General features: G+C 45.4%; 1 protein-coding gene across 3 annotated transcripts; it reads left to right on the top strand.

The window, feature by feature from the left end:
• Window positions 1-92078: 92078 nt before the first annotated feature.
• NTN4 (netrin 4) lies at window positions 92079-217921 on the top strand. Of its 3 annotated transcripts, XM_054028397.1 has the most exons (12): window positions 92079-92701; window positions 97897-98426; window positions 142029-142307; window positions 156738-156923; window positions 168709-168835; window positions 177039-177227; window positions 187690-187903; window positions 190545-190657; window positions 193453-193521; window positions 196320-196490; window positions 202990-203140; window positions 217594-217921. In XM_054028397.1, exons 1-11 carry the CDS (start codon window positions 92578-92580, stop codon window positions 203124-203126), a joined length of 2139 nt encoding a protein of 712 aa, XP_053884372.1. In that variant the 5' UTR covers window positions 92079-92577; the 3' UTR covers window positions 203127-203140; window positions 217594-217921. The 3 variants fall into 3 exon arrangements, with proteins under 3 accessions (XP_053884372.1, XP_053884362.1, XP_053884380.1); XM_054028387.1 differs by lacking the exon at window positions 217594-217921 and having other exon boundaries at window positions 92080-92701; window positions 202990-205069; XM_054028405.1 differs by lacking the exons at window positions 156738-156923; window positions 217594-217921 and having other exon boundaries at window positions 92082-92701; window positions 202990-205069.
• The last annotated feature ends 436 nt before the right edge of the window (window positions 217922-218357 follow it).

Below are 218357 nucleotides of genomic sequence, written 5' to 3'. Positions count from 1 at the left end.
TGTATAGGGTAGGATATTTTAATTAATATGGACATGGAATTATCAAAACTAAAACTGGAAAAAACCACTTAGCTCATCTAGTCTATGTCCCTGCCAGTGCATGATTGGAAGCTGCAGTATAGTTTTAAACCTCAAGCAATAGAACTACTACTACTTCTCTTGGCAATAGAATGCCCAGAATGCCCTTCCTGACTTGCTTACACTTAATGAACTTTAGCTGGGTTGCTGTAGTTATAACTCCTAACTCCCTTAAGCCCTAATAAATATTGTCTTTCTAACATTTAGTAATCCATGTGTTAGCATTGCAGTCTCATAGCAGGAGTTGACCAGACAAGAATTTCCGGTCCTTTTGAAACTGAGGCTACTGTACACAGTATGTATGATTTTTTTCCCTGCTTAATGCTCAATATATTCAACTCTGTGTGTAAAATGTGTATATTCAGTAAACAACTATACTTCCAAGCAGTGTCCACTCCTATGTATTTATATCCCCCCAAATAATTGGCAAATTCCTTCTGTCTCCATACTGTTCAAAGAAATAGTACTTCCCCTGATTAAATTATTAATGGGCCAAATCATGTGCCCTTCTCTGAGGCCACAGCAATAAGAACGACCAAATTGGGTCAGACCAAAGGTCCATCAAACCCAGCATTCTGTCCTGCGACAGTGGTCAATGCCAGGTGCCCCCAAGGGAACAAACAGAACAGGCAATCATCAAGTGATTTATCCCCTGTCACCCACTCCCAGCTAACAGAGGCTAGGGACACCATCCCTGCACATCCAGGCTAATAGCCATTGATGGACCTATCCTTCATGAATTTATCTAGTTCTTTTTTGAACCCTGTTATAGTCTTGGCCTTCACAACATCCTGTGGCAGGGAGTTCCACAGGTTGACTGTGCATAATGTGAAAAAATACTTCCTTTTGTTTGTTTTCAACCTGCTGCCTATTAATTTCATTTGGTAACCCCTAGTTCTGGTGTTACGGGAAGGAGTAAATAACACTTCATTATTTACTTTCTTCATACCAGTCATGATTTTATAGACCTCTATCATATCCCGCCTTAGTCATCTCTTTTCCAAGCTAAGAAGTCCCAGTCTTACTAATCTCTCCTCATACAGCAGCTATTCCATACCCCTAATCATTTTTGTTGTCCTTTTCTGAACCTTTTCCAAGTCCAATATATCTTTTTTGAGATGGGGCGACCACATCTACACACAGTATTCAAGATGTGGGCATATCATGGATTTATATAGAGGCAATATGATATTTTTTGTCTTATTATATATCCCTTTTTTAATAATTCCCAATGTTCTGTTCGCTTTTTTGACTGCCGCTGCACATTGAGTGGATGTTTTCAGAGCACTAGCCACAATGACTCCAAGATCTCTTTCTTGAGTGGTAAGAGTTAATTTAGACCTCATCATTTTATATGTATAGTTGGGATTATGTTTTCCAATGTGCATTACTTTGCATTTATCAACATTGAATTTCATCTGCCATTTTGTTGCACAGTCATCCAGTTTTGTGAGATCCCTTTGTAGCTCTTCGCAGTCTGCCTGGGACTTAACTATCATAAGTAGTTTTGTATCATCTGCAAATTTTGCCACCTCACTGTTTACCCCATTTTCTATATCATTATGAATACGTTGAATAGGACTGGTCCCCGTACAGACCCCTGGGGGACACCACTATTATACTTCTCTCTATTCTGAAAACTGACCATTTATTCCTACCCTTCATTTCCTATCTCTTAACCAGTTACCAATCCACAAGAGAACCTTCCCTCCTATCTCATGACTGCTTAAGAGCCTTTGGTGAGGGACCTTGTCAAAGGCTTTCTGAAAATCTAAGTACACTATATCCACTGGATCCCCCTTGTCCACATGCTTGTTGACCCCCTCAAAGAATTCTATTAGATTGGTGAGGCATGATTTCCCTTTACAAAAATCATGTTGACTATTCCCCAACAAATTATGTTCATCTATGTGTCTGAAACTATAGTAAAGAATAAAATTATCAACCAGTTTGCCCTGTACTGAAATCAGGCTTGCCTGTAATTGCCAGGGTCACCTCTGGAGCCCTTTTTAATTATTGGCGTCACATTAGCTATCCTCCAGTCATTTGGTACAGAAGCTGATTTAAATGATAGGTTACAGATGACAGTTAGTAGTCATGCAATTTCACATCTGAGTTCCTTCAGAATTCTTGAGTGAATACTATCTGGTCCTGGTGACTTATTACTGTTTAGTTTATCAATTTGTTCCAAAACCACCTCTAATGACACCTCACTCTGGGACAGTTCCTCAGATTTGTCACCTAAAAAGAATGGCTCAGATTTGGGAATCTCCCTCACATCCTCAACCGTGAAGACCGATGCAAAGAATTTATTTAGTTTCTCCACAATGGCCTTATCATCCTTGAGTGCTCCGTTAGCTTCTCGATTGTCCTGTGGCCCCACTGGTTGTTTAGCAGGCTTCCTGCTTCTGATGTACTTAAAACATTTTTTCTGCTATTCCTTTGAGTCTTTGGCTAGTGTTTTTCAAAACTTTTTTGGCCTTCCTATTTATATGTTTACTCTTCATTTGCCAGTGTTTATGCTCCTTTCTATTTTCCTCCTTAGGATTTAACTTCTACTTTTTAAAGGAGGCCTTTTTGCCTCTCACTGCTTCTTTTACGTTGTTGTTTAGCCATGGTGGTTAAACAACATGGTTAGTTCTCTTACTGTGTTTTTTAATTTGGGGTATACATTTAAGTTGAGCTTCTATTATGGTGTCTTTAAAAAGTTTCCATGGGGCTTGCAGGGATTTTACTTTTGATGCTGTACCTTTTAATTTCTCTTTAACTAACCTCCTCATTTTTGTGTAGTTCCCCTTTCTGAAATTAAATGCTACAGTGTTGGGCTCCTGTGGTGTTTTCCCGACCACAGGGATGTTAAATTTAATTATATTATGGTCACTATTACCAAGCGGTCCAGCCATATTCACCTCTTGGACCTGATCCTGTGCTCCACGTAGGACTAAATCAATAATTGCCTCTTCTCTTGTGGGTTCCAGGACTAGCTGATCCAAGAAACAGTCATTTAAGGTGTCAAGAAACTTTATCTCTGTATCCCGTCCTGAGGTGATATGTACCCAGTCAATATGGGGATAGTTGAAATCCCCATTACTATTGAGTTTTTTTATTTTAATAGCTTCTCTAATCTCCCTGAGTATTTCAGTCACTATCACCATCCTGGTCAGGTGGTTGGTAATATATCCGTACTGCTATATTCTTATTATTCAAGCATGGACTTACTATCGATAGAGATTCTATGGGGTACAGTTTGGTTCATTTAAGATTTTTACTTCATTTGATTCTACACTTTTTCACATATTCTGTAGTGTCATTCCCCCACCAGCACGACCTGTACTGTCCTTCCAATATATTTTGTACCCTGGTATTACTGTGTCCCATTGATTACCCCATTCCACCAAGTTTCTGTGATGCCTATTATATCAATATAATATATAATCAATTAGCTGTCTGCCATTACATGATTTAATTGAATGGGACTTTTTTTCACTTTTGATTGTTTCTCATCAGATCTTACCTGTATTTTATCATCCCCCATCCTCTTTTCCTTATTAGGACAGAGGGAATCTCCATTTATAGATCCTCCCCTAAGGGATATCTCTGTCCAAACCACGTGCGCCTTAGCACCTGTTGGCTTTCCCCCAGCCCTTAGTTTAAAAACTGCTCTAGGACCTTTTTAATTTTAGTGCCAGCAGTCTGGTTCCATTGTGGCTTATGGCCTGGATCCAGCAATCACTCACACCCCCGTAGTTACAGACCTTTGTTCCAGTTTCTTTCAGGCATCTCTTTTCGGTGGAAAGGCCATCTCTTGAGCCAGCTGAAGACAAAATGGAGGGGCTTCCAGGGCCTTTTATATTCTCTCTTGTGGGCAGAAACCCCTTTGTTCTTCTGTGCAAAATCACAGCAACAAGATGGGGTTTGTGGCCACCTGGGCAAGTCACATGTCCATGAATGATTCAGCTTTTTTGTAGGTCGATGCCATTGTTTACATGTTAGTTTGAATGTTCCCAGGAAAGCTCAGATGTGGATTGGCATCTCCCAAAGTCCATTGTCAGTTAAGTGTTTCTTGATTGGGTACTTACTCAGAATAGACCTTTCTCAAGAAGCTGACCAAATGCTTCATTGATGCTACTAAGGATCAAACACATTGAGATACAAGTACATAGCCAATATTCATAACTTCAAATACAAAAATGATACACACATGCAGACAGCATAATCATAACCAGCAAATTATAACCTTTCCATAGACACCTTTCTTGACCTCCTTTGTACAAGATTTGATGCAACTATAGGACCTTGGTTGCAACAATGATCTATACGGTCACAGTTCATGTCAAAAACGTCGAGAGGGTCCCAACTATGGAATCATTTCCTTCTGCTCCAGTTGGATGTTCTCCTTCCCCGAGGCTTTCATCCTCCTCAACAGCACAGAGGCTGTCAGACCGGGAGTGGGACTGTTCTACTGTGTCGGGGAAAGTCTCATCTTTGTACTTCTCTGTCTCCCTTAGCTACTCCAGCTCAGCCATCCTGGTCTCCAAAGCCCATACACAGTCTCTGAGGGCCAGGAGCTCCTTGCACCAAATGCACACATACTCCACCTGCCCATTGGGCAGATAATCATACATGCTGTATTGGGTGCAATAAACTGGGTAGCCCCCACTCTGTTGCTGGACTTCTGTCTGCATTCTCTATTTACTCCTGAAACTTTTTCCTTTGTTATTTTTGTTGTTTTTATCAGGGGGTGTTTTTGGCTTTAAGTTTAAAGAAGTTTAAGGAATGTTAAGTTTATGTAGCCTCCCTACACACACACTCTAGAAACGTCCCTCGCAAAACTCCTGTTAGCCACTCCTGTTCACTAGCTCCTCAGGTCTCTTAGGAGCGGGCTTTTTAAAGCCCTGGTCTTCCTGAGTAGCCCCACCCCTGGTTGAGGGCTGATGGGTGCTAAAGGGCTTAGGGATCAAAGCTTCGTTCTCTACATACAGTGGGACAGATCCTTTTCCACTGCAAAGTTGGGTGGGTGGGATTGGGTGTGTGAGTACTTGAGTTCTACTCCCTCAGGCAGCTACGCTCAGGGCTTGTCTACACCACGCAGCTTTTAGTGACAAGGCTGTGTTGACACAGCCTTGTCACTAAAAGCCAGCGTGTGTAAACACTCTTTGTCGGCACTTTTGCCAACAAAATACTTCCAGCCCCACAAGCGGCGTTAGCTTTGTTGGCAGGAGAGCGCTCGTAACTCTGAGCACTCATGTCTCCCATTGACTTTGTTAAAAGAGTTTTGGGAGTTAGGTGCAGGATTAGGTACATTCCCATTTAATCCTCACAACACCTCTGAGAGGTAGGTAATTATTATTAGTTCCATTTTACCGAGGATGAAGCCAAACCAGAAAAAAATTAGGTGAGTTGTCCATGGTCATAGAAGAAGTGTCGGTAGGCTCCCAGTCTCATCATCAGAGCACTAAACCACACTTCAGTAGTCTCACTAACTGTACTTTTGAGTCTATTGCCATTTTGTGTGGTGCTGTTGATGGAAACACTGATGGAAAGAGATGTTTGTCCGAAAGTATAGAATGCATCATTGTATATGATGTCCTACGTTGTACTGTTCTGAGTACTCCATAGCTTGGTTGAGCTGGAAATGGACTCATTTTTCTCAGTGAGCAATTTGCTGTTTACTGTGTGGATAAAATCATTCTGAGTTGGAGAGTTTTCTTACTTGGGCCTTGCTCTGTCCTGCACGGGGTGAATTTCACCCTTTGTCCTCTGTATTTTCCCTGGTTTGGTAACAACTTGCATTTTTCTCTGACGTTAGGCCAGGATATTTAGACCAATACTCAACAGGAAATGATCAGGAAAGAGCTTTTGTTTTAGATTAATACAACCCTTGAACCTTGTGTATGGATGATATTTTATTTCTATGCACAGGAATGGGAAACTAACCCAACTGCCTACATTTTGTTCCTAAGGAAACACATTAAGCAGCAGGACATCCGATGGCCGTGACACTTCAATGCAGAAATACGTTATACTGTGTTATCTATGCAAGTGCAAACCCTTACTGACATCACTCACACACCATCAACCTGTAATATCAGCCAGAGAGGGCTGGTTCCTGTTCAGCTCTCACTGCTGTGAGAAAGTTGAGCTGTCCAGTATTATTTCCTGGTTGAAGCTGAATTTGCTGAGAAAGAACTTCCAGCAGTAATCCCATTCTGCCAACCCTAGACTCACTTCAGAGCCACCCAAGTTCCTTTTTCAACTCTTGATCTGAAACTTTATTGTTCAAATCACCCTCCACCTTCCCCAAATGGGGCATTGGTGTAAATAGTAATTTTGACTGCTGCACCTTACTCTCATTTCAAGCAAGTCACTTTTTACACCTGTACAATGCATCTACCCTAGGAGGTTGCACCAGTGGTGCAACTACTTTGGTTTAGCTACACTGGTACAGAAAACCCACAGTAGATAAGCGCCTGTGGCAATCAAAGAAAAGTAACAGCCTGTCACAAATGCAGGCTATGAACTGTGTAAGTTTAGTTAGCTGATCTCATTCTAGGAAGGAGCATTAATTCCATTTAGTGTTTCAGCTTCATCTGAACATTTCCCCTTCAGAGAATAAGACCAAAGTTATTACGGGATTTGTTGCCCAGCTAACAGACAGTGCTACAAACAGCCAGAGAGAGCGACATGGAGGAGAAGGAAGAAAAATGCTGCAAAGACCAATGGAAAATATGAAGACAAAGGAGAATATTGAGTGGCTGGGCAAAAATAAGAGACTGAAGGGTGAAGTGGAGGAGCATTAGTTTGCAAAGGATCATGGAAAAAGGTTAGAGGCGTATCAGAGACTAAGGAAGATAGAAACAACCAACCACCTCTCTGAATTTGTGTGAGGGAGGGACAGCAAAGGCATTCTTGTGTGGATGGGGGAGAATTGTGGGAAAGAATTTTCCTCTTCCATCAGCCTCTCAGTGCACACCAAGTGGAGCGCCTATCAATATGATCAGAGAGTGGTAGGCTCTCTAGTCTCCCATCAAATTTAGAAATGGGCCACAAATTGGGAATACTGCCCCTGCCAGGTCTCAACACCTGGGTCTTGAAAATCCTGGGCAAGGGGCATTCTCTGAAGGAACCCAAGCAGTGTTGGTTAGGAGTGCTATTTTTTTTGCAACGTTTCTATACCAGCAAAAGCTGTGGTGTAGGTGAAGTTATACCCCCATATAAGTGTTTTTTGCCATTATAAGCTAAACTGGCAAAACCACCGTTTTGTTGCTATAAGCTGTGTCTCCACTAGGCGAGTTTTGTGGGTATCGCTATATCAGCAAATTTTAGGCCTAGGTTAGGTCTTCAGTTATGTATGCATACCTGTGTGAGCTTTAATCTACCTGGCCTGGCTAAAGGTACAGTGAAGACATGGTGGCATGGACCCTATCATGGGCTAGCAACATGAGTACATACCCAGGGTTCCAGGCAGGCTTGTACACGCCATGCAGGGTCCGTGCTGCTATGGCTTCACTGCTATTTTCAGCTCTGGAGGTGTGACTAAGTGTATAAACCCCGCACTGGTGACAAAGGGGTTAAAGAACTGCCATGGACAAGGCTGACCCTGCCCTCTGAGCCTGTCAATCATGTCAAGGGTGGACTAAGGGTTTAAAAGGAAGTTCCAGACAGTTGCTGGGCAGCTCTGGGGGAGAGCACAGTAGCTCTACAGCTTCCAAGAGGGACTCTGGAAAGCTTCAGGGTAACTGTCCTCAAGAAGGTCACCCACTGATCTCCCCCATGCCTACAAGGAGACACTAGACTCTGGTATACCAGCCAGGCAGGGTAGGTTCGGCAAGCCCCAAGGTGAGACATTAGGCAGTCGGGACTGTTATCTTCTGCCTCTTGTGGGGTTAGGGAACCTGGGACTGAAAGGACTTGAGGAGTGGGAGCTAGGAGCCCCCATGCCTTTCAAATGCAGTCAGACCATTTGGCTCAATTTTGTATCGCAGAGACTCCTGTTGGTGAGAGAGACAAGTTGTTGAGCTTACACAGAGCTCTTCTTCAGGCCTAGGAAAGGAACTCCCAGCATCACAGCAAAATGCCAGGCTGAACAGATTGTTTAGCATAAGTAGTTAGCACACCCTACCTTGAATGGTCCCTTACAATATGTGCTAACAGTGTGGCTCAAAACTTCTCTTACTCACCAACAGAAGTTGGTCCAATAAAAGATAGTACCTCACCCACCTTGTCTCTCTAATATCCTGGGACCAACAGGCTACAACAATACTCAAAACAGAGTAGGCAAGTTGAACCTCAGAAGCCTTCACTGGCATGTTTCTACACAAGCCCATGTGAGTGTAAGTGTGTGTATAGTGGTAGGAAAGGAAGAAAACTCTTACAACTGGTGAGTATTATACACCATATATGCATAAATATTGATTTCATATTTAAAACCTTCATTTGCATATGCAAATGGTGTGCACACAAATTATGTAGCTGCATTAAAGGAAGGCCCTTTAAAAAGTCTCTGAAAACACTGGATACTGTGCCAAGTAATAATAGGATTTCCTTAATTATCAGCTGTTGTCTTTTGCCTCTGGAAAAGTTTTGTTGTATTACGTGCTGCTGTTTCTTTTAAGTTTTGACGTTAAAGATTTGGAACTGATATTATGTAGTGGGGAAAACAAAATCATCGGTATGAAAAGTAAAATGGAATTCTTGTGCCGGTCAAAGAAGAGGGAGAAATCAAGCATTGTACAGAAGGAATTTGGAAGTTGCACTTTCACACAAATGTTTTCTCAACAGAAACTCATAGCTGGCTTTGTGCCAAGAGAGCACCAAACAGGATTTTATTAGCATAGGTAATCTAGGCTAGGATAATTCCAAATCTTACAGGCATTGCTTGGGATATGTTGGATTATAATTATCTTTTTCTAAAAGGCAGAGTAAATAGTTTTAAAAGTCACTGCTCTTTCAGAACTACTGAAAATGAGGTTGGCAAAGTATCCATTAAAAGTATCCGAGACAAATGTCAGTCAGACTGACAATCACTGTAACATACAAGTGGGTTTTACATACTGTTGTTGGTTACTCATTTCTAGCTGAAGTAATATTAAAAAAAAATAATCAAGAACAATTTAAACTTCCATTGATATTTTTAACCTATATGGTAGGTAACTTTTTATTTCAGTTTCAAAGGGCAATCTCCAATGTTAAACAATTGATAAAGCAAACATTTTTTCTTGCTAAAATCACTAAGAATAGGATCTGGCTGCTTCTCCTTAACAAGGGATTCTTTTGGAGGTGGAATTGATGTATTGCCCCTTGAGCAGTCTGAATATGGGTCATTTCAAGCATCACATCAGTCCAGAAGTGCCATTCTTCAAGAGAGCTGGATTTGCTGGTAGACTTTCCTCACAAAGCCTGAGGCCTCCCTGTTGTAAATGAGCTGCACTAGAAATTCAGAACGGGGCTGTATATAAGTATTTTGACTTGCAGTACAGCCAGGATTACATTTGGGTCACATCTTATAATATATTTAAATGTTAACTATATTTATTACAAATCTGTCATTTCATCAGTCACTTTCAGGGCTCCATCTATATAAGACTTTTTTTTTAAGTTTACACTTTCTTTTAACAGTGCTGCTGAACGGATTTTTAAAACTATAAGGAGTGGGGTGGCAGTATGTCACAAACATTAGTGTAGCTGAACAAAATTGCAGAACTTTTAAAAATATAAGCACACTTTGAATTGAGGATTTTTGTTAATTTGGATGAAAAAAATTAAGAATTGGAGGGTCTGATAGTAATTAAAGGGCCAGGTCCTCTGCTGCTGTAAATCAGTGTAGCTCTATTGGAGCCAATGGAGTTATGCCCATTTACATTAGCTGAGGATCTTGCACAATACACACACACACACACACACACACACACAATATGTTAAAAAGAACTTTGATATTACAAAGTCAAGCACTCAACATTTAGGAAATGCCAGAATTAAAGTTGCCTGGGCCTCCAGTTCCCTTGTTCCACTGCCTCCCCATGTTCCCCATCCCCACAGGCTCCTACTCCCAATCTGCTTTCAAAGGCTTCTTGACCAATTTCACCCCTGGCTCCCAGTCCCAGTTTCCCTCTCCCCTGTGACCAGCCCCTAGTCACAGTCTCCTGACATACCAGGCTCCTTGTCTCAATCTACTCCACCTGCCCTGTCTGCCCTGCAGGTGCAGCTCTTGTCCCCTCTCCATTTGAATCAGACAGCTTCCTCCTCCATGCTGCCTTGCCCCAGCCAGGGGGGCATTGAAAACAAAGGAGACAGGCTCCCTGCTCTCAGTTCAGGTGCCTGGATCCAGACCCAGCCCATCAGTTGCAAGAAAGGACCTTGCATACCGAGCCATACTTCCACGAATTTAACTAAAATCTGAGAGTATCCACTGAGCACGTGCAAACTACGGTTTTTCAGAGGCTTATAGTTTGGCCAAATTTGGGTGGATTTTCCCAGTGATGGTAAAAGTCATGTCTTCGCCACATCTCAATCCCTGCTCCAAATAATTGGGGCTTTAGCGATTTTAAAAGAAAAGGCCACCTGAATTGTTTCACATGGGCAAAACAATGCATTTTTCTCTAGCCTTGTTCTCGGAAATGACTAAGGTTTTTTTCCTTGAAATTTTGCAAAAGACGTCAGCCTGACACTGACACCTGCTATGGAAAATTTCAGCCCAAACTTAGTTTGGCAAAAGTTATAAGCAACTGAAAACAGGTTTTAGATTGGTGTGATGATTTGGGGAATCTGACTATGTGCAATCAATGAATTCTGTGTGAGAACTCTCTGTATAGATTTTTAACAAACTATAAACTCCATTTTGACTGTAAGGTTAGTCTGCCTTCTCTGCAACCTGTTTTATCTCCATCTTGCAAGGAAATTCCAAAGGGTGGTGACACAGCGCTAACAATAGAGGGATGTTAAACCTTGATCGTTTTCTATTCAAATTCACCTTTGGACAAATACGGTGGACACACCAAGACAGCTGGTTCTCCCAGGTGGGCTAGTAACTAGGCAATGGATCATCTAGTCATGTAGTTTGAACATCTGAAGGGGTCACATAACAGAGTAGACTGCAACCATATAAAATAAGGACTCTTTCACCAACGAGTTCAGAGAGAAGAGACCAGAAGCAGAAAGCAAGGCTGTGAATGGCATGTGGACTGCTGGCTGGGGGAGGCTAGCCCCCAACCCCACTCCTTTTGCCCAAGGCCCTGCCCTTTCTGCGCCTGACCCCAGACCCCACTTCCTCCCTACTGCAGGTGCTGGCCCCCGCCCCAAGCTAGCTCTCTCGAGCCCCAGAGCACAGGAAGAGCAGGTGGTGCAGCCTGAGCTGGGGCCACCCCACAGGGAGACTGGACTCCAGGCATGCGGAGTGAGACGCAGGAAGGGGGAGTCTAGGGTGGAGAATGGGTGGGGCCACGTCTAGCTGTTTGGGGAGGCACAGCCTCTCCCCAGCCTATGACACCCGCCACCTATGTGTGCAGCAGGAAGGTGCTGGACCTCCCAGAGGACTCTGACCTAAGCGAAAGAACTCTCCAGCATGGTGAGAAAACTGAAATAAGGAAAGGTGGGCAGGTGTTTTATGGTTTTGCATGGATCTGCACGTCTCTTGTGCTGTCAAAAGTAAAGAGCAATTGTGTTAGCACGCAGACTTTGCAAGAGGAATTCTGTGCCCTTCCACTACCACGTGGAGAGATCAACTATAATCCCTAGTGCCCACAAGGTCGGAGCTCTGGGAATGGGCGTGCTTATGCAACTTGGAAGTCTGGGCAATTAGCACTAATCCCGGGAGGTCTAAGGCAGATGGCCTGGGAGATCCCACTTCCATGAAGGGATGACAGACAGAGCATCTGCACCCGGGAAGTGTGCCAGTGGGAGCAAGGACAGAGACCGTGCTGCAGCCTACCCAGATGCGGGGAATCTTAGAAATACAGGGGCCCAACATGTTGGGACCCAAACATAGCAGCCAGGTGAGTGTTTAGCAGAGAGAGCTCAACTAAGGCTGTGACATATGGGAAGTGTCAGGAAACCTTAATAACAGGTAATCCTGCCAGCCCAACTTGTATCTTTATCTCTCTGTCTATATCTCAGCTTGGATCTGAAGCTGTTGTATTGCATTTGCTAAATGACCAATAGCCACCTAGAATATCTGTACACAATTCTGAGCACTACTAGGCAAAGATTTTACATTTTAGGAATCAGCATTTCTGTTGTTTTTGATCAACGTGGATTGCAATGAAAATAAAAATAACTAAATGATGCGATATTACTTTGATATCACTTTGCAGAAGGCAAGTGACTACTTGCTTTGACAGAATGCTTCAGGTGCGTAATTAGGAGGGGGGAAAGCTAGTTCATACCTGTGACGCTGTATGGGTTTACATGCATAGGTGGATGGGGTTTAAAACACCTCAGCTCATATTGTGGTTTTGTGGGGAAAGGATTCTTGCTGTAAATGTACAAAGAAGAGCTCCTATTCAGTCTTTCTTCTGGGGAAGGAGATTTAGAGGGTTAAATGACACAATTAAAGATGGAGGTAATAGCAGATGTCAAATCCAAGGATAAACAATCCTGTTTTAATCAACTGTATTATTGTGTGGAGACCCAAAGAATTTTAATGGCTGAATAATTTCACTTTAAGTAACCTGTCAGACAATTCATTATAAAGTCAGCAGCAAGGTAGTTAACATTGGGGGGGAAATGATGTGTCAAAGGAATAATACTGCACTTTATCTGTACATGACACTGAAATGTTAACTAGCTAACATGCATTTAAAAAGCAGAGCTCTTCTCTTATCCATCAATACTGAGTAATCCTCATCCTCCTCTGTCAAGTTACTCCTGCTCCAGAAATACTCACGAGTCATTGCTAATTTATAGAGGTCTGCCATGTTTTACTGTATGTCACTTATCTAGCCACTGAAGGTCTGAGTCTGCACCCTTTACTTCAGCTGAATAGCAGTGACCCATGCAAATAATGTCACTGAGTCATTGGCTCTGTCTTCCCTGAACTGGCCCACAGAGCTAGTCTGAAATGCTTAAAGAAGCAGGGTGCACTAGCCCAAAGGACAGTGCAGGGTGCTTCCTCACCTGCACCCCAGGAAAGTGGGGAAGAGATTGTGCCTCTCAAAGTAACATCTAAGGTGATGTGGCTTTGTATCCGCCTGTGCACCCCCATATGGGGTGGTTGTGTCTTTTTCTATTTGCACAACATATGAGGACGGAGAGTAGGAATGGATGAACATAAGGAACCCCTGATTGGGTGGAGGGGAGGACATGGGGGTAATAGGTGGGCATGAAGGGCACACAGACCCTCTGGCAGGGGGGAGGGGAGAATAGAGGACATGCCAGGATCTCTGTGTTCCCCCATGCCCCCCTATTCTGCATACCAGGGTCCAATATTCCCCCATATGTGGGGAGGAAGTCATGGGACACACAGAGACCCTGGCATGTAGCAGAGAGGAGAATGGGGGTACACACAGCCTCTGGCATAGTGGAGGTGAGGATGAGGGACCCCAGTATGGGGAGAAGGGACAATGCGGGGCACACAGAACGTCTGGCAGTGGAGAAGAATGGGACCCTGGTAGGGGGAGAATAGGAGACATGGGGGCATACGGTGCCCCTCATGTTGGGGGAGAATGGGGGGCAATTGTATAGAGGGAAGAAGATATGGGGGCATGCAGAGCCTCTGGCATGAGAGAAGGGGTGAGGAGATGCAGGGAATCCCTTAAATAGAGGGAGAGGGGAGGTGTAGAGATATGTTGATAGAAGATTATAATTTAGAGATACTCAATCATAAGGGACAGTATTGTGAACATAGGAATTTAGAGCTGTGCCCTGGCAGGGGTGGGGAACACTGTGTGGCTGTGTGCAGCAGTTCACCACAGAAACTCTCCAGTTTGTTTTATTAAAAGTTTTTATTCCTTTCTCATTCATTTGGTTTGTTGTTTAATGAACCCCAAGATCATTACAGGAGGGTGGCACAGAGGGAGCTTGTGGGGGGGGGGGAGTGGAGCGATATAAGGAGTCCCTGGTGGATACAAGGAAGCAACAAAGTGTGTGACCCTCTAGTCTTTAAGGCCCTCAGTCAGTTGACTTCAGTTACACTGGTGCTGTCCTCCATTCATGACCCTCAGAAACAAATAGGTTGCCAACTGTCTAATTCCACAAACCCAAACACCCTTGCCCTGCCCCTTCCCGCCGAGACCATGCCCCTGCCCTGCCCTCTCCCCATGCCCCCGGCCCCCCTCATTACATCCCCCTTCCCTCTGTTGCTCGCTATTCCCCACCCTCACTCACTTTCATCAGGCTGGGACAGGAGGTTGGGGTGTAGGAGGGGGTGAGGAGTGTGGGCTCTGGGCTGGGGCAGGGGTGTGGGAGGGGTGCGGGCTCTGGCCGGGCAGCGCTTACCTCGGATGGCTCCCGGAAGCGACCGGCACATCCCTCTGTCAGGGGCTCCTAGGCGGGAGGGGGACCAGCAGGTCTCTGCGCGCTGCCCCTGCCTGCAGGCACCGCCCCCTCAGCTCCCATTGGCTGCAATACCCGGCCAATGGGAGCCGTGGAGTCAGCACTCAGGGCACGGGCAGCGCACAGAGACCCCCTGCACTCCCCCAGGAGCTTCAGGGATGTGCTGGTCGCTTCCAGGAGTGGTGCGTAGCTGGGGCAGGCAGGGAGTCTGCCTTAGCACTGCTGCGCTGCCAGACTTTTAGCACCTAAAGTCACTTAGTTTGGTTTCAGTAGCCTCCGGGAGAGAGAGCCTGATTCCGGGAAGCTCCCAGCAGAACCGGGAGGGTTGGCAACTCTAGAAACAAAGTAGGTGACAGTGCCCAAAGGGGAATTTTAGAAAGCTGGAGAGGGACAGAGGAGAATGAATCCCAGCCTACCCATTGTCAGGGAATGCTTATCTCTTTGCAAATAGCCAATGAGAGAAGATTATAATTACTACAACTGCAGCTACCAAAACAACCTAGAGCACCTCTCTCAGGTTTGGAAGCCTTTTGTGAAAGAACAGCGTTACTATAATGATGGGCCCTACAGATATACCTAAGACAAATATTGCTTTTATCAGCTCACATTGGGAACATCAACAGTTTCTGTTATATTTCAGCCACCCTAATCTTTCATTACACCTGATGCAAAAATGAAGAGGGAAAGGTAAGCCCTATTTACAAGGAACAGCAGTGACTTGGGGTGCTTCCCACCAGGACAAGGTGATAACCCAAGATATGGAAAGTGTCTTTCCCCTTTTATAAAATCAACTTTAGACACCCTAAAGGGGCTGATGTTTAATTAAGCCCTATTAAAGGTCTATCAAGTTTCTCAAGTAGCTTCCCAAAAATCACTATTCAAACGTAGGGCCTACTCTCTAAATCAAAGGTAACCTCTTTATGCCTTTAATATTCCTATATGTTTGCTTTTAGTATTGCTCCCTCTAGTGACTGTTTAAGCTATTTCATCTTTTGAGTACCAGGCATCCTGGGGAAATATGGTACCAAGGGAAATAAAAGGAGGAAGCCAGGATGTAGGAGCAGCTAGAGATTAAGCTGAGGCAGAATGTGTTTGGGTTTTAGCAGACGTAGAGGGTTTTTTCCTAGTTGAAAAAAATACCCTAGTGTTTTTACAGTCTATCAATGTTCACTGTGCATTTGTTCTGAGAGACCATATTTCTGGAGCATGAACCCACATATGTAGGTCCTTTAGCCCAAGACTCTCTGCAGCAAGCTGGCTGTAGCTCCTGGGGCAAGGTCCCCAGAGTCTGTGCCTATCTGGCACTGCAGACTGGGAATTCTGTGACAGCCTCATGTAATGAATTAAATATGAAAGTAATACTACTGGTCCTTTAGCCCCTGTGTTGTTTATTTTGCTATATGCTGGTCTCACAGTGCCACGGTTTTTATAGGTCACTGATATTTTTGCAGCACCAACTGGACAGGTACGGGAAGTAGGCTGAGAGGTAAACTAACGGAGGTTCAGCCTGGGGAAAAGGGAAAGTTGGCTTTAAGCCACATTGGCAACCTCCAGATTTTAGTCTGCGCTGAGGCCAGAATAGCCTCCTATATAAATTACAATAAATCCAGGAGTTTCTTTCAGTTACAGCAGACTCCCCAATACTGTCTAAGGCTGCATCTTCTTTAATTTACCTTTCAGGAGGCACAGCTCAGAATCTAGCTCTGTTTTTTTTTTTCTCTCACTGCTTTTTTTGGGAGCTGTGAGTAAGAATCATTCATCAGGCTCACATAGCTTTATCCCACATGGTAAGTCTCCATGGTAGATCTTGATGGACCTCAGTGTCACAGTATCAGGGTAACTGCTCCTGTATTCCCCCTTCCGTGGTCCACTCCAAGAGTGCCCAGTCAAGTCTCTGGTGTCCCAGTCAAGACCAGCCATCACCTGTCTCTGGGGAGGAACCCTTGTCCCACTCCCTTCTGACCAAGGGTTTTAAAGCTGCACAACTCCCTGTCTTACACTGTGATATCCTCAGCAAACCAGTCTGCCTAAAGGCCAGTGCCTGCACTTTGCATTCTTTCCAGGCACTGTGACACAGCTCTTTCTAAGCAAGGACCTTTATGCTTAGTGTAAAAGAATTATAGAAAAAACATACAAAAATAAAAGTTCTTATGCACATACTAAAAGCTTACCAGGAGTCGCCCATCAGGCTTGGGGGTCCCTAATAGGCCAAAGTTTTTTCAATCCTTCCACAATGGTTGGGGCACTCTTGGACAGAAGGTACTGTCCATTTGCTGGATCAGAAAGAAGGTCTTGAGGTGAGCTGGGAGGGAGTGGTTCCTCTACCCCCCCTTTCCCCAGGGTTACTTCCTACGGCCCCCACTCACCTCCGCTCAGGGCCGGCTCCCGGCTTTTTGCGCCCCAAGCGAAAAAAAAAAAAAAAAAAAGGAGCCGAGTGCCGCCCCTTGGAAAGTTGGAAAGTGCCACCCCAAGCACATGCTTGGAGCGTTGGTGCTTCGAGCCAGACCTGGTCTTTACTGCACAGGATGTGAGGGAGATTTCCACACCTGAGTCATTCCTTTCAGGTCACCAATCTGAGAAACTGTCCCAGACTGAGGTGTTAATAGAGGAGGTTTTGGAACAAATTGAGAAATTAAACAGTAATAAGTCACCACTGCCAGATGTATTTACCTAAGAGTTTGGTCTGTGCCTTTCATAATTTTATTTCCCTCTTATGTTTACATTTAATTCTTTGATTCGTGAGTTCTAAAATGCCTAACCTGTCTTGGCTGGCGTAATTATCATTATTACTTTTACTACCATATTGTGCTTTGTCATTCATTATTTAAAATGGAACAATCAAATACTAGTATCCTTCTAGAATGTAAATTTAGATTGTTCTCACCTTAGCAGTGCCAATTTAAAAAAAATTAACTAAACACATAACTTTAGACACTGTGCAGATGAAGGTCGCTTATTTTCAAATAGTATTTTTAGTTATAGCTGTAAAGTAACTTAAAATTTGTATGGAAATAAGTGCAGTTGCAAGTATGATACTAATAGCAATGATGGAATCAAATGTTAGTGAGTCATGTACATGACTGATCAGTAAACATAAATGCCAAAATAATTAAAAATTAATTCCCTATCTTAATGAAAGAGAAAAAACCCTCAATCACATATGTTAAAATTAAATAAACATGTTTTTAGTGGCGTGAAAGACAATTGATTAAAATAAAGTAGATAATGGCAGTAGCATAGCATTTATCTGTTAGACAAAGTACGCAGATTTTAAACAGATTTTATTTATTTGTATTTATCTCTACTAAAGATAGTGTACAAAGTATCAAACGCATGTTTCTGATATCTGTGTTAAAGCTCCAGACCTGATACCTCAAGCTTTGGAATTGGGAATATTTTGCTGTATTGTCTCCTGATTGTTCTAAATTTACATATAAACTTAAAATGTGGCTTTAGATGGAATTTGTATATATTTTTTTTCTCTCATTATATAGGAATTAGATACAGTGCTCCTGTCAGCTAATTCCTAAATTAATATCTGTCACACTCAGTTCTTCCAATCTGCTACTTATACAGTATGTTTGGGATTATTTGGGATTGCCTAAATTGCCCCTGGAATCACAGTTAAAGTTGCCCCCCATCCCTCAAAAATCTGAAATGGCACCCCTGTTGAGCCAGGAGTGGCCAGAGGGCTGTGGGCTCTGGTAAGATGCAGCACCAGGCACCACAAGCCACAGCAGTAGTGCAGAAGTAAGGGTGGCAAAACACCATATACCATGCTACCCTTACTTCCTCGCTGCTGCTGGCAGTGGCATTGCCTTCAAAGCTGGGTACCCAGCCAGCAGCCACTGCTATTAGGCTGCCCTTCCAGTACTTAATTTGTACTGGGTCTGAGCTCTGGCACCTCTTTCAATACAAATTAAACCCTGGAGAGGAGGCAGTGAGGCCTGGAGGTGATGGGGGGGTGAGGAGCCCAGGAAGCCCGTGGGGCCCACGGGTGATGGGGGGCACCAAAACACAAGTTTGCCTAGGGTGCCATTTTCCCTAAGGCCAGCTCTGGGACTAGACTTTCAGAAAGCCTTTCACAAGGTCCAACACCAAAGGCTCTTAAGCAAAGTAAGTAATCATGGGATAAGAGGGAAGGTCCTTGCACAGATCAGTAATGCGTTAAAAGATAGGAAACAAAGTGTAGGAATAAATTGTCAGTTTTCACAATGGAGAGAGGTAAATAGTGGGGTCTTCCAAGGATCAGTACTGGGACCTCTGCTGTTCAACCTATCCATAAACGATCTGGAAAAGGGGGTGAATAGTGAGGTGGCAAAATTTGCAGATGATACAAAATTACTCAAGGTAAATTGCCCAAAACTGACTGCAAAGAGTTGCAAAGGGATCTCACAAAACTGGATGACTGGGCAACAAAATGGCAGATGAAATTGAATGATGACAAGTGCAGTAATGCACATTCAAAAACATAATCCCAGCAATACCTATGAAATGATGGGGTCTAAATTAGCTGTTACCACTCAAGAACGAGATTTTGGAGTCATTGTGGATAGTTCTCTGAAAACATCAGCTCAATGTGTAGTGGCAGTCAAAAAGGCTTTCCTATAACAGAAGAACCAGAGGTCGCCCAATGAAATCAATATGCAGCAAGTTTAAAATGAACATAAGGAAGTACTTTTTTCATACAACGCACAGTCAACCTGTGGAACTTGTTGCCCATGGATGTTGTAAAGGCCAAAAGTATAACCGGGCTGAAAAAAAGAATGAGGTAAGTTAATGGAGGATAGGTTCATCAACGGCTATTAGCTACGATGGTCAAGGACACAACCCCATGCTCTGGGTGTCCCTAAACCTCTGACTGCCAGAAGCTGGGACTGGATGACAGGGGATGGATCGCTTGATAAATTGCCCTGTTCTGTTCATTCACTCTGAAGCATCTGGCACCAGCAACTGTCAGAAGACAGGATATTGGGCTAGGTGGACCACTAGTCTGACCCAGTATTGCCATTCTTATGTTCTTATGGCCATGAAATACAGTCAGAAAAATGGAAAGTTCAGTTATTGAGTGAGATGGGGGGGGGGGTGTCTTGCAATGGTCAAAATTAGTATGTTTGACAGGTTGAGTGGAAAATAGTGAAGACCTGAATGTCTGATGTGGAAGAAAAATGTACTGGTATAAAATAGCTCATCCAAGTGAAAAATGTAACCTTTGTAATGGGACAAGTTGAATAAGACCTCAGGTAATGTGCTTCAGAGCTGCCAGCTCAGCAAATTACAGCTGCCTGAGCAGAGCTGTCATATATGCACCAAATGTAGAGAGGAAAAACTAACTACATACTCTCTACTGTTGCTGTTTTTTCTTCTCTCACTTTTGGAACTGCGCACCGTCTTGGTACAGTTGGTAAGATTCCTGTAATGGTCACAGCATTTTTCAAGGCAAGAATACAACTAAATTCATGCATGGAGATTGGAATAAGGGAACTGCAATGTGACATTCAATTATACTAAAAAATCCATAATGGATCAGTGACATCAAACCAAGGCCTTAAATCTTACATGTAATATATCATTTTGGCAAAAAAAAAATCAATTTTTTGGTCATCTTTAAAATATATTTTCTCTTTCTCTGTTATAATATACATATATAATGTATGCATGTTACTAAACCATTTTATTTCAGACACCAAAAAAATCTGGAATTCTATTGTCTCAGACCACTGATTACATTCACAATAGTGAACAGATTAACCATTTAGTTACAGGTATCAGGGTTGTCACTCAAACTGGCAGCACCTCAGAATAACTAAAGCTATTAAAAAATTGTCTGGATTGGAAATGACAGCTATCCATGCATGAATGCATTTTTACGGCTGGAAGATTGTTGAAGTGTGAAGCGAAGAATTTTACTTGAGTTTATTTTTTTACCATAATCACTGTATATTTCATGAGGGAACATTGACCTGCTACATGATAAATACAAGGGGAAACAGAAATGTCATTCTTATCTTTGTCTTCTAAAGGTCAACACGTATGAACAAAGCCTATTTACTTAATTCCTCATGCATTTTATACAGCTGTTTACTGTACTCCGTATAAGTGAAGCAGAATAATTTTTCGAGGGACTAATTAAAAATTGTATGGTAGCAAAAGCTTCTGTGATCACACCACCATAACAAAATTGAGCTCTCTTTACCAGTGTGTGTTGCATTTACTTGGTTTTTAAAAACGTATTTCCCACATTACCAGTGTTTGTTTGGTTTTTTTAAAAGAATAATTCTGATATATTTTTGTATTCCAAATGATCCTTACGTGAAAATATTTTGGGCAAATCATAGATCATTTCCCTGGCCCCTGTTTTATCCATGTTAGGCTTTTATACTGCTGCCCATCACTGTAATATCTGAGTGCAATAAAAATCACAGATTGTAAAATCAATAGCAATTAAAACTTTGTGGATAAGGAAAGGACATGTTACTGGTTTGTTGTGTGAATGCAAGCAGCATTATATTCCATACAGTCTCCTTTGGTCCCAGAACAAAGTGCTAACCAATTTGGCATACTCTACATTTCTTATCTGGTGTGGAATGAACTATTAATGAGTGATGAAGAAGGCTTTGAAGAAACATAAAATGTAGCTAAATGATTTTATAATATCAGTTGTTTGAGATGAGCGATTTATTGAGAGAGCTTCAAGGGCAGCAGCATAAAAAGTAGATCTCAGTAAACACAAAGTGAAAATTCCCCAAGCTAGCACAAACCACTCCTGGAGGCAGGGCCGGCTCCAGGCAGCAGCTTAACAAGCAGGTGCTTGGGGCGGCCAAGGGAGAGGGGCGGCACCTGCGGCAATTCGGGGGCGGCAGGTCCCTCACTCCCTCTAGGAGCAAAGGACCTGCCGCTGAACTGCCGCCGCCGATCGCGGCTTCTTTTTTTTTTTTTTTTTTTTTCCCAATTGCCACCAATCGCGATCGCAGCTTTTTTTTTGGTTGTTTGTTTTTTTGTTTGCTTGGGGCGGCAGAAATGCTGGAGGCGGCCCTGCCTGGAGGGAAGATTGCTTCTTTCCACATGTAAAGTGACTGCTTGATTTTGTTGTTGACATTCTTGATGTTGTTATATTGACAAGGAAGACTGACAGCTCGGTGTGTAATTAGAAGTGTGTTCCGAAGTAGTTACAAGGTTCTTCACTGAGGAATTCAATGAAGTGGATGTTAACTATTTTATCTGGGTGATACATGCTCGCTTTCTAATGGAAGAGTCAGCAGTACTGACTTTATGCATGCTCCAGTAGCAATACCTGTGTGTGAACTAGCAAGTGGACATGCTGTTTTATGATAAAGGATGACTGAACTGTCCCCCAACATAAAATCAACCAATGCAGAATAAAAAGCCATAACTGTTTACACTACAACTTAGCATGTTAAGCATGGGATTGGGAGTTGAGCGACCTGGTTTCTAGTCCCAGGCTTGGCAGATTGCTTCGAACAAGTCTGGTAATCTCTGGTTTTAGCATCTCTATCTGTAAAGCAGCATTGTTGTTGTTATTTTACTGGCATTATGGTAGTGTCTAGAGGCCCCCAAACCAGTTCAGGGCTCCACTGTGCTAGGCCCTGGACAAATACATTGCAAGAGACAGTGTCTGCCCTGAGGAGATTATAAAATAAAAGGAGGGAGAAAGGGAGCATTATTATCCCCATTTTACAGATGGGGATTGGTGGCACAGAGGGATAACACTAACTGATCTACCTGCTGCACGGGAGCGTGGTGAGGATTAATTTGCTTATGTCTGTAAAACTCTTTGAACATGTGAAGCACCATGGTCCAGATCTTCAAAGGAATTTAGGCACCCAACTCCCAGTGATCCTTTGAGGATCTAGGCTCATGTGAATACAAAATCTTCTTCTTCCGTAAGTGGCTGAGTGTCAATGGAATACAGCACCCCCGTGATTCAAAACGTGTCAGTACGTCTGAGAGATAGATAGATATGCAACTGTCAACTCCAATTAGTTATTGAAATGACCTACTGTACTTCTGTTCTATAGGTATTAGAAAAGCTGTTCCACCCATGAATTAGGCCTTGGTGAGAAGCTGAATTTAAGCCTACTATTGTATGAGAATGTCCACTCTGCTTTACCACACTAAAGGCATACAGGCAGGCAGAACACCCTCCTAAGGCTCATTAGGGCATACATTAGAGGAAACCTCACTGAGTTTTCCATGAACACATAGAGCTCTCTTAAATGGTAGTCCTGGTGGATGCTTGCATGGTAGGCATGTTCCCACAGCTCCCTGCTGATCCCATGTGAACAGAGTCTCAGCTCCCCGCTGACTGGAGAATGTACTGCTTACCCCATCCTCACCCGCCTCTGACAGCCTTCATAATAATAACCTGCCTGGAAGACAAGTGACATTGCAGAAATTCTGACAACTCATTAGACTGGGATATAGTCAATTCCTGCCAAATGTCGCCATTGTGATTTTAATGTGACTTAAAATAATATAGGACAACAGGGTTTGATGCCGCGGAGGGATAAATGGCAGAACAGAACAGAGAAACAGTGCTGCTTGATAAAACTATCCTTTTCCCTTAGAGAAGAGATATTGAACACAGTGACTCAGTGAAGAATATTGAGATTATATATAATCTCATACAACCCCCTACTGACCTCAACATACATAGAGATAGAGAGAGAGACATTCTCAGAAATGCACAGGAAAAAAAAATGAGGCCAGTAGGGGGTTGTATGAGATTATTATAAAAACATAACCATAGTTATTCAATAGGCTGTAAGGACAGTGTGTGCTTTTACTTACACACACACACACTTTTTAAGGTTCTGGGTCTACTTTTATTGTGTATTTTCTCTCTCTCTTGATCTCTCCTTTCCTTCTTTTTGTTGTTTGATCAAGAAAACAAGGTCAGAATGTTAGTTTACAAAAGAAATAAAAACAGCTGATATCCCAGGGAGGAGATGGCATTAGCCTACTCTTAGAGGCCGTGTTTTGTCTTTTAAAATAAAATTTGTTTTGGGGTAGATTGTGATTTTAGGCCAGCCCAGAGCAATAGGCGAAGTGGCTTTTAAGTCACACCCCCTCAGGAGTGGTGCTGGGAGAAAGAGGAGGTGAGTCCGAGTCCCAATTCCCCCCTGCTTCCCTCCTTGCTCCGGGGCTTGGGGTAGACGTTTTCACCTGGTCTATAGCAGTGGAAAATTATGGCACTATTAGGCTGGTTCAGCTGCACTAGCAAGCAAATAGAGAAGATGGCGTCAAGGCTTCAGTCATTTGCCCTCCTCATGCACTCTCCACCCACCTGCTCTGTGTGATTAACAAAGAACACAGCGTGTGCTCACTCTATGCACGCAGACAGAAGGTTCAGGCAGCTCACACAAATGTATACAGGCATAAGCTTGACTTCTATATGTGGGGAGGGAGAGCAAGGGGCTTAATACTATTAATAATAGGTCTAACTTCTGGTTTTACCAGTTATTAGTGGTACTTCAATTACAGTGCACTTGAAATCACAAATACAATTTACGTTCATTTAATCACCCTTAATTTTTGTTTTAACTTAATTATTTGCCATGTTTACCGGCTACCACTTAAAAATCAACATGAGCATAAAAACAAGTTCTTGTATAACCAGAACTGAGCACTTTCATGTAGCTCTGAATCATGTCTCCCTAGTTTTAAACATGCAATGCACATATCAAACAAAGCCATCACTGAAGCCTGCCCCTTTGCCCATCTGCCTAAGCACATTCCACTCACATTTAACCTTCCCTGGTCACTGTCGCTCACTGGGCTTGACACAGTCAATGCTGTAACTACACAGGCGCGTGGGAAGCAGCTCAGAGCTTATGTTCACTTGCTACAATGTTACCCGTGCTGATTAGAATGTGGCCCGTGTCTCGATGTCTGTGTTTCTGGGGCAAGTCTCTTATTTTATAGGCTAGTAAAACTGAAACGGCCCCAAGCTAGAGCCCTGCTGTCCTGCCCTCCCCTTACGCAGCCCACTTGGGGAAACTGACTTGGATGCACAGAACTCCCAGCATCACCACTTGCTCCCCCAGACGTTTCTCCACGGGGAGGAAGCAGGGCCAAATAAAGGGAGAAACCTGGGTGCACCTCCCCCATGTCACCTGTGTGACGTATCCAGTTTGGGAGGCAACCTCCCCCACCCCCATGTTCCTTCTAACCTCCGCCCATGGGTAAGGAGTGTTCTTACTCCCATGTGCAGGCATGTAGTCCAAGTCACGGGCCTGGTCTACACTTAACATTTAAGTCAACATAGCTGCGTCAGTCAGTGGTGTGAAAAATTTTGCCAATGACTACAGCCCCTGAAATTCTTTGTATTGTTTATAGGGGGTTTTTTTGTGGTGGTGGTGGGGATTTCTTGGCATTTCATTGTCTCAACTCTCCTCCCTCCCAGGGGTCAGGTCCTTTGCCCAACAGGTGCGGGAGGCCTGGGGGGTGGGAAGGTCCTGGGAGAATGCAGTGCAAGTCTGTCTTTGCACTTCACCCCATAGCAGCAGCTCCAGTCTAATTTAAAGATTCAGTCTAATTTTGAACTGTGAGTGTGACAATGTGGATGGATAATTCACTTGAAGTCAGACGTGTGAGGTCAGAAGGCCCTGTGGTAAACAGTGGATCATTGCTAGAGCCCTGTCTTTTCTGCTAATGTGAAATAACATTAACATGCAATAAAATGAAAAACAAAATAAAACAAAAACCTCATCCCACAGTGGCAGCTGCTGTAGCTCCTGTCCCGCAGGGCTGGGCCCAGCTCTGGGCATGGCACATAGGGTCGTAACACTGCTCAGATTTGACCCAGCTGAGGCTCCATCATGATAACAGTGGGGGTGGCTTGCGGCGCTGCAATCCCATCGACCAGGTCACAGGAGCACTCACTCAAATTTGGCCTGTCCACTCTCTGCATCATCAGGAGCTACAGAAGTTGTGGGACAAAGTTTTAGTTTTATTTTGTTTTTCATTTTATTGCATGTTAATGTTATTTCACATTAGCAAAAAACACGGGGCTCTAGCAATGATCCACTGTTTACCGGAGGCCCTTCTGACCTCACACATCTGATGGCATGTGACCTTGTCCATCCACATTAGCACACCCAAAGTTCAAAATTAAAGGTTGTCTAAAGTGTGAAAAAAAAATTTGCCACGTGGAGCTCCATACTTATTACCTCTGTAACATCCATAATAAGCGTGCTTGATTCACAAGTCAAAAGATGATTTACCTAAGTGATAGCACTTCACTGCTATCTGTGATGGCAGTCTGAAAGTTAGGTTGTGCCCTGTCGGTTACATAATCACCAGGAATTCTGATTCTGCAATCAGAGCTTAGCTGACGATTTTGCTGATGAAGCACGAGGCAGAATAGAATCCCAAACTTGCTCTTCCCCAGCTGTGCTGTTTGTAATGTGAATGAGTAAAACCTTGTTTTTGGCAGTAACCCTAACCCAAAAGCATACACCAGGAGCAGGTAAGCCAGAAGTGGTCATTTTGGCCTATAACTGCACTTTAACTTTAAGCTAGTACTTCACAAACCTTTAAAGCAGGGGAGAGCAAGGAATTTGCACAGGAGTGAATTTCACCTAAGAACCCAACAAGGATACTGCAAAGTAAAATATTCATTATATTTGAGAAAGATGTTTTTGCTTCTAATCCGCCGTGAGTGGTTACCTGAGACATCAGTAAGGATCACATGCTGCCTTTGTCACATACTGGACTCTCTTGATGTCAATACAAGTTTGGTGCACAGACTGAGGGCCTGAAATATGGTACCGGTCATCAACTTAGAAGCTGGTAACAGAGAAGATGGATATTTAATCTGAATTTCCAGAGTGCAGACTCTGTGGTTATTGAGTACTCCCCCTGACTCCCTATTGACTCATCACTGGTGAATAATTAAGGTCTGATGAACTACATCTTGTTTCCTACCAATTCTAACACACACACACACACACACACAGTGAAATGGCTTCACTTTTAAGAAAAGCCTTTTTCTTCCTTATACTGCGAACATTCATAATATAGTGTACATATATCAGTAAAAGTCACTAGCCCTTTTCAGCAGTGCAACCATGTTGAAATTAGCAGCAGCAGGAACATCTGCTGCTGTTCCACTCATCAGAAATGTAGGCTACTTTTCATATAGGTGCATAAAAATGGATTTAAGTGCTTAACTTTAGGCTCCCAAATTTGAAAACGTTGGCCTATACTTGTAGAGAAATGTCAAACCATTCTCGGAAGTATCTTCATTCATTTCCATATCTTCATTACATTACATGCTGTATTGCAAAATGGACAACCCATTAAGAAAACCAGCTTTTTATGCATATCAAAGAGAATTGGACTCTCCTTTGTAACTAAAGAAATCCTTTGGGTTTTGGATACAATAGCCTTCCTCAGGTTGATTTTCAGTAGTGTTACTGCAAACCTAGATCACAGGAAAATGATCAAAGTTTGCTGTAACTCTGTTAAAAACATCTTCAAAAGTGGCCAGTGGCTGTAATTGAGAATCTGTCATTTCAAAGTAAAATAACCCATTTCTATATATGATTTAAATTAATAGCCTCGGATCAAACCAGGCTTGTTAGGCTGGCTTTAAAGACAATAGGAAGGGTAAGAGAGGCAGCTTTGCTTACTGTAACTCCACCTGTACAGTATAAACTTACAACCACTAAAATAATACAGCAGATAGAGGTGTTCTGCAACAGAAAATGTATTAACGTTAATATTTTTGTGATGAAGTATCTATATACGAAAGGAATGGGGTAGTAAGAACAAGAAGAATTATTGTTAGTAGTAATTATGGCTTACAATAATTCTGAAAAGTTTTGCAGTGTCTCTTGATGGGTACGATCTATAAAGGACAGATAGAAAGGAAAGAAGAGAGTGAGGGATGGCAGTATAGTAGAACCTCAGAGTTATGGACACCTTGGAAATGGAGGTTGTCTGTAACTCTGAAATGGTGCCTAACTCTGAACGTGATGTTACGGACTTCAGCCACGAGGGAGTTGGGGCCGCAGTCACCTGGGAGGTGGAGGGGTCAGGATTCCAGGTAGAATTGCCAATTTTGGTTGGATGTATTCCTGGAGGTTTCAGCAAATTACATAATCTTTAATTAAAGATTAATCTTTAATTCTTGGAGACTCCAGAACAATCCTTGAGGGGTGACAACCCTGACTCCGGGCATGGGGGGAGGAGGGGCTTCTGACCCTAGGGGCTGCAAGGACTCCCAGCAGAGGGCTCAGGGCTTTAGACCTGGGGGGGGGGGCCTCTTGGGGCTTCAGTCCCATGGCTCCACTCCCAGTTTCAGCCTCGCAGGGGGTGCTGGGGCTTGGGGCTTCAGCCCCCCGGATCCGTCGCCGGCTTCAGCCCTTCGGGGCCGGGGATCCCCAGGGCTCGGATCTTTGGCTATGGGGGGGAGCACTGGGGCTAAAACTGGCGCTCCCCTTGTAGTTAAATCCCCAAAACCCAGTGACCCCTGCAGGGCTGAAGCCAGGAACGGAGCCACGGGGCTGAAGCCCTAAGCCCAGGCACCCCCCGCGGGGCTGAAGCCGTGAACAGAGCTGTGGGACTGAAGTCCCGAGCCCCAGTGCTTCCCTCTGGTCTAAAGCCCTGAGCCCCGATGCTCCTGAGGGTCAGAAACCCCCAGACCCTGCCTGGACCCCAGACCCTCCCCCGCCCCCTTTCGGCTGCAGCCCCAACCTCCCGTGGCTGAAGCCGCGAGCCCCAGAGCTAAAGCCCCGAGGCAGTACAGTATTCGCTGGTTTGCTTAGTTCTTTTTTTTTTTGTCTCCACTGCTAGCTGATTGAGGACTTCCAGTTTCACAGGATGTCCAGTTGACAGGTAAGTCCATAACTCGGTGTTTGTATCTTTGAGGTTCTGTTGTACATGACAAATGTCATAAATGCCAGTGAGATACAACTTGACAGTGATGATGCTAAAGGAGAAATACTTTAGGCTAATAATGCAGGGAGGGAGAGGGGAAGGTGAACTAAAGTGGGCCATTGTTACAGATCAGTTGTATTGGAGGTAATAATGAAACGTTCCTGAATCACACTTCCTGAAGTAATCTAAACCACAAAACCCTGCACTCATGAGGAACTCATGTTGCTTGAGATGTGCAAGCACAGAGGAAGAATAGCCTCACTCTCTAGGTATTTACAGTCGGAGCACAGTTGTTCAAAATCACAGTGTATAGTTCATATCTCATAGGCAGGATTTGAACTATGGAGATGCACAGATATTCCAGCCACAATGGAGCCATTCCTTGCACACCAGTAATCTGCCATAGACACTGGAGCAACAACCCGGAGTATATGATACTGAAAGCTTCTGAGAGGTTGTAACATCTTCATTAATGAGCTGGAAATGGAGACCTGTAAGCAGCATGGCAATTAAATTAACCAATGATGCTTAATTTGAAGGTGTTGCAAACACCTGTGCTGATAGCCAACTTTATACCAAGATAAGTGCAGAGATTATCAACATGGACAGGAACTAATGGAATGAAATTCACCTAGAGAAAAGTAAGCAAAACGTATTGGCCAAGGTTCTTGGGTGTAGTGGAGCTGCTTTGGTCCATACCACTGGTGGGCCATACAGCTGGTGGAATTAGCCACAAAAGGATCACCCCATGTAGGGGAATCCATCTGTAGCATAGAGATCACAGAAGCTCTTCAACCACCTATCCCCTGTTACCAGCATAGAGGGCATGGCTGGCGGAAAGGAGGCATGGCTGGGCTCTCCCTGTTTCAGCCTCTTGGGGCTAGTGGAGCCAGGAAATGCAATGGTAAGTTTTACTTCACCTTTACATCCCTTCATCCCCTAGCGGGCACTATGTGCTCTTCAGCCATGGCAGAGGATCTGGCCATTCAGTTTGAAGGCAGAACCTGGAAAGCAGTAATGCGAAAAGCGACCTGGGGTGAGAGTAGATAGCAAAATGGATACGTTTGGATTGTGATAGGGCAGCAAAAGCAATCGATATCTTTTGAGCTCCAATCTGTTCTAGGACTTGAAATGAGATTGTGTCTCTCTAATCACACTTACAACGTCATTAAAAAAAGCACAACCTTATGTCCCAGAGTTAAAACACCATGGCATTCACCCTTGTGCAAAGTGCCAGCCAGTGCAACACTTATGACCCCCTTTTGTTCTGGCTGTCTGCATGGTGGTGAATTTCACTCCCAGTGAGAACAGATGGCTCATTCTCTCCAAAGATGCTCCTCAACTCCAGAGCAGAAGCCATTTGATAAAAAGAGCTTGAAATAAACACAAGTGGACATGATCGCGTACACTCATGGGAAAACGTACACATGTGACTGCAGCAAGATATAATTATGTTTGCATGGAGGTGGTCCTGCCTGAGCAAACTCAAAACAGTCTTAAAACTCATGTGCTCAGAATCCAAATCCTTAGCTTATGAGTGTACAAACAATGAAGCTTTTCTGAGTAGTGAAAACCAAGTCTAGGCACGTGACAGAGCAGTCCAGCTCTTTAAGAAGAGCGTGAGGTCTACCTTCCCATGGCATATATAGCAAAGCTTAGATAAACTTCTGATTGCTGCAGTTCCTAATACCAGTGTGTGACAGGGTGTATCAAGCCTTCATAGCCACCTGCCAGAGGCCCTGCCGTCCTACAACACACCACCCCAGGAAAGGAGCAACAAAATGGGTCCTCCAGGCCTGCCTAGACTGCACGGAAGTAGCCAAACAGAGCCCATCAGGCTCAGATAAAAGGAGCTACAGGGACTTAGCAGGAGGTCAGTGCCTGGCTGGGAGCAGATGGCCAAGGGCACTTGAGGGATAGCCAGAGTTTGGTCCTGCATTTGCTTAAGTTGGGAGAGCGAGGACCTGAGAACTTTAACCCTGAGCTAAGGGGAAAGATAAAGGGGCCAGTGGGAAGAGGCCCAGGGCAGTAGCAGCAACAAATCGACTTGAGCAATATGTGGCTGCTGTTTATAGGGTCCCTGGGTCGATACCCAGAGTAGTGGGCAGGCCCAGGTTCCCCTGCCAGCGAAATGGTATAAATCCTAAGACAGGAACAAGGGTTGCTGGGAAGGAAATTAAAGGACCCAGAGCTGGGGCTGAAGACCCTAGTGAGGGCAGATAGACTGTATTTGTTGGACTCTTTGCTACCCACATTTTGACTGACGCACAACCAGGGGGCTACGCCACTGAAGACCCACCAAGCGAGGTCGATAACCTACAGGGGTGCCAGGAGAAGGAAAAGGATTGCAGTACCACACACAGCCGCAGGAGGCACTCAAGAGGTGAGTGCCCCGTTATACACTAGCACATGAAAACTGAAACAGAAGCTAATATTCAGAGGTTTCTGTGCAATAGACCCCACCATCCTTGGTGCCTTTAGGAGCTTATTTTGTTTAGATAAGGAAATATAAAGCAGCAGTATTAGTCTCTTGCATAAATAGCTTTGCAGAAAGAATTGATATAAATTGTGAATTCAGTGAGAAGTTCTGGCTCTCCTGGTCTCAAGCAGCCAATCTGTATTGAAATGTTCCAGATTCATTTCATAGTCCATAAGGTTTGCAAATTTCTAGGCTGGATTATAATTATAATTTTTTGTTCTCAGCTCTTTTCAGGTGCTTCCCAGTAGAACTTCTTGTTTTGTTCTTCTGACATCAGTGTCCCTCTTGTGACACTAGTATTATCCCTCTGCCAAGTGGTAGCAGAATTCTAGGTCCTTGCAGATAGACTTCCCCATGAAAGAAATCAATGATATGGAGTCTGGGTGTACTCTTAAGTACAATTTACTTTATTTACACAAACACGCCAGTCCCAGAACTGAGACTCTCACAAACAGCATGCAGACAATCCCCTCTTTTCCAGAAATCTCAGCCCAGGCACCAATATCCAGTTCCCAAGGAGCTAGTCTGTTCCAGGAATGAGAAACCAGTTTGGATATAATCATCTCCTGACCTTTTGAGGCTTCCTCTGAGAAGGAAATCATTCATTTTCCTAAAGTTATTCATATTGCTATCAGTCAGGTTTTGAAGGCCATCAGCCTCTGGTTTCGAAGGCATTGGATTGTTGATACAAACTATCATTTGAAATTGATTTCTGCACTCTCAGATAGACAGGCTTTACTTGGTGGTGCAGCATCTTACAGCACTACAGCCCTAACTAGAAAACAAACTTCATTTCAAAGTGTCTTGTTCACGTTGTAACATAAAAGCTGAAGTGGAGTCAAAGAGACTGAAAGAGGGAAAATGCAAAACTCAACCAGGCCAAAAATAACCCAAAGAAAAAGATCCAAAGAACAAAGATTGTAGAGTTGCATGTCTGAGCAACTGTTAGTGTCTTAGGTGCAAGCACCAGGGACACTATTTTATAATTTCAAAACAAATGATCTGCACCAATAGCCACCTCATTGTGCTTCAGACAAAGGATTTGCAAGTGAGATGGAAATAAGATCAGAAGCCTAAAGTCTGTGGTCAGCACAAAACCACAAGACAAATGTGACCAATAGTGAATTGCCTGATGAGCCTTGGGAAACTATTCATAGTGAGAAGCAGATGTTATGTCTATTGGTATATGCACAAGTTACAGTTACTGCGTGTACATGTGCTTTAGCATAGAAAGACCAATTTCTGGGGGAAGGGCTTCTCCCCACCACCACCACCACCACATGATATGGTGGCTCTACAGAAAAACTTCTAATTACTTATGAAAAGCCTCTACAGACCACCACTTGAATGTGCTCCTCTGAAAGTATTTTTCAATAGGGAAAAAAAATCTTTAAAGGAGGGTGGGTTTTAAACTCTCCAGGAGATGTTTTTAGCTTTTGTGCACTTTCTTCCAAGACCATTAAACACTCCTTACAGAAGTTAAAGCATTTCTTTCATTGTAACTGTCTGAATGAGTTTCAAAAAAAATGGGACAGCCCTAAGTTCTCATTGTCATTTCTAACCCCTTTTATAACATTTTAGATACCTTTCAGGATTAAGATATTTCTCTCTTAATCTGTCTGAGGCAAGAACTGCAAAAATCACATCTGTAGTCTGTAGAGTCTTTACACACACAAAAATCCCTGCTCATTATATATAGGGGGAAAATACTTTTCAGACCGCTCTTTGTAAGTACATAGCAAATAATTCTCACTAGAATAATGAAAACAGTTTGTGAGTATTTTAGCCTTAATGATATGATTTAGCAACAAAAGTCTGGATAGTTTTGGATAATCAAATCTTGTCTCTTGTTCGTCAATTGGAAGGTTCATTCCTCACCCCATCCCCCAAACATCTTCAGATAAGTTAGCAAAGGAAAGGAGGATAAAATTAGAAAGAGGTGAATGTCTGCTCTCTCTTAAGAGGAAATACAGATGAGGGAATTCTAGTTAGCTCAGAGTTCTCACTAAGGGTGATAATTGCTGGAACTGATGGTCATTGGAAAGGGGGCCCTACTGGTATACATTTCAAGCAATGTGTTTGTTGCACAGAGTTGCAGAATCCTGGTTTTTAGGACATCCATGGCTTTCTCATGCAGCTATGACTAAAGACACTGCAACCTCTGGAACTTAATACCCATGTCAGTGTATAGTTTGTGTTTGATCAGGAGCTGATGTCTAAGCTTGTAGTCTGACCTATTTTACGGAAAGTAATTAAACATTTGTTTTTAAAGTTTCTTTAACTTACAAATCTTTCGCATCTACTGTATGTTCCCCCATCCCTTTCTCTAACCTTATCATAAAGAAAAGATCAAGTTTTTGCAAGCAAAGTCTAAGTCAGTTTACATACTGCTTTTAAATGCTGGGCTATGCATGTATCATTGTTTCCAAATTTGGACTCACTATGCAATAGTGATAATTCAACCTCAGGCTTTTTGCTCCTCGGATCTCACAAGTAAAGCATGTTCAGGCCTGGTCACTGCTTGGGTGGGAAGTACTGGAAAACACCATGGTGCTCTGGGAAATTCAATAGGTGATTCTTTCCCTCTAAATCAATATTGAACCAATGCCCCAGTCTAATTTGACAGCTCTAAAGGGCAGGAACAGCACCTCTTTTATTTGTCTGTGTGGCACCTAGCACACTTCTAGGTGCTGAGGGTGAAATCCATCCCTATGGAGAGGGCCAGTACAAGGCCTGGTCACCATTGAAGTACCACGTAAGTCCTCAAGGTAGGATTTAGGAGGAATTTAAGTGATGCATGGGCCTGTGCTTCCTCTCTGCACGGGGTGGATTTCAGTATCCCCCCCCTCTATGAATAAATAATAAAAATGGTGTGAGCAAATGCTGTGCTGCTGGAGATCCTCTCTTGAATGAGATAGAAAAATAAGATCCAGCTCACTTATGGTCAGTAATAGCCCTTTTTGCTAGAGAAGGGATGCTAACCACAGTGCCCTGGTTAAATTCCAGCATGGAGACATTCTGCCTACCTAAATTCCCCTTGCACTCCTGCTCAGATATGAAATCCTTAGATTCACTTAATTGTGCTACCATTATCCACTTTCTGTGGTGTGAATGACTCACCTTTCTGTAGAAGGCCAGCCTGAGACCTTTCCACCACTTAAATATGGCTTCAGCGGAACTGATGGAATTACGCTGGATTTACAGCAGTGTAACAGAGAACAGAATTTGGCCTTCTGTGGGTTTTGGAAACAGCTTAGGGCTGTAAAGAAACACCAACCCCAAGAGGCACTCATTGAAGACTAATGCTCTGTAACTAGAGGAGAGGTTAGAACATGTTTATTTAAAAGCTATGCAGCAAAACATTTGTTACAAAGCCCCAAAGCATATGAAACTCACCTGGTTTTGTTACAAATATGAAACTCAGCTCAGATGTGGCCAAACATTTACTAGGGTTCATGAACCTTTTCAGAAAATCTGAGTCCAGTTTCCAGCAAACTTGGGCCATTTGGTGGTTTTGTGTTAAAACCTCGACTATCTCATCGTTTCAACTAGGTTCCATTTTGGGTTCACTGAAACTCAAAGCAAAGGTGAGGGGGTCAAACTGACAGATATAAACCAAAGAAAAGTGTTCATGCAAACTCCAGCACACCAAAATGAGCACAATTCTGTCTTTTAACTCTTTGCAAAGAGAAGTAATCATCAGGCATTTTTACTGTGTCAACTTTTTGGCCCTTCACCAGCTGGGAATCAGCAAAAGCCATTAGTGTTATTTGCTAAAGACCACAAAATAAAAATCAAGATTTTGCAAGCAAAGTCTAATTCTGTTTACATAATGCTAGGAATATCAGCATGCAACTTACAGCCAAGTCCTGATACTAGATAGTTTCTGCCTATCATGTTTCCATTTTAACATTAAAAGAAGCTAGCTCTTCTTTGTGAGCAATGTATATAATTACCAGAGCTTAGCTTATGTTTTCCCTTGTTTACTATAATATCTAGCATATTTGAACATGGCAGTGGACCAGCATAATGATAGTAAATTGTAATGACAGATTCACCTGATATGCAATGCTCTAATATTTATATTTATTATTTCCACTTATCTACAATATATGAGCACCCATCCAAAACTGGGCACACATGGCAATCTTAAAAGTACAATAAATACATTCTGTTGATTACCATAACCCTACGAAAAAAGGAACTTTTTCTCTTTCTGAAATGAGGAGTAAACAGAAAGAAAAAGAAGATATAGATCATATGAAAAGATAATATCGTAGTAGTACTCAGAGCTTGACACCATAATTACAAACTAGCTTTGCTATTACACTAGGTAACCAGGATTTCAGCTGAGCCAAAGTATGTTTGGGAAAGTATGTATACCTCAGAGTGAAGATGTTTTTGGGTGGGACATGTATCTTGCTACCTGAATCCTTCCAAACAGAGGCATTAGCAAGTTCCTGATAACATTTCTCCAAGTATTACCCTTGAAAGAGGGTTTGTTTTGTTTTGATTTTGGCATGAGCTTTTGATTCTGTTTTTTTGCTGTTCAAACTCACTCTCTTGCCATGTCATATCAAAAGCAGTTGCTTAATGATAGAGTATGTTATGACACGTCCAATGCAGTCAGCAACCACCACCAGGCAGGCATACTGTATGCGGCTCCTATTACAGCTGCACATGGGTATTTTGCTACCATTACTACTGTCTGAGCAACTTTTGAAAATGGGGCAAATACAGCTCTTATGCTGGATATACATTGGTGGTGATGTTATTCCAGTTTTACACCAATGTAACTCTGTGTAGAACTTGGCCCAGCAGGGAGGGTGCAAGGATGTTTCACACCCTAGGTGAAACTTCCACCTTGTGCTTGTGCCCCCCCCCCCCGAGCCCTGTGGCAGCTCTCCACCCCCGCCCACCCTAAGGCGCCCCCTGTGGCAGCTCCCCCCCCCCCCCCCGTGGCAGCTCCCCCCAGCCCAGGGAGCCATGCGGTAGCTCCCCACCCCAGCTCATTTCTGCTCCGCCTCCTCCCCGAGGACACCGTTGCCACTCCACTTCTCCCGCCTCCCAGGCTTGCGGCGCCAATCAGCTGTTTGGCGCCGCAAGCCTGGGAGGGAGAGAAGCAGAGCAGGGCGGCGTGCTCAGGGGAGGAAGTGGAGCAGAGGTGAGCTGGGGTAGGGAATTCCCCTGCGTGCCGTCCCCCCCCCTTACTTGCTGCAGGCGGCCCTCTCCGCACCCCCCTGCCCCAGCTCCCTCTGCCTAAATGCAGACAACAACCGGGGCAGCTGAAGATCCGGCCGCCGTAGTCACCACCGAAGGACCCAAAATGCCACCCCCCAAATGCTAGCACCCTAGGCGACCACCTAGGTCACCTAATGGGTTGCACCGGCCCTGTGGCCCGGGGCATGTTCTACTACAAATCTAGCAAAACTATTGTTCTACTGCACAACAAATATAAAAAAGAAATGGAAGGGGCATGATGCTGTGACTTCATATATTGTGACAAAGTCCCTCCTCTACCTTGGTGGGTCCTGCGCTTATTGGAGGATTTGCTTGCTTCACAGATTCACCCTGTGGGTCAGGAAACAGTCCGGAGACCTTCCCCTCTGGTAGGGGCTATAGTCCAGGTCAATTCCTCTTGTGTTTGATCAGGAGTTGGGAGGTATGGGGGGAACCCAGGCCCACCCTCTACTCCGGGTTCCAGCCCAGGGCCCTGTGGACTGCAGCTGTTTAGAGTGCCTCCTGCTACAGTTGCACAACACCTACAACTCCCTGGGCTACTTCCCCATGGCCTCCTCCCAACACCTTCTTTGTCCTCACCACCAGACCTTCCGCCTGATAACACTTGTAGTTCTCAGTCCTCCAGCAGTACGCCTACTCACTCTCAGCTCCTTGCACACCTCTTGCTCCCAGTTCCTCACACACACACTTCCTCTCCTCTAGCTCCCTGCCTTGACTGGAGTGAGCCCTTTTATAGCATCAGAGGGGCCTTAATTAGAGTCAGGTGCTTAACTGCCTCACCTGACTCTTAGCAGGTTAATTGGAGTCAGGTGGTCTATTAGCCTGGAGCAGCCCCTGCTCTGGTCACTCAGGGAACAGAAAACTACTTATCCAGTGGCCAGTATATCTCCCTTCTGCTACTCTGCTGTTCCCAACTGGCCTGGGTCAATCACAATATCTAAAAAGAAAGGAAGCCCCACTGGAGAGCTGATTTATTCATTATTATGAGCCTGATTCAGGAAAACAAACAGAGCTGGTTGAAATTTTTTCATCAAAACATTTTTTCAGTGAAAAATGGCTTTTTGAGCAAAATTTAAATTGTTCATTTTGGTCACTGTTTCCCAATGTTTAAACCAAAATTTTCAGTAAAAATGTTGCTGTTTGATAAACGTTTTCAGTTTTTGGTTCAATTTTCACTAAATATTTTTGGTTTTTGAAAACTGATTATTCCCCCTCCCTCCAATCAAATATTTTTTACTGACAAAGTTTTTCAAAAACTGAAAAAAAATTAAGTGTCCGTTTTTCATTGAAAAAACAAACAAAAACTAGCAGGAAATGTTTTTTCACAATATCCTCCAAAACCATGATTGGCAAACTGTGATGAGCTCCATAGTTAAGTGCTTACTGTCCCGGATCCACAAGATCAGTGCTACACTCCAGCTTTGGAACAGGCTCTAGCAGGAGCCCCTTCCATGTGCAAGACTCCAAGAGGTGGGTTCTTGCTTTTCCTGCAGGGTAGGCCAGGTGGTCTCCCCACCGCTGGAAACTGAACCTCTGGGCTTCAGCACTCCTGCTTCACACTCTGAGGTCTAGTCGGTGAGTCCAACTGAGCCAGACTCTTGGTAGAGATTTGTACACTCTTCAGGGATTAATGCATCTCACCAAGCATTCACAGAGATACTCAGGCAGCATTTTTTCCCCCAAAACAGTAGGGTTTAGTCGTCAACTGGAACACAGCATTGGGTTAGCATAGCATTAGGTTAGCACAGATAAATGCAGGTTAAAGCACAGTCCATTTTGGTCAGCTCAGAGCCCCAGACAAGCTGTAACAAAACTCCATTTTTAGTCTCTCTCTCTCTCTCTCTCTCTCTGTCAGTTCCCAGCTGAGAGAGCTCCCAACTTCCCCTGCCTCACACATTCCAGTCCTTTGTTCTGAAGCTGGTGTCTCTGTTCAGCTTTCCTGCTGAGAGACAGGGCAATCCATGAGTCATTGGAGCTAGCATTGTCTCTCGGGCCACCTTGTTGATCTGGGTCAGTTTCAACCAGTTCTTGATGGACTCTTCATTCCACCCCGACAGGGAGGTGACAGACACACCTTTGTCTTTTAGTCTATGCTGAGCGCAAACTTAGTCCTCCCACTACCCACACCAGGTAGCCATGCAACATATAGGGGGAAACTTAAGGCACAAATAGAACTCATAAAAATACTACAGAAAATTCCCACTTCATCACACTTCCGTCCATCCCTAGTCAGGAAAGTACATAAATTCATGTTTAACTTTAAATACGTGCTGAACTGTGCTCCTGTGCAGGGAGCCTATATTATTACATCACACTGTTATTATAATTAAATAATACAATTATTCTATTATAGTTGTTGTTAGGTAAAAAGCAAGTCCTCACTCACCTCTCCAGCACCCGAGTTTGTGCGGAGTTGGTATGGGGCTCACAATCTGTCAGAGACCAGACACCAATTCGTTGATCAACGGGCTCACACTATCCTTAGCTTGAAAGGCTTCAGAGTAAGTGTGGCAAGTTTATTAGGGGTGAGCATCAATATTTATACACAGAAGTAAACAAAGTGATTAACAGATCATAATGGTCATGCATAATCAAACAAGATTCTACAGGATAAAACAGGTTAAAATGTAAATTCAAAAAGAGATAAGGGGAGATGGCTGCTTAAGGGGAGGGGGGGTGTCATGAGTAGTTCGCAGGTCAGAGCTTTGATTAAAAGTTCAGACAGAGATATCAAGTCTGGGTTAAGTTTAAGCTCATCAAAAGTTCAGTCTCAACATTCCTCCATTTGTAGCTTTGGAATAACTATTTACCAAAAGCTACACCCCATTTTAAGGAGCCAAGGGCCGCTTGGCAATTTCAGCCTGGGCCAACTCGAAGAGAGTAAGGCCCTTGGCTGAAGTAGGAAAAGAATAAACTGACCCACGTGAGCCTATGAGGGAGAGGACACACTGAATACAGCAACACAGTATTATAAGGATTACTATGGCACCAACAATACCCACCAAGAGTTTTTTAACCCACCCAAATCCAGGCAGCCAATTCCATAAGGCTCCCCACCAATCATAAGGTGGCTGGCCAGAGGAGTAGTTCTTAGCCATTTCCCTTAGATGTTTGGTACGTTGAAAAGTGTCAGAGTAGGTGTCATTTACAAAAACACAGCATTCTTCATTTATGAGGGCGCAAGTTCCTCCCTGGGCTGCTAACATTATGTCTAAAGCCATTCGGTTTTGCAAAGCTAACTGGCGCAGCTGGGACATTTCCCCGGCCTGATTCTCAAATAGGGTCGCAGTTTCATTGGTTAAAGATTCTAGTAGTCCCTGTAGACGGATGACACCACCCCTCAAGCTAATGAGACCAGCCCACCGCTGCCACGACAAACCATCACGGATATTAATATCTCTGAAGGTTTCACGGATGTTACGAACATGGGGAAAATGAGGGGGAGTGAGGGAGATGCGAGAAGGCGGTGTTAGCCACGCTAAATAACATGACCCTGCCCAATCAGGGGAGAGAAAGTAATAAGCTTTGGGCCCGCACACCCAGTATGTTCCATACAATGCGTTTTGGGTATTCCATTTCTCAAAGTAGGAGGTAACCCATCACCCGTTGGACCACTGTTCCCCTGGTAACGCAGAAGGGTCGTTGTGCGAACTGCAGAGACACAATTTGGTAGTGGTGTTTTCAAAGGGCAGTGTAGTACTGCTTGAGCAGTTGTAGAAGGCAATCGTATGTCCCTTAGCAATTAGTTGGACACCCTCGTGATCTGAGCAGGGCTTCTTAAAAGCTGACTCTGAAGGCTTGCCCACCCATGAAAAAGTTGGATTGGGGTGAGGGATCCACATGTGGGATAAGTGGGATGCGCAAGGCTTGAAGCCAAGATTTTTACTAAAAGCGGTGCCATTAAAATACATGTTGCATTTACTTGTTCCCACAAAAGTTGACCCCTTTTCTTTAACAAAACACAGTGATCCTGTCTGATTGGTTACCCTGAGATATCTGTTAATTGGCACTTCTGTTTTGTCCCATGTAAGATTGTGTTGGACTGGATCTTTTACTCTAGCCGGTGGCATCCAAGTCATATTAGCAGTGGTCAGGGGAATGGGTGTGAAGGGGAGTCCCTGTTCTGCATTTACTGGAAATTGAGTACATACCCAGCAATTACTTCTATTTCCTAAAATACGAGTTTTAACCTCGTGGGAATATCTAATAAAAGCATTATCTTCATAAGCAGAAAATAAACTAAAAAGGCATAATAAAAAACATACAGTTGTCAGAATAAAAGGTCCTCTCATTTTTTCCGAGTCAATTTAAGTCTGATGTCTGAAAGAGGTAAGCTGGTCCACTGGTCGGAGGCAGTGTCCTCAGTGGTGGCAAGAGCTGCTGGTCCGTCACTGTGGTCCACTACGGCTGGCTTGACGTGGGAGTGGTGGATCCAGGATTTGCGTCCTTCCAGGAACACTGCAGTCTGGGTTGTTAAAAGAACCTGGTGGGGTCCAGTAAACCTCGGCTGGAGGGTGTCGCCACGAACGAACTTTTTGGCCCAGACGAAGTCCCCTGGTTGGAACGGGTGGATCTGTTCTTCCAGCGGCACGGTCTGGGAAAACTGCGAGGCTTTCCAAAGGGTACGGAGGCGAGCCTGTAGGGAGAGAAACTGGCACGCGGTCATATGATCCCCTCCCAATAGTGAAACATCAGCACGTGGTAGCGCCCCGCCTTTGAAAGGGGGGTGTCCATAGAGCAGTTTAAAGGGGGATAATCCCAATACACGGGTTGGGCGAGTACGAAGGTGAAACAGGACCAAGGGAAGTACCTGAGGCCACTTTAACCCTGTTTCCTGACAGTATTTAGCCAATGTAAACTTAAGCTCCCTATTCATACGCTCAACTTTCCCGCTAGACTGAGGGTGGTAGGGTGTATGAAAGGAGTGTGAAATGCCCAGTCCTTGTTCTAAACGGCCAAGGACATGACCAGTAAAGTGAGGTCCGTGATCTGAGTCAAGCACGAGAGGGATGCCAAAACGGGGTACAATGTCTCTAAGGAGAATCTTCGCCACTGTGGCAGCAGTACAATTAGCAGTAGGAAAAGCTTCGACCCAGGAAGTCAGAGGGCAAACCAAAACAAGGAGGTGCTTTTTCCCAAAAGCCTTTGGCATATCTGCAAAGTCAATTTGAAGATGTTGAAATGGAGCAGCAGGCGGAGGTCTTCCACCCTTAATTTTTTTAAGAGGCGGAGCAGGTCCATTACGCTGACATGTGCTGCATGCTTTCACTATTGACAGGCAGTAGGGTTGAATGCCTGGAGCATACCAAAAGCGAGCGATGGTGTCCACAAGGGCGTGCGTGCCGTAGTGACCCCCCTTATCATGGTGCCAGCGAACTGCCACAGGGTATGTGGAGCGAGGGAGGCAGGCTCGGCCATCCGGCATAAGCCAGGTCCCTTTGACCAGAGTGGCTCCGAGGCTCTCCCACGACTGTAGTTCAGCAGCGGGTACTGGTACGGGGTACGGTGGAGTAAAGGAGGAGGCTGCAATAGCCAACATGGGCATGGCTAAGGGTAAGACGGCAGCCGTCTTGGCGGAGGCGTCAGCCAGGGCATTCCCACGGGTGACGGGGCTATCATCTTTAGTATGGGCCCGGCAGTGAACTACAGCCAGGACCGAGGGTTCTTGGAGGGCGTCCAAAAGCTTGTGGATGAGGGGGAGGTGCTGAATGGGTTTACCGGCAGCTGTCTGGAAACCTCGAAACTTCCAGAGGTGGATGTGACAATGCACAACTCCAAAAGCATACTTGCTATCAGTAAAAATGGTAACGGTCTTACCAGCGGCCAACTGGCAAGCTCGGGCCAGGGCATAGAGTTCGGCGGCTTGGGCTCCCCAGTTGCCTGGCAATGAGGCGGCCTCTTGAATGTCCCATTCAGAGGTGACTGCATAACCGGTGAAACGCTTGCCATTAACATAGAAGGAGCTTCCGTCCGAGAAGAGGATGCAATCAGGGTTGTCCAGTGGCATGTTAAACAGGTTGTCCCTTATCTGTAAGATGCTATAAACTACTTCCACACAGTTGTGCTGATCCTGGAGGACTGGCAGGTCAGGAAGCAAGGTAGCTGGATTAAGGGGCCCACACCTTTCAAAAATTAGGTTAGTGTCTTCTAAGAGTTCGGCCTCTAGCTGTTGCTGACGATGGGCCGAAAAGACTTGGGTTGTGCCCCTACGCAGAAGGGCTGACAAGGCATGAGAGGTCCAAACCGTGGTAAAATGACCCAGGGTCAGGCTCTTTGCCTTTGTGATCAGCAGGGCAGCTGCTGCCAGAGTCCGGGTGCAGGATGGGGTTCCCTGAGCGACAGGGTCGATCTGCTGAGAGTAAAAAGCAAGCGGGAAATGGTGGGGCCCGCTCAGCTGGGTAAGGACGCCACTAGCAATTCCGCCCCTCTCGTGGACAAAAAGGTGAAAGGGTTTGCTGTAATTGGGGGGGCGGAGAGACATGGAGGAGGCCACACTGTCCTTGAGTAACTGAAAGGCTTGGATTGTGTCTGGGGACCACTGCAAAGGGTCAGGAGCAAGGTTAGCAGTGAGTCGGTGGAGCGGTTTGCTTAACTCCCCGCAGGACGGTAACCAGGGGCGACAGAAGCCAATTAATCCTAAGAAACCTCGAAGTTGTTTCTTGGTGTTTGGCAGAGGGCAGTTTTGGATAGTCTTTATACGGACTGGGTCCATTTGTCTCCCCTCTGGGGTTAACAGGAAGCCCAGATATCGGACCTTCTGTGAGACCCACTGAATCTTGTTAGGGTCTACCTTGTGGCCTCTGGTGTGTAGGTATAATAAAAGTGCCTTACCATCGATGCGGAGGGCAGCTTCTTCGCGATTACCTAATAGGATGTCATCTATGTATAGGACTAACGTGGATCCCTGCGGACTGGTGAAGCCTTCCAAGTCGTGGCGGAGGCATTGGCTGAAAATCGTGGGGCTGTCTCTGTAGCCTTGAGGAAGTCGTTGCCAGACATAACTTTGTCCCTCCCAGGTGAAACCAAAGAGATACTGAGAGTCTGGGTGCACAGGAATGCTGAAAAAGGCTGATTTTAAGTCAATAACAGTGAACCACTCAGCATCCCAGGGGATTTGGCTGATGATAGTAGCTGGATCAGGAACTACTGCATGAAGAGGGACCACATACTGATTAACAACCCGTAGATCCTGTACAAAGCGCCAACGAATAGGGTCTCCGTCCTTTTTAGGAGGCTTTTTGACAGGCAGTATAGGGGTGTTACAGGTTGTGCGCTGAGGGCGGACTAGCTTTTGTGCAATGAATCCCTCGATAATGGGGCGGATGCCCTCCCGGGCTTCCAGCGACAGGGGGTATTGAGGGACTGACGGGGGGGTTAAGGAAGGCTTCACTTGAATCCTTACTGGCTCTGCCGAAAGGAGCAGGCCAACATCAGTGTCAGAAATTCCCCAGAGGGTTAAAGGCAAGTCAGTGAGGTCAGGGGAGAGAGGGGGGGTGTTTCCCAATTACCCTGAGTTGGGGCCGAATCTCCTAACACTGTCATCAATAATCCTACCCCTTCAGGAGTGCAGGTTAAAGTAGCCTCAAGCTTACAGAGTAAATCCCGGCCCATCAAAGGGATCGGACAAGCTGGGGAAAAAAGAAAATGGTGAGAAAAACATTTATCAGCATAAATAACATTTAGAGGCAAAGTGAGTCCCAGAGACTGTGGGTTGCCCTCCACCCCAGTTGCAGTTTTAACCTCAGAGGATAGCCAGGGAGAGGGGGCATGATTTAAAAGAGAGAAAGTAGCTCCAGTATCAATGAGGAAGGAGACAGGCAGTCCTTGGACTGAAAGGGTTAGACGAGGCTCTTTTCTGGGAGGGGAGAAAGTGAGAAGGAGCCGGCTAAAGACATTAAGGAAATAAGACCATCACATTGTTTGTCTTCGCCCCCGGGGTACTGTCATTGAGGAGGCTGAGTTTGCTGCAGCTGCTGCTGTTGCCCGTAGTTGATCCAGGCCTGGGGAACGGGCTGAGCTGGTGGTGCAGGGGTGTATTCGTCTCTGGTGTAAGTATCTGCGGATGCGACCGGACCCTCTGGGCGTCCCCAGGGGAGGGGTATGCAACCTGCTGCATCTGCTTGATCTTTTGCCTAGTAATTATTCCTCCGGAGGTGTGCCCTTCCATTTCCCCCTTATCCCTCTGCAGAGATTCCGATCTGGAGTCCTGCAGATTCCCCTCTGCGCCCTGGAGAGAGTCCCCCTGCGGAGGAATAGGGGCAGGTGCAGTGGGGACCAACTGACGAGTCAAAACACGCCGTGGTTTACACCCTTCATCGAAATAACATGGAGGGGGTTCACTCTCGGGAGAATACCTGACTGCCATAATTTTTAAAGATCTCCACAGCTCTGCTGCTGTGTCCCAACAAAACCAGTAACATAACTGTCCCGGATGGTCTTTTTCGATCTGGCTCCTTACTCCTCTTAAGGCAGCCTGTTCGAAAGAGCCATACGAAGGCCACCTCATCTCCGGGTCGGCCAATACCGCGGTATACCCAGTCCAATTCCTTACACACAATGTGTACAACTTCCTCCTAGACATTCCTGTCTGTACTGGGAGTTTCCCTTCGTTCCATAACTTATTTACAATCCCCAACGGACTCTCAAGAGGCACTCTAGTCCCTTGACCCATGGTGTCTGACAGGAGCCCTCCAACTGGCGTTTACCCTGCTGTCCAGTACACGACCCCTCAATATTGAATTGGCTGGGAGAAATCTCCCGTGGCGCCTGCCAATTCGTATATGAGTGGTCTGACCACTGGACAGAGGCACCGCACCAGAAGGAAATCCCGGACGAGCCCCCAAATTGTTAGGTAAAAAGCAAGTCCTCACTCACCTCTCCAGCACCCGAGTTTGTGCGGAGTTGGTATGGGGCTCACAATCTGTCAGAGACCAGACACCAATTCGTTGATCAACGGGCTCACACTATCCTTAGCTTGAAAGGCTTCAGAGTAAGTGTGGCAAGTTTATTAGGGGTGAGCATCAATATTTATACACAGAAGTAAACAAAGTGATTAACAGATCATAATGGTCATGCATAATCAAACAAGATTCTACAGGATAAAACAGGTTAAAATGTAAATTCAAAAAGAGATAAGGGGAGATGGCTGCTTAAGGGGAGGGGGGTGTCATGAGTAGTTCGCAGGTCAGAGCTTTGATTAAAAGTTCAGACAGAGATATCAAGTCTGGGTTAAGTTTAAGCTCATCAAAAGTTCAGTCTCAACATTGTCACTTTGAGTTATAAAATGTAAAGAAATGTACAATCACATGTATTAGAGCCTAGGGTGAAACTGTGTCTGATTAATAAAAACAGGCCTCCCCAAGCCATTGCAGGCACTCAGTCTCCCCTCAACAGGTGAAAACGATTTGCCAGATTCAAATTTTGCAGCTTGCATCCCACTCTGATTATTAGCTAATAAACTGTAACTGTAATGCTAGGGAGAGTGGAGATCTTAACCCTCAGTCTTGGCCTAAACAAAGCATATACACAGCCAGAGCCTCTTGTATGTTAGGGTCAGATCACCCCCTCTGGTTCCCACTGAAAACCCATTGGAGGGAACTGAGAAGGAAGAACCCTTCCCAAGGTTTCCCTCACAGAGTTTCTTCAGTGGTTGTCCTCCCTGAACCTACAAGTCTTAGAGGCTCATGTACTAGAGGCAGTGGCCAGTCTCTCAGAGGCCGAGTTCCTCTGCACTAGCTCTGGGAAAACCCTGCCATCCCTTCAACTCCCTAGCAGTGTAACGCTAATAGAGATGCGCAGCCAGTGATTCCTCTGCCCACTGATATCACTGGAAACACCTCCTCCTCCTCCTCCTCAAAGGGGCAGTTTCCATAGTGTGGAGAGAGGCCATGCAAAAATGAACACAGCCTTAGGCTTCAGGGTTGGTGAAGAGAGGACTGGCAGTGTATAGGAATTGGACAGCATCCCTTTAAATGGTTTGGAAGCTCTCTAATGAGCCTCCATCTTCTATTCCTGGTGCCAGCAGAACTCTGACAGAGCAGCAGTGTATATATGTGTAACTAGGCCATGTATGTGTGTATATAGTTAGTAAGCATGGTTAGTTGGCACCCCGCTGTGACAGTGCAGTTTCCTCATACCTAATACCATGTAAAAAGCAAAGACAACGCAATGATGTGTGGTTTTCTGAAACCACGCCCTCCCAGACCTGCCTACTGCCACCCTGAAAGCCACTGATCCCAACCTCCCAGAGGGCTCTCAGCAGTGTCCAGGGGAAGTGGGGGTACAATATCATGGGAAGCATCTGGTACCCTTTCTACACAGCAAGGAAGTTGCGAGCCTAGAGACCTTGCGCTCAGACCCCTGAGGCCTCCCTTTTTAAACTGGTGGATTCCATTGGCCTTTGAATCTATAGCACACACAGTACCCATGTCTAAATGTGTCAGTCAGGATAACTTCCTTGGCCAGGCAATACATAACCACTTTTCAGCTGGAAACAATACTAAAGCGACAATGTGTTATTGTGCACAAAGTGGATTACACAGGCAGAGCTGTCTGCCTGGCATGATAGTATTATATCAAAAGGACTTCACTTTCTCCTGAAAAACTTAAGCTCTGTCATCCTTTGACAAAGAAACCTAATGCCAAGCTGCTGCCAGCAGGCACTTCTAGCTAAATGCTGCTGGTTTTCTTGGAAAACCCTTACAACTATGACTTGTTCATGACAAAAACATCAAGGGCTCGGTGATGAGGTGCCTATCCCACACAGGTATAGAAAGGGTTAACTATGCCCTATCTCAGAAGGAGCAGGAGAGGTGAGTGCTCCAAGCAGCTGCATAAGGTTGCATAAGGGCACAGCCAATCAGGGGGAGGATACAAGGAGCAACCAATCAGGGCCCAGTGAGTTCACATAAAAGGAGTTGCAGGGCCAGAGTGGGTCAGTTGCTGCTGGCAGCTCATGGAATAAGGACTATGTTGCTAGAGGGCTGAGAGACCTGTAAGCACCTTGGACAGAGCAGCTGCTAGCAGGAACTGGGGGAGCAAGAGGGAGCTCTTGGCTAGCTGCGGGGCTGAGCAGAGTGCCCTGAGGTCCCCTGTGGGCTTGGGTCGTCCCCCCCCACTTGCCTCTGTGGAAGTGGCTGGACAATAAGACTGTGATATGTCCTTCCTCTCACCCCTCCCAGAAAGGAGGAACATGTATGGTGGCAAGGCCAGAGGCCTGAGTCATGAAGAAGATGTGGCAGTTCCTGAGGCTGAAGAGGGGCCACAGACCAGACGGAGAGTCAGAGCAACAGTGTGCAAACTGGAGATGGGGCGTTGGCCTTGAGCTAATCCCCAAAGTGACCAGGAGGAGGCACCAGTCTGGTAGTGAGGGATGCTCCCAATGACAGGCTCCATTGTGGGGGAGAGAGATTTATCATCTGTTGGGATTTTTTTCCAAATCCTAGTGGTAAAAAATGGGTCATATGACCAAATAGAGGGCCTGATCCGAAGTCAATGGAAAGGCTCCCGTTGGGTTCAAGGAACTTTGTATCAGGCACATAGATCGTACTATTGTCCTCCAAAGTGAGTAATAGCACACACAGCAGGGCAATGCTGTGAGGTGAATGTCATCACCACTGACATCTTCTAATGTTGCACCTGGAAGAGGCCAACACCTGCAGCAGCATTAAAATGGCACTTGCCAAGGAAATTCTTTTGCTATTTTAGGCCTGCACTCCCTCCCCCAGATATCTTGGTGGCCTGAGCTGGCCACATCTGCAGCCAAGGAGCGAGCCAGCTGGCATTAGGGAGAGGAGCAGAGCAGGCATAGGCATCTTCAGCCACAGAGAGGAAAAGCAACTGTGCTGATGTGTCCTGCTGGGGAAGGAGTTTCATGAAGCATGGTGTCCTCTTCTCTCCCCCCCTGCCATGCTTGAGAGAAAATGCCCCAACCCCACTACCAAGTCTGCCCCTGCCTGACTTCTATTTCTGAGGAGAGCCCAAGAACCTCGTCAGCTCAACCCCTCTCATTATCGGCTATTTATTTCTCATGATGTAATGCTAATCAAGCTACCAAGAGCTTGAGTCCTGTGGAGCAACATATAAAGTCTAGAGCTGTTGTGCCTACTGCGTGCAGAATAAAACACACAAGATTCCATCTGGCAACATCAACCTTTCGTTTTCTTCTTCTGTTGGTTTAGTGTGCTAGTTAAATCCTTTTATCATTTAAAAAAATTAAGAAACAGATGGGATGGCCCAGCAGAAGTAGAGTTCAGGTGGATGTAAGGCTCCCATGCATATCTGCACAAGAAAACCTGTAGGCAGCATTCCTAGTTCCATCCTGCATGGAATTCACACATATGCCTTGTTAAAATGCATGTCATTCCTCTACTTTCACAGGGCAGTGTGGAACATAAGCTGGATGTGCAGAAACATACCTTTGCTAACATGGAAAGAAAGTCCTGATTTTAAAACTTATGCTGGTGAAAATCTGGGCTCATTCTTCTGAAATCAATAGAGTTACACTGGTGTGAATCTAGCATAAGTGAGATCAGAATCAGGCCTTAAGGTAATATTTTCAAAAGCATCTAAAGGCTTGTTTGTACATGCAAGGTAATCCGAAATTAGGTAGGGTGTGAATTTAAAGTGGATTAAGCTAATTGGAATAAGAGCATCTGCACATTGAGTTATTCAGGAGTTACTCAGGCATTGCTATTCCATAATAACTCCCTATAAAGACAAGCTCTTAGCCCAATTTTCAAGGGTGATTCAGGAGCTTAAATCTCATTGAAAGTCATGGAGATTGAGGTGCCTAAATGGCTAATTCATTGTTGAAAATGGTACTTAGGCTCCTAAATCTCTTGGGTACATTTGGAAATCTCCCTCTTAGCCTAGAAAAGAATTCACAAAACCTACTTTTTTTTATCAGAATAAGAATTTATTCGGGGAGGGGAGGAGGGATTAGGGGTGGGAAGCTAAAATTAACATCCCCCTCCCTTATTTGCAATCCAAACTCTGCAGAATTCTGCTAGCACCTGAGCATTAGAAGGCAAAACCAATCCTGGGGCAAATCCTGCTTGCTTTACTTACAGGAGTAGATCCATAGAAATCAGTGGGGCTTCTCATACGAATGAAGTGAACAGGATGCAGCCCTGCATCAAATCAGCCTAGCGTCACTTCCCCAGCTGAATGATATTCCAGATAAATCCCTCCTCTCCCAAACAGCCAGCTGCTAGATGACAAAAAAGTAAACTAAATTCTTTCAGCTTTAACTAGTACAGATGTTAATACAAGAGCCTGACTTAAAATACACTGTCACAGGAAGAGTATATTCAGCGTTTCTTGCCAGGCCTGAAAATACAGAATACCCTTTTTAGATGCATCTTGCCTCACTTAGACACCAAAACACAAGGCCTCAACTGATGCAACATTTTGGCCGGGCTTCTTCCATTATGCTGCTTGTTGTAGCTGACATTACTGTTGCTAGTGTCTGATGACTGAGTGCTGCACATGGGAGGCAGAGGAAGAAATAGGGTTTCAACTTGCTGATCACCACTGTGAGTACTGGTCAAACCGGTGCTCCCCCTCGCCTTTCTGCTACCATAGCTCAGTGGACTATAGACCACCTAATGTAGCTACTGAACACTACCATCCAAGGATGTATTAGGGGAGAGAGAGGGCTCTATCTTGGGAACATTTCACCCACATGGATTGGGATGGGGGAAAAAGAAAGAGAGCGAGAACTTCCCCAAACACAATGGGGAAAGGAGAATGAGTCAGTAAAATATGTATCCCCAAAGCCAGTTCAAGATTACAGATTAAAAAATTTAATATAGGTATAGGAGAGCCTCACTGATTCATATTATGACTTGGGGTTCTACTGAGAATTACTGAATTTTTCAAATTAGCAAGTAGCTGTATGATAGAAAACACAGCTTCAGGAAAATATATAGGTGAATAAACAATTCAGATTAAATTCCCTGCTAACTATGGTGGCAAATTCATCAGGATTTGCAAATATTTGGGTAACTGCCAGAATTCTTCAGAATCTTTGTGAATCCCGAAAGTGTCAAGGATTCATACCAGGTGTTCATTAGTCACTATTCACCATCTGTCATTCTCATGTTAGAAAGTTTAGTCATTGAGAGAGTGATCAAAAGCAATGCCATGTCAGCATTCACTCATCATGAATTGCAGATAATGATTAGTCAGTGCTTATAGTGAACAGTTTGTGAGCCACCCGGAGTCTGAAAATAATTTGCCCAGCTAGTCAACAAACAAGTGCACAGAAATCAAGATTGTTTCACAAATGATTCACAAACAAAAATGGCTGAAATCCATTATACAGTATTTGACCAGCTCTGAGAGGGTGTAATTCACTCCTCTGCAGAGGGCCAGCATAAAGCCTATGCATATCACTTAATTCCCCCCTAAAAGCCATCTTCAGTTCTTAAATGGAACTTCAGTGGTACATCAGGCCTAAGGTCCCAATTCAGCACAGTGCTAAATGCTTTGCTGAATAGGGATAGACTGATGAAGCAGAATCATTGTAGACAAACACATTGAAAAAGCAATGATTATGCATCACAAGATGTCATTTATTTTTCCAGTTGTAGCTTACTTTTAACTGAGGATAATACGTTGGTATCCTCCTGGTAAATGTAGTATAATATATTTGAGCAAAATACTCTTAGTAATATAGGTTTTCACTACAGCTTTTGCTCTTAAATCTCTGGTCGGGATGGGAGAGAGACCACCACATTTTTGTGCAGCTAATAAGATGTGTGGTTTAGCAGGGAAAAGGAACAGAATGGAAAATTGCTCATCTGTGAATGCTATTGTAGAGACCTCTGGACCTGACAAGTCCAAAGGAGAATGCTGATGCTCATTTTTTCCCTGAAGACTTAGCTGTGATTGAGTTCTTAAAATATGACTCAACTGCAGAAATGCATTCTCCCACTGGTGAAGAATGTGTTTGCTCCCCAATGTTTCGAGGCCAACATAAACTTGAAAAATGGCAGCTGTTGTTTTATAAGCAAGAAATATTAGACCTCAAGACTGACTTCCCTCCACTGCCCCCACCCCTAAATGTCGGGTAAACTTTCATGGCAATGCTTACATTTTTTATTTGATATGGAATAGCAAGCTGTATTTATTATAATCAAGTCAAACCAGATGCAATTTGAGTTCTTATTGTTTCTACTATGGAGAATATGTTGGAGATTTCTACATCTGATGGACTCATTAATTTATTGATTTCATATTTTGAAATTGGGATGTACTGTACCTTAGCACTCTCTGGGAATAATAAGGTACTGAGCTTAACTGATTGTTTATGATAGTCAATTATTTGCTTAGGCTGAAAAACCGCTGGGTTGATTCTGTTTCTAGTATATGTCTCCCTTGCTGAGATCCAGGAGGAGGTTGGAGGGGGGGGGGGGGGGGGGCTCAGACAAACTCCCTATCAAGTTGGCCTGTGTTCATTTTGGCTAGTTAAAGCCAGACTAATTAGGCTTCCACTTGAACTGGTTCAGAGGCTGCAACAATTGCAAAATATAGTTGCTCTTTTCCACTGAGGCAAGGAAATGTGTTATTCCATCCTAGGGATGCCAATTTTGGTTGGACATTTTCCGGGAGGTTTCATCGTATGACATAATGTTTAATTAAAGATTAATCTTTAATTCCTGGAGATTCCATGACAATCTGGAGGGTTGGCAACCCTAGTATTCCTACTTTTCCAGACCTGCATTGGCTATCAATATGCTACAGGATCAAACATGGGGTCTCAGTTTTGTTATAAAAAGTAGGATTGCCAGCTTTCTAATTGCACAAAAGTGAACACCCTAGCCCCTCCCCTTCCCCGAGGCCCTGCCCCTTGCTCACTACATTCCCCCCCTCCCTTGGTGGCTCACTCTCCCCACCCTCATTCACTTTCACTGGGTTTGGGCAGGGAGGTTGTGGTGTGGGAGGGGATGAGGGATCTAACTGGGGGTGCAGGCTGTGGGGTGGGGCCATAAATGAGGGGTTTAGGGTGTGGGAGGGGGCTCTGGGCTGGGACAGGGAGTTGGCATGCAGGAGGTGATGAGGGCTCTGGCTAGGAGTGTGGGCTCTGGGGCGGGGCTGGGGATGAGGAGTTTGGGATGCAGGAGGGGACTCCAGGCTGGGGGGTGGGGCCGAGGGATTCGGAATGTGGGAGGGGCTGTGGGTTGAGGCAGGGATTTGGGGTTTGGGAGGGGGTGCAGGCTCTGGGGTGGGGCCGAGGAGGAGGGGTTTGGGATGCAGGAGGGGGCTCTGGGTTTGTGGGGAGCTCAGGGTTGGGGCGCGGGCTTACCTCATGTGGCTCCTGGTCAACAGCGGGGCTAAGGCAGGCTCCCTGCCTGTCCTGGCACTGCGCTGCGCCCCAGAAGCGGCCAGCTGGTCTCGCTCCTAGGTATGGGGGCCAGGAGGCTCTGCGCACTGCTTTCGCCCACAGGCACGGCTCCCCCTCCCCCAGCTCCCATTGGCTGCAGTTCCCGGCCTATGGGAGTGCAGAGCCGGTGCTTGGGGCGGGGGCAGCATGCAGAGCCCTGTGCCTCCCCCGCCTAGGAGCTGGACCTGCTGGCCGCTTCCGGGGTGCAGCGCAGAGCCAGGACTGGTAGGGACTAGCCTGCCTTAGCACCGCCAACCGGACCTTTAACAGCCCAGTCGGTTGTGCTGACCTGAGCTGCCAGAATCCCTTTCCGACCAGGCATTCTGGTAAAAAATCAGACACCTGGCAACCCTAATAAAAAGCCCTTTCTGATTTAGGATCATGGTGGCTTGCCCATTAAAGGCTGGAGCTAGCCAACCCTGATTACAGAATAAGTCACAGTTGGGAGAGATCAGAATGATTGCCATATGAAGTGCAGCAGGAGGCTGTAATAAAGGAAGGAAGTACAGGAAATTGTGACTCTGAAGCTAAGGGAGTTGTAACAGAGAAGAGCTCCTCCTAGAGACCCTCGCTGAGAGAAAGGTTTGGGCCTGGAATCCAGAACCGGAAGGCTAACTTTCAGCTCAGTAAGTACTAGACCAAGCTCCTACTAAAGATACTGATTAGTAGAAGGGTTTGGAGGCCTAGAAGTCAGAGGGCTGAGCTCCACACAGGTAAAGCCAGAAAAGACTATGAGTTGGGGCCTACCTCTGGGAAGAAGGGCTAGGGATTGCCGTACCTAAAGAGAGAGAGTGAATGAACTCAGGTTGGGGACCTGGAAAGACAGTTTTTAAGAACTAAGTAAATGGGACCCCAGGAGGGGAATGTTTTAAATTACAGTACCTGTAAAGTGTGAGTTAAGGGGCCCTGAATAAGGGAGAAATTGGTAGTATGGCACCACAGACAGGCCACATGGGGCTGCTCAGGATGTGGCTGGCCTCTGTACAGCCATAAACACTTAAGCAATTGCCTTTTGCTTTATGTCATTGCCTAGCGGTTATGGTCAGCTGAAACAAATCTGTGTTTGGTCCCTAGCTTCAGCTCAAAGCAGGGCTTTCCTGGCTGGGGTCCTCCAGTATGGACTTCCTTCCAAAGGGAGTCCTCTCAGTGGCTTCTTTTTGGACATGCTGCAAGCCTCATTTATTTTGGTTGGCCTGCATTTGAGCATTAGACTGAACTCTGCAACTCTTACAACAGCGAGCATGCCCAGGACCTGCTTGTGTGAGTAAGCTCTCCCCAGTATGCAGGTTGCACAGTCTAGTTCTTTCTCCTTGGTTTTGTGCAGATGTTACTTTTTTTTCTCTGTCCTTTGTGTCAGAAAGGTGGTGGTTTCTTTCTTGGCCTTATTAGAGAATATAGGAATGACTCTGATCCCCATGAATTAGTCTTACATTAGGGGAATCTGCAAGTAGCAGGTCACATCAACTTCAACAACATTTCGGATGTCTGGATCTGCAATGTTGGTATAAGTCAGGGGTCGGCAACGTTCGGCACGTGGCTCTCCAGGGTAAGCACCCTGGCAGGCCGGGCCAGTTTTATTTACCTGCTGACGCGGCAGGTTCGGCCGATCGTGGCCCCCACTGGCCGCGGTTCGCCTTCCCGGGCCAATGAGGGTACATCGCTCGCCCGCACCGCTTCTCGCCGCCCCCATTGGCCTGGGACGGCGAACCGCGGCCAGTGGGGGCCGCGATCGGCCGAACCTGCCGCGTCAGCAGGTAAATTAAATTGGCCCGGCCTGCCAGGGTGCTTACCCTGGCGAACCGCATGCCGAACGTTGCCGACCCCTGGTATAAGTCATTGTAGAGCCACAAAGTTTGGATTCAAATCTGGATTGAGATTCAGGTCTGTAGTGCAGTGCAGTATAGTGCAGAAGTATTCAATTCCAGATGTTCAGTGTGAACCTATCTTTGATTCGTAAGTGCTGCTTTGACAGCTGAAATGTGGAATGATTGGAGGTGTTCAAATTTGAAATGGGGCCCCAAGTATTAAAACACTTGTGCAGGTGTTGGGAAATTGTCCCATTACAGAGTGACAGAGAAGACACAAACATGGATTTGAACTAAATATTTGATTTTTCTCCAGTCATTCAAAAGGAAAAGCTCTAACTCCCCTGAAAGGGAAGAAAGAAAGAAAAAAGGATAGCCTAAGGGGAGGGAGGAAAGAAAGACATTAAAGAACATAAGAGTCAGTATTTCCCATTATGAAAGGGGCTTTTTGGAGACATAAAACCCAGAACTACATTATTACAAGATTTCTTGTGATTTATGACAAATCTCATAGCTGACAGAAAATGCTTGACATAATTCAGTTAATATTACAGAAGGTCTTGGGTACAAGCTAGCACAAGCTTTCAACTCGTAAATTAAAATTCTTACACCAAGAACCTATGATAATGTAAAGAAACCCCATGTCCCAGCAACAATATCAGTGTTGTTTCTATGGAAACACTAAGTTGTTTCTTTACTGGCTTTATTTTCCTTCTTTAAAGAAATCTTGAATTTATTATACTTACATAAATCCCAAAGCATATTTCATACACACAGAGCCACTTGCAGTAGCTGATTTTACAAGGTACTGCTTTATGCAGTCCAGTTGTGAATTTGCAATAAATGTTGCTTTTACAAGGTACAGTACCCCTCAGTATGAGAGGTCAGAATCAAACCCACATTTTTCTTTGGAAGATATATATACAGGGTGTAAGCATTTGTCACTGAAATAATCAATCCAATGGAAATATGAAGACTTTTATGCTTTGAGATAAAGAGTAATGGGAGTTGAGTGTGCACAGAAAGGGGCATTTTATTATAAATACAATCTAACAAATTCCACATAAAGTACTGTACCACAATTATCCCCCCTCCCCCCAACTTCTGTTCTGCAGCTGTAATCCTGGCTCTGCCCATTGACTTACTGTGTACTCCTGGGTAGTTCAATGAACTTCTCTCTATTTCCCCCGTTTTTACAATACATACAGCACTTACCTGCTTCCTTCCCTGTTGTGGGGATTAATGCTATGCAGTGATATGAAGATGCAAACAGCTAGATAAGTGCTAAATGTTTTGCTTGAAAAATTGAGAACAAAATGAAAACATTATTTTGGTCAAAACGTTCTGTTGAAATTGGTTCAGAATGGGAAAATGTAGTTTCAAGTCAATCCAAAATGAAGAAAATTCACTTCAATTAAAGATCTCAAAGATGCTGCCAACACTATGGGGTTGAATGCCTTATGGCAGAAGACTCCAGAACCTCAGAGCTAGGATACCAGAACCGCTGGTGCAGGTGTGATCAAATGCCTTGGAGAGCGTTGATGAGTTCATTTACCTAGGCTGCAAGCAGAGTTCAAATGATAGCAGCAAACAGGACGTTCTTTGACAAACTAGTCTCACTGCCTCCTGCTTGAAGTCTCTGTCTTGCTTATGGACACACAAATGTCTTCACACTGAGACAAACTTCAGGATCTAACAAACCTGCATATTACCTGTATCGCTATTCAGGTCAGAAACCTGGGCCCTCTTACTGTCAGACTCTGAGCTGCTAAGCACATTCCCTATGTGCTGTCAGCGCCAAATCCTTAGCATAAACTGGTTTGACTTTGTAAAAGTCATAATCCTTGCAGACATCTGGCCTTCCTTCAGTTGATCATTGTACTGAAAACTGGCACTGCATGCTCTTCAGCCATGTCACCAGGATGGACAAAAACACCCCAGCACACCATGCTCTCAAACTCTCCATCGACATGTGAACAGGCACACTCCCTGACCCAATCTGGCATTGCCCTGGGGAGGACCCCCTACCCCCCCCCCCACACACACACACACAGAGTTTTGTAGATTCACAGGACTGAGCCACATCTGAGAACTTCACTGCACAATTGTCTGGTGTGACATCATCCACCATGGCCTCTCTGGCTGGCGCAACACTTCTTAAGTATCCTGTTTGTGTTTTGATGTTGCAGAACCTCAGTGTGTGCTCAGGGTAAGATTAAGGCAACTGAGGCACAACCTCATCTGGATCCCCTTTGGCCCTGCCCTGATGTCCTGACTAGATTTTCTCCAGTAGGGCCCTAACCCCCAGAGATGGTAGCAGTAGGGGCTCCTCAAGCAAGAGCTGTCTTGTTGGGTTGATGGGAGTCTACCAAAGCTGTTTGAGCAGGTGAGCCTCTGCACTACCTGGACCTCTGGTCCATCTCTTCAGGCAGCCTGGGATACGTCCTGGAGGAGGGAGAACTCAGCCCTTATTCACCCCTCTGAATATGGGGGCCCCTTCTGACAATATCCTGCAGAGACATGAGGGGCTAGTTACAGTGAGGGCACTATACACATAGAACCCTCTGTTAGGGTAGTTTTGGCACAGGGTTTCAGAGTTAACAACCCAGTAAGATGAGGTAGGCAGTTGACACTTCTCAGAGCTATTGTTTCAGGCTCTCTGCAGACTCTGGCAGATGCTTTTGTTCATTATTTCAAGATTAGTGCTGCAACTATGAGAGTTAGAAACAATTTTTAATTAAAACTAAGATTTTAAAAAAAAAATTATCACAGGACTCCAGGAGTTAGTACCCTAGGAATGGGTCCATAGTGGCAGTGTTTTAATCCAGTCCTGGGTGCTCTCAGCATTGTGCAGCATTGGTCCTCTTGTTAACTTTCTAACTTACCTTAATCTACTGTGATTCTGCATCCATCTGCGTATCCATTGAAAAATGATGCCCCACGAGTGCAGCTTGAGTGTTCTAGTCTATTTTATAACTGAGTCAATCTCCTTTTAGCAATCCGTTGCTTCACCCTATCTGATTTCTGTGGTTTTTGCTTAAAACATATCACTAGATTTCTAAATTCATCCTTACACAACACTGACTAGCTTCTAATCAGCTCACTTCTCTCCAGGTGTTTTGTGATCTCATCCCTTAGGCAAAATCCAAAGTACATTCATATCACCAAGATTACAAATTTATATACCTAATAAATTCCTGGCTCATTCCTAATTTCTTCCTAAAACCCTGGGTTAAACTTCTTTCTCTTCAGTTTTCTGGTGCCTTCCTTCTTGGAACTATTAAAGAACATAAGAATTGTCATGCCGAATCAGAATGCCAGTCCATCTAGGCCAGTATCTTGTCTCTGACTCTAGCCAGTACCGGAGAAAGGTGTAACAAATCCCCAAGTGGACAATTATGGAATAATCAGGAGAGCTGATTGGAATTTTGAAACAACTTTTTTTGTATGACAGTTTGTCAAACTCAAAATATTTAGCAGAAGCTGAATGTCTAAACTGAACATGCAGAATTTAGGTGACTACTTCTGAAAATCTGTACCACTGTCAAATCACATGTACTGTGTTTAAAACCATTTGGACAAAAAATGGAGACAGCTGCTGTGAACGTGACCTAAACCGCTGAAGGATGACAATCCTTCCATGGAGCCCTCCTTAGGACACATCTACACTTAAAATGCTGCATCAGCGCAGCTACCGCGCTTTAATGAAGACACTCTAAGCCAGTGGGTCCCAAACTGGGGTTCATGAACCCCTGGGGGGTTGCAAAATGTTATAGGGGGTTCTCGGGGAAAAAAATTCCCTAATGGCGGACAGAGCTGTCCATAGGGTGTGTCTCTAGGGCAGTATGGGGCCAGCAGCCCGGAGCCCCTGGACTTCCAAGAGCTAAGCAGATCAAAGCAAGCGTATCTATCACACTGATGTGATTTAAACTTCAAGACTCCTTATAAGAAACGGAAAGGGAGGTGAATATTTTTTGCTGTTTTTAAAATTAAATAGGCTGCTAGTATTGTTTTTAAAATTATTATGAAGAACAAGTTTAAACTTTGTTGTAACATGCACTGTTTGCCTGGACTGCTCAAGACCTGAATGCTTGTGTAGGAGGAACTCTCTGAGTTGGCTTCTTAAATACCTTCATGCTGTTTCACATCTGATGCTCCTTGATGAAACATAGGAGCCTTGTCTTATAACAGGCTTATTCAAAGTGATATAAGCTACGAAAGTAAGATCTTGGAAGAGTGTTGCCATTTTCATAATGTAATAAAAATACTGTAATGATAATAATTAATAATAAATAGTGTGTAATAAGCATGTCATAAAAACAAATTTTATATTTCCAAGATCACTGCTTTTAAATTTATACTCAGATAAAGGAGAAAAACCCTGGAAATATTCATTTTTAAGAGGGGGTTCACCAGACTTGACGTGTTAATGAAAGGGGTTCACAGACTGTTAAAGTTTGGGAACCACTGCTCTAAGCCAAGCCGACAGGAGAGCTCTTTCGCCTTACTTAATCCACCTCCCTAACAGGCGGTAGATATGTCAGCAGGAGAAACTCTCCTGCTGACATAATGCTGTCTACATGGGGCAGGTTAGGTTGGTGTAACTATATTGTTCAGAGGTGTGGATTTTTCATCCTCCTGAATGACATAGTTATACTAATACAGGTCTGTAGTGTAGACCAGACCTTAGTTTCAAAGCCTAAAAGCTTTTCCACCTCTTCACTGAGGAGCTATTCTATCTCAACTGGCAGATTATCAGGATTGATAAACATTGTTGATACAGAGAACAGTTTGTAAAATATGTTCCCCACTTTCAGATTAGGTGTCCCTGACTTCATCTGCCCCACCCCAGGTATGGTCTTTAGAGTAGTGGCTTCTGTGTAACATGATACACCAACAATTGGCCTCCTCTAGTCCTGTGTTGCTAGCACATACACTTTGGACTTGATTTGTCTCACCCACTCTGAGGTAAAGCAGGAATGACTTCATTAAAATCTGTGGAGCAACAACCATGTAAAACTGTTGAAAGGAGAATCCAACCCAGTGTTCTTAAAATAATTCTGCCCTTCAGGTGTGTAAATTCTTTTATGCCTATAATTCACTTGTATTACAAATGGCTTTACAACACCAGAAACAATTAGAGCTTTCTGGGCAGCTCTCAACAATTCATGCCAATAAATGCATGGGTCTATTTGTATTTAACTCAAGGTCTCATACTGTGCCCTTCACTACAGTATGTGAGGGCCTTCTCAAAGTGCATTAATTGATAAGACTAGCATCTGTCTTATATACACCTCTACCCCGATATAATGCTGTCCTCGGGAGCCAAAAAATTGTACCGCGTTATAGGTGAAACCGTGTTAATCAAACTTGATTTGATACGCCGGAGCGCTGCTTTACCACGTTATATCCGAATTCGTGTTATACCGGGTCGCGTTATATCGGGATAGAGGTGTAGTTCATTCTATCTCCCAGGAAGGAAAATTGTGTGTGGAATTCTCTTGCGAACAGGAGCGGCTAATAGGGGAGTTTTGTGAGGGAGTTCTCCAGGTGAAGGAGGAATGATTTCGTGACCCTTGGGGTAAGTTTGTTGTCTGTAGCATGTGTGTTCGTGGTGTGCTTGCTGCTTGATTGAAATATACCATGTGGTCATGTTTTCTAAACCTTTAATCATTTTTTTTGTTGCTCTTCTCTGGACTTTCTCCAATTTGTCCACATCTTTCCTGAAATATGGCGCTCAGAACTGGACACAATACTCCAGCTGAGACCTAATCAGCGCGGAATAGAGCGGAAGAATTACTTCTTGTGTCTTGCTTACAACACTCCTGCTAATACATCCCAGAATGATGTTCACTTTTTTTTTTTTTAACAGCGTTACACTGTTCACTCATATTTAGCTTGTGATCCAGTATGACTCCCAGATCCCTTTCCGCAGTACTCCTAGGGAGTCATTTCCCATTTTGTATGTGTGCAACTGATTGCTCCTTCCTAAGTGGAGTACTTTGCATTTGTCCTTATTGAATTTGATCCTATTTACTTCATACCATTTCTCCAGTTTGTCCAAATCATTCTGAATTTTAATCCTATCCTCCAAAGTACTTGCAATCCCTCCCAGCTTGGTATCATCCGCAAATTTTAGAAGTGTACTCTCTCTGCCATTATCTAAATCATTGATGAAGATATTGAACAGAACTGGACCCAGAACTTGTTACAATGTATCAATGTGGGGGAAGAAATTAAGGATGTTATGGACCCCTGCTAAGAAGTCACAGGTACGGCTGTCCCTGAATTAGGATCTATCACCTAATTGATCTCAGTGCAAATAAAGATAAGGGACAAGAAAAGGTAAACTTAAAAAGGTGCTTTATTTAACATTAGGTAAGTATATGGGCAAAATATCTCAGTGACTTGCATGGGCATGAAGCCCAGATCCCTCTCCCTCTACAAATGACAGACAAAGGTATTTATACTTTACAGATCAAAGTTCGTCTGATCGTCTGCCTCGGCCTGGAGATGTTGGATCTGAACCTACCACTGTGCTTGGGGATGACAGGTGGCGCAGGAGGATCTCAGACCTTTGATTGCTGAACCAGGATCAGGATCACTTCTCAGGTAAGTAGCTGTGGTGGTTTCTCTCAGATCTTCTGGTGGTACTTGATCTGACTATGCGGGTGTGGGCTGCCGCTAGGGAGGACAGTACCCTAGAGCTTGTGTGTGGGGCTTTTATATCCTCTAGTTTCTAGGCAGATTAGTGACCACCTGACCAGTCCTTTTCCCGCCTTTCCACAGAAGAGCACTAAACTCAAACATAGGGCGCCAAAGTTCCAAAGAGAAGGGTAGTCAACATGGCTGCCAAACAGCTACTAGCCACCATTCAAGATGGTGATTTTTAACAAATTTTTAACATTACCATTTCCCAGGTAAATAATACAAGATATCACATAGACATAAATCAGAGCATGCATATTAAAACATAAATACATGAATAATGCTGTATAAACTGATCCCTGCGGGACCCCACTTGTTATGCCCTTCCAGCATGACTGTGAACCACTGATAACTACTCTGGGAATGGATTTCCAACCAGTTATGCACCCACCTTAGTAGCTCTATCTAGGTTGCATTTCCCTAGTTTGTTTATGAGAAGGTCATGCGAGACAGTATCAAAAGCTTTAGTAAAGTCAAAATATACCACCTATACTGCTTTCCCCCTATCCACAAGACTTGTTACCCTGTCAAAGAAAGCGATCAGGTTGGTTTGACACTATCTGTTTTTGACAAATCCATGCTGATTGTTACTTATCACCATATCTTCTGGATGTTTGATTGCTTAATTATTTGCTGCATTATCTCTCTGAGTACAGAAGTTAAGCTGACTGGTCTGTAATTCCCCAGGTTGTCCTTATTTCCCTTTTTATAGATTGGCACTATATTTGCCCTTTTCCAGTCTTCTGGAATCTCTCCTGTCTTCCATGACTCTTCAAAGATAATCATTGATGGCTCAGATATCTCCTCAGTCTGCTTCTTGAGTATTCTAGGATGCATTTCATCAGGCCCTGGTGACTTGAAGACCTCTAACTTGTCTAAATATTTTTTAACTTGTTCTTTCCCTATTTTAGCTTTTGATTCTACCTCATTTTCTCTGTATTAACTATGTTAGATGTCCAATCACTACCAACCTTCTTGATGAAAACCGAAACAAAGAAATCATGAAGCACCTCTTCTTTCCACCTTTCCACATTTTCTGTTATTATTTCCCCCCTCCCCCCCGCCATTGAGTAACGGGCCTACCCTGTCCTTGGTCTTCCTCTTGCTTCTAATGTATTTGTAGAATGTTTTCTTGTTACCCTTTATGTCTCTAGCTAGTTTGATCTCTTTTTTTGTGCCTTGGCCTTTCTAATTTTGTCCCTGCATACTTGTGGTGTTTGTTTATATTCATCCCTTGTAATTTGACCTAGTTTCCACTTTTTGTAGGACTCTTTTCTGATTTTTTAGATCATTGAAGATCTCCTGGTTAAGTCAGGGTGGTCTCTTGCCATATTTCCTATCTTTCCTACGCAGTGGGATAGTTTGCTCTTGTGCCCTTAATAATGTCTCTTTGAAAAACTGCCATAATATAATTACATTTAATATCCCTGTGGCAGGGAAAACACTACAGCAGCCCAATCCTGTAGCATTTAATTTCAGAAAGGGGTACTATACAAAAATGTGGAAGTTAGTTAAATAGAAATTAAAAGGTATAGTGCTAAAAGTGAAATCCTTGCAAGCTGCATGGAAATGTTTAAGACACCATAATAAAGTCTCAACTTAAATGTATACCCCAAATTAAAAAACAGAGAACCAAAAAAGTGCCACCATGGCTAAACAACAAAGTAAAAAAAGCAGTGAGAGACAAAGTCATCCTTTAAAAAATAGAAGTTAAATCCTAGGGAAGAAAATAGAAAGGGGCATAAACTCTGGCAAATTAAATATAAAAATATCATTAGGAAGGCCAAAAAAGAATTTGAAGAGCGGCTAGCCAAAGACTCATAAAGTAAGTTCATCAGAAGCAGGAAGCCTGCTAAACAACCTGTGGGGCCACTGGATGATCAAGATGCTCAAGGACGATGAGGTCATTGCAGAGAAACTAAATGAATTCTTTGCATCAGTCTTCACGGCTGAGGATGTGAGGGAGATTCCCAAACCTGAACCATTCTTTTTAGATGACAGATCTGAGGAACTGTCCCAGATTGAGGTGTCCTTAGAGGAGGTTTTAGAACAAATTGATAAACTAAGCAGTAATAAGTCACCAGATCAGATGGCATTCACCCAAGAGTTCTGAAGGAACTCAAATGTGAAATTGCAGAACTACTAACTACTGTAGTTTGTAACCTATCATTTAAATCTGCTTCTGTAACAAATGACTGAAGGATAGCTAATGTGGCACAAATTTTTAAAAAGGGCCCCAGAGATGATCCCAGCAATTGCAGGCCGGTAAGCCTGACTTCAGTACCGGACAAATTGGTTGAAACTATAGTAAAGAATAAAATTGTCAGACACATAGATAAAAATAATTTGTTGGGCAAGAGTCAACATGCTTTTTGATGAGGCATGATTTCCCTTTACAATCTACTAGAAATCTTTGAGGGGGTCAACAAGAATGTGGACAAGGGGGATCCAGTGGATATAGTGTACTTCAGAAAGCCTTTGACAAGTTCCCTCACCAATGGAATAAGAGGGAAGGTCCTTTCAGTGATTGGTAACTGGTTAAAAGATAGGAAATAAAGGGTAGGAATAAATGGTCCATTTTCAGAATGGAGAGAGATAAATAGTGATGTCCCCCCAAGGGTCAGTATGGGGACCAGTGCTATTCAACATATTCATAAATGATCTGGAAAAAGCGGTAAACAGTGACGTGGCAAAATTTGCAGATGATGATACAAAACTACTCAAGATACACCTCTACCCCGTTATAACGCGATCCTATATAACACGAATTCGGATATAATGCGGTAAAGCAGTGCTCGGGGGGTGGGGGCTGTGCACTCTGGTGGATCAAAGCAAGTTCGATATAACACGGTTTCACCTATAACGCGGTACGATTTTTTTGGCTCCCAAGGACAGCATTATATCGAGGTAGAGGTGTAGTTAAGTTCCAAGCTACAAAAGGATCTCACAAAACTGGGTGACAGGATAACAAAATGGCAGCTGAAATTCAATGTTGATAAAGGCAAAGTAATGCCCATTGTAAAACACAATCCCAGCTATACATATAAAATGATGGGGTCTAAATTAACTGTTACCACTCAAAGAAAGAGATCGTGGAATCATTGTGGATAATGCTTTGAAAACATCCACTCAAAGTGCAGCGGCAGTCAAAAAAGTGAACAGAATGTTGGGGAATCATTAAGAAAGGGATGGATAATAAGACAGAAAATATCGTATTGCCGCTACATAAATCCACGGTATGCCTACATCTTGAATACTGCATGCAGATATGGTCGCCCCATCTCAAAAAAGATATATTAGAATTGGAAAAGGTTCCAAAAAGGGCAACAAAAATGATTAGGGGTATGGAACAGCTTTTGTAGGAGGAGAGATTAAAAAGACTGGGACTTTTCAGCTTGGAAAAGAGACAACTAAGGCGGGGATATGACAGGGGTCTATAAAATCATGACTGATTTGGAGAAAGTAAATAAGGAAGTGTTATTTACTCCTTCTCATAACACAAGAACTAGGGGTCACCCAAAGAAATTAATAGGCAGCAGGTTTAAAACAAAATGAAGTGTTTTTTTCACGCAACGCAGTCAACCTGTGGAACTCTTTGCCAGAGGATGCTGTGAAGGCCAAGACAATAACAGGGTTCAAAAAAGAACTGGATAAATTCATGGAGGATAGGTCCATCAATGGCTATTAGCCAGGATGGACAGGGATGGTGTGTGTCCCTAGCCTCTGTTTGCCAGAAGCTGGAAATGAGTGACAGGAGATAGATCATGTGATGATTACCTGTTCTGTTCATTCCCTCTGGGGCACATGGCATTGGCCACTGTTGGACAACAGGATACTGGGCTAGCTGGACCTTTGGTCTGACCCAGTATGACCATTCTTGTGTTCTTATTATTTACACATGCTGTCAATTTTTGTTATATTTTATGATAAAGCTTTTAAGTACACTAATTGGCTCAGCAGTTTGCGCTAAACTGGGTATGAAGTCTTAGGCTTCAGTAATACTTATGCATGTGCTTATCTTTAGCCCACAGTGATAGGTCCATTGGCTTCAATGGGACTCCTCACAGTTCCTAAAGTTAAGCATGAGCGTAACTCTTTATGGGATGGGGGCCTAAACTACCCTCTTGTCCTTGGAAGTGGTCCTTGCAGAAGTGACTTGAGGGTGAGACACTGTATGGGATACTTGTGCTGTCCCAGTTGTGAGGATAGAGGATTTCAGGGCTGTCACAGGGCACTTTTCACTAGATATAAATTCCTTTAAAAAAAAAAAAGTGGGCGGGGGGGAATAGTGTTCTCTTTTCTTGTGAACCTAAAATGATTTGACTTTTGGACTCGTGCCTTATACCACAAAATGAGATATGTAATAATTGCCCAGAAAAGTATAGTCTGTCATGCTTTAAAATGCCTCCCTTATTACTTAATTGTCTTGTACTCTTCGGCAATAATTTCTCCCACACAATCTCCTAACATAATTTGGCAAAAGAAATGTGGAGGGGGGAACCCTGGGAAGGAAAAGAGAGAAATAGGTATATCTCCATATATTATATTCTCTCATAGAACTGGAAGGAACCCCAAAATGTTGTTGAGTCCAGCCCCCTGCCTTCACTAGCAGGACCAAGTACTGATTTTTTCTCCAGATCCCTAAGTGGCCCCCTCAAGGATTGAACTCACAACCATGGGTTTAGGAGACCAATGCTCAAACCACTGAGCTATCCCTCCTCCCCAAAGGCAGGGAAAGAATTGTTGCCAGCCTGGGGATACAGAGGGAGAGAGAGAGCAGTTGGGGAGCTAGACAATGAGGAAAAATAAACAGAACATGGTGGGAGGGAAATATATGGGGGATCTGGGGAGAGACATAGAAGACAAAGAAAAGACTGGGACCCAGGAAAATTTTGTTCAGAGTTACGGACATTCCCGAGGTGTTTGTAACTCTGAGGTTCTACTGTAACTTCAGAGGATTTTGATAAAGACTTTGCAGTTTAGTGTACGTGTGGGGGGCTTTTTCATGATTCACATAAAGCAGTAGTACCCGCAGAAAGATTTCCCAGCTCAGTAGTATATCATGGACATGTTCATCATGCTGGGTATACCACATGACTGGAGGGAAGCACTGTAGGTGTTCCAAGCCCAAGGCCCTTCAGACTGTCTTGCTCTTGGCTGGTTTCCCATAAATGCTCCCAGATTCCCAAGAAATAACTGGGGATTCCTTAATTAAGGCTGCCTGAGATCAAAGATGCAATTATTTAGTTACAGATGGCAGCCCAGTACAGGGGAATGACATCCCAGAGTAACCCCTCCACACAGTCCTCTTGCCTGCGTACTGCAGCCCTTTGTCCTCCTGGTGAGATACTCCTGGCCTCCTGTCAGCAACACAGTGTGTCTCTATCCAGCTCTCAAGCCTTCCACTTCCAGCTCTCCGACTGCAGGCTATGAATGAAGTAAGATCCTCTGGATCCCTGGACGCTCCCAAGCTGTCTGCTATCCAGCCTTCCCTGCATAGCCAGCTCCCAAGCTCCTGTCTCTGGCCTGCTACTCTGGCTCTAAGGCTGCTCCCAGCTCTCCCCTGAGCCAGGTCTCCTCTGTCCTCAAATACAGTAACTCCTCACTTAACCTTGTAGTTATGACCCTGAAAAATGCAACTTTAACATCATTTCACTTAAACGAATCCAATTTTCCCATAAGATTTAATATAAATGCGGGGGGTTAGGTTCCAAGAAAATTTTGGGGGGCCAGACAAAAGGCATTATGTACTGTACTGTGGTGGGGAGGTGCCCCTGGCTTACCCCTGGGGCTCAGGGCTGGGGTGCAGGGTCTGGGAGGGAGTTAGGGTGCAGGAGGGCACTCGGGGTGGGGATGCAGGAGGAGGCTCAGGGCTGGGGCAGGCAGGAGGTACAGAGCACTTACCTGGGGCAGCTCCTGTTTGGTGCAGGGGGTGTGCAGGTGGCTCTGTGCAGCGCAGCACTGCCCCCATGGCTGCAATTCTGGGAGCTGCGATTCTGAGAGCCGTGATTCTGGGAGCTGCCCTCTCCCCCCGGTAGGCAGGGCCACCCAGAACGCAGGGGCTTTAGGGGCTGCAGGGCCCTGGGCTAAGGGGGTCCCGGGGCCTTGGCCTTCGGCTCTAAAGTCCCTTTCAGAATGCGGCCCTGTGAGCACGGGCTGGAGGACTCAGGACGAGCAAGGGCAGCCACGCAGCCAGCAGCCGGAGAGAAGCGGCACTTTCCCCTTCAAAGCGCCACTTCTCTCCAGCCGGCTTTGAAGGGGAAAGTGCTGCTTCTCTCCAGCCGCTGGCTGTACAGCTGCCCCTGCTCCTCCTGAGTCCTCCAGCCCGTGCTCGCAGGGCCACATTCCGAAAGGGGTTTTAGAGCTGCAGGCCAGGGCCCCGGGGCCCCCTTAGCCCAGGGCCCTGCAGCCCCTAAAGCTCCTGCATTCCGGGTGGCCCTGCCTGCCGGGGAGGGGAGGGCAGCTTCCCTGCTCACTCCCTCCCTCCCAGAAAGTCCTAAGCTGGGAAGTGCTGGGAGGGGGAGGGGGAGGAGGCGGAGAAGAGGAACTTGTGCAATGCTCCCTTGTAAAGTCAGCCAAACTATGTTATAAGGGAGCATTGCACAACTTTAAACGAGTATGTTCCTTAATGGAGCAGCGACATAACTTCGAAACAACGTTAAGGGGCGGGACGTTAAGTGAGGAGTTACTGTAGTACTTTCTTGTGCTTGTTAGTGAGCCCTCTTCTGGCTGGAAGTTGAACTGGATGGTAACCAGCAACAGAGGGTCCTGTGGCACCTTTGAGACTAACAGAAGTATTGGAGCATAAGCTTTCGTGGGTAAGAACCTCACTTCTTCAGATGCAAGTAATGGAAATCTCCAGAGGCAGGTATAAATCAGTGTGGAGATAACAAGGATGATGTCCATCCGTTTGCATTTGGAAAGGAAGATGATATCTGTCTGTATTTGTGCAAGTTTCCTGTGCTCAGTAATGACTTACTGTAAGTACTAGGGACCAGACAATTAAATTAAAATGTTTCACTGTCATAGGTTGTTTTGGCACCTAAATTTCATAATCTTTTTGATATTTAGAGGTCAATAATGCAGAAAAGCAAGGGAGCCAGCAGGAGCAAAGGTTACCTGAGATCCAAAGAAAATGTAAAAAGCAACAGAGGGTCCTGTGGCACCTTTAAGACTAACAGAAGTATTGGGAGACTAACACGGCTACCCCTCTGATACTTGACACCAAAGAAAATGGTGACTGCAATAATCTAGTGAGTAAATTGTGGATTCTATTGCAAGTCATGTTTACTCCCCACCAACACCTTTCTCTTCTCCCCCCGATCCATGTGCAGATTAGCTGGTTCCCCTTCATTCCAGCTTGTCCAAAATGTGTGGTAAAGAGGAAAAAATACTTAGAGCTATAGTTTGTGGATAAAAATCAGCTGCACATGAAAAATAATTGATGTGATTTTCAAACTACTATGGTTTGGGAAATGAAATGCCTAATCAACTCTTACACACAGAATGAACAGGGAGCCTACATTCTTATATGCCTTGGAAGAGAGCATTGTTTAAATGGTTAGCTGTGGACGCACAGGGCCTGATTCACCCACAGTCAGTGCTGGGTTCTGCTGGCTTAGAACATGGTGGAAGTAGAAACAGTTTGTTGGGAGGCAGGGGGAATATAGGCGGCAGTGAGAAAAGGTGGCCCCAAACTCCCTTCTTAATGGGGTACCGGTACAAGGCCACCAAAAAACAAACAATTGGCGGTGCTGGCCAGGGAGGCATTGTGGTTATGGCACATCCCTTCTGGTTGGGATCCTAAGGAGGCCATTTTAAACTTCCCCTTCCTTGCCAAAAACACTGAGGGAGGCCAATGATGGAAACACTGCTTGCGTCCAACCCCAGGAGATGAATCCCCCTTTGGGGAATGGAGGGCGCTGGGGCAGCAGGGAGACTCTTTTGTGGACTAACAGGGCTGATACTGGGCACAAAGTTAAAAGGAGTCAGTGCTTTGGCAGCCCATTTCAGAAGTGGGTCAGTGTGTGATTGATAAAAGGATCATCCCTTTTTGTAGTCACATGCAAGAGGTAGAAGAATTCACACACCGACACTGCTTCAGCTTTGATTCTACATAGAGTATATTAAGATTTTGATGGGGAAAACTCTGGGATTTCCTTTTCTTCTCTCTTTTCATGTTCCCTAATGAATCTCTACATTTTTCCAAGTGGCAGGCAGAAACAGGGTGCATTCCATTCTCATTACAGGCTTCTTAGGAATAGCGCTATCATTCCCATGTTACTGTGACTTGACTTCCAATTACACTAAATCCCATGAACGGGCTTTCATTCTGCTATGCATGCTGGTCCAGCATGCCAAATACTTTGCTCAAAAAGCTGATCACAGTGTACAGTGAAAAGTAAAGTTCGCTGGTTTCTTCATTTATTACTGGCGTTCTGACTGATATCAAAACACAGCTTAGCTTTAAAAAGAACTGAATGAGGAAGTGAGAGTCTTTAGGTACTGCTTTACACTATCCTGTTGCTAACTTGCTCACAGGAAACTGAAGAGCCAAACTGTCTCAAAATGTAATGAGTCAGTGAAGTGCTTTCTCTACTTGCTTGATAACAGTTGGAAGAATTTCAGTAGTTTGCAAAAAAAAGAAAAAAGCACAAGGGTTATAAACCAAACGCTTTAAAAAAAATTTGAGATGGGTCTGGTTTGAAAGCCCAAGAGCTAGCTAACTTAGGGTCTGATCCAAAATCCCTGGAAATCATTGGAAAGACTCCCATTGATTTCAGTGGAATTTGATTCAGGCTCTTGTTTTCTTAAAATAGGCAAATCTCTAGTCCTAGTGACAAACCTCTCTGTAAAATGACATACTAATATACAGACTTTAAAAGCCTCAGCTTGTAGCCAGAGGATCAGATTCTTCCCCTTACCTCAGCAGTGGCTTAAGTTTATACAGGACCCGGATCTACCAAAATTTTGGGGTTTTCCACAGAGAAAGACTCTTCCTTCAGCCCATGCCACTATGACCAGAGTGGAATTGCTTGCCCATGTGATGTGGACTAAAGATGTAGCTTCATATGTCTTGTCTACATTGGAGAATTCTCCCAGACATTCTAACCAGGTTCCATTTTAAAACCAATTGGAGTCAAAAGCCTCAGGCAGGCACAATCATTTTTATAAACCTGTGTAGACAAGATCTTAGGGACCTCCTTACTACTCATCCCTTGAGGGTTCAGTTGTAGATAAGAGGGAATCCTCACTCAGAGATCCTAATTAGTCTCTCATTACTGACACCATAAGTGTTCTTCTTCTAGCACACACAATGTAAGGATAAACCAAGCCACAAGACAATACACGAACCACATGTCTTTACAAGTGTAAGCACCCTAGTCTTGTGATCCTTTTGTATTATATTGCAACATATCACTTCAGTCTAATTACTGAAAGGAGTGGAGAGTGGATAGTGTGATGCTGCAGACGCCTCGCTTTTCCAATACTTTGTTCACTGCTATTCGCACACACCCAACAATTAAAACCCTTTTTATGTCAGTCGCCAAATATTTACAGAAAACATAGTAAAAATATGAGTCAGAAATCTCTTTGGTGTGTTTTTCATGACCTATGGCTGAAATTCACCCCATTGCAGAAGGCCCTGTTCATCACTTTAGCCTTTAATGCAGGGCTTAAGGCAGCGGTTCTCAAACTGGAGGGCGGTCCCCCAAGGGGGCATGGAATGTATTGGGGGGGGAGGTCATGAGAAGCTTTAGGGGGGAAAAAACAACTTACGGTGCACATTTTCCCCACGGCTATGAATAACAAGCAAAGCTGATTCCTCCAGGCATATCAGGTCCTCAGAGGGCACCGTGCATTTTGACAGATTTCTGTTAAGTTTGCATAGCATTATACAAAGTAGTTGCCATCTGTACGTATAATCCATTTTCTACAATGCGGTGTTGCACATTTAATTGTAAGCATGGAACATAAATCGCGATTTTGCTTTAGCTCTTATTACAATGGATGGTTGGCTCATTCATGCAGCAGGGAAAAAAAAAAAACTCAAGTGAAAACAAAGAAGCCAAAAATGATTCAAGTGAAGCACCGCTGCAGCATATAGCAGTATATGTACTTGTGTGGCGGGGGTGGGGCGTAAACTACTACGGACACAAAGAAGGTGGGGGGGGCAATCAAATAGGTTTGAGAGCCACTGGCTTTTAAGGGTGCTCAAGCGTTCCAGAGGGCACTGCGGGCAGGCCTTCTTCTCCACTGAGGTGAATTTCACTCTGTCAGAAAGCAAACATGGAATAATCTACAATTGGGTGCGTAGTGAATTAATCTGGATTCCTCACGTTTTGCTAGTGCCATTCAGGAATAGTGCAAAAGAGCTGATTAGCATGACTTTCACATGGAAATGTTTTGGAGGCTTAAGACACAATTTATAAGACGTTGTCCATTTAGTGGCAGATGGCCTGATGCTGCTGCAATATCTGAATACCTTTTGGGTCAGATCCATGTGAACCAGCATCATGCCATTGATTTCTATGGAACTATGTCAATCTAGATCAACTGAGGGTGTGGCCCCATGGATTCTAAAGCTGCAGTACATTTTCACTGCACTATGCCATCCCGCTAGAACATCTGCTGATGAATTTTAATGTACTTTTGTTTTCAGAGGAGAATGCTGCATAGCTGTAGGACAGAAAAAAACCACGGGCATTCTTGTGGGCTAATGAGATTGTATATCACAATTAAAACATCTGAACTAAAACTAGTTATCCTGCAGTTATGTTCATTGGAAAAGAATGTTCATGTCTTATCCCCCCCAGCAGTAGACAGTGATGTTCCCTTTGGATAATAGCTCTGCCCCTGATACAGGATTGAACTTCCCACCATTCTCCTATCTGGAACTGGAAGTGAACTCACTGGCAGAAGCCAAACGACACACATGACAGTGCTTATATCTGATTACTTTAAGCGGAATATCTGTAAAACTGCACCTCACCCAAAGGCTTTTTGTTAAACTATAACAGGAATACACATACTTACATGGATGCCAATACAGAGAGGGGTGATCTTTGAACAGACTTCTAGTTAAAAAGTAAACCTTATTTTTTTACTTTTTTTTGAGATTTTATGCAAAAATATGCATACAGTCCAAACTGATTTAATAGTGCAATGGGGATCATTTCAGGGAAGTATTTTTCTAAAATTAGCTTGGTATGCGTGCTTTTAAAAGTCAGCCCCAGAACATCCTTCCCACAAAGAGGACCTCACAAAATTCCCTTAGCTCATCCTATTGGGAGCTCAGGATTTGGTCCCAGCAGCAAAGGCTAAAGGACTCTTCTCAAATGTGGGTGAGACTCTCAGGATCTGTAGAAGTCCCAGAGAAACCACAGGAGGCCAGAACCATCTGCATGAGTCCCTTTGCCCCTGCACTGGTTCTGCTCCTATATGGCCCCCACAACAACTTGGCAGCACAGCTCCATTGCAGCCATGTTACCATGGCCTTTCCCTGGCCATGGCAAACCCCAGCACTCCCAGGATGCATTATTTTTTCTGATTAATTTCCACAGTGCTTGAGAGAGGACAATATGTATTCTCCTGGCCCTGTGACAGACCTACCCATTCCTGCCCCTTTCCGCACGCTGAGTCTCCATCCTTTCTCTAGCATCTGCTGATGTGTTGGCTGAGCCCCCATCCAGGGGAAGGGGCAGGAGCTCCCATGTGCAAAGGAGACCCTTCTTGTGTGGAGCTAGTGGGGGATAATCTAGGCCTAAGTCATTAACAAATACATTCAGATTATGTGATTGCTCTTTAAGTAGCTCTTGCAATTCCAATATTGTATAAGAAATATTAGCATGGAGGATAGGTCCACCATTTCCACCATTTTGTAATCATATTTCTCGAGTTCAGTAAGGCTTTTCATACCGTCTCACAGGACCTTCTCATAAGCAAACTAGGGAAATACAGCCTCAGTGAACCTACTGTAAGATGGATGCACAACTGGTTGGAAAACTATACTCAATGAGTAGTTATCAATGATTCACAGTTAAGCTGGAAGGGCATATTGAGTGAGGTCCTGCATTGATCTGTCCTACATCCAGTTCTGTTCACTATCTTCATAAATTACTTGGATAATGGCATAGAGAGTACACTGAAAAAGTTTGCAGATGGTACCAAGCTGGAAGGGATTGCAAGTGCTTTGGAGGACAGGATTAGAATTCAAAATGATCTTGACAAACTGCAAAAATGGTTTGAAATAAAGAGGATGAAATTCAATAAGTAATTCTTCCACTCTACTCAGCTATATAAGACTCAACTGAAGTACTGTATCCAATTTTGGGCACCAATTTCAGGAAAGATGTGGACAAACTGGAGAAAGTACAGAGGAAAACTAATCTAAAATGATTAAAGGTATAGAAAATGAGGAAAGAATGAAAAAAAAATTGGGCTTGTTTAGTCTTGGGAAGAGAAGACTGAGTGGGGACATAGTTTTCAAGTATGTAAAAGGTTGGTATAAAGAGCAGGGTGATAAATTGTTTTCCTTAACCACTGAGGACATGGCAAGAAGTAATGGGTTTATATTGCAGCAAGGGAGATTTAGATTAGACATTAGGAAAGAATTCCTAACTGTAAGGATAATTAAGCACTGGAACAAGTTACCTAGGGAGGCTATGGGATCTCTGTCACTGATGGTTTTTAAGAACAGGTTAGACAAACACCAATCAAAGATGGTGTAGTTAATACTTAGTCTGGCCTCAGTGCAGGGGACTGGACTAGATGACCTATCGAGGTCCCTTCCAGTCCTATATTTCTATGATTCTAATAGCTATTAGCCAAGATTGTCAGGGATGTAACTTCATGCTCTGGTTTCAGGGTAGCAGCCGTGTTAGTCTGTATCCTCAAAAAGAACAGGAGTACTTGTGGCACCTTAGAGACTAACAAATGTATTAGAGCATAAGCTTTTGTGGGCTACAACCCACTTCTTCGGATGCATATAGCTGCCAGAAGGTGGGACTGGATGACAGGAAATGGATACTCGATAATTGCCCTATTCTGTTCATGCTCTCTGAAGCATCTGACATAGGCCAGTGTTGGAAACAGGATGCTGGGCTAGATGGACCATTGGTCTGACCCAGTGTGGCTGTTCTTATGTTCTGAAGTACTGGACACAGGTAGGGGGTCAGCAGATTTTTCTGTTAGTCTGTCTGTTTGAAATCATGAAACAGGAAGGTACAAATCTGAATGATTTGAAACAACCATTGTACTCACTAAAAGTAATGGAGCATAAATACTGATTGTGTGAAATGCAAGACCATTGGGGAGAGAGAGATGCTATAGATCAGGGTTTCTCAGTCCAGATTTGGGTTGCCAGAATGGGTCAGAGTTGCATGGGAGATCTGTGAGGAGGTGAGGCAAAGAGGGTGGCATGTTCTGCCCCCATGGGGGTGAGGGGTCCATGGGGAAGGTTTGAAGAACCCAACTTGCACTCATCCTGCCACAGTGGCTCCTACTGCTCTACTCCCATGGGACTGGTTGGGCTCAGCTCCCCACACCAGGTATTGTGAGCAGTACATGGAGTCTCAGCATCACTCACTTTGGTCCAGCTGCCCCTCCATCATGATGTTGGGGGTCTGGCTGGGCCAAACTTGAGTGAGGAATGTTGTGACCCCATGTGCCAGGTCACAATACCATTCACACATGCCTGGCCAGCCCCCTGTTGGCGGGAGGGAGGCCTGACCCAAAGCCAACCAGTGCTGTGACCCTGGAGGTTGTAACACCTGGACCAGGGAGTGGAGTCAAGCTTGTGGGACAGGAGCTGCAGGAGCCCCTGCTGTAGGATTGCCAAGCATCCAGTTTTTTACTTGAATGCCCAGTCGAAAAGGGACCCTGGTGGCTCCGGTCAGCACCGCTGACCAAGCCATTAAAAGTCCAGTCAGCGGTGCACTGGGGCTAAGGCAGGCTCCCTGCCTAACCTGGCTTTGCGTGGCTCCTGGAACCAGCAGCCATGTCCAGCTTGTAGGTGCAGCGGTGGCCACGGAGGGTCCTTGTGCTGCCCCTGCCCCGAGTGCCAGCTCTGCAGCTCCCATTGGCTGGGAACCGCAGCCAATGGGAGCTGTGGGGGCAGCACCTGCGGGTGCAGGCCGTGCACACCGCGCAGAGCCACTAGCTGCCCCTGCGCCTAGGAGCTAGACATAGCAGCCACTTCCAGGAGCCACGCAAAGCCAGGGCAGGCAGGGAGCCTGCCTTAGCCCCGCTGCACTCCACCTGGGAACCACCTGATGTAAGTGCTGATCCACTGGAGCCCACACCCTGAACCCCCTCCCACACCCTAACTCCCTGTCCATGGTCAGAACTCTCCCTGTACCCTAACTCCCTCCCAGAGCCTGCACCCCAACCCCATCCTTCAGCCCTGAGCCCCCTCCCAGAGCCCAAATCCCTCGGGGAAGGAGTGGGGCAAGGGTGTTCGGTTTTGTGCGATTAGAAAGTTGTCAACCCTACCCTGCTCTGGTATACGTGATGTACTTATTTAGTATTTCATAGGTTAATTTGTATATTATATATTGGGGATAAGAAATATTTAGTGAGCCAGATGTACTTTGCAGTCAAGTTATTTACTGGGTCGTGACAGACCATCAAGGTTTACAAATGAGGGTCCAGAGCTGGGACATGAGCAGTCAGGCCTTGTGGTCGGAGCTGGAGTCAGGAACCAGGCAAGGAGTAGGGCTGGAGCAGACCAGAGCAGGAAAGGAGCAAGTTTGGGGCGCCCAGGCAGACACAGGAGCGATTGCAGCTGCAGATGTGAGCTTGTTGCAGCCAGTCACCTGCTACTGCTGCTAAGCTTCAAAGAGGCCAGCTGGCTCCCCTCCATCAATCAGGCAGTTCTGCTGTAGCTCAGCTGTTGATTAATCTGCCTGGAGGCTGAGCTAATTAGTCCCAGGCTCAGCTGCAGGCCCTTATTCCTGACAATACCCCCACCTCAGTGGTGCCTTCTTAGGGTTCCCAGGTGTCCGGTTTTCAAACGGAACACCTGGTCGAAAAGGGACCCTGGTGGCTCTGGTCAGCACTGCTGACCAGGCTGTTAAAAGTCTGGTTGGTGGGGCTGGCAGGCTCCCTACCTGGCTCCGTGTGGCTCCCAGAAGGGGCCGGCATGTCCCCACTCTGACTCCTAGGCACAGGGGTGCTCCAGGCACCACCGCCGCCCCAAGCAACAACTCCACAGCTCCCATTGGCCGGGAGCCACGGCCAATGGGAGCTGCGGGGGCGGCACCTGCAGATGGAGGCAGCGCAGAGCCCCCTGGCCCCTCCACCTAGGAGCCAGAGGGACATGTCGCCGCTTCTGGGAGCTGCCCAAGGTAAGGGCTGTCCAGAGCTCGCAACCCCTCCCATGCCCCAACCCCCAGCCCTGAGCCCCCTCCCACACCCAAACTCACTCCCGGAGCCCGCACCACTCCTGCACCCCAAACTTCTATCTCAGCCCTGAGCCCCCTCCTGCACCAAACTCCCTCCCAGAGCCCGCACCCCCTCCTGCACTCTGAACCCCTCAGCCCCAGCCCAGAGCCCCCTCATGCACCCCAAACCTCTCATCCCCAGCCCCACCCCCGAGCCTGCACCACCAGCTGAAGCCCTCACTCCCTCCTGCACCCCAAACCCCTGCGCCAGCCTGGAACCTCTTCCTGCACCCCAAACCCCTCATTTATTGCCCCACTCCAGAGCCCGCACTGCAAGCCCAGAGCCCGTACCCCCTACCACACCCCAAACCCCTTCCTCAGCCCGGAGCCCCCTTTCACACTCTGCATCCTTCGGCCCCACCCCCCAGCCCGGAGCCCCCTCCTACACCTCAAATCTCTCATCCCAGCCCCACCCCAGAGCCCGCACCCCTAGCCAGAGCCTGCACCCCCACCCCCACCCCAAACCCCTGCACCAGCCCAGAGCCCCCTCCCGCACCCTGAGCCCCTCATTTCTGGTCCCATCCTGGAGCCCACACCCCCAGCCACAGCCCTCACCCCCTCTCGCTCCCCAACCCCTTGTCCCAGCCCAGTGAAATGAGCAAGTGAATGAGGGTGGGAGAGAGCACTAGAGAGAGGGGGGATGGAGTGAATGGGGGTGGGGCCTCAGGGAAGGGGAAGAGCAGGAGGTGGGGCAAAGGTGTTCAGTTTTGTGCTAATAGAAAGTTGGCAACCCTAGGCTTTCTAGAGACCCTTGGGCCTGTCTGCTCAAAGTGAATATGGTGGAAGTCCTGCAGCAGGTCCGGTGCATGGATATTCTCCACAGGTTTGGTCATCTGGCCCATGCCCTTCTCAGTTCACCAGGTACAGGAGCTTACCTTGAACTTGCTGGGAGTCAAGGATTTTCCAGATCAGTATTCCTCTTGCCAGGGGGACTGTAGGGAGTGGTAGGTTGGAACATGCTCAGAACACATTCTCTGTATATGTCTTCAGGAGGGAGACATGGAATACTGGATGAATCTTCAGTGACTTGGGTAGTTACAGCTTAAATGTTACCAGGCTGATTTGATCCAGGATTGACAATTGGCCCACGTATTGGTGCTCCAATGTGGCTGATGGGTGGGATGATCTGAGGTTCTGGGTTGATAGCCAGACCTTGTCCCCTATGCCAAGGTTGGGGATGGCATGGTGGCCCTGGTCGGCATCATGCTTATTTTGCTTCTTTATCAGTCTGTAAATGTTCCCTGAGGTCTTGTTGCACTTGGTGCAGGCAGCTAACCAGACCTTCCACTGCAGGTACTGGGAGACCCACTAAACACACAGCTGGGTGAAAGTGTTGATGGAAGTCATAATTGGCATAGAATGGGCACTTGTATGGAGGTGCAGGTTGAATTGTTGTATGCAAACTCTGTGTAGGGTAGCAGAGACCCGGTTATCTTGATGGTAATTCAGGAAGCACCAGAGATATTGCTCCAGATCTGATTGATCCGTTCCATCTGCCCGTTAGTCTGAGATTGATACGCTGATGAGATAAAGGGCTCTGCACTAAGGAGCTTAAAAAATTCACGCCAAAAGTGGGAGATGAACTGTGGACCTTGGTCTGACATGATAACAGATGGCAAGCTGTGGAACCGGAAGACTTTTCTTCCCAAAAGAGACACATTGTTTCCTGGCCAGTAGAGATTGCGCAGCAAGAAAGTGTGCCATCTTGGTCAGCAGGTCAACCATGAACAGCACCACCATGCACCCATGAGAGTAGCACAGCTCTACATCGGGGATCAAGGCTGGGGCAACGGTTGGAGTAGACAGGGTAGCTTCAAGCATGGGTTCTTGGTCCAAGCACAAAGGTCACAGGATTTTACATAGCTCTTGACATAACAGCTCAGACCTGGCCACCAGAAAATCTGTGAAATCAAGGCCTACATTTTTAGATTGGCCAAAGTGCCTGGTGAGCAGCATGTCATGATACAGTTTTAAAATCTGGAGTGTAGGCTGACCGTCTGGGACATAAATTTGTTCCGTGTGGCAGCTGGAACTCATATGGGTGGCGAACAGATCAAGAGGCAATAGAGACAGAATGGACGATGTCAGGCTACTGACCACTGTTCTATTTACAAAGTTGGATGATTTGAGCACGGTAGAAAATGGTTCTGTGCCAGGCTCAACCTACCTATTCATTCTTTGTGGGACAGCACATCCACCCTTCCGTTCCTGGCCCTGGGACAATAGGACACTATGAAGTTGAATTGGGCAAAAAAAGGAGGGACCAATGGATCTGGTGCTGTTTGGTTGTATGGAAATACTCTAGGTTCTTGTGGTGTATAAGGACCTGAACCAGGCCCCTTCAAGGAGATGATGCCACTGTATGAATGCTGCCTTGATTGCTAACACTTCTGTATCCCTAATGTTGTAGTTTTATTCCGGTAAACTAACCCCTGCAGAAAGAAAATCACATGGGTGGAGCTGATTATGGGTTCTATTTGTTGCAATAACACAGTCCCAATGGCAAAGTTTGATGCATTGGCTTCTGCAGTAAAGAGCTGGGTAGGGTCTCGGACAAGGATGGGTGCTGAAGTGAACGCCTTTTTCAGTTGCTCAAAAGTGGACTGGGCCTCTGAGGATCAAATGAATTGGGTTCCATTCCTTCAAGGATGGTGGAAGGATGGAATGAACCTTTTTCATCAGCATAGACAACTTGTTCCTCATAAGTCAGCTGAATTGCTGATAGAATGGGGTTTCTCCAGAATTTTCATGAGGTGTATGCTGAATATCATAGATTGTGACTTAAAGCAATAGGGAAGGGTGCATCTCGATGTTCCTCCAGTATGCTAGCCACACGCTTCTTCAGAGTCCCATGCAGTTCCTTGTGGGACGGTACACAGCAGATTTATATTGTACTGTACCAGTACTTGTCAGTCTTTAAACTCTCTTGCTACAGAAGGGGTCCCGTTATTGGAAACAAGGCTCTCTGGTAGGCCACACAGTGCAAATACAGTGGTTAGACAAGAAATGGCCTCCTTTGAGGTGCTTTGTGAAATCATGAATGCAAAGGGGTAATGTGATTAATAGTCTATAACAGTCAACAGTGTGCAGCCATGCAGTGCAACTGAGGGGGCAGTAATATCCACTGCAGTTCTCTGCTATGATCTGTCTAAGGGTGCTGGAACTTGGGACACTGGGGTGCCAAAGCACCCGCTGGCTTGAAGTGGTTTCCATCATATACAGGGTTTACAGTTTTGTTCAATGGCTTTCAGCACCTCCACTATGAAAATTGTTCCAATGCCACTGCTATAATTACCGGTTCCTAAGGGGCCAGAGGAGCAGCGGTACTATGCATTGTGCAGGCTGAGCCTGTCTTCACATGACACTCAAAGTCTGAGTTCAGCCCTGGCCACCAAGCATAACGACACAGAAGTTCCTTCATCTTCATAACTCCCAAATATCCTTCATGAACCACCTCCAGGACTGCTTGTCACAACACTGCTGGGACAATCAACTGCATAAGATACAGTGAGCAGCACAGTTCTTCACCGTGAACTCAGAATCAATTTTGTAGAATATAGGCAAGTTAATTTAAGGACTGGGTCCATCCAACCTGCCTGCACAGCACGTATCACCTTGCACAGTTGAGCATCTTGAAGAGTGGCGTCAGCGGTCCACCCTAAATCATTCAACCCATCTTACAGTAAAAAAGTATATGGTGTGATCTGCGGTTCTGCATATGAGGGCTCCAACCTAGCAGAACTTCTTAAAAGAACATCAACAAATAAATTATGTCTTCTTTTGCTATGTGCCAAATTAGTCATAGTGCTGCAGCTGAATAATCCACCGCTGCAGCCTCACAATGGCTTTATGATAGAGACCCAGATTAGGCAAATGATCAGTTTCTAAGGTAAAATGTCATCCCCCTAAGTAGACTTTGAAGCATACAATAACAAAAACTATTGCCAAGAACTCGAGCTCAATCTGGGAATATTTTGCTTCCGTCAGGGTGAGAGTACGGGACGCAAATATAACCAGCTGCTCCTCTGGGAGCAGAACTGTGCCCAGACCTCAATTGCATACATCAGTTTGAATCACTACGGGCTTCCATGGATCAGAATAAGCATGGGATTGGATCCAATGGAGCGCTTGATGCAAGATTTGAAAAGCCTGGTTTGCCTCTTTAGTCCAAGCCAACTTTCCCTGGCTCTAGCTTAAATCCCACAGTGGCTTGGCAAAAATACCAAAATGGGGCAGAGCATGGCCATCTATGTATTGAGGTAGGTCAAGGAATAAACATAAATCAATATAATCAGTGAGAACCAGCAGTGAAGCAACAGCTTTAGCCATTCAGGTGCCAGTTTCACACCATCAGCCGACAGAGAAGACCCTAGAAACTCTACAGCAGCTTTTGCAAAACTGCACTTGGCCACATTCAACTTTATGCCAGCTTGTTGGAGTTGAATTAGCACCTGGGCCAGAATAATATTATGCTTACGAAGGGTTTTAGCAAAGATGAGCATGTCGTCCAAATAGCTACATGCACCTGGATATTTTCCATGATCTGACAGACCACATTCTGAAATACCGCAGGAGCAGAGACTAAACCACCAGGAGTTGTTGATAGCAGTACCTCCCAAATTGTGTGCTGAAACAAAGTCAGTAATACCTGTGGCTGAAAGTTAGCAACTCTCTCTCAATAACTGGATTGGTAATCCAATAGAAAAAAATCAGAGATTCACTTACCAGCATGTCACCTCTTCAAAGCCTGCTTACCTTTCACATTTATTAAGTGCCCTAAAATCTGTGCACATTTGAATGTCACCATTCTTCTTGTATACGATCATCCTGGGTGAGGTCCGATCTGTAGGCTCTTCCACCTTCCAAAGGATACCATTATCTTTCATGCACTGCAGTTCTGCTCCAATCTTGTCCACAAGTGCAAGAGGTACATGATATGCAAGTGGTGCAAAGGGCTTGGGGTTCTAATCCAACTACGGAGAATATGTGTATCCTGTGGGCAGAACACCATCACCATTAAACGAATCATGGTGTCTCTGAATGATATGTTGGATATCCCCTTCTAATCTAGCCAGCATAACTACACCTGACGTGTCCTGTGCAAGTTCATGCATAATACCAAGATGTAAGCACAGATCATAGGACAATAATGGAACTGCATGTGCAGCCGCACCTTTTAACAATGTAAAACTTTGCCATCAAGGCTATACCTTTTGTAGAGCACAGAGCATAAAGCTTCACCCACTATCTGCAAAGCACACAAATTCCAAGCTTTTATAACCACTGTAGTCAGGCAAATGCCCAGATTAGGAACTAACCCAGAGGGGAGAAGGTTAACTTCAGTACTTGTAGCCACCATGCAGTTCAGTGGTGTACTATTAATTTCTACAATACAGGATACCAGCTCCAGTGCCTTGCCACAGGAGACGATTGTATTAAAGGCTACATCAAGGGCCCTGGTAAAGGTGGTCTCATGCAGCTCCACATTCACAGTATGCACTTCAGGCCTCCTCTCATTGTGAACCAGTGTACTGCAGCACACTTATTTAAAGGGTCCTTCCTTTCCACAGCCTGGCACTTAACAGTTGTAGCTGGGCAAGTAAGGAAATTGATCTGTACTGCCACAGTGGAAACAGTGCAGAGCTGGCAATTTTTGCTGGTTAGGCCATGGAGTTTCATATGACTCTGGGTGCTGGAAGGAGAAGGAGCAGCTGACTGCTTATCTCACCCTTAGCCGCCAAGGCATTAAAAGTTAGCCTTCTAGTATCTTCCATGAGTAACCATTCGCCTAGGCAGTCATTGGCTATGCCATTTGCCTATACAAAAACATCAGAACGCCCCCAAGTTCACAGTCCCGGGGTAGCGACGGCAGAGCTCCGGAGGTGATTTAAAGGTCATGGGGCTCTGCTGCGGTAGCAGCGGCCAGAGTCCCTGGCCCTTTAAATCACCCCTGAGCCCCAGGGCTCCCAGCCACCTCTGCAGTTGGGAACTCCGGGAGTGATTTAAAGGCCCTGGGTCTCCCAGATGCAACCAGAGCCTCTGGGCCTTTAAATCTTGATTTAAAGGGCCTGGGTATTTAAAGGTCCCGCCCCTTCCGGTTGAGGCCACGCCGCCTGCTCAGGACTCCGGCATACTGGTAAGTCCTTTAAGTTACTTTCACCCTTGAGCCAGGGAGGGCAAATGGCCTGTATCAGGTGGTGTGGTTGCTGTGCAAAAGAGAAGGGGACAACACAAATATTTGGCTTGTGGATACAGAGGGCACACCTGCCAATGGCACTTGGCAGGCTTATGCAATTATTAAGGTAAAGGCATTGCATTAGCCACTCATTCCCTGTTTTGGTGGCTTCTATGGGGTCCACTTTCCAGTATGTTATGCAATCTTTCCTCTTATTCCCTCCACTGTTTTTGTGCAGTGCTGTACAATGGTGTTCCAACAGTGACAATACCAGTACTACAATGCACCCCTCCTCCTGGTGCTGTCATGGTAAATTATGCTGCAGTTAGTTTGCTCTTCTTTCGTGGCCCCCTCCTGCTCTCATGCCCACTTCTCTCTCTTTCTATAATCTACTTGCTGGCTGCTACCCTTCAAAACTATGCAGTGTAGTTGTAGCCCTGTTGGTTCCAGGGTATTAGAGAGACAAGGTGGGTGAGGTAATATCTTTTATTGGAACAACTTCTGTTGGTGAGAGAGACTAGCTTTTGAGCCACACAGAGCTCCACCCTTCAGAACTGTAACTCGCATATGGTGCTGTCTTCTGACCTCTGTGCTGCTGTATTCCCTGGTGCCAGGATGGTGCACGCTGCTCCATGCCTAAATTAAACCTATTTCTTGACTTTTGAGCATTTAATGGAGCAACCTTGAAGAGTGGTAAAAAGCAACAGAGGGTCCTGTGGCACCTTTAGACTAACAGAAGTATTGGGAGCATAAGCTTTCGTGGGTAAGAACCTCACTTCTTCAGATGCAAGTAATGGAAATCTCCAGAGGCAGGTATAAATCAGTATGGAGCACCTCACCCTCCCTGATTGAACTAACCTCGTTATCTCCATACTGATTTATACCTGCCTCTGGAGATTTCCATTACTTGCATCTGAAGAAGTGAGGTTCTTACCCACGAAAGCTTATGCTCCCAATACTTCTGTTAGTCTAAAGGTGCCACAGGACCCTCTGTTGCTTTTTACAGATTCAGACTAACACGGCTACCCCTCTGATACTTGAAGAGTGGTAGTAATCCAGAAAGTGACTATGGAAAATGGTACCATCCTAACTGAGCAAATAAAGTCTCTGTGCTTACTCAGTCTTATTTGCTGGCCAAAATAAGACTTTATTCTTTTTGGTTTGGTTTTGGTTTATTTTACTTTTGCTGACCCTGCAGACCAACACAACTGAGAGACAGTGAGCTGGATTCTATTAAATTGAAAGACTGGGAACTGGGGCTAAGTCTTCCTATGAGCATGTACAGTGTCTAGCACATTTAAGGAATACTGCAATATTACAAAATAAAAATAGTCATGCAGAATGCAATGCCATCCACAGCCTCAGAAACCACCCTGACATTATCATCAAAGAGGCTGATAAAGGAGGTGCTGTTGTCATCATGAACAGGTCTGACTACCAGAAGGAGGCTGCCAGACAACTCTCCAATACCAAATTCTACAGGCCACTTTCCTCAGATCCCACTGAGGAATACACTAAGAAACTGCACCCAGGGCCAGCTCTAGGCACCAGCAAAACAAGCTGGTGCTTGGGGCGGCACATTTTTAGGTGCAGCATTCTGGCGCGGGCCATGCCGCCCCTAAAAATGTGCCCCAGCCGCCCTAACTCACCTCCGCTGCTGCCGCTCGCGCGCCGCTGCTTGCCCTCCCTCCCAGGCTCTCAAACCCGGGAGGGAGGGGGAGATCCTGAGCGGCCGCGGCGCGCGAAACAGCTGATTTGCGCACCACAGCCGCTCGGGATCTCCCCCTCCCTCCCGGGTTTGAGAGCCTGGGAGGGAGGGGGAGCAGCGGCGTGCGAATCAGCTGTTTCGCGCGCCGCAGCCGCTCGGGATCTCCCCCTCCCTCCCAGGTTTGAGAGCCTGGGAGGGAGGGTGAGACCCCGAGTGGCCGCGGCGCATGCGCAGCTTCTCCCTCTCCCTCCCTCCCTCCTAGGCTTGAGAGCCTGGGGGGAGGAGGCAGGGCTGGAGATTTGGGGAAGGGGCGGAGTTGAGGCGGGGCTGGGGGGTGGGGTAAGAAAAAAAACGGGGGGGGGGAGGGCGGCCAAAATAGTTTTTGCTTGGGGCAGCAAAAATCCTAGAGCCGGCCCTGACTGCACCATCTACTCAGGACACTCCCTACACTAACACAGGAACAAATCAACATAGCCTTAGAGCCCCGACTGGGGTTATTCTATCTACTACCCAAGATCCACAAACCTGGAAATCCTAGACGCCCCATCATCTCGGGCATTGGCACTCTCACTGAAGGACTGTCTGGATATGTGGACTCCCTACTCAGACCCTACGCCACCAGCACTCCCAGCTATCTCCGTGACACCACTGATTTCCTGAGAAAACAACAATGCATTGGTGAACTCCCAGAAAACACCATACTAGCCACCATGGATGTAGAGGCTCTCTACACAAACATCCCACACACAGATGGAATACAAGCTGTCAGGAACAGTATCCCTGATGATGACACAGCACAACTTGTTGCTGAGCTCTGTGACTTTATCCTCACGCACAATTATTTCAAATTTGGTGACAATATATACCTCCAGACCAGTGGCACCGCTATGGGCACCCGCATGGCCCCACAATATGCCAACATTTTTATGGCTGACCTGGAACAACGCTTCCTCAGCTCTCGTCCATTCATGCCCCTTCTCTACCTACGCTACATTGATGACATCTTCATCATCTGGACCCATGGGAAGGAGACCCTAGAAGAATTCCACCATGATTTCAACAGCTTCCACCCCACCATCAACCTCAGCCTGGACCAATCTACATGGGAGGTCCACTTCCTAGACACCACAGTACAAATAAGCAATGGCCACATTAACACCACCCTATACCGAAAACCCACCGACCGCTATGCCTACCTTCATGCCTCCAGCTTCCACCCCGGACACACCACACGATCCATTGTCTACAGCCAAGCGCTGAGGTACAACCGCATCTGCTCCAACCCCTCGGACAGAGACCAACACCTACAAGATCTTCACCAGCATTCTCAAAACTACAATACCCACACAAGGAAATAAAGAAACAAATCAACAGAGCCAGATGTGTACCCAGAAGCCTCCTGCTACAAGACAGGCCCAAAAAAGAAACCAACAGAACTCCACTGGCCATCACCTACAGTCCTCAGCTTAAACCTCTCCAACGCATCATCAGTGATCGACAACCCATCCTGGACAATGATCCCTCACTTTCACAGACCTTGGGAAGCAGGCCAGTCCTCGCCCACAGAAAACCCGCCAACCTTAAGCATATTCTCATCAGCAACCATGCACCGCACCATAACAACTCTAACTCAGGAACCAACCCATGCAACAAACCTCGATGCCAGCTCTGCCCACATATCTACACCAGCAACACCATCACAGGACCTAACCAGATTAGCTACAACATCACCAGCTCATTCACCTGCACGTCCACCAATGTTATATGTGCCATCATGTGCCAGCAATGCCCCTCTGCTATGTACATTGGCCAAACTGGACAATCACTATGCAAGAGGATAAATGGACACAAGTCAGATATCAGGAATTGCAATATACAAAAACCTGTAGGAGAACACTTCAATCTCCCTGGCCACACAATATCAGATGTTAAGGTAGCCATCTTACAGCAAAAAAAACTTCAGGATCATACTCCAAAGAGAAACTGCTGAGCTCCAGTTCATTTGCAAATTTGACACTATCAGATCAGGATTAAACAAAGACTGTGAATGGCTATCCAACTACAGAAGCAGTTTCTCCTCCCTTGGTGTTCACACTTCAACTGCTAGCAGAGCACCTCACCCTGCCTGGTTGAACTAACCTCCTTATCTCCATACTGATTTATACCTGCCTCTGGAAATTTCCATTACTTGTGTCTGATGAAGTGGGCATTCACCCACGAAAGCTTATGCTCCAATACTTCTGTTAGTCTTAAAGGTGCCACAGGACCCTCTGGTGCAAAATAAAAATAGTAATCCTTCTTATGCATCATCAATAGAATTGTTTACTAAGTGCCATCCAGTTACATTTGTGCAAACCTATTAACAATAATTTAAATGAAATCTGACTGGCTGATGAAAATTCCAATCCTTAAATTATATCCAGGCATAGGTGCTGGAACTAGGGGTGCTGGGAATGGCTGCTGAAGCCCCACCTCCCTCCCCCATCTTGAAGTGGTTTCCATCATATACAGGGTTTACAATTTGGTTCAATGGTTCACTGCACCCCAACTATACAAATTGTTCCAGCACCCCTGTACCCTCATCCTCAGTCAAATATGTCACTGTGACTTTCCACATATTTTTCAGTTTATTTTTTTTAATTTGGCAGCTTCTAGTGGTAGATTTTTAAAATCATTTCAGGGGTAGTAACTTATTGAAGTTGATTCCTTAAGTATTTTAAAAATAGAGAGTGCTTGTGGTCCAAACCATCTACGTTAGTTCTTTGCTGCTTTTCCCAAGTTTGGGGACTATTTAAGCTTGATCTCTATGATCCACTTATGTTGAAGTGGGGTGTCGTAATATATGGAATCAGTCTGTCATAAACAGGAGGCATTTATTAAACACAACAACTGCTTACAGACTCAAACAAACAGACATCCACACAACTTGAAATTCAGTTTTGTCTCCTTTGTTTATCAGGAACCTGTCTGGAAATCTAAACAGTACATAGAGACATCAAGTGTTTAATAATACACTTCAAGTAAATATATTATTACAGAGAGATTCCAGGAGAGGCTGCTCTTGGGCTGGCCTTTTCCCTTCTAGATGTCCTCTGCTGCCGCCTAGCACTCTTGGAATTAATTGAGTCTAGACCCAACACTGACTACATATCCCTCTGATATTTCCTCTTTATATGACTTTTGCAGGACATTGATTTCAAAAGATGCCGCTCCCTGTACAGGACTGAGTGTCTCAGTCCTATACAGGGAATGGTATCTTTTAAAATCAATGTGGAGCAACTACACAGTTAAAGAAATGAGTATTGAAGATACAACCTTAGGTTAAAAAAACAAACAAACCACTATTCTTGATTCTGTATAATTAAAAAGTCTTCCTCTTTTTTATTTCAAGTCTGTCTCTGTCACTTCAACTGAAATAAGCAGTCACTCCTGTTACCAACATGGCCAGCAGGGTGCATATCACAGTTTGTCTAGCATATGATACCACCAATAATGTCCATTGCCATGTGTGAATCAATGACAAAATCATTAGATGTGGTCCTCTTAATGTCACAGAGAAGAAAAAACACAGGGAAAACACTTCTTATTTAGGATTCTGGCTTCCTTATGCATTAAAGGCCTGCCATGTACATTAATGACAACACTCTCATTAACTTCAGTCATGCAGGATCAGGCCCCCAAATAGCAACTTTCCATAGCTAGTAGTTGCATTACTCATTAGCACCCAAAAAAGGGTGGAGGTTATACTTTTAAATACAGAGGTGATTTTTTTTTTTATTCCTGACATTTAGATCAATTTAAAAGGAGGATCAAATTAGCCAGTGATCAAATTAAGAGAGAAACTGTAATTGAAACCCTGGAAATGTTTCTTGTTTCATTGGTTTCTGGTTACTCTGACAGATTATGCAGTAGAACCATGTAAATTTCAAAGGTTTTTCCTTCCTTCCTAGAACTAATCTGCCATGATATAATTCATAGATTCTAAGACCAGAAGGAACTATTATGATCATGTAGTCTGACCTCCTGTATGCCACAGGTCATAGAGCCTCACCTGGTAATTCCTGAATCAAGTGTATAACTTCTGTTTAAACTAGAGCATAACATGTGGAGAGGTCTCCAGTCTTGATTTAAAGACTTAAAGTGATGGAAAATCCACCATGTGCTTAGGAAAGTGGTTCCAATGGTTAATCACCCTCACTGTTAGACAAATTTAGATGCAAATTTTGATCTTCAGCTTCCAACCATTTAATCTTGTTATGCCTTTTTCTGCTAAAGAGCCTCTACTATCAGAAATCTCTTCACCATGTAGCTACTTATAGCTCATTCATGAACAAGCTATTTCTTAACCTTCTCTTGGATAAACTAAGTAGATTGAGTTCTTAAATCTCTCACCATAAGGCATGTTTTCCAGACCTTGAATCACTCTTGTAGCTCTTTTCTGAACCCTTTCTAGTTTTTCAACATTAGTAGAATGGAATAGATCTTTGAAGAGGAAATACACAAGTAGGATATCATTTGCCTGGACATTTGGGGTGGTGTAGTGGAAGAGGATAGTTGTGGTGTACTATGTTGAAAGCTGCAGACTATAGAGATGCTTTCTGGGCCCATCATTTATGGTGGAGGATGGGGGAATATTCTTGTAGCCCACCAGCCATGGCTTTTAACAAAATATGTATTTTTCTTAAATAATTACCTTTTTAAGTTGCAATTTCTGATGTTCATTCTCAGCACAGGAGGGTTAAAAGAACCAGCGGGGAAAGCTTCTGAACAATCACTTTTTTTCCTTATCTGAATCTAACCTGGAAGGTGAGCATGTTGCAACTGTTATGAATTTTTTCAGCCTTTATTCTTTGCACTTTGAACTTGGATAACTTTATTTTAAAACAACTGCTCTCATATTTAGATCACCTTTCATCTTCCCCCCCAGATTAAAAAATGCTTTATAAATATCGCTCCATTGATCATAGATTTTATAATCCTCTCATGTGTATGGGCTATCAAAATGCCCTCTGAGAGTATCTAGTCCTGTTATAATCCATTATGGTTGTAGAACTGTACCATTTTCCCCCAGTATTCAATTATCTCTTTTCGGTAATACAAACTAGGCTGATAGCTTTTGAATATCTAATTTTCAGTGCAGATTTACATAACACAAGAGTAGGCTTCTCATTTCCACCGCTGATGTCATTTTCTTTAACCCTCAGTTAGACTTGTACAGTATGCATGTGTGTGTGTCTAGACAGGAACTCACTGTCCCATACCCACCAGGCTAATCTCTTGTGTGTTTACCACTTGATAAAAAGAAGAACAGGAGTACTTGTGGCACCTTAGAGACTAACAAATTTATTAGAGCATAAGCTTTCGTGGACTACAGCCCACTTCTTCGAATGCACTTGATAGTTGCAGTGCTGTGCTGCAGACTGACTGTCACCTCTCTGAGAGGACTGGTTCCAGACTTCTGTGTCTCATCCAACTGGTGGCTGCTGAGGAGACAGAAGGTCCTAATGATTTCTAGTTCACCCTTAGCAGAAGGGGAGGTGAAATGTGGGGGTGGAATGAAGGGAATCACGTACAGGTGTATTATGATGAGCACTGTTTTATATTGTCACTCTGGTGTAGGGATTGTGACGAATGTGTGTGTGTTTCAGTGGTTTCCAAACTGGGGTTCGTGAACCCCTGGAGGTTTGTGAAATGTTACAGGGGGTTCTCGGAAAAAAATTCCCTAATGGCGGACAGAGCTGTCCCTAGGGACTTCCGGGCAGCACGGGGCCAGCAGCCTGGAGCCACTGGACTTCCACGAGCTAAGCAGATCAAAGCAAGCCTATCTATCACACTGAGGAGATTTAAACTTCAAGACTCTGTATAAGAAATGGAAAGGGAGGTGGATATTTTTTGCTGTTTTTAAAATTAAATAGGCAGCTAGTATTGTTTGGGCTTTTTTTAATTATTATGAAGAACAAGTTTAAGCTTTGTTGTAATGTGAATTGTTTGCCTGGACTGCTCAAGACCTGAATGCTTGTGTAGGAGGAACTCTTTGACTTGGCTTCTTAAATACCTTCATGATGTTTCAGATCTGATACTCCTTGATGAAACATAGGAGCCTTGTCTTATAACAGGCTTATTCAAAGTGATACAAGCTACAAAAGTGAGATATTGGAAGAGTGTCGCCATTTTCATAATGTAATAAAAATACTGTAATGATAAATAATGATAAATAATAAATAGTGTGTAATATGCATGTCATAAAAACAAATTTTATATTTCCCAGATCACTGCTTTTATAATTTATACTCAGATAAAGGAGAAAATCCCTGGAAATATTCATTTTTAGGAGGGGGTTCGTGAGACTTGACATTTTAGTGAAAGGGGTTCACAGGTTGTTGAAGTTTGGGAACCACTGGTGTGTTTAAAGCACAAGCAAGCAAATGGCTTTCAGGGCAGCACAGTCTCCAATCCAGCCCTCCTCCCTCCTTATGTCAAATAGGCCCCAGCGGTGTTCAGGTGGGAGCCTGGAAGTGAGTTGTCTCTGCTTCATGGGCCATTTGACACAAGGGATGTAGGACTAAAGAATGGCTGAGCTGTGGGGCTGGGGCTGAGGTGGGGATAAGGGATAAGGGCTGGGAAGCAGGAGGGGTTGATTGGGAAGGGGGTGGCTGTGGCAATGGGGTGGCTGATCTGGATAGGAGAGGGAAATTGCTGGGGCAAAATGGCTGGAGGTAGCAATGACTGAAGGAAGGAAGGGAGGTCGGAAGGATAACTGAGCTGGAGACAGATGGTTGGGAGAGCTATTGGCTGAGAGGGAAGAAGGATAATGGGTGGCAGAGGGGATGGCTGGAAGGGGAAGGGCAGGAGAGCTAGCTGGGCTGGGTGGGAAGCAGGGGGCTAGCTGGGCTGGAGGGGGGAAGGGCTAGCTGGGCTGGAACGGGGAGAACAGGACTAGCTGGGCAGGGATCAGGGGGCTAGCTGGGCTGGAGGGGGCAGAACAGGACTAGCTGGGCAGGGAGCAGGGGGCTAGCTGGGCTGGAGGGGGGAGGGGAGCAGGGGGCTAGCTGGGCTGGAGGGGGAGAACAGGACTAGCTGAGCAGGGAGCAGGGGGCTAGCTGGGCTGGAGGGGGGAGGGGAGCAGGGGGCTAGCTGGGCTGGAGGGGGCAGAACAGGACTAGCTGGGCAGGGAGCAGGGGGCTAGCTGGGCTGGAGGGGGGAGGGGAGCAGGGGGCTAGCTGGGCTGGAGGGGGAGAACAGGACTAGCTGAGCAGGGAGCAGGGGGCTAGCTGGGCTGGAGGGGGGAGGGGAGCAGGGGGCTAGCTGGGCTGGAGGGGGAGAACAGGACTAGCTGAGCAGGGAGCAGGGGGCTAGCTGGGCTGAGGGGGAGAACAGGAATAGCTGGGCGGGGCGGAGTGGCTGGAAGAAGCGCTGGGCCTGGCCGAGCGCCCCCCCTCCCCCCCCCCCCCAGTTGCTGTCCTGTCCATCTGACTGAGGAGGCTCTGAGCACGCTCGGGTCTGAGGCGGGCGAGCCCGTGCCCCCCGGAACGCTCCCGCCAGCAGCGGGCAGTCGGAGCTAGCCGCTCGCCCCCGGCCTGAGGGAGGCTGCTCCTGGGGACACAGGGAGGCGGGGTGGTAGCGGGCGCCGGTAGCTGCGCTGGAGGAGATGTGGCTGGGGGCGGTGTCAACCCCCAGCCCCCTGGAGCGGCAGCCAGTCTCTTCGCGCTGGCTGGCTCCGTGCTCCCGCTGCAGTACGGCGAGGCTGCAGCCTGCGGAGCCAGGGGCTGTCAACGGAGGGGATAGCCAGCGCGGGAGGGGGCCCGGGCGCCGCAGACACAGAGATCGGGACCGATGCAATAAAATGCACCTCCTGCAAGTGCCCCTTGGGAGGAAGCAGCCGCAGGAGGCGGCGGCGGCGGCCGGGAAGTGAAAGGTCGGGAGAGTTCGGCTTGCCATGCCCTGCACGGGAGCAGCAGGAGCCCGGCGGGTCCCCGCGGGGAAGTGAAATGTTCTCAGCGAGGCACGCGGCTCCCCGGGGGCTGGAGGAGCCAGCAGCTGTCCCGCGATGTCACTCCCCGGGGGAGACTCGGGGGCTGGAGCCTCCCTCCTGCCCTTAGCACGCCAGTGAGTGGCGAATGAATGACCTGCCGGGAAGGATTTGCTCTGGAGAACCTTCTTCATGTGCAGAAGAGATTCCAGGCTCCTGGTCCTCCTCCTTGATTCATGCACTTTGACCAGGAGTTTGGCCATGGAGAGCTGGGTCTGGCTCATTGCACTTCTGGGCTGCTCTGCTGTAGCTGCAGGTGGGTCTTGATGTATTTTCATTCCTTCTAAACCTTCTCCCCCATCCTTAACCTCTAGAAAGGAATAAAGCTGCTGGGGAACACAGTTTCAGACTATGAAATCGCTTCATATTCCCTATCTTCCTCCTTCTACAGCAGTATATGTAAGCCGCTGGTTAAGGGCAGTATTTACCCTTAACGATCCAAATTTATCTTTCTAGCCCGATTATCATTTTCAGAACGAACAAAGAAGAGTTTTACTTGCAATGTACACCACCGTGTATATGAACAGACACCCTTAGACTTTTCCTCTACGGGTTTCGGATCTCAATGTTCCTTAGCCGCCTCTCAAGGAAAAGATGTAACATCCGCTTTTTTTAAAAAAAAAAATGTGATCGGCTCTTTAACAAGTTCATAAGAGAGTGTGAAAAGTCAAGTGGAATGGGAGAGCCAGGGAAGACATCAGGAAGGCGCAGTTCGTCCAAGAAGGAAAGATGACAATGTAGCATACTGGTGAATGCCATTAAGTTGTTTTTTTAACCTCAGCCCTTTTTCTGCATATGGATACAGGGAACAGGAGCTTCCTTAGCAGGAAAGAGAATAACGAGCGTGGATTATTTTAGCTATAGCTGGAATGGCCTCTAAAGGGAAAAAGTGCCTCTTCTATGGTCAGGAACAGTCAGTGTTTCTGAGAAGTGTGCATTCACACCTCAGGTTCTTTTGTTTGGGTTTTTATTGATTCCTCAGAAAGGGGTCCTCAAACAGTAAAATGTTCTATGTTCAAGTCACCTTTCTCTCTCTTTTTCACTTTCCTTTCCCACTAAATCCTGGACATACTATGGGCGTATTTCCCAAGTCAGTTCTCGTTTTCCCAGAATTTATTTTCAGGAATGCAAATTAAATTCCATATGGGGCAGCTTGTCACACTGCTTCCCATCCAACACTGCAGACGCACACCAGCAGTCTTGTGGCCATCTCCTCAGCCTCAGCAGTAAGGGGAGTTTTCAACGGCTAAATACTGTAGGTACAGACTGGCTAAGCAACATCTTAGAGGGGACATGGTGACTGTCTGGAATAGTTTGGAGAGGGATATAACTAGGAGGTAATGAGACTGAAAGTGAAAAAAGGAATATTTAAACAAAATACGAAGAAAAGCTTCTTGCCACTGAAAGTTTAGGAAGCTCACCATGTGAGACAGCCAGAATTAGACTGGGCAAAGCACCAAACAGTGCACTGTAGCTGCCCTGGTAGGCGATGGAGTGGGTGTCCTGATAAGTGTTTTCCAGCTGTAATTTCTATGAGCTATCCCTTTATCACATCTGACTCTGAGGGAAAAGTCAGACACGTGCATTCTTTCTGAAGTAACTGCTACTTCAAGTTTATGCACAAGCAAAGCAATCTAAAGATCTCAAATAAGATAAACATGCCTGGACTTTACTGACCCTTAGCACTGACACCCCACAGTGCCTACGCTCATGTTGCTCATAGCACCTTTACATGAAGTAAAGATAAGATAGCTTTCATTCACTCCCTTTGGCTGACTTATTTATTTAGAAGCTCCTTGGTATCTGGTTAGCATATAGTACAACAGTGTATCACTGAGATTGTTCCTTACTGCTTATTCTGAGTCTTACCAGCTAAGATCTACAAGATAATGTAGCTCTAATAATCTTGGTGTCAGTTATCCTTGTGGCGTGGGAACCATTACTTCAGTATTGGAGGGGAGTGAGAAAAGCAGAATTCACAATGTAGTAAATAAAGTTTTTAGTCATGTAATTATCTTTACAGTACTGATGGCAAAACTAGCACACAGATAAACCAAAGCTTTAAACCCCTTTTCTACCCTTGCCAAATGTATTTAATATAACAAACACTTTGTACTTAACAAGGATCTCAAAACACTTCACAATTAGGCTTTAATATTGTGTTATATAAACTGTTTATATGTTTTCTTGGAGCGTTTTCAAGCCATGGGCTGATTTTCTTTTTGAACAAACCTCATTATCAGCTTGTTATAGAAAAATCATATAATCAATTGCAAGGGCGTAAGTGAAATGTTACTAGGCATGTGTGTCAACTGAAAAAATGCTTAAACAGGAAGCACATGTTAGGCCTGGATATTTTACAGGTGAGTCATGGTGTACCTTGTGTGCTCTTGTCCATTACTAAAGATTGCTGTTCAGTGGTATGCACAGTGTATAGGGTATGAAATAGCATATGGTTAAGCATAACCATTAAGGGGTATGGAGACGCACCTCTTTCTGGTAATGGAAGAGCTGACGAGAGTTTGTGGCTGACAGTGTGAAAATCTTTATGCTCCAGTCTGTCAATTTTGCTGTATTCTTGTGGTAAACAGCAGTAAGCCAGAAAACTGTCACATCTCACAAATTGCAGCACTCTGCATCCATCATTCTAATTTTTTTCATTTGGAAAAAAAAACCTCCTATTATTCAAAGGTTTTGTTTTTTCCCCCAATATAAGAGGCAATGGCTTGTGAATTCCGACAGCCTGAACCTGTCCCCATTGACTCCAATGGGAGCAGGATCCACTCCCAAATGAGGAATGAAAACTATGGGCCTGATTCAAAGCCCCTGGGAGTATGGAAATAAGGCTTTGATGCTAGCAGGTGCTAACCACTTCTGAGTATCCTCACCTCCCATGGACTTTAACGGGAGTTGTGTGCTCAGCACCTCATGGACAAGCTCTGCAGGACAGAGCCCCGAAGAGACAGGCCTACCAAAGGACTACAGAAAGTGTTTTATTTACTTTAATCCATTTGTCAATTTAAGTATAATGCTTTTGCATCTGAACAGTTACTGTAAGATCCTTGGGGCAGAACTTATAGGTGAAATCCTGGCTCCATTGGAATTCCCATTGACTTTAGCAGGACAATGATTTTAGTCCACGTTTTCCTCTATATACTATACAATATTGAGCACAAAGATAGCACTTGATCAATATGGATACTCATTAAAAATCATATTGGAGTCCTGACTGAGAACTGACATATTTATTTCTTCACAAGAGTGCTTGCTATTAGAGGTAGTAATTTGAAATGTAATGGTGGAGGGTGCTACAGTAAACGTTCACCTGTTTATTTAACAGGTAACTTCACTACAATAATGTAGCTAAAGAATCCAAAAAAGCAGCCAACACATAAATTAAGTCAGCCCATGGTAAGCCTAACTGATAACGCACATGGTAAAATACTTACTTCCCTATCTCTCAGGAGAGCTGTGTCCATTAGTTTATGTTTGGTCAGTGCTTTTGAAAAGGATCTCTATAAGGGATAAGTGTTGTTCTGTAAATGTTACAGTTGTATTTATTCACTGTTATGGGCATAAGTATATTTTGTAAATTTGAGCTGAGACTGTCTTATTTTAGTTCTTGCCTGCAACTGTCCTTTTTAATGCACTTAATTTCTTATCCCTGTAGGGGATACATTATTTCACAGAGTATTTTGGTCATTAAAATCTTTCCAAGATATTTTTAGCCAATGCAATCTGCCCATTTGTAAGTGCTTTATAAACAATGTTCCACAGCTTTTCTGAGTAATCTATATAAAAAACTTGCATAGATCCTTGGTATTAGAAATGGGGGTGAGGGAAAATCTATCAGATCATTAAATCTACCCCTCTGCTAATGCAGGATAGAACTCCAGTGCAACTAATATATACCAAAGCTGAATAACAGTAATAGCCCCCAGATAGAGGATGTATTGGATAATAAACCAAAATGACACTTGAACTTAGCAAAAAGACCAAGAAGAAACCATAATCGTTAATGCATAAAGCTTATTGTGTATGTTTGGCCCAGTGATAAAGAACACATTATGCACCTCAAATATTTTGGCATGCCCATTTTCAAGTCATCAGAGCTGTTTTGTTTATTTTTTTTAAGTTAAATGGCTATGGGTCATAAAATACAATCTAGTTCCTGACTGACTGTCAGCTTCATTAATAGGTGGAAAGTTTATAATAAAAATTACTAAACCATGACTGTAACTTTGCTAAAGATTTCATACTGAACCCCTGTGGTGATTTTATTTTCTGTGTAGACACTGTAATTGCATGAGTTTTAAATCAACAAGACTTCTAGACAAACCTGAACAAAAACCACGTAGACTAAATTACAGGGCAACTTGCCAGCACCATTTCAACAGTGGAATTTTTTCTTTACACACCATTAGTGACAAACTTCCAAAATATGAACCAGTGTACCGGCTAAATCCTGACCTCTGCAGCACCTGGGGAGGGGATGCTTCAGTGTTCCTACTATGCAAACAACCTCCAGGCTCAGTAGGAATACGGAAGCACCTTGCTTGAATATCCCTCCACAGCTCACCTCCCTGTCTCCTACCCAGAACTCAGCTATCTCATCTGCCCAGTAAGCCCTAGCACCACCCAACCTCCACGCTACTTACTGCTTTCTTCATGGCCTCCTCCCTGTCCTGTGATGGGATGGGTCTCTTTCTGGGGTCTTGAGGAGAGGGGTTGTATGGCCATATCCTGAGATACCAATATATCTTTGTGGGTATTCAGACAGGGTCACTGCCCCACTTCAAATCCTCAGGGTTTTCTGGGATAGCTCAGGAAGCAGCTTGGTTTCCCCTAACACAGGACAGCAAGAGAAGGGAATATTCCCTTTCCCAACTGAGGTGGCTGCCATACCAGGGAGTGCTCCATAATGCTTATTGTGGTAGCTAAAAAACCCTCAAGGTTTCCTAGAAACTACCCAATAGGACTTTTTCCTGCATGTGGTTTCCAGGGAACCCTGGAGTGTTCCTTATCTACCACATTAAGCCTTAGGCGGCATCTACTGCCCCTGGGTTTAATGTAGCATCCACTGCAGAGGGAGAGGGAGCCAGGCTGAGGCAAAGGGGCTGTAGGGCTGTTGTAAATGCCCCTCAGTGGAATAGCCGGGGGCATTTTGGGACCAGGAGGAAGTATGGCTGGGGCAGGCCTGTGCTCCAGGTGTTCTCTGGCCACTGAAACAGGTGCAGTCCTGAGGGCTGCCCTAGTCTGCAGCAGTTCCCTTCAGCCCCTGACTCTGGGCTTCTCTTCTTGATCTCTGTGTTGGCCAGTGCAGGATTTAGCTACACTGGTGTGAAGGTTACACAGGGAGCTGTTTCACATGGTAACCTGAATGCAGTCGTCTGAGAGCAATGCCGTTAAAGATCAATTGCTTTAGATTAACACGTACTTTCCTTCACCTAGGACTGAGCAGTGTTGTTGGAGTTGGGTCCCATTGCGAAAAAGCATGCAACCCTCGAATGGGAAACCTAGCCCATGGACGAAGATTGTGGACAGATACCACATGTGGACGCAACTCCACCGAGTTTTACTGTTCATATAGTGAGAATGCGGACCTGACATGCAAGCGGCCCAAGTGTGACAAATGCAATGCTGCTCACACCCATCTGGCTCACCCGCCCTCTGCAATGGCCGACTCTTCCTTCCGATTGCCTCGCACATGGTGGCAGTCAGCTGAGGATGTGCACAAGGAGAGGATCCAGCTGGATTTGGAAGCTGAGTTTTACTTTACTCACATAATCATGGTGTTTAAGTCACCAAGGCCAGCAGCCATGGTTCTGGAGCGGTCCCAGGATTTTGGGAAAACATGGAAGCCTTACAAGTATTTTTCCACTAACTGTTCGGCAACTTTTGGCCTAGAGGATGATGTGACAAAGAAAGGAGCAATTTGCACTTCAAGATATTCAAGTCCCTTTCCTTGCACTGGGGGAGAGGTAAGTTCACTGGCATGTTAAAGGGATACTGTCAAATAAATGTTGGCCCTGAATTCAGTCCCCTTATAACCTTTGCTCCAGAATTTATATTTCTCATCTTACAGTGCCACTGTCAACTTGAAATCTAGTTAATTTCAAGAAATGAGTTAAAAGTAGTTGCAAGTACTACATCTGTGTGGTTTTACAATCACATTTTCCTACTTTTAAAAATGTTTCTCTCTCCCCTGTTGCTTTGTGAAAGACCCACACAAGCAACAGGTGAATTGACTATACTGGAAAAATGTTGAAACTGGCACACACACACACACACACACAAAGATATTGTTAATTTCAGAAAGTAAACAAATGTGATGGAAGGAGAAAACAGAACAATATTTTTCTCCATTCTCTTTCAGTTCTAGTAATTTTAAATGTTACTTGTAACAAAAGGTCAAAATTTGACAGAAATGGGGTTATTTTTCAACTGATGGTGTCCATGTCCCTGTTAAATAACTACCACTGTCACCAACAAATTAAAGTAAAATAAACCAAAAAGAGACACTGCTTACGTTGACCCAATAATTTTTCTGTAATTCTGTGGAAGAAGGACATACTAGTTAATTAAGAAACCCCACTCCATCATACATGCTATGTGCATGGACGCTAATATGAAAAAAAGAGGTAAACAAAAGAAAAATAGAAGGGAAAAATCACATTTGCTAAAAGAAAAATGACAATATTGAAAAGAGGTTATTTTATACATTACAAACAACAGAAAATAAAGAACATATAGATCTGCTACACAATGCATTGTTTTGCTTTTTTGCTTACACTGATAATTCAACTAGTTTTCTGAGAGATTCCCTCTAATGAAACCCTAATACAGAAATTAAGATCTGTTGTGTTGCTATCTCTGGGTTTACACTTTCGTTAGTGGTGAGGTATCCTCGGTGGACTGTTGGTAAAATCTGCTCCCTCTAGTGGTCTTTCAAGAGGTAGATGATCAGTTTACAGTGCTTTTCAGATGTGTTTTGTTTGTTAAATCAAACTTTTGATTTTCCTTTGGAATAAAATAGAGAATGGGGTGAGTTATTAACAAAAAGAAAGATCAGTTTTATTCTGTTAGACTGTGTTGATTATTTTCTTTGAAGTTAGGCTCCCCATGCCATCGTGCTGGGGATCAATATACATCTCCAAATAAATAAGGGCTTGTCTACACTACAAAGGCTTTGTTGGTAAAGCTATGCCAGCAGAGCCCTCTAGTGTATATACAGCGTATACAATAGAAGGAGTTTTTCCGCTGGCATAGTAACACCACTTCCCTGATGACACTAGTTATGTCAACAGAAGCACTCATGTTGGCATAGTTGCATCTACACTGGGGTTTTTACCAACATAGCTATGTCAGCTGGTGGTATGATTTTTCCTCCCACACTTCTAGCCAACTTACCTATGCTGGCAAAACTTTGTGGTGTAGACTAAGCCTTAGTAAATCATCTGTTGATATACAGAATTCTCACAAAAACGAGGAGTCCTTGTGGCATCTTACAGACTTAACAAATTTATTTGGGCACAGTTTTCCACCCCCATCCCAGCAGTTTAATGATTCAGTTCATAGACATTTAGGGCCAAATTTCCACTCTTGGATATGTTCATGGAATTCACACTGAATTCAGTGAGAATTTTGCCCTGAGATAGCCATACGTGGTTCTCACTGAATTCAGTGAAAATCACATATAGATATCCCAGTGTAAAACCTGACCTTTAAATGAAAAGATCAGATATGAATAAATTAAGTTGTGATTTAATTTCCCTCAAATTTTGCATCCAAAGGGAGGATGCTTTGTACAGTTTTTCAGTTTTTGTTTGTTTTCTTCACAGAAGAATATGTTAGCTCCATAGCAGGGCCTTGACAGTGTTTTAATTTAAAGGGCTAGACCCTCAGCTGGCACACATCAGTGTTCCATTATGCCTGTTTACCCCAACTGAGGATCCAACCCACAGTCTGAAAGCAATTGCCTTGCTAAAGGGTCATAAGGATTGTCACTGTTAAAAATTAACAATACACGTGAAGAGTCAAACCATATCAGCCATCACTGGAGTTATTCAGTTAGCTTTCTCCAGGATTGGGCCCTGGTTTGGTTAAGAAAGGAGTAAGGAGTACCTGTCCAAAGGAATACATAAGTCTATTCACTAAAATGCACCCTTCTATGTAAAAAGTCATGGGAGGGCAGCAGCTGTTCTGGTCTAGAGAGAAACGTTTAAGTGCATTCTTTTCATTGAAGGAATGAAAGCCTCTAGGCTCACTGAAGAGGCCGGTGTCCTTAGCAGTTACTTTATTAATCCAATAAAGGGTTAAAATAAGGGGACGACAAGGGAAAACTGCTTCCTGCTCCCCGTCCTTTGGTAAAAGCAGAGAAAGAACTTCCCCCCATGCTGGGGTTGGGACTCACTAAAGAAGGGACTCTGTAGTAGAAGTAGCAGGAGGTGCCAGGCTGAGGAGTGTCTTAGGCTCTCAGCATCTCCACCAGTTGTATGCCATCTCCATAAGGTTATGTAATGCCACTTTACCATGTAATGTTGAGCCCTATGACAATAGCTACACCAGGATTGGTGACCACTCCCTCTCGAGTTTGATCACAGAAGAGTGTGATTTGTGTGTCCTCATTCACACGATTCCTTGGTAACCTTTCTACAGGTGATGCTCAGAGAGAAGAAATTCAGCCCTGACTTGGGTTTGCAAAGAGTGTAAACCAGGGCAGGATTTGGCTCATCCGAGGTTGATTCTGAAGCTACTATTTGTGTATACAGTTCCCACTGAAGTCATCCCAGTAAAGTGTGTCCACCTAGAGGTGTGCAAATACAGGCCGAGTCAGTCTGCATGCGAGTCAGTGGAATTTCTGCATGTGCAGCAGCTAAAGGATTGATAGCCCCCTGTGTGGACACAAAATTTGTATCTGCATCCAATCCGCAATCCGCTAACGTGGTCCGCAGATATCTGCAGGTTTGCTGGGCTCTGAACATAAAATTTGGATCCGCATCCATCTGCAAATATGGTCAGACATCTGCAGATATAAAGTAGATATCCGCAAATTTGCAGGGCTCTAAGGATTGAGACGCCTACAAGTAGAAATCAGCAAATACCTTAGGTAAGGGGAGGAATTCAGTGTTATTCAGTGTATTCCAGGTAGCATGCTACAAAGCAATCCATTCACAGAATGGCCTTATTGTTGCAGTGTCTAATATGTTGGCTTCATTTTATTGTAGTTTGTGATAATTGCAAAGAAAGGAGACCTCCAATTCCAAATTGTCTTATTATTTCATATTTTAAAACAAATGTTGAGTCGAAGGGATTGGAGCCCTAAATCATTTGGGAGTTTATGCATATGGCACACTTCAGTTCCCTGCATTTAAACATCACTTGTATTTACGTGCAAAGTAATAACAGCAACTCTCTGGCAACCAGATGGCAAGCATGCATGCTTAGCATAGATCACATTTAATTTATTACAGCGTGCTACATTCCAGCAATTACTTCTAACTGCCAATAGCAATGTGTATCTCACCTAAAGCAATACCAGAGTTTTGTGTGCTGTTTTGAATTATGCACTGCTGACTCCCACTAATTGTAGCACCTAATTTCAGACATACGGAAACAGTTTCAGTTGAAACAGTAGTTTCAATATGCAGCCATCTTAAAATATCTAGCTTGAAAGGGTATTATTTAATTGCAGCTAAGTTGGCCCAGTATTCTTTAAAACATCAATATAAACTCTGAACTGCTCACAGGTCTCTTTAATATAAAGCAACTACTGTATAGCATGACAGCCAACTGCGCACAAGCCTCTTGGAGCACCACTTGAAAAAGTTTCAGTATCATATATAAAAGTCGAGGTACAAAAACACAGGCTGTGTGTGCCTGTATAAAAGCAGTATGGTCTAAACGTAAAAAGAAAGGGAATGGAAGTCAAAGTACCTGGGTTCTGTTTGTGACTTTATCACTGACAGATGTGACCTTGGACAAGTTATTTGGGCCAAACGGTTAAAAGTGGCCTTTGATTCTGAGTGTGGCACCTCATATCCTGAGACCTGGTGTAGAGCAGAGATTGGAACTTGGGTCTTCCAGATGACTGTGTGTAACAACTAGGCCATAGGCATTCGCATGCTCTCACTGGCTCAACGACTAAAATGGAACAGCTTCTGCAGGAGAGCTTGGGTGCGCCACCTCAGGCGCTCCACCTCAGGCTAAACAAGTGGTTAGGGCACTTCTGTAGGTGGTGCAAGACCTGTGTTCAAGTTGCTGCCCTACTTCAGGCAGAGTAAGGATTAGAATGTGGGATCTCCCACATCTGAGATCAGGGCTCTAACCTGTGGGCTATTGAATAAGAGGAGGTTGTACCATCATCTCATTTTCAATGAGAAAAGCTGTCTAACTTCTAAAAGGTGTCTAACTCCAGGAGAGGGTTCTTGGCAGTGAATCTCAAGTGGAGTCCACAGGTAGGTAACTCCCAACCTAACTCCCTTTGACAGGTGAAACTTAAGCCCCTCCATCCCCCACCCCCTACCCCTTTCCTAGCCATTTCCCACTGGGTAACTTAGGTGGCTCCCTGCTCAATGAGCTGGCTTTTGTGACTCCCATTCTTAGGTGCCTAACTCTCCAGTCCCCATGCATTGTATAAGGAGCCTACACACCTAATTTAGGGCTGAAGATTCCAGTGGGCAGCAGGGTGCCTAAAATTGGTCATGCCAATACTGAGCCTAAGATCTCTTTGTGGATCTAGCCTTTAATAACTAGAAGAAACAGCGATTTGAGATACTGTGTAAGAAGAGCTTGCCTGAAAGTGGTATAATCAATACACTTTTCAGCCCTAGATTCAGAAAATAGAAGCAAGTAAGCAGTACAGGGGAGGGGTCAGTGAGAGGCTAGATAGAGAGGAGAATCAGGATCGGGCCTGGCCCAAATGGATTAGCAGATGGGTCCTGCCATGAGGAGCTTACAGTTTAACTGAAGATTCTGTGCACTTCCATGCTACGTAAATAAAGGATTGTGTTTTTACACTATACTTTTTATACAAGTGAAAGCCTATTCCAAGCCAATGTCCTGAGTATAAGCCAGAAGTGGCTTTAGCAACTCAAACCTTTGCACACTTATTGAATGTTCCTTTTTAAAGCGACTCAATGAATTAATTAGGGCCAAAACACAGATTTTTTTTAAAGACAAGGCTTTATGAATAAAAATTGGACTAGTAACAGGCCTATCCTGATTCTTATGTCAGAAAATGTCCCTTATTTGCATCTTTACCTTGATGCTGATTTTCAGAGATTTATGACACCACAAGAGGCAAAATGCCAAGTCCGTAGGTTCATTTTTAAGGCACAAAGCTCAACATTTATGGAGAAATAAGAGATATGGAATTGGCCCTGGGAGCTGCTTTTGATCTTTTTCTTTAATAGAGCAGCTTTGTGTTTCCCTTTCTGGCACTGTGACTGGGAACTGAGCACAGGGATGTTGAAAAAGTAACAGGGCTATGCTAAGAAAAGAAGGCTAGGTAATGGATGAAGCTTCATTCTTGTTCCAACCCCTCTCCCAGTCTCTTCTCTGGGTAAGTCTTGGGATCCTCGAATGTGTCTACTTGTCTTCCAGAGTGGAACAAAAACACTTCCAGCCCTGTACTCTAATACACCCCAACTAACACAGCCTATCAGCCTTGCCACCAGTCCCTGATCTCCCTGATTTTGCAGCTTGCTCATTTCATTTCCACAATTGCATCCTCTGCTGATCTCATTCTAAGCCTCATGATTGTTCTCTTCCTATGTGTCTCTCCTCCTCTTGCTCACTTTCTATTCTGGCAATTGCAAAATCACTGGATCTAATTCTCCACTACTTTGCATCTTGTCAATTTATTTTCATCCACTCTGGAGAGACAAGGGTGGGACACTAGGGAACAAGCTGGAGAATGAGAGATGAGATGGGAGAAGGAGAGGGCAAAGTGGAGGTAAAATAAAGCTGGTGAACATTTTTTCATTGAGAAGCAAAGGTAAACGGCTTTTAATCAAAAGTGAAAACTGTCATAGAATTTTCATTTTTGATCATTTTTTTGTTTGTTTTGAATGAAAAACTGAAATTTGTGATAAAATCTTTTGGATTTTTTTTAAACCAAATATTTTAAACAAAAGATGGAAAACTATAACAGAAATATTTTTTGAAAACCAAATATTTATCACATTTAGATTTAAATTTACACCTGTGCACAATGTATATGAAACACCACCAAATCAGAATTCTCCACTCACACTGGTGGGAGCATTTCATGCCCATTTTGATTCTCTTTGCACAGGTGCCAATGACTCTCCAAGGTGCAAGGCAGCAGAGAGTAAGATCCCTACCCTTGGAGATTCTCCATAGAGTCTCTCTCTCCCTCTCCAGCCTCAGCTCTTCCTCTCCAGTTTGCTCCCTGCTCTGTCGTGGTACCAGTCTCCCATTCCTTTTCTCCCCACAGTCGGGTCACTGGCAAAACAAAGTGCAAGCAATGAAGAATCAGTCCAGTGCAACTCAAAGAAGTGCGTGCATTGACTCTTGAAGTTCCATGAGCACAGCCACTGCTTCACCCCTTAAGAAAGTACAGCATGTGGCCAGTGTGGAAAGTGATGGGGCACAGGCTCTGTCTCCTCCCCATCCCAGTTCGGGTAGCTAACACTGGTCTTGTGTAGTCCTTCTGCTCATATAACCAAAAACAGACTTCATTTGTGCTCTGTCCCTATTTGGGGTCATAAATGGGGAAGCTCCTTGTTCACGAACTCTTTTGCAAAGGAGCGGGGCACAGTCTGACCCTGTGTGATTTATTGTAACCTATTTAGTTTACTCCTGTTTGCACATGTAGACTGTGATAAACTGAAGTGTTCTGCAATACTGTTACTGTAAAGCAGGGCTAGTTTCTAGCAGGCCTGGACATACAAGCTCACACCTGAAAAACCCTAAGCTGAGGGAGAACAAGGGGCAGAAGACCTCCACCCTAATTCTAATTCCAGCCAATGCAGAGATGATGATCTGCAGACCTGCTATGACAGGAGCCATGGAAAGGCATCACAGGGTGAGGTCTAGGATCAGAAAGCATAGTCCAGACATTTTGACAGAAGTATTCTGGAGGGGAGGGTCTGCAAAGGGAACGCTGTTGGTAAAAATAGAAGCACACAATATTATTATTATTTATTTCTATACCATTATAGTGCCTGGTGACAAATCAAAGAGGAAGTCCCCAAATATAGTGCCTATCTATAAAAAGGGAAATAAGGACCCAGGGAATTACAGACCAGTCAGCTTAACTTCTGTACCCAGAAAGATAATGGAGCAAATAATTATGCAATCAATTTGCAAACACCTAGAAGATAATAAGGTGATAAATAATGGTCAGCATGGATTTGTCAAGAACAAATAGTGTCAAACCAACCTGATACCTTTCTTTGACAGGGTAACAAGCCTTGTAGATGGGAGAAAGCAGTAGATGTGGTATATAATGACTTTAGTAAGGCTTTTGAGACTGTGTTGCATGACCGTCTCATAAACAAACTAGGGAAATACAACCCTAGAGGGAGCTACTATAAGGTGGGTGCATAACTGGTTGGAAAATCGTTCCCAGAGAGTAGTTATCAATGGTTCAGAGTCATGCTGGAAGGGCATAACGAGTGGGGTCCCGCAGGGATCAGTTCTGGGTCTGGTTCTGTTCAATATCTTCATCAGTAACTTAGATAATGACATAGAGAGTACATTTATAAAGTTTGCGGACGATACCAAGCTGGGAGGGGTTGCAAGTGCTTTGGAGGATAGGATTAAAATTCAAAATGATCTGGACAAACTGGCGAAATGATCTGAAGTAAATAGGATGAAATTCAATAAGGACAAATGCACTCCACTTAGGAAGGAACAATCAGTTGCACACATACAAAATGGGAAATAACTACCAAGGAAGGAGTACTGTGGAAAGGGAGCTGGGGGTCATAGTGGATCACAAGCTAAATATGAGTCAACAGTATAACGCTGTTGCAAAAAAAGCAAACATCATTCTGGAATGTATTAGCAGGAGTATTGTAAGCAAGACAGGAGAAGTAATTCTTCCACTCTACTCCGTGCTGATTAGGCCTCATTTGGAGTATTGTGTCCAGTTCTGGGCGCCACATTTCAGGAAGGATGTGGACAAATCGGAGAGAGTCCAGAGAAGAGCAACAGAAATGATTAAAGGTCTAGAAAACATGACCTATGAGGGAAGATTGAAAAAATTGGGTTTGTTTAGTCTGGAGAAAAGAAGACTGAGAAGGGACATGATAACAGTTTTCAAGCGCATAAAAGATTGTTACAAAGAGGAGTGAGAAAAGTTGTTCTTGGTAACCTCTGATAATAGAATAAGAAACAATGGGCTTAAATTGTAGCAAGGGCGGTTTAGGTTGGACATAAGGAAAAATTTCCTAACTGTCAGAGTGGTTAAACACTGGAATAAATTGCCTAGTGAGGTTGTGGAATCTCCATCATTGAGGATTTTTAAGAGCAGGTTGGACAAACACCTGTCAGGGATGGTCTAGATCAGGGGTCGGCAACCCTTTCAGAAGTGGTGTGCTGAGTCTTCACTTATCCACTCTAATTTAAGGTTTCACGTGCCAGTAATACATTTTAACGTTTTTAGAAGGTCTCTCTCTATAAGTCTGTATTATATAACTAAACTATTGTTGTATGTAAAGTAAACAAGGTTTTTAAAATGTTTAAGAAGCTTCATTTTAAATTACATTAAAATGCAGATCTTATCAGTTTAGTGCAGTGGTTCTTAACCTGGGGGTGTGAGATGCCCTTTCTGGGGGTGCGAGACATGCGAGATTTTTTTAGAAGCTGGGAGTGGCTGCAGAGCTCTGGGCCCAGCCCAGGACCAGAGCCCTGGGCTGGCTGCTGGTACCCCAGGCCGGCAGCAGCTGGGCAGGGCCAGAGGCCCGGACCACAGCTTGCAGGGGGCCAGCAGCTGGAACCCCAGACCAGCAGCAAGGTGAGCTGGGCTGGCAGCTGGTATCCCAGGCCGGCAGCAGGCTGAGCGGGGCCGGTGGCCAGAACACTAGACCATCAGCTGGCTGAGCGGGGCTGGCGGTCTGAACCCCAGACCGGCGACGGGCTGAGCGTCTCAGCGCCAGTCTGGGGTTCCATCCTAGGGTTCCATTCACTCAGGCAGGCAGCGGACTGAGTGGGGCCGGCGGCCAGAACCCTGGCTGGCAGCAGCGTGCCAGTAAAAATCGGCTCGCGTGCCACCTTTGGCACGTGTGCCGCAGGTTGCTGACCCCTGGTCTAAATAATACTTAGTCCTGCCTTGAGTGCAGGGGACTGGACTAGATGACCTCTCGAGGTCCCTTCCTGTTCTATGATTCTAAGCTAAGGAGTCTGCAAATACTGCTTTCAAAGCATTAATGTGCATCCATTTTGTAGCCAGTTACATAACTGTCCAGAATTTGACCCAGTCATTGTGTTGAGTTACTGCTTGTAAAATGGTTCCCAGTCAATTTCTGAGATTACCTCCGCTGGAGAAATTAGCACCAAAGACCTGACTCCCAGTCAAATGCCAGCATATAAATTTGCTCCTCATTCCCACACCCACTCCTCAACCCATATTAAGCAAATTTATATGCTGGCGCTTGACTGGGAGTCAGATCTTTGGTGCTAATGTGCCTGACAAGTATGGAATTTTGGGATAATAAGTGGATTTCTTGGGGAATCCCTAGTGGGAGGTTAATGGAAATTACCCAACTCTGATTATGCAAAAAGTAGCCTTTTGAAACTATGCCATGAGAGGAGGATCATTGTCAGCTGATTATCTGATATAGAAGCCCAAGATCAAGGCCAGAGCTATATAAGAAATGGCTGATCTGCCTATTCTGGGTTTGGGTTCTGGATCTAAGATGGATGAACTTGTAACCACAGGGAAAACCCAGTTGTGGGTCTGAAGGACTAAAACCTTCCAGAGCCTTAGTCTGGAATGTGGTGACCTCTGATAAGCTTTTTAGCATGTGTGTATGTTCTTTTATTGTTTCAGTGTTTTCTATGGGACACTTTTACCATAAGAATAAATGTGCTTGCTTAGAAGGAGCAGTATGGTATCTCACATCTGCTGCAATACACTCATCATAGCCCTCACAGAGAAAGCAAAGCACAGGCACTGGCCTTTTAGACCATCTGGCTTGCTGGGGATATCATGGAGTAAGGCAGGGAGCTGTGCAGCCTTAAAACCCCTGGTCAGGAGGGAGAGAGATGTGGGTCTCCACCCAAGAGTGGTGACAGCTGGGAGCCAGAAGCCTAAATTTGGTGCCCTGGGATCACAAAGGGCAAGTACAGGTGCAGCTGCCCGGAAACTCAGACAGTCCTCTCTCTCTCACTTCTCTTCTTGCTTTACGCTGGGGTAACTTCATTGGCTCCTGATTTGCACCACTGTAAGAGGGAGGAGAATCAGGCCCTAGAAGTACAGTCTACTAAGAGAAGGACTTTTGGAGCTTAATACAATGTAGATTATGTTAATGTGGTAACGATGAAACAGATTTCCATAACAATGGACAGCAGCCTGAATAATGTTAACATCTTTCTGTCAATTAATTAATGTATGTCTAGCGATCACAGTTTGTACAACAGAATACTCCACAATATACACAAAGGATGCACTGATGCATTATAAATAGGACTGCACAATTAAAAGTTAACCAGTCTTAAAATATTAAATTTAGGAACATCAACATTTGAATAAATTTTGACTGAATCTTCATAGAAGTATATTGCTTCTCAAGAGCTGGAATCAAACTGACAGTAAATTCAATTTCTTGTGGAGAGTCATTATTAGGCACTTCATTGTTGTCATGATGCAGCTTGCATTTTACGGTTTAATTGCTTGCTTGCAACATATTTGCATGGGCTTTGCATAATGTCCGATCGCTCTATTTTGCTTCAGCTTGAAAAACTATCTGCTGATTCTGAAGAGTTGTTTATACTTAATCACAGACCTCAAAGAACATGTAGTACAAAGGAATGCAAATCCCATGTGGACTGATCCATTATTCTTCAATATAACTTACCATACAGCCGCCTTTTATTGAGTGTTGACGTGAAAGAGCTGTCCCCTTTCTCCTGGCTACTGACTAACCTTTTCATGCAAGAAACATATATTAATAGTTTAAAGGGACCTGTTGGTTAGGCATGAAATTAAGCAAGTATTGCATTTTCTTCATTTTGGTTCCATCCTGTGGTAAATGAGACCTTTTTCTTGTGTACGGAATATAGGCTTTTCAGTATAAATATTCAAAATCTCTTAGAATAAAGTCTCACAAAAATTATTGTAAATGGAGTTTTTGAACCAAGTTGGTATAATTCCACTGATTTGGAACTCACTGATTTCAACTAGCTAAGGAGCGGGGAGGGTGGTGTGGGGGAGAAAAGCAGTAGCACTCAACTGGGAAAGCATGATAATTATGGAGACTGTCACTGATTAGCTCTTCATGTTAAATACGATTGCTGAAATAAATAAGACTTTTTATTGATTTGTAAAATTATAATGAATCATAATCTAGTGAGGGCATATTCTGATCTCACTTTTATCACTTTAAATCATCATAACACCAGTGAAGTCAATAGGGTGATTGTGGAATCACTGTAATGTAAAGTCCTGATTCAGCAATGCACATGAACACATGCTTAACTTTAAGTGCACATTTAAGTACTTTGCTGAATAGGGATGTACTTAAGCATGCACTTAAGTCCTTTGCCAAACCGGATTCTAAGTGAGAGCAGAATCTGGCCTCCAATTTGGTAGCATGTGTTTCTATTTTCCCACTTCGGTCTGGTCTCAAATAAAGAGGAAGTATTTCAAGGGCAAGATAAAACAGTGTATGCACCAGTGAGCCAAGGGAAGTGTTTTAACCCCTTCTTAAGGAGAAAAGAATGGAAATACGAAAAGGTAAGTGGTGGCCAGCTCCTGCACAGAGTCCACAGATCCTCTCTCTTCTTGTGTACCCTGTGCAGGAACTTGTCTCAGTTGTAGCCCTTGTACTCTTCTGGAAGTTTTGTCTGAGTAAAAACTGAAGGCCAGATTCTCCTCCTCTGTAAGGGGAATTTTGGGGGCACTACAACCATTGTTCCATTAGACCTGTGCTACCAAGGAGCAAGAAGAGAGGAGGAGGCCTGCACAACTGATTTGGGCTTCCATCAGATCCCAGAGATCTGCCAGTTTGATGGATCAAACCTCTGGCCAAATTCCATGGTGGGGCTGTCCCCAGCCTGGAACAATTTGGTTAAATTCTGTGCGTGTGGAGGGAAATCTCTGCAGAGTTGCTGACCTCCAATCTAATGGTCTTTTTTCATGGGAGTGGGGAATGTGGCCTTGATAAAGTGTTCAAGTTTGACCACATGTTATAATTGTAATAAGATTAGTATAAGGAGCCAGGTTCGGATCTAAATCATGCTCATGTGCTGCAAATCCAGAATAACTTCACTGCCTTCAGTCAAGCTACTTCTCAGTTACATTGATGGAGATTGGAATTGGATGCTACAGTCAGAGATAGTCAAATACAAATTAAAATGTATTTCCCCAAAGACTCAGACATCAAATCTTTCAGTTGAATGCTCAGACTGAAAAACCATCTCTAGTGCACATGAAAAGCTTTCTGTCCCCCTCCCATCCACTCCCCGCCCCCACACACACAGACAGGGTCATATTAATACTTCTTAGTTATGGTTCTCATCTTTAACTTATCCTAGTCTAGAGCTCATCATTAAAATAAAAGGCCTCAATGTAGCTGAGTGCCCACTACAGTATTTTAATACGTTAATAACTTGTATTTACTTGTTCATGAATTCATAGGGGTGCTAATAATTCACTCTGAGGATTTTACTCATTGTCATTCTTTGCTGTTAGAGAGTCTCTTCGGCAACAAATATTGACACAATACCATCTTTTGAAGCATCATATATGCACATTTTACTGGTATGTGTTTGTGTCTTTGAATGGTTGATCAATATTATATATCTGCTGTGGCAGATTAGCCTTTATATGATCTCCCTTGTAGCATTATTGCATCCAGCCTGTCTTCATTCCTCATGGATTTATATACCAGCTCCTACAGATTTTTCCTGGAACTAACTCTGATGGAGCAGAGAACAAAAATAAATGGTGTCCACTTACCCAAGGGCTTGACCCTGCAAGGCACTGGTCATTTTTAACTCCCATTGGCACCAATGGGAGTCCAGAATGCTCAATGGGATCACATGTTTGGATTACGTAAACACACCACAAAAATCTTTGCCCATCTCTTACCCCAACCTCATACCTTCTTTTAGGCTTCGGAAAGTTTGCCTAAGAACCCACCATATCCCTTCTTAATTAAATCCAAATCTCATGTGCTCTGGGACACACAGGGCCCTAGAGCATGGGGAATTTGGATTCGGTAACTTGCAGGACTCAGGACCCCTAAAATGAGCTGTGCAGAGGAGAAGTGGATGTGGCCTTGAAACAGATGTGGCCTTCAAACCATGAGAGGTTTGCTCATCGCTACTAACATTTCTGCTGGCCCCATTTGCTTTAGTTGCCATTGGAAGCTGGACAAACCCAGAAGACCACAGCGAATGCTAACACGCATGAAAGGCAACGTGTTTTCAAATGTCGCTGGTGTATACTCGCATTTCATAGAAGAATTTAAACTCACTCTTCCTGATCTTCCATCTTTGGAACAAAGGCACTTCATGCGCTACACCGAGGTGGCATTACAGGACTGGACACAGCACCCCCTTGAGTCAATGACAAAATTCTGCGTGGTGCTGGAACGGGTCTATTTAGAGGGTAGTCCTGACTAGGTAAAAAGTAGCTGGTAGCTAGGCACAGCACAACAGCGTTACATTATACCAGAGACCAACAGAGGGGCCAGGTACTTAATTCATTTAGAAAAGACAGGGACTGACCTAATGATTTTCTAGTAAAGCGATGAGGGGGAGGAAGACTTCGAGCCTGTTTAATGGTGTATTTGTTTTCTCTGTGTGAAGTGCCTCGGACGCTATTGACAGACAAGCACTTTGGGCCAGGTGGTGACAGGGCCTTTACTCCCCTCAGAGATCTTTGAACCAGTTCTCCTTTGTTATGCCTCCAGGGGTGCCCAGGGGAAGAGGCTGGACTGTGCCACACTTGCAGAGAGCAAGCTGCAACATCTAAAGCAGTGGTCTCCAAACTTTTTTGTTCGCGCACCCCATCAGTAAAAAATTTTTGAGTACGCATCCCCTGCCGCGCCGAAGGGCCAGCTCTACCATTTTTGCCGCCCCAAGCAAAAAAAAAAAGGTGCTCGGACTCCCACCTGAACTGCTGAAGCAAAAAAAAAAAGCTGCCCGAACTGCCGAAGCAGCGCTGCTCCGGTGGTGCTCCTCCTGCCAAGCACCCTGAAGGATCCTCTTGCGCATCCCCTGGGTGCGCGCACCCCACTTTGGAGACCACTGATCTAAAGAACAGTGCAGCCTGCCCAGTGCACCTTTGCAATGGACTCCTTAGATAGGGATTAGGCCTTGGGGAGGTACAGTCACTTTCTAACCTCTGCCCGGGGCAGTATGACTGCACTGCTCCCTACCTAGGCCACTGGCTAAATGCACCTGATCCTGCCCAGGAATGCCCCTCTGCAACTTCTGCTATACTCGCCTGCAGAATGGTCTTTTTGTCCTATTCTGTCCCTGGATTTTCTTGCATGCACCCATGTTTATGGCTGTTGGAGTTTGGCCCTTCACTTTACCAGCTATTGAAATGCAGCCACCTCTGGGATGGAACATGGCAAAAGTGTAACCGTGCTCGGCAACACTACCCAGCATAGAACAGGAAGCGAAGAACATCGTATCCATCTGAAACAAGACCTGATCCTGGGGCTACCAGTGACAAGTGGCTTGGAATTTTTTAATGACCACAAGAAGTCAGGCCTTTGGTTTTACATCTCATCTCATAGCTAGCATCTCTTGCAACATTGTGCGCCAAGGGTCCAGTATTAACACCTAGGGAAGACTGATTCGCCTATTCAGATTTTGGCAGCACACTAGTTTAACATGGAGGGCTCCCACTTTGTAAGATCTAGTGAGATGATAGCCCAGATTTTACTGCTGCTTCCCAACAAGGCCCCCAGTGGGCTGACATAGGACCATATCCTGACACCAAACTATGCGTAAAACTCCCAGGGTTCCATATCCCATGGTACCACCTATGTCACAGGTAGGAAAATGGTGGCTTCCCACCTCTTTAATACATTTTCATTTTTATTCTTTCATTTGCATTTAACATTTTTCCTTTCCTATATTAGATGTCAGACACCATCAACTGGATGATTCTCAGACTTGCTTTAATTCTGCAAATTATAGACACAAAACTTTCAATTATATACATTGACATTCTATATGACATTTCCCAGACCTGAAGAAGAGCTCTGGGTAAGCTCGAAAGCTTGTCTCTCTCACCAGTAAAAGATATTCCCTCACCCACCTTGTTTCTCTAATATCCTGGGACCAACATGGCTACACCAACACTGCATATTATATGGACTAGCATATTAAAAATATTTTGGGAAAATGTATTACTCTTGGGTTGCAAAGGAATTCCCTTGATCCCCTGATCCCCTTGTTCACTGAAACTCTCTAACTGACCACCCTATCTCACAGGCTCGTGAAGTTGTGTGTCATGCTCGTGAAGTTGTGTGTCATGCTCGGAGGTTATTCTGTGGTTCTGGGGAGCGAGCCAGGTTTTTTTAATGGCATTGCCCCTGAACAAGCAAGTGCAGCTCTCTTTCGGTCTCATTCTTGGGATGAAGCTCCAAGCTTAGTTGATCTCACATACACTAAACAGGTACCGCAGGCAGGCCAAACCTGAGAACATAAATCTTACTGGGGGAGGGCAGGGAGGGAAGAGAAAGCTGCCTGAGGGAAGAATATTTAAATATCATTTTTCTTGCCAGCAGACCAAAGGGGTTCTTCTGTGTCTGTTCTTTTTCCTATGCCATACAGTGCAGCCTTGCAAATTGTAACTTTTGAAAAGAATAATCAGGATTAAAAGACTAATTGAAATGAAAACTTTGCCTTTAATGGTGCATATCTGATGATGCTATAAATCTAAAGGGATTTGCAAGCCAGGAAACTAAAACTAAGTGTATCTATATGTGTCTGATGTAGTCTCATGACAGTTACAGTAAAAAGATCAAGCATTTTTATTTATTTATTTATTGTAATAGTGTCTTGTAGGAAATTCTTGATTAAGCAAACTAAGCCATTTTGGGAACAAACTCTTTGTTCAAGGAGCAACACAGGTTAATCTGAGGTGAAGAAATCCAACAGTTTTGAGCTATCTGTACCGAATTGATATTTCTATGGTGTGAATGTTATGTATATGTGCAGTGTTGTTGTAGCTATGTCAGTCCTAGGCTATTAGAGAGACAAGGTGGGTGAGGTAATATTTTATTGGACCATATTTTATTTTAATATTTATTTTATTTATTTTATTATAATATTTTATTCTGTTGCTGAGATAGAGAAGCTTTCAAGCATACAGAGCTCTTCTTCGGGACTGAGTCCTGAAGAAGGTCAGACCTGAAGAAGAGCTCTATGTACCCTTGAAAGCTTGTCTCTCTCACCAGCAGAAGTTGGGCCAATAAAAGATATTATCTCACCTACCTTGTCTCTCATTTATTTGTGTAACATTTGAATGAAGACTAGCATGATCTAGCACTGTGCTGTACTAAGATTGTACCAACGAACCAGTGAGATCTTGAAGAAGAAGATATCACCCAGGGCCGGTGCAACCTATTAGGCGACCTAGGCGGTGCCTAGGGCACTAGGATTTGGGGGGCGGCATTTTCTTCGGCGGCGACCGGCATTTAGGTGGAGGGAGCTGGGGCAGGGGGCGCGGGGAGGGTTGCCTGCAGCAAGTAAGGGGGGGCCGGCACGCAGGGGAACTCCCCGCCCCAGCTCACCTCTGCTCCGCTTCCTCCCCTCAGCATGCCGCCCCGCTCTGCTTCTCTCCCTCCCAGGCTTGCGGCCCCAAACAGCTGATTGGCGCCGCAAGCCTGGGAGGCGGGAGAAGTGGAACAGCAATGGCGTGCTCGGGGAGGAGGCAGAGCAGAGGTGAGCTGAGGTGGGGAGGGGAGCTGCCACGGGGGGGGTGCCTCAGGGCGGGGGGGAGGAGCTGCTGCAGGGCTCGAGGAGGGGGCAGAGCAGAGGTGAGCTGGGGTGGGGAGCTGCTGCACGGCTCCCCGGGCTGGGGGGGGTGAGGAGCTGCTGCGGGGGGGGTATGCCTCAGGGCGGGGGGGGAGGGAGCTGCCGCAGGGGGAGCACATCAGGGCGGTGGTGGGGGGGCAGGGAGCTGCCGCAGGGCTCGGGGAGGGGAGAGGGCGCAAGGTGGAAGTTTTGCCTAGGGCGCGAAACATCCTTGCACCGGCCCTGATATCACCTAATTATTACCAGGTTATAGAGGTTTCTAGGGAACCCTTGAGGATTTTGTGTAGCTTTTACTCATGCATCCCTCAGGCAAGCACCTGTTGGTTTGTGTGTGTGTAAGAATTTTCAAGATCTGACCCATACATTTTATAGTCTTTGAGGCTGAAAGCCCTTTGAGTTTCATAAACCGCATATGGGGTGGTCCTTGGTATCAGTTGCATATATTTTTTCTGCATATTAACTCACCCTGTTGTGACAGCTCCTGATTGACCCATTGCTGATCACCTACAGCCCTCCACAGCTCTGCAAATGTTTTATTACCCTAGATATTTATTTATAAAGTTGAGATATGTTAGTTCCTTGAAACTATGAAAACAAACAAATTCAAACACACAAACTAAATAAATAGAATATTGTGATCAATCTTCTAAAGCCAGCAGAAAGATCACTTATTTCAAATTTAAGGAATTTGCATCTGATTTTTGTTAAAATTGTTTAACATTTAAATTGTGAGGCAGGAATTATGGTTTGTTTGCCTATTTTTATCTCTGTGTTATAAAGGTTACAGAAGGGATTGGTGGAAGTTGTCTGAATGGTCGTCTTTGTCACTGGATGAAACAGCCACCTATCATAAAGACCACAAAATGTGTCATCTCTATGGTGTCTCATGGATGGATTTCAATGAACTGCCTTTGGTCATGCAATAGGAATTCTGCTGTGCCATAAATAGGGGTTGTCTGCAGAGATCTAGTGCTTTCTATGACACATAAGGCAACATTTATGGTCCATAGTGAGCTTAGTGATTTCTCAAAAAGTCCAATCTGTATGATTAATCAGTCTTCTGATTTTTTTCCCCATGGTGTCCAATCTCACATTAATAATTCTGAAGTGCACAATGTGAGTGTGCAAACACAGGTAATGTTAATACTTTTCACTGGAAAAAGAGAGGCATCTCTCCTGTAGAGTCCACTTTATCTGACAGGCAGGCAAATAAATCCTATATTAGAGGAGGACTCTAGGAGCAATACCTGCCCACTTTAAGCTCTCTAAACTTCCTACATCTTGTTAATCATTTACAGCTTCTGCCAACATTTTTTTTTACCCAAGGCATGATGTTCATTTCATAAGTTTCTCTTTTAGTTGCATTTAAAGTTCAGGTGGATATGCCAAGTTAGTCAGATGAACCTTTGATACTTACAAAGAAAAGTTAATTGCTGAGTGGGAAATGTTATAAGTATTTTATTATTATCAGCATTATTAATGAGAGCAGAAATTCATTAGGTTAGATTTTTGCAAAGACAAAAATGGTTTGATAGGAAAGAACTAAAACAATGTAAAATAAAACTGTTGAGAGATGATGTTGAGTCAAGTTCAAGATCTTGGCCTTTATCTTCAAAGGACTCAATGACCTGGGCCCAGTGTATCTAAAAGTTTGGCTAATGTTCTAAGATGACAACCATGGTTAGGCTCAGTGGAGCTTTCAGCCGTCAGAGTGAAGCTTGTCTGTGCAGGAAACAGAGCGTTCTCAGGGGACGGTCTGAGACTGTGGAACAAACTCTCCCAGGAGCTAAGGACTGTCACAAATCTCACCACGATCTGCTCCAAGGGCAAGGTACACTTCTTCAACCTGCCTTCTCTAATGTAAACAGTTAGCCAGTATGTACCTTTTAAAAAAATACCCAAACCCTTCCACAACAAAACACTTCACCTCTGATACTGTGGTGCTGAGGGCAATATAAAAACCCGTGTAAAATAGGATAGAACTATGTTGGAGGAAATCATTTGGCTGCTGTTTAAGAGCCATTTTGGTCTATGATCAGAACAGGAGACTGACAGTCAGGATGCCTGGGTTCTGTTCCTTGCTCTGCTACTGCCAATGCTGTGTGGCTTTGGGCAAGTTACTAAACTTCTGTGTCTCAGTGTACCTATCTGTGAAAAAGGGAATGATCATCTGTAATTCACAGGTGTGCTGTGAAGGATAACAAATTAATACTTGTCAAGCGTTGTGTGATGCTTGGATGAAAGGTGCTCTACATATGTACCCATTACTATGAATTATTACTACAGTGGAAGTCTGGCTCCTCAGGACAGGGTGATGCAGCAGAACTTGGAAGTTACGCTGTTTACAGAAGATGTCAGGATGTCCACTTTCTTTAACAATCCCAGCTGAGACTATCATAGGCTTGCTCCTAGGCACATACTTTACCCCAGCTACATAGTGACGAAAGTGTATAATTTTGTGACTGTGGAGATATGTCAGTCCCTGATTGTGCCAGGCCAGAGAAGTCTGCAATTCTCATCACCCATGTTCAAGAAAGATTAATTTAAACTGGAACAGGCAAAGAGAAGAGCTACTAGGATGATCAGGAGAATGGAGGAGAAAGAGGTTGGCTTGTTTAGTCTAGCAAAAGGATGGCTGAGAGGGGATAGGATTGCTCTCTATATTAGTGGGTAAATACCAAGGAAGGTAAGAACTAATGTATATAAGTTGGCCATGAACAAATTCAGGCTGGAAATTTAGAAGAAAGTTTCTAATCATCAGTGGGGTGAGGTTCTGGAACAGCCTCACAATTGGAGTTGTGGGGGCAAACAACTTAATTAGTTTTAAGAGCGAGATGAACAAATTTGTGAGTCCACTTGTATGACGGGATTGCGTGTGATGGTAGCAGGCAGGCCTCAAGAGCCCCAGGTTAGTTCTGGTTTATGTCTTATGTTCCGACAAGTTCATGCTTCAGGGTTTCAGGCGGCCACCTGCAGGGGTCAGGAAGGGATTTCTCCTCCCTGCCCCTCCTTTGTTCCTCCCATGTATTCTGGGAAGGTTTTTTTTTAATCTTCTTCCTCTGAAGCGAAAGGGAGACTCCCCCCCCGCGGCAGCTAACCCCGCCTGGGGACCCCGCCCCAGCTCACCTTGGCTCCATCTCCTCCGTTGAGCACGCCAGCACCACTCTAATTCTCCTCCCCTTGCAGGCTTGTGGCGCCAATTAGAGGAGATTTAGAGTGGGGGCTGTGTGCTCAGCGGAGGAGGCAGAGTGGAGGTGATCTGGGGTGGGGAACGGTTCCCCTGTGCGACCCCCCATTACTGCGGGTGACCCTCCCCGCACCCCCTGCCCCCCCCGCCCTAGCTCACCTCCACTCCACCTCCTCGCCTGAGCGGGCTTATAGGCACCCCCAACCACTAGGCGCCCTAGACGGCCGCCTAATTTGCCTAAATGGTTGGGCGCGTGGGCCAAGGTTCTGAGGTGGCATTTTCTCGCTCAGGTGTTTGATTGGCAGGTTCTTGCTCACATACTCAAGGTCTAACTGATTGCCATATGTGGGGTGGGAGGGAATTTTCCCCTGGGTCACATTGGCAGTGACTGGGTGGGGGGAGATGCTGCCTTCCTGTGCAGTGCCTGGGTGCAGGTCACTTGCCAGGATTATCTGTGTGTAACCCTTCTGCCCATCTAAGTTGGCAGCAACAAGGGCCGGGTTCTGTATCTAGGGGTTCCGCTTCAATAACACAGTGCAAAACCGGCTCGAGCCCCCACCCAGTGACCTGGGACAATTACATACCACCCCCTGGGTGCCTCTAAGAGGCAATACTTCCCCTCTCGCAAGCACGGAGTCTGAGTGTAACAGAAAATGTTTAATAACATGAGGTAAACGACATCAGCATTAAATTGGAAAAACACCACAACTAGAGTTCATAGACCAAACCATGAGCGAAGACCCACCCCAGCAAATTGGGCCGTGTCCTCTCCCGTTGGTTCTTGGAACCAGCGACCCAAGAATCACCAAAGTCCCAAAAGTCCGACAACCCCCCAAAGTCTCTGTCCCTGATCAGTGCAGCCCCAGAGTTCAAAAGGGGGGGCGTGTGTGAGCAGGGTGTTAAGGGGCACCTTACGTGATCCGAGGCCAACCGGCTGCTTCTCCGTGGGGTTCCACCCAGCCTTCACCACGAACTGCTCCACTCCACCCGCAGTCCCACTCCTGCCGTCCCACGAACTGCTCTGGCAGCTGCTCCGCTCCGCTCACCGACCTGTGAGCCGTGCCGCTCCGCGCTGCTCCGCTCCGCTCCGCTCACCGACCTGTGAGCCGTGCCGCACCGCGCTGCTCCGCTCCGCTCACCGACCTGTGAGCCGTGCCGCTCCGCGCCGCTCCACTCCGCTCCGCTCACCGACCTGTGAGCCGTGCCGCACCGCGCTGCTCCGCTCCGCTCACCGACCTGTGAGCCGCTCCGCTCCGCTAGCTGCTCTGCCAGCCGCTTAGCATTATAGCTTCAGGCTCCCCCACTAGTTAACACCGCCTCAGTGATCTCAGCTCTTTTGTGATTTCAGCTCATAGTAGGGGAGCCCCAGTGCTAGTGCACCACTGGCCCAAAGTGAATTCAGTTCAGCAGTCTGTAACTAGACTTCTAATGGAATCAAAAGTTAGCTCTGATATTCAACAATGGAGAGAGGAGGTAGTGCAATTGGTGTTTCAACCCCTCAGAGAGGGCCCATACCATCAGGTACAAATACCTGTCCCCATCCTCTCTCAATTCACTGGGTTTTGTAACCCATGCCCCTTGACAAGCACATGCTACTTAGGTAATGGTGAATGACTCACTCAGTCCTTCTGTCATACACAGTTCCACTGGCCTTGATTCACAGAATCAGGGTAACAAAACTTTATTCTTCCTGCCCCAATAACAGAGAAACTGGGGATCCCACACCAGCCAAAGTAACCACTTTGAGTTGCTGTTGTTTCATGCCAGGCGAGTGGGTGTGCCTATGCAAACAAGATCAGCCCCTGGAGTTCTTTTCCACACTCGCCATAATTCACCACCAGATGTCAGGGTAGAGCTCATCCTGACTCTGCTTACATCCTCCCCCCAGCCGAAAATTTGTCGTCCCGACAAATCACACTCCCTATTATAACAACTCACTGGTTCCCTCCAAAGGGCCTCAGATAGCCCACTTTAGCTTCCACAAGCCTGTGTGCTAAACATATTGGTTCCTCACTAGTTACCCCAGGTGCATCATAAGTCAACCGTTTTACTGGTCTTATTACCCTGTCTCGTCTATTGAGAATTTCTGTTGCCGTGGTGGGCGGGACAGCCTCTTGAACGATGGATGGAGAGGTTTCCTTTGAGGGTCCCTCGGCTACTGGCATAGGCCCCTGCATTTCTAGTTCTAACAGTGGAGGGTCCAAGGTGCCCAGGACATCCTCCACCTGTATGTCTCCACTGTCCAATAACCTGGGTGTGTCATCACATGGGGGTCCCACCAGTGGCTCAGGGGTGTCAGGAATGGGCCTAAATACTTCTGCCATGGGGTTTAGGGTGGAAGAAGAGGAGCTCTCTTTTGATTCAGCCGATCGAGACTGAAATCTTGTCTCCATCCCAGGATACACCATGGTTGTATCTTCCTCCTCAGACTCACTCTCAGATGTGCTGCATGGGGGTAGGTTAGCTGCAGGGGGCTGGCTGTCCACGTTGGAGGGCGGCTTTGGTCCAGCACCCTCGTTCTGCCCAGTTGCCCTGTTGTGGCCCATCTCATACGGGGTGCCTACCAATTCCCCCACAGGGAGCAAAAGGTTTCTATGCACTGTCTTTGTCTGCCCTGGACCCTCTTCAGGTTTGATCTTGTAGACCGGCAGGTCTCCTAGCTTTTCCATCACCAAGTAAGGTATTGCCTTCCATCTGTCGGCTATCTTGTGTTTGCCAGCAATACCCAAATTTCGCAGCAGAACTCTGTCCCCCGGCTGGAGTTCTTGCAGACGTACCCTAGCATCATATCGATGTTTGTTGCGGTCTGCATTCTTCCGAGCCGCAGATGTAGCTAAGTGATAAGCATCCCGCAGCTTTTCTCTCAGTCGGGATACATATTGCTGATGAGTTTCATAGCTATCTCCATCCTCTGATACACCAAAGCACAGGTCTATGGGTAATCTTGGTTCTCGTCCAAACATTAAGAGATATGGGGTGACTCCTGTAGCATCATTCTTTGTGGCATTGTAGGCGTGCACCAGATATGCAACATGTTGGCTCCAGGTTGCTTTCTGCTCTGGTCGCAAAGTCCCCAACATATCTAATAGGGTTCGGTTGAACCTCTCTGGCTGAGGATCACCTTGCGGGTGATAAGGCGTTGTTCTAGACTTCTTAATTCCCGCTATCCTCAGCACCTCCTTCAGAAGATGACTCTCAAAGTCCCGCCCCTGATCCGAGTGTATCCGGGCTGGAAATCCATAAACTGAGAAATATTTCTCCCACAGTACTCGAGCAACAGTGGTGGCCCTCTGATCACGCGTGGGATATGCCTGCGCATATCGTGTATAATGGTCAGTCACTACTAGAATGTTCCCAATATTCCTCTTGTCTACTTCTAAAGACAAGAAATCGATGCATACCAGTTCCAAAGGTTTGGTGCTGGTGATGTTCTTGAGATATGCAGCCCTCGTGGGCAGAGTTTTCCTTTGAACACATCGAGCGCAAGTCTCACATTTCCTACGAACATCTTCAGCCATCCGGGGCCAATAGAATCTACTACGAAGAAGTTCCAGGGTCCTCTCCATCCCTAAATGTCCAAAGTCATCATGCAGGGCCCTCATGGCCAGGGCTCTGTACTCTTTTGGCAGCACTAGTTGTGCTCGTTGCTTTTGTAAAGGGTCGGTGGTCATTCGATGTAACACTCCCTGGATCAGTTTTAGTTTGGTCCATTCTCTCAATAGTAGTTTACCCTCCGGGTTAGGAGGGACAACCGCAGCTGGGCTTCGCCCCTCCCTTTTGGCAAGTAGTGTATCACGAATGTCAATATCTTGCAGCTGGGCTTCCTGCCAGTCAGCCGCATTGAGCACGGGCAAGGGAGATTGGTCCAATGCAATATAGTTCACAGAAGCAGAAGGCACGCAGTCAGGGGGCAGGCCCAAAGCTTCAGCAACACATCCATGAAGACTCTCATGGGCCTCTGGCTCTCGGCGACTCACACTGCAAATAGCCCTCACTCCATCCACGGGTATCATAGCCACTTCTGGTGCCTGCGGACGCCGGGACAATGCATCTGCATCTACATTGCTTCTCCCTGATCGGTATTGAATGCTGAACTCATAGCTAGCCAAGGCGGCCACCCATCTCTGCCCTGTAGCATCCAACTTAGCACTTGTTAACACATAAGTCAATGGGTTGTTGTCTGTCCACACCTGGAACTGAGCACCATACAAGTAGTCTCGAAATTTCTCAGTGATGGCCCATTTCAAGGCCAAGAACTCCAGCTTGTGGATGGGATAGCGAGTTTCACTGTCAGACAGTCCTCGGCTGGCAAAGGCTACAGGTTTACGTCTTCCTTCCACTTCCTGGTACAGTACTGCTCCCAGACCCTCCAAACTGGCATCAGTATGCAGGATAAATGGCTTGCTTGGGTCAGCAAAGACTAGGACCGGAGCATGAGTTAGGCATGTAATGATTTCTCTAAAAGCCCTTTCACATCTCTCATCCCACCGTGGCCCAAATGGTTCGAAGGGGCCATAGTGTCTCTGCACAGGAGGCTTTGGGGACCTCCCCTTATTCTTGGTCTTAGGTTTGTTCCTGCTGGACTGGTATCCCCTGGTAAGATCATTCAGAGGTTTTACAATCGTAGCATAGTTCTTCACAAATCTGCGGTAGTAGCCACTAAACCCAAGAAAGGTCTTGAGTTCTCTGTAGTTACTTGGACATGGCCATGTAGTGAGGGCTTCTATTTTATCGGGATCAGTACTCACACCCTCTTGGGACACGATGTGCCCCACATACTTCACTGAGGTCCTGCAGAGCTGGCATTTGTCAATTGAAAGCTTCAAACCATAATCCTCTAACCTATCAAGCACTTTAAGAAGTCTTTCTTCATGCTCCTCCAAGGTTCTTCCAAACACAATCAGGTCATCCAAATAAACTAACACTTGCAGTAAATTCATGTCTCCCACAACTTTCTCCATAAGACGTTGAAATGTGGCAGGTGCTCCAGAAATCCCTTGGGGCATGCGTTCAAACTGATAAAACCCTAATGGGCAGATGAAGGCTGTCTTCTCCTTATCTTCTTCACCCAGAGGGATCTGGTAGTATCCACTCCGAAGATCCAACACAGAGAACCACTGGCTTCCCAGCAAACAGTCTAAGGCATCTTGGACTCGGGGCATTGTGTACTGGTCAACCACAGTACGGCGGTTTAGGGTGCGGTAGTCAATACACATCCGGATTTTCCCATTCTTTTTACGGACCACCACAATGGGTGAGGCGTATGGACTGCGGGACTCTGTAATGATGCCATTCGCAGCCAGCTCCTGAAGATGTTGTCGCACATCTTCCATCTCGGAGAGGGCAATCCTCCTAGATCTCTCCCTGAAAGGTCGAGAGTCATGTAGTCTGATGTTGTGCTCTACTCCTTTTGCACATCCCACATCCCACTCATGCAATGAGAACACTTTGGATCTTTCACAAAGTTTCCTCCTCAGGCGATCTTTCCACTCCTCGGACAATGGTGAATCTCCAAAGTCAAACTTTGCAGGGTCTATTGTCGGAACTTGAGTCTCACACTGGGGTTTTACAATTGATTCAGGCTCGAAGAGATCTGCTATCTTTTGTCCTTGCTTCACAACAACATCTCGACTTGTTTCATTAGCAATCAGTATAGTCACCTTTTCTTGGGCTTCAGAAGGTAGGGTTATGACTCCACTGGGGACCAGCACTCCTTCTGGGAGCTCTCCTTCAACTGGCTGCTCTACCATTGCTAATGTCCCTTTACTGCCTTTCAGCCGAGTACTCATGACAAGCACTTCTTCCTCCGTCCTTGCAGGCACTACTAAGGGGGTTGTGCCCATGTACTTCAGTGCCCCAATCGGTAGCTCAGATGTCTCCTTTTTAGCACCCTCAATCTTCCTATAGGCTTCAGCACAAAGCGTATGGATCATCAGGGTATTCAGGTACTGGTCCCCAGCCCGTCGTCTGCAGTAATCCGCGAGCACCTTGAAGAGACTGGAGTTGGTCCCTATCAGCACAGACACATCAGAGGTCCCTTTAGGGTCAGGGCATATTAATGCAGCTGTGTCCACCTCTTCTCTTACCCCAGCAACCTCCTCTGGGAATTCCAGGTGCACTATGACATACCCTTGGTAGGGGTATTCATCCATGCTGAGGCCACACAGACCAACGCCAGTCAGTGGCTGTATAGGCAGGTGCCTAAGCATTTGTTGGTAGAATGACTGAAATATAATAGTCACTTGAGATCCAGTGTCAAGCACGGCTTTACACTCCTCCCCTTCAATCTTCACCATGACCTCTGCTCGAGGCCCTATCAGTCCTGCGGGGATCCCAGCTGGACGGTCTTTTCTGGGGGAATCTTCAAATCCTGCAGGCCTGGGTGGTCCCCGTCCCCTCTGGCAACTACCGGATCTCTCCCAACTGATCCTCAGCTTTCCATACACTAAGGAGGGGTTTTCTCCATTATGGCACTTGGCAGCACTGTGTCCATCCTGACCACATCGGTAGCAGAAGAATTGCCCTTTCCCCCTTCGCCCAGATGGGATGGTGGCTCTAAATGCTGACTTCTCCATCGCCACAGTCAGAGGCTCCTTATTCCTGGAAGTCTTAGCTCGGTCAATGGTGCTTTGCAGTTCAGCTATCCGTTCTGTCAGGACCTGCACTTGTTGGGCAAGTTCCTCTGTGGTGCTCACCATCAGTACACTGGCCGTTTGCAGTGGTGTTGTGCCGGCTGGCTCCAATGTTTGGGCTTCCCAAAACTCGCTGGCAGCCTGCCTTTCTTCCTCTTCTCTGATCTCCTTTATCAGCTGGGAATAACTTGGGGGATGTTCCCGTCGTTCTCTTAGCCGGAGATGGAGTAGAATCGGGTTCTGATACTGAGCTCCTCTTACAATTTGAACCAGTCTGGTCCGATCCATCTGTTCAGCAGTCACTGCACCCCTCATGACAGCTCTCTGAAGCAGTCTCTCCAGCCTCTGTATATAGGCTGAAATCTTCTCGCCCATTTGCTGTCGGGAATTAAGGAACTTACAGTAACTGTCTTCAGGGCCCTCGACACTCCCAAAGGTATGATCAAGGGCTTCCAGGCAGTCCTTCACACTGACCCCAGGGTCAATGAGCTTCAGGGTGCGAATCACATCTAATGCTGGGCCACTAAGGCTCTCTATTAGACATCTTCGCTTTTCTGCATCAGGTACGGCCCACTCCTGCAGCATTTCAGTGGTATGCTCCAACCAGGGTTCGAACTCCTCTGCCCCAGCAAATAACCTTAACTCACGACAAGAGTTTGACCTAGCATGGGACAACACAACCTTTTCCAATATTTGCCCCAGTGCTTTTGCCCAATCATTAGCTGAGGCTGCGGCCCCTGAGCTAGAGGCTGCAGGGCCGGGGCCCAACAAACCTGGCATATTAGCCATTATACAAACAATAATTTCCTCAAAATATAAACACAATTGTTTCCCAATGCAGTGGGACACTCAACTGGTGCTTGCGAGGGGTACTGACCCAGGGGATCCCGGACGAGCCCCCAAAAATGTAACCCTTCTGCCCATCTAAGTTGGCAGCAACAAGGGCCGGGTTCTGTATCTAGGGGTTCCGCTTCAATAACACAGTGCAAAACCGGCTCGAGCCCCCACCCAGTGACCTGGGACAATTACATACCACCCCCTGGGTGCCTCTAAGAGGCAATACTTCCCCTCTCGCAAGCACGGAGTCTGAGTGTAACAGAAAATGTTTAATAACATGAGGTAAACGACATCAGCATTAAATTGGAAAAACACCACAACTAGAGTTCATAGACCAAACCATGAGCGAAGACCCACCCCAGCAAATTGGGCCGTGTCCTCTCCCGTTGGTTCTTGGAACCAGCGACCCAAGAATCACCAAAGTCCCAAAAGTCCGACAACCCCCCAAAGTCTCTGTCCCTGATCAGTGCAGCCCCAGAGTTCAAAAGGGGGGGCGTGTGTGAGCAGGGTGTTAAGGGGCACCTTACGTGATCCGAGGCCAACCGGCTGCTTCTCCGTGGGGTTCCACCCAGCCTTCACCACAAACTGCTCCACTCCACCCACAGTCCCACTCCTGCCGTCCCACGAACTGCTCTGGCAGCTGCTCCGCTCCGCTCACCGACCTGTGAGCCGTGCCGCTCCGCGCTGCTCCGCTCCGCTCACCGACCTGTGAGCCGTGCCGCACCGCGCTGCTCCGCTCCGCTCCACTCCACTCCACTCCACTCCACTCACCGACCTGTGAGCCGTGCCGCTCCGCTCCGCTCCGCTCCGCTCCCCGACCTGTGAGCCGTGCCGCACCGCGCTGCTCCGCTCCGCTCCCCGACCTGTGAGCCGCTCCGCTCCGCTCCGCTCCGCTAGCTGCTCTGCCAGCCGCTTAGCATTATAGCTTCAGGCTCCCCCACTAGTTAACACCGCCTCAGTGATCTCAGCTCTTTTGTGATTTCAGCTCATAGTAGGGGAGCCCCAGTGCTAGTGCACCACTGGCCCAAAGTGAATTCAGTTCAGCAGTCTGTAACTAGACTTCTAATGGAATCAAAAGTTAGCTCTGATATTCAACAATGGAGAGAGGAGGTAGTGCAATTGGTGTTTCAACCCCTCAGAGAGGGCCCATACCATCAGGTACAAATACCTGTCCCCATCCTCTCTCAATTCACTGGGTTTTGTAACCCATGCCCCTTGACAAGCACATGCTACTTAGGTAATGGTGAATGACTCACTCAGTCCTTCTGTCATACACAGTTCCACTGGCCTTGATTCACAGAATCAGGGTAACAAAACTTTATTCTTCCTGCCCCAATAACAGAGAAACTGGGGATCCCACACCAGCCAAAGTAACCACTTTGAGTTGCTGTTGTTTCATGCCAGGCGAGTGGGTGTGCCTATGCAAACAAGATCAGCCCCTGGAGTTCTTTTCCACACTCGCCATAATTCACCACCAGATGTCAGGGTAGAGCTCATCCTGACTCTGCTTACATGTGTATATCTCACTTAATCATTTTACTGCCATTGCAGGGGCCTGAGGCATTGGTGCAGCTTCATCCCTTGTATACTCTGCCTGTGGCACATAATAGTCTAGTTGCCTGTGGGCTGTAATACTTTGGTCTAATTTCAGTTGTTGGGTTTAGTGTGTAAGTGCTGGGTGATGCTGGTGACCTGTGAGATACAGGAGGTCAGACTAGATGATCTGATGGTCAACTTCTGACCTTAATCTCTGTGACTCTAAGTGTTTGTCCATACTTACGCGCTGGTTCGGTGGCAGGCAATCGAACTTCTGGGTTCGATTTATCGCGCCTTGTCTGGACGCGATAAATCGAACCCAGAAGTGCTCCCCGTCGACTCCGGTAATCCTGCTCGGCGCGAGGAGTACGCGGAGTCGACGGGGGGGCCTGCCTGCCGCGTCTGGACCGTGGTAAGTTCGAACTAAGGTACGTCGACTTCAGCTACTTTATTCACGTAACTGAAGTTGCGTACTTCAGTTCGAATTGGGAGGTTAGTGTAGACCAGGCCAAAGTCTCAATTCTTGATTAACCAGAGATTTCCCACCCTTATTTACAACTGTATAGTTTCACTTTTGTCTTTCTTTAATGTGTTGGTAGGTCTATGGTCATAATTACCGCTAACAGGCAGGTGCAGAGAGAGGAGCATGGAAACAATCTCACCTGTGAGGCTATTTTGCATCTATACAAGAACTAAACAAATAGCCCAGATGTGAGGCCAAACTTGCATTTTAGTTTGGGGAGGGGTGCAGTAGAGGGGGCAGGAACCCCTTTGAAGTGGGACTGCCTGGCTGGGATGGGTTTCCACAGCGTTCCCTCACCATGGTGGCTAAGCTTTCATTTTACTTTCTATTTAAAAAGCTTAATCGGTCTTTTTTTCCCCTCACAATCCAATTTCTTGGATGAAAGTTTAAGCAGCCACTGCTTCAGGCTCACATTATGGAAAGTCCCCATGGGCACACACGTTGCACCAAAACAATTACCATTTCTACAAATCACCTTAATTACCAGCTGGGCGATTTTCCGTTATGCTCACCCAGGGAGGTGATTGCTTTTAACTTTTACATCTCTTTTTATAAAGAGAGCTTAATTGGACCAATAAAATCTCCTGTTTAAGCTTTTTCAAATAAGAAAAAATAAGGTTAAAAGCAGTTGCCACTCTGGGCTATTTCTATGGGGAAACTTGCGTTATTGTAAGAGGAGCTCTGGGGTGAGGGGAGGGTGGTATCTGTGGGGCAGCAGCAGAAGGGGTAGTCTGTAGGGTGCAGAGCACTGGGAACCTGATTTTCAGAGGAACTGAACACTCACAGCTTCAGATGAAGTCCTTGGCTGGTGCATTTTGGTACACTTGTGAAGCCCAAGGAGACTAGGGTCAGGTGTTTATGGGATTAGCATCAGGACGAACCCAGAGGAGGAGTGTACAGGAGAAAATGGGTTTCAGGAAGAGAACCATGAATTACCATAGATTACTGTGAATTACGTGGAAATACTCAACTCGCTTGCCGGTGCACACTGGGATGTCGTCTATGCTGGTGTACAGGCATTTTTCCTATAAATTTCCCATCATTGCCACCACTGGTGATAGTGCCACTGGTGGGAACACTAGTGTAGAAAGGGCTCCAGGGGGACACTGACACTCTAAGCCCCATTTTATTTGACCTCGCTCAGAGTAGGCCTATCCACCATGGTAGGTAACATGCTGGTGGCTGCGGGTGCCGTGTGTATGGTCTCATCCTAGCAACTGCGGGCAGAAGCAGCAGTGGGAAATGTATGGCAAAAAATCCTAGCATCGATCAGACCATGCTGTCAACCTGTATTTTTATTGAGCGATGCTGCTGGGATCATCTAAACTACAAATAAAGTCTTGAATAGAAATAATAATCTTATGTAGGGCAAAGCCTGCCCCTCTGTGTGGGGACTTGTATTGCAGCCGAGCTGCACCAGTACTACTAAGCAGGGAGTGGGAGGATGTGGGGGTGCTTGCAGGGGTCTGCACACCCATGCACTACAGAGCAATGCTAGGCCAGGCCAGGAAAATGGGCTGGTGTGCAAAGTATTTGCACTGAACTGCAAGCTGGGTCAAATTTAGCCTTATCTTTACGGGTTTGTGCATTCACAAACTCAAGCTTATGGCAATGCACAGACATAGGCTGGTGCTGTTCACACAGCTGCAGATCCTGTGGCCTGGGGGTAAGGATTCCTTCTTCCCCTGTCCCCTGCAGAATTCCTTAGCACATGGCTGACCTAGTTACTTACTGGGGCTATGTGCAGGGCTCAGGGATTTAGGGGGAGATTTTTCAAGGCCTGAAAGGGCGTTATGTGTCAAATACCTACTGAAAGTCATTGGGAGTTGGGTGCCTAATGCCCTTTCTTTTGAAAATCTTCCCCTCGGCCGTTAATGCTTTACATGGTCAAGTGTTAAACAGACTTTAACTAAACTAGAGATGTCACAGCAACACAGTGATTAAATGCAACCCAAAAACATGTTCAGGTTAGGTATATTTATTCCTAAAGCCAGGGTACCAACAAAAATGATAAGTATCAGAGGGGTAGCCGTGTTAGTCTGAATCTGTAAAAAGCAACAGAGGCATCTGAAGAAGTGAGGTTCTTACCCACGAAAGCTTATGCTCCCTATACTTCTGTTAGTCTCAAAGGTGCCACAGGACCCTCTGTAACAAAAATGATAGATTCCTCTAATGTAAACTTGACAATTTTTGTTAAATAATTTATTGTACATTTTATTCCCTCTTATTTATCTGTGTATGTTTCTTGTTTCTTCTCTCAGGCCTGGTCTACACTTAAAATTTATACTGGCATTGCAAAGTTGGACAGAGGTGTGAAAAAATTACACCTCCTAGTGACTCAGCTATGCCGACAATCCCTGAGTGTAAATGCAACTGTGCTGGCAAAAGAGTGCTTCTCTCTGCATAGCTAATGTCATTTGGGGAGGTGGTGTTTGTACACTGGAAGAAAAACTTCTTCCTGCATATGCTGCATCTACCCCAGAAGGCTATGCCGTCATAGGCTCTGTTGTGTAGACATCGCTTCACTTTCCCTTCTGAGAAAATAGAAAATTTTACATACTTTTCCTATTGAAGTTTTTTCCTGTGTTCATATAAGATACATAAAAGGCAATAAAAAAAGAATGAAAACTAAATGGGATCAACATTCAACCGTACCAAATGCCAAGGATCCGATTGGAAAGATTTTTAGTAGAACAAAGTGGTTTAAATTTTCAGCATGATCTTTGTTTACCATTTGGTACAGGTGAGATTACACAATGCTGGCACCGGCCTGCATCCTTTTGGATGCTGCAGCATGCTTCTCCCCATTTATATGAAATACACTGATATGTGTGTGCAGTCTCTCTCTGCTGAGTGTACATGTACAGGACAAGTTGGGAAGAGGAAGTGTCCTGAGGGAGCATGCACAGGTCTCTTAAAGTGATGAATCCCGAGATAGGGCATGTGCATCCAGAAACTCAGGGTCCCCATTTTCCCACTGTAGTATGAATTCCTTATATTAGTTTCGGTGGCAGTCCCTGATATCCTCCTGGGAAAGAATCAGGTCCCAGGAGGTCAGGTTAATGGAAGCTCTGGTGACCTAACCACACCTATGAGTCATCTGGAAAATCTCGCTATCTGTACAGTAACTCCTCACTTAAAGTCATCCCGGTCAACGTTTTTTCGTTATTAGGTTGCTGATCTATTAAAGAACATACTTATTTAAAGTCATACAATGTTCCATTATAAGGTTCTTTGGCTCGCCCCGTTCCGCCTGCCCACCCGGCACTTCTGCGGGGAGCGGGATTGGGGTGTGGGGGCTTGCGCTACTCCACCCACCCGGCATTCCAGCAAATCTTTTGCTGTTTTTGTTGATTTCCTCAAGCAACTTTGATTTCAGAGCCTATTTACAAACAGGCTGGTTACTTGAATGCAGCACATTCTCAGACATTGTTTTATTTACATGTTGGGCTGTGTTGTCACATTTGTGGAACTGCAAGCAGATAAGGCTCTTTGTCCATGAAAAAGATTAAATAATCATTAGCTCAAGTATCACCCCTTCAAGTGTGTGAGGGAAAGGGCTGCTCTGCTGCATATCTAAGCAGGGGATTGGTCCCACTATTGTGGGGAACTGTCCTGGCTTATACACTACCCTGGTGGAATTGAGTAGTGAAAGGATCCGAGTGCTCACTCTCACTCCCTTTACCCAGAGGCCTGCCTGACCTCAAGGACTCCGCCACCACTCTCCTGTGTCGCAGAGTCCTCGTAACCCCAACAAGGCTGGGCCCAGGATTTCTGGTGGGCTCGACCCTCAATCTTGTCACGGTCACTTAGGACATGGGCCAGGGTATCCCCACTTTGGGGTGCTATCTCCGCTCTGGATGCTTCCCTAACCCACTGATGATTGTTGAGGCAGCAGTTTTGTATAATTTTTGGTGGTGCCCAGAACAGGTCCAAGTCCTGCCCCCAAACACCTGCCTTGTAAGCTAATATATATATTTTAAAATAATGTAAAAATGTGAGAGCTCTGGGGTGGGGTTGGTGATGAGGGGTTTGGAGTGTGGGAGGGGCTCAGGCAGAGGGTTGGGATGCAGGGGTGAGGGCTGTGGGGTGGGGCTGGGCATGAGGGGTTCACGGATGCGGGAGGGGGCACAGGGCTGGGGCAGAGGATTAGGGTGCAGGGGGATGAGGGCTCTGGCTGGGGCTGGGGAGGAGGGGTTTGGGGTGTGGGAGGGGCTCAGGGCTAGGGCAGAGGGTTAGGGTGAGGGCTCTGGCTGGGGGTGCGGGCTCTGGGGTGGGGTGGGGCTGGGAATGAGGAGTTGGGGTGCAGGCATGCTGCCCTGGGGCTGGGTCAGAGAAGCCAGGAAGCCCCCTCGCCTCCTCTGTGCTGGGTGCCAGGTGGGAGGCCTGCCATCACATGTGTGTGCCTCCTCCCCTGCTGCTGTCCCTCACTGTAGCCTCACTGGGGGCGAGGAGTGGGGCTACCCCCCAGCGTGGGGTGTGAGGGGCGGTGACTGTGGGGGGGCTATGCTGGTGGGGGTCCCGCCGGAAAAGGGAAGGGTCTGAGGTGGAAGGACAGGGACAGGGTCAGCCTGCCTTGGCACTAGTGGATTGGGGGCACTAGGACCCTACAGCGGCAGTTGATGCCGGGAGGGAGCCAGCAGAGCGACAGCCAGCGTAGAGCTGCAGGGGAGAGGCAGGGATGCTCAGGGGCCTGGGGGAGGCGCGCAGGGGCAGCAAGTGGGGCCAGGGGACACTCAGAGGAGGCGCGCAGGGGCGGCAGGTGGGGCTGGGGGAGAGACCCTGCCCCAAACATTGGTAGAGACAGGCCCCCGGACGCTGAATATTGCTGGAGCCTGGGCATCACAGGCACATATAACTCGCCACCCCGATGATTGCATATAGTTCAAACAAATACAATTTATTAAACAGCAATCAATTTTTAAAAATAAGGAAAAAAATCGGATAGATTAAAGGAAAACACTTAACGCAGCTCTGTGGCACGGGGACATCACAAACAGCAGTCTCTGGAATGTCAGGGCAGTTCACAGCCTGTTCTTCGCACGTCCCAGGTCTCCTTCCCAGGCCCCGGCTGTGCTGCAGGGATGCGGTGGATCAGTCACTTGCTCTGGTGGTGGCCAGATGCCTTCAGGCTATACGTGGCAGGACCCTTCTTCCCAGCGTCACTCCCCTAACCTTCATTGGGGTTATGATTCCCCCCCCCCAGCCAAGTCTGGCCTGCAAGACCTCTTGGCTGGGGCATCTCCCTGTGCTGGGCTCTCTGCCCAGGGTCCCCCTCACTCTCTGTAAACTGCAGCTCAGTACAGCTGGGGTTGGTTAATTTCAGCCGAGCCTCCCTTTCTTGCCAGCCTGGATTTGAGCCAACAGGTTAGTGAAAGGGAGAGCCAGAGCCAGGGGGAAGAGGGCATTCGCCTGACCTGAGCTTGGCGCTGCAGGGAGCCAAGAAAGTAGATTTAAAAACAAAAATCCGCTAGCCGGACCCCTTCCCAATCCCCCCGCTGCCAGGGTTTGATTTCTGAAAACACCTGGACAGCTAACCCCAGGCCAAGCCCGGGGAAGGAGTAAAGGAAAGCCGAAATCAAGGTAGTTCCACCTTTGATCCTGTTGTAAGGGCTTTATCCTTGGAGGCACGGTGCCCCCCACCCCATTGGGCACATGACCCTGTCTCATCCCATCCCACCCCACCTTTCATCTGTGTGGCTCTCCTTGCCAGCTAACCTCCCCTTCCCCCTTCTCCCCGCCCTGCCCGCTTCATTAGCCATCTTTCCCTGCATCGCAGGGTGCGCTACCTACTTCGGAGCAGCGACAAAGAACACATTTGGGTAAAAACAAGCCCTGGCTAATGTGCTGCTCTCTCCAAAGTGTGCCTGGCTTTAGCAAAATATCTAATTAGCTTCCACAAACTTCTTTTCCTCGCCTGCAGATTATGGTGATCTCAGCCCAAGAAGCTCTGGAATGCGATTCCTTCTGAAGACATGCTCAGTTGAGACACAATGACATTGACTTGGTGTGCAAAAGAATGTAGTAAGAAGAGCATGGAATGGATTTTGTTAACACTGTTGAGCTGCTTGTGAATGATTTTGTGACTATACTTGCCTGGGCGCATACACAGAGATATAATTCTCTGGAAATTTTGTTTAGAGACATTTTTGACTCCTTTTGAGTGCTTAAACAGCTACATCTAGCGACTTTTCAGGGTTTGTCTGGTGACTTCCTGCTATGTGGAGTTGGCAACACCATAGGCGCCAAGTCCGTGGGTGCTCTGGGGTTGGAGCACCCACGGGGAAAAATTAGCGGGTGCTCTGCACACACTGGCAGCCAAGCTCCCCTCCCCCCACCTCCTCCTCCTCCTCCTCCCCTGAGTGAGCTCCTCTGGCTGCCTCCTGTTTGGCAGCGTTAGCACGCTCCGCGGGGGAGGGGGGGGAGCAGGAACGTGGCACGCTCAGGGGAGGAAGCAGGAAAGAAGCGGGGATTTGGGGAAGGAATTGGAATATTAGCAGGGAGGGGGCGGAGTTGGGGCGGGGACTTTGGTGAAGGGGTTAGAATGGGGGCAGGGAAGGGGTGGGGCCTCGTGGAAGGGGTGGAGTGGGGGCAGGGCCAGGGGCAGAGGTGGGGTCGAGCACCCACGGGAAAGAGGGGAGGTCAGCGCCTATGGGCAACACTGCTTTCTCCTTAGCTTGGCCCCACTCTGGCCCAGGCAGTTCCAGCTCACACGGAGGATCACACACACCCCTGGCCTCCTGACTCCTTCATTAACCTGCCTGCTCTGTCAATCAGACTGATCTGAAGTGTTGGCCTCTCCCCATTGCCCCTGGGAACTGTCAGTCTCAGAGTCCTGATTTCCCACCGACCCTTCCCCTTTCTTTTGGTACTGGGAGCTAGCCAACCAAAACCCCCTACTAAGTTTTAGTAACAGGCCAACTGTCCCCTTACACATAGGAGACAGAAGAAATATGCACATGCACAGTAGGTTTTTTTCTTAAAGGGACAGTGAGCCTAAATCTATATGATAATTGCTACTTTTTTTTTTTTTTGGCAAGTGCATTGGACTACAAAACAGAGCTGGTTGAAGAATTTCCATTGAAACTTATTTTCCAATAAAAAATTGGGTTCCAACTAAACTAAAGTATCACAAAAAGTATCTGCTTTCTGTGGAAAATTTAAATTTTTTGTAAAAAAAAGAATGTCTGAAAACCAAACCATTTGGCTGAAAACCAAAATATTTGGAGTCTGAAATGCTGCCGCAATGCATTATGGGAGTTGTAGTTCATGTTCCTGGTGCTCCCAGTTTCCTCTTTGAGCTTGGCTCCCCAGCTGGTCTTCACCTACTATGATGCACAGCCTCCCCTCACTAAGAGAGTGCATCCTGGGAGATGTAATCCAACCTGGGAGCCTGGCCTATAGAGGAGAATGGGAGCATGCAGCACCAGAACTACAACTCCCATGAGGCACCTCAGCAACATTTCCAAATTGAAATATTTCAGGTTGTGGATGAAATATTTTGGATTTCAATTTTTTGCTGAAACTTGAATATTTTTTCACTTTCATTAAAATACTCCCATGGGGAGGAGGGCATTTTCTGACCAACTCTACCATGAGGTCTTTTTAAAAACCGGTTTTGACTGTATGTAGAGTTGCTCCCAAGAAGATGGAAAATCTCTTGTCTCAGTTTTAAAAGACTGCTGTATCGACATTGCTTTATATCTCATTTATAAGACTAATGATCCAACAGAAGAATTTCATGTGATGTGGGAGGAATGTATCTCTTATATAAAGAAAACACAGATGTTGAACTGACAGATGCACAAGATTCATTGATTTCCATGGAAATGTTCCAGATTTACACTGGAGAGAGTTCAAAATCAGGCCCCACAACAGGACTGACATGCAGGCAGGAAAGACTGTGCATGCCTGTACTCATGATCCTGGTGAATCCATGCCCCCTGGGTTTATGGTTGAGGGTTCAGTTGAATTCAGTTTTAATTGTCGCAGTTCTTGTTTGGGGGCCCAGGTAAACAGACTTACAGACATGGTGAACGCAGTATTGCCAACCCCAGCTGTTCAAAAATCCTGGGTCAGGCACCAGTCAAATGCTGAAATTCTCCTGAGTAAATCAGCTAATAATAGCATGATGGATGTGGAGTTGCACTGTTATACTTTATTAATACTGTACGATGACCTGGTGATTGGGGTACTGTATTACTATATTGGGTTAACTCAACAGGGATGTTGGGAAAACAAGCAAAATGAGAAAACAATGGCTCATAGTAAGCCACCCACAGTAAACACTTGAGGGTTGTTACAAGATAAAGGCAGAACCATTGGCTTTGAGGAGTCTGGCTTGACCTCTTGTGGAGCCTACCAAACTGGTTCAGACAAGAAGGATAAAAGCCCAGAAACTCACAAAAACAAAGGATCCTTAGCGGGTTTTAAAGGAACTGCCTCTCTACAGTTGTTGTTGAGGAGCTGTAAGTCTGTCTATATGGGCATTGCTGGGGCATCTGAAGAAGTTAGGTCTGCCAAGGCTATCATGAGGGATGGGAAGCAATATAGGTAAGATAGATCTGCATGTAGATAGTTGTTTTAAAATCCTTTTATCTAAATGCTTTGTTTGTACTGTTGAAATTAAACAAGACTTTGGTTTAAGAAGGCTATGTGGTCGCTGTACTCACCTTTGGGGTCACAAACTCTTGAAAGGAAGAACCTCAGGTGCCAAAACCCAATCAGACCTGCAGGGTAAGCACAGTCAGTCCTCCGAATACTGAAGCCTAGGGTCCATTTTGCGAGTTGGAGAATCCTATGATTCCACCCCAGAAGTGGTAAAGATCCGAGGCCTAAGACCTGAGGGGGTGCACACAGAAAGATCAGGAAGGAGACATTGGAGCAGCTAGCCCCGAAAGTGTGACAATTAGTTATTAATTAGACAGGATGGAGTGAACCAAGGGATACACTAGAGTTATTGCTGAGAGGTGATGGAATAAGTCAATGAGCTTGACAATTGAACAGAAAAATCCAGCCAGGAAATGCATTCTTGTTCTTAATATACTGCATCTGGAGGTTTCCAGCTCGATTGGCTAGCACAGAGAAGAGGATTACTGTTTATATGGCAATTTGGATTTTATTTTGTGTTAGAGAGAGCTTGCATTTTATTACAATGAACCGAGTAGTGGGGGGTGTTTATTAAGTTAATGATTTTAAGGCCAGATTCACTAGTATGCGCCAACTGGTCTGCACTGCTTCAATGATGAAAAGCAGCAATAAACCTGGTGTAACTGGCCAGTTAAGCTGAGTTTATGGCTGTTTTGCATCACTGAAGCAGCACAAAGCAGCCAGAGTATACTGATGAATCTGGTCCTTAAAGTCTACTGGGAATTAGAGATAGGAGATCATGTTTAGCATCACTGTATTCAAGCAATCATAAAAAGAAATGATTGTAACCTTTTAAGAACCAGGATGAAATACTGGATCCACTGAAGTCAATGATAAAACTCCTATTGACTTCAGATGAGTCAAGATAATGAGAGGTTTTTTTCCTTTTAATTGTCAGTACTACGTTGTAAATATTGACCACATGCTTGGTTTCAAATGGGCTTGACAGGCAAGAATAATTGAAAACGATGGGAATAAAGAACCATGCCTGTAGCTACGTCTAGGATGAATTATTCCCTGTTTCATATTTCCCTCACTACTCTGATCTGAACCAGAAAAGACTTTCAGAAGCTATTTGTGTTGATCTTTAATCATGAGGAACCCAAAGTGTTAGTTTTTACTGAAAATTCTCAGCCTGCTTTTTCCATCATCTCAGCTAAAAGGAAATGAATGTCTAGAACCTGGATGTTTTCCAGCCAATTTTTTTTCCATATCTGAAGGCATCTCATGTTCATGAAGCCCAGAAAATGCTATTGTGGTCAAAATTATAGAGTTTTAAATTTGGGTAAATAATAAACCCTGGGGATGTGTGCAGGTCCTGACATTGGGATGTGTTTGGGTTTGTGTTCGTACCTGCCTGATTTAGTTTTTTCTTCTGGATGAGTATAAAAGAGGTGGGGTGTTACTGAAAGAGAGACAAAGGCCCTTTGAAGCGCGTAACTAATTATTTATATCCCTCATCCCAGGCTCAACACTTTTACTCATGGTGAACACAACTCACCAGCCTGTCCTCCCACTGCCTCTCCCACCCTAAACCAGTCCCTTTCTTATGGTCTGTTAGGTAAAGGGAATTAGGTCCTTGACTACCTTTAAAGCTGCCAATTGGATGATGGGTGCAACTTGGCACAAATGTGCTCTGGATGCAGAAGCAGCACATGCACCATTGTTCACTTTGCACTTGGCAAAGCCCGGAGCTGTGGTATTATGTGCTTTCTAACGTGCAATGTCAAGCACCGGGATGTCCAAATCGCTGCTGTCACCAGCACACTGATTGCTGCCACATTTGGCTCGCTGACGAGGCGCACAAAGCACACTGCCGCCATTCAGCTCAGAATTGTAAAGAGCTCTAAATCTCCTTCCATCCCCTGACAAGGCTTCCTCTGGCTGGAATTTGGCAGTTCTGGAAAAATGCCAGGTCATGGCCAGAAAGGGAGCCCAGACAGAGCTCTGGGGGTGAGAGAGCCAGGAGAGGCAAAGCCAGCAGTCTGGTGAGTTGGCAGCACCAGGAGCCAGTATTATTATTTCCTGCATAGAGTCATTCTTTAAAGTTACAGTTTAGCTGGTTAGTTACTGGTTAGCTGAAACAACCATGTCCTTCAATAACAGTAGGGTTGTTTTTTTAAAAAGGCCTGGATTATCTATATAGCTTGTTAGCTGGTTCCCCCATTATCCATCAAGGGTGGAGCCCAGGAAAAAGAGACAGGGGACCAAGTAAGAGGCAAAGTGCCAAGGACTGCTGGGAGAACAATTTAGCATCTGGCGCACCTACAGTGCTTCAGCTCCCCTCATGCATCTTGTATTCTGCCTCTTCTCCAGCTCCCTCCCTTCGAACTCCCCCACTGCTGGGTAATAACATACTTCGTGTTTACAGCCCACTCCAGACAGGAATCTAAAATCGCTTAATAAACATTCATGAATTTAAACACCACCAGTGAGGTAGGTGGAGTATGTTTTATGAACCCCATTTTACAGCTGTGGAAGCTGAGTGTTAGAGCACTGTGCTTATTTCCCAAAAGTCACACAGGAAATTTGTGGCATGGCTGGGATTTGAACCCAACTTTCTTGCTATCCAGCTCTGTGGTTTAACTGTAAGGCCTCCTTGCCTGAGACCTTCAGAGAATCAAAATCATACCGTACATTGAAAGCTAATAATAATATTAAAGAACAACAAGCTTCTCCCTCCTCTGGGTTTCCCCGTATGTGAGTTCGGTGTCTGTCTAGGTTAGGTCTGCAGCTGGTGGTATGAGGGCTGATTGCTACACCCACATTGATTTCAGTGGGGGTCCATCCAAGCAGATTAGTCCACGTACATAGGTGCTATCAATAGCAGGATTAAGATATGTGATTGTAAGGTCCCTGGGTCAGGGTATCTCTCACATTGCATCTTGTCGAGTGCTGAGCATATAGTCAACACTACACTAATGACAGTGTTCTTGATCACACTTCATATTAAGGGTACATGTGTACATTTATGAATGGTTCATAAATGACTAATATCTTATAAGCATGATACATATAGGGGTAGTATGTGTTATGGATGGTTATAAGCACATCAGTAAAAGGTTTTTAGATGTTTATAAACAATTGATAAACTATTCATTCAAATGTAATTAAAATAATATTATTCATTATCTCTTTATAAGCAATTTAGAAATGGACCCTTAATATATTATAAAGTGTGATGTCATATCAATATTAATCAATTAATAGATTAAATACATTGCATGCTTGCTGTTTCTGGTATCACACTGTATAGACAACTACATTAGCACGTTCCAAATAAACCTCTTAAAAAAAACTAGTTATTTTTATCTAGTGCTCTCCAGTTAAACCAATTTTTGCCTTTCAGTCCTAATGAAGTTAAAATGAAGACTAAATGGTATTTCCTTAAACCTAAAAGTCCCCCAATTTTTCTTTCTTATCTCAGTCCTCTGGGTTATCTTCTTGCTGTCATCACTCACCACACCTAATCACTTTCACACTAGGAAGCACCATGGGTCAGACATGAGCCAAATATTTGGAAATCTGCTTTATTTGCCAAAAAATACACCCAGTTTTGGGAGTGGGGGTTAATAAGCAAATGGACAAAAGCTTTTTACATCCATTTTACACCCAATGCTCGCTACTTCAAGTAGTGCTTACTGTTGTGAGTAAGCCCATTGACTTCAGTACTATTCACGGTAAAGTACTATGCCAAGTAGTAAGGGTGAAATCCTGGCCCCACTGAAACCAATGGAAAAATTCCCATTGACTTCAGTGAGGCCAGGATTTCATGCTAAGGGTTTGTCTACACTGCAATTAAACACCGGCAGCTGGCCAGTGTTAGCTGACTTGGACTTGCAGGGCTTGGATCCACGGGGTTGTTTAATTGCAATGTAGATGTTTGGGGTCAGGCTGGAGCTCAAGTTCTGGGACCCTCCCTCCTTGTGGGGTCCCAAAGCCTAGGCTGCAGCCCAAGTCTGAATATCTACAACTCAGTTAAATAGCCCCTTAGCCTGAGCCCCGTGAACCCAAGTCAGCTGGTACAGGCCAGATGTGGATTTTTAATTGCAGTGTGGACATACACTAAGTCAGGGGTCGGCAACGTTCGGCACGCGGCTCGCCAGGGTAAGCACCCTGGCGGGCCGGGCCAGTTTATTTACCTGCTGACGCGGCAGGTTCGGCCGATCGCAGCCCCCACTGGCCGCGGTTTGCCATCCCGGGCCAATGGGGGCAGTGGGAAGCCGCAGCCAGCACATCCCTCGGCCTGCGCCGCTTCTCGCCGCCCCCATTGGCCCGGGATGGCGAACCGCGGCCAGTGGGGGCCGCAATCGGCCAAACCTGCCGCGTCAGCAGGTAAATAAACTGGCCCGGCCCGCTAGGGTGCTTACCCTAGCGAGCCGCGTGCCGAACGTTGCCGGCCCCTGCCCTATGTGTTTCCAGGATCAGGAAAAGATGAACAGGAATGCTTCTCCTCTGGATAAAACTTACTTTGCTACTCCACTACCTTGTAGATAGGACAGAGCACACTGGGAATCTCATTACTCAACTCATTACTTTCCTTCATGCACCATGGGGGACAGCTGTTCCATAACATAACAGAGGGCAACTCTTCCCCAGGTGTGATCAAGCTCTAAAAACTTCATCACATCTTACTGTCATATCAATTCCAGATGTCACAGACAGTCCAGTAAATCAAACCAGAGACAAACTGTTCAGAGAGTGCAGAGTTTGCAGACAACACACTTAGGGCCGGCTCTAGGCACCAGCGCAGCAAGCAGGTGCTTGGGGCGGCCAACGGATAGGGGCGGCACGTCCAGCAATTCAGCGGTGGGTCCCTCAGTCCCTTTTGGAGGAAAGGACCTGCCGCCGAATTGCTGCCGAAGAATGAAGCGGTGCTGCCAAGCGCGGCTTTTTTTTTTTTTCTGCCTCTTGAGGTGGCAAAAACACTGGAGCCAGCCCTGAACACACTGCAAGCCTTTCAGAAAACTCCAGTTCACATCCCCAGTTCTTCTTTATTTATTTGTCTCTGCTTTTCTTTGTTCAGGTTATATACCGAGCTCTGTCACCACCTTATTCGGCTGAGGATCCGTACAGCGCTGAAGCTCAGGCACAACTGAAGATCACCAATCTTCGAGTGCAGCTGCTTAAGCGACAGGCCTGTCCCTGTCAGGGCAATGACCTGAATGCAAAGCCTCAGCAGTTCATACACTATGCAATATATGATTTTATTGTAAAGGGAAGCTGCTTTTGTAATGGCCACGCTGATCACTGTGTACCTGTTGCTGGATTTATACCTGTCAAGGCGGCAGGAGTCTTCCATGTGGTATGTATGACCTGTGTAAGCTTTACCCTAAGATAGACAAGAAATACAATAGAATTGCTTTTTGTTTGCTTGTTTTTGTACATAATATTCATAGATTCCAAGCCCAAAAGGGACCATTGTGATCATCTTGTCTGACCTCCTCTATAACACAGGCCATAGAAATTCCCAAAATAATTCCTACTACAGCAAATCTTTTAGAAAAACATCCAATCTTGATTTGAAAATTGTCAGTGATGGAGAATCCACCCTGACCTATGGTAAATTGTTCCATCAGTGGTTAATTACCCTCACTGTCAAAAATTTACACCTTGTTTCCAGTCTGAATTTGTCTAGCTTCAACTGCCAATATAATTTATGTGTATAACCCTAGTCAAATGGTATTCCCCAAAATCAAAACAAACTGAACCAAAGCAATGTTCTAATAGGGGATGGCTTAGTGATCTAAGCATCAGGTTTGAACTACTTTAACTTCCTGGTGCCATAGTTGAAAGCCAGGCAGGGTCAATTCAGATCCTCATCCTTCCAAAGAAGATAAATGACCTATCTGCAGTATATTATTGTGCCTCTCAGATGAAACCTTAAAAACTAAAGTCACTTCCCCCCTCCCCCCACCTTCCACCTAAACCCTTACTAAAAAAAGAGGAAAGTAATACAATCCAACCAAATAAAACCTACCCCAAGCAGAGTTTAGAGCCCCCAGAAGACAGAAGAGACAGATTCTCCATGAAGTCTGCTTGGGATTTTGTTTTGCTATTACATGGAAGACACTCAGATACTACAGGATGGGTGACAATATAAAACCCTAAGACAGATAGATAAGCTAGATGCTGGCTTTGTACAGACTTTAAAGTTCCTAAAGTACTTGTTGTAAGAGTCAGACTTTTCACATTATTCTGCAGCAGGCTGTGCACCAGTTGGCTGCCATCCTCCATCCCACAGATGGCTGCATGTGTGTAGTTTGTGAAAGGCTTTGGGATCCTTTGCTGTGTTACAAACCGATTTATATGGTAAGATTTTTAAATGTGTGGTTATCGTATAAAAGCACGTATCCGCCTTGCCTAGAGTGGAGTAGAACAGGGACACACTCAAAACAGGTGAAACCTGGATCTGCAAGTCTAACTGGACTCTTTGAATGTTAACTGAAGGTTAAAGTAAATAAGATGTTGGTCACCAGCATTTTAACTATCTTGTCACCAAATTTAATCTGAAAACAGTGCATTAGCCACTAGAGGTCTGATCCAAAGGCCATGGAAGTCAAAAGGAATCTTTCCATTGACTTCAATGGACTTTGGATCACACCCTTGCTGAGGATGCCCTCTGCTTACTATCAAGAGCACAAGCATCTCAGGAAGTATTAGGCACTCTAGCATAAAAAAAGTGGGGAAAGGCAGGTTAACCAAATGCTATAGATGAGGAAATCTGACATCTGGCGAGCTCCTTGGGGAAAGAATAGAACACTCTCATTTGAGTTAAATTATAGTCTCAAACATGAAGAAGATGGCATGTTTCCCCATAACAGAGCTCGTCTTGTCATCTGAAGATCCACACATCTGAAAGCCTGCCACAGTTTGGTAAGTCTGTTTCAAGTAGCAATACCCTGGTTTTCACAGCTGTTTTTACAGTGAAATTCTTTGAAAGGAGCTGTTTCCTCGGGATTCATAGAATCATAGAATCACAGAATATCAGGGTTGGAAGGAACCTCAGGAGGTCATCTAGTCTCCTAATGTGGAGAGTGGACTAGATGACACATCTGAGGGAAGGGAGCAGAAGGAGACTCCACCGATTGGAAGGCAACCACCACCCCCAAGAGGAGGAGAAGGGCGGTGGTGGTCGGGGGCTCCCTCCTCAGGGGGACTGAGTCATCTATCTGCCGCCCCGACTGGGAAAACTGAGAGGTCTGCTGCTTGCCAGGAGCTAGGATACACAATGTGATGGAGAGACTGCCGAGACTCATCAAGCCGTCAGATCACTACCCCTTCCTGCTTCTCCACGTGGGCACCAATGATACTGCCAAGAATGACCTTAAGCGGATCACTGCAGACTACGTGGCTCTGGGAAGAAGGATAAAGGAGTTTGAGGCACAAGTGGTGTTCTCGTCCATCCTCCCTGTGCAAGGAAAAGGCCTGGGTAGAGACCGTTGAATCGTGGAAGTCAACGAATGGCTATGCAGGTGGTGTCGGAGAGAAGGCTTTGGATTCTTCGACCATGGGATGGTGTTCCAAGAAGGAGGAGTGCTAGGCAAAGACGGGCTCCACATAACGAAGAGAGGGAAGAGCATCTTTGCAAGCAGGCTGGCTAACCTAGTGAGGAGGGCTTTAAACTAGGTTCACCGGGGGAAGGAGACCAAAGCCCTGAGGTAAGTGGGGAAATGGGATCCTGGGAGGAAGCACGAGCAGGAGAGCGTAAGAGGGGAGGACTCCTGTCTCATACTGAGAAAGTGGGACGATCGATGAGTTATCTTAAATGCCTATACACAAATGCAATAAGCCTGGGAAACAAGCAGGGAGAACTGGAAGTCCTGGCACAGTCAGGGAACTATGATGTGATTGAAATAACAGAGACTTGGTGGGATAACTCACATGACTGGAGTACTGTCATGGATGGATATAAACTGTTCAGGAAGGACAGGCAGGGCAGAAAAGGTGGGGGAGTTGCGTCGTTGTATGTAAGAGAGGAGTATGACTGCTCAGAGCTCCAGAATGAAACTGCAGAAAACCCTGAGAGTCTCTGGATAAAGTTGACAAGTGTGAGCAACAAGGGTGATGTCGTGGTCGGAGTCTGCTATAGACCTCCAGTCCAGGGGGATGAGGTGGACGAGGCTTTCTTCTGGCAACTAACAGAAGTTGCTAGATCGCAGGCCCTGGTTCTCATGGGAGACTTTAATCACCCTGATATCTGCTGGGAGAGCAATACAGCGGTGCACAGACAATCCAGGAAGTTTTTGGAAAGTCTAGGGGACAATTTCCTGGTGCAAGTGCTGGAGGAACCAACTAGGGGCAGAGCTTTTCTTGACCTGCTGCTCACAAACAGGGAAGAATTAGTAGGGGAAGCAAAAGTGGATGGGAACCTGGGAGGCAGTAACCATGAGATGGTCGAGTTCAGGATCCTGACACAAGGAAAAAAGGAGAGCAGCAGAATATGGACCCTGGACTTCAGAAAAGCAGACTTTGACTCCCTCAGGGAACAAATGGGCAGGATCCCCTGGGAGAATAACATGAAGGGCAAAGGGGTCCAGGAGAGCTGGCTGTATTTTAAAGAATCCTTATTGCAGTTGCAGGAACAAACCATCCCGATGTGTAGAAGGAATAGTAAATATGGCAGGCGACTAGCTTGGCTTAACAGTGAAATCCTTGCCGACCTTAAACGCAAAAAAGAAGCTTACAAGAAGTGGAAGATTGGACAAATGACCAGGTAGGAGTATAAAAATATCGCTCAGGCATGCAAGAGTGAAATCAGAAAGGCCAAATCGCACTTGGAGTTGCAGCTAGCAAGAGATGTTAAGAGTAACAAGAAGGGTTTCTTCAGGTACGTTAGCAACAAGAAGAAAGTCAAGGAAAGTGTGGGCCCCTTACTGGATGAGTGAGGCAACCCAGTGACAGAGGATGTGGAAAAAGCTAATGTACTCAATGCTTTTTTTGCCTCTGTCTTCACAAACAAGGTCAGCTCCCAGACTGCTGGATTGGGCAGCACAGTATGGGGAGGAGGTGACCAGCCCTTCGTGGAGAAAGAAGTGGTTCGGAACTATTTAGAAAAACTGGATGAGCACAAATCCATGGGGCCGGATGCGCTGCATCCGAGGGTGCTAAAGGAGTTGGCGGATGTGATTGCAGAGCCATTGGCCATCATCTTTGAAAACTCATGGCGATCGGGGGAGGTCCTGGATGACAGGAAAAAGGCTAATGTAGTGCCCATCTTTAAAAAAGGGAAGAAGGAGGATCCAGGGAACTACAGGCCAGTCAGCCTCACCTCAGTCCCTGGAAAAATCATGGAGCAGGTCCTCAAGGAATCAATTATGAAACACTTAGAGGAGAGGAAAGTGATCAGGAACAGTCAGCATGGATTCACCAAGGGTAAGTTGTGCCTGACTAACCTAATTGCCTTCTATGATGAGATAACTGGCTCTGTGGATGAGGGGAAAGCAGTGGATGTATTATTCCTTGACTTTAACAAAGCTTTTGATACAGTCTCCCACAGTATTCTTGCCGCCAAGTTAAAGAAGTATGGGCTGGATGAATGGACTGTAAGGTGGATAGAAAGCTGGCTAGATCGTCAGGCTAAACGGGTAGTGATCAATGGCTCCATGTCTAGTTGGCAGCCGGTTTCAAGCGGAGTGCCCCACAGGTCGGTCCTGGGTCCGGTTTTGTTTAATATCTTTATTAATGATCTGGAGGATGGTGTGGACTGCACTCGCAGCAAGTTTGCAGACGACACTAAACTGGGAGGCGTGGTAGATACACTGGAGGGTAGGGATCGGATACAGAGGGACCTAGACAAATTAGAGGATTGGGCCAAAAAAAACCTGATGAGGTTCAACAAGGACAAGTGCAGAGTCCTGCACTTAGGACGGTAGAATCCTATGCACTGCTACAGACTAGGGACCGAATGGCTAGGTAGCAGTTCTGCAGAAAAGGACCTAGGGGTCGCAGTGGACAAGAAGCTGGATATGAGTCAACAGTGTGCTCTTGTTATCAAGAAGGCTAACGGCATTTTGGGCTGTATAAGTAGGGCATTGCCAGCAGATCGAGGAATGTGATTGTTCCCCTTTATTCAACATTAGTGAGGCCTCATCTGGAGTACTGTGTCCAGTTTTGGGCCCCACACTACAAGAAGGATGTGGAAAAATTGGAAAGAGTCCAGCAGAGGGCAACAAAAATGATTAGGGGTCTGGAGCACATGACTTATGAGGAGAGGCTGAGGGAACTGGGATTGTTTAGTTATGATACAGTTGTGTGGAAGCATGCCCAAAAGCATAGCTGAGAGTTATAACAGAAGTTGTAGCCATACACACTTCATATGTAAGCAGAGTCTGGATGAGCTCTCCCCTGACATCTAGTGGTGAACTGTGGGAAAAAAGACTTCAGAAGCTGATCTCGTTTGCATGGACACATCCACCCTGTCTAGGTGCTCAGCATGATGGGACTGCTTGCCCAAATGTTGTATCCCCAGTCTCCTTGTTTTTGGGGCAGGAGTAATAAAGGGCTGCTATCCTTGTTGTATGAACCGAGGGCAGCAGAACTGTACCTGGCATACCCCAATGGTGGGACTCACCCTCAACTGAACAGCACTCGTTAGGCAGGGGATATGGGTTCCAAAGCCCAATGAGTTGAGAGAGGGTGGGGACAGGTACTTGCACGTGGTGGTGTGGGTGCTAGATACCATTTGACCCTTCCTCTCTCCATGGTAGAATAAAAGAGCTAATTTAGACTCAATTGAGAGTCTTGTTACATGCTGCAGAGCTGAAAACACTGGACTAAGGACTAAGTATTAGACCTACTTTGAGACAGTGTCTCTATTGCAAGAGACTGCCCAGTGTGCACCAGCAGTGAGGCTTCCCCCACTAACAGCTGAAATCACTGAGAGCTATGTTAAGTGTGTGTGTGGGGGGGCCTGAAGACATCTTGGTGAGGAGGCAACTGGTGGAGAGGTGTGGCCAGCAGCTACCAGGGCAGCTGATGGAGAGGCGTGGCAAGTGGCCAGCAGAGAAGCTGGTGGAGAGGGCCAGAGCAGAGCCATTCAGAGGCGTGGCAATCAGCCGTTGGGGCGACGAGAAAATGCCCGAGCAGTGCAGCATGTAAGGAACCTCCTTACTACCACCACCCGCCTTCCACACAGGGTGGGTGGTGAACTCTGCGGATGAACCTCTGAACTCTGGGGACTTTTGGGTTGCTGGACTTAAGACCCTGAGGGGAAAAGGACCCTAGTTGCAGTGTTTTCCCAAATTAATGCTGAGTTAATTTCCTCCTTTTATTAAAAGTTTTAGCTACACTCAGACTCTGTGCTTGCGAGAGGGGAAGTAAATCCTCTTAGAGGTGCCCAGGGGGTCGTGTGTAATTGTCTCAGGTCACTGGGTGGGGGCTTGAGCCGGTTTTGTGTTGTATCATTGAAATGGAACCCCTAGATACTGAACCCGGCCCTTGTTGCTGCTGGCTTAACCTGGCACAAGGGTTACACATATATGAATATATTCTGTAGAAATAATAGTGCACAGGTAACCGTGTGAAATAAGGAAAGAAGTCAAAGGCCAAACCAGAAGAACACCTGCCCCCAATTGAATGGGACATTAAGGGCTGGTCTTCACTACAGGGAGTTCAATACTGCTGCAATCGATGCAACAGGGATCGATTTAGCGGGTCTAGTGATGACCTGCTAAATCGACGGCAGAGCACTCTCTGGTCGACCCGGTACTCCAGCTCTCCGAGAAGATCAAGGTAAGTCAACAGGAAACCATCTCCCATTGACGCAGTGCAGTGAAGACACCACAGTAAATCAACTTAAGCTACGTCGACTCCAGCTATTTTATTCGCGTACCTGGAGTAGCGTAACTTAGGTCGACTTACCCCCATAGTGAAGACAAGCCCTATGTTGATAATTTAATTGCACAAATGTCAGGAAATTGAAATATAAAGTTCCTACACCAAAGTTAACTCTTAGGGTCTACTTTGTTAGTCCATTCCAGCCAGCATAGGAGCAGCCACAAGGCTTTCATCAGGCACTGTTTCAGCATCTGCTCAGCCTAGGACATGAGAGTTGAAAAGATGGTTTAGAACCACCCAGGCGTTTCCCACCAATAAGACCAGATAAGTTGAGAACTAAGCCTCATAGGCTAGATCAGGAGTACTTGTGGCACCTTAGAGACTAACAAATTTATTTGAGCATAAGCTCATAAAATCCTTATCTGTGGTAAATCAGCTGAGTTCTGAGGACTTTAGTGGAGTTACATCGGTTTACACTAGCTAAGAATCTGGCCTTATGTGTTTAATTTTAATATTTCGAAAGGGCCTGGTGTCTGAGAGAATACCTCGGGTGGGTGCGGGAGAGGGGAGATTTGTGGGGACTTTAGCTTTTTAGTTAGAAGAACCCACAGAAATATCAGGAAAATAAATTCATGTAGAGGAAGCATTTTACTTAGAAATGTACACAGAAAGTTTACGTGTGCTCTGAAGAGTTATTGTGCCAAATTAGAAGACAAAATTCAGTCATTAAAGTTTGAAACAGAAGGATGTCAGTCCTGCTTTCAGTACAAATCTTAACACAACTTTAGCCTCCCATTTGTCACTAACATCTGCATGGAAAAAGCAATTACCAAAAATGGAAATATAGAGGCTTTAGTTTTCCAATAGTACTGCAGAATTTGACCCAAAAGCTACTTGTCACAGCCAGAATGCTCAAAAGGGGGTGCCTGGAGTTAGGGACCTTCATCCATATTTCCAAAAAGTTTCTTCTTAAGATAAAACTTTCCATGCTTAGACTCTAAGGTGAAGTTTTATAGGAAGGTTCATGTAGAATCTATTCAACCATAGATGTGGGGGGAAATTATACTCTTGCTTTAAAATATATAGTTGACTTGGTTACACATATTACTTTAAAAAATGGCAAAATTTTAAAACTTCAGACTTCACATGGAGCTAGTCCTCAATGGGAAACAGTTGTTTGGCAAGTGTGAATTTTTGTTTTTTAAATAACAAATTTTAAATTATTTCTAAATTGTGCTTTTTGTGACTGTGCAGTAAACACATTCTAGTAAGTTTGTTACTTACATTTTGCCTGATTTTATATTATGTATAATATATGTAGTGTAGTGTTTATATATGCATGTGAATGTATATATCTGTAAACGCACAACATACTACTTACTTGTATGTTTATGACATTCCATGCATCAGAGTGGTTCACCCTGTAATTGTGTTTGCTGTTAGAAAACTGTCAGTGGTTTAATCCCATCACCATTAAATCAAGCCCATATAGATTATATTGATGAAAATGGGAAAGAAACACTTCCAACTTTACAAACATCTAGTCTTTGTTTCAGCTCCTAGCTAATTATGGCTTTCAAAGCTGGACAGTGAAAGAGCAGGATGTGGTGTGGCAGTCTCTGTTCTGCAGGTCAGGGGAGTGAACAGAAGAATAACAAATGTGTGCTTTGGTAGCTCAGGGTGTATCTGACAGGTCTCAGATAGATCTAGCAAAGCAAGTTGAAGTATTTCAGTCATGTCACACTCAGCAATCTGAAAGAGATGATACTACAAAGCTGAATGTCAGATACGTGGGAAACCGGTGGTCGAGTGTTAAGGATGTAGGTGAAGACTAATATTTGTATTGGTCAGGGATTTGATGTGGGGCATGAGGACTAAAATTCAGATTGTTAATATTCCAATGTGGCTACACAGCTCCTCCCTATTCCCTGAAAACCTTTTTTTGTGGCCTCATGAGTTGGGAGCCCAACTTAAAAAAAAATCTTTTGTGTAGGTGTTGCCTTTTTTGGGTAGAAGGATGGCTGGAAGCCTGGCTCAGGGCACTGGGGGTAGGAACAGATATTGTACAGTACCTGGGTCATGGACATACAGAGTTCATTTCACTCTTGGTTGAAACAGATGTAATTCCAGTGAAGTAATGGAGTTACATTGCTTACATCACGTCTGAATCTGGAGCAGAGTAGACTCTGGGTCACTTTTCTACATTAGCCAGGACAATTGACTACTAAGATAGCTAAGATGGACATCTGATAAGCTTCTCTAAGAAAAATACGTTCAAGTTAGCTTCTAATATATAAAACAGTAGTCAAGAATGATATAAAACAAGAGGCTGTACTCACAGGTATTCATTTTTGTCTATATGCAGAGGTCTGTATGTTCCCCAATGAACACTCCATTAACTTTCACTTTGTGGGTGTTGTGGTAGCCATGAGTTTCAATAATTACTTAAATTTACCTTACCCAATAGCTAATTTCTCTGACTGCAACTTGGGTCAGCTGGTTGGTATTATTCTGCATTCATCTGCTTCTGCTTGCTCATGTAGGGAAACCCCACAGGAAGACCTAGGCCTCTTAAAGAGACTTCCATTTTGGAACACGGGATGGTAAACTTAGGTAGAAAGGCTAAGGTGAAAGGCTTATGGTGGATGAACAAAGTAAATAAGAAATAAAGTTGGATATGAAACTACCAGGTTTGTTTGGGATTTAGAAACAGCTTTATTTCATTCTTAGCATCCAGGACTGCAATGGCTTTGAGACATGCAGATCAATATCATGATTTTGGTCATAGGAATGAAGGAGTGGCAATTGATTACTTAATTATTTACCATTAATAAATTAGACCTAATGTCAAATCTGTTTACATTATTACTGCAGATTGACTAATGATTATATGTCTCAAGTAAGTGGCAGTTTTTTTGTGCTGATAATTCTTAATTGTTCAAGCTGACCTATTGAGTTTATGAATTATCTTCAATGGTCTACACATTCTTAAAGGAAAGTTGTTCATATCCAGTGTGTAGATTTGTTATTGCACTTGCTCTGTTTTTAAAAAGCCTCTGGAATTACATGTACCATAAAGGCTCACTCGGGTTTTACCAAATTATCATGGAAGTTAGAGTCACAAGAGATTTGTTAGGTTATCTAGGTCATGCCTGGCCAATGGAAGATAGTTTCTGGCAGTACATTTAAGTGCTTGGCACAGTTTAGTTTAAAGTAATATAATAATACCTGGCTCTTCTAGAGTGCTTTTCAACCACAGCTTCAAAGCACTGCACAAAGGAAAGGAGCTCAGCCCAGGTTCTAGTAGCAGAAAGTTCTACAGCCACAAGCCCACCATCGAGATCAATCTGGACTCAACCATTTTAAAGTATACCCAGGGCTCCACCACCCAAAGGGTCCCTGCCAGTTGGATCTGCTGTGAGAACCAGAAACTGGGCCTCAACTTGACAGATAATAAGCAGTGAAGAACATCTCTCACCGGTGCTTTGTGCTCTGCATTGGTTATCTATCCACTCCTGGGTCCCAAATGAACAGGAGCCCAACTGTCTCAGGGACTGTTTTATTTTCCAGCAGTTGCAACTTCTGAGTGGCCTTCAGGGTTAGCCCAAGCTATCAGCCTGCAGAGGTTGGGTTTTTGACATGTAGTTGTCATGCTGTCTGGAGTGGGTCATGACCATGAGTGCTAATCTCAGGGCAGACGTCAAAAAACAAGGCAGACACTCCAAACTGATGGTATGTGCTATAATTAGATTTCACCAACCCAGTAACAAATGTGAACTCCTGAAGCACTATTACAATCTTACCACAGTGTCACAGATTGTCCCCTGGGGCATTCCAGTCTAGCTTGCCACCCAGGCAAGATGAATTAGAGATAGTTGGTTGCGATGCACCAAAGATCACAAAATATTCAGGTTGCTTCCAATCCCAAGAAACCACTTACCCCAGGTCATTTTGTACCTCAGATCTCACCAAAGACAATGCTTGTAGCCAATCCTGTAGGAAACTAACTAAGGATTTATTAACTAGGAAAAAGAAATAAGAGAGTTATTTACAGGTTAAAGCAGGCAACATATATACACAAATGAGTTACAGTCTATGGTTACAAAGGGTGACAGAGTTGTAGTAATCTGTCTTCACTGAATGTCTTTTAGGGCTAACCCAGGTTGGCCTGGGGATCTCTGCTTTTGTTTTTAGCTCTGGCCCTTGTGAGAGTCCAAACAGGAAAGAGGGAGAGAAAATGTGTGTGTCCATGTTTTATCCCCTTCTTCCAGCATTCAGGCTCATGGGAGGAGCTTTCTTGCACATAGCACTTTAATTGGGTATGAGAGGGCTATTAACCCTGTCTTTTTATCATGATGTTCAACAATGGCCCACTTGGTTTTCATAGTCCTTGGTGGGCGGGGAGCCAGAGCAAGCATTTTTATAGTTATAAAACAAAACTTACATATTGCCTTATAACATGGGAACAGACATTACAAGTAAGATTAATGCATGAAGCAACTTACAAGCATTTTATATAGTCTAAACACTAAATACATCTTTACAACTCTAATGCCTATCTTGAATAATACTATCATACAGATGAGCTGGTTTCCAGCTATGAATTTGTTAGTGTTCAGCTGGAATCTGTCTTTAGTGTGAATTACAAGGACCAAAAATCAGTCCTTTTGTCAAGTCAATGATCCCCAAAGAACAAGCAGGATTCAAGCCTAAACGCAGTTGTTGCAGCTGAGTTTTGGCCCTTGTAACGCACATCAAGACTGGATTACAGAGGAAATTTAAGACCAGCGCAGCCTTTGTAGACCCGTCGTCATCCTACAATATGGTCTGAATTAAAGGCCCAATGCTGAAGCTTACAAGGATCATCCCCTACCCCAAAACACTATGCCTGCTATGGACAATTCTGAGCAAGAGGCAGCTATGTGTCCACTTGGGAAACAAAGTCAGTTCACCCCAGTTCCTCAACAATGGACTGCCACAAGACTCAGTACTCGCGCTGACACTATTCAGTGTTTATATGAGCGACATGCCTCCAATGAAATCACGCAAATTGGCATATGCTGATGATCTTGCCCAGGCAACACAAGCAGCCACCTTCAGCGACATCAAGTCCACCTTGAACGGGGACCTAAACACATGGAGGAATATTTCAGGAAATGGAGGCTCAAGCCAAATCCTCACGAAACAGCAGTCACTGCATTCCAGCTTGATAACAGGAACGCTGAGCACACCCTGAAAGTGACCTTCTATGGCAACACTGTGTGACATGACCTCTCTCCAACCTATCTCAGCGTGAAGCTGGATCGCACTCTAACCTTCCAGGACCATCTGAAGAAGGTAGCTGCCAAGACAAAGACAAGGGTCAATCTGGTCCAGAAACTGGCAAGCACAAGCTGGAGAGCATCAGTATTACAGACATCAGCGATGGCCCTTGTGTACTCTGTAGCCTATAACTGTGCACCAGTATGGACCCAAAGTAGCCATTCTTGACTTGTTGATGTCCAACTGAACACTGCAATGCAGTGAATCAATGGAACCCTCAAGTCGAGTCCAACACCTTGGTTGCCAGTGCTATCACACATCGCTCACCATCCATTCACCATGATGCCGCAGCCCTTTGGGAATTCCAGAGGACCATGGAAAATTAAGTCTTCCCATCCACCAGGGCCTTAACATGGCAGATGCGGATACTTGCTGCACAAATGGAAAATTAAAAACTCTCCAGTGTGCGATTGTGGTCACCCAGAACAGACCATGGAACATGTAATGACTCCATGCCCGATTCACAGATACGAAGGAGACATCACAGCGATACTCTCCGCTACTCCAGACACAATTCTCTGACTTAACCATCTAAATATAAAATTATAGTTGTTGCTCTACATCAGCTATATGAAGAGGAAGTGCTCGGCTGATGTCTACAGGTAAGAGCTGGCGTCACAATAGTGTTTCCAGTGTTCCTCTCCACACATAATCAGATAGCCTTTTTCCTAGGAGCCAGTATTATCCACCATGTTCATCCCTTCCTGTAAGAGCTGCCCATCATCCCCATCTTCCCCTGCATTGCAGTGGGAGAGCAAACAAGCAGGGTGTACGGATTTGTTCTCTTACTGCTTGAAGAGGCATCTCTAATAATGTGATATAGTATTTTTATATTTACTCAATAAAAGAAATGAGAGATGAGCACATGCACAGGATCAGAACAGAGTTCGGCCTTACAACAGTTAAAAATGAATGGGAGGATGAATAATGTACGTTTTCAAAGCTATAATCAAGGTGTTGACCTCATAGTTCTGCTTAATATTCCCAGGCACTATGTCAATCTACCCCAAGGACTTTTTCAAGCTGTGTTTCATTTTCAAAGTTGAGCAGAGAAACTGACAGCATCTTTTAGTCTGTCAGCGAGCACAGCTTGCAAACTGCCTGACTTGACAGGAAACATACAACAAGGAGCATCAAGCTAGCACCATCCAGCATATCCTAATAGTGAGACACTAAGGGTAGATCCTCAGCTGGTGTGAGCTGGCTTATTTCCATTGAAGTCAGCGGAGCTATAAAACTTCACATCAGCTGAAGATCTGCCCCTAAACCGCTGAAAACATGGCTGTCCCTCTGCAAAAGGCTCTTCATTTCCTAGCAAGAACAAGGGAGGCTGTGAGAATTAGAGCACTCTCAATAATACGTTTAGTTGCATGGACCCAGGTCCGCCACAGTATTTAGGCTCCTAACTTCCACTGCTTTCAATGGAAGTTAGGAGCTTAATTATCTTTGAGGATCTGGGCCATGGAGTTTAGATATCAACAACATAGGTGTCTTGCTAAATACTGAAGATGGATACAAAACCGAAATTGGGTCTCAAATCAGGTGCCATGGTGATGAGCTAATTATAAATATCTAGATAGACTAGACTAGGATAGAGGGCAGAGAATAATTTCAGTAAGTGAACAGTTTATAAAACTGAGTGGCACATTAATTAGTGTAAAATGTACAAAAAGCCATGTTGGAGAATGACCATGTGTTAAACTCTTTTCCTCTGCACTTGCATCTTGCCCTCTTCCTGCAAAAAAAAAATATACATTTAAAAATTAAATAAAAGAAACAGTCTATTAAAGTCTGTTTTCCCTCCCATCCATTGTCTATCTTATCTATTTCGATTGTAAGATCTTTGAGGCTAGGATTTTCTCTTACCATTTGTTTGTGTTAGGCAATGTACAGTTGGGGCTCTGATCTTGGCGGCACATCTAGACACTACTGTAGGTACGTCTACACTGCAAAAAAAGGACCCTTGGCAGCAAGTCATAGTGCCTTGGTCAGCTGACACAGGCTCACACTATAGGGCTCTCACTTTAGACTAAAAATAGCAGTGTAGATGTTCCCAAGCCCCATGAGCCCAAGTCAGGTAACCCAGGCTCTGAAACATGTTGCCAATGGTCTTTTTTTTTTTTTTTTTTTTTGCAGTGTAGATACACCCAAAAATACAAATTAATAAATAACAAGTGACCTGACACATACGTTACTTGTAGACAGCACTTTCTTCTGGCTCACTACAGTGAATTCTGGAACGTAATAAATCACAGAGAAAGTATTTTATAAAGATTGACCAAAACACAAGCATATTTGCAATCTGAAAAGAAGCATTGGAAGGTATTAATTCAGCAACAAAAGGCAATGGAAGGAAACATGCCCTAGCAACTGTCTTTGTGCATAGAAATCAGTCACTCGTTTATCTTACACAAGTCAACTTCTGTAACACTGTTTGCATTGTATAGCGTAATGAGTGACATTACAACAGAGCTGTCAAGCTAAGAAGGGAAATAGTGTGAAAGTGAACTAGGACATAAAGACCCTAGGACAGAAAGAAAAATAATGGGAAAAGGAATTTCTGGTTAAATTAACCGATGACTGTGTAAATGCTTGAAGCAGTGAAAGGAACTGAGAATTGTGTTTGTGTATTTAGCAATGTTCCATAATGATCCCAGATGGAAAATGTAAATTGAAGGAAATGAAAAAAAATGTGCTCCTTCCATCAACAATGAGTGTGGGCCAAGCTCTGCATTCAGGGGAACATGGGGCCTCTAGAGAGAAACCATTGGAAGCCTATGTGTGCCTTCAACTGCAGAATCTGGCCATATCAGATTACCAGGTACTCATTACCAACTTTACCTCTCTAACCACTTTTATACCCCACTCCTAATTCCACAGTTGCTTTCCCATTGACTGTAGTATTATTGGTGATTGTAGGCCCTGTCTGCCATATTGTATAGTTCCTGCAAGCATCATGTTGGCACTAGTGTAGGCTGGGCTTTAGGTGTTCTTGTTCCTCTAGCCATTCTCCTTTCCCTCTACTTCCCCTTCACTTGTCCTTTCCCCCCTTTCATTGGCATGCATTACAATAGTTCTTTATGATAAAAATACATATCTGTGTTGTGTGCTGCTAAAACACGCTGATTTGCTGATGCTTAGTTCTCTACCTGTTTCTACTGCACGAGAGTCTTCAGACACACCAGGAATAATGTATATGCTTTGTTTACTGAGCTGAAAGTTGGATACATGTTTTTAGGTTAGCACGGGTGTAAGGGGGGTTGCTAGTAATTCCAGAGCTAGAAGCCTCTGTTTATCCACAGAACTGTACCGCACAGGAAGGACAAGCTTCTCTGCACTGCCGTCCCTGATCTGAGGGATGATCCCTAAGGGTATGTCTACACTACGGGATTAATCCGAATTTAGATAATTCGGATTTGAGAAACAGGTTGTATAAAGTCGAAATGAGTGCGGCCACACTAGCACAGTAATTCGGTGGTGTGCGTCCAAGTACCGGGGCTAGCGTCGATTTCTGCACCGTTGCACTGTGGGTAGCAATTCCATAGCTATCCCATAGTTCCCGCAGTCTCCTGCGCCCATTGGGATTGTGGGTTAAGATCCCAGTGCCTGATGGGACAAAAAACATCGTCGCAGGTGGTTCTGGGTACAGCCTCACTCCCTCCCTCCCTCCCTCCCTGCATGAAAGCAACGGACGGCAGACAACCATTTTCGCGCCTTTTTTCCTGGGTGGGTGAACACTGCAGACTCCATACCACGGCAAGCATGGAGCCCGCTGAGGTCAAGACAGCACTCATGAATATTGCAAACACCTCGCGCGTTCTTGTGGAGTTTATGCTCAGCCAGGACCAGAAAAACGAGGCGAGGAGGCAGCGGCGGCGGCAGCGCAGCGACAAGCATGATGAGGACATGGACACGGACACGGACACAGAATTCAGTGAAACCACAGGCCCCGGTGCTTTGGAGATCATGTTGTTAATGGGGCAGATTCTATCCATGGAACGCCGATTCTGGGCAAGGGAAACAAGCACAGACTGGTGGGACCGCATAGTGTTGCAGGTCTGGGACGATTCCCAGTGGCTGCGGAACTTTCGCATGCGTAAGGGCACTTTCATGGAACTTTGTGACTTGCTGTCTCCTGCCCTGAAACGCCAGAATACCAAGATGAGAGCAGCCCTCACAGTTGAGAAGCGCGTGGCGATAGCCCTGTGGAAGCTTGCAACGCCAGACAGCTACCGGTCAGTCGGGAATCAATTTGGAGTGGGCAAATCTACGGTGGGGGCTGCTGTGATGCAAGTAGCCAAAGCAATCACTCAGGTGCTGCTACGAAAGTTAGTGACTCTGGGAAATGTGCAGGCTATAGTGGATGGTTTTGCTGCAATGGGATTCCCTAACTGTGGTGGGGCAATAGACGGAACCCATATCCCTATCTTGGCACCGGAGCACCAAGCCACCGAGTACATAAACCGCAAGGGGTACTTTTCAATGGTGCTGCAAGCACTTGTGGATCACAAGGGACGTTTCACCAACATCAACGCGGGCTGGGCGGGAAGGGTTCATGACGCTCGCGTCTTCAGGAACACTACTCTGTTTAAAGGGCTGCAGCAAGGGACTTACTTTCCGGACCAGAAAATAACCGTTGGGGATGTTGAAATGCCCATAGTTATTCTTGGGGACCCAGCCTACCCCTTAATGCCATGGCTTATGAAGCCATACACAGGCAGCCTGGACAGGAGTCAGGAGCTGTTTAACTACAGGCTAAGCAAGTGCAGAATGGTGGTAGAATGTGCATTTGGCCGTTTAAAAGGTCGCTGGCGTTCATTATTGACTCGCTCTGACCTCAGCCAAAGAAATCTCCCCATTGTTATTTCTGCTTGCTGTGTGCTCCACAATCTCTGTGAAAGTAAGGGGGAGACCTTTATGGCGGGGTGGGAGGCTGAGGCAAATCGCCTGGCTGCTGATTACGCGCAGCCAGACACCAGGGCGATTAGAAGATCACACCATGAAGCGCTGTGCATCAGAGAAGCTTTGAAAACCAGTTTCATGGCTGGCCAGGCTACCGTGTGAAATATCTGTTTGTTTCTCCTTCATGAAAACCCTCCCCCTTTACTGACTGATTTTCTGTAAGGAACCCACCCTGCCCCTTCCCCCAGCTTTCTTTCAAACCAAATAAAGTCACTATCATTTAAAAATCATTTATTCTTTATTAATAGATTAGAAAAAGAGGGAGGGAACCCGGGTGGTATTTGGGAGGAGGATTGCTGGGAAGGAAAAAGCCACAAAGAAAAGGTTAAAAAAATGACAGCCTTTTGCTTGGGCTGTCTACTGGGGTGGAATGGGAAGGTGTACGGAGCCTCCCCCCCCGCGTTCTTACACGTCTGGGTGAGGAGGATACGGAACATGGGGAGGGGGGAGGGTGGAACAGGGGCTGAAGCGGCAGTCTGTTTTCCAGCAGCCGTTCCTGAACCTCCACCAGACGCCGGAGCAGCCCCAGCGTTGCATCCTTCATCCTCTGGTCTTCCTGCCGCCATCTCTCATCTCGATCGTCTCTCCTCTCCTCACGTTGGTCCCTCCTCTCCTCACGTTGGTCCCTCCTCTCCTCACGTTCACTGACTTCTTTCCTATACTTTGAAACTGTTTCCTTCCACTCATTCAGATGAGCTCTGTCACTCCTGCTGGATTGCATAATTTCAGAAAACATGTCCTCCCGCGTCTTCTTCTTACGACGCCTTATCTGTGATAACCTTCGGGATGGAGGAGGGAGGCTTGAGGAATTTGCAGCTGCTGTAGGGAGGGGAAAAAAGAGAGAATTGTTTTAAAAGCTACATTTTGCAGAACAATGCTTATACTCTTTCACGGTGACCAACACTGTTCACATTACATAGCACATGTGATTTCTGTGCAAGGTCGCATTTTGCCTCTTAATGCTGAGTGCTTGTGGCTTTGCTGCTAGAGATCACAGGTCTGGGCAACAGAATTCGGCTTGCATGCGGCCATGGTAAGCCATTGTTTTACAGCTTCTGCACCCTCCTTTCCCACATACCAAGCATAGCCTGTAGAGTGCTGCAGAAGCCTGGCCAATCTCAGCCAGTTGGGGGGGGGGCAGTGTGGGGGGGCTTGTCTGGGCCCCTTCAGGCAAGTAGAGTGCTGCGGTTTTTCTGTTAACATTCAGCAGCACCAGAAAACAAACTAACCCCCCCCCCCGCCATGAATTCTCTGGGATGATCACGGTACCCCTCCCCCCACCGCATGGCTGGTATCAGGGAAGATCCCTGCAGGCACCAAACTACCCCCCCCCCCCCGCCGCCGACCCCCCCCCTCGCCATGAATTCTCTGGGATGATCACGGTACCCTCCCCCCACCGCGTGGCTGGTAACAGGGAAGAACCCTGCTAGCCAAACGCGGAAAACTTCAGGGCCAATTTCCCATCTGCGCTTGGCTAACTGCAGGGAAGGATTTATTTTCCGCCACAGGCAAACAGCCCAGTAGGAACGGCCACCTCTGTCCCCTTAATTAAGTTCCCGTATTTCAACCAGGTTACCAGGAGTGATATCACTCTCCTGAGGATTACACAACAAGATAAAGAACGGATGTTGCTTGAATGCCAGCAAACACCGGGACCATACGCTGCTAGGCTTTGTCAGGCAATGATACCAGATTACTTGCTGCAAGCATGGCGTGGTCAAGTGTCCTACCATGGAGGAGGGAATAAGGATGCACTGCCCAGAAACCTTCTGGCAAGGCTTTCGGAGTACCTCCAGGAGAGCTTCATGGAGATGTCCCTGGAGGATTTCCGCTCCATCCCCAGACACGTTAACAGACTTTTCCAGTAGCTACAGACTTTTCCAGTAGCTGAACTGACCGCGAATGCAAAGTCAGGCAAAGTAATCATTAAAAACCGTTTGCTTTTAAAACAAGTTTTATATTTTAAAAGGTAAACTCACCTGAGGTCCCTTCCATGGGGTCAGAGTCTTGGGTACTGGCTTGGGAGGCTTGGGAGGGTACTTCAGTCAGGGTGAGAAAAAGATCCTGGCTGTTGGGGAGAATGGAGTGCTGTGTGCTCTCTGCAAGCTCATCCTCCTCCTCCTCCTCCTCTACCCCATCGGCAGAATCCTCAGGCGTCGAGACTATCCCCGACCCAGAATCCACGAACAAAGGTGGGGTAGTGGTGGCAGCCCCCCCTAGAATTGCATGCAGCTCGGCGTAGTAGCGGCATGTCCGCGGCTCTGACCCGGAGCGACCGTTTGCCTCCTTTGTTTTTTGATAGGCTTGTCTGAGCTCCTTGACCTTCACGCGGCACTGCTCAGAGTCCCTATTGTGGCCTCTCTCCATCATGCCCTTGGAAATTTTTTCAAAAGTTTTTGCATTTCGTCTTTTAGAACGAAGTTCTGCAAGCACTGAATCCTCTCCCCATACAGCGATCAGATCCAGTACCTCCCTCACGGTCCATGCTGGTGCTCTTTTTCGATTATCAGCCTGCATGGTTACCTGTGCTGATGAGGTATCTGTGGTCACCTGTGCTCTCCATGCTGGGCAAACAGGAAATGAAGTTCAAATGTTCGCGGGGCTTTTCCTGTCTACCTGGCCAGTGCATCCGAGTTCGGATTGCTGTCCAGAGCGGTCACAATGATGCACTGTGGGATAGCTCCCGGAGGCCAATACCATCGAATTGCGGCCACACTAACCCTAATTCGAATTGCTAAAATCGATTTTGGCGCTACTCCGCTCGTTGGGGTGGAGTACAGAAATCGATTTAAAGGGCCCTTTACATCGAATTAAATGGCGTCGTTGTGTGGACGGTTACAGGGTTAATTCGAATTAAAGCTGATAAATCCGAATTAAAGTCGTAGTGTAGACCAGGCCTAAGGGTGATAAGAGCCCTTAAGCCCATTCAGCCCTTGGCCTTTCAACTGAAATTGCCAATGGGGGCTAAGTAGTGCCACTTGTGTTGATGTTTTCGGTAAAGTAGATCTCAGTCCATGCCAAACTAGACAGAGCCCAGCAAACTCATTTCACTCAGGCCCCCAAACAGCCATCAGATGGTAACAGCTTCCAGTCTCCACTGCCCTGAGCTGGATTTGAAGAATGGATATTCTTATTTTGGAAAAGGGATCATGTGGGGGTGGTGGGAAAGTCTTCTGAAGATGCTCATTCAGCACAGCATGATAAGCCTTGAAAAAGGGGATTGCATGGCAATATGCCCCTGATGCCTAAAGGAAGCCCCCCAAAAAGGACTCACTGGGAGGAAATAATGGATTTACAATATGGGACAAAGTCAGGACCCAAAAGCACAATTTGAGACTTAGAAGTGGGGAGATTTCAGTGGCTATCAGGAAAGACTTGGTGTGAGATCTAGTTTAGGATCTGCCAGGAACTGATAGTGTCCGCAAATGTCAGTGGGAGTGGCACAGGTGAGTCAGGGCAGTGTGTGGTCCTACCTTTTCTATGATCTAAGATAACAAGTGAGCTCAGCAGGGCCTGGTGTTTCACGTTTAGTTCTAAGACACAAGCACAGCAGTATGTGGCCATAACAGCGTTCCATTCCCCATTCTTTTTTCTTCCTTTCTCCCTTTTCCCCATCCCACTTTCTGGCTCCTTTTCCCCCTCCCTCACCCTCATACCCTGAAAAAGGTTTCCTCCACTTGCCCGTGCAGAACAGGGCATCGAACACTTTGTCTTTGCAGTCTCACAGCTGTTCTGTTTCTGAGCAGGTGTCACTTCTGTCTGGCTGCAAACAGCTGACCAGCATTGTGACCTCTGACTCCTTCCTCCCTGAGCTGCTGTAATGTCTTGGTGGTGCTGCAGTATAGGCCAATGCTGAACTGTCACTACACAGGACCACACATCACTTGTGCTAGTGGGGCTCGTTAAACTGCAACAAGCCTCCAATAAACACACGTACTGCACTCTGATGTCACTGAACAAATCAGGCAGCAGTAGGAGTCTTGCTATAGAAGAGAAAGCTTCCATCTCTGGTTAATCAGACAGAGAAAGCACTGCCAATGCACCTCAACTCTGATCAACAATTCAGCCTTACCTCTGTTATAGCAGTTCTGGGCTGTCAAAGGCTACTAATTCTACTTCATGTGGTACTACCACTGCACCCCTCACCAACTTTCTGTTTGGAATTGTTCAGTTTACCACACAAGAGAACTATGTCTTAAAAAGAAAGTCAGCCACACGGGAGTCATGCATCTACTCTGCCACTTTGTCTCTATCTGAACAGGAATTGTGCCAATTAGACCACCTCAGGAGCTGGCTCTTATGGAGTGCTCTTCACCATAGCACCTGAAAGATCACAAAACAGTTCTCATCACTGCAGTAGAAAGGCCCTCACACTTTCTCGTAGCCCTGATAGTTTTATTCCTTAAACTAATAGGTTGAAAGCTCATTTAGAACCACGGTAAGCACAATGAGTGCAAAGAACATATCTAGTGAAGTTATTCAGAGAGCTCTTGTAAACATGACCGGTTTATCATTCTGATCACAACAGTCTCTCTTTGTTATACCTGGGTTTTATGACTGCTCACACTTTTTTGATTAGAGTCGTTTTCTCCAGAGGTCAAGTGCCATGTTATTCAGTGGTTGGCATTCTTGCTATATATACCATATTAATGGACAAGTATTGGGACACACAACCCATGCTGTTTATCTCTGCCCCTTTTCCCCTTATGTTCTGGCAGTATAATGTAACGTATTATAAGACACTGACATATACAATTCATTACAGAAAGGAGGTGCTATACTTTGGGTCCACGTGTCCTTTTCTTGGGGTCGTGTCCATGATATCTCTTTGTTGAAGTTCAAGGGTGCTTGAGCCTTCTCATTATTTGTAACTGCTGTTTTGCTCTATTGTTGTGAATTGCTGGCTGATTGTTTTGAGTTGCCACTTTTTTTTTTTCCATGGCCAATGGGCATGGGAAGAATTGCTGAACACTTAGGCTAGACTGTGGCTTTAGGCACAGCCCTGGGCAAGGTGTGGTACCTCAGGAGTATGTGCCCCAGGAGTATCGAGGAGGCATAATGTCTCAGAGACCAATGCCAGCAGCAAACCATGACACTCCCCTACAGCAGCTCAGCTGTGCTGGCTGGCAAGGAGGAGGTGTGTAACCAAGGCTGCACTCAATCCCCATCCACTCCCTGACTGCTAGATCCAGGGAGGTGAATGCTCAGACTGCCCAGGTAGGAGAGTAAGGATGTTTTTTACACCTTAGTCTCCTGTGCAGGTGTGAAGTCCAAATCACAATCTAGCCCTAAATAAGTCATCCTCATGCAGTGTGTGTTTGTAAAAGTTGGTACGCTAGCTCAACAGTGCTAACCAGCCAGAATGTGGCACCGTGGCTGCAAAAGTCCTACAGACTCATCATGCAAAGAGCCTAATCCTGATTCAGAAGACACTGTTCTTTTACCACAGCCACAGAACAGCAGTTTCCCTTAGTGGTTTCCCTTATTTCTCTCCCCCATCAAACGCATGTATCCACTGACCTTGTGGCTCCCTCTTCCCTGATAGCTGTATAAGTCACATGGGGAACTCCACTAAACATGCTCAAGGATTTCTTCGACACAAACATGGTCTAAGAGGTTAGTACAGTCTAACTGTCAAACAGCCAAAGTCTTACATAATACAGGTCTGTCTCACCTTACGCGGGGGTTCCGTTCCGCGGTCAGTGCGTAAAGTGAAAACCGCGTATAGCCAAAACCCCATTGAGTTCAATGGCGGGCGAAATCGCCCGCACTACAGGTATAGTATTAAAATTGTTGTTTTTCTCTTTTGTTTTTTTTTTGTTTTTGCCGACTGCGTAAAGTTGAAATCGTGCATGTTAAATGCGCGTAAGATGCGACAGACCTGTACTCAACAATAGAAATATCATCAAAGTGTTACATACTCAAACAAAAAAACACAGCCACCAGATCCAGGTAGGTGTAATACATTTTTCCCACTGTGCAGCTGGACATTTCTGAGACAAACAGTATTTACATAATACCTGCTTGCCCATTCCGGGTGTGTGCTAAGCAGGGGTTGTTTACAGTATGTTCAAGGCCCCTTTCTGTTTAGTTTCTTTCAGGAGTACATAATAGTCCCATGTTTACATACACATTTTTCTCCAGAATCTTTTTTTTATTGTGAGGCCCAGTTGCAAACAGTGCACTGAGAAATAAGGTTATAAAAGCACAAACAAAAGAGTTTAAGGTACCATTTTACAGCAGTAATTAAAAACACATCCAGATATTAAGCCAGATTCATCAGCACACTCTGACTGCTTTCAATTACTCCTGCAACCTAAAGCAGCCATAAATCTGGCGTAACTAGCCAGTCAAGCTGGCTTTGCAGCTGTTGTGCAATGTTGGAGCAGCACAAATCAGCCAGAGTGGACCAGTGAATCTAGCTCATTATCTTAATAGGAAGTAATCTGCGCAAGCTTGTTTGATTTATTAGCTTCTGTTCTATATCATTTTAAGTGTAGCTGGAGAAGGGGAAAAGCCAAGCAATTAGGTGGTGTTCAACTCTCATTTAGAGCAAAAATGAAACATTGAAAGATGTTTTGAGCTTGGATATCAGTCAGACATCTGAAGAAAGACTCTCATTTGAAATGCCCTAAATACTGTTTTACATTTATTTTTCTATTACTGCTCTTGGTAAATTTTTATTTAAAAATAAAACACCTCTGTTTGGTCAACTTAATTTAGATATACCTATCTCATAGAGCTGGAAGGGACCCTGAAAGGTCATTGAGTCCAGCCCCCTGCCTTCACTAGCAGGACCAAGTACTTATTTTGCCCCAGATCCCTAAGTGGCCCCCCCTCAAGGATTGAGTTCACAACCCTGAATTTAGGAGGTTAATGCTCAAACCACTGAGCTATCCCTGCCCAGATATTAGGAGGCCTTTACAAATTTCATCATGTGGAAATTAGAAAGGGGTTGCAAGCACTTTGGAAGACAGGACTAGAATTCAAAACAAGCTAGACAAACTGGAGAACTGGTCTGAAATCAACAAGATGAAATTCAATAAAGACAAATGCAAAGTACTATACATAGGAAAGAAAAATCAAATACACAACTACAAAATGAGGAATAGCTGGCTAGGTGGTAATACTGCTGAAAAGAATCTGAGGATTATAGTGGATCACAACTTGAATATGAGTCAACAATGTGATGCAGTTACACAAAAGGCCAATACCATTCTGGGGTGTATTAACAGGAGTGCTGTATGTAAAACACAGGAATCATGCTGTAATAGGCACTGGCAAGGCCTCAGCTGGAGTATTGTGCCCAATTCTGTGTGCCACACTTTAGGAAAGACGTGGACAAATTGGAGAGAATCCAGGGAGAGCAACAAAAATGATAAAAGGTTTAGAAAACCTGACCTATGAAAAAGATTTTAAAAACTAGGCATCTTTAGTCTTGAGAAATGAAGACTGAGGAGGAACCTGATAATAGTCTTCAAATCTGTTAAGGGCTGTTATCAAGAGGATGGTGATCAATTGTTCTCCATGTCCACTGAAGGTAGGACAAGAAATACTGGGTTTAATCTGCATCAAGGGAGATAAACACTCTAACAGGCTTCCAAGGGAGGTTGTGGAATCCCCATCATTGGAGATTTTTAAGAACATGTTAGACAAACATCTGTCAGGGCTGCTCTAGTTGTATTTGGTCCTACCTCAGCACAGGGGCTGGATTTGATGATCTCTCGAGGTCCCTTCCAGCCCTACATTTCTGTTATTCTAAGTGCTCCAAAAAGTATGCATTGATTACAATAGCAAAGTCCTCATTAATGTTTTTTGATAACATGGATGATTGATGAAGTTGCTTCCCATATTAAGAGATGTGCCTGCACACCTGCAACATCTTGCAGATCACCTTTGATTCATGGCCTGGTTACAACTGAGCACCACAACACATTTTCAGTTTGCAGGTATTCATGAGGCTCAAGACTCATCTAACATGTATCTGACTGCAATAGCCTTCAATGGGCCATGCTGGTATCTGAGAATAGTCATACCACAATGGTACTCTGGCCACACTCACTTTCCCTTGGTGACACTTCTAACGTGTTCCCTATGCTAGTGGCTAGAAGAGGGGTTGGTAGAGCACTGGCTTTCCATCACCTGAGGGTTCCCCTTGCGCTTGGCTTTCCAGCTGTTATGCACCACTGGAGCAGTGCAAAGCAGCCTTAAGGGCTGCAGATCTGGCCCTAAGTGTGTACCCATACTTATGGCTTTCATATAATGGTACATGATAAACTATGGGAACTCAGAGAGTACGCTACTAAAACTACTCTCTATATTAATAATCTATCTGTTTTAGGGCTTTATAGTGTCACCCATCACCATGGTATCTGTGCACCTTCAACATTAAATCAATAGCAAGAGCATCCTGAGTGGATTTCACAGCATCTCTGGCTCTTCTCCCTTGCAGATAAAAACTCTGCCTCTCTCTCTCTGTATGGTGGAAAGATTTTTTTCAAAGAGGAAGGTTCTGGAGTGTTTTCAAAAGCCAGTTAGACTCTGGCTTCACCTAATCTCCTCTGGAAGTTCATTCCATAGCCAGAGCCCCTCCACCAATAGTGCTTTGAAAATCACAAGAAGAGTTTGGGATGTTATATATTTGTATCTATGGTTGAAAGTGTAAATGCAGACTATTTACCCAATTACTAGCTTCAGACTAGTGACGCAGACACTGTGCAGGCCCTTTTCAGTTTTATCCGTTATTATTTAACTATTGCAATGGTGCCCAGAACCGGGGTCAGGACTCCATTGGACTAGGTCAATGGTTCCCAGACTTTAACAACCTGTGAACCCCTTTCACCAAAATGTCGTCCCGCGAACCCCCTTCTAAAAATGAATATTTCCAGGGATTTTCTCTTTTACCTGAGTATAAATTATAAAAGCAGTGATCTTGGAAATATAAAATGTGTTTTTATGACATGCATATTACACACTATTATTAATTATTATTTATCATTACACTATTTTTATTATATTATGAAAATGGCAACACTCTTCCAAGATCTCACTTTCGTAGCTTGTATCACACTTTGAATAAGCTTGTTATAAGACAAGGCTCCTCTGTTTCATCAAGAAGTATCAGATGTGAAACATCATGAAGGTATCTAAGAAGCCAACTCAAGAGTTCCTCTTACACAAGCATTCAGGTCTTGAGTAGTTCAGGCAAACAACACATGTTACAACAAAGCTTAAACTTGTTCTTCATAATAATTTTAAAAACAACACTAGCTGCCTATTTAATTTTAAAAACAGCAAAAAATATCCACCTCCCTTTCCATTTCTTGTAAGGAGTCTTGAAGTTTAAATCTCCTCATTGTGATAGACATGCTTGCTTTGATCTGCTTAGTTCTTGGAAATCCAGGGGCTCTGGGCTGCTGGTCCTATGGTGCCCAGAGTCCCTAGGGACAGCTCTGTCCACCATTAGGGAATTTTTTCCCGAGAACCCCCTGTAACATTTTGTGAACCCCCCAGGGGTTCACAAACCCCAGTTTGGGAACCACTGGACTAGGTGCTGAACAAACACATATAAAGACACAGTCACTGCTCCTAAAGACCTTGCAGTCTATGCTGTGAATGATCCTGGTTCTGTTTTCCTTCACTAGGTCCATGGACGGTGCATGTGTAAGCACAATACAGCAGGCCACCACTGTCAGCACTGTGCTCCACTCTACAATGACCAGCCCTGGCAGGCTGCAAATGGCAAAACTGGAGCCCCAAAAGAATGCCGATGTAAGTAACCGATTCATGAAAGTGCCTCAAGACTGTCAGCATAAATGAAATTCCTTATCACACCCCTTTCTCTGATATTTCAAAAAGGTAGCTAATAGCCAGACGACAGATGGTTGTTTTGTGAAGTAACTTACTGAGTAGAGAACTGACGTCAGCATCCACCTCGTGTTTAAACATTGGTAACTGCTCTGTTTGAAAAGCTGCTAGCATGTAAATTCTACCAAGAACATGTTAGGTATTTGCTTGGCTTTCTTGTGGAATCAAAGCACAACTACTTGAGATGTTGGGCTCCTATAGCAGGCACAGTGCAGTTAAACAGAATGTATTGGACACTGGATGAGAGGCAGAACTACAGATAAAGAGTTGGCACAGCTTTCATTGTCTGGCTTTTCAGTATAAAGTAGAATCAGCCATAACTAACAACTGTTTGTATGATACACTATAAATTAATGAAGATGTACTTTTTTTGGTGGTGGGGTTGTTGTTGGGGGGGGGGGTTGCCATTTTAAATATTGCCGGGAGATTTTAAATGTTGGTATTTAATATCCAATGTTAAAGATTAAGGGCAACATTTTTTAAAGTGTCCACTAATTTGGTGTGCATGAAGTTCTAGGTGCCTAACTTGTCACTTTTAAGGCTGGATTTCAGAGTTTCTTAGCACTCATAATTCCAAATGAAGTGAACAAGAGCTGTAGGCTCTCAGCAGCTCTGGAAGAATCAGCTCCGAAGTGTCTTACCTGGTGCCACTCAATAAATCCACAACTCTGGTCATTGCTACTATACACAGGATGTTCTCCAGGAAGGCATCAGGGCTTCTGAATGCCCTCCTGCCCCTGGTCTGAAATAGCTCAGATTTACCATCTTTCATGTTTTGCCTGGCTTTTGAAGGAGTTAGGGTAGACTGAAATACTGGCCAGTGTTTTGATGTGGTATTATTTGTATTTAGAGCTGCTCCTGGATAGAAGGGTGAGCTGACTGCAATTTATGTTTCATTTTGGAATATTCAATGATTGGGAGAATTCTCAGAGCCTGTGTATGTGTAACCCTTGTGCTTTATATTGCAATAGTTTATTTTTCAGTCCAAAGGTTCAAAGCCAAACCTTCTGTCCGTGAATCATGTTCTTCTTTCTCCCTCCCTCTCAGTCTCTCAGTTTCTCTTGTATTTATAACATTTTCTGCTGAGCTCTGGTTGGCTCATATCTCAGACAGAGATTATGTACGACCTGCCTGACCATAATGATGACTTTCTATGAAGATTTAAGAAATCTACTGAATATGCTCAGTAGCTACCACATACTTCTCTGGACATTTCTAGCTGAGTCCCTGGCTCTGCTCTCTGCATGTGTGCAGAGACACAGATATCCATTCACCTTCCCAATGCTCTCTCTTTTTTCTTTGGACTTAAAAATAAGATGTTGCTTTATATAGTATATACTTGCATTTGGGCACTCTTGTAGTGTTCTAAATTGAAAGAAAAAATAAAATAATTAAAGAATTTGATGAAAGTGTCATTCTCTAGAAGTAACAAATTTGTGAATGGTTTCAGAGGGGTAGCCGTGTTAGTCTGTATCAGCAAAAACAACGAGGAGTACTTGTGGCACCTTAGAGACTAACAAATTTATTTGGGCATAAGCTTTCGTGGGCTAAAACCCACTTCATCATAGAACTATAGAAATGTAGGGCTGGAAGGGACCTCCAGAAGTCATCAAGTCCAACCCCTGTGCTGAGGCAGGACCAAGTATACCAGGACCATCCCTGACAAGTGTTCATCCAACATAGAATCATCATAGAATCATCGAATCATAGAATATCAGGGTTGGAAGGGATCTCAGGAGGTCATCTAGTTCAACCCGCTGCTCAAAGCAGGACTAATCCCCAACTAAATCATCCCAGCCAGGGCTTTGTCAAGCCGGGCCTTAAAAACCTCTAAGGAAGGAGATTCCACCACCTGCCTTGGTAACCCATTCCAGTGCTTCACCACCCTCTTAGTGAAAAAGTTTTTCCTAATATCCAACCTAAACCTCCCCCATTGCAACTTGAGACCATTACTCCTTGTTCTGTCATCTGCTACCACTGAGAACAGCCTAGTTCCATCCTCTTTGGAACCTCCTTTCAGGTAGTTGAAGTCTGCTACCAAATCCCCCCTCATTCTTCTCTTCTGCAGACTAATTAAACCCAGTTCCCTCAGCCTCTCCTCATATGTCATATGCTCCAACTCCCTAATCATTTTTGTTGCCCTCCCCTGGACTCTTTCCAATTTTTCCACATCCTTCTTGTAGTGTGGGGCCCAAAACTGGACACAGAACTCCAGATGAAGCCTCACCAATGCCGAATAGAGGGGAATGATCACATCCCTCGATCTGCTGGAAATGCTTCTACTTATACAGCCCAAAATGCCGTTAGCCTTCTTGGCAACAAGGGCACACTGTTGACTCATATCCAGCTTCTCATCCACTGGAACCCTTAGGTGCTTTTCTGCAGAATTGCTGCCTAGCCACTCGGTCCCTAGTCTGTAGCAGTGCATGGGATTCTTCCATCCTAAGTGCAGGACTCTGCACTTGTCCTTGTTGAACCTCATCAGATTTCTTTTGGCCCAATCCTCTAATTTGTCTAGGTCCCTCTGTATCCTATCCCTACTTTCCAGCATATCTACCACTCCTCCCAGTTTAGTGTCATCTGCAAACTTGCTGAGGGTGCAATCCACACCATCCTCCAGATCATTAATGAAGATATTTAACAAAACCGGCCCGAGGACCGACCCTTGGAGCACTCCGCTTGATACCGGCTGCCAACTAGACATGGAGCCATTGATCACTACCCATTGAGCCTGATGATCTAGCCAGCTTTTTATCCACCTTATAGTCCATTCATCTAGCCCATACTTCTTTAACTTGCTGGCAAGAATACTGTGGGAGACCGTATCAAAAGCTTTGCTAAAGTCAAGGAATAACACATCCACTGCATTCCCCTCATCCACAGAGCCAGTTACCTCATCATAGAAGGCAATTAGGTTAGTCAGGCATGACTTGCCCCTGGTGAATCCATGCTGACTGTTCCTGCTCACTTTCCTCTCCTCAATGTGCTTCAAAATTGATTCCTTGAGGACCTGCTCCATGATTTTTCCAGGGACTGAGGTGAGGCAGACATGTTCTTAAAAACCTACAATGATGGGGATTCCACAACCTCCCTTGGAAGCCAATTCCAGAACTTAACTACCTGTATAATTAGAAAGTTTTTCCTTATATCTAACCTAAATCACCCTTGCTGAAAATTAAGCCCATTACTTCTTGTCCTACCTTCAGTGCACACAGAGAACAATTGATCACCATTCTCTTTATAACAGCCCTTAATAGATTTGAAGATTGCTATCAGGTCCCCCCATCCATCTTTTTTTCTCAAGACTAATGTCACCCAGTTTTTAAAATCTTTTTTCATAGGTCAGGTTTTCTAAATCTTTTATCATTTTTGTTGCTCTCCCTGGATTCTCTCCAATTTGTCCACGTCTTTCCTAAAGTGTGGCACACAGAATTGGACACAATACTCCAGGTGAGGCCTTGCCGATGCCTAGTACAGCATGACTCCTGTGTTTTACATACAACACTCCTGTTAATACACCCCAGAATGGTATTGACCTTTTGTGTAACTGCATCACATTGTTGACTCATATTCAAGTTGTGATCCACTATAATCCTCAGATTCTTTTCAGCAGTATTACCACCTAGCCAGCTATTCCTCATTTTATAGTTGTGTATTTGATTTTTCCTTCCTATGTATAGTACTTTGCATTTGTCTTTATTGAATTTCATCTTGTTGATTTCAGACCAGTTCTCCAGTTTGTCTAGCTTGTTTTGAATTCTAGAACTGTCTTCCAAAGTGCTTGCAACCCCTCCCATCTTGGTGTCATGTGCAAATTTTATAAGCATACTCTCCACTCCATCATCCAAGCAGAGGTGAAAGTAGCACAGAGGACTTACCAGTACAGGGGCCCAGCTCCAGGCCCCCGAAAAGGGTGAGACCTTGAGCGGAAGGGGCAGAGCTGGGGAGTCAGCCTCACCCGGCCAGCCCATCAGCGCTGCCCAGACCACGCCGCCTAGGGCTCCATCGGCAATTTAAAAGGGCCCGGGGCTCCGGCCGCTGCATGGTAGCAGCAGTGGCTGGGAACCCCGGGCCCTTGTAAATCGCCGGGCCACGGGGCAGCCTCCCCTTTTGCCCCCCAGGTCCCTACCGGCAGGGCCGCTGACGGGAGAAGGGGAGGGCAGTGACGTTAAAGCGCTGCCGTGGTAGCGCTTTAAAGTTGGCTGTATACGGGATGGTACCGGCAGCCACTTCTTACTGGTACTACCAGCCCATACCGGTCTACTTTCACCATTGCATCCAAGACATTATGAAAATATTGAATGGTACTGAACACAAGACTGACATCTGTGGGATCCAACTAGATACAGCCTCCCAGTTTGACATCAAAACATTGATAACTACTCTTTGAGTACAGTCTTTCAAACAGTTGTGCACTGACCTGATTGTAATTTCATCTAGACCAGGGGTGGGCAAACTTTTTGGCTTGAGGACCACATCTGGGTATGGAAATTGTGTGGTGGGCCATGAATGCTCACAAAATTAACAAATCAGAGATATTAAAATAAACTTTATTTAATAAAGATACATTTTAGTGGAAATAAACATTAAACCTTACTTACTATTATAAATACCATCATAAAGTATTATAATAATTAAACCAAGCTTACCTCCTTTCCACGCCCTCTTTGATTAATTTGAACAATGCAGCTGGCACTCCTTGGCCAACTACTCTTTGTTTTATCCTCAACAATGGAAAATTAACACTACTAAAACAGCAGAGTCACCTAAGCCAACAAGTAGCAGGCACGTGGGCTTGCACATTCCAGGCTCTGATGGCGCGTTTGGGTTGTGCAGCTGCAGTAACGTGTGCCCTCACGTAGGTCCCACCTGAACCCGTGGGAGCGTCGGACAGGCAGAGCGGGGAAAGCCCCTGACCCCACTCCCCAGCAGGAGCACCGGAGCAGGGCAAGCTCTCGACCCTGCTCCCGGGGGAGCCGAATTAAATGGTCTGAGGGGTCGGATGTGGCCCATGGGCCATAATTTGCTCACCCCTGATCTAGACCTCATTTCCCTAGTTTGCTTATGAGAATGTCATGTGGGACTATGTCAAAAGCCTTACTAAAATCGAGATATATCACGTCTGCTGTTTCCCCCCATCCACTAGGCCAGTAACCCTGTCAAAGGAGGGAAATAGGTTGGTTTGGCATGTTTTGTGATAATGTGAAAGTTCTTCATACATTTGAATTTCTAAAGTTTTTATAAATGAGGCCCATTGTTCAAACATTTGGTTTTGAGTGCTTTATTTTTTATTTGCAAGGACCTTCAGCATACATCAGAATCCATATCATTTTCTTCCATGATCATTCTGCATGTTACTCAAAACCATATCTACTGAGCCTGAACATAATCCAGTTAAATTAAAATATGTGTTAATTCTGTAAATTTAAAGAACTGTACCTAAGGCCTGGTCTACACTACGAGTTTAGTTCGAATTTAGCAGCATTAAATCGAATTAACCCTGCACCCGTCCACACAACGAAGCCATTTACTTCGACATAAAGGGCTCTTAAAATTGATTTCTGTACTCCTCCCCGATGAGGGGAGTAGCGCTGAAATCGACATTGCCATTTCGAATTAGGGTTAGTGTGGCCGCAATTCGACGGTATTGGCCTCCGGGAGCTATCCCACAGTGCACCATTGTGACCGCTTTGGACAGCAATCTGAACTCGGATGCACTGGCCAGGTAGACAGGAAAAGCCCCGCAAACTTTTGAATTTCATTTCCTGTTTGCCCAGCATGGAGCGCTGATCAGCACAGGTGACCATGCAGTCCCGGAATCAAAAAAGAGCTCCAGAACCGAACGGGAAATACTGAATCTGATCTCTGTATGGGGAGATGAATCTGTTCTATCAGAACTCTGTTCCAAAAGACGAAATGCCAAAACATTTGAAAAAATCTCCAAGGCCATGATGGACAGAGACCACAACAGGGATTCAACACAGTGCTGCGTGAAACTTAAGGAGCTGAGACAAGCATACCAGAAAGCCAAAGAATCAAATGGACGCTCACAAAGGGAGGGGCGACTGATGACTGTAGCTATCCCACAGTTCCCGCACTTTCTGAAAACCATTTGAACTCTGGGTTGAGCTCCCAATGCCTGAAGAGTCAAAAACATTGTCGTGGGTGATTCAGGGTATATGTTGTCAGCCCCCCGCCCCCCACCCTGTGAAAGCAAAAGGAAAAAAATCATTTCTCGCCTTTTTTCACTGTCACCGTATGTCTACTGGATGCTGCTGGCAGGCACAGTGCTGCAGCGCTACACAGCAGCATCCCCTTGCCTTGCCTTGCGGACAGCAGACAGTGCAGTATGACTGATAACCGTCATCGTCGTCTCGTGGGTGCTCCTGGCTGGCCTCGGTGAGGTTGGTCAGGGTGCATGGACAAAAAAGGGAATGACTCCAGGTCATTCTCTTCTTTAAGTTTTGTGTAATGGAGATTCAGTCCTGCCTGGAATATCATGCCAGCTGGAGGCTTCTGCCTCAGGCTGCTCTCCCAGTCGGCAGCACTGCGCGGTCGCACCTACCCCAGCCTACCCCTTGCTCGCAGGGCTCACAATCAGATACTTTTTGCTGCAAATAAAAAAATAAACCTGCTATTTAGAACTGTCCCCCAACATACATATCCTGGGACATTTTGTATTTTACCAGTGTCAACCAAAGGCCCACACGCAAATGGAGATTCAGTCCTGCCGGTGCTTCTATCCTAGTGCTTATCACAGATTCCCATTTTCAGCTATAGGCTGAGCAAGTGCAGAATGGTGGTTCACTCGACTTCGCTGTAAGCCAACCGCCCTCCCCTCCCCCCTTTAATCTCTGCTTGCAAAGGCAATAAAGTATGTGTTGTTTCAAATTCATGCATTCTTTATTACTTCATCACACAAAAGGGGGGATAACTGCCAAAGTAGCCCGGGAAGGGTGGGGGAGGAGGGAAGCAACGGGTGGGCTTGTTGTAGAGGCACCCCCTAGAGTGGCATGCAGCTCATCATTTCTGCGGGATGTCTGGGGCTCTGACCCGGAGCGGCCGTTTGCCTCTCTGGTTCTTTAGTAGGCTTGCCTGATATTCTAGGCAGGACTGACTCTCCATTAGACAAAACTTAAAGAAGAGAATGACCTGGGGAGTCATTCCCATTTTTCTCCAGGCACCCCCGACCAACCTTACCGAGGCTGGCCAGGAGCACCCATGACAGCAGCAGACGGTACAGTATGGCTGGTAACCATCTTTGCTAACTTGCAAAGGCGAGGGGATGCTGCTGTGTAGCGCTGCAGTACCGCGTCTGTCAGCAGCATCTAGTAGACATATGGTGACAGTGAAAAAAGGCTGAACGGGCTCCATGGTTGCCGCGCTATGGCGTCTGCCCGGGCAATCCAGGGAAAAGGGCACGAAATGATTGTCTGCTGTTGCTTTCACGGAGGGAGGATTGACTGATGACATTTACCCATAACCACCCGCGACAAATTTTTGGCCCTATCAGGCATTGGGATCTCAACCCAGAATTCCAATGGGCGGGGGAGACTGCGGGAACTATGGGATAGCTATGGGATAGCTACCCACAGTGCAATGCTCTGGAAGTCGACACTAGCCTCGGTACATGGACACACACCACTGAATTAATGTGCTTAGTGTGGCCGCTTGCACTCGACTTTATACAATCAGTTGCCAAAAGTCTAATTCTGTAAATTCGGAGTGATCCCGTAGTGTAGACATACGCTAAGAAAATGAAGAAAATAAACAATATTGACAAGATGTTGGAGGACTTACATTACATCAAAACATGAATCCCTAATTGATTAGACTCAAACCAACATAACTCACCCATGGCCCCCCAACAGGGCACAGGTCTCACTTGCAAGATTCCTTGAACAGTTAGTTACACTGGAAATGTGAGTGCTGGTATAACTGGGTACTTTTTTTAAAGACATCTGCTGGCCTGTATGTACATTTGATTTTCTTTGCTGTTTCAGCTACTGCTGTATATTCATTTTTCAGCATTTGCATTAACCTTTTATACATACCATAATCTTTCCTTTTTTAATGAGTCTTTTTGTTCCCTTTGGCTTGATCCCAGCATGTAAATGTAATGGACATGCTGACATGTGTCATTTTGACATGGATGCATGGCTGGCCTCGGGGAATCGTAGTGGTGGAGTCTGTGATAACTGTCAACACAACACTGAAGGGCAGCATTGCCAGCGTTGCAAGCCAGGCTTCTACCGAGATCTCAGAAGGCCTTTCTCTGTCCCAGATGCCTGCAAATGTAAGTCACTGTCAATTAACTAATAAAATACCTACTGAAACTTGAGGGTTAAATACTAGAAGACAAGATCCTCCCATCTTTCATTCGTGCTGCTTTAACAGGGGGCTGTAAGCTTTCAACAGTACATTTACTTCTTCATCTTTGGGTTTGTTTAAGGCTGCTTACAAAAAACAGTAGAGTTTGCCAGACTAAGGCCTTGGCTACACTTACCAGCTAGTTCGACGGCTGGAAATCGAAGTTCTGGGTTCGACTTATCGCGTCTAGTCTGGACGCGATAAGTCGAACCCGGAAGTGCTTGCCGTCGACTGCGGTACTCCAGCTCGGCGAGAGGAGTACCGCGGAGTCGACGGGGGAGCCTGCCTGCCGCGTGTGGACCAAGGTAAGTTCGAACTAAGGTACTTCGACTTCAGCTACGTTATTCACGTAGCTGAAGTTGCGTACCTTAGTTCGAATTAGGGGGGGTAGTGTAGACCAAGCCTTAGGGTCAGCACTCTGGCTCTCCGTAATTTAGTATTATTTATACACTGGAGGGGCTGACAGCTGCCTCTTCACTTAAATGAGGATTCCTGAGCTATTTTTGGAGAAGAGATCTCCGTATCAGCACATCTTCTGCATTAGTGTTGGCAGAAGCCCCGAAATGGATGGTTTGGCCAAAAGTGGATGGAATTAGCAAAAACCAACAACCCTAATTCATCTAACTCTCAGAAGCAGGTGGATCTGAAGGGAGAAATTTCAGTGTGAGTTAACATTATTCCAGTAAGTTTGACTCTGGTGAGGCTTCTGAGTTATATAGTCCATAGGGAGATCCAAAGGCAAAAATCACCCAGGAACATTCTGAGGGATTTGTGACATGTAGAGAACTTCAAATCCACAAACCACATTGAATGGATTACAATGAGAGAGAAATGTAGTGAGCCAAGTAATGCTCTCAGCTACACTGCTACAAACTCCACTGATTTCACAAGATTTACACTGGCATAAGAGAGTATAATCTGGTGCCGTCTCTTCATATGTAGCAGACAGAATCTGGCTCCTGTACTGTTAGGGTTGTTTAAGGGAAAATTGTATCCATCTTCTTCAGAAACAACTACAAGAATCCCTTCTCAGAAGAGAGAAATTGGCAGTATCCTTTGAAACTGTAGAGTTGCATTCTGGGTTGAATATGGCATGTGGCTCCCATTGGCTTCACTTGGAGTTGTGTGGCAACTAACCTTGTCATCTCATTGGGCATTTATTTGTTCCACTGTGGTTTTCTGCTGCCCTAGCCAGCTGGGAGAGGAATCCATTCTCCTATGGATGTTTGATTTCACTAACTGGCTAGATGTGTGTCTATCCCAGATAATACACCTTGTGTAGTTTACCAACCTGATTCCTCTTAGAATACAGTTTATGAAAATGTATGTGACCTCAATCCTTCATTACAGAGGTAAATAATATTTTGATGTTATAATATGTAGACAACACATTTCTTAAATAATTTTACTTCAAATATTTTCCTAGTGTCCCTTTGCCTACTTTCATTACCTAATTTGCAGTCTCTAGTCTCCTCATCTGTGGTATCAGATATTTTTCTTCAATAATTATTGCCAGGTCATATACAAGAGTGTTTTTGTTTTGTACTCCCATCCCATTCAGAAAAAAGCAGGTTAGAACCCTGGACTCAGCCCCTCACTTTCTAGGGGTCTTTTCCAACTCCCATCTTCACTAGGAAAAAAGGTGCATCCTTACCTCCTATTAACTGACACATGGCAACTATCACGAGGTAAAATCCATGAGAGGAAAAAAGGCAATTTTCACATGTCAGCAGATCACACTAAACACTATGGGGGAACCTAGGGTTTATGTTGGCCTGATATCATGTGTTAGAGGTACAACTGCCATGTCTTCACTAGGATTTTACCTCATGTTTGTTACCACACCTTTTTTCCTAGTGAACACAAGGCCATTGAAGTCAATCTAAGTTTTTGCATTGACTTCAATGGGAGTTGAACTTGAATGTGGCCTTGGGAGCACCTGATAAGCAACACATTCCACCTTGGAGATGGAAGGAGTGGGTTGTATCAGTACACTGGTAGCGGCCTTTGCTTGACAAATCTAGGAACTGAACTGAAATGTTTTACAAAGAGATTATCATTCAGTCCTCCCAGGTCTAATAGTTCCAATGCAAACCTTGCCTAGGTTGGGAAGGGCCATTACTGACTGGGATCTAGCACAGAGAAAACCTGCTTGCAAAACTAAGTATCAGTATAATTATTGGAAAGTTCTACTCCAAAATGGAGATAACAATTCAAAGGGAAAAATACCAATGTGTATAGAAAAAATCAAACTAACAATCAACCATCATGTCACAGAATTAATTATCTGAAAGTATCACCACTGACCCTAACTCCTAAGAGACTGCTAAGATCCTGGCTAAAAAGCTTAGCAATCTTGGCAGGAGGCAGACTTGTGCAGATGATATGATTAATGGATATTTTTACTGACACAATGGTGGACATAAACCTTGCTGCACAGTCACGTCAGTTTCCTTCATTCACTTCTAAATCACTGACCCATAACATTCTACTTTTCTCATGCATTTCATTTTTAAAAAGTGCAAAACGTTATATGCCTGATATAAAGGCTAGGATTTTGTCTCCTAACAAAGTCTCTTAAAAATGTAACTAGAAAATCCGTTTAAGGAACTCTCTATATTTAGGAACTCTGTGATATTAAATTGCTAAGATAATGTATGTTTAAAATGAACCATAAGACAGCAATTATTACAATAAGACAACGTCTTAATAATTTACCTTTTGCATTAATAGTGTCTACTTTTGCTAATGTTATTATTTAAGAACATATTAGGGCTTGTCTACATGGGGAGATTCAGGAAAATTAATCCAAATTAACTAAAGGTTTGAATTTGAAGTGGATTAGTTAAACCACATTAAATCCCTGCATGTCCTGAATGCAGTTTAGTTTATTCACTTTGGATGTGAATTAAGATAAACTGAATTGAGGTCACTTTACTTCTGAATGACGGTGTTCACTCCGGGGTATAATGCAGTTTAACTAATCCACTTCAAATTCACACTTTAAGGGTATGTCTACCCTACCACTTATGTGAGTATAATTTATGTCGCTCAAAGGGGTGAATAAGCCACCCCCCTGAGCGGCATAAATTACACCAGCCTAAATGCCAGTGTAGACAGCACTATGTTGGTGGAGACCTTCTCCTGCCAACATAGCTACCGCCGCTCGTTGAGGATGGATTAATTAAATCGATAAGAGAGCTCTCTCCCCTTGACTTAGAGCAGCTCCACTAGAGAGCTTAGAGTGGCACAGCTGCATCGATGTAAGCTCTCTAGTGTAGCCATAGCCTTAGCTAATTTGGATTAATTTTCCGGTGTAGACAAGCCCTTAGTAACAGAACATAGAATATTTGTTCAACTCAGCAAAATAATTTTGACAGCATTAAGCTGGTTTCACGAAGATTTATGTAACTTTAGAATGTTACACTTCACAAAGTATATAAAGGCAAACTCACAAATTAATAGGGCAAAGGTGATTTTATTTGGGGGCGGCAAAAACTTGAAATCTCCTATAAATGCTCTTCTGGACACCCCCACAACTCCAGATTCCCCTTAGTGCTTTCCTTTCTGACCTCCTCCTCTTGGCCAGTTTACTTTCCATTCCAGAACGGGCCACACAGCTACAACTGGGCAGGAAATTATTTTCCCCATCCTGTTAGAGTTTGAGATTCCAGAATTTTTTCTCACTCCCGGAACGAAATCAAAATTACAAAACTTTTCACACACTGATAATCCAGATAACTAACTAACTAACTAAATACATAGATACCTTTGGATTGGATCAATCAGAACATTTTGTTTCAATAATTTTGAAACATTTTGTTTCAGTTTTTGACCTTTTAAACTTTTTTAGTATAAGCTACAATTTTAAAACAAAATAATTTAATATCAAAGAACAAAACTTTTTTTTGAAAATATAGAAATGGGGCATTTTGATAATTTTAAAACTTTTTTTTTAATTGAAGCAGGAAATTGGTCAAAACCGACCCTTTCTTGCAAATAGTTTCTGTTTCGACGAATCAATGTTTTTTGACAAAAAAAATGTTTCTTTGGAAAATTTCCAACCCTATCCCAGCAACTCCTTCTATGGGATAATGGCTAGCCCTCCATTCCTGTCTAGACACCCATCCCAGCCTTACAAGCAGCCATCTTCATCTGCGGGGAGCTCACAGTGCAGTATTGAGGAACGGGGGTCACAGAGAGTGTTATGTTTCAGGTGAGACTGGTATTTCCTGTATGGAATATTTCAGTCCCCCAAAAGTTTTCAAGAGTCTTCCTCATACAGGGTTAGTGGTATTTTGCATAGCTCCAGTTGAACAGCAAATGAATGAACACTGTTAGATGAACCTACATAATTCTGGTTACAGTCTGTGCATGAAACGTTTCAAAGTCTTCTGTTGTGCATGGTTTGTAGTAACAAGGGACATGTCTGATAACCTTTTATTCTTATAGAGAAGACTGTAGAATGCTGTACTTAGCTCAAGTCAACATTATTGCTCAACTGCAGAGTAGCAATGAAAATTAAAACGGCACTGAGGTCAAAGTAAATAAAGGCGTTGTTAGGCCATAATCTTTCAAGATACTTTTAGGTTAGTAATATATAATATTTGCTCAGGAGAAGGTGTGTACCAGATAAAACAGGGCATTCTACCATTTAACATAGCAATCTGACTGAAGGTAACTCCCTTTCCCCTCCTGTACCTCCAGTTTTATTTTATATCCCTCATGGATTTTTAAGTCCCAGCTACAGTGTAACCAGGGACAGGGAATCAAGTTTTGTAATTGATGAGTTTCTCTTTGCTTTTACACTACAGGGTTTTTAGGGTAGATATTTGGTGTTTCCAAAGGTCACTGGCAGCTCCAAAAAAGAAAACCTTCATTCATAACACAGAGCTAGGGAAGAATTCCTGATCCTCATTAAAGTCAATGGCAAAACTCCCATTGACTTCAACAGGGGCAGGATTTCAGCCTAGATATTTCCCCACACAATTGTATTCCCATCCAGCAACTCCCAAGCAAAGACAGGCAGCTGATTAATATTTGCACTTTGTAGATGCTGAGCTCGAAGTATTCTTATGTATTACACTGTGTGTTGCTATCTCAATGCCACTACATTTGAATACGAGGAAGAGAATGCTCTGTCTCCTGGTGTGTTTAGTCATAGCTAGCCTTGGAGCACAGACTGACAGTCTTGTTGATAGGGGAGGGTTAGATGACCTAACAGCCCTTTTTCGTCTCTTACTTCCATGATTCTATGGTCCTTTGCATTGTGCATGGTAAAGTGTCCCCAATGTGAAAGCCACCTTTTACCCATGTGATCGGAATTCCCCTGAACCATCTCTCTAAGTTTATAAATATATTCTCCATGAAGCAGCATCCAATCTACCCATGTCCACAGATTTTCACTGCTCCAGTGGCCTCTGCTGCTTTATTGTTTTCCCCAGCTTCTTCAGGGAGCTTCTCTAACAGACCCTGTAGTTAGGGATAGGATAGTTGGAGAAAACAGAGACCAAAAGCAGCTCTAAGAGAAGCAGATCATCAGGCCGCAGACAGTAATAGCTGTAATTGCCAAGCTCCAAGTCATCAATGCTTTAGAATTAATTTCCTGCTGTGTCCTGACCCTCCACATGTTTGGACATTTACCTTCCTCTTTTCATGATGTCCTTGTTTTGTCTGGGTATTTAGCTGTTTGTTTGTCTCTGTGATGTGGAGTGTCTATTACATTTATTCTGTATCGTTGTGGGGTGCACTTTATTTCTTTATGGCGTTTCACAGTATGCACCTATCCTAGGCTCCAGTCACATATACATTACACACAGTTACCATATTTTCAAAACTACATGCAAAACTAGCCACATTAACTCAGCGTCAGCCTTTGTGCTCCCCCCCAGTATTGAAACCAGCTGGAAGCTGATTAGGCTCTTGGTGCTACATAAAACAGCCTCAAAGCTACTCTAAATTGCACCATCTGCTCCTGTCCCAGAGAACATTCTGGGACTCAGCCTACGCTAGAAAAGTTGGCCAGTCTAGCTGTCCTGGGAAACCGTCGTAGTGTAAATACACCCTTTTCCGGCAAAGGATGGCTTTAGCTAGAGTAGCTTGTACCAGTTTCCCAAACATAAGCTGTGCCAGTAAAAGCACCTTTTTGCCAGTATAAATACATGTACATTATGGATTTTGCCAGTATAAAAATACCATAAAAATCACCGCCCCTAACTGACATTGGTATGCCGACAAGCAGTCAGGGGATCATCAGAATGATGGGACAGTAAAGCCACATCCTCTTTTCCGCAGTCACACCCTGTAGGCTGGGCACCAGGACAGGAGATGGTGTAGCGAATGCCCAGGTAGTGGGCTAAGCCAGTGTTATAGCTCCTTTCCACTACCAAAGTGGCAGAAGGGGGCCATAGCAGGCCCACAGGTCAGATCCAGCAGGTGTGAAACAAATATTACAGACATGCCAAGGAGTCAGAAGTTGGTGTATCTTGGAAGGTAAAGAAGAAAGCAAGTAATTAGCCACGTCCATTTTATCACACACCTTCCTGTTGCTTTTCCTGATAACCCACCTTCTTCTTCTTGGTCCTGTAACTTACACTCATTTTGTGCAACTACTGGGCCAGACCCTGAGGCCCAGTTTTTGTGCACCTGGTGCAACTCAGGAGGAAAATATTGTAGGACCCTGGGATGGGCACCAAGCATAACAGAGAACAGCCTTTCTAGTTGGGAATCATCAAGGTGTACCGATACTCCAGCCATGCCCTTTACACTAGGGGCACTAGCAAGGGGATGGCTTACGTCACCAGTGAATTCCCTATGCATGGGGAATTCTCAGGAGGCCTTTCAGATAGGTCTTGTAGCTGTTTTGCACTGGTACAGATCAGTGGACGTTACACTATTTTCCTGCTTACATCATTTTCTGACCATATTACATCCAATGTGTAGTTTTTGCACAACAGTTTGCTTTCTCCACTGAATTTGACCCTAAGGGTTCTGTGGGAGTTACATCCAGTTACACCAGCCCTAAATTTGGTCCCATAAGTATGTAACTACCTTTATTCTGTGGTTATAGTAGCGCTGATCTGATCATCCTAGTTGAGATTAGCGAAGAATAGTGTGAATTTGCTTGAATAATCTTTCTGGCCCTTAACCTCTAGGAAATGAAAATATTTCCTTTTGGGAGAGAAGGGAGGTTGAGAGTTTGCAAGGCCTCTTTTATAATTTGCTTGGCAGTTTCCTAACGTCCAAAGGCAACTCTGGCATGTCCAAAAGAGACTTTTAAGAGAACCCTCCCTCAGATGGCTAAAGGAAAAATGATTCTGTGGCCCAGCTATACTTCTGAGCTGCAGTGTCAAGGATACTTGTGAATGCTGATTTTAGGGGCAAATTGCCAGGAGCTATTTCCAAATCTCAAAATATAAATGCACAAAAATGTAGGTGAGCAAATGTGAGGATGAGGGGTCTTTGAAAATTTGACACTTACTGGCTGTAATATGGAAGTTAAAAATAAAATCAACTAAATGTGCCTCTCTGATTCAGTCCAGTTCCCTCTTACTCTCAGACTGGATCTTTGCTAACAGCTTTCATAGGGGTAAATTTAGCTACTAGCCATGGTATTGCAGAACCCATTAAGCTGTGGGAACTGGGTCTCCAAACTGCAGCTCTTAGGAAAAAATGGAGGAAATGTTGGCTAAAGTGTAACGTACTGGACCAGATTCTTCCCCGGCCTAAGGCTGTACAATTCCATTGACTTCAGCAGAGTTGAATCCATGTATGTCACTGGTAAATTTAGCCCATTGAGTGCATGAGACCAGAAGAGTGTAGGGTACTTTATTTCCCCCTAAGGGGGTTGAGAAATTCCATAAATATCCTCTGCATCGAGTAAGAAAATAGCATGTTCGGATGCATGTGTCAAGTGTAAAATACCTGACAGCCTTCAGGAGAAAGGTATGTGAGCCTCAGTGAGCACTGCTGAAAACTATGCTATTAAAAGTACTGGAGTCTATTGCCTGCAGCTAGTTATGCAGTTTGTGGAGAGGATTTTTAATCTTACTTTCTATAATTATATTTGTTTGGGGAAGAAGGGGCGGAGAGGGGGTTATTTTATTTGTTTTGGCGTTGTTGGATTTGGGGGAGTTTTTTGCAAAGATTCTGGAACCACAGTCAGTACTATAAATTGACTGCCAATATTAAAGGCTGACTTAATATGTTAAAACTGCAGTTCAGGTACGTCAAACCTTGGAATTTCTGGAAACCATAAAAACGTCATCAGGTCAGAATCAAAGATATGTGCATAATAAGAAGTGTTCTAAGGCAAAGCATGGCTGAGCTCTAAGTAGTGCCTTTCTTTGTATTGCCTCCACAGCAGGAAAGAGAAAACCCTTGGCTGGTTGAAAATGTTCTGCCTAAACTGTTTTTGACTGAAATTTGCGGTTTTGGCTAAATGAAAATTTTCACTTTCTGTGAAAAATTGTGATTTTTTTTTGGTCAAAAAAAGAATGCCTGAAAACTGAAATATTTAGCTTTGGAAATGATACTGTGGTGCCTAAAGGAGTTGCCATTTGGTTGACTCATAGCCCCATTCTCCTGTATGGGCTGGGCTCCCTGGCTGGACTATATTTCCCATGATGCACCACAGCTAGGGACTCCCATGATGTACAGCCTCCCCTCTCTCAGAAGACTATAATGCATCATGAGAGATGTGCTTTGACCAGGGAGCCCCAGCCTATATTGGAGAATGAGAGCATGAGGCATCCAAATGACAGCTCCCTTGAGGCACCCCAGCAGGGCCGGCTCCAGGCACCAGCTTACCAAGCAGGTGCTTGGGGCAGCCACTTCGGAGAGGGGCGGCACGTCCAGCTGTTCGGCGGCAATTCGGCAGACGGTCCCTCACTCCTGCTCGGAGCGAAGGACCTCCCGCCGAATTGCTGCCGCAGATCACGATCGCGGCTTTTTTTTTGGTTTTGTTTTGGTTTTTTTGTTTGGCTGCTTGGGGCGGCCAAAACCCTGGAGCCAGCCCTGCACCCCAGCCAGGTGTTTCCAGATCAAATTATTTTGGTTTTCACCCTAAATTTTTTGGTATTTGAATTTGCACCCAAAAAAAAAAAAACCACCTGAACAAAAAATCCCCTATTTAAAACTTTTTCAACCCTCTGTATGTTGGATGGCAGAGACAGCAAAAGAAGGCCTAGATTACAGGTGGAAAAACGTGTTAAAGGGGAGAAAAGTTCCAAACCCTTCCCATGTAGAGTTTCCTCCAATTTTTTTAATTCTGGAATGTGGGATTTGTCTCTCTCTCCACTTGTCCCAACTGCCCCCTCTCTTTCCCCAAGAAGAAAAACAATGTCATCTTGCTCTCTAATAATACCTGTGGCTGCCGTATTGACCCACTCTGAAAGAGACACATCCAGCTCTTTCCACGCAAATGGAGAGCAGCTGCAATGTGTTAAGCAGGGATGAGGAAAATGGAAGAAGAGTGAAGAGGACCCCTTCCTTGATCAATAATGACGAGTCTTTTCAGTTTTCAGGCCCCAAAGCTTACACAAACTCAGAAAAATCCATGTTTAAGGGTCTATACAAGAGCCGGACGGTGTTTGTATACAACCCGACCCTTCGTTATCAGTGCCCTCATTTTTTATTCAGCATTTCAAAATAGCCACTTTGTTTTTAAATGCCAGAAAAGAACTAAATTTTACCCATCACTCATTTAAATTAAAATGACTTTTTCAAACCTTCTTGGAGCAAGAGAATCATGAGCAGTTGTGTTAGGATTCCTTTTTATAGAATATACAATAATGATCCAAGTCCTGATTCAACAAGGTACTTTGGTGCAAACTTTAAAGTTAGGCATGTGCTTAAGTGCCTTGCTGAATTGGGGCCCTAGAGTTATAAGCTGACTGACGTAGTACTTTTCACTTTTGGCAAAACATAACACAAAACAAAGCTAGCTTGACTAATTATAATACAACAAAAGTTAAAGTCTTGTCATTTTTAGAGGGAATTCCTCAGGTCAAGTTCATACAAGTAAGGAGAATAAAGTCCAGAAATAACATCATTATTATTAGAACCTCTAAAGGTTTGGCATGTGTCTCACACTATGTCAAGCAAAAGTGTTACTTTATTGTCAGGTCACATTTCATGTAATGATTGGAAAATTTCTGTGCTGTGCCAGTCCAGTAACTCTGGGTAAACTTTCAGTAATGTAGCAAACATATTTCCTCTGGTAACTATGTCAACCTACTACTCCTCGCTCCCCAGTAGTGTAAAATAATAAGCACATCCAGTTCAGCCATCTGTTGGGTGAACTAATTTGTTTGCTCTGCATTCATATGTAGCATTGCTAGCTTTCCATCAGCAATACACTTACATGATGTACCTGCTTTGTACTGCAGTGTGTTCCTGCCACCCAGTTGGATCGGCCATGCTTCCTTTCAGCACTAATACCTTCTGTGATCCCAGCAACGGTGACTGCCCCTGCAAACCTGGAGTGGCAGGTCCTCAGTGTGACCAGTGTATGGTGGGATACTGGGGCTTTGGAGAGTATGGCTGCAGACCGTGTGACTGTGCCGGAAGCTGTGACCCACTCACTGGTGACTGCATCAGCAGGTGAGTGGACAGACATGCTATTTCTCTAGACTCACAAATGCAATTAGATCATAGACCTTCATATCCCAGATATGTTCAATAAGTGTTGATTATTTTAGATAGACTTTATTGTTTGGATTGGTACTAACAAAAACCTGATGATACACACAGTTTATAAATGGATACTGGGCCAGATTGCCTTCCTCCTATGGAGAAACCTATTGGAGAGAGTCAGAGAAGACTAAAAGCTCCATGTGATTACCTGGCACAGTTTCCTGCCAAAGATTTCATGGCTTTTGATGGGAGGGCTTTTGCTGTCTGCAGGGTTAGCAGGGGACAATACCTTCCAAGCCTTCAGATCTAGAGGATCCACAGGGAAGGAGCCATCTAGATACATGGAAGCAGGAGCTATCTGCCTGGATGGCTGCCCCGCTGTGTTTCTCTACTGGCCCAACTATCCCCTTGTGACAGCAGGGCAGTAGCTGGAGCTGTGTGGCCACTGTCTGAGTTGCCCTGCAACTGCTCTGTAGCAGTCCCAGAGGGGAGCCAGAGAGAGTTAGTAGAGCAGGTCTGAACATGGGCGGTGCTGTAAAACTCAGCCAATCCTCGACTCACTGGTGCCCCTCCAGTGTCCCCTCTTCCTGTGCCCATATGGAGCACAGAGCCCGTGGCTGGCCAGCAAATAGTTTCCATGGAGCCCAGGAGGAAATCCGTCCACCCTGATGTGCATATGCACAGGGGATGCACTGGCCCTACCATATTTATCTTTATTATATTGTAGGGCCTCAGAGTTCAGCCAGTCACACTTTTATATGATATGGAAGCAGGATCTTGGGTTAGTAATATGTTTAAGTTATTAACAATAATATGTCAGGAGAATGGCCCATTTTATTATAGTATCATGGGTCATGACTAAGGCTAAGATTTTGTTACGGATATTTTTAGTAAAAGTCAGGGACAGGTCACAGGCAAAAAAGAAAAATTCACAAAAGCCGTGACCTGTCCCTGACTTTTACTAAAAATATCCATGACAAAATGGGGATCTGGATCCCCATACCTCCTGAAGGGGGGGCAGCTGCACAGGGGCTAGGAGCCACCTGCAGCAGCTGGGGACTGTGGGGTACCTCCACCACCCGCAGCTCTGGGGGCTGCAGCGGCCAGGAGCTTGGGGGTTCCCCCGCCACCCACACTGCCGGGAGCTCGGAGGTTCCCCAGCCACCGCCGCTGGAGAGCTCAAGGGTTCCCCAGCCACCCCTGCCACCCAGGATCTCATGGGTTCCCCTGCCATCCCCAAGGGTTCCTTGGCCCGCAGCGGCTGGGAGCTTGGGGTTTCCCCACCACCCACAGCAGCCGGGGGCTGCAGGGTTCCCCCACCGCCTGCGGTGGCCAGGAGCTGCGGGATACTCTGCCGCCTGCTGTCAGTGGCTGGCGGGAAACCCTGCAGCTCCCCACCACTGAGGTCACAGAGGTTGCTGGAAGCAGGGCTGGCTCCAGGGTTTTGGCCGCCCCAAGCAGCCAAACAAACAAACAAAAAAAAGCCGCGATCGCGATCTGCGGCGGCAATTCGGCGGGAGATCCTTCGCTCCGAGCAAGAGTGAGGGACTGTCCGCCGAATTGCCGCCGAACAGCTGGACGTGCCGCCCCTCTCCAAAGTGGCCACCCCAAGCACCTGCTTGGTAAGCTGGTGCCTGGAGCCTAGACCTCCGTGACTAAATCGTAGCCTTAGTCATGACATATAGCCTCACCTTCCTGACATCTGGGTATTTGGTGCTGGTATTTTCAGGTTTTTACAATTTGCGGGGAAGTGGGGGTTTCCATGCATTTGAAGAAAGATTGAAGGGCTCAGTCCTGCTACCATTGAAGTTAATCACAAATGTCTCATTGACTTAAATGGACCAATGTCAAGCCCTAATTTATTGGATGCTAGAGAAGAACATATTTTAAATCTAACCATCTCAGGAGGCCTAGGTTATCAATTACCATCTCTAGGCCAGGCTGGCTGGTGTCTTCCTGGTGGGTTTTGCCCACATGCTCAGGGTCTAACTAATCACCATATTTGGGGTCGAGAAGGAATTTTCCCATGGGTCAGATTGGCAGAGACTCTGGGTTTTTTTACCTTCCTGTGCAGCATGGGGCACAGGTCACTTGCAGCTTTAACGTAGTGTAAACAGTGGAGTCTCTGTAACTTAAAGTCTTTAAATCAGGATTTGAGGACTTCAGTAACTCAGCCAGATTTTATGGGACTAATGCAGGAGTGGATGGGTGAGGTTCTGTGACCTGCGATGTGCAGGAGGTCAGACTGGATGATCATGATGGTTCCTTCTGACCTTAAAGTCTGTGAGTCTCTGAGCTGTACAAACAGATCCTTCTATGGACATTGTATATTCTCTGAGATTATATATCACATACAAATTCCTAAAATATATTTTATACCAAACATGGATCCGTAACACAAATCTGGGAGTTTACAATGATCAAGCTGTTCACTGTCTAAAACTATTCAGTTTTGTGTGTTTTACAATACCAATAAATCTGGAGAAACTTCATGGTAAATTCCTGAAAAATGGACTATTGATTGTAAGTGTGATAATTTTCTTGAATGTGTGGTATTTTCTACTGATTCCATAAGAAACAACTCACCGTTTTCCTTTTATTACAACAGTGCGGACATAGTCTGGCATCACGAAATTCCTGATTTCCGCTCTGTGTTTAACGAGAGTGAGCCAGCTTGGGGATGGGAGGACGAACAAGGATTCTCTGCTCTCCGGCATTCAGGTGAGATAGCTGATTCAAACATATTTCTCATCTCCCCTCCTGTTACTAAGAGATTGTTCCTAATGAACAAGAAAAGGGTCTTTTAAAGTGATTTGTGAAAATGCAACAGAGCGTTGCTTTGGATTAATGCCTTAGCAATGGTGGTAGCGAGGAATGTAATGTCCAACGTTCAGTACTGTTCAGCTACCAAAAACAAAAAAGCCTAAGGAACATTGAAAGACTGACTTCGACCCACATACACAAGGATATCTAAAGTCTAGGCAGACAGTCCCATCTTAAAATCTGATCCCAGTGAGCAGGGGTTGATAGCTTGAATATCTGCCTGGGTTTTCATCCTGAGCTCTGAATTCCTGGGCTTTTGCTCATTTACATCAGAATACTTTTAAATGCTCTTTTCTTTTACTTTGTTTTTAATAAGCTCCTTTATGTGATATTTGCCCAGTGCTGTTATATTCTGTTGGGTAAATTGATGATAATGTTATTTAAAGAGTGTGATGTTGCCCAGATGAATTAGATATGTAATTAGGGAATTTCTAAAACAAGAGTGACAACACCATAATTTTCTCAGACTATCATATCAAGTTTGGAAGCTGTTGTGGTTGATGACATGGTTACAGAGTATCTCATAGTCCAGCCATGATTTCAACTGGAGAAGTTTTTTTCCACTTGTCCTCCTAAAAAGTATTGTGTAACTTTGCTGGACCATATGATTATTAGTAGGCAGTGTGGCCTGATTGTGCATCTCCTCTGTTGGTGAGCGCTTTCTCACATGACTAATCTTAATGACTTCAGTGCAACTACTCGTGTGAGTGAGCATTCACCAGGAGAAGGTTTCCACAACTAGGGCCTTTGTGTTTTGCAGATTGACAGTACACCTGCTTTCTAAAGTCATTCCATCTTATCAAGTCAGTGCAAGTGCCACTTTCTGCATGTGCACTAAATTGCATGATAAAAATTCTGACTACACATTAAGTGGGGAGAAAAAACCCTAGTGTCTGTCCATTTTTTATTTCAAGAGCACAATAGCAATTAATTGGCAAAATACAGAATAACCATCTGCAACATTTCATTTTAAGCAAATTTTGACTTGTACAAATGCAAAGATAGAATCAGAAAAGACTCGCTTCTTATTTTAGTACTGTAATTCAAAATAGAAAGGGTTTTTTTCCCCCCTCCCATCAGAGTTTGTGCAAAAACTACTTCCTTTTGGGCTAAGATCTTGTGAACCTGGAGCCCAATTTTCTAGCTGACCTCCTGAAATCCAATTTTCAGCTGACCTCCTGAAGATAGGGGGTTGGGCCTTGACCAAGCAAAATAATTAAGCACTGTGCTTGACTTTGAGCATGTGATCAAGTGTAGTTGACGTCGACATGGAACTACACACAGGCATAAAATTAAGCTCCTGCTTAAGTGCATTGCTGGCTCGGGCTTAAAATGAAAACCCTGGCAAACAAATGGCAGCGCTATAAGACTGTAGTGCAGAGGGGCATACTACAGAACATTGTGAGCTATATTGGGAAAGTCCTTGGGCTCAGGTCCCTTTGCACCACTCCTATGGCACGATTGGGGTGGACAACTGGTGGATCTCCCCAACTGAGCATTCCTTTGGCACAGGGGAATCCTTGTGTGGCACAGAGTCAGGGCTGGTGGGAGGTTGGAGAGTTTATATTATTAAAAGCTAAAAGTTGGAAGATTCCAATTTTAAAATAAATAAACTTGACATCTAATTAAAGGTGGCTTGTATGTTCTGAAAGACGAGCTTGTGCTTCAGTTACATGAGTGCTTTTCAAAACTGGGGAGATGGGCATGCACTAGGGCAGGGGTCAGCAACCTTTGGCACACCCGCGGCATGTCAAGGAAATCCACTGGTGGGCCGGGACAGTTTGTTTACCTGCAGTGTCTGCAGATTTGGCTGATCATGGCTCCCACTGGCCGCGGTTTGCCATTCCAGGCCAATGGGGGCTGCGGGAAGTGGCACGGGCCAAGGGATGTGCTGACCACCACTTCTCGCAGCCCCATTGGCCTGGAACGGCAAACCACGGCCAGTGGGAGCTGCGATCAGCCGAACCTGTGGACGCTGCAGGTAAACAAACCGTCCTGGCCCGCCAGTGGATCTCCCTGACATGCCGCATGCCAAAGGTTGCGATCCCTGCACTAGGGAAACGGATGTTCAGTTATGTCTCACCTGGTGTCCTGTGGTGTTTTCAAACCTCGTTATGGGCAGAGTTGCACTAATAAAAATACAAGTAACAATTTGCCCATGCGGTTTGCCTGGGTCTGGCACTTGGTTACCAATGCTTGCAGCTCTTGCGTTCTCGTTCCCTGTGCAAGGTTACAAATGGTGGTGGTGTGCTGTTCTTTTAAGATGTGCCTCATGTCTGCTGGGAAGTGATGGAGCCCTCAAAATCCTCTCACACAAATCACTGAATAGGCAGTCACTGGGTAATGACTTTGTTGGCCTGATTCTCCTCTCACTTACTCAACTATGAAGCAAAGTCATTCAAGGGAGGTCAGTGGAGTTACACTATGTAAGGCTAGTGTGAGAGAAGGACAAGGGATGAAATCCAGGCCACAGCAAAGTTAATAGCAGAACTCTTCCTAACATCAGTGGGGCAAGGATTTCACCCCAGACCCTGTCTCTACCTACTCGGGCTGATCTAAATGAGCAGTACTGGAGTGAAAGGCTCTATATCCCATTAGTTACCCCCGATCCAGTCCATCCCCTCCCTTTGCTGAACATTTCAATCTTTTGAGTACCATCCATGAGACACTTTTGGTTTGGTTTGTTTCCACAGGTAAATGTGAATGCAAAGAACAAGTTTTAGGGAATCCCAAGGTCTTCTGTGGAATGAAATACACATATGGTGAGTTACAAGACGGACACATTCTTGTTGGGTTGGGTTATTGTTAGCACATAAAGGGCAGTTTGAGAAGTCTGTGAAAGAGTGTAAGAACAGCAGAGCTGGTGCTTACCCCATAAAATGGATTAAAACAGCAAAAGCTGAAGAAAGGAGGTAATAAAGTTTATATCGCTTATTGCAACTTACAGGAAAAGCCAAGTATCAGAGGTGGATTCCCATGAACACTCACTAGGCACATCACTTGGCAGACACCCAGTTTGTGTTCTGTGTTCTGATTATACCCAAGATAATTTTCAAGGAGCAATTATAAAGAAAATTACTTATTTATTTACACATTTGGAACTCTACCCTGCATGTCTTCCATGCCCAAGACACCCTTGATTTTCAGTGGGAGGACTGGGTGCACAAGAAATGCAGGACAGGACCTTTATTTGATGCAAGTTGCCACAGTATTTAGGCAATGTGCAAAATATATAATTATGAAAACACAGACACACACACAGACACACACACACACACACACACACCCCTATATACACTACGCATAATGGCCAAGCATAATCAAGTGTCCTGCTCTATTATCCACCCACTAACCACTAGAAAACCCCCTTGGCTGGAGGACCAATACTAAAAGGAAGACCTTGTCCAAAAGGTCCACCCTGCACCATTGCCTAGAGGCCACCAGCTCTGAGCTCTGATAACTCACAAGAGCGAGTGATTTCCCTGGGCACAGACCATTCACTGAGAAGACTCTTCCGCCAGCCCTTAAGAGTTCACTCCTAAGGACTGGCACCCTGTCAACAAGAGCTCACCAGTTGGAATGGAGTGATGTTAGAGCGTTTGCATATTGAGACTTAAAGGAGTAAGGGGAAAACTTTGCCTATGGTGAGCTGTGCAGCTGTATGCCAGTGAACTGTCTCCTTTATACCGTGCAGGGGAAGGAATTCTTTGTATAACACCCTCTTCATTTCATGAGCTTTCAAACTTTTTTGCACCTGCTCTGTCTCGTGCTAGAGTTTAAAATGCATTGAGAGATAATCCATGCCATTACAGACTGCGCAGTGACCCACAAAGAGAAGTTCAAGGGGCCGCATGTCATTGAAATATGGCCCTGGCTTAGCGGTATTAGAAAAAAATCCATCTCTGCTTTGCTTTGCTTCCTGACTGCGATAGTGACAGTGTTTAATCTAGCAAAAGATAAGAAATAAAAGCAAAAAAACAACTTCATAAATCTTATCTGAAGTGCACTCAGGCCTCCCACCCTTTCATTACTCAGTGTTGCAGGGTGTCAGCTAAATTACAGAGCCCACAGCTGAATTGTAGGGTTCATCATATGCGTGAAGTGAGGGGCTGCAGTGTAGAAGAGTCGTCGTCTTATACTTTTTAATATGGATTCTAAATAAAGCAACATCAGAAGAAGCTATTAAATACTATCACTGCTCTCCTAGGGGTCATTTCTGCAGCAGCCTGCGTAGCATGGCAGCAGGACTGTGCGTCCACATTGCAGCTGTAGGGGTAATTTTCAGCCCGGGTAGATGTACATGAGCTGGCTTTGATCAATCTAGTTCCCTGAAAATAGCAATGTAGGAGTAGCCACAGCCGCGTGGGCACAGGATGGGTGAGCTGCCCAAGTGCCATCCCGACTGAGACCCTAGATATGTACTCAGGCGTCCAGCCCAACCCACCACCTGCACTACCATGGCTACACTGCTATTTTTAGTGCGCTAGCTCAATCAGAGGTAGTGCGGGTATGTCTACCCGGGCTGGGAATCACGCCTCCAGAACCAGCAGAGATTTACCCAGCAGGTTTTGTTCACAACACCAAGTGCAGAAAGCAAAACTGGTCCACAGGTATGGAAACATCGCTCTGCATCGTACAGCTGGCACACATCCATCCCAATGAACGCTGAGAAAAGATCTGCTGTGAGAAGAAAGTGGGGGTGACTCTGGGCATTGGCGAGCCCAAATGCCAGCGGACAGTGGCCCTCATGTTTTAGTTTAGTTACTCGGGCATGTGCAGGAGTATCGGCAGCTAGAGATGAGCGGGATTGTGGGGGAAGGGGGTGGACGGTGCTGTTCAGGTGCCTGTCATTCTATTTCGTGTGCCTTGACCAAGGTTTGCAATAGCAAGAGCCTAAAGTTTGGTTCCTGAAAGTATATTGAAGCTGAAAAAGCAGCAGTTCCCACTGACCTCCATGGCAGCAGGGGGGTGCTGAGCATTTTGAAAGTCAGGCCACTCAGCATCTCCTTACCCTGTGGTCTTTAGGATGGGCGGGCATCTGGCACAGTTACTGTTCAAATAAAACTAACCCGGCGTTCTCTCCAGCAACTGCGAAGTATTGATTTCTGCATGTCACTAGTCTGACAGCAAGGCTCGCAGGGTACCTCTATACTACAGTGGCAGGATGTGATTGCCGCTCAGGTGCACAAACCCGAGCCCGCTTTAATCTAGCTAGCTCAAGTCCCGGAGCAGTGAAATTAAGGCAACATTCGCCTTGATGAGGACTAGCCCTGCGAGAACTGCTGAGGGATCTGGGCGGGCTTGCACAGCCCCAGCTGAAACCCATGCTGCTCCAGCTTCACTGCTCCAGCTGCTATCCAAGCTAGCGAGATTAAAGCTGCAATCACACCCTGCGACTGCAGTGTAGACGTACCCACACAGGCTCAGCCTAAAAATGGAAACTCTCAGGCTAATTCTGCAATGTATATTCACCTTAGCTGTGTTACTCAACACTGCATTAGAAAGAGAGGTGGGTGTGACCATTTTATCTATTGCTGCTTTTGAAATTGTGCCTTCCCAGTGGTGAAAGCAAAGATTTTATCAGCTCACGACAAAGGCTCCCATGCAGAAGTAAACGTGAAGATCAAGAAAGTGTTGAAATCAACAAAGTTTAAGATTCTGCGAGGAAAGCGAACTCTCTACCCGGAATCCTGGACTAACAGAGGCTGCACTTGTCCAATTCTTAATCCTGGTAGGTATTTGGCTTGGACTCTGTGAAAAGTAGGCCCCCATCAAGTTTATACTGATTTCTTCCTCGTTCCTCCACCCCATCCTCCAGTGCATTTAATTTATAGTCCTGCACTAAGACACTGGATTTTAGTCCATCATTTAAACTCCAAGTGGAGTCTCAGTGGAATACTTTTATTTGGTATAGAAAATCCTTATTCATGTCACATGTTGTGAAGAGTGAAACTGCTATTTGTAAAGCAGAATTACAGTAGTACAGCTTTACATTGCTAATCCACCAGTCACTCACTGCTCTCACTGCTGAAAGCAGCTGCACGTAGAGCCAGGCACCTACAAGATAGAGTTCTTTTCAAATCTAATTTTGCTTTAGATCCATAATAACATGTTCAAGTTTTCAGTTCTAGATATGGTCAAATTATTGTTCTGCTGTTATAACCTTCTCTCAAAGGCGCCCACACTTAGAATGCCTTCTTCATAAGTAGTGTTGAATTAATTTAGACTAAAATGACACGGAAGCAGCTCTTTCTTTGGAGGTGGGTGGGAAGCTTTAGCTTCAACATCTTTGCTCATTAGCTTTCAATGAACAGGTGTTTAGGTTTCAAATGAAGTGTAATCAAGGCTGATAAAACAATGCATGCTGGAATCAAGAAATTCAGAGGCAGAATTTTTCAGTAGAGAGAAACTAAAATCCACCTAAACTATCTTTTTTACTATTCTAGACAAGCGATCAGCTAACAACTAGGGAAACATTTTCTTTTTAGAGCGGTAGCCATGTTAATCTGTATCAGCAAAAACAACGAGGAGTCCTTGTGGCACCTTAGAGACTAACAAATTTATTTGGGCATAAGCTTTCATTGGCTAGAGCTCACTTCATCAAATGCATGAAGTGAAAAATACAGGAGCAGGTATAAATACATGAAAGGATGGGGGTTGCTTTACCAAGTGTGAGGTCAGTCTAACGAGATAAATCATTTAACAGCAGGATACCAAGGGAGGAAAAATAACTTTTGAAGTGGTAAGAGAGTGGCCCATTACAGACAGTTGACAAGAAGGTGTGAGTAACAGTAGGGAGAAATTAGTAATGGGGAAATTAAGTTTAGGTTTTGTAATGACCCAACCACTCCCAGTCTTTATTCAGACCTAATCTGATGGTGTCCAGTTTGCAAATTAATTCCAGTTCTGCAGCTTCATGCTGGAGTCTGTTTTTGAAATTTTTTTGTTGAAGAATTGCCATTTTTAGATCTGTTATTGAGTGACCAGAGAGATTGAAGGGTTCTCCTACTGGTTTTTGAATGTTATGATTCCTGGTGTCAAATTTGTGTCCATTTATTCTTTTGCATAGAGACTGTCCGGTCCCTACTGTTACTCACACCTTCTTGTCAACTGTCTGTAACGGGCCACTCTCTTACCACTTCAAAAGTTATTTTTCCTCCCTTGGTATCCTGCTGTTAATTGTAGCATTTATCTCATTAGACTGACCTAACACTTGGTAAAGCAATCCCCATCCTTTCATGTATTTATACCTGCTCCTGTATTTTTCACTTCATGCATCCAATGAAGTGGGTTCTAGCCCATGAAAGCTTATGCCCAAATAAATTTGTTAGTCTCTAAGGTGCCACAAGGACTCCTCATTGTTTTTTCTTTTTACAATGTTTGCATATAATTTCCGGGATTACCTGAACAAAATGTAGATTCCAATACTGAGGATTCCTTTACACATTTAGCAATAGGAAGATTTTTCACTGAGTGAGAAGAAGGTCATCTGCAAGATTATTACTTTAAGACATCAGATCACTCAAAAAGGTTACCATTGTGGAGACTTTTGCAATCTTTTGTCGTCGTCAGAAATATTGCTCAGTGTTTGGCCTCGAATCTAACATACAGAAGGTAGGATAGATGTGCTTAGGAATTCTTTCTAATATACTTCCCATGGTACAGGGGATAGGGTGAATCAGCATCCCTATGCTTAAGTTTATTATTTAAGTACATAAGACCTTGGATCATCGCAAAAATCCTTAAACATTTTAATGCAATAGATACAGGTTCTTAATGTTTCCATATGCAAAGCAAAGGCAAACAGGAAAGGCCAGATTCTTATCTCAGCTCTACTGGTATAAAGCTGAAGAAACTCCATTAGGGCTGAAGAACAAAGAATATTATAGTTCAGATCCTCAGCTGGTGTATAACAGTGAAAATCTATTGACTTCAGTGAAACTTTACTAATTTACCCCAGCAGAGGATCTAACTCTGTATTTCACCACGTTAAAGGCCAACCACAGAGTGAATCAATATAGCTGCTACTCAGACAGCTAAGAAGAGTCGGAGATGCGGTGTCTGGGGCAAATATTCAAAAACATGCATTTGGTACACATCAATTGTACATTTATGTAAATGTACAAATTGCTCTTACCTATGTTAGTTTTCAGTAGGTGAAGCTTAGTAGCAATTACATTGCTGCATGCTGAAGAACTGAGAAACATCTGCTCACACTGGGGATGTGGTCTGTCATGGAGAACCGTTAGAAATATAGCTCTGACACCTCTGATAGCACATTCACTTCAGCTACGCTTGTGCCCCTTTTGTGTTCAACTTTATGGGAGCATTTGAGAATTTTCCTATCAGAAATGTTTGTGAAAAGCAAAATGGAAACTGCGCTTTAATTTTGCACACACACGTATTTGTATATACTTCCAATCAGGGAACAGAGCCAATTCTATGACTTATGTGGCCAATTACAAGCAACAAAGCTCAGATTTTCAGTTTGTGACCCTGATCCACCACTGTCCTACTCCAGTTTTATGCAAGTGTAAATCTGGAGTAACACAATGACAAACCATCCAATATTGGGTGAATTGTTTGCAATCCATCCATACCGTAAAAACACTTTTTAAAATTAATTGAATGAGTTCAAGTAAGGAAAAAATTGAAGGAAATAGTGATATACTCAGAAATATTCCCTGAGCAGGAAAGGAGTCTAAGGCTCTGATTCTTCAATGAGATAGCATGAGAAGACCCTGTACCAACACAGAACTCTGCTGCAGGTAGGATCTGCTTCCATGGAGCTCATCACTGGATCAAGGCTTTTATTTGTAGTCTTGTGATAGCTGATGTTTTTCTTAATGCCCCAGCTCCTGGAGTCCTGTGATTGCAAAAGAATCTCAGCTTTCAATTAAAAAATACACCTCTACCCCAATATAACGCTGTCCTCGGGAGCCAAAAAATCTTACCGCATTATAGGTGAAATCGCGTTATATCAAACTTGCTTTGATCCGCCGGAGTGCGCAGCCCCCCCGGAGCACTGCTTTACTGTGTTATATTCGCATTCATGTTATATCGGGCCGCATTATATCGGGGTAGAGGTGTGGTAAGTTTCTAGCCCTCGTGGTCATGAAGAAAAGCTTGAAAGCATGAACCAAGTGTACTGTTCACACCCAAAATCTAGATGGCAAGTAAAAAAGAACCAGATTTAATTAATTAATTTTTGGCCAGTTGTCAGTAATGTATCTGTAAGTTAAATGGCCCATTTACTCTTCTCTTTAGCATAGGAACTATAACCTTCAGAGCAATAAAAACCATGAACAGCGGGACAAAAAGTCAAAGCAGAAATGATTTTCTCACACATAACTTCTCAGATAACAACATCTCCTAAAACATGAAAGAGATCAAAGAGCAAAATAGTGTAAAAATATCATGTTTTCATTCTGTCCCAGCAATACAGAGCAGCGGCTTGGATCTTAGAGTTTCCAGCCAGAAAATGTAAAAACACTCATCAAATCGCACCACCCTGTTGCTCAGATGATAAGCTCGCTGAGTTCCTACAAGGAATATTTCCAACACACACACAAAAGTGAACTAAGAAGACAGTAAACACAAAAGATTTAAGTGTCTCAATCACCTTCAAGGAAACAGACTCCACTTCCTAATCACAGCTCTGCCAAACATAGGAAAAGAACAGAGAGTTCCTCACAACTGAAAGCAAGGAATTTGAGATGAAATTCACAACCCTGAAGAACAGAATGAGACATCTAAGGAAGCTTTTTCGTTTTATTTTTGCACTTCCATAACGACAGCTCAGCAGCTTTTTAAAAAAAGCAAGTCTTACAACATCAACTGCTAATTAAAAAAAACTTGCTCCCATACTCAGAGCTTCATTCATGCCAAGCTGCCTCCTGTAGGGAGATTTTATGATCCTTTGAAAAATGATGTTTCTAACAGAAATGTTGATAGAGCCATCAGGAGCACCGCCAGCTTTTCTGCCGCCCTAGGCGGTGGAAGGTCCTGCCCCGAAATGCCACCCCCCCACGGAGGCGGCGGAAGGTCCCGCTGCCAAAATACCGCCGCAGTCGCTGCCCTCCAAATTGTAGTGCCCTAGGCGACCACCTAGGTCGCCTAATGGGTTGCACCGGCCCTGAGAGCCATAGTGAGTGCTCTGCAAATTAGGGTGACCAGACATCAAATGTGAAAAATCGGGACTGGGGTGGGGGGTAATAGGCACCTATATAAGAAAAAGACCCAAAAATCAGGACTGTCCCTATAAAATCACGACATCTGGTCACCCTACTGCAAATAGTCATACTGTAATATGTATCCTGTGTTTACCTTACAGAAAGATGACTGTGTGTGCCCAAAAACTCAGATGTAACAGATAGTAAATTGTATCAAATTATATAAATATCTGTATCCCCTTTACTTGTGGAGTTGATACTTTTAAAATAGCCTTCCCCTGTTAAAAAAATACTACCTACATCGGGCTGAATCCTCAGCTGTGCCTAGGGAGTTATAGGAGGCAAAGATGGCTCTAAACCAGCTTTCTCGTGTCCAGATGGTGAGGCTAGCTGGGATAAGTTAGAGCAGCCACACCCCTGACATGCTGCCTTTGGAACACTCCCTACGATGCTCGGGGGAGCCAGAAGAGTCTGGTGCAGAGCCCACTATGCCATCTTTACACTAGCCGTGGCTGTCCATTACTCTGTGTTTGTACAGCCCCTGGCACAATGGGGTCCTGAGCTTGGCTGGGGCCTGTGGGTGCTATCATAATATAAATAATAATCATCATCACCATTCCCTGACTCCAGGGGAATCCTCAGCTGCTCATCTAGGACAGCTTTCAGATTCCTGTGTGCCCTCAGGATCTGACCCAGTGTTTCTTCACATAACTTGCAGCCTTATATGAAACATCTAGGGCCTCATTCTGCCCCCCACTGGCCCTGACTCAACAAGGTACTCAGAAAGCATGTGCCTAACCTGAAGCATGTGAGTCATCGCACTGACTTCAATGGGACTGCTCCCATGTGTAAAGTCAGACACGTGCTTAAGCACCTTCTTGAATCAGTGCCAGTAATCTGATATAAATTAAGCAATTCCCTGCAGTGAACAGAGTTACACCTGTGTAAAATCAGGTGAGTTCAGAATCAGGCCTGTGGCATCAAAAGCATGTGATGTACCAGGATTCTGTGTCACTGCTTTTCACTGGATTGTGGAAGCATCTAGAATTCAGGCAAGATTTTTGAAGGATGCTGCTAACATATCTCTGAAATATCTGGGTGAGGCAGAATTTAATGAAGCACGTTTTGGTTTGAATGCAAGCCCTCAGGCACCCTCCAGGTGCTCATTCCAGTTCTTCTAATAGCCCCATTGCCTCATTGGAGTGTCTCATAGCTAATTGTGTTCCTACAGGCATTTAACCTGCAGCTGTAGATTTCCATGACAGGATAGGAAAACATATGGAACTTGCCTTACTGATCTTCAGCAGATCCAGTATTTTTAAATATCTAAAACCCATTAGATAAATTCAGTATTGGTGAGAATAACTGCTTTGCTAGGTTACATTATTCTAATCTGTTTACATTATGAGCCTTAATTCACTTTTAGCCCTAGAGCTAAAAATAGTGTTGTGGAAATATTTACACGATTTTCCCCTTTAGTGCCACCCTTATGACATGTACACACACACACACACACACACACAGTGTAGACAAGTTGTACACATGCCATGCCAACTTTGCATGGACAACTGAGGCTCAACGGGAATGAAATCTGCCCTTGTGTAGAAGAAGGTCAACATGAGGCCTGTGGATCATTTATGTCCCACATGTGCCCTAATTTGAGGATTTAAGTGGGGTCTGAGTGATGCATAAACTTTATACTGGCTGCGCAGGAGTGAATTTAACCCAGCAACTTCTATTAAGTCTATAAACAGAGGGTATGAAAATTAGCACCTTTTACCCAGCACCCTCTCCTTCTCTATCTCCACAGCTCTTCCAACATGCCACTTGCATATATAGTGTGAGTCAGCACCAGATTCAGAGCTTGACAACATCTCATGCAGATCTCACTATCAGTTGGGCCACAGGGCTGACTTTGATGCATCTCTCTATATATACAGTATTTCTACACAAATGTAGGGTTTTTTCCTTCAGAATATTTACTTATATTAACTTTCAGTGTAGATACCTTTTAAAGCATTCTGCCATACAAACCCTGACCACTTTGATGATTTACAGGCTTGGAATACCTTGTAGCAGGGCATGAGGAAGTACGGACTGGGAGACTGATAGTCAATATGAAAAGTTTTGTCCACCAGTGGAAATCAGATCTTGGAAGAAAAGTCTTGGAGATTTTAAAAAGAGACTGCAACTAGAAGTGCACAAACAGGTAGGGCATTTCTTTATGCACAAAATGCAAACTTCACAGACTGAAGACCTCTGAAATGAAAACTGGAATGTAAGAAAATAGTTCCCAATGTGTAGCGTGGTGTTCCAATTCATAGGCTCTGTCTAATTTAACCCTTCCTGGTCAATGTTCATGTACTCTCCTGGATCTTATTTGGAAGGGTGCTCATATGAGCCAATGTTACATTAAAAAAATGTAGGGTCTGATTCTCATCTCACATACCTCAGTGTAATTCTGAAGTAACTCCACTGAAGTCAGTGAAGTTACACCACTATAAAATTGGCATAAATGAGAGGAAAATCAGGCCCATAAACTAAAGAGGATGGACAAAAAAATTGCTTCCAGTTACACCAGTGTAAATCCTGACTAACTTCAGTGAAGTTGAGGGAGTTCCCTGTATTTACACTGCTGTACGATGACTGAGTGTACGTCTTGACTGCAATCATTAGGAGTGATTGCGGCTCAGGCCAAAGTACAAAACTAGCTTTAATCCCCATAGCTTGGATCCTGGAGCAGTGAAGCTGCAGTACTCATGCTTCAGCACAGGCTGTACAAACCTGTCTGCAACCCTGGATTTGCAGGGCTAATAACACTCAAGCCTGCACTGCTGTGGTGTCACTGCTCCAGTACCTGAGCTAGTGAGATTAAAGCTAGCTTGGGTACCTCAACTCAAGCTGTGGTCATATCCCATGATTGCAGTATAACCAGACCCTAAGATCAGACTTTGGCCCACTACTTACAACAGCTTTCTATAGAACTGGAGATATTGTTTGTATCAGTGGGAGAACTCTGTTGGCAACGTCACTTGCAATTACTCTGTAATAGCACACGGTCTGATTAGGATGTGCCATCATCAAAAACAGTTGTGCACTGCATGCTTTTAAAGGAATGGGCCTTTAAGTTAGGGCCAAATTGTTTTTTCACTTACACCAGTGTGAACCTGTTGAAGTCAATGGAATGACTCTGTTTTTACACCGGCATAACTAAGAGCCGAATCCAGCCCTTTGTCAGCAATGTTGTTTTACTAAAGAGGTGCAGCGTATGTGAAGTTTTGTCCACAAAGTGTTAAAACTGATCCTATCCAAATGTAAATATTTCATTGTATAAAGCACTTTACTACCTGCTGCTTCATGGTGTGGCAAGTTTAATTTTGTTGGAGAGAAAAGGGGGTGAAGGTGGCCTACAAACAACCTATTGAAACAGAAGCACTCCAGAAGACCCCTAAATGTGGACAACATTAATGGTATAAAGGGAATATTCCTCTTTGGTCTTGGCACTGACGTCTCAGAGAATCCAAGGATGCAATCTGAAAGATAATGTACTTGCACTGAAGTCCCAATTTCAGACCGGAGTTTGAACCCGATGGGTATTGACTATAATGAGACTTCACAAACAACATAGAGAACAAGAGACTAAGAAGCAAGAATGCAATTGCCAGAGGATAAGAACTCTGCCTGCAGACAAAGAGATGGACTTGTTAAGTGAAAAGGACTCTGTTTCACATATCACAGCCCCATAATTCATGGCGGACCTAGAGCTTATTTTATTTTCGATGTTAGTATTTAAAACTGAACATTACATTTGTTTTCCCCTGTGTTTTTATTTACAGGATATATGGCCATTTTCCAGTTTACCACCAATTTATGGGACATATCACAGTTATTGCCATTCCCAGCACTAGATTATACCTTTTCTGTAACCCATCTTTAAACTTCAGTACATAGAGTGTATTCTGTTCGTGAGCATGAGGGGAAAAAATAGGAGGCACTGCAATGCCATAAAAATTACAAGTCTGCCAATCTGCTTCACAAATGTATTTCTCTTTCAGGGTCATGTTGGCTCACAAAAATTATACTATTTTGGTCATTCGTTTTTCTATCTCATGTATGTAATAAATATGATATGATTTCAGCAGCCTCATCGCTCACTCCCATTTACATCTCTAGTAATATTGTTCTGACACCCACAATGCAAGGAAAAAAGAAAGCCATTGTACAGCAGAATTTTATTCTCTTTGGTGAAATTCAGCCCTCGTGCAAAGAATCAGCACAAGGCCTAAGTACTAGGTAACTCACATTTTTGTCCTATTTTGAGGGGTCTCAAAGATCAGAATCTGGTACTCACAGAAAAGCAGAGTGGCTACATATCAATATCAGGCCAAGGATGATCCAAATCATGCTAATCCATTGTTAATCCATGCTAATCCATTGTCCCTCCAGCTCTCATTTGAAACTGAAAAGGGAAGATGCTGTGGGAAATTAAAACCAAACGAAAGGCCTACAGCTAAGAAAACAAAAGTAAAATCATTCACAGTTGCTGAAAAGGAATGGCCAGAAGGCACAGATGGTGAACTACTCTATAGGTAACACCTACTCTGTTAGATATGCACATCCTGGGTGTACTCTGTTAATCAGTAACCAAGGGGTTAATTATCTCAGAGTGGCACTGATTTCTCTCCTTCCAGTTCTTCCCCAGTAGAAAAACATAGAGGACTGGCGTCAGGAGAGACCATGGTCTACCCTTGTGAGGCTGGGTTTGCCTCACCATGGAAGAAGTAGGAGTTTTAGCTTCTGGAACCCAGGGAGATCTGCATGGATCTTTCCATGCAGAAATACGGGGACTCCACACCAATTCTAGAGCTCTCTTCACCCTTCTGGCTCTCTGGCCCATGAAACCCCATTCCGGACCAAAAGAAATGTAACAGAGCCTCAAACTATAATAGATTTTCTGCAGATTCTCTACGTATTGGTCGGGGAATGATATACACCTCTACCCCAATATAACGCGACCCGATATAACACGAATTCGGATAGAACGTGGTAAAGCAGTGCTCTGGGGGGGCGGGGCTGCGTGCTCCGGCAGATCAAAGCAAGTTCGATATAACGCGGTTTCACCTATAACGCAGTAAGATTTTTTGGCTCCCAAGGACAGCGTTATATCTGGGTAGAGGTGTACTTCTCCTTTGCCTGCCCCCTTCCTGCACAGAGCTGACCGCATGGTCCAGAACAGGCACCAACAGTCAGAGCCACGGAGGCTATTGAACCTTCTCTTCCGCAGAGGCAGGAGAGATATATGTGCAGAGACTACCTCCACTCCTCAGATCAACATAGAATGAAGTGGCCTAGTTTATGCACAGGGACTCAGTTAAACACAGTGCAGATTGCTGTGTTCGTAGTGGCTCGAGGTCTTTGGCCGCAATAAACGGTGCACTATTGCAAACGACAATCAAACCAGCTCTTGTAGGTCTCATTAGTTAGTCTGGAGACAACTATGCCAATGAGCAGCTTGACAGCACCTGCAGAGGAGGGCTGTGGCTGCAGAGCAGGTGAGGCTGATGGTTAGATCTCTTTTACCCTTTGTAATCCTTAATCATGCTTAAGGAAAAGCGCAACATTTCATTAAGGGTGTCCAGTAACTAATGACTATATTTACGTAGTAGTGGTACACTGTGAGTCTTCAGTAGCCAACCTGCTTAAATCTCTAAAAATGAATTTGAATGAGCTGGAGAGGCAGAATCTGCTATGGGACGAGAGATGTCTGCTTACAGTGTATTATCTGGGCCTGTGATTGAGGCAGTCCACCTGTGAGGGCAGGGCAGGATTTATTTTTTAGGGAAGATAATTAGATTCCCCTGTGCCTGCTTCTGTCTTAATATTTGCACACACATCAGTTATAGCCCAGAATTTCTGTAAAATGCATAGAAGGGTCCCCGAGAGACAAGGTGGGTGAGGGAATATCTTTTATTGGCCAACTTCTGTTGGTGAGTGAGATATGTTTTTGAGCATACATGGAGCTCTTCTGCAGGTCCGGAATATATTCAGTCTCTGGATCTTTGTTGACTGGACTAGGCTTTTGACAGGATTACAAATGTTTCTACTTCTACCCCCATCCTCCATTTCCCCTCCCAGCTCCCACCTTCCTTTCTCATTACTATGACGTCATGCCCAATGTGCTTTCACGTCCACTCTCCACTCAACTTGGCTGCTTCTGTCCTATCATCCCATTGGAATGGTAAGTATTAGGTGACTGGTTGGCCCAGGAGATTGATAATGGCTTACAGAACATTTCCCTTTGAGGTCACCTGTTTAAATTCAGCATGGAGCCTCCTTCTCCTTGTGCCTCATCAACAGGCACCAGCCACGACTGCACTCCTGGTGCTTGTGAAGGCAAGAAGTTGAGAGAACATGGGTCTATGAGATTGCATCCCCTCAGCACAACCCAAAGGCCATAGACAGGCGTGCCTGTTCCTTAAAGAGTGGCTGAGTGGCCATAGTGACTTTCATGCTTAGGAGCTCCTGGAGGTCTCCAGTAATGGCCTGTGGCTTTGTGCCCCCACTTTGGTTAGCTATCCTCACTGTCGTAGTAAAAGTCCAGTGGCTCTTCCCCATTGTGGGCCCAGTCCTGCTCCCACTGAAGCCATTAGCAAAACTCCCATTGACTTAGGGTGACCATATTTCCCAAAAGGAAAACAGGACACTGCTCAGGCCTGGCCCAACCCCTTCCCACCCCGTGGCGCAGGGCTGGCCTGAGCTCCACTGCTCAGGGCTGGGGTTGACAGACTGAGCCCCACCACCTGGGGCTGGGGCTGAAGCCTGAGCCCCACTGCCCATAGCTGATAGCCCAAATCCCTCCTCCCCCCGCTGCATGGGGCTTGCCTAAGCCCCTCCTGCCCCCAGTGCAAGGCTGGCCTGAGCTCTGCTGCCAGGGGCTGGGGCTGACAGCCCAAGGCCCGGCACCTGGCATTGCTGGTTGCCCCCTGAACATTCTTCCCCCCTTTTTTGGCAAAACTGGGCATTTTGTCCCATTTATTCTTGCCAACAATGGTCAGTCGGCAAGAGCAAATGGGAACAAATGCCCAGTTTTGCCAAAAAAATCAGGACGTCCAGGACAGAGCTTAAAAAGGCTACTGTCCCGGCCAAAACGGGACATACAGTCTCTCTCCTGTTGACTTCAAAGGGTACAAGAGCAAACCACATGTCTGTCTCAGCTGTTTGAAAGGTTGCTGACCCCTGCCCTCAGCTACAGAACAGTGCAAGTTTTATTAGTAAGGGAGGCATGTGTGTAGCACTGACTTCATGTACTGGGCTCCAGCCTCTGCTGCACCCTGTGTTTGCTGGGCACAGCAGAGGAGGGGAGCCACAAAAGAGCCTGCGGTGGTGCCCTGATCCTGAGCACAACCAGGAACCAGTTCAGCCCCCAGCCACCTTTAGCCCAGCCCTGGGGCTGCTCTGAAATATGTCCACATTCAGCAGCCCCCAAGGGTCCGTCAGTCAGCTGGTGATTGCAAGAGGACAGCGTGTTCTGGCCATGTCCCTTCCTCCTCCCAGCATGCTCTGTACACCAGGACTGAAAGGGGGTGGTATAAGGGCAGCTAGGCCAGCTTTATATCACCTAAGGAGCTTCCCTGCCTCTGAGGAATTGCCCATTTGGATGTTCAGTCCCAGCTAAATGGCCCCTTTGTGCCATGGGAATTGTGGAAAGAATCCACAACAGGGCTCAGGATTGAGCCCACTGGGTGAGCTTCTCAAATAAACATGATTCTTGCCCAACGACCCATCACTCCCAGTGGAGGAACATGATCTGCCATTTGCAATGGAAAATTACAGGCATATTTTCATATAATTACATTAGTGGGCTAATTCTTCTGGGCTGTGACCATGTTACTGAAAATGACGGAACATTTGGCACTACAAAACTGTCTAAATATAAATCCAGGCTGCATCTGGAGAAATATAACTTTGGAACAAATAGCTACAGTGTATTTTTTAAATCATTTATTTTTAGTTATCCTATTTACTTCCATATCAACAGTAGCTAGTTTAAAAAATCTCAAAAATGTCCAGTGGCTGCTCCCACAGCGGCCGATAAGCAGCTAAGGACGTCGGCAGTCTCTAGGGTTTCTCTTCTGGTGTGTTGATTTTTCAATGACAATACGTTCTAAAATCTAACCTTGCCCAGAGGTCAGAGCTACTCACAGCTTCTTTCCCACAGTTCAGCATGAAAATATTTATGAATGCACTTAATTGCTTCCAGGAAGGGGAGGGCTGCCCTGAGAAAAACAGGCTGAAAGATATACTATATATGGAAAAACTTCATGACATATTGAAAATATTACCATGATCTAGAGATGAGAGCACCAAGATTTCTGTTTTCTTGTCCCACCTCTGCCATTAACATGCTGTGTGATTTTGGGCAACTGCTTGTTCTGCCTCTTCATCACTTAAGTGCCCATGTATGTAATATGATCCTTGGCCATTTCATAGATGCGTTATTAGTCTCAGTTCACAGATGTAAACAGAGAAATACCGCACTGTACCTGCTTTGCAGCAATCCATAGTTTAAGCCATTTCCAATATTTTCTTGGATACTTTCTCAATATTCCAGTAGAACAGGCAGAAAACATAATTAGGAAGGCAGCAATCCCTAAAGTGGCCTCTTTGACCCTGAGCTGCACTGCCTCACATCAGTAATAGTTTCTTCTCAACAAACTATGACATTATTCCAACCCTACATTTACAGTATTTTCTTCTTCAAGTGGACACTCAGTGTACACATTTAATTCTTAAGTACAAGGCCAGAATTTTAAATCAGTTCCCTTCATTTTGGAAGTCTTGCTGCCAAAAGTCGTCACTTTAACACATCAACTCTTGACGGAGAGAGGTGGGGAAATATTTTCTGAAACTGAGAATCAATGCGAGCTCCATGAATCGATTAGCTGTGTGCATGGGTAGGAATGCAGCCCTCACCTTTCACTTGGAGAGCATATGCATCAGGCACAAAAGCCAGCTAGCCCCTTCCAGCCCAGGGTTTGGGACTCACTGTGTGTTTCAAAACACCACACTGCCAAGGGAGAGATCAAGATAAAGTAACTGTTCACTAGACTTACAAGTTCTGATGTTTAGAAGACTGGTAGATAAAGCTTGCTGCCTCCATCACCCTGTTCAGTGTGTATGCACCATGCCCACGTATCATCTCTATATAGGTCAATGCCAGAGGTATTGTAAACTTACATCTTTCAAATATGCAGCTGTAGAAAAATTATACATAGCTGCCATTCATAGGCTCTGGTTCTCCTCTCATTGGTGTAAATCAACAGTAACTAAGGACCAGATCCTCTACCTAAGGTGCTTATGTAGCCCCCATTAATGTAAAATTTGAGCACCTCCCAATCATTATTTATCTTTATCTGCATATGACCCCTGTGAGGTAGGGTAGTACCATTTTACAGATGGGGAACTGAGGCACAGAGACACTAAAGTTGGGAATCCACAAAGGTACTTACATTTAGGTGCCCAAGTTCCAGTTTTGACTCCACTGTGATAAACAAAACTCCCTCCAAACCCCATAGGTGCCTAAACTTACTCAGGGCCTAAGCTCGAGCAAGAGGAGTTCCCTCGGTGTCTGGTTCTTCTTCTTCGAGTGCTTGTTCATGTCTATTCCAATCAGGTGCGCACACATGCACAGCAACCAGAAACATTTCCCCTAGTAGCATCTGACGGGTCGGCCTGGGCGCCCCCTGGAGTCGCGCCTTCATGATGCTCAATATAGAGCCCTGCCGACCTGCCACCCCCTCAGTTCCTTCTTACCCAGGGCCGGCTCCAGGCACCAGCCCACCAAGCTTGTGCTTGGGGCGGCACCTGGAGGGGGGCGGCGCGGCGCTTCAGCCCCCGGGGAGAGTGGGGCCACGGCCGGGCTCGCCACCCTCCCCCCGGCGCTCTGGCCACCCTCCCCCCCGGCGCCCTCCCCCCGGCCGCCGGGGGGGAGAGCGGAGCCCCCGCCGGGGCTCACCGCCCTCTCGCCGCCCTGCCCCCTGTGCTCTGGCCGCCGGGGGGAGAGCGGAGCCCCCGCTGGGGCTCACCGCCCTCCTCCCAGGGCTCCGGCCCCCCTACCCCCCGGCGCCCTCCCCCCGGCTGCCGGGGGGAGAGCGGAGCCCCCGCCGGGGCTTGCCGCCCTCCCCCCGGGGCTCCGGCCGCCCGCCCCCCCTCCCCCCGCGGGGGGCGGCCAGCGGCTTTTTTGCCTGGGGCGGCAAAAAAGCCAGAGCCGGCCCTGTTCTTACCGCCAGTGATGGTTAGCTGGAACAACCTGTTGCTCTTGCTTTGCAAACACGTTTGGGCAGTGTCCACTCTTAGTGTTTCTAGTTAGTTCTCACTAGTTTACTAGTGTTAGTTTAGTATTAGTAGTTAGGTCATAAGTTTAATTTCGGAGGTCCCCCTCACCAACACTCCCCCCGGCACTGGAGTATGCCCCAGTCCCTGGGGAGGGGTTCAAACTCTGCGAGGACTGTGGAAAAATTATGCCTAAGAGCGACCCGCACTCTTCCATCTGACCCAGGGTCAGCAGAACCCACACACAGCACTTCCTCATCGGTGCGCAGTGCTCTGGCACTGATGATGCGTGAGCTAGCCCAAACCACCTTCCAGCCCAGACCGGCCTTTTGAGGGTGTGGTCAAGGACGGTGCACCAGGACAAGAACTGGTGCCTGCCTTACCTTTTCATCCCGACTGTCCCCTTTCTACCAAGCATGGTCCCGTATCACCTCAGACCACTGGGTGCTCCGCACAATAGAGAGGGGATACACCATCCAATTCTGTGCCCTTCCACCCCACTTCTCCGTCCCTCTTCAGGGACCCCTCTCACAAGCAACCCCTTATACAGGAGGTGCACTTGCTTCTATCGCTAGGGGCAGTGGAAGAGGTTCATCAGGAGCAGAAGGGCCAGGGCTTCTATTCCCAATACTTCCTAATACCGAAAGTCAAAGGAGGACTCAGGCCCATCCTAGACCTGCGAGAACTCAACAAGTTGATGAAGAAGCTCAAGTTCCGCATGGTATCTTTGGCCTCCATCATCCCTTCCTTGGATCCAGGAGACTGGTATGCCGCCCTCAACTTGAAGGACGCGTACTTTCACATAGCAATAATTCTGTCCCACAGAAAATACCTCAGGTTTGTGGTGAACAACACCCACTACCAGTTCACAGTCCTCACAGGCTCAGGGCTGGGGCAGAGGGTTGGGTGCGGGGGTACAGGCTCCGGCTGGGGGTGCAGGCTCTGGGGTAGGGCCGGGGATAAGGAGCTTGGGGTGCAGGTCGGTGTTACGGGGCTACGGCGGGGAAAAAGGACTCCCCCCCAGTGCTCTCTCCCCACAGCAACACTTGGGCTGTTGGGTGCCGGGGGCGGGCCGCACCTGGGCCCGATCCAGCCACGCCCAGTAGCGTAGCTGGGGGGAGCAGGGGAGCCGCCGCTCCCCCACCGAGCACAGGTGGCGCCTTTTTAATTTTACTCACACGGGAGCAAGAAAAAAAAAGACGCCACCCGCTGCAGCACTTTTACTAACAGGGCGGCGCTCCGGGTCTTCGGCGGCACTTCAGCAGCGGAACCTTCACTCACTTCGGGTGTCTTCGGCAGCACTGAAGCTTCATCACTGAAATGCTGCCGAAGACCTGCGGAGTGAGTGAAGGTCCCGCCGAAGACCCAGAGCGCCGCCGGGTGAGTAAAAGCACCGCCCCGTCAGTAAAAGTGCCGCAGCGGGTGGCGCCTTTTTTTTTTCCGCTCCCCCTCTTCCCTCCACCTGGCTATGCCACTGGCCACGCCTGGGTCCGTGCCACTCCAGCGGCATTGCCCTGGCCACGCCTAGGCCTGATCCGGTCACAGCTGGTCCGAGCCGCAGGGTGAGTTGAGGCCGGGAGCAGGAGTGCCGCCAGCTTTTCTGCTGTCCTAGGCAGCGGAAAGTCCCGCCCCAAAATGCCGCCCCCCCACAGAGGCGGCGGAAGTTCCCGCCGCCGAAATACCGCCGTGGTCGCCGCCCCCCAAATTGTAGCGCCCTAGGCGACCGCCTAGGACACCTAATGGGTTGCACCGGCCCTGGCCGAAAGAGGGGCACCCCTCCTGTGGCAGGCTGGGGGCTGGGGTAGGTGGGGGTTGGGGAAGGGGCGCCCCTCCCCCGGCCATGGAAGGTCCCCGGGCGGGTTCCCTAAGCACCTGCATGGTGCTAAATAGGCTGCTGCGCGGACACGCCACCACGCAGCTTACAGGGAACTTAGGTGCAGGTGTCTCTCCCCTGTGCCAGGAAGCCCTCATGCTGTGGGACTTCTGTGTAGAGCATTCAATACATCTGCAAGCATTGTACCTCCCCAGATCCATTTCCACCTATCCCCCTCGTCCACAAGGTGCTCCTCAAGGTACGGAGGGAGCAAGCCTCAGTCATATTGATAGCGCCAGCCTAGCCCCGCCAGCACTGGTATACATTACTCCTGGAAATGTCCGTGGAAGCGCCAGTCACCTGCCGCCCTTCCTGGACTTACTAACACAGGAGCACAGCCCTCTCCAACACCCGAACCTCGAGTCGCTTCACCTCACAGTGTGGAAGCTCCATGGCTGAACCCGATGGAGCTTTCCTGCTCAGACCCGGTTAGACCAGTCCTCGTTGGCAGAAGGAAACCTTCCACCAGGGCTACCTACCTGGCCAAATGGAAGAGATTTTCAATTTGGTCGGTGCAACACTGTCCATCTCCAACGCTTGCCTCCATATCACTTATACTGGACTACCTTCTCCATCTTAAGCAGCAGGAGTTGTCCATGTCGTCAGTAAAGGTTCACTTGGCCGCCATCTCAGCTGCAGAGGGCCGATCGGTCTTTGCCAACCCTATGGTCAGCTGTTCCCTGAAAGGTCTCGACAGGCTATACCCACACGTCTGACAGCCTGTCCCGGCTTGGGAGCTCAACCTGGTCCTTTCCAGACTCCTGGGTCTGCCCTTTGAACCACTGGCGATGTGCTCCCTCCTCTATCTCTCATACAAGGTGGCATTTCTGGTAGTGATAACCTCAGCCAGGAGGGTGTCTGAGCTCAAGGGGCCCTAGCATCAGAGACTCCTTAAACGGTGTTCTATAAGGACAAGGTTCAGCTCAGACCTCATCCCGCTTTCCTCCTGAAGGTTGTCTCCCAGTTTCACATCAACTGACATTTTCTTATCAGTGTTCTATCCTAAGCCACACTCCAGCACCAGGGAGCAGAGGCTTCACTTGTTGGCCGTCCGCAGAGCGCTAGCCTTCTACATTGAAAGAACGAAACTGTTCCGGAAGTCCATTCAACTGTTTGTGGCAGTGGCAGACAGAATGAAGGGTCTTCCGGTCTCCTCTCAACGAATTTCATCATGGATCACGTCCTGCATCCAAGAGTGCTACAATCTGGCAGGTGTGCCTGTTCCCCCAATCACTGCACACTCCACCAGAGCTCAGGCCTCTTCAACGGCGTTCCTGGCACAGGTTCCTACCCAGGAAATCTGCAGAGCAGCGACGTGGTCTTCCATACACACTTTCACAATGCACTATGTGATCATCCAGCAGGCCAGAGATGACGCTGCCTCTGGAAGAGCAGTGCTCCAATCAGTGGACAACTCCAACCCCGCCTCCTGAACTTGGGCTTGTGAGTCACCTGATTGGAATGGACATGAACAAGCACTTAAAGAAGAAAAAACAGTCACTCACCTTCTCGTAACTGTTGTTCTTCGATCTGTGTTGCTCATGTCCATTCCAATACCCACCCTCCTACCCCTCTGTCGGAGTAGCCGGCAAGAAGGAACTGAGAGGGTGGCGGGTTGGCAGGGCTCTATATTGAGCGCCATGAAGGCGCAACTCCAGGGGGCGCCCAGGCCTACCTGACGGGTGCTGCTAGGGGAAAAGTTTCTGGCTGCCATGCATGCAGCGTACACACACCTGATTGGAATGGACATGAACAACACATCTTGAAGAACAACAGTTACGAGAAGGTGAATAACCATTTCTTTCCTCAGCGCATGCACACTGCTGCCTCCCTCTAGGCGCATGGACGCCTCTCTCCTGCTTAAACCCCAGAGCTACTCACGAACCGGGGAAGATAGGTGTTCTTCCGCCCTAAACTGCATGTAAGGCCTGATACAGTAGGTGGCCTTTGAGTACTCCTGAGAGGTGGCAGCTCCCTATTCAAATCCCTTCTCCTCATCAGGCTGGGGGGAACGACTCCTGCATCCCAGGTGAGTACCCAAACCTCACTACAGGTTATAAGGGAGGGCCTTCCCCCCCTCCCCAGCTGTTTTGTGCCTTAAGCAGCCAAATGCCTATCTTGCCCCTCCCCCCTCCTCCCTCCCCTCTCCCCCCGTGCAGCACAATGTGGGGCTGCACTAACTTGACTGGGCAGAACTAGCTCTCAAGGGCTGTTTAGAGCAGGTGGAGATAGCTGGAGTTCAGCGGCAGTCCAGCCAGGCTCCTTGCCCTGACATAATACCAATTTGCCTCTTACACCAGGGGCTGCAGAGTAACACAAAAGGGACAGAGCAGGGCGAAGGATCTGGCCCATATGGGTGTAAAGCAAGTGCATGAGAGATGAGAAATCCAGTCCATATACACACCTAAGGAAGAGAAACACTTCAGTAGGCGAGCTTGAAGCCATTGTTTCAGGTTTGTCCTGTTTTCTAATAAAGAATAAAAATGATTCTCATAACAGCTGCTTGTGCTATCAGGAACCTGCCAGAGTTCACCTGTCAAACCCTCACACGCGCCTTTCCTCACTAATGTAAACGTTTTAGACTCAAGGAGAAACCCATCACATGCGATTTTCAAATGTGCCCAAGTGATTTAGGCACTTAGCTCCCATTGGTTTTCAATGGCGGGTAGGAGCCCAACTCTTTTGAAATTCACTTCCTCCCATGACTAATTGCTTGTTTCTGATGTGTTACATTTATAATCAGACCTACTTATTCATTTAGGAGCCTTGATGCTCCACGAAAAAATATTTGCATCCAGAAACACTGTGAGAACAGTTTGACTTGTTGAGCATTGGAGCGTTTCCAGTTCTGGTCACGGATGGAAACAGGAAGTTAGCCTACCGCACCCGCACCCTGATAAAGTCAGCTGAACATTTCAGCACTCTGAAAAAGTTTGAATTTGATTTTGCTTCAAAACCTGGGAGACGATTCGATGGTTGGCTATTCTGTCAGCTTTTATTTTTTATTTAGTCCTAGCTGAGATAAAAACATGCATCCAGTAAAACTATTGGGTTGGATCTTGGTCACACACTGGTTTTACACCCACGTACTTCTACTTACCTCAGTGGAATTGCCCCTGATTTATACTGACATAAGTGAAATCAGAATCAGGCCCATCTGATTTAAAAAGAATAAGGACACACAATCAAAAACGTATCTCTATACCATACATAAACTTTAATAATACTTAGTTCCTATATACACTTTCCAAAGGAAGGCAGTATTCCCTTTTGTGAATTAACCTTTTGTGGGCATGGCGCAAACATATTTGTGGGTCCCCATGGAGGCAATGGGACATGGCACAGAGGAAGGGGGAGCAGTCCCCAGAGCTAGAGGCCAGCTGGGAGCAATGGGGCATGGCGCAGCAGGGGCGACCCTCACTCCACCCAGCCCAGTGCGAGGGCACTGTTTACAAACCAGCAGCCGCCAGATGCATACTGGCCCACCTGGCTTTGCACTGCAGGCATGCCCCTTCCACTTGGAGGTGGGCCTGCGCCACACAGCCCCTTTCCCTCCCCATGCCCAGCACCCACCCTAACCCCCTATGCCCAGCACCCCCCTGCCCAGATACCCCCCCACACACAAGCAGTACTTCAAGTAGTATCATCCCACTTTACACAGTGAAAGACCAAATCACAGAGAGATGAAGTAACCTTTCCAAGGTCACATGCAGCTCTGTGGCAGAGAGAGAACAGAATCGAGGTCTCCTGCCTCTCAGTCCAGTGCTGTAGACTCTAAACCCTGCTGCATCTCTCCTTGACTTTGGAATACTGGAATTCAGTCGGGCTACCAACCAAATATTTACTTGGTCAAATGTACCCGGTCTATAATTTCCAGAGATTATATGGTTACTGTTCCTCAGTTTCCCTTGCTACAAAATGGGGAGAATAAGGCCTATCCACCTTTGTAAAGTGCTTTGAGATCTACAGATAAGAAGAACTGTATAGATGCCAAGCATTATATCATTTTTACTATGCAATCTATTCTTCACCTTTACTCTGTGCTAGTGACTGTTTAACTTGGACATGTTAAAAGCAATAACCACCAAATTCTTTTGAGCAAAAAGCATTTATAATTGGATAATGGCCACAAAGCGCCAACTGCTTGGTTGCCAAATGCCTGAAGGAAACCACTAGAATTTTTCCACCCACAGACCTATTATGAAACTGACAAGGTCTTGCTCTATGCAATTCCCATTAATTTTACTGCTGGGCTTAAAGATTTATGACAGCTTTGTTGGACACTCATGTGTTAGACAGGTATTGTTACATGCCAGTTTAACCCATGGAGCAGCCATGGGTTGCTCTCCACAAATGACTGCATCCCAGTCAAGTCACAGCAGCTCTGGAAGTCTCACCTGCTTGGGTATAAGAAAATAATAAGTTACAATAATACAAAATTCCATTCTTGCTTTCAGCCCTTAGGGAAGTCACACTGCATTCCAAAGAACAGGAATCAGAATTACTCAACAGTAAGGACACTTTCTCAAACAGTATACGAACTTAATCCCTGAAAATACTTTAATGCCTGATGGATCATATAAACTGCACCATCCATGAGTTGGAAAAAGTCAAACATGTATTCTGTACATTATCCTGGCACACAGAAGACATGACCACTGGGAAAAACAAACTCTCACTCATCTTCATTTCATAATCTGCAATATTATTTGTTAAAAAAGAGTTTAAATGGTATCAAATATGAAGAAAATGAATACATACAAATAAAAAAAGGTTGTGCAAGTGTCTTCGTCTCTGCAGGTCTTGCCATATTAAACAGCCTTCTGGTATCTGTCCACTTTCTAGCTCGTATCAAATCTCAACTAAGATAATTTCTTCTTTGCCTTCTAACTTGTTTTGTCCTCTGCTATTATTTTTTATTTTACCATTTTAGCGTTATTTATTGCTGTAAAGTATTTGGAGACACAGTTTGTACGAAGGCAAATGCAAAATAAAATTGTATTGTTTTCTAACTGAGGTGCAGTTATGAAAAACATGGCTTGTATGTACGTTTGCTGATGGGCTTTGCAAGTAAATCACAATGACTCTGTGACATCACTACGCTGATGCAACAGCCTCATTATTATTTGTCTCACAGTAGAGTCTAGCGGCCCAGCTAAGATTGCTGCTCTGTTGTGCTAGGTGCTATTCCATCACATAGTAACAGACAGTCCATTACCCA

This window comes from Malaclemys terrapin, chromosome 1, assembly GCF_027887155.1.
Source record: "Malaclemys terrapin pileata isolate rMalTer1 chromosome 1, rMalTer1.hap1, whole genome shotgun sequence".
In the NCBI taxonomy this organism is placed as follows: Eukaryota; Metazoa; Chordata; order Testudines; family Emydidae; genus Malaclemys; species Malaclemys terrapin.
Note: the sequence above shows the minus strand (reverse complement) of the source record. Positions and strands in the feature narration are given on the sequence as shown.

Coding starts and splice junctions, on each gene's coding strand:
- NTN4 (XM_054028397.1), top strand. CDS start 92,578: ATGTGCAGAAGAGATTCCAGGCTCCTGGTCCTCCTCCTTGATTCATGC. Junction 168,836..177,038: donor AGCCCCAAAAGAATGCCGAT/GTAAGTAACCGA, acceptor GCTTGATCCCAG/CATGTAAATGTAATGGACAT. Junction 193,522..196,319: donor TGGAATGAAATACACATATG/GTGAGTTACAAG, acceptor GTGCCTTCCCAG/TGGTGAAAGCAAAGATTTTA.